General features: G+C 44.1%; 6 protein-coding genes, 1 long non-coding RNA gene, 2 other non-coding genes and 1 pseudogene across 20 annotated transcripts in view; 7 read left to right on the forward strand and 3 right to left on the reverse strand.

The window, feature by feature from the left end:
- Positions 1–12190: 12190 nt before the first annotated feature.
- On the reverse strand, positions 12191–19972 carry LOC135514322 (ubiquitin-conjugating enzyme E2 R2). Its single transcript, XM_064937722.1, has 5 exons — positions 17563–19972; positions 17087–17173; positions 16885–16982; positions 14980–15114; positions 12191–14844 (listed from the first exon to the last, which is right to left on the reverse strand). Exons 1-5 carry the CDS (start codon positions 17737–17739, stop codon positions 14586–14588), a joined length of 756 nt encoding a protein of 251 aa, XP_064793794.1. The 5' UTR covers positions 17740–19972; the 3' UTR covers positions 12191–14585.
- A 6615-nt stretch (positions 19973–26587) lies between these two features.
- On the forward strand, positions 26588–26659 carry trnah-gug (transfer RNA histidin (anticodon GUG)). Its single transcript has one exon. It is a non-coding gene; the product is annotated as a tRNA-His (tRNA).
- Positions 26660–49499: 22840 nt separating this feature from the next.
- On the forward strand, positions 49500–76545 carry LOC135514323 (ubiquitin-associated protein 2-like; annotated as a pseudogene).
- On the forward strand, positions 62196–62271 carry LOC135514451 (small nucleolar RNA SNORD121A). The gene has a single exon (XR_010451680.1). It is a non-coding gene; the product is annotated as a small nucleolar RNA SNORD121A (small nucleolar RNA).
- A 16615-nt stretch (positions 76546–93160) lies between the features above and the next one.
- On the forward strand, positions 93161–135816 carry LOC135514324 (proprotein convertase subtilisin/kexin type 5-like). 4 transcript variants are annotated; one of them, XM_064937724.1, is made up of 21 exons: positions 93162–93736; positions 98288–98392; positions 100516–100662; positions 105758–105901; positions 107461–107537; positions 109530–109618; positions 109725–109897; positions 111949–112161; positions 118007–118107; positions 122053–122156; positions 123359–123476; positions 126942–127130; positions 127405–127541; positions 128060–128185; positions 129739–129841; positions 131045–131238; positions 131562–131646; positions 132411–132514; positions 132630–132768; positions 133027–133142; positions 134221–135816. In XM_064937724.1, the coding sequence occupies exons 1-21, from the start codon at positions 93557–93559 to the stop codon at positions 134325–134327; spliced, it is 2751 nt and encodes a 916-aa protein (XP_064793796.1). In that variant the 5' UTR covers positions 93162–93556; the 3' UTR covers positions 134328–135816. The 4 variants fall into 4 exon arrangements, with proteins under 4 accessions (XP_064793798.1, XP_064793796.1, XP_064793797.1 ...); XM_064937723.1 differs by having other exon boundaries at positions 93163–93736; positions 134212–135816; XM_064937725.1 differs by lacking the exons at positions 131045–131238; positions 131562–131646 and having other exon boundaries at positions 134212–135816.
- Positions 135817–141419: 5603 nt separating this feature from the next.
- On the reverse strand, positions 141420–167331 carry LOC135514327 (riboflavin kinase-like). Of its 2 annotated transcripts, XM_064937728.1 has the most exons (5): positions 166700–167331; positions 159681–159832; positions 149989–150091; positions 149691–149883; positions 141420–141571 (listed from the first exon to the last, which is right to left on the reverse strand). In XM_064937728.1, exons 1-4 carry the CDS (start codon positions 166779–166781, stop codon positions 149732–149734), a joined length of 489 nt encoding a protein of 162 aa, XP_064793800.1. In that variant the 5' UTR covers positions 166782–167331; the 3' UTR covers positions 141420–141571; positions 149691–149731. The 2 variants fall into 2 exon arrangements, with proteins under 2 accessions (XP_064793800.1, XP_064793799.1); XM_064937727.1 differs by lacking the exon at positions 141420–141571 and having other exon boundaries at positions 145898–149883; positions 166700–167330.
- LOC135514325 (uncharacterized) lies at positions 161667–163886 on the forward strand. Its single transcript, XR_010451664.1, has 3 exons — positions 161667–161818; positions 162113–163730; positions 163845–163886. It is a non-coding gene; the product is annotated as an uncharacterized LOC135514325 (long non-coding RNA).
- Positions 167332–173637: 6306 nt separating the features above from the next.
- Positions 173638–229798, reverse strand: LOC135514328 (protein prune homolog 2-like). Of its 2 annotated transcripts, XM_064937729.1 has the most exons (19): positions 229705–229798; positions 216186–216290; positions 215705–215907; positions 215327–215490; positions 213933–214085; positions 212581–212675; positions 198023–198181; positions 192028–196112; positions 191521–191571; positions 190917–191390; positions 182931–183001; positions 182313–182516; positions 181766–181945; positions 180934–181033; positions 180637–180768; positions 179581–179667; positions 176597–176695; positions 175373–175414; positions 173638–174050 (listed from the first exon to the last, which is right to left on the reverse strand). In XM_064937729.1, the coding sequence occupies exons 1-19, from the start codon at positions 229738–229740 to the stop codon at positions 174020–174022; spliced, it is 6471 nt and encodes a 2156-aa protein (XP_064793801.1). In that variant the 5' UTR covers positions 229741–229798; the 3' UTR covers positions 173638–174019. The 2 variants fall into 2 exon arrangements, with proteins under 2 accessions (XP_064793801.1, XP_064793802.1); XM_064937730.1 differs by lacking the exons at positions 190917–191390; positions 191521–191571; positions 192028–196112; ... (5 more) ...; positions 216186–216290; positions 229705–229798 and adding an exon at positions 183437–183904.
- A 7421-nt stretch (positions 229799–237219) lies between these two features.
- Positions 237220–238155, forward strand: LOC135513576 (forkhead box protein B2-like). The gene has a single exon (XM_064936465.1). It carries the CDS (start codon positions 237220–237222, stop codon positions 238153–238155), a length of 936 nt encoding a protein of 311 aa, XP_064792537.1.
- Positions 238156–267836: 29681 nt separating this feature from the next.
- Positions 267837–288358, forward strand: part of LOC135514329 (intermembrane lipid transfer protein VPS13A-like) — a 53783-nt gene continuing 33261 nt past the window's right edge. For 2 of the 7 annotated variants that reach the window (XM_064937732.1, XM_064937735.1), the window contains exons 1-37: positions 267838–268200; positions 271099–271142; positions 271255–271297; positions 271431–271526; positions 271593–271694; positions 271861–271970; positions 272070–272129; positions 272330–272389; positions 272494–272574; positions 272696–272750; positions 272981–273108; positions 273495–273601; positions 273822–273993; positions 274753–274815; positions 275082–275217; positions 277544–277638; positions 277768–277910; positions 278279–278480; positions 278609–278723; positions 279012–279148; positions 279473–279605; positions 279806–279923; positions 280039–280183; positions 280332–280416; positions 280577–280755; positions 280926–281082; positions 281710–281789; positions 281902–281961; positions 282093–282288; positions 282643–282759; positions 283077–283180; positions 283337–283504; positions 283696–284003; positions 284244–284391; positions 284543–284717; positions 284810–284934; positions 285048–285217. In XM_064937732.1, the coding sequence (XP_064793804.1) occupies positions 268101–268200; positions 271099–271142; positions 271255–271297; positions 271431–271526; positions 271593–271694; positions 271861–271970; positions 272070–272129; positions 272330–272389; positions 272494–272574; positions 272696–272750; positions 272981–273108; positions 273495–273601; positions 273822–273993; positions 274753–274815; positions 275082–275217; positions 277544–277638; positions 277768–277910; positions 278279–278480; positions 278609–278723; positions 279012–279148; positions 279473–279605; positions 279806–279923; positions 280039–280183; positions 280332–280416; positions 280577–280755; positions 280926–281082; positions 281710–281789; positions 281902–281961; positions 282093–282288; positions 282643–282759; positions 283077–283180; positions 283337–283504; positions 283696–284003; positions 284244–284391; positions 284543–284717; positions 284810–284934; positions 285048–285217 (4517 nt within the window). In that variant the 5' untranslated portion in view covers positions 267838–268100. Of the gene's footprint in view, positions 268201–271098; positions 271143–271254; positions 271298–271430; positions 271527–271592; positions 271695–271860; positions 271971–272069; positions 272130–272329; positions 272390–272493; positions 272575–272695; positions 272751–272980; positions 273109–273494; positions 273602–273821; positions 273994–274752; positions 274816–275081; positions 275218–277194; positions 277294–277543; positions 277639–277767; positions 277911–278278; positions 278481–278608; positions 278724–279011; positions 279149–279472; positions 279606–279805; positions 279924–280038; positions 280184–280331; positions 280417–280576; positions 280756–280925; positions 281083–281709; positions 281790–281901; positions 281962–282092; positions 282289–282642; positions 282760–283076; positions 283181–283336; positions 283505–283695; positions 284004–284243; positions 284392–284542; positions 284718–284809; positions 284935–285047; positions 285218–288358 lie in introns of those variants that run through there. The other 5 variants (XM_064937734.1, XM_064937738.1, XM_064937736.1 and 2 more) reach the window with 4 other exon arrangements.

A 288358-nucleotide genomic window follows, 5' to 3' on the forward strand; every position in this document is an offset into this window, starting at 1 on the left:
ATCAACTGATTGGAAGATGTTTTATAATAAGGCTGAACAGATCTCATGTAAAATATGGATAGATGTTTGAAACTTGAGCTGACACGCTTTACTATTGGTCCATCCCACTCTATTCAGACAGAATTAAAGGGGATATAGACAAAGTCGTTTTGTTTCTAAAACCATCATGCCCATATTACATAATAGCTAATGATGTTTTGTCAAAGTATGGATTCAAATCTGGACACTTGTAATTTATAGATATTTATTATACAACAGACAAAATTCACAACTTTTACAGCACAACGGCAGAGTCATGTCTTAAGTGCAAAACTAACAATGACTCAATAGTCCATGCCTTCTGGGAATGCTATGAAGTCCAAAAGTTGTGTGCGGAGTTAGAAAGTTGTCTGTCAGAAGTATTACAATGTCAATTTCCTTTTAATCTATCTTTCTTCATATTTCAAGACATGGCATATTAGGGTGCAGTGAAATACCCGATGGGTTGGACAATACTTTTCTTGTCACTCACCTTGAAAAAAAACGTATACTTCAAAACTGGAAATCAACCAATCCTCTATCGTTAACAGATTAGAAAGGTCAAATGCTTTACTATCTAAATGTTGAAAGTGTGTGTGAGACAGAGAGAAGCAAAATGGTGCGGTTTGAGGCCATGTGGTGGAGAGTAATGCGGGCTCCTGGAGATGGGTGTCTGGGCAGGTGTGATGTCGTTGATGTTTGTGTGTGTGTTTGTATGCTGTTGTTTGTATGCATATTTTGTATTGTTAACAAAAGAAATTGAAGAGGAATTCCTCGACATTACTGGATGAGATGACGAATTAAATCCAGGATTACCTCAATAAAGTAACAGGTGCGCGAACGGTGGGTGGACGCATTTTTGTTACACTTTGTCATCCATCAATTACTAGACCTGGAGTAACCTATTTTTGTAATGGTTTTGTACCAGCCAACACTTTTCCCTTCCCAAAACGGGGCATTTAAAAATAAACTACAAATCGTACAGGGCAACCCTTCATAGTAAAGAGAAAGTGAATTCATACTTTCATTTTACTCTTCCCAGTAAGAAAAATTATGTTGAAAAGACGTCTTTTAGACAACTTTTCAAGGCATCAATGTCAGGTGCATTTTAAGTGAAGACATATTTTCCAGACATTGAAAATACATACATTTGAAGTCGGAAGTTTACATACCCCTCAGCCAAATACATTTTTCACAATTCCTGACATTTAATCCAAGTAAAAATTTCCTGGTTTAGGTCAGTTAGGATCACCGCTTTATTTTAAGAATGTGAAATGTCAGAAAAATAGTAGAGAGAATGATTTATTTCAGCTTTTATTTCTTTCATCACATTCCCAGTGGGTCAGACGTTTGCATACACTCAATTAGTATTTGGTAGCATTGCCGTTAAATTGTTTAACTTGGGTCAAACGTTTCGGGTAGCCTTCCACAAGCTTCCCACAATAAGTTTGATGAATTTTGGCCCATTCCTCCTGACAGAGCTGGTGTAATGAAGTCATGTTTGTCCTTGCTCGCACACGCTTTTTCAGTTCTGCCCACAAATTTTCTATAGGATTGAGGTCAGGGCTTTGTGATGGCCACTCCAATACCTTGACTTTGTTGTCCGTAAGCCATTATTCCACAACTTTGGAAGTATGCTTTGGGTCATTGTTCATTTGGAAGACCCATTTGCGACCAAGCTTTAACTTCCTGACTGATGTCTTGAGATGTTGCTCCAATATATCCACATAATTTTCCCCCTCATGATGCCATCTATTTTGTGAAGTGCACCATACCCTCCTGCAGCAAAGCACCCCCACAACATGATACTGCCACCCCCATGCTTCACTGTTGGGATGGTGTTCTTCGGCTTGCAAGCCTCCCCCTTTTTCTTCCAAACATAACGATGGGCATTATGGCCAAACAGTTCTATTTTTGTTTCATCAGACCAGAGGACATTTCTCCAAAAAGTATGATCTTTGTCCCCATGTGCAGTTGCAAACCGTAGTCTGGCTGTTTTATGGCGGCTTTGAAGCAGTGGCTTCTTCCTTGCTGAGCGGCTTTCAAGTTATGTTACTGTGGATATAGATACTTTTGTACCCGTTTCCTCCAGCATCTTCACAAGGTGCTTTGCTTTGTTCTGGAATTGATTTTATACTTGCGTACTATTGTTTGTACACATGAACATGGTACCTTCAGGCGTTTGGAAATTGCTCCCAAGGATGAACCAGACTTGACATAATTTTCTGGAATTTTCCAAGCTATTTAAAGGCACAGTCAACTTAGTGTATGTACACTTCTGACCCACTGGAATTGTGATAAAGTTAATTATAAGTGAAATATTCTGTCTGTAAACAATTGTTGGAAAAATTACTTGTGTAATGTAATGCACAAAGTAGATGTTCAAACCAACTTGCCAAAACTATAGTTTGTTAACAAGAAATTTGTGGAGTGGTTGAAAAATGAGTTTTAATGACTCCAACCTAAGTGTATGTAAACTTCCGACTTCAACTGTATGTATTACAATTATACACTTCAACAGTGTTTACCAATCCTGGTCTGGGATGTCAATGGTACACATTGTAACTATGCAATAGACTACAAACATGATTTAACTAGTTAAAGGCAGATGTGTAATTCATGCGCCTGGCACCTACTACCATACCCTGCTCACAGGCACTTAAATATTGTCTTGCCATTCACCCGCTCATACACAATCTGTCTCAATTGTCTCGAGGCTTAACCATCTTTCTTTAACCTGTCTCCTCCCCTTCATTCACACTGACTGAAATGGATTTATCATTAAGGGATCATAGCTTCCACCTGGATTCACCTGGTCAGTCTATGTCATGGAAAGAGCAGGTGTCCTTAATGTTTTGTCCACTCAGTGTATATTCTCAATGAAGTAAGCATTATATCACATGAATCATTTTTCAAGGCTCTTAATAATATAGGAAAGAGGAGCCAACTGAATGTTTATTATTGCGCCCATATGTCATATGCACTTACAGTGCCTTCGGAAAGTATTCAGGCCCCATCACTTTTTCCACATTTTTTTTGCGTTACAGCCTTATTCTAAAATGTCGAAAGGCACACACCTGTTTATATAACGTCCCACAGTTGACAGTGCATGTCAGAGCAAAAACCAAGCCATGAGGTCAAAGGAATTGTCGGTAGAGCTTGAGACAGGATTGTGTCGAGGCAGAGATCTGGGGAAGGGTACCAAAACAATTCTGCAGCATTGAATGTCCCCAAGAACACAGTGTCCTCCATCATTCTTAAATGGAAGAAGTTTAGAACCACCAAGACTCTTCCTAGACCTGGCCGCCCGGTCAAACTGAGCAATCGAGGGAGAAGGGCCTTGGTCAGGGAGGTGACCAAGAACCCGATGATCACTCTGACAGAGCTCTAGAGTTCCTCTGTGGAGATGGGAGAACCTTCCAGAAGGACAACCATCTCCTGCAGCAATCAGGCATTTATAGTAGACGGAAGCCACTCAGTAAAAGGCACATGACAGCCCGTTTGGAGTTTGCCAAAAAGGCACCTAAAGACTCTCAGACCACGGGAAACAAGATTCTCTGGTCTGATGAAACCAAGATTGAACTCTTTGGCTTGAATGCTAAGTGGATGTTTTTCAGCGGCAGGGACTGGGAGACTAGTCAGGACTAGAAAGGATTACTCACTTTAAACAATGCTATCTAATATAATGTTTACATACCCTACATTATTCATCTCATATGTATACGTACAGTGCCTTGCGAAAGTATTCGGCCCCCTTGAACTTTGCGACCTTTTGCCACATTTCAGGCTTCAAACATAAAGATATAAAACTGTATTTTTGTATCCAAATCCGGCTTTAAACTTCTTCACAACAGTATCTCGGACCTGCCTGGTGTGTTCCTTGTTCTTCATGATGCTCTCTGCGCTTTTAACGGACCTCTGAGACTATCACAGTGCAGGTGCATTTATACGGAGACTTGATTACACACAGGTGGATTGTATTTATCATCATTAGTCATTTAGGTCAACATTGGATCATTCAGAGATCCTCACTGAACTTCTGGAGAGAGTTTGCTGCACTGAAAGTAAAGGGGCTGAATAATTTTGCACGCCCAATCTTTCAGTTTTTGATTTGTAAAAAAAGTTTGAAATATCCAATAAATGTCGTTCCACTTCATGATTGTGTCCCACTTGTTGTTGATTCTTCACAAAAAAATACAGTTTTATATCTTTATGTTTGAAGCCTGAAATGTGGCAAAAGGTCGCAAAGTTCAAGGGGGGCGAATTCTTTCACAAGGCACTGTATATACTGTACTCTATCATCTACTGCATCCTTATGTAATACATGTATCACTAGCCACTTTAACTATGCCACTTTGTTTACATACTCATCTCATATGTATATACTGTACTCGATACCATCTCCTGTATCTTGCCTATGCTGCTCTGTACCATCACTCATTCATATATCTTCATGTACATATTCTTTATCCCCTTACACTTGTGTATAAGACAGTAGTTTTGGAATTGTTAGTTAGATTACTTGTTGGTAATTACTGCATTGTCGGAACTAGAAGCACAAGCATTTCGCTACACTCGCATTAACATCTGCTAACCATGTGTATGTGACAAATTTGATTTGATTTGATTATGGTAAAGATGAACGGAGCAAGTACAGAGAGATCCTTAATGAAAACCTGCTTAGGACCTCTGACTGGGGTGAAGGTTCACCTTCCAACAGGACAACAACCCTAAGCACACAGACAAGAGTGGATTCGGGAAAAGTCTCTGGATGTCCTTGAGTGGCCAAGCCAGAGCCCGGACTTGAACCCGGTCAAACATCTTCAGAGAGACTTGAAAATAGCTGTGCAGGGACACTCCCCATCCAACCTGACAGCTTGAGAGGATCTGCAGAGAAGAATGGGAGAAACTGACCAAATACAGGTGTGCCAAACTTGAAGTGTCATACCCAATAAGACTCAAAGTTGTAATCTGAATAGTTATGTAAATTTCAGTTCTTTATTTTCAATAAATTAGCAACAATTTCTAAAAACCTGTTTTTACTCTGTCATTATGGGGTATTATGTGTAGATTGATGAGGGAAGAATAACCATTTAATCAATTTTATAATAAGGCTGTAACCTAACAAAATTTTGAAAAAGTCGAGGGGTTTGAATACTTTCCAAAGGCACTGCATATTAACTTTTTCAAAAGCTTCAAAACTGTCAGCAATGATGTTCAAAGTAGTCCAACCTACAGAATAAACCAACAGATCACTTTAACTGCAATAGCATTCTCAGTAACGGTTACAGATTTATTTTATTTTATTGCTGTCGCTGTGATATGTTCTTGTTTATGTACTGTTGTGGCAAAATTACAAACTCTGTTATACACATGTGATGTATAAACCTTAAACCTGTACATTTCCACTCTCTGTTTCTCTCATGTAAGAAGAAGCCAGTGTTTTTCCTCTCTTGTTTCTGAGTAACTGTCACGTGGCCAATGACAAAAGAGCCTCTGAGAGTGACCTGTTTTTTTGGTCAATCCTATTCTTTTCCTATCTTTCAAGGGCACAGCTGTGTAGAGATATTAATAGAACAGAGGCTAGCTTGAGCAGCAATGACAATTCTATCAGCAGAAATGAGTAATAACACTGGCATTATCACTTGTTTGTGCGCTATGATCTCACACACCTGCTAAACTGCCACGTAGACAGAGGTTGTATTTCCCTATATAGGCTGAGACCAGAATCTTGTTTGATGGGCTCGTAACTCTGCACTGTTGTTGAGTGGATTGATAACCAGCTCCAGATTTGCAAACCTTATAATAAAGATTGATTATTTGAAGAAATGACTAAGTCTCTCACTTGGTTAGAATTTCCACGACACTACCTTAGTTGAATGCACTGACTGTAAGATAAGAGTGTCTGCTGAATGATCAAAATGTAAATGTAAAAACAAACCCTTGCAAAAGCATACTGGGTATTATTCGAATGAGCTCTGCCGCCAAATAAGTACACATTTGTTCGGTGTGGACCAGATCTAAAACTAAAAGAATCATAGACGTCTAGGCTCTATTTCACAAGTTTTTAACATCAGAATACACCATGGCAGAGTATAGTACAGAAGAGCCCAGTAGAGTACAGTACGGCACAGGACAGTTTAATTCGCTAGAGTAAAGTACAGTAGAGTACAGTATAGTTGACTTCGGTTTTAATACATTTTTATTTTAATAAATTACAGTAGTTTAATTTAGTAGCGTATAGTTTAGTTCAGCAGCATAGAGTACATTACAGTTACTTAGTAGGGTTCTTCTCGGGTCCAGTTGGCTGATGACAACCAAACTGGACCCAACCCAGACCCGAGAGAGAAGTTTGAATTTTAGACCCGGATACACTCGGGACCCGGGTCAGGTCTGGGGTATTATTTGGGTTCGGGTGGACCGGTGAAGACCTTAGTAAAGTAGGGTACAATACAGTACACTATACTTTTCTTTACTGTACTCTACTGTAGTGCCCTGTAACTATACTTTTCTTTACTGTACCCTACTGTAGTGTACTGTACTCTACTGTAGTGTACTGTACTAAACTTTTCTGTACTGTACCCTACTGTAGTGTACTGTACTCTACTGTAGTGCCCTGTACTATACTTTTCTTTACTGTACCCTACTGTAGTGTACTGTACTATACTTTTCTTTACTATAATCTACTATACTCTACTGTAGCGTACTATACTTTTCTTTACTGTGCTGTACTCTGCTGTGCTGTGCTCTACTGTATACCTTGCTATACTGTGCTGTCCAAACTTGTAAAACATAGACGTCTATGATTGGTTTAGATTTGGTCTGATCTGGACCGGACTAAATCTGAATCAATTCTAGACGTCTATATGTTTGGGCCAAATATAGGCCGGTTCAGACGACCTCTGTGGTTTTGAAATCAAGGCTGGTCCAGACCGGACAAAATCTAAACTAAACATACAGTGGGGCAAAAAAGTATTTAGTCAGCCACAAATTGTGCACGTTCTCCCACTTAAAAAGATGAGAGGCCTGTAATTTTCATCATAGGTACACTTCAACTATGACAGACAAAATGAGAAAAAAAGGCAAATTATGGTGGAAAATAAGTATTTGGTCACCTACAAACAAACAAGATTTCTGGCTCTCACAGACCTGTAACTTCTTCTTTAAGAGGCTCCTCTGTCCTCCACTCGTTACCTGTATTAATGGCACCTGTTTGAACTTGTTATCAGTATAAAAGACACCTGTCCACAACCTCAAACAGTCACACTCCAAACTCCACTATGGCCAAGACCGAAGAGCTGTCAAAGGACACCAGAAACAAAATTGTAGACCTGCACCAGGCTGGGAAGACTGAATCTGCAATAGGTAGGTAGCTTGGTTGGAAGAAATCAACTGTGGGAGCAATTATTAGTAAATGGAAGACATACAAGACCACTGATAATCTCCCTCGATCTGGGGCTCCACGCAAGATCTCACCCCGTGGGGTCATAATGATCACAAGAACGGTGAGCAAAAATCCCAGAACCACACGGGGGGACCTAGTGAATGACCTGCAGAGAGCTGGGACCAAAGTAACAAAGCCTACCATCAGCAAGGGCATTGAAGATGAAACGTGGCTGGGTCTTTCAGCATGATAATGATCCCAAACACACCGCCCGGGCAACGAAGGAGTGGCTTCGTAAGAAGCATTTCAAGGTCCTGGAGTGGCCTAACAAGTCTCCAGATCTCAACCCCATAGAAAATCTTTGGAGGGAGTTGAAAGTCCATGTTGCCCGGCAACAGCCCCCAAACATCACTGCTCTAGAGGAGATCTGCATGGAGGAATGGGCCAAAATACCAGCAACAGTGTGTGAAAACCTTGTGAAGACTTACAGAAAACATTTGGCCTGTCATTGCCAACAAAGGGTATATAACAAAAGTATTGAGAAACTTTTGTTATTGACCAAATACTTATTTTCCACCATAATTTGCAAATAAATTCATTAAAAATCCTACAATGTGATTTTCCGGATATTTTTTTTCTCATTTTGTCTGTCATAGTTGAAGTGTACCTATGATGAAAATTACAGGCCTCTCTCATCTTTTTAAGTGGGAGAACTTGCACAATTGGTGGCTGACTAAATACTTTTTTGCCCCACTGTATATGTCTAGGTTTGTGGCAAATAAAGTTCAGAAAGGTGGGTAGAAGATGTGCAACAGGTGTCTGCTGTGCGCCTAAATCCATACATTTCTGTGGGCTGTCATCCCAGCGAACAACACATGCTCCCACAACTTTAGAGAACAATCCCTTAAGAGTTTCATTAGGTCATTAATATTTCCTATTTTATTGCCTTATAACCTGGAATTAAAAGACATTGTTCGGGGTGTTTGTATCATTTGATTTACACAACACGCCCACCACTTTGAAGATGCAAATGTCTTTCTTCCTCTGTGAAACAAACAAGAAATAAGACAAAAAAACTGAAAACTGGAGCGTGCATAACTACCCCCCCCCCCCCCCCGCAAAAGTCAATAGTTCGCAGATCCACCTTTTGCTGCAATTACAGCTGCAAGTATCTTGGGGTGTGTCTCTATAAGCTTGGCATATCTACCCACTGGAATTCCAGCTCCTTCAAGTTGGATGGGTTCTGCTGGTGTACAGCAATCTTGAAGTCATACCACAACTTCTCAATTGGATTGAGGTCTGGGCTTTGACTAGTCTATTCCAATACATTTAAATGTTTCCCCTTAAACCACTCGAGTGTTGCTTCAGCAGTATGCTTAGGGTCATTGTCCTGCTGGAAGGTGAACCTCAATCCCAATCTCTGGAAGCTAAACAGGTTTCCCTCAAGATTTTCCCTGTATTTAGCACCATCCATTATTCTTTCAATTCTGACCAGTTTCCCAGTCCCTGACGATGAAAAACATCCCAACTGCATGATGCTGCCACCACCAAGATTCACTGTGGGGATGGTGTTCTTGGGGTGATGAGGTGTTGGGTTTGCACCAGACATAGCGTTTTCCTTGATTGCCAAAAAGCTCAATTTTAGTCTCGTCTGACCAGAGTACATTCTTCCATATGTTTGGGGAGTCTACCACATGCCTTTTGGCGAACACCAAACATGTTTGCTTATTTATTTTCTTGCTTAAATGGCTTTTTTTCTGGCCACTCTTCCGTAAAGCCCAGCTCTGTGGAGTATACAGCTTAAAGTGGTCCTATGGGACAGATACACCAATCTCCACTGTGGAGCTTGGCAGCTCCTTCAGGGTTGTCTCTGAGAAATGCCCTCCTTGCCTGGTCTATGAGTGTTTGTGGGCATCCTTCTCTTGGCAGGTTTGTTGTGGTGCCATATTCTTTCCATTAAAAAAATTGATTTAATGGTGCTCTGTTGGATGTTAAAAGTTTTAGATATTTTTTATAACCCAATCCTGATCTGTACTTCTCCACAACTTTGTCCCTGACCTGTTTGGAGAGCTCCTTGGTCTTCATGGTACAGCTTGCTTGGTGGTGCCCCTTGCTTAGTGGTGTTGCAGACTCTGGGGTCTTTCAGAACAAGTGTATATATACTGAGATCATATGACCGATCATATGACACTTAGATAGCACACAGGTGAACATTATTTAACTAATTATGTGACTACCGAAGGTAATTGGTTGCACCAGATCTTATTATGTGGTTCATAGCAAAGGGGATGAATACAGATGCACTCATCATGTTTCCATTTTTTATTTTGTATAATTTTTTGAAACAAGCTTCTCAAGGACATTCATAGACTTGTCTCAAAGCCACTCCTGCATTGTCTTGGCTGTGTTCTTAGGGTCGTTGTCCTGTTGAAAGGTGAACCTTAATCCCAGTCTGAGGCCCTAAGCACTCTGGAGCATGTTTTCATCAAGGATCTGTAATTTTCTCCATTTATCTTTCCCTTGATCTTGTCTCCCAGTCCCTGCCACTGAAAAAACATCCCCATAGCATGATGCTACCACCACCATGCTTCACCATAGGGATGGTACCAGGTTTCCTATAGGCGTGACGCTTGGCATTCAGGCCAAATAGTTCAATCTAGATTTCATCAGACCGGAGAATCTTGTTTCTCATGGTCTGAGAGTCTTTAGGTGCCTTTTGGCAAACTCCAAGCGGGCTGTCATGTGCCTCTTACTGAGGAGTGGCTTCTGTCCGGCCACTACCATAAAATCCATATTGGTGGAGTGCTGCAGAGGTGGTTGTCCTTCTGGAAGGTTCCCCCAACGCCACAGAGGAACTCTAGAGCTATGTCAGTGTGACCATCGAGTTCTTGGCCACCTCCCTGACCAAAGCCCTTCTACTCCGATTGCTCAGTTTGGCCAGGCGGCCAGCTCTAGGAAGAGTCTTGGTGGTTCCAAACTTCTGCCATTTAAGAATGATGGAGGTCACTGTGTTCTTGGGGACATTCAATGCTGCAAAAATACTTTGGTGCCCTTCCCCAGATCTATGCATCGACAGAATCCTGTCTCGGAGGTCAACGGACACTTCCTTCGACCTCATGGCTTGGTTTTTGCTCTGACATGCACTGTCAACTGTGGGACCTTATATAGACAGGTGTGTACCTTTCCATTTTTTTTATTTATTTTACCTTTATTTGACTAGGCAAGTCAGTTAAGAACAGATTCTTATTTTCAATGACGGCCTAGGAACAGTGGGTTACCTGCCTTGTTCAGGGGCAGAACGACAGATTTTTACCTTGTCAGCTCTGAGATTCGATATTGCAACCTTTCGGTTACTAGTCCAACGCTCTAACCACTAGGCTACCTGCCGCCCAAATCATGTCCAATTAATTGAATTTACCACAGGTGGACTCCAATCAAGTTGTAGAAACAGCTAAAGGATGATAAATGGAAACAGGATGCACCTGAGCTCAATTTCGAGTCTCATAGCAAAAGCTATGAATACTCATGTAAATAAGCCATTTCTAAAACCCTGTTTTCGCATTGTCATTATGGGTTATTGTGCGTAGATTGCGGAGTTTAAATTTGTTTTTTTATACATTTTACAATAAGGCTGTAACATAACAAAATGTGGAAAAAGTCAAGGGGTCTGAATACTTTCCGAAGGCATTGTACTTTAGTTTATTTAATAAATATTTTCTTATCTCAAATTTCTAAAAACCTTTGACAAGATAAGCCATCCACCTGACACACCTGAAAGGTGTGGCATATCAAGAAGCTGATTAAACAGCATGATCACTACACAAGTGCACCTTGTGCTGGGGACAATAAAAGGCCACTAAAAGGTGTAGTTTAGTCATACAACACAATTCCACAGATGCCTCAAGTTGAGGGAGCGTGCAATTGGTATGCTGGCTGCAGGAATGTCCACCAGAGCTGTTGCCAGAGAATTTAATGTTAATTTCTCTACCATAAGCCGCCTGTCATTTTAGAGAATTTGGGAGTACGTCCAACCGGCCTCACAACCGTAGACCACGTGTAACCATGCCAGCCTATGACCTCCACATTTGGCTTCTTCACCTGTGGGATGGTCTTAGATGACTCTCCCGGACAGCTGGTGAAACTGTGAATTTGCACAACAGAAGAATTTCTGCACAAACTGTCAGAAAGCGTCTCAGGGAAGCAGTCTGCGTGCTCGTCATCCTCACCAGGTTTCTTGACCTGACTGCAGTTCAGCATCGTAACCGAATTCAGTGGGCAAATTCAGTGGGCAAATTCTCATATTCGATGGCCAATGTGCTCTTCACGAATGAATCCTGGTTTCAACTGTACCGGGCAGATGGCAGACAGCGTATGGCGTCGCGTGGGCAAGTGGTTTGCTGATGTCAATGTTGTGAACATAGTGCCTGGTGGTGGGGTTATGGAATGGGCAGACACATAAGCTACGAACAACAAACACAATTGCATTTTATCAAAGGTAATTTGAATCCACAGAGATACCGTGACAAGATCCTAAGACCCGTTGTCGTGCCATTCATCCGCTGCCATCACTTCATGTTTCAGTTTGATAGTGCACAGACCCATGTCAGAAGGATCTGGACACAATTCCAGGAAGCTCAAAATGTCCTAGTTCTTCCAGGCCTGCATACTCATCATACATGTCACCCATTGAGCATGTTTGGGATGCCAATGCGTTTTCTTTTTCATTGAAACAAATATCTAACAAGTGGATGTTTTTAATGGCAAAAATTATTCTCACTTTGAAATAGCTTTGACAATTAATTTCCAGTGCTCTCTGTATTTATTTGACTTTGTGCAACAAACAACCCAAATATAAAGCCTTTGATTCACAAAAGAAAGCTTATTTTATCTTCAGTCAACGTTCATGACGTAAGTTCAGTTAGACCATGAAAAACAAGGTGAATTTTCTACTCCGAAAAACAAACACGTAACATTAGCTGAAAGACACCAAGGGCCGGATCCAAGCCACCCTGCCTTAGCAATGTTTACACAATATCTTAGTTTACCCACTATGTTTCGGCCTACATACTACTGCATAAATATTGCCCTGTGCATTTGATTGAATCAAGCCCAAAGTCTCTAAGCGATTATTGAACTTAAAATTAAACATAATTGAGATATCTAATAAATGATCATAATGGTTATGAAGCGCTCTATGTGTCCCCAAACGGAATGCTTTTCTATGTAATGATTACCCATCTGTGGTCAAGGGCCTGTGACTGGCACTGGGAGGAGATCTCTTTGGCAACAAAAACATCATGAATCACATTTACTTTGGAACCACTTGAGGACTACCAAACTCAAATGAAAAATCAAAGACATTAAGATTACTTTCAGTTCACTCCATTATACCCAAGCATTTGTAACCTCAATGTCTGGCTCATCAGACCTGCATTCAAATACTATTCGAAATCAAATAGTTTGCTTTCAAAAGTCTGGGTTTGCACTTTCGGGACATTTAAAATGGTTTCAAATAGTATGTGAACCCAGGTCTGTTGCTTATACACACCCTTAGTAGAGGAAGGTGACACACCCCAAACTTCAGCTGTAACAAAGTGTTATGGAATGGCCAACACTTCCCATGGTGATCCAGCATTCATTGTCTGTGTTTCTGGGTAAAGAGAGATGTTTTCATCAAACCTTGAACGGGAGATTACTGACTACAGCAAATACTAACAGAACAAATTGTCTCTACTTGAAACAGCAGTGTTGCCTCTCTCAGTGCTGTTTTCTGTGCAGAGCAGTTTGTTGGCTCCAACGCTCTGTGGTGTGGAGGGGGGGGGTCCACTTGTCTTATTCACCCCTGGTGTTCAAGTCCCCCATAGGCATAGAAAGAATGGGTTGTTACAAATCAGTCACCAAGGAAACAACGCCATGTCCAGTCCAGTCCCCATGGAAATTATCCATCGCTGGTACCGTACCAATATTTGGAAGCATCTTGTTTGAGAGCACAAGAGTTTAAGTGACATCAGGCGTGAGACTTTATCAGTCTCAGAAACCCTTTATCAGTTTCAGGTGCATTTCACCTCAGAAGTTGGAGCAGAGATTGCTTCTCTACGGTCTCTGGTTAAAAATATGCATGTTGAGATGAATCCATTCAAAGAGATGCATGTTGGGAGTCAGTGCCCAACCCTTGCTATCTGCTAGCGATCTTTGATTGAGTGGATGACTCAGGGAAACATGAGGAACCAAGCAAAAATGGTCCTTTTGGTGTTCAGATCCATGCCAGGGCAATACAGACAGAGTAGGTTTTTTGTTTATTAATTTAACTGATGTGTGAGAGTAAGAGAGGGGTATGTTAGTTAATGTGCATCTTACCACCCTGTCCCACAGCTTAAGAACAAATTAGAGTTAATTTAGATTGTGGTTTTACGTTTGAATATAATTTGGTTTAACACAACGGAATTAGAACTAGTTTGAGAGTGTATTTTAACCCTGGGAGGGGTAGAAACCAGTGTTGCCAACTTAAAGTCGCTATATTCAGTCAGATTTCAGACCCCCACAGCAACTTTTATGTGTCAAAGTGCCTAGCGACAAATTAAACTACTTTTCATGCTGCCTTGGAGATGAGTTTTGATACCCTTTAGTGACTTTTTCCACTAAATAATTCCACAAACAGTGAGAAAAGCTGCCTATGCAAAATAATTCACAGCAACACCGCACACGCAGGTACAGAAGCATAAGGGGAGGGGGTGTGCAGCGGGAGAAGGGGAGAAAATGTCATGGTAACAGCAAAACATCTGGCGACAAATCAAGCAGCCAATAAGAATTCTCGCAAAAAAAATTGTTGGCAACACTGGTAGACAGCATACAAGCAAGATTGGTGTCATTATAAAGCATGTGATTATGTTGAACTGTTTAAAACTGACCCCTCAAATGGCTGAATAAGAGAAATGCCATAATAAAACTATTAAATCTGACCCCCATAAAACTATTAAAAATGCCTGCTTCAGGTGTAGAGCGCCTTAATAGAATATGGGCATGCTAAGTGCTATGGGAAGCCGTCAAGAATGGGATGGATCGAGCAAGAGTGTGTGTGTGCGCACGTGGTAAGGAATCAGAAAGTAAGGATAGGAGGAGGCTGCAGCAGAGTCACTGGTAGGAAGGGTGTGGGGAGGAGCGGGATAAAAAGCGAGGAGGAAGGTCATGACTCTTCGTTGCCCGAGTCTTCCTCGTCAATTAAGCAGTTCCCCTCCTCTCCGGCCATCTGGCACCCAGCTTCTGCATCATCTTCGTCTTCCTCGTCATCCTCCTCAATGTCATCATCGTAGAGGTCGTCGTAAAGCAAGTCCGAGCTGCTGTCGTGGGAAGGCACTTTGGTCTGGATGCAGTACTCCGCCAGCGTGGTAGGGACCTTCACCCCATCCCGCTCCGCCTCCACTTTAGTGGACACGACCTGCTTCCTGAGAGAAAGAGAGTAAGATTCCAGGTAGAAAATGAAGTGATTGACTGCACTGAATTTGCATGTTTAGTCGTGTGTGTGTGAAGGAGTATATTGCCGTTTTTCATTGCGTGTTAAAAGAGAGAATTTTAGGTACCTGATGATCTCAGCATACTCTTTGTCCTTGCCCTTGCTGTCTCTCCACTTGCGGAACATAACAGAGGCATCGACATTGGCCGGGGAGAAGGTGTTGGGCTCGTTCAGCAGAGAGATCACACTCAGTAGGATGGTCCTGAATAGACATATTCATATACAAAAAGTACAAAGGTAAGGTCACAGGTGAGTACATCTGGGCTGTGTTCACTAGGCATGTCAGGGGTACGTTCAGTTGATTAAACATTTAGCTAAGTTTTACAACAGTACGTACGGAGAGACATTCTCCTGAAATGTTGCGCACCATTCTTCAACTTTTAGGTATACGGTGCATTTGGAAAGTATACAGACCCATTGACTTTTCCCACTTTGTTACAACCTCATTCTAAAATTGATTAAATAGTTTTTTCCCCCCCTCATCTATACACACAATGCCCCATAATGACAAAGCAAAAACAGGTTTAGAAATGTTTACAAAAGTTTAAAAAATAAAGTGAAATATCACATTTATATAAGTATTAAGACACTTCACTCAGTACTTTGAGGCAACTTTGGCAGCCTCAAGTCTTCTCGGGTATGACGCTACAAGCTTGGCACAACTATATCTCTCTCATTCTTCTCCGCAGATCCTCTCAAGCTCTGTCAGGTTGGATGGGGAGTGTCGCTGCACAGCTTCTCAAGGACATTCAGAGACTTGTCCCAAAGCCACTCCTGCATTGTCTTGGCTGTGTGCTTAGGGTTGTTGTTCTGCTGGAAGGTGAACCTTAACATCAGTCCGAGGTCCTAAGCGCTCTGGAGCATGTTATCATCAAAGATCTGTACTTTGCTCTGTTCATCTTTCCCTCGATCCGGACTAGTCTCCCAGTCCCTGCCACTGAAAAACATCCCACAGCTTGATGCTGCCACCACCATCCATCACCATAGGGATGGTACCAGGTTCCCTATAGGAGTAACGATTGAATCGTGATTTAAGAATGATGGAGGCCACGGTTCTTTGACCTTCAATGCAGCAGATATTTTTTGGTACACTTTCCCAGATCTGTGCCTTGACACAATCCTATCTCGGAGCACTACAGACACTTCCTTTTCCTACCTCAAGGCTTGGATTTTGCTCTTGACATACACCTGTCTATATAAGGTTGACAGTGTGTGCCTTTCCAAATCATGTCCAATCAATTGAATTTACCACCGGAGGACTCAAAGTTATTGAAACATTTCAAGGATGATCAATGGAAACGGGATGCACCTGAGCTCAATTTCGAGTCTCATAGCAAAAGGTCTGAAAACTTAAGTAAATATTTCTGTTTTGTATTTTTAATCAATTTGCAAAAGTCTAAAAACCTGTTTTCGCTTTGTCATTATGGGGTATTGTGTGTAGATTGATGAGGACAATTTTAGAATAAGGCTGTAACGTGAAAACGTCAAGGGCTCTGAATACTTTCCGAATGCACTGTATAGAGAGCAATAGTAATGGGCTCCCGAGTGGCGCAGCGGTCTAAGGCACTGCATCTCGTTGCAAGAGGCATTTCTATAGTACCTGGTTCGAATCCAGGCTCTCTCACATCCGGCCATATTTGGGAGTCCCATAGGGGGGTGCACAATTGGCTCAGCATCATCCGGATTTGGCCGGAATAGGCCGTCATTGTAAATAAGAAATCATTCTAAACTGACTTGCCTAGTTAAATAAAAATCAAATGGTGTATTTTTAAGGCACTAACGGAGGCTAACTCCACCATGGCTTGTTGGCAAGGGTTTTTGTAAAATTACAAAAATAGAGTCTGTGGTAACCATAGGCTTAGGAGATCTTATACGTTTTTGTTCTATGAGAAACTCATCAGCTAACATCACCTTTTGTTCATTTTGAAGCATTTACAGTGCATTCGGAATGTTTTCATACAGAGTATTTTACCTGACATTCTGGGTGGGGTTCCATCTCTCAGAGGGTAGCTCTCCGCTCTGTGGGTCGTCAACAGGGGGGTGAAGGATGGAGATACACACTTCCCCATTCTGGAGACAAACAGCAAGTTACTCTCCACAGAAAGACCAACAATTACCCATAAACTCATAAATCACATCAAATCAAGACAAACATACAATGTGGTATACATCACCTCATATATGTTGGGGTGCCACATCTTTGTAAGGAAACGGAAAGTAGGTGGAGAGTAGGGGTAGTCAACTGGAAACTTCATGTGTGCCTGGGAAATGAAAGTCAGTGATGTGTGCGGGAAGAAATACTTTGGCTTTTCACAAATAGTGTGTCGCATATTGACACCCACTGGAGGGTTGTGGCAAGTTCTTCCTGGGTGACAGCTTAAGACTCAGTTGTAATGTAAAATATTGCAATGTTAATTTATATGGTCAAATAAACTATGGAAAGGCTACAAGCGGTATGCCAAGTTTGGGTAACACTGCTCTCTAGGCAGGAGTACAGGGATTGCCTACATATAACAAAAAAGTGTGTTTGTATATACTATAAGTAACGCTACTGTTTGGATTATTGTTATTTTATTCATACTTTCTATACTCTAGACTAGTTAGCAATAGGTCCCAGATCAGGTGTATTGCAGAAGAAATTCTCCCTCACCTTGAAGTATCCTCCCTCATAAAGTGTGTTGGGGGGTCCAAATATGGCCACCTCCCAGTTGTACAAGTCAGACTCTTCTACTGGTGTGATGCGGAAACCCTCCACTGGTTCCTCTTGGAGAGACTTCAGTTCAAGCATTAGTGCCTTCTGAGAGCTTGGCATCTGCTGCTGTGCCATGGTGACCCCAGTGGCAATAAAGACTGGCTGAAAACCGGACGACCCCGTTGGCACTCGCTCTTTGGAAGCTTTCCTAACAGCCAGTCAAATAAATCAGGACCAATTCAAATTGCTCGTCCCAACAACCAACAGCTGGTTGTCATACAGAGGGGCTGCAAGCATTACCCACCAGTGGTGGCACCACGTTTAGTTGGTAGCTAGGTTAGCTAACGTTATCCATCCAACTGTGCAGCCTGCTCTCAAAACGTTAGCTAGCTAGCTACAGTAGCGAGGTAAACAAAGCGACAAACTGCTGCTAGCTCTGTTGACAGTTCTGTAGATAATGAAGAAGCTGCTTTTGGTAGAGACTAAAATACTCCTATACGGTTTAATGACGTGTCAAATGTTTTTAACGCCGCACATTCCTCAATCTGATCATATATGTTATGGTTTTATCCTGGATGAGAGGGGGGTGCCGTTTACAAATGATCTATAGAAACGTTCAAAATATAGCTTGCTAGCGTCTTTGATCTCCTACCATTTTATCTTGTGTAATAATAAATTAGACGACTAAGGGTGTTTCTAAAATGTTTCCCATGTCATTCGTCCGTTCTCTGTCGATAGGTGTGCACCGTCTCAGCGGGTTGTTCTCCGTCATTTGTTTGTGTGCGCGAGCATAGCAAGCTTCTCCACTAGAGTCAAACTCAACGAACGTTTATGATTTAGTTTTAAAACCGCCCGACAAGCATAATCTCTTTAAAATAACTAGAGTGATATAAATTAATCCACGTGTGTAGGAACTTCATTTTCTCTCTCTCGTTTCTCACTTCGCAGTTTGCTTTCAACAGATTCCAGTGCACTTGCTGTCTCGCGCCATACCTGTGTGAAGCTAGCCACTTCTTCTTCTTCGATGAGGTTTTAGCGCGGTTGGCGTCCAATAAAATGTTGCATTACCGTCACCTACTAGACTGGGGTATAACTTCCTTATTTTGCTTTAAAAAAATAAGAATACAAAAATAAACACCCTACACTCACTAAAAACCCACCAACCTACTCCACTATTTAAATATATGTAGTTCTACCTCAGGCCACTTATCACACCCTGTAACTCCTCTGACGTCAAGTCTTGCACACTCAAATACCTCTGCAGCTGCCACCACAACCTCAATTGTCTGTGATTTATGATCCACCCCTGCAGTACAGTTGATAACCATTGCTATAAATGCAAAAAATCTAATCTTACTGAAGCATATACTGTATCACTTGTTACTCACACCACTCTCCTCTCAGGGTCCCCTCTACTTTCTGAACTGCCTCAGCATAGGACAACTTCTGCTCTACTCTAACCCTGAAAACAGCAATCTGCCTCTCTCGCATGGGACATTTATGATCCCCAACCCCATGGGCACCCCTACAATTAGCGCATACCACTACTTTACCCAATGCTACACATTCCTTTGTCTCATGCCCTTCTGCACACTTCCCTCCCACACACTGCTGCCACATGCCCATACGCTTGACAACTGTAACAACGTAATGCTTTTGGCACAACATCTCGTAAGGGATAGCATATATCTAACATCACTTTGTCGGGCAAAGACTCAACATCAAAACTCAAAAGGACAGAAAACAACTCTTCTGTTTCGCCACCCTGTCCGCGTCGCACCAAACGACAAGTATCACAAACACTGGGAATCTTCCCTTTCAGTTGGTCAACTTTCCCATTTACCCCTACCCCAGTAATCACTCCTCTCAATAGCACCCTTGACAATAAAACAATTCACCTCTCTTGTCCCCATTCATTTAACACGGTGTGCCTGCTCCCTCTGACCATTAGAAACACAAACAATTATCACAAGACCACTTCTGGTCACCGATTCCACGGGACTGAACTCTGTTTTCAGCCACCCTGAAACCACAAATGGATCAGCCTAAAGGGTCCACTTTTTCAAAAAATGTCACGCCTACGGTCACAGAGTCATCTTTATCCTGACCCTCCGTACAAGCATCTAGCGCAGACAACTTCACCACACCTACCACCTCCGATATTTCGCCCTTTCACTTCCATTTCTCCTCCAGTCTTCGATCCGGCGTACAGCTCACTCTGCTTACACTTTCTACCATTCTTCTTTAACAAATCATCTCCTTACTGTGCTGAAAGTGTGTGGTCAATCACAGTTTACAACATTTCTAAATCCTCCTACCTAACTCAGTACTTCTGAGAAAATTAAAAAGAGCCCTACTAACTTCTAATAGACCCTCGCCATCCCCCAAATCCCTTCCAAACCTCCCCAACCTCAATGACCCTACACTTCAATATTTCCCTCTCTAACATACATACAACAATATAACAACACATGCTCCACCGTTTCATCGACCATACACTCCAGACGCAAACCATTCCCATGCTTGCCAACCAGATGTAATGACGAGTTCAATGTACAATGTTCTTAGCGCAATCGAGCAAATACCACCTCTTCCTTCCTAATCTGAACTTTGAATCTTGGTCCACCAACCTTCCTTTGGAGGGCATATAAAGGCTCTGATCCTACATTTGGCCTCACCTCTACCCAGTGGAACATTAATATCAATTATATCTCGTTTCAAAGCTCTTTTGCCTAACTGGTCTACAGTTTCATTCCCTTCCACACCCGAATGTGCTGGGACCCAGCAGAATATCACTACTACACCCATTCTCTCAATTCTCCATAATTACATGAATACCTCCAATAGTAGGTCACTCCTATTAGATTTACCAGATTGTAAACTATTCCATACTGACAGAGAGAGAATCTGAGCATACTATAATTCTAACAGGTTGTTTGTCCTTCACCCACTGGAGGGCAACTACTATTGCCAACAGTTCAACTGAGTATACTGCCAGTTCATCTAGTCTTCTACATATCTGCACATCAAATTCAGGAACACAAACGCCTGCTCCTCTGCACCCACTATCTGGATCCTTGGATCCATCTATGAAAAATGGTAAAAAGCATAAATACTTTTACCAATGTAATTGTCAACCAGTTTCCCTATATATCACTGACTTCTGACCAATCTTTCCTTTTCTCTACCAAGGTTAGATCAAGAACCGGATCTGGGAGTAACCATGGAGGAACCAGTTTTGCCCACAAATTCTCTATAGGATTGAGGTCAGGGCTTTGTGATGGCCACTCCAATACCTTGACTTTGTTGTCCTTAAGCCATTTCGCCACAACTTTGGAAGTATGCTTTGGGTCACTGTCCATTTGGAAGACCCATTTGTGACCAATCTTTAACTTCCTGACTGATGTCTTAAGATGTTGCTTCAATATATCCGCATAATATTCCTCCACATGATGTCATCTATTTTGTGAAGTGCACCAGTCCCTCCTGCAGCAAACACCCCCACAACATGATGCTGCCACCCCCGTGCTTCACTGTTGGGATGGTGTTCTTTGGCTTGTAAGCCCACCCTTTTTCCTCCTAACACAACAATGGTCATTATGGCCAAATAGTTATATTTTTGTTTCATCAGACCAGAGGACATTTCTCCAAAAAGTATGATCTTTGTCCCCATGTGCAGTTGCAAACTGTAGTCTGGCTTTTTTTAATGCCGGTTTTGGAGCAGTGGCTTCTTCCTTGCTGAGCGGCCTTTCAGGTTATGTCGATATAGGACTTGTTTTACTGTGGATATAGATACTTTTTGTACCTGTTTCCTTCAGCATCTTCACAAGGTCTTTTGCTTTTGTTCTGGGATTGATTTGTACTTTTCGCACCAAAGTACGTTCATTTCTAGGAGACAGAACGCGTCTCCTTCCTGAGCAGTATGAAGCTGCATGGTCCCATGATGTTTATACTTGCGTACTATTGTTTGTACAGATGAACGTGGTACCTTCAGGCATTTGGAAATTGCACAGTCAACTTAGTGTATGTAAACTTCTGACCCACTGAAATTGTGATGCAGTGAATTCATCTGTCTGTAAACAATTGTTGGAAAAATTACTTGTGTCGTGCACAAAGTAGATGTCCTAACCGACTTGCCAAAACTATTTTTTTGCTAACAAGAAATTTGTGAAGTGGTTGAAAAACGAGTTTTAATGACCCCAACCTAACTGTATGTAAACTTTCGACTTCAACTGTATATCGCTCATTGAACCATGGACCAAAATATTTATACTTAGAAACCCTCCCCATAGACTGTCCATACAGAAACAACTGTATATTATCAGCAACTTTCTTCTTCGAGAACAACAAGACTTCGCCACTGACAATTTATACCCCAGTCAATCGACCATCTTTCAACATCCACTATAGCTTGTTGAATAGATTTGATCACGAGACATTCCTTCCCCTCTTCCAAATAGCTCCATTATAAGCATAGGGAAGCCCCAACACCCCTACCTACATTTGAAAACCCACTGTTAATCGTAATGTTGAACAAAATAGGACTCCATAGGCATCAGATAAAATGGATCCTATTTTAACTTTGAAAGAGGGATTAAATAAAGCCAAAACCTATGCAGGCTATACCTGCATCAAACAAAGACAACTACCCACAAATAAATACAAAAAAGGGGGGGATGCCTAAGTATGATTCCCAATCAGAGACAACGATAGACAGCTGTCCCTGATTGAGAACCCTACCCGGCCAAAACATAGAAACAAAGAACATAGAATTTCCCAGCCGAGTCACACCCTGATCAACCAAACATAGAGAATAAAAAGATCTCTACGGTCAGGGCGTGACACACAGCTTATTAAGGTTGAATGCATCTCATCTATGGTGAAAAACAGCATCCAAAGAAGAGTCAAAAGTATCCTTTTTCTTATACACATTAACATGAGCATTTAAAATCTCAAAGTAACCCCACTATGTACCCTAACAAATGTCTACTCCAACAAGTCCGATTTTTCTTCATCAGTTTCAGCAATTTTTGGATCAAAACCTGGAATTTGAGTCAAAATATGAACTTGCTTCTTTCAGTTATCTTCTTCAACATAGACTATACATCCCCCAGCTCAGTAGCCCTGCCTATTGTAGAGCAGAACTGTCTCCATGCATTTCTCTTGACAGACTTAACGACCCTACGTACTTAAAGCCCTCTTCCTTTGGAAATCAAGTAGATTCTCAGGAGTCATATTGCTATGCAACACTCTGTAAGCCCTATTTCTTTCTCAAATAGCTACAGCGCACTCTTCAGTCCACCAAGGAACCACCTTCCTTTTTCCCCCCCACCCACTTCACTCACTGGCACATATAAATTCGCAGCACACAAAATCAGAGCTGTCGCATAGGCTGCACAAAGACAGCTCTCCAACAGACTTTGAGGCAATGATCACCAAACTTTTCCCAGTCTGCTTTATGAAAAGCACCATCTTCTGACCGATACTCTATCTGGAATAGTAACATCAAAGTTAATGAAATCAGGAAATGATTACGTCCAACAGTCGAATCATTCATTACATTACATTCACACAAAGATGCAATAGAGTTAGAAGCCAGTGTGAGGTCCAGGCAGGATGTAACCCCTCTAACAACATCGACTCTTGTACCACATCCATCGTTAAGACATACTAATGCTGGTTTCCATCATATCTTCCACAATAGTACCATCAGCATCTGTATGTGTGCTTCCCATGAACTACTATGTGTATTAAAGTTGACATACCATATCTCTCTAGTGCCCAACTCTCCTGATATTTCATCAAACATTGCTACAGATAGTTGATGACTAGGGTTGTGAAAATGTTGTAACTTAATATTACTACCTGCACTGTAGATTCCCACCCCCACACATTCATATGAGACAGTTATATTATGATATGCAAGACCTTCCCTTAGCACACTCACCACCCTGTCCAATCTATCAGATCTGATTGATCAATAACCAGAAATAATACAATCAAGATGTGGTCTAAGCCATGTTTCTTCAAAACATATCACATCAGGGTTGATCTCTAAATCAATGACATATTTCTTAAAACTCCTGACCGTTAGCAATAAGGCTTCTGTCATTCCACTGAAGGATAACAAAAACCATAACTCTAATTATCATCATACTGAGACATTCCATCATTAGTATTATTATTAGGCGTCAACATGTGAGAACAAGATTTGTGAACAGGTCTAGTATCCGTGTCTGGACCAACATAAGCAACATTTCCTACAGTAGGTCCACTTATTCCAGGAGAAGCCCTATTGTCTCCATCATTCTGCCTAATAGTTCCATCAATCTGCCTTGCAGCCACTGCATAAGAGTCATTATGAGTCATTTTTATATCTTTGGGCCTCTCTAGCCTTTTTCTGTACCTGGCATCCATCAAATGTGGCACTCTGTTCCCACCCCAATTACAACAGTTAAACCTCGACATTGTTCCCACATTCACCATAATCATGTGCCCCTCTACACTTGGCACATCCTTTCTTTCCTTTGCACAGAGCCACTACATGTCCCATTCATTGGCATTTAAAACACCTTAATGGAGGTGGGCCAAACTCTCTTAACAATGAAAACCAGGAAGCCCATCTGTACTTTCTTACATAAAACCTTCTCAAACATTAATAGTACTGACAGGCTTTCTCCTACTGAACAGACGTTTGGATTCAACCATTATGCCCCCTCTACATTTCCTTTGAAATAAACCTATGGACATAGATAGTGAAACCCCAGAAATGCCCCCCACCCCCCTCAGTTTAGCCGAAGCTCGTTGACATGACTTGTGGTTTTCTTCCCATTGGGAGTTTTTATTTTCAGAATCTTAGGGTTTAGATGAGACAGACCCCCGTGGTCGCATCATACACGAGTACAATTTGACACATCACTACAATGTTTTTTCACTTCACGTTCTCAACACTAAAAGTGCCACTGCTGTTAGCAGCGTTTATAGCAGGGCCATTATTTTTCCTTTTCACTTTCATCCCCACCCACACCATCAGGACTATCATTAATGTCGACCACAGTCCTGCACAGCTGTTTCTAAAACCGCCTACCACAATATAATACGTTGGATTCTATTTCACTTCCTCGTTTGAGGTCGAACCCCTCGAATGCCGACCGCTTTGTCGTGGAACACTCAGGCCTTGTAAAGCAGCTGCTTCGTCTTGATGTTCATCTTTGTTAGTAGTTTACTGAGCTTTTCCTTTTCAAACAAGCGCGCTCTTCCAGCCACCATCCACAGACACTTCCTCACCTGACAGCCTCTCACCCCTCCGAAGCTAGCCACAACAAGGATTAGCCACAATAGTGGAATTTGCCTTTCCTCTTCAAAATAAAATGAAAGTGATTCAAACGGATACAAAAATAGTGGAATTGCGACATATTTGGACTAGATAATGCTCAACAAGGTGGGAATGTTGTTATATAAATGCAACGAAAGACAATCATTTAAAATGTTGAAATCGCACTGATTATGTATTAGATTATGTATTAGAACTGCATTGGGGGTTATACTTCTATGCACTATACACCCTTATCTCCTGTATATGGATATCGGATCCATAAATTGGGGTATGAGTCTACTCGATGACACCCACAGATTACGATTCTGAAGAGTTTACACAAATATTAGCATCGTAGTTCATCATATTAGTGAACTCTAACTGTCAGATATCACCCCATTGTGCATAATGACATTCATATTGCAATGTACAGCCTTGCATATGGCCCTTGGGTACTCGGTAACATACTTTAAGATGGCAGGAGCAGTGGTTCCCTGTATGTCCCTGTCCCTGAACACCTCCAAAATAAAAGTAATGTGGTTTGATAAGAATGTCCCTCTGAGGGTTTAGACCTTGAGGTAGTCACCTCATAGAAGTACTTGGGAGTATGGCTAGACGGTACATTTTCCTTCTCAGCAAATATCAAATCTGTAGGCTAAGGTTAAATCTAGACTTGGTTTCCTCTATCGTAATCGCTCCTCTTTCATCCCAGCTGCCAAACTACCTTGATTCAGATGACCATCCTACCCATGCTAGATCATGGAGAAATAATTTATAGATCAGCAGGTAAGGGTGCTCTCGAGAGGCTTGATGTTCTTTACCATTCGGCCATCAGATTTGCCACCAATGCTCCTTATAGGACACATCACTGCACTCTATACTCCTCTGTAAACTGGACATCTCTGTATTCCTGCTGCAAGACCCACTGGTTTACGTTTATTTATAAAACCCGCTTAGGCCTCACTCCCCCGTCTCTGAGATATCTACTGCAGCCCTCATCCTCCACATACAACACCCGTTCTGTCAGTCACATTCTGTTAAAGGTCCCCAAAGCACACATCCCTGGGTTGCTCCTCTCTTCAGTTCGCTGCAGCTAGCGACTGGAACGAGCTGCAACAAACACTCAAACGGGACAGTTTTATCTCAATCTCTTCATTCAAAGACGCAATCATGGACACTCCTACTGACAGTTGTGGCTGCTTTGCGTGATGTTTTTTTGTTGTTGTCTCTACCTTCCTGCCCTTTGTGCTGTTGTCTGGGCCCAATAGTGTACCATGTTTTGTGCTGCTACCATGTTGTTGTCATGTTGTGTTGCTACCATGCTGTGTTGTCATGTGTTGCTGCCTTGCTATGTTGTTTTCTTATATCTCTCTTTATGTAGTGTTGTGTTGTCTCTCTTGTCGTGATGTGTGTTTTGTCCTATATTTATATGTCATTTATTTAAAAATGTTTTCATTTATAATCCCAGCCCCCGTCCCCGCAGGAGTTATTTTGCCTTTTGGTAGGCCATCATTGTAAACAAGAATTTGTTTTTAATTGACCTGCCTAGGTAAATAAAGGTAAACATAAAATTAAAAATAGGCTGCATAACTCGACAATTAGCCAGTTTATTATCAACGTCACTACAAATCCCAATTTCTCCCATCTAGGGGCAAGCCCTGGTAGCTCGCCGTGATCGTATAGTGGTTAGTACTCTGCGTTGTGGCCGCAGCAACCCCGGTTCGAATCCGGGTCACGGCATTGCGATACACAATGTCACGGCAAAAGGGCTCTGTTTTTAGATGTTTTTGAAAGCAACTAAGTCTTCCCTACAAAAAAAGAATCGAGTTAACTATCGCATAGCTTTTGGCCCACAGATAATGATCAGCAGACAAAACGCGAGGAGCCATGTGAGTGCAGCGCGCCGTGCGTAAATGGAATATTCCGATTCGCCAGCAGCCGGCGCACAAAGCAAACTAATTCTGCCCTTTCTGCCCTTCTCAACTCAAAGCACATGCAGCAGCAGAATGCTCATTGGTCTAAGTTTACAGCGGGAAGAAATGCGCTAACTCGAACCGTCGTTATGGAGATGCTTTTTGTGTATGGAAACAGTAGGAAGAAGAGTTCCACTGTTTAAAAATGTAGTGCATACCGGTATGTTAGTTTCATAGCGTTGATACACGAGACAGAGAGCTCGTTAGGTCAGTTAATCGTCCCGAAGAGGAGACTAACTTCGAAGTTCGAACATTGGTGAGTGATGTGGGCACTTTTGGACTAACCTACTTGCTTGGCACCTCACCTTGCTTTGTAAAAACTACAGCCAGCACACTTGCAAGAAGGTTAACTTATATAATGTAGCCAGGTGAGGTGAGAGACAAAATTATTATTTAAATGTTTTCAGCATTTTCCTCCCCTGGGTCCTCAACAATATCCCAGTGAATTCCTATTCCAAATTCAAAAGTTTTCATGACATGGTCTTTCACAACTGCCAGAACACTGCAGCTGTCAACATAACTGTAAAGCTATGACAGCTGTTGTTCTGTTGGCTCATCTATATTTATCATATTTGCTACACTGCAATGTGTGACATAGTGCCACCATCAGCAGTGTCAGGTTTCAGCACCAAAGCATGCAGCACACCCAGCCACAAGAGTAGGCTATCATTCATCAACAAAAAGCACGGAGGAAGGCAAGGTGTAAGCAAGGGAGTTGTCTTGTAATGTGCCACTGGTTTATACATTTGTAGACAAGGCTACTGAAGGTCTATTCGGTTGTGCCGCCTTGGGGACAGCACGCTCCAACATTAACCAAATGGAATGACCACTCACAGGGATTGCGCACACATGCCAGAGGTGAGAAGGAACCAGTTGAGGCGATGACATCATGCCTGTACGAGTGCCTGCGCGAGGTCGGGCTTCAGCGTCACTACCCTTGTTTTACCGCCATGGGACTGAGACGTGCTGGACACCTGTCTTTGCTCACCATGGGCGACTACTCGAGCGTGGGGGTCCACAGCATGGGGGACCGTGCCCGGCTGTTCCATCTGGTACAGCTGGTCAAGTCTCTGGAGGAAGAGGAGGACCATGGGGGCCACGATGACGATAGAGTTGTGATAACAAGAAAGACTTTCACTTCAGGCAGCAAAGTCCCCGTATGCAGGCAGCTAGATTTTGATGGTGATGGTGGGTCGAGCGAGCCCAAACGCGGATGGCTCAGTGACTATGACAGTCACAGGGAGGCTGGTGTCCACCCCTGCCCGAGCCCGAACACAGGGGTTAAACCGCAACCACGCTGCGACCTCAGCAGAGGGTCACCCGTACACAAAACCCACATCAGTGGGACGCCGATGCGTAGCTGTCCTCACAAGCAGACTGTCAGACGGACCACAGTGCACAGGAGCAACAGCAAAGTGACCCAGCGTCAGGGTGTCTGCATTTACAAGGAGGGGACGACCATCGGCAGTGGGCCAAGACCTGAGGTGCGCCGGGAGCCAGATGGGACATCCAGGAGGAAGGATGGGACATCCAGGAGGACGGATGAGCCCACATACATGTACACATCGAGGAGAACTATTGGCTGCAACTATGGTCTGCCCCTGAGTAGCCCGGTGTCAACCAGAAAGTAAGTTGTATTATGTTTCAATTGTGTATAATGCTGTTGTTGATAGTGTATGGGTCACTAGGCTGGTCGTCTCTGGTCTGCTGCTGTCTCTCCTTTCATCTGTTTTCCTACTTCATTTCTTTCATTCTACAAATAACTGCCCCTCACACTTGGTTAGTTGGAAAAGGTAACTCTCTCTTATTAATTATACTGTTGTTCAAAATACCTGTAATTTGTGCTTGTGTGTGTGTGTGTTGTAGGGAGGCAGGTGAGCAGAGGATCCGTGTGTGTGTGAGGAAGAGGCCCCTGACCAATGCTGAGAACAGGAGAGGGGAGGCAGACGTGGTCACAGCCCATGATAGAGATTCTGTGGTGGTCCATGAGAGCAAAGTGGCAGTGGACCTGACCCAGTACATACTCCAAGTAGGTACCAGGTCCAGTAGAGCCCTGCACAGGCATGAATTTAAAGTCAAGCTTCTACCCATGCTGGTGACGCTCAGGCCCTACCCTACCCAGGCCCGATTGCTTCTGCTAAATTTAAGACCCGGCCCGGCCCTGCCCGAAACCAGAAATAACTTCCCCTGTTAGTAAATCCATTAGCTGCTCCTTTTTCTCACTCACACTCTGCGTGCAGCACACTCTGCATGCGCTCTGCTCATGGTGCTCTGACTCTGTGAGTATCCATAGCAACGGCTCCGCTTGGGCTGCTCTGTTCAATGAAGAGACATGAGAGAGCTGTTAGCTACTTTTCGTCACTCTAAACTCCGTCAAAACTCAATGAGAATTATAATTTTGGCGAGATAATCTCTCCTGTCTTAAATTTGACAAGGTTGAAGCACTTCTGATGCAGCGTTATGATCTTAGTCAGATATGACTGTACTGCGCAGCAGAGCACGTGCAAATGGCTCATCTTCAACATTTTATTGGTTATTGATGAAGAAACAGGCCCTACGTGGCCGTAACCCGATGTATAATGTCGGGGCCTGTCGGGCTCGGGTTGAGTAGCAGAACTCTAATGTACAGTACACTCAGAGGCTACATCACACAGTCACAGAGGACAGAGTCTAGCAAGACTTGAATATAGCAATGTATACTGTACACACCGTGAATATACAGTATATAGGCACAATAAAGGAGACATTATGTATGTTTGTATATTATACAGATGTAGGATTTTAAATTTGGGCCAGTTTGCTACAGCAGAAAAATTATCCTGCAACAACAGGAAATGTGAATTATTATGTGGATAGTAGTTCATTTACATTGATACATTTTTCGTTAGGGTAAGTCAAGTCTGAATTTCAGAAATTACAAACTTTAGAAGCATTTTTAAAACGCAAATACACTACAAGCTTGCATTTCCTGCCGTGCAGGAAAATTCTCAGCAACAAAAGAGTGATCAAATTAAGATCCTATATCTCTATGTTTGGATGTACTGTGTACAAAGCCAGGGTTGTACATTTTGGGGAATATTCAGAGGTGGAAACTCTTTGTGGGAATATATGGGAATTAACTGGAATATATGGGAATTAACGGAAATATATGCAAATTAATATGAATACCATTTAAATGTAGATGTATTTTGCATTGGATATATTTACCATATCATATGGAAACAGAAACATAAACCTTTTACCTTATCATAAGTAGACGTAATTGCAAATGATTAAATCCTTCTAGTATAAATTTAAAAAACAATTTAGTTACGAATTGAACTCTAATTAAAAGAGTTGACTTTTCACATGGATGATTTCACTGAACAACAAAAGAAAGGGAATATTGAATGATCCCCAATGATCCATTGCATCTCCCAAAAACATTTGCAACATATATCTGTAAAATGATATTCAAGAAACTAAAGCATTTGGTTGTCTTCGTCTCAGGCTTTCATGTCTTCTCCCTGGACCTCCTCAATGTCCACCTCTTGAACATCAGACTCTGAGGCCTCAACCCTGTTTAGGATGGCTCGTTGTTTAAAAAAAGGCTAAAATTAGCCCGGAATGCCACCAATTTTTCAACCCTTGTATTGCTCAGCCTGTTGTGTGCTTTGGTGTGTGTGTTCCCAAACAAGCACCAGTTGAGCTTGGAGGCGACTGATGTTGGTGGGATTTGGAGGATGATGGAAGCAACAGGGGAAAGAGCCTCAGATCCACAAAGTGAGATTTGTTGGCACGACTGCCATATTGCATCTCCATCCCAAAGCCCTTGCTTGGAAGTGTACTTCGCCAGACTGCCAAGAACCTTGCCCTCATCCAGGCCAAGGTGGCGAGACACGGTAGTGGTGACACCATAGGCCTTGTTGATCTCTGCACCAGACAGGATGCTCTTGCCAGCATACTTGGGGTCCAACATGTACGCTGCGGCGTGTATGGGCTTCAGTCAGAAGTCTTCAGGCTTTTTGATGTATTTCAGAAATGCAGTTTCCTCTGCTTGGAGCAACAGTGAAGTGGGCTGGGCAGTACGGATTTCTTCTCTTACATCTGCAAGCAGAGTCTGAACATCAGACAGGATGGCATTGTCTTGCTCAATCCGTGCAATGGCTATTGCTATTGGTTTCAGGAGTTTCAGGCTGCTTACCACTCTCTTCCAAAATACATCACCCAGGAGGATCCTTGATGGGGCTGTCTATATCGGCAGACTGTGATATGGCCATTTCTTGGAGAGACTCCTTCCCCTCCAGGAGACTGTCAAACATGATGACAACACCACCCCAACATGTGTTGCTGGGCAGCTTCAATGTGGTGCTCTTATTCGTCTCACTTTGCTTGGTGAGGTAGATTGCTGCTATAACTTGATGACCCTTCACATACCTAACCATTTCCTTGGCTCTCTTGTAGAGTGTTTCCATTGTTTTCAGTGCCATGATATCTTTGAGGAGTAGATTCAATGCATGAGCAGCACAGCCAATGGGTGTGATGTGAGGGTAGGACTCCTCCACTTTAGACCAAGCAGCCTTCATGTTCGCAGCATTGTCTGTCACCAGCGCAAATACCTTCTGTGGTCCAAGGTCATTGATGACTGCCTTCAGCTCATCTGCAATGTAGAGACTGGTGTGTCTGTTGTCCCTTGTGTCTGTGCTCTTGTAGAATACTGGTTTTGGGGTGGAGATGATGTAGTTAATTATTCCTTGCCCACGAACATCCAACCACCCGTTAGAGATTATTGCAACACAGTCTGCTTTCTCTATGATTTGCTTGACCTTCACTTGCACTCTGTTAAACTCTGCATCCAGCAAATGCGTAGATAAAGCATGTCTGGTTGGAGGGGTGTATGCTGGGCGAAGAACATTCAGAAACCTCTTCCAATACACATTGCCTGTGAGCATCAGAAGTGAACCAGTTGCATACACAGCTCGAGCAAGACATTCATCAGCATTTCTCTGACTACGTTCTTCCATTGAGTCAAAAAAAACTTCTGATTCCAGGAGGACCATGAGCTGTTGCCATCGATAAGGTGTCTGATTCATAATTTTCCCCGCAAATAGAAGTAGAGGGACTTTTGTCAAAGGTTGCTTGTTGTGAGCGCTGAGGGAACCTTATGCACTTGGCCAGATAATTCTTTTTTGCATTCTTCACATATGATTTGGCACAGTATTTGCAAATGTACACAGCTTTTCCTTCTACATCAGCTGCAGTGAAATGTCTCCACACATCAGATAGTGCCCGTGGCATTTTCATGTAAAGGTTAGAAAAAAATAAGTTTAAAAATTAAAATACAATTCCATGTACAGATAAATAGTTAAGCAGTTAGATTAAACAACTCATTTGTAAGATACATGTTTTATAATGAAACATGTATGGAAACAGGTGAATTAACACTCCTCAGTTAGCAGGCTCAAGCAAGCTAAAAACCCACATGGTAGAAAAACTAACTAGCAGAAATTGTTAACAAGTTAGAAATTATTTTAACACACTTTACTGTAGGCTACTATTTACTAGTTAACAAAAAATCATGTATGTCAAATAAAATATCTTCACCCCACCCAGTATTGTAATCAAAACTTACCAGAAAGCATGTAGTCCTTGGCTCAGACAGTGCAGTAGTGTGGGCACAATAGCATCTCATTAGTGAGCAAGATCTTGAGAATCAGCTGTACATGTGATGCAAGAATGCACTGTGCATACAGAATGTTGCAATTCCATTGAATTGGGGATTGTTTATCCAAATATGCCACAAGACTTAGAATTGCCTTATGTCTATCCTAAACTGTTATAAGCTAACTTTTTTGGATGAATTTAAGCAAAATTCCCTAAATTCATCCTAAATTCCCATGGAAAATTTCCGTAAAGTTCCTGTAAAGTTTCCTACCCTTTGCAACCCAAGTTAAGGTACATAAATATAATTCATATAGCTTCAGGCCCCCTGTTCCTTGTAACACAGTGTTGATCTGTGTGTGTGTCTGCACTCTTCTCTGGTCCCCTCCACAGCACAGGTTTCATTATGATGAGGTGTTTGGGGAAGAGAGCTCCAATGTGGATGTGTACCTGAAAACAGCCTTTCCGCTGATACAGCATGTCCTCAACGGGTAAGGAACCTTGTGTTGTGTTCATTGGGTTCTAAACAAAAGAAAACGGGGAGGGACTCCAACAAGAAAGGTCTGTCGGTGTTAGCCATACTCCCCGCGTGTGTAAGACCCCTGCTGTAACACCATGATGTAGCTGCAGAGGAGCAACTAGGTGTTGTTTACCGTAATGTACCCTAAAACAGTTGCGCTCAAACAGATCAAACAGGTCGAGAGCTTCAAGTTCCTCAGTGCCCACATCACTAAAGAACTAGCATGGTCCACACACATTAACACAGTCGTGAAGAGGGCATGGCAACGCCTCTTCCCCCTCAGGAGGCAGAGAAGATCTTGACTGGCTGCATCTTGACTGGCTGCATCACCACTTGGTATGGCAACTGCTTGGCATCTGAACGCAAGGCGCTGCAAAGAGTAGTGCGTACGCCCAGGACACAGGGTTCTCACAAATTGCTTGATGTTCTTAAAGTACTTGAATTTGGCACTCTGAAATTCAAGTACTGGAATACCTTAAAAAGCAGACATTTTCTCAGGTTGGTACTTGAAAAGTACTTGAATTAAAATGAGAGGAGAACAGATAATGTATTGGTCTTGCAAATTAATTTCCATGCAGACTACTGAGTTTTATTGCCTCACGTGTTTCGTGCTGTGGTTGCCAGGCGAGCTCGCTCATTCCACCCTCACTGCCACTCAGCCAGGTAGGTACAGAACTGACTGATTAGGCGCCGCCAAACATCACATCAATAGCTAAACTGCCGGGAAAATGTAGATTCAAACCTGGCTTTTGTGCATATGGAACACTTATGGGCTCTTTTATTTCAGCTCATGAAACATGGGACCAACACATGACATGTTGCGTTTTATATTTTTGCTAAGCATCGTTTACTCACCTTTTTTTACCACTACATCACCCAACCAACCCACACCATGTAAGGTGCAAATAAATGCATCAGACTGGATGAATCGGCCCTGAAGAGCCACATGAAGGGGGAAAGACAACGCTGCATCCTGCACTGGCGCCAGTTCTACATTAGGGGACTTTTTCTCTGCAACAACATCCAGAGCTTTTCATTCACAGGGCGCCGGCTATATTCTGCTCATGCCCTATCTGGTGGCCGTTCACTTGCCATTTCCCTCGCACAGCCCACCCAGTCATTAAGCTGGAGTTGTGTAGTAATGTGAATAAGAAATGTGTGTTCACCAGTAGCATGTCCCGAAACTCTGCTATTCAAATGACAAAATCATCAGTACTGACTTACCACCTATGTATGTAGTAAATACATATTTTTTTCATGAGATTGTGGCGATATACTGCCATCTGTTGGCGACTAGAAACAATTCCATAATATGAACTAATACAAAATGAATGGTCCTTGAATATGACTTGCCACTGTCTGTAAGAACCCTGAGTACACCACTGGGGCCGAGCTCCCTGCCATCCAGCAACTCTATACCAGGCGGTGTTAGAGGAAGGCCCTAAAAATTTTCAAAGACTTCCGCCATCCAAGTCACTGACCGTTATGACCAAGTCTGGAACCAACAGGACCCTGAACAGCTTCTACCCCCATGCTATAAGACTGCTAATAGTTAGTTAAATAGTGAAGCAATATCTACCTGTAATATCTGCACTGACCCTTTTTGCAATAATCTCTTTTAACTCATCACATACGCTGAGGTTACTGTTTATTATCGATCCCGTTGCCTAGTCCCTTTATTCCGACCTACGAGTACATATGAAGTCGGAAGTTTACATACACGTAGGTTGTTGTTCTTGTTAACAAATGTGGTGGAGAATCTTAACAAAATGTAACACTTACAAGAACTTGTGAATTCAATATAGGCTTTTAATACAAACATATCAGAAGCCTAGATGGTCCGCGGAACACACACTTGTCCAGAGCACTGGCTCTGATTTATACACATACAACATATGAGTCCATCCCACATGCAAATTAAGTTACTTCCTTCAGTCCATCTGCCACCATTATATCCCAATCTGTGCATCCTGCTTGTTCAGCTCGATAACGCCCATATCTGCTTTCAGTCAAGATATAATAGTGGCAGGATGTCTTCATGTCCCCAAAATAATACATGCCCATCTTATGCTATGGGTCCCCTTACGTTCAGCCTGGTGTGTTCTTTGGTATGTCTGTCCTCATTAGGACTCGTAGACTATGTGTCTCTTCTGACATTCCTTCAGCATCTTCATGTCCTAAAAATATATGGCCTATGTCTATAGTTTATCAGTTGGTCATTTGGCTGACCCCCTCCTTTGTATGTCCCTCTGACCTTGGTTTGTCCAACTGTCCTATGCTCTCATGGCCTTACTCTGGCCTCCTGTCCTATACAATAGACAATGCATTTACCAGAATGGCAAATGCACTCTAAGTGTATCTTTCTCTTGTGGTACAGTATTAAGTTTCTCCCTATATGTACATCTTTCTCCCACACAAACTATAGTTTTGTTATAGCAAAAGTAGATGTCCTAACCGACTATAGCAAGTCGGTTAGGACATCTACTGTGCGCATGACACAAGTATTTTTTTCCGACAATTGTTTACAGACAGATTATTTCACTTATAATTCACTGTATCACAATTCCAGTGGGTCAGAGGTTTACATACACTAAGTTGACTGTGCCTTTAAACAGCTTGCAAAATTCCAGAAAATTATGTCATGGCTTTAGAAGGCTTCTGATAGGCTAATTGACATCATTTGAGTCAATTGGAGGTGTACCTGTGGATGTATATCAAGGCCTACCTTCAAACTCAGTGCCTCTTTGCTTGACATCATGGGAAAATCAAAAGAAATCAGCCAAGACCTCACAAAAGAAATTGTAGACCTCCACAAGTCTGGTTCATTCTTGGGAGCAATTTCCAAATGCCTGAAGATACCACGTTCATCTGTACAAACAATAGTACGCAAGTATAAACACGCAGCCATCATAGCACTCAGGAAGGAGACACGTTCTGTCTCCTAGAGATGAACGTACTTTGGTGCGAAAAGTGCAAATCAATCCCAGAACAACAGCAAAGGACCTAGTGAAGATGCTGGAGGAAACGGGTACAAAAGTATCCATATCCACAGTAAAATGAGTCCTATATTGACATTTTTTTTTTTTACCTTTATTTAACCAGGCAAGTCAGTTAAGAACACATTCTTATTTTCAATGACAGCCTGGGAACAGTGGGTTAACTGCCTGTTCAGGGGCAGAACGACAGATTTGTACCTTGTCAGCTCGGGGGTTTGAAACTTGCAACCTTCCGGTTACTAGTCCAACGCGCTAACCACTAGGCTACCCTGCCGCCCCGGCCAATCCTATAGAAAATGTGAAAGCAGGTGCAAGCAAGGAGGCCTATACAAACCTGACACCAGCTCTGTCAGGCGGAATAGGCCAAAATTCACCAGACTTATTGTAGGAAGCTTGTGGAAGGCTACCCGTAACGACATAACCTGAAAGGCCACTCAGCTAGAAAAATCCACTGCTCCAAAACCGCCATTTGGGGACAAAGATAGTACTTTTTGGAGGAATGTCTTCTGGTCTGAAAAATAGAACTGTTTGGCCATAATGACCATTGTTATCTTTGGAGGTAAAAGGGGGACGCTTGCAAGCCGAAGAACACCATCCCAACAGTGAAGCACGGGGGTGGTAGCTTCATGTTGTGTGGGTGCTTTGCTGCAGGAGGGACTGGTGCACTTCACAAAATAGATGGCATCATGAGGGGGAAAATGATGTGGATATATTGAAGCAACATCTCAAGACATCAGTCAGGAAATTAAAGCTTGGTCGCAAATGGGTCTTCCAAATGGACAATGACCCCAAGCATACTTCCAAAGTTGTGGCAAAATGGCTTAAGGACAACAAAGTCAAGGTATTGGAGTGGCCATCACAAAGCCCTGTACTCAATCCTATAGAAAATGTGAAAACAGGTGCAAGCAAGGAGGCCTACAAACCTGACTCCATTACACCAGCTCTGTCAGGAGGAATAGGCCAAAATTCACCAGACTTATTGTAGGAAGCTTGTGGAAGGCTACCCGTAACGTTTGACCCAAGTTAAACAATTTAAAGGCAACGCTACCAAATACTAATGCAGTGTATGTAAACTTCTGACCCACTGGGAAAGTGATGAAAGAAATAAAAGCTGAAATAAATCATTCTCTCTAATATTATTCTGACATTTGACATTCTTAAAATGATGTGGTGATCCTAACTGACCTAAGACAGGGGATTTTTACTAGGATTAAATGTCAGGAATTGTGAAAAATTGAGATTATTTGGCTGAGGTGTATGTAAACTTCAGACTTCAACTGTACATATCTATCTAAATTACCTCATACCCCTGCGCATCGACTCAGTACTAATTGTGTTATTATTTGTCTATTTTTCTGTTTCTTCGACTATTTCTCTATTTTTTTCTCTCTGCATTATTGGGAAGGGCCCCGTAAGTAAGAATTTCACTGTTAGTCTACACCTGTTGTTTACGAAGCATTAGATTTGATTTGTAATGGGATATTGTGTGACCTAGTTCTGTCTGTATGTACGTTGGCAGAGGCAAGGCCACTTGTTTTGCATACGGCCAGACGGGAGCAGGGAAGACACACACCATGCTGGGTTGTCCTCCTCAGAGACAGGGGCTATACGCTCTGGCTGCCAGGGACATATTTACCCAGCTGCACTCCACCCAGGACTGTGGCAACTCTGCAGTCACATCCCACGTCTATGTCAATGTCAGCTTCTTTGAGATCTACTGTGGCCAGCTCTACGACTTGTTGGACCGTAGAAAACGGTGCGTGTGTGATTGTTTATGTACTCAAGTTCAGGACTGACTTATCTCGACCAGTAGTTGTGACTTTGTTTTCAGAAAATATTTCATAATGTAACACTCTAACTTGGACTCTGACTCGAACACTAGAGGCTTGGGACTCGACTCGCACTCGAGGTTTAGTAAATTGACTACATCACTGAACATAACCCTGCTCTCTGATTGGTCCATTCTCGAGGTCGACCGATTATGATTTTTCAACCTTATCCCAATTATTGGAGGACCATTTTTTATATATATGTAATAATGACAATTACAACAATACTGAATGAACAATGAACACTTATTTTAACTTCATATAATACATAAATAAAATATATTAAGTCTCAAATAAATAATGAAACATGCTCAATTTGGTTTAAATAATGCAAAAACACAGGGTTGGAGAAGAAAGTAAAAGTAGAATATGTGCCATTTAAAAAAGCTAATGTTTAAGTTCCTTGCTCATAACATGAGAACATATGAAAGCTGGTGATTCAATATTCCCAGTTCTTCAATATTCCCAGTTAAGAAGTTTTAGGTTGTAGGAATTATGACGCATCACTGAACATAACCCTGCTCTCCGATTGGTCCATTCTCGAGGTCGACCGATTATGATTTTTCAACCTGATCCCAATTAGGTTGAAAAAAACAGACAAAACAAATGGAACATGAAAAATAGATCGATGATGGCTAGAAGACCGGTGACATCGACCGCAGAACACCGACCAAACCAGGAGAGGAGCCGACTTCGGTAGAAGTCGTGACATTGGCGAAGTAGGCAGTGATTCGATGATAAATTAACAGGCACCGCATTGATTATATGCAACACAGGACAAGCTAGTTAACCTAGTAATATCATCAACCATGTGTAGTTAACTAGTGATTATGTGAAGATTGATTGTTTTTTATACGATAAGTTTAATGCTAGCTAGCAACTTACCTTCGCTCCCTGTAATCGGCCATAATCGGCGTCCAAAAATGCAGATTACCGATTGTTATGAAAAATTGAAATCGGACCCAATTAATCGGCCAATTAATCACCTAATTAATTCCTTCATAATAACATTGAGCCAGTGAACCAGTTGAACCACAACCACTCAGTGAACCACTCAGGAAATAAGTGAACCAGTAAACCTCTGATTGGTCTCTTTATAATGACATCTGTGTCTTCTCTATGCAGCTTGTTTGCAAGGGAGGATGGGCACCAAGTGGTTCAGATAGCAGGGCTAAGAGAGGTCAAAGTGGAGTCTGTCAACTCATTGCTAGAGGTGAGACTTGTAATTCCTCTCTTCTCATTCTTCCTATTCTCGTCTGTTACACCTCCCTGTCTTGCTTTTTTGATTTATTTCCCTTCTTCATTCCATCCTCCTTTCATCGCTTCTCCTGCCTCCACCCCTCCTCATTCATCCTCCCCACCTTCTCCTCTCTCCGCCCTCCAGGTGATCTTGTGGGGTACAGGGGAGCGCACCCAGGGGGTAAGTGGAGTCAACCCTGTGTCGTCCCGCTCCCACGCTCTGCTCCAGATACAGCTCAGAGACTCTGGCCATCGGCCCACTGGCAGGTCAGTGTCACGTTATAATAACTTATAGGACAAAGTCGCCAAATTAGTTCCAGGTAGCAAAACTCATTTCCATATCTTTGTTTTGAGAGTGATATATAGAAAATGATCAACCAGGTATATGGAGTTTGCAGACACAGTTTATAATCTCAAATATAACACCTATTCAGCAATATACCTGAGATTGAATGTGTTATTTTATGTATGATTAGCTACAGTACACTGTGTGTGTGTGTGTGTGTGTGTGTGTGTGTGTGTGTGTGTGTGTGTGTGTGTGTGTGTGTGTGTGTGTGTGTGTGTGTGTGTGTGTGTGTGTGTGCGTACGTGCGTGCGCAATTCAGTAGCTTTGTAACATAGTTTATGTGACATTAAATTAAAAGTAATCGGACCAGATGTGTCCCACACTGTGTTGTGTAGGATGTTATTTGTGGATCTGGCTGGGAGTGAGAGAGCAGCAGACTCCAGAGACCCAGACAGACTGAGTCGCATGGAGGGGGCAGAGATCAACCAGAGTCTACTGGCAGTGAGCGCAACACACACACAACAGGATACAATACAATACTTTATTGTTCATTTTCACACACACATAAAACGGGATTGCTGTTAACATGTAGCCTATTTGTTTCAGCTGAAAGAATGTATCCGTTCTCTGGACCAAGAGCAGTCACACACACCGTTCAGACAGAGCAAGCTCACGCAGGTAAAGAATCTCACACACACATTGCAAACGTTCACGGGTTCAACTCTCAACAACACATCTGAGCAACTCCACACCAGGTTTGTGCTTCAACTGTGTTGCCCACAGGGAATGATAGAATTTCGGTCAGTACCACTTTGTTCAAACTCTGTTTACCTTGTTGTCTGTATAGGTTTTGAAGGACTCCTTTGTTGGTGATTCAAAGACATGTATGATTGCAAACGTTTCCCCCAGTCACCTAGCAACCAAACACACACTCAATACGCTGAGATACGCTGACCGGTGAGTGTTGCGTATTACGTAGGTCATATGAGAGCACACACTCCGACTCAACAGTTTTGACGTCGTTGATTAATTGGTCAGTGACATTGGCCTGTGATATATCATGTCCTATTGGCTCTACAGGGTGAAGGAGCTGAGGGGGGGAGGGGGGAGAAGACGGCCCACAGTCACCCCGTCCCCATCCCCGGAACATGATCAGACTAGCAGCATTGGTACTAGTGCCAGCAGGGGGAAAAGTCCCCCAAAAGGGGTGAAGTTGGAGGGACACAGGGAGGCCCCAAATGTGACTGGCACCCCTGCTAGGAGGTTAGCCCCAGGGGGGAGCTCTGCTCTGCTCCACACCAAAGGGCCAGGGGGTGGGGGAGGGCTTTGGGAGGGGGAGAGAAGACCTCTGTTTGGAGCACACCACACCTGTGAGGGGCTCACTGGGCCGGGGGCTTTGGAGGCGCAGTGAGGGAGTGGGAGAGAGGGAGAGGAATAGCGAGAGGGAGGTGGAAAAGAAAGGGCACAGAAAGGAACGTGAGAAGACAGATGATTCCAACACGGAACAGGACCATGGGGTGGCTTGGGTGACGAGACAGCGAATGGGAGAGGGGAGGACAACCCTTTGGGAAATACCCAGAGAAGGAAGAGCCACTACAAGCCAGATGGCCATAGGTAAGAGGGCAGCTGCTGCTTCCTGCCTCAGAAGAGCAGAGAGGCAGAGGACTACTACAAGTAAAGGAGAGGGAGAGGGCAGGAGATGGATAGAGCAGGACCGAATTGTGGGAGAGAGGGAGAGGGAGAAGACGGCTGAGGGACAGAGAGAGTTGGGAGAGGTCAGGGAGAGAGATAGGAGGACTAGTACAGAATGGGAAAGGGAGAGAGAAACTGAGACGCCAAGGGAGCGGGAGAGCGAGAAGGAAAGAGAGAGGCATTTGAGAAGATACCACCAGCAGCTGCAGCAGATGCAGTGGCTCCAGCAGCCTCTGCCTGCCTCTCCGTCTGTCTGCCGCGGTGTGGAGGAGCTGCTGGCTGGGTACAGGGCCACTGCTGGGGCCGGGGGAGACCACCTCCCGCTCCGGGGGGAAGGGACCGCAGGGGTCACAGTGGAGGCAAAGGGGAGGGGACAGAGTCACCTCTCTAACAACACGTCTCAGAGCCACTGCCACAATGGCGATAATGATGATGATAATGAAGGAGATAATGATGGTAGTGGAGGGCACATCCTCAAGTGTCTCGTCCCCGGGGTTGGATCAGTGCTGTCTACCATCAGCAGGCTGGATGACAGAGGGATAGGAGGAGGAGGAGTGGAGAGAGGGAGTGAGGACGAATGGAGGTCACCCAAGGAGGAGGAGAGGAGAGGGAGATGGGCATGGCCAGAGTGTAGAGTGGTCGAGTCAGAAGAGGGCGGCAGTTGGACAGGGGCTGTGTTGCGTCTTGGGGAGGAGGAACGGTTAACATCTAGCCTCCGTGGGGCATTTGAGAGGAGGGGGTGGGCAGGGGAACACAAGGAGAGAGGAGAAGAGGACATGCTGTTGGGGGCTGAATGGAGCACAGAGGAGGAAGGAGAGGTTGCCGTTAATGACTTCACCGGCGGCTCCAAAGACAACAGTGACAGCGACAGCTTTTACCGACACTGCAGCCACCACGCTCCGGCCGAGAGGCCCCTTTCTCCACCCCCGCCCCCAGCCAAGCTCAACGACCTGTCCCTGGAGTCCAAGCACATCAACCAGAGCTCCAGTGGCCTGTGCCTACACTTCCAAAATGTCCCCATTTGCCCCTGCCAGCAGGGAGTACCACTGAGCCCCAGAAAGAGGACAGCGCTACCAGGTGCTGAGCTGCTACGTCTTATAGACCTTGCCACCCCCCTTCTGTCCTTTGTGCAGACGGGGAGGGGAGCAGCAGTTGGCATCACAAGGCTTCCCCCTGAGAGCCAAAATAAGTCTGGAGTTGTGGCTCAAATGCCCCCTTCTTCACCACCACACTGTGAGTCCTCGGGCGATTCATCTAGAGGCACCATGGACCCCCTCTCACTTTCCTTGCTTCAAGTAGACAGGCTGGCAGCCACAGACTCCTTCCTCTGCCAGCAGGTACCACACAGCACCTACTCCCCCTCCAACCTGCCTAGGGAAGGTGGAAAGGGAAAAGGGGTGGTGGACGGTGGCCAGTCTCTAGTACCCACTCTAGTGATAGATGGGAACAGTGGTGAAGGCCACATGGTACAGAGGAGATCCAAGATGGATGCTGCTCCTCCCTGGAGAATGGGTGAGTCACATACACAAGCTTGTGCAATGCTTCCCCCCCCCCCCTGCATTGTTTACTTAATATCTCTGTAAATAATTGCCACCTTCTCATTGACATTGTTCATTTGTGAGAATTGCGGTTTTGTTAGGGGATTGCGTGTAAAAAAAAGAAGAAATTGTCAAATGTTGCTCTAATTCTCTTGTGTTGTCTGTTCTGTCCAGCTATGACCAAACCATCTGCCCCTGTGGTCTCCTTGGTGTCTGTCCAAGACCAAAGAGGAATCCTGAAAACCCCAGCCCAGTTAGGGAGGGATGTCCTAGGCTCCTGACTCTACCGGTCCCCCTGGCCCTTCTCCACACTTCCACTCACCACACAACGTCACTGTATCCAATACACACACAACCAAGTGCTCCCAAGGCCCAGTCCAGCCCAACACACAAACATCACACCCTCTGCCTTCCACCCATGTACCACAACGTACACATAAGCCTCCCATCGCAACTAAACACACATTTCAGGATACACCCAACTCCTCCATCCCTAGTGTACAAATTCTCCAACAAATGAACAACCCCGTGCAATTTAACATTTTGCAGGACCAATCTCAGTCGCCCAGTTCAAACAGTCCTCCTAATCGCCACACTCCATGCCGTCTCAGCGGTTCAAGCAGTCCAGACGTTCCAAACGGTCTGTTAAAGCACGTTGGACCCCCAGCCACCTTCTCCTTCTCTACTCAGGAAGCCCTGGGGCATGCCCAGTAAGTTCAAGTCTATCTGTTATGTATCATGAACAATGTGTAGGTTTATGGTCCCTTACTCATCCTGGCTCTATCCCTTGCCATCTCTTCCTCTCTCTTTCTCTCTCTTTCTCTCCATTTCTCCCTTCTGTGTTCGTCAAGTGGTGTGTTGTCCAGACCCATTGGGAGCAGTTGAAGCAGATAGAGTCTGTGTCGTAGAGAGGGGACATTGCTGTGCCAACAGCCTGACGTGGTGAGAACTCAGCACCTTGTATATACAAGTATTAAATATACTAGTTCGTAAATCATGGATTGGATTCAATAGATTCATTGCAATTATTATTATTGTTGCTGAATAGGACACTTGGTTTGAGAGTAGTGCTCTCCATGACTGTCTGCCATTTGTTGATCCAACTTCCTTCCCTGTCTGTCTCACCGGTCCCTCTCTATTCTTCAGGACTTTAGGGAGTTACGTTCATAAACTGGAGGAGATCATGGAGCAGAAGGCTGTGTGCGTTCGGAGGCTGAGATCTCTGCTACAGCCCTACCTCACCCAACTGAAAAATCCTTGTTGAAAACTATTACTCATTTTCAATTCATGGAGTGAATTTCAATTCAGTTCTGTTTCTGAATTGAAAGCTGAATTGACCCCAAACCTGTCTGACGTACCTTAAGTTACACCAGGCAAATAATTTGTGTGGGTGTGGAGTGAACTTGTGTGGAGTGAGCTGTGAGGAGTGAGCTTTCTTTTCAACAGTAGCCTACAGGAACAAACACTTATAGTCAGTACCTTTGTGATTAAGGCACTGTACTACTTTAGCCTGTATCACAAATAATGAGATTCCCATAGAGAATGATAGAGTCCTCTAGTGGCCAAAAGGCCATATTAGCATGGACAACACCATTGAGGGCTTCCACCATTATAATGTAGTCAACTGGGTGGGACTTCCAACTTCATTGTCTAATGCCTCCTGGTGACCCTGTTGGAGTCATGTCCAACCCTGGTAATCAGGAGGGATCAGCCAATTGTGAAGAAGAAAATGTGCTACATCAAAATGGAGATCACCTCAATGGTGCTGCCCATGCTGTCACAGACACTATAATGGCACAGATACAAAGATGAGTCCTCTATCTCTATGGAGATTCCCAACCTCTGTAATTTCAAGAATTTTGCTACGAGTAACTTACCATAAAAAGTTATGGAATCATTATAATGTTGTACTTTGGTAGTTTAGGTAGTCTATCCATGAGAGATTAAATATACATGGAAGAAAAATCACTTTTTTTATGTGGTAGGCCTGTCCTCTGTGGTTGGTCTTTGAAATGCAGGCGCAAAGAAGATGTCTGCCAGTTGTTCATCTGTCTTGCCACCAGATGGAGGTACTGTGTGTGAAAATCCCAAGTTTTCAGAGTAGAAAATGTATTGCACAATTCACTCAAAAAGAAAAGTCACATGCTTCCTAAAACAACCTGGTGTAGACTAAAAGTGAAATGTTTACTTACATGTCCTTTTCCAACAATGCAGAGTTAAGATAAATATATAAGATTGATATGACACAAGGCATAAATACACAGTGAAAAACAAAAATCTAGAGTAAAAATAGCAAGGCTATATACAGGGAGTACCAGTACTGAGTTGATGTGTAGGGGTATGAGGTAATTGAGATAGCTATGTACTTATAGGTAGGGGTAAAGTGAACTAGTCAACAGGATAGATACTAGACCGTAGAGTATATGTTGAGTGTGAAAGTGTGCATGTGTGTGTGGTGTCAGTATGTATGTGTGCGCATGTTATGTGTGTGTGGGCGTTTGTGGTGTCAGTGTAAGTACGTGTGAGTGTCCAGTGTTTGTGCATAAAAGGATCAATGCAGGTAGTCCGGGGGAGCCATTTTATTAGCTATTTAGCAGTCTTGTTTAGCAATCTTATGGCTTGTGGGTAGAAGCTGTTCAGGGTTCTGTTGGTTCTAGACTTAGTGCGCTAATACCGCTTACTGTGCGGTAGCAGAGAGAACCATCTATGGCTTGGGTGGGTGGAGTCTGACAATATTTTGGGCCTTTCTCTGACAACGCCTGGTATAGAGGTCCTGGATGGAAGGTATCTCGGCCCCAAGGATGTACCCCAGTGACGCCGTACTTACCACCCATGTTCCCTCTAATTGTTTCCGGCACAGCCGGATTTCAAGTCTACTGAGAGCAAACTTTAACATTGTGAAAGTTCTGTGCAACTTCCAGCATGCGTTTACTGTGAACACTGAGGCTGTACCCGCTTTATGTTACAGTTTTAACAGTGGCCGTGTAGGCTACTTGATCATTTAATTTTAATTTTTTCACCTTTATTTAACCAGGTAGGCTAGTTGAGAACAAGTTCTCATTTGCAACTGCGACCTGGCCAAGATAAAGCATAGCAGTGTGAACAGACAACACAGAGTTAAACATTGAGTAAACAATAAACAAGTCAATAACACAGTAGAAAAAAAGGGTCTATATACATTGTGTGCAAAAGGCATGAGGAGGTAGGCAAATAATTACAATTTTCCAGATTAACACGAGTGATAAATGATCAGATGGTCATGTACAGGTAGAGATATTGATGTGCAAAAGAGCAGAAAAGTAAATAACTAAAAACAGTATGGAGATGAGGTAGGTATAATTGGGTGGGCTATTTACCGATAAGACTATGTACAGCTGCAGCGATCGGTTAGCTGCTCAGATAGCAGATGTTTGAAGTTGGTGAGGGAGATAAAAGTCTCCAACTTCAGCGATTTCTGCAATTCGTTCCAGTCACAGGCAGCAGAAAACTGGAACGAAAGGCGGCCAAATGAGGTGTTGGCTTTAGGGATGATGAGTGAGATACACCTGATGGAGCGTGTGCTACGGGTGGGTGTTGCATCGTGACCAGGGAACTGTGATAAGGCGGAGCTTTACCTAGCATGGACTTGTAGATGACCTGGAACCAGTGGGTCTGGCAACGAATATGGAGCGAGGGCCAGCCGACTAGAGCATACAAGTCGCAGTGGTGGGTGGTATAAGGTGCTTTAGTGACAAAACGGATGGCACTGTGATAAACTGCATCCAGTTTGCTGAGTAGAGTGTTAGAAGCTATTTTGTAGATGACGTCGCCGAAGTCGAGGATCGGTAGGATAGTCAGTTTTACTAGGGTAAGTTTGGCGGCATGAGTGAAGGAGGCTTTGTTGCGGAATAGAAAGCCGATTCTGGATTTGATTTTCGATTGGAGATGTTTGATATGAGTCTGGAAGGAGAGTTTACAGTCAAGCCAGACACCCAGGTACTTATAGATGTCCACATATTCAAGGTCGGAACCATCCAGGGTGGTGATACTAATCAGGCGTGCAGGTGCAGGCAGCGAACGGTTGAAAAGCATACATATGGTTTTACTAGTGTTTAAGAGCAGTTGGAGGCCACGGAAGGAGTGTTGTATGGCATTGAAGCTTGTTTGGAGGTTAGATAGCACAGCGTCCAAGGACGGGCCGGAAGTATATAGAATGGTGTCGTCTGCGTAGAGGTGGATCAGGGAATCGGTATGCCTAATCATAATGTAGGCATACCAGAGTGACCTACAATCAAAAGCAATGGCATACCATAACATTTTAATGCAGAAATAGCTGTTCTAATTAAGCCTACAGTAGCAATTAATGTGTGATTTTCAATGTAGGCCTAAATTCCATGAAACCTTTGAAGAAAATATGCAGGGCTTGACATTAACCTGTTATCCACCTGTCCTTCAGGCAAGGAGTTCATTGGAAATGTTGTTGTGTTGTTTGAGGCAAGAAACCACTTTACAAAATAAAATGTATTATTATTTCCATGCCATTATTACAGAGAATCAGACAAATGATGCTACCCTCTGCCTATTGGCTACTTAGTTTGTTCAAGAACGTCTCAAAATACAACACTGCCCCTCTAGGAGAAAAAAAGTATCACTCCCCTATTGCTGACTAAAATGATCTATAACGGGGCTAATAACTCACTAACTAGCAAAGGCCTTGAACAGAATGTGCACACTTGGCTACATGAAGCTCTCGCTTTGATCTCAAAACAAGCGCATCTATAGTACCAGTCATAAGTTTGGACACACCAACTCATTCAAATGTTTTTCTTTATTTTGACTCTTTTCTACATTGTAGAATAATAGTGAAGACATCAAAACTATGAAATAAAACATATGGACCAAACAAATCAAAAATATATGTTATATTTGAGGATTCTTCAAAGTAGCCACCCTTTGCCTTCATGACATCATTGCACACTCTTGGCATTCTCTCAACCAGCTTCATGAGGTAGTCACCTGGAATGCATTTCAATTAACAGGTGTGCCTTGTTAAAAGTTAATTTGTGGAAATTCTTTCCTTCTTAATGCGTTTGAGTTAAAAGGTTGTGTTGTGACAAGGTAGGGGTGGTACACAGAATATTGCCCTATTTGGTAAAGACCAAGTCCATATTATGGCAAGAACAACTCAAATAAGCAAAGAGAAACAACAGTCCATCATTCATTTCAGACATGAAGGTCAGTTAATCTGGAACATTTCAAGAAATTTGAAAGTTTCCCCAAGTGCAGTCGCAAAAACCATAAAGTGCAATGATGAAACTGGCTCTCATGAGGACTGCCACAGGAAAGGAAGACCCAGAGTTACCTCTGCTGCAGAGGATAAGTTCATTAAAGTTACCAGCCTCAGAAATTGCAGCCCAAATAAATGCTTCACAGAGTTCAAGTAACTGGACACATCTCAACATCAACCCTTCAGAGGAGACTTTGTGAATCAGGCCTTCGTGGTCGAATTGGGCACGGGGACTATGGTAGTCGGCTTGAAAAAGTTGGGTTTGCAGACCGGGTCAGGGATAGGTTGAAAATATCAGTGAAGACACTTGCCAGCTGGTCAATGTATGATCTAAGTACATGTCCTGGTATTCTGTCTGGCCCCGCAGCCTTGCGAATGTTATCCTGTTTAAAGGTCTTACTCACATCGGCTATGGAGAGCGAGATCACACATTCGTCTGGAACAGCTGGTGCTCTCATGCATGGTTCAGTGTTGCTTGCCTCAAAGATAGCATAGAAGGTATTTAGCTCATCTGGTAGGCTTGTGTCACTTGGCAGCTCACGGCTGGGTTTCCCTTTGTAATCCATGATAGTTTGCAAGTACTGCCACATCTGTAGAACGTCAGAGCCGGCGTAGTCGAATTAAATCTTAGTCCTGTATTGACGCCTTGCCTGTAATCCGTGGCATCTGGTTGGGGTATGTACAGTGTCTTCATACCCCTTTGCTTTTTCCACATTCTGTTGTGTTACAACCTGAATTTAAAATGGATCAAATTTAGATTTGGTTGTCCCTGGCGTAACCACAATACCCCATTATGTCAAAGTGAAATTATGTTTTTTTTTATGTTTACAAATGAATGAAAAATTAAAACCTGAAATGTCTTGAGGCAATAAGTATTCAACCCCTTTGTTATGGCAAGGCTAAATAAGTTTAGGAGTGAAAATGTGCTTAACAAGTCACATAATAACTTCAACAATAGGACAGAGGGCATTGGCAATCTATTTCCTCGTCGACAAAGGCTCATCGGGATGCCCCCTCGCCTGCCTCTCTATTGCAGCCGCCTCTCAGTAAAGACCTTCCGAGCCCCTGATTTTGCATATAGCGGCTAATTAGATTTTTCTTTCAATTATTGTTATACACATGTGTGGTCTACCTTAGTTGAATGCACTGATTGTAAGTCGCTCTGGGTAAGAGCACCTGCTAAATGACTAAATGTTTTATCTAAAATGTACTGCTTCGCTTGTGTCCAGAGAAGATAGTGGGGTTGAAATAAAATGACTTTGTACCATCTGTCTCTTGATTGGTAACTACCATTTGGGGTTTGAGCTCACAAAATAGTTTAATGACATTCTGTTTTTTTTGCTCTATATCTACATTCTAGACTGTAATACCTTCCCTTTCTTTAGACATTTTGGTAGATAAGGATGAACAGAAGATGATTCCCTTGAGCCGTCATAAGTAGCTTGCAGGTGGCATAATACCAACAAGAGCCATCCATATCAAATGCCAATGAGGCCAACCAACCACTGACTTATCAACACCGCGTTCCGAGGTGGCGGGAGCGAGCACGTACACCAGTAGAGTGCGTAAAACAACCTGATCTGCTAGACCTGTTATGAGTGGCTGGTTCGGTTATTCGGGGTTGAACGACGGCGCGGTGTGTCACGTGACGGCATCTGCTGCTGGCTGAGTGAAGCGTGTTAGCAGGTAAAGAAAGAAAAAGGTTTGTTATGATAATCATAAACAAAAAAATACGGTGGATCCACTTTACTGTAGTGATACTCCGAAAATAGATAGACCGAGCCATAATTTCACGTTGCCAGTTAGCTTAGCCACTTCAGTGCTAAGTTAGCTCAAGCGTCTCCACATTGTGCTATCGTTTTCAAATGCTAAAAATGTATGCTAACTAGCATGCTAGCCAGATAACTCACGGGTCAAATACCTAGCTATGTCCACACTTCCTTCTAGCAGGTTACATTGTAGTATTGTATACGATTTGTAGCTATAACGTTGCTAGTTACATGTTATTCTTTAATGTAATGTTATTAGTCCACGTGTGTGGAGTACAGTGTATGGGCGACTGTTCCTCAAAGAGCGACCATTATCATAAATCATTAGCTAGGGGTACTAGCTAACTGGCTAATATTAGCCGTTTACACAAAGAGCTCCGTCCAAAATTGTTTATTTCGGTCTCTGACTGTGAATGCAAACCAAGTTATCAGCGGTAGCATACTTAGCTAGCTATCAAACGGGCGTTATGGGCTTAATCATGAGGTTAGCTACTATAGTTAACATTTTAGCTAGCTAATGTTATCTATTTAACGATTAGAGCGAGGCAGACCGTTTGGTCTATGCTCAAGCTTACTTTAGACATGTGAACAAAGAATAGATTGGCAATGTTAACGTTATAACTAGCTACGTTAACGCGTCGTTAGCAAGCAAGCCAACGTTAAGTCATCGTCTTTACTGTGAATCATCAAAATAATAAAGTGCTCAACCAATCTAATTTTGGGATGCTCTTATTTCTGGAAATAGCTAGCGAACCTAGCTAACAAATCAATTTTTTTTCTCGATTACAAGGACGCTTGGCTATTTAGGTAACCGAATCCGGTTTGTTCATTTGTGTACCCACCCCGATTAGAGAACACAGCTGTCACAACAACAATGGCAGCTGCTTTGTTAGCTAGACGAGAGCTAGCAAACCAGCTACGCACTATCATTAGATTATCAGAATCACACTTAATTTGTAAATTAGTTGGCTAGCTAGGCCATGTATCCGATTGGCATTCCGTTAATAGCGATACCTAATTTAGCTAGCTGGCAAACGTTAGTAGTTTTTAGTAACTTCACGGGCACATGTCATGAACCATTGGCACGTCTGAACTTTTTTGGGCAGTCCCAAATGGCTGCCCATGATTTGGACGAGGCGCTGTGGTTTGAATGCCTTGCTATAATGTTGAACGCTAGCTTCAAATCCACATTCGCCACTGTCAACAGAGCAACAAAACTATTTATACATTGCCAGAACTTATAGCTGCCATTTAATTCAATAAAATTAATTGTAGCCAGGTGTATGAGTGATGCTTGTTTGACCATTACATCTGTGTTTGTGAGAATGTTTTTGAATGTGTGCATGAGAGATGTAAGTTGACACCAGAACAGCCCCCCCCATGTCTAAATTTAAACATGAGGGGCGATGGACAGGGTTATAGTCTTACATGGCACAGGCAAAGTTGACGACAAAAGCAAGACTCAGTACAAGTAGTCCAGTGAGGTTGAAATGATTATGATGTCCATCTGACTGACTGCCTCTCCCCTCCGTTGTTCTGTTTCAGATTTTTCTATTTTGTACATACATTGTTTTGTATATACTGTATATGATGACTTCAGTGGTCAGCAATCCAGCTCGAGGAACTCGAGACAGAGCGCTGCCCACCACCACACAAACCACACAGCCACAAAAACAGATACAGGTGAGTTTCATACACAATTTCAGGGAAGCAACACTGTACAGTGTACTTTTGGTTGCTGGCAGAGGTGACTGCTACTGGTACTAAGAAAATGTAGCCGCTTATAGCTCTGATGCAATGGATTTAAAAAAAAATGTTATTTGATTAACCCATTGCATTGGGAGCTCTGCAGTGTGCAGATAAATTGTTTTTTCTAAGTGTTCTGTTATGTCTGCCTGCACTTCGTCAAATCAGTTATGTCCCCCCCCCCCCTTTCTACTATGCTACTGGTACCATAAGTGCATCTTTTCACTTGAAAGATTAGATAAAGGCCATATCGGCATATGTTTCAAACCATTTGAAAACAATTTGTTATTGCCGTTTCTAAACGTTAAGACACAGCACAAGAATTGTAGTTCACATGGAGCCAGCTGTGGGTGAATGTAACCGCTGAATGTTTTTCGACAGCTACATATACTCATACCTCGGCCAACTTGACTTAATGTCCCACCAAGCCTTTATACCATACCCAGGGGTCGCATGATCTTTTCTCATGTTATTCCTGCCATCATAGGCACATTTGAAATATGTACTTATCGCCTTTTAGTCTTATCACACACACAACAAATGGAGGCCACCTGGGTGTAACTACTCTTCTTCTTTTTAATGCAGGCCACAGCGGAACAGATTCGGCTTGCCCAGATGATCTACGACAAAAATGATGCCGACTTTGAGGATAAGGTCAAACAGGTGAGGACAGTGTGTGAAAGATGTTGTGAACATGGCATTTGTATAGCAGTCTGTGATTTTTAAGTACAGTACCAATGCACACTCATCCCACACATGTCTGTTTGTGTCCTCTTTGTGTTTGTGAGTGCGTTTGTCGGCACTGCTGAGTTGTTTTATGTGCACACGTTCACTGCCCTAATCGGCACATTTAAATTAAATTTGGATCCTTAAAGTTAAGAATTCCTCACATAATGAAAATCACAGCGCAGTTATCACAAAATATATTATTTTCTCGGTTAGTCTAACTACACGATAAAGGCCTGCGCAATGTTTTAATTTGAAATAAAACCAGAAGAGGTGAACTTAAGTATACTTTGATGAATTTGCAAGACATTCCCAGATGCATATTACCAAGACAGTCCGTGGTGCCACCTCTTTCTCTCGGGCTGGCTCGCCTGGGTCGCATTCATTACTCACATTCTGTATCACGAAGTAAGAAAACAACTAAACGGCCGAGACCTACCTCACTTTGTCCAATTGAAACTCTTGTTTTAGTTCCAAACTGTTTGGACTAATGATTACAGCCCACGCTCTTTTTACTAATGATGCGAGTTTGTTCAGTCTTTGTTTTGTTGCGGCTAGAATATCCTACCCTATTCATTGATTAGGCCCTGCTTTACTGAAGTTGCAAGCCAAGAAATTGAGAGATACGGCTATAGCCGATAGATGAGCCTAGTGTACGGTTCTTGCTCTCTGCCTGGTGGCCGGCCTGCCTATACTGTGCCCCTCTTACTCCATCCCTGTCTAATTTGCTATGGAAGTACAGCAACTAAGTGGTCTGTCCCAAAAACACAATCTTAGGAGTCGATTCTGCTATGTTGACACTCAGAAATGGAGTCCACACCGGGAGTCTCCTCCACTGTCAGTGCCGTTAACGGTTAGAAAAATGTGTCAGAGAAAGGCAAGTGATAGCAGCGAAATCCTGTTTGGCAATACTTTGAGAAGGAAATGGCAACTTTTGGAGGTGGAGTTGGGATACAGTAATGGTAGTACATGTGCAATGTTTAATCGTCGGAAAGGAACTCGCCGTGAGACCCAACCCGTTGCCGACAGCTACGTTGTGAATTCAAGGGGATTTTTATTCATTTTCCTCTTTTGTACTTTTACCCCTTTTTCCTCCCCAATTTCGTGATATCTAATTGGAAGTCGGTCTTGTCCCATCGCTGCAATTCCCCTACGGACTCGGGAGAGGAAAAGGTCAAGAGTCACGTGTCCTCCAAAACACGACCCTGCTAAGCCGCACTGCTCCTTGAAACACTGTTCGCTTAACCTGGAAGCCAGCTGCACCAATGTGTTGGAGGAAACCCAATCCAACTGGCGCCCGAGGTCAGCCCGCAGGCGCCCGAGGTCAGCCCGCGGTGCGCCTGAGGTCAGCCACAAGGACTCGCTGGAGTGCGACGTGACTAGGAAATCCCAGCTGCGATGCAGTGCCTTAAACTGCTGCGCCACTTGGAGGCCCATTTCCCGTAGTTTCAATGGAAACATTTGTAAATAATTATTAAATGGCAGTAAAAAATTGTCTTCTTGGGGAAAGGGGGTACCTAGTCAGTTGCACAACTGAATGAATTCAACCGAAATGTGTCTTCCGTGTCTAGCCTCAACCTGTCTTTAATCACTGTCCTCTACACCTGGGGAGAAGTTGTTGGGGGATTAACTTCCTTGCTCAAGGGCAGAACGGCAGATTTGTCCACCTTGCTGGCTCGGGGATTTGAACCAGCGATCTATTGGTTACTGGCCAAATGCTCTTAACCGCTATGTTACCTGTCGCCAAGTGCTGATCATATGTGTGTATTCCCACAGCTGATTGAGGTGACTGGGAAGACCCAAGATGAGTGTATGGTGGCCCTCCATGACTGCAACGAGGATGTCAACAGAGCCATCAATTTCCTGCTGGAAAGCACCTCTGACACGGTGAGGTTCACCGCAGGCGCTCACATGCATCCACGCTCTGACACATGAATTCACATCCAGTGACACTAACTCTAATTGAAGGGGCAATCTGCAGTTCAAACACCCACAAAGCAAACACCCTGCTACTGTTTTGGTAAACGGCTGAGTGATGGGGCTGGAGAAGTGTAACCACTCTCAAATTTAGAGACTGTTATGGATGCTAGTACTGACCATACATGAGATCCAAATGATAGTTTAAATCATGTTTTCAGCCTATATAGAACAGCGCTCTCCAACCCTGCACTTGGAGAGCTACTGTCTTGTAGGTCTTTGCTGCAACCCTAATCTAGCCTACCCGATTCTAATAATTAGCTGGTTGAATCAGGTTAGTTTACAACTTAAGGTTGGATCGAAAACCTACGCGAGGGTTGCTCTCCAAGGACTGGTTTGGAGTGCCCTGCTAAACAGTGTTTGATCACAATTACATTGTTTACAAACTATGACGTTAAATTGGCTTGTATTTTGTGTTCTTATAGAGTATGACAGTTGATCTATACATCATTAACTTACCTACAAAAATGAATTCCAATTGCAGGTAGACTCTTTAACTACTTTATTAGTCAGTCCCAAGTTTGCGCTCTCAAAGTATTCTCATAACCAAAATCTACAACCTATTACTCATGTTTGCTTATTCAGGTTTGAGTGTTATGTTTGCAATAAGGTCTCTTTGTCATTCAGACCTCCTGGGAGACAGTTGGGAAAAAGGCGCGAGGCCCCGGGAAGGAGGGAGGACCCTCTGAGACGAAGGACAACCGAGAGAAGAGGGATCGCGAGGCAAGCCGGGGCCGCGGGGGTCCCAGCAGGAGGGGCCGTGGAACCAGCCGTAGCCGAGAAGGTGAGAGCCGGGCTCCTAGGGCTGTTAGTGACCATATTACCGCCACAACGACGGTCAAGAGTCGCGAATGTGGTCAAATTCGACGTGATCGTTGAGTCACGGTAACCATTCAAACTGTGCTCTGTAAAGGAATGGAGCTGAGTAGCCTAACCAACTTGCTAATAGTAAAAATAGAAACCCTTGAATGAGTAGGTGTCCAAACCTTTGACGGGTACTGTAGATTTTTCATGCCGAGATGCACTTTTAAGTAGATAGTTGATGGCTCAATGACTTAAAGTCTATGGGAACAGCTAGTGTAAATGAAGCCTTACAGAGTTGGCTGCATCTTCGTCTTCCAGGTAAGGCAGATCAAATATATTTCAGCAAGTAATATGACTAAACTCAAATGTATTGAGGGGGTAAAACACATTTTCTTAGAAAAATTGTGTATAATATCTATGAAGACATTGTAAACGGTAAAATTGTCACGTGTCACCAAGTGTATGGAGGTGTATGCTCAATACAAAATTACAACTGGGAAGGTTCAAGACCCTCGGAGGGATGTATTGCAAAATGGTATACTGTGGACACCGGAGGGTTGGAGTTAAGATCACACTGAATGGTGGATTGGCTGCTGTGGGTGAAAATCCAGCACTTGCAGAAAGATGAAATCAGGCAATCATTATGCATGCGCTGTAGATGTGAATAAAATAGCTGTAAGTGGAAGTATTGTTGTCCGACTAATCAGAGGAGGGGTGGTGGAATAAGGGGGATTAGAAATGACGCAAACAATTTTATTTGCTAGAACCCAAAATCTGCCGTCTTAAAGTAGCAATCCAATTTTTTTTTACGTCGATCTTGTTTCAAACTCTAAGCCAAACGCAACGGTAGCCATTTGGACTAAACTGAATCAGATTATAGACGTCTGAGGTTGTAGTGAACCTTCAGGAGGGTAGCTCTCCAGGAACAGGGTTGGAGAGCCCTGGCATAGAGTTTGAGAGGAATAGGTCTGTCGCACAGACAGAGGCAGCTCCTCAAACAGCTGGTTGATGCATAGAGAAACACTTATTTTACTTCAAGTCCAGTCATTGCGCAACATTGCTGTACTGAAGTTTTGATGGCGTCTTAAAGGGAAGATCTCAGCTTTCCAGTCATAATATATTTATTTCTCAACTCCTAATGCGCAATGATTCACTTTACATGTGGAGTAGCCTACTGGCAACCCCGGACAGACATTCTATATGCTATTACCAAGTTGGTGCATACGAATGCCATGCCCTGATAATGGCCCGTTAATAATGTGTGAAATTGTTTTCCATTTATTAGGATAATATGTAAAGACAATATTAAATTGCGACGAGTCTGATGGGTGAGAAGAATATTCTCACTTGGGAATGAGACAGGCTGCGGGTGCAGTCTAGGCCAGAAACCGAGCGAATGCCTTGGACTTTTCTTTCAAATCATCAATCATCAAATTGCATCATGCTGCCCATATTTTGAATTCCAAGACATTCTACGCTTTATCACTAAGGTTGTTAAATAATTCTAAATGAAGCGTTTAAGACCTGTTTCAAATCACTTTTTACATCACATGTAATAGCCGCTCAATGTGCACACTCCCATGGCAATCATTTGATAAATATCCGTTCTATTTTATTCAGCTGTATGTTCACTTGTATTCATATAACTAAAATCATACAATATAATGGGAATTATAAGCATATCTTGTCTGCTATAAATGAACTAGACCTCAGCCTAGGCACCAGGTGTATGGATTTAGCTAAACGTGTTTGTTTATTAAAGGTCAATTACTGTGAGACAGGCAGTCCATTTTCATGACCGCCACAGCCCTAGGGACACCTACCATCCCCCTTTCAAAGGTACTTAAGTCTTTTGTCTTGCCCATTCATCCTCTGAATGGCACACATACACAATCCATTGTCTCAAGGTTAAAAAATGAGTCTTTAACCCGTCTCCTCCCGTTCACATACACTGATTTCTGAAGTGGATTTAACAGGTTTCCTCAATAAAGGAGCACAGCGTTCAGCTAGTCTCTCATGGAAAGAGGTGTTCTTAATGTTCTGGAAACTGTTAAATCGCCTCTTTGTTTTGCGAGTGTGTTGACAAATGTCATTTGTTTTTGGTGTGTGTCCCCTCCCCCTTACCTTTCAGTGCGGTCAGAGGAGAATGTGTTTGAAATGGGTCCTGGAGATAGAGGGGCAGACCGTGGTCGCAGGGGTAGAGGCGTTGCTGGCAGAGGTGAGTGTTACTGGTACTAAGAAAATAATGTAGCCACGTTCTCTAGCTTTGATGCAATGGGAACCCTGTGGTATCACGATGTGTTTGGTATCGTGACACTTGGCCTAGTATCTCGTCGTTAGTGAAACGCTGGGCTTGTGATGACCTCACTCTGAAAATAGGCACATTTCTTGCAGTTCTAGCATTGTTTCGGTGCGAAAAATGGCACCTTTGTGCGCCCTCATTAGTTTGTATCCTTGCCGTACTTTGAAAATTGTACACTCTTTAAAAAAAAAATGTAAAAAAAAAGGTTTGACAACATGCAAGAGATCAGTCTGCCTCATTCACTGCTATGGTCATTGATCTCCTGAAGAAGATATCCCCTTTTCCTTTATTTCTGTGCCCTCAAATGTTAGAATATACTGGTTAAGTAGCTAGAGAACTGAACAACGTGTAAACAAATGATTAGCAGCTCGCGAGTCGACCTAGTTTTAGAATTGCCCACGACATGGATTGAAAAATGTGGCCTGCCAATGTGTGATGGAAAGAGGAAATATGTAGAGCTGGTTAATTGTGACATATATTGGGCTAGAAAAACGCATCTGTTTTCATTGTGGCAATGGTGCAACCATGACCGGCACCTTTCTTTAGGATACTACAGCGAAGCCTAGTTATTAGAACATTTTTTTTATTCTGGGTCTTTTTATATCAAAAGACCCAGAATAATAAAAACAATATAAAAAATAAAAATAGCTCACACAGCGAAATATTTATGCGCATGTACTACCAAAATGTTCTCAATGTAGAGTCCTGTGTGCCACACAATAAGATTCCACTACTATGCAGTATGCTACAATAGCCTCCACAATAACCCTCCCTGACTTAGTTTTGCAAAACCTACTCTCTACTCTACGGGGCCCTTGTCTCCCCAAAATGGCATGTGATGTGGGCATTTTGTACTTCTAGTAGGGTGGGTGTAGAATTTTAGTTGGCAATGTGTCTATTTGTGTCGCCCAGCTATTACCACAAGTGCCATACAACGTGTGAAATGTACTGTCCTGCAGCTGCTCGGGACAGGGTGCCGGGGGGGGGGGGGTTGTTTTGGTTGGGACAGTCAAAGACAGACGTGCATACTGTGAGGGTGGGGTCAGGGGTGCCTATGACGGCAGTTGCTGTCTCTAGATGTGTTTCGTCATACGTTTTAACTTCAGCAGTCTAGGCGAAGCCCGCTCTCGTATACTGATCTAAAGCCTGTCAAATTGTGTCGCTGTTGTCAAGCTAAAGTCTAAACACTGATTTCTGATAAGCAAGTAACGTTCAAAATTCTCTACCGGTATAGACGTAGGAGTCGCCCGTTATTAACATGCCCCCCTCTAACCTATGCTTGTGTGTTTTTGAAGCAACATATCAGACGTGGGCGGAAACCGTATGTCTGTTTTTTGTGTGTGTTTTTTTACTCACAAACTTCACATGTGGTTATTAGACAGAGGTTTGTGTGTCTTGCAGCAGAGGTCAGACGTGTATCTGTGTGTGTCCTTAGGGTCGGGGGGTCGCGGCAGAGGAAGAGCAGCTGGTGGGAGCCGGTTCTCCTCTCAGGGGATGGGGTGAGTTGGAAAAAACCTATACAGGAGAGCCCACCCGTTTGTCTCCCGCTGTTCATGTCTATTCAGCCCGGTATCCAGGAGGTCTTTAGTGTGTGGGTGGCTGTTTCACTGTAACGTAGCATGGCTGAATAATGTCGACTTAATGATAACACACAGACAAACCCCTAAACAACCTCTCTTTGCCTCCAGACTCTTCAACCCTGCTGACTACAATGCCAACTCGGGCGCGTCTCGCCAGGAAACCTGGGAAACTGAGGGGATCGACGATGGAACAGGTGAGACCTTTCTGGCATGCCAGTTGATTTTTAGATGGCCAACTGGGTTTCCCTGAGGTGTGAAATGAAGGCCCACTCCTTTACAAGTTGTTACAAGTTACATGTTTTAGAGCTTTAAAGTGTAGTAGTTAACAACAAGGGCTGTGTTCATTCGGGAAGAACACAGGAATGTCTACCTACATTTGTCCAATAAGAAACACTTTTTTTTTGTTTTCCGTTGTGATGCGTTTTCTTTAGAGGTGCCTTTTGAACACAACCCAGATTTTATTGTGCTGATTGAGCTCTGTTAGCCAGAGTAGGCCAGGCATGAAGGCGTGTCTAACTTATGTACCCCTACTGTCTCCTACCCGCGTAGGAGGAACATGGCGAGGCACCTTAGAAGATTGGGCTGCGGAAGACTGGAATGAGGATGTAAGTGTTTGCCACTTTTGGCTTTATATTGCAGTGGATACACACACACACACAGACACACACAACAAAGGTTCTCTTCCTGATGTTTCTGTTTTTATCAACAGCTGTCTGAGACCAAAGTGTTCACTGCTTCTGCAAACCACATCATGCCTGGACACAAGTAAGGGCTCCAATCTAATGCTCACCACAGAAAAGCGCACTTTACACCCATGAAATACTTGAGTACCTCTGGCTCTCCCTGCTAGCATGAATTCTCACCATACAAACAAAAAAGTACATTGGCTGGGTTTGCTATGTGTTTCTCTGTACCGGCCTTACAAATGATGGAGATGATGATGGTTACAAGCACATAGCTGAATCGTAATATGTAGACTACCTCAATCTCTGAATCTCCTTCTGTCCTATAAGTACATTATTTTTCCATTACATTCTCACTCTGCTCAACTTCTCATTGAGATATAAATGAGACGCATTGTAAGTAAATTGAAGTGATATCTAATCGTGACAAAGCAGTATCTGGGTACAACACAACACTTTGCATTCAGTGTCCCATTGTAAACTGCTGGTTGTTTTATCCCCCCTCTGTAGTGTGGACTTAGGCTTGCTGCTGCCCAAGACGGGCGGCGTGGAGGCTGAGCTGGGTGGCATGGAGCCCCCCGCCGCCGAGGGCCTCGGGGGTCAGAGCCTTGTATTCACCAACTCCCATCACAATGGCACTCGCACCGCCACACACAGCTACGCCAGTGCCGCCGCCAACAGCTACGCCCCCGCCGCCCTGGTGAGGCAGCCAGCCGAACGCATGCCCATAACATGGTTACACGCATTCATATTCTTATACATACACACTAGTATTATGCTCTCAAGTGAATTTAGACGCCTGGAAATGCTTTCAGACTCACATTATCAACTCTCTCCCCCCACGACAGTCCTCAGTCCTGGGCTCTGGTTTTGGAACTCTGAGTGGGCCCAAGCCAGCCCCGGATGAGGTCAGGATACCAGAACAGCTCAACGGGCCCCGGCTCGCCCCGCGGCCCAATCAGCAGCTGGTCACAGCGGGCAACGGCAGTGTCGCCAAAGAATCCGGTCCACCTGCAGTTGAAGTCCCCTCGCCCATTTCCGCAAGTGAATTCAAGGCCCCAAGAGTGGAGCATGGCCCAATTCCAACCTCTCAACTTAAGACACACGCAGGTACTATCACACGGAAATCAAGTTTCAAGTGTGTGTACGTCATTGTCTGTCTATCGGCTTGTCGAATAGAAGATGGTGGTTACAAGCACATAGCTGAAACTTGATGTGGACTACCGCTCACTGAATCTCCTTCTGTCCTCAAATTGCATTTTTCCCCCCCAGTACATTATCACTCTGTTCAACTTCTCTTTCTACCCCCCCCCCCCCCCTCCCCAGTGGGAGGAGAAGCATCAGGGTACACCAAGAACCTTAAGTCAGAGTTCTGTTGTAAAAGCAGCCGCACATATCCGGGCCCTATTAATTCCTAGTCCAATCCCCTGGGTCCTAACTCCAGATCTGATGAGTCTAAGCAGTGTAGTGGTGGTGGCGCAAACATTGAAGGAGAAGGGAGGCAATTTCGGACCAGCAGCCATACTGGCATAAGTTTTTCATGCATGTATTTACTGTACTCCCAATACCACCGTAAACCCTTCTGTCGGTTTCTCTCGGTCTTCTCCAGTGGATCTGAAGATGCAGCCGGAACCATCCCCTGTCCTCAGCAAACTGGCCCAGCGGCAGCAGCAGGCCCAGCAGAGCTCTCTGCCCCAGGCAGAGCCTCTGTCTCTTCCCCCCTCAGTCCCCACTCCCCCAGGCCACGGCCACTACGACGCCGGGCCCCCGCCTTCCCCCGGGGTCAAGCTGGCTCTCGACCACCAGGCCCCCATGGCTGAACCCCCACAGAGGCAGATCAAGACCCAAAGACGCAGAGTACCACCTCCCTCCAAGGTTAGGAAACGTGTGTGTGTGTGTGGGGGGAGGGAATAGAGGCTGCCTGCTCACTCAGAGGGTACATACAAGGAGTGTTTGTTTCTCTATTTGTAAACATCTACAAGTAGTGAGTAACTTTGCATGCTCTTACACATTGGGCCTGAAATGTCAGTGTGCTCATTAATCACACTGTGAATAGCGTATGTACATTGATGTGATTTCATGTGTAAATGTCCCTCACCCTCTTTGATTACGTCTCTCGCTGTCTCTCCTCAGATCCCCTCGTCTGCGGTGGAGATGCCAGGCTCGGCAGACGTGTCTGGTCTCAACGTGCAATTTGGGGCTCTGGACTTTGGCTCGGAGCCCAGTGTGACTGACATGGGCCAACAGGCCGAGTCTGCCAGGGAGCCGGCCTCCACAGCCGTACCTCAACCCCAGATTAGCTTGTTCTCAAAACCTGGACCTGCCAGGTGTGTTTCAAATAAATACAAAATAATTAGCCTAATTAGTCTCACTGTTGTGTGAGCGTACAGGCCAAGGTGAACTTGTCTCACACTAGCTCTTCCCTCTGTTGCAGTGAGCCCCTGGGCAGCTTGCCATCCATGCCTCCTGTGTCGGACCCCAGTTTCCCCTCCCCGTCTCTGGGCTTGCCCAGTGCTACGCCTTCCCCCTCCCTGGGTCTCCCCAGCGCCGCTCCGCCCTCCTCCAACCCCTCGTCTAGCAGAGTGGACAGTGGCCCTCCGCGGAGCTTGCCCTCGCACCTGGGCTACTCCCAGAGCAAAGACGCCCCCTCCGCCCCCCTCACCGTGAGTAACCCACACTATAGACACGGTCTCCGACTTGTCACTCGTAAACCTGGAGATAATGATGGTAACAAGCACATATCTGATTATTATGTGGAATACCTCAATGACTGAATCTCCTATGGTCAATGGACATTTTCAAGACTCTAAGCGTGATTTTAAGATTACTAGAACTTTAATGTAACATTTACATTTAAGTCATTTAGCAGACGCTCTTATCCAGAGCGACTTACAAATTGTAACAGCACGATATGCCCAAGAACACCCTTTCAAAAGGCTTGTGGCCACTGATACAGGACGTATCGTTGGTAGTGAAATCAGATGGTCCTCTGAGTGTCAATGTCTTCTTTCACAGAATGGCTATTGTGGCATGAGGACACAGGGCCCACAGGACTGTAAGTACCCATGAGAATTTGTGGTTGACAAAAACAGAAACCCTTTTGAAGGAAAAAGGTTTTCTTAGTTCATGTTTTAAGACAAGAAAACGAGTCCAGCGTGCTTGCTTATCTGTCGGTTTCTCTCTTCTTTTTCAGCAACGACATTGGCCTCTCGTACCCAAAAGCCAGAGTCGCCCCCCATGAGCAGTGAAAGTGGCCACCATGTTCCCTCCCCGGCCCCCATGTCCGCCCCCCTGCCATCCCTCAGCAGGTAAGCCCATAACTCACCCCCTAGTCATTCTCATGATAATATTTACAAGTACATAGCTGAATCTTAATATATGGACTACCTCAGTGACTGAATCTCCCGTGTTGACTCGGTAGAATTGAAGTCCTTGTTATCGGTTGGTTCAACCCTTTTTAACCCTCTCAGTCCTGAGACCCCAGGAAACATTGTCCTTTCATTTATCTACATGTCCAGCCCTTATATTTAGCCTCACAATGAAGTGTTTTGCCATTTTATTTTCAGGACAACCAGGGCTACTAGTAGACCACACAATTTGACATAAACAGTGGCTTTCATGAGATTTATTGACTAATGTCAATTGGAAAAAATAAGATCCACCAAACCAACCTGATAAAAATGAATTTATATGAATGTTGTAAGTACAGATTGTTTGCTGGGAAATGAATATCCAACTAATCAGTAACAACTGTTTGGTGTTTGTGACAGCAACTGTGAGCTTATTACAGTGTTATGAACACTGGCCTGGGATTTCCTGTGATCTGTCCAGAAGAAGTCCTTCTAATGAGCTTGAGGGTCATCGGGCAAAGCATGTTTGTGAGAGTCTCGGTTTTGAGCTCAAACCATTTGGACGTAACAGCCTTTAAAAAATAATAATAATTTAAGACCCGGGCCCCTCCGGGGTCCAACATTGTCTCAAACAGTGCTCTAGTGTTAATCACACAAACTAATGGTGTCTACGGCTGCAGAAGAAATGGACAAATCCAAACACACAATGTTTAACTCGCTGCAGTCTAAGCCTACCAAGCTATATGGAATTGCTGTAAATATAATAATTTAACTACTTGATTTTTAATTAAGAAATCTAGAAGTATTAAAAATATATATTTGATTAACATTTTTGTTTGGCCTTACTGCTATTAGCTCATACAAACTCATAGAATAAGATTACCAACATGGAACAGAGTCACCCCCCCACCCTTTACAGCGTCTGTATGAGATTTGAGAGATCGGGAAACGTGTATATACTACACATAAGTTTTAGAACACATACTCATTCAAGGGGTTTTCTTTATTTTTACTATTTTCTACATTATAGAATAATAGTTAAGACAAACTATGAAATAAAAAATATGGAATCATGTAGTAACCAAAAAATCAAAATATATTTCAAATCTTAATTTTATTGGTCACATACACATAGTTAGCAGATGTTGTGAGTGTAGCAAAATACTTGTCCTTCTAGTTCCGACAGTGCAGCAATATCTAACATGTAATCCTAACAATTCCACAACTACTTAATGCACACAAATCTAAGTAAAGGTATGGAATAAGAATATATACATAAAAATATATGGATGAGCAATGACAGAGCGGCAGAGGCAAGATGCAATAGATGGTATGAAATACAGTATATATACACAACCGTTCAAAAGTTTGGGGTCACTTTAGAAATGGCCATGTTTTTGAAAGACGAGCAACAAAAATGTGTCCATTTTAAAATAACATCAACTTGATCCGAAATACAGTGTAGACATTAATGTTGTAAATTACTGTTGTAGCTGGAAACTGCTTTTTTTATTTTTTATTTTACAGTATATCTACAAAGGCGTCCGGAGGCCCATTATCAGCAACCATCACTCCTTTGTCCCAATGGCACATTGTTAGCTAATCCAAGTTTATAATTTTAAAAGGCTAAATGATCATTGGAAAATGCTTTTGCAATTATATTAGCACAGCTGAAAACTGTTCTGCTGTTTTAAAGAAGCAATAAAACGGTCCTTTATACTAGTTGAGTATCTGGAGCATCAGCATTTGTGGGTTCGATTACAGGCTCAAAATGGCCAGAAACAAAGTCCTTTCTTCTGAAACTCGTCAGTCTATTCTTGTTCTCAGAATTGAAGGCTATTCCATGCGAGAAATTGCCAAGAAACTGAAGATCTTGTACAACGCTGGGTACTACTCCCTTTACAGAACAGCACAAACTGGCTCTAACCAGAATAGAAAGGGTGGGAGCACAACTGAGCAAGAGGACAAGCACATTAGTGTCTAGTTTGAGAAAACGACATTTCACAAGTCCTCAACTGGCAGCTTCATTAAATAGTACCTGCAAAACACCATTCTCAACGTAAACAGGGGTCTCCGGGATGCTGGCTTTCTAGGCAGAGTTGCAAAGAAAAAGCCATATCTGACTGGCAGGCAAAATAAAAATCTTAATCTTTTCTTTTTATTTGCCAGTCTGAGATGTCTTTTGGTCAAATTTGAGATTTTTGGTTCCGACCTGCGTGTGGTGAAGCGGTGATCTCTGCATGTGTACATCCCACCGTATAGCATGGAGGTGTGGGGGTGTTTTGCTGGTGACACTCCAAGACACACTTAACCAGCATGGCTACCACAGCATTCTGCAGCGATACGCCATCCCATCTGGTTTGGGCTTAGTGGGGCTATCATTTGTTTTTCAACAGGACAATGGCCCAACACATTGTCCAGGCTGTGTAAGGTCTATTTTACCATGAAGGAGAGTTGCATCAGATGACCTGGCCTCCACAATCCTCCGACTTCAACCAAATTGTGATGAGTCGGACCGCAGAGTGAAGGAAAAAGCAGCCAACAAGTGCTCCGCATATGTAGGAACTTCTTCAAGACTGTTGGAAAAGCATTCCAGGTGAAGCTGGTTGAGAGAATGCAAAGTGTGCACAGCTGTCATCAAGGCAGAAGAATCTCAAATATAAAATCTATTTTGATTTAACACTTTTTCGGGGAGGGGGTTTACTATATGATTCCATGTGTTATTTCATAGTTTTGATGTCTTCACTATTATTCTGCAATGTAGAAAATAGTTTTAAAAAAATAAAGAAAAGCCCTTATGAGTAGGTGTGTCAAAGCATTTGACCGGTGGTGTATGTGGATTTTTTAAATATATTTTTTATGGGTGTAACCTTTTTTTTATTTTGGCACTAAACAGTCTCCATATACTTCAATTCATATGTTTTTTAAACTGGTACCGGGGGACCTTCAGATGAGGCCTGTGGGTTCCTAAAACAAAACCAACATGTTCGTGAGTCACCTTTCCACAGAGTGGTCATATTAGTGTGCAGCCCAAACTGTTCGGACGCTACAGACACGTTGGCAGGTTGGCTGTACCGACTTCAGACGAGTCCCAAGACGCTTGTGTGGGTCGTCGAGCAAAACGAAGAACACGTGTTCGTGAGAATCATCTTTACATAGAAGGGGTCATAAGTTTGTAGACCAAACCGTTCGGACACTACAGATTTTGTGAGGAGGCCGATTTTTCGTTATATCTCATAGTCAAACACCGCTCTAGCTCTGCCACAGTGCGACGTCGGCGGATGCGGTGGATTGAGACGAATCAAATGTTAAAATATATCTCTAGCTTAAATTTGAGGGGGGGGTTAAAAGGGGTTTAGAGGTCAAATGCACTTGCTTTACGGTGGGACTCATTGGGTTAACGTTACCCGTTTTCTCTGCTGCTCTCTCTCCAGTCATGTGACCAGTACATACTCGTCAGGATCTGCCCTCTCCACTAGCTCCTCCCTCACGGTAAGCACCACCTCTTCTTCTTGGGCTAATGTAAAACACTTCCTAGATGGTGTGTGTCTATGGTTGTTGATCACCGAGGGACTGATGTTAAATAAGCACAGACGCTGGAGAGGAAAAGGGCAACCGGTTTTAAAGATAAGCTTCTGTCAGGCTAACTCTTCCCCCACCCTACCATACAGATGACCAGTGAGGAGAACAGCAGTCTCCACGCCTTCTCCTCCTCGGGCCCATCGATCAACGCCGCTGTTAGCAGCTCCAATGGCATGATGCACGGCCCCGGAGGACTTGGTCTGACTGGCAACGCCGCCCTCTCACCCGCTGGGCGCACCGCCCAACCTCTGCTGACCACCACCTCGGGTGAGTCCAGGAGAACCCTGCCGTCACACATAGGTTTGTTACGGTCACTTAATGTTCTCCTCCAGGGTTTCCCAAACTCTGTCCCCGGAACCCCAAGGTGTGCACATTTAGTTTTTGGCCCTAGCACTACACAGCTGATTATAGTAATCAAGTGTTGATCATTTGAATCAGCTGTGTGGTGTTAGATAAAAACAAACCGGGCACCCTTTGGGATCCTGGGGACAGAGTTTGGGGAGACCCTGTCCTACTCCCTCTGCTTATTTGACCGTTGTGACCAGTGTAATTTGACTCCTCTTCCTCTCTCATTCTGATGTTCCACAGGCAAACCCCCCCCTAACCTGGCCCAAGGAGTGCCCCCTCTGTTGGCCAATCAGTACATTATGGGCCCTGGAGGCCTGCTTCCTGCATACCCGGTAACTACGCTACCACTCTGTCCTCTTGTGTGCCCGTGTGCTGTTTTTTTGTTTTTTTTAATGAATTCCCATCCATTTCGCTCTCGTCTTTCTATCTAGCCCGCCATTTGGTTCTTGCTTAGCGAGTTGTGGTTGACTATTTCAGTTGAGATGTATCAATGGACCTGTTTTCATTTGGTCTTTGTCCTGTTTTAAAGCAGATCTATGGCTATGAGGACCTGCAGATGCTTCAGTCTCGTTTGCCTATGGTGAGTGACCTTTCACACATGGAACATCCCTTGTGTCGATGAAGAGCAATGCAGCACACATTTCTGTTTGCCCAGATGGACTCTCGTATGGTCTCTGGTTTAGATGTAGTTTTAATAGACCAGGCATAAATAAATGTTAAGGATTAATATTGTCTGTTGTGCCCGTCTTTAATATGGAGATGATGATGGTTGTTACAAGCACATAGCTGAATCCTAATATGTGGACCGCCCCAATGACAATCTCCCATCTCCTGTGTGGAATCTGATTTTATTTGGTGGTGTTAGTTTTCTCTCCTTCCGTCTCTCGTTTAAGCTGGTGTGTTTCTCCATCCCTCTGTAGGACTACTATGGAGTCACATTCCCTGGTACAGCGGCAACGATGCCTGGCAGAGATGGGCTAGCCAACAATCCATACTCAGGTAACGCTTGTTGCACACTCGTTTACAAATGCACAAATCTCTGAGGCCAGAACCATTTCTTGTGTGTTCACCATAATATGGAGATGATGATGGTTACAAGCACATAGCTGAATCTTAATTTGTGGACCACCTCAATGACTGAATCTCCCATCTCCTCTAATGAATTGAACAAGTAGCTGATTCAGCCCCATCCCGCCATGGAACGATTCATACTTACTATTTAAGAATATGTTTAATTTGTATATCGCTTTTTGTGAGTTCTCAACTCTACTGTGGGGGGAAAACGTTAGACAATAAAAATAACATGTATTTAGAATGAAGGCAGGTGAAATGGCAGTAGTGCAATGGGTGCTAAATACACTGGGACTAGGACTGTGAAAACTAGTCTGTAGAAGTGGCTTTTATGGCTGGTATTTAAGAAAAAGACGGGAAAAAAGTCCCAATGATGGAGGTGCATGGTCAGGGAGAGCGTTTGGAGGTGACTTCGCCTAATAGCCAGAAGCGTGTCTGTTCTACGAAATGAATATGTTCCCACCAAATGAATGTGCGCTGAACTGACACACGTGATTGGTTAATGACCATCTGATGTTAAGATGGGAGTTAAATGTTATAATGCGTTCACCTCAGACAGCGGTGTGTACCCTCCTGTAGCGGCTGGCGAAGTCATTCAAAGCCTGTACTTTATCGCTCAGGGTGGCACTTTCCACTGCTACTGTTTTTGCAATGTAATGATATTAAAACAAACTCAGACAACCCCATAGTAGAATAGTTGACCTATTTACCAAGTTGGCTCGTGTATTCTATCCGAGCTAAATATTCCTTGCCAGAGCCATTGGACAAGTGGTCAAGTCTGTCCAATGCACAACCATTCTTAATGGGATCACAGGAAAACAGTTTTGAGAGCAGCGTTGCCTAAAAACAATATGAACAACAAACAAACAAACAAAAATATATATATATATATATATATATGTGAATAATGATTTCTGTTTATAATAACAATCAGGATGTAGTGTCCAATGGGGTGAATACAGATGGACGAACCCCATGCTTCAGCCTATGTACATTTTATAGCCATGATGCTACAGCTGATAATGCTTATTGCTCATAGACCATTTGATATTATAGATCACGCATAGGCTATGTGCACATGGTCCAATATGTTACAATGAATTAACAAGTTTAACATGTTGTTGGGCACATTTCTAGAGGTGGAAATTATATTTTAGGTGGTGTCGGCATTAATTTATTTTCATTTTTGGAGTAGAATGTCCCTTTTATAAAACATTTTTAAAAAGTCACCAGAACTGAGCTGCTCAGTCCTACATAAAAATGATCCTGGGTATCCTCTAACCAAGGGATTGGTTAAACTCTCAGTACCTGTACAAAATGATCCTCTTTCCCTAATATGATGGTCATGACGTTATTACATGAAAAGTGAGGTTTACTTAGCCCCAGACAATAGATCTGCGATTAGGATCTGGGATTTTCGGGCGGGGGGGGGGGACTGTGTGAACCAAGGAGGCGAGCGTTGGCACGTTACTTCACAAGGATGTTCCGGGTATAAGTGAGAGTGCTGTTGTACAGATTGACCATGTCTTCAAGGGCCCGCTCACTACAGTCAGACTCAAAGGTGGGCTGGATGTGTTCCTGAAAGAGGAATGGGTTGAGTTTCCTCAGGTCGCGGATTTAATGGTGCCCTTTAGTTGGTGGGGAGTAGTTTGAGCGGTCAGAGACGCCTCGCTCGATGACAGCCAAGTCCGTGACATCGCCAGTGATAATAAGGTCTGTTTTGTGTGTTGTCCACGGTTGTGGGTGGGAGCATTTACCTGTTGCACAAAGTTCAGCCAGTCCAGCAAGTTAAGTCGGCAGCCACAGAGCACTTGTGTGAGTCAACATGGATGTTAGTCTTCCAAATGTGTGTTGGCGAGGGTGTGGCATAGAGGTTAATCTATTGAACAAAAATATAAATGCAACGTGCAACAAGTGTTGGACCAATGTTTCATGAGCTGAGATTTCCTTACATACACAATTTATTTTGCTCATTGTGCACTCATTTGTTTGTGCACACATATATCCCTGTTAGTGAGCATTTATCCTTTGTCATGATAATCCATCCACCTGGCAGGTGTGGCGTATCAAGAAGTTGATTAAACAGCATGATCGTTACACAGGTGCTGGAGACAATACATGTTTTTTATTAAGGCCTCTCTAAAATGTGCATAATTTTGTCACAACACAATGCCACAGATGTCTCAAGTTGTGATGGAGTGTGCAATTTGCATGCTGACTACAGGATTGTCCAACAGAGCTGTTGCCAGAATTGTAATGTTCATTTCTCTACCATAAGCCGCCTCCGCTATTTTAGAGAATTTGTCAGTACATCAACTAATCAAATCTTACTGATCACAAACACATGGTTTACAGATGTTAATGCGAGTGTGGCGAAATGCTTCTGCTTCTAGTTCTGACAGTGCAGTAATATCTAACAATTCCCAACAACTACACACATCTAAAGAGATGGATTAAGTGTGTATATATATATATATATATATATGTATACACACACACACATACACACATACACATACACACACACATACTGCTCAAAAAATAAAGGGAACACTTAACACAATGTAACTCCAAGTCAATCACACTTCTGTGAAATCAAACTTTCTACTTAGGAAGCAACACTGATTGACAATAAATGTCACATTCTGTTGTGCAAATGGAATAGACAACAGGTGGAAATTATAGGCAATTAGCAAGACACCCCCAATAAAGTAGTGGTTCTGCAGGTGATAACCACAGGACCACTTCTTAGTTCCTATGCTTCCTGGCTGATGTTTTGGTCACTTTTGAATGCTCGCGGTGCTTTCACTCTAGTGGTAGCATGAGACTGAGTCGAAAACCCACACAAGTGGCTCAGGTCGTGCAGCTCATCCAGGATGGCACATCAATGCGAGCTGTGGCAAGAAGGTTTGCTGTGTCTGTCAGCGTAGTGTCCAGAGCATGGAGGCACTACCAGGAAGCCAGTACATCTGGAGACGTGGAGGAGGCTGTAGGAGGGCAACAACCCAGCAGCAGGACCGCTACCTCCGCCTTTGTGCAAGGAGGAGCAGGAGGAGCACTGCCAGAGCCCTGCAAAATTACCTCCAGCAGGCCACAAATGTGTCTGCTCAAACGGTCAGAAACCGACTCCATGGGGGTGGTATGAGGGCCCGGCATCCTGCACGGTGTTGGGCTGTAAGCACAACCGCCACCTGTGGACGTTTGGCATTTTCCAGAGAACACCAAGATTGGCAAATTCGTCACTGGCGCCCTGTGCTCTGCACAGATGAGGGCAGGTTCACACTGAGCACATGTGACAGACGTGACAGTCTGGAGACGCCGTGGAGAATGTTCTGCTGCCTGCAACATCCTCCAGCATGACCGGTTTGGCGGTGGGTCTGTCATGGTGTGGGTTGGTATTTCTTTGGGGGGCCGCACAACCCTCCATGTGCTCGCCAGAGGTAGCCTGACTGCCATTAGGTACCGGGATGAGATCCTCAGACCCCTTGTGAGACCATATGCTGGTGCGGTTGGCCCTGGGTTCCTCCTAATGCATGACAATGCTAGACCTCATGTGGCTGGAGTGTGTCAGCAGTTCCTGCAAGAGGAAGGCATTGATGCTATGGACTGGCCCGCCTATTCCCCAGACCTGAATCCAATTGAGCACATCTGGGACATCATGTCTCACTCCATCCACCAACGACACTTTGCAACACACTGTCCAGGAGTTGGCGGATGCTTTAGTCCAAGTCTGGGAGGAGATCCCTCAGGAGACCATCCGCCACCTCATCAGGAGCATGCCCAGGCGTTGTAGGGAGGTCATACAGGCACGTGGAGGCCATACACACTACTGAGCCTCATTTTGACTTGTTTTAAGGACATTACATCAAAGTTGGATCAGCCTGTAGTGTGGTTTTCCACTTTAATTTTGAGTTTCACTCCAAATCCAGACCTCCATGGGTTGATAAATTTGATTTCCGTTGATAATTTGTGTGATTTTGTTGTCAGCACATTCAAATATGTAAAGAAAAATGTATTTAATATTTCATTCGTTCAGATCTGGGATGTGTTATTTTAGTGTTCCCTTTATTTTTTTTGAGCAGTGTATATATTATTTACCTTTATTTAACTAGGCAAGTCTATTAAGAACAAAGTTTTATTTTCAATGGCGGCCTAGGAACAGTGGGTTAAATTGTCAGCTCGAGGATTCGAACTTGCAACCTTTCGGTTACTCGTCCAACGCTCTAACCACTAGGCTACCCTGCTGTGTGTGTGTGTGCCTGTGGAGGGAAGAGATTGTGTGTGAGAGAGAGATGGCCCAGCGGCATAGGCAAGGTGCAATAGCTGGTATGAGGTACAGTATATAAATATGAGATGAGTAATGTAAGCTACTTTAAACAATGCCACTTTAATAGTGACTAGGGTTCCATTTATTAAAGTGGTCAAGTCTGTATGTAGGCAGCAGCCTCTCTGTGCTAGTGATGGCTGTTTAACAGTCTGATGGCTTTGAGATAGAAGCTGTTTTTCAGTCTCTCGGTCCCAGCTTTGATGCACCTGTACTGACCTCGCCTTCTGGATGGTAGTGGAGTGAACAGGCTGTGGCTTGGGTGGGTGGTGTCCTTGATCATCTTTTTGGCCTTCCTGTGACATCGGGTGCTGCAGGTGTCTTGGAGGCTAGGTAGTTTGCCTCCTGTGATGCGTTGTGCAAACCGCACCATCTCCGGCCTCACAACCGCAGACCGTCTGTAACCACGCCAGCCCAGGACCTCCACATCCAGCTTCTTTGCCTGCAGGATCATCTGAGGGGTGCCGAGGAGTACTTCTGTCTGTAATAAAGACTTTTGATTGGCTGGGCTTGGATTCTCAGTTGGTGGGCTTAGCTTCCAAGTCTGTCCACCCATGGCTGTGCCCCTGCACAGTAAGGTGAAATCCATAGATTAGAGCCTAATGAATTTATTTCACTTGACTGATTTCCTTCTATGAACTAACTCTGTTAAATCTTTGAAATTGTTGCATGTTACGTTTTTATATTTTTGATTATAGTTAAGAAAACCGAGGTAGGAGGTGCTTGCCTTGGGGAGGTGGTAGGAGGTGCTTGTCATTTTAAAACCAAGGCACTCGATAGCCTGAACGAGCAGCAATCTGTAGGTTTAAAATATGGCTGTGCACTTTTTTTCAATGCATTTGTATCCAGGTGGAGCTGCTACATTCTTTCAGTGAGGCAAATCATATCATTGTCATGTACTCGTACGGAAGAGGAGACTTGTTTTATGTATTGTAGAGTGTAAAACGTGTTGAGGCGTTGGTTGGAAATGGAGTCATTGCATTTTGGTTGGTCCTCTGTGCTCTGTATGGACTGGAGTGGGTGACGTCAATAGCCTGCAGACCTGGCAAGTAAAATGTATTGTCCAACTCTGTTGTGCTTGTACTGCACACACTCGACTTTTAATTTGCTGATCAGTTTCCTGCCGCCTCGTTGTCTTTGCGGTCTGCATGTTTTCCGGAAGATCTGGTATTGCATAAGGCTGTTGAGCTACTTGCACAGGGTTGTTTATAAAATAATAAAAAATCTAAAACTTCTGAGGAATCCTTGTAGTGGAGGAAAGGCTCTGCCATTTCTTAGTCTTTGGTCCGGCCTTCTATCCAGGAGAAGAGAAGTGGCTAGTATTCGAATCCAAACATTTAGCTAGTTGATTGGATACGAAGGCTAGTTTTTAATGTTTTCGGTTTAGAAAACTAGATTTTTGTATTCCGTACTCGATTAGCTTTCAAATAAAGTGAAAGTTAAAAATAATACTACACATCAAAAAAATAATAATTTATTGATAAATTCCCAGGAACATAAACCCATTTTGGCTCTCATTCCCTCCTATGCATTTGCCTTTTTAAAAAAATTTTTTTTTTTTTTATCGATCACCATCTCTCCCCTCTCTTGTTTAGGTGAAGCGACCAAGTTTGGCCGAGGGGATTCGTCATCCCCGGCTCCCCCCACCAGCCTTTCACAGGGCCCATCCTCACAGCCCCCCCAAGCTCAGAGCCAAGGCCAGGGCCAGCAGAACCAGAACCAGGCCTTCCTCAACCCCCTCTGCCCCCGGGCTACGGCTACACCGGCCTGCCCTACTACGCTGGCATGCCCGGGGTGCCCAACGCCTTCCAGTACGGCCCCACCGTCTTTGTGCCTCCAGCCTCGGCCAAGCAGCCCAACATGGGCCTGGGGAACCCCTCCAGCCAGTACCACCAACAGCATCAGCCCAGCTACGGCCAGCACACGTATGGAACAGGTATGTGTGAGAGGATGACCTGAAATCAGACCGTGTGTGTCTGTTGTGTGCGTGGCTGAGAGGGAGATCTTGCTTAGCGAGCATGCCGTCCCCCCCGCCCCCCCCTCTGCCGGATATAGTCGCTGTTCACATGCTATTCTAGCCAGTTACCTTATTGCTTCTCTCTCTCGGTTCTTCTCCCCCTTCCTCCTCTGCTGTCTTTTTTATTTATTTATTTATTTTTTACTCTCCCCCTCCACTTCACTCGGCCCTCCTGGTCCTCTTCCATTCCTCTCTCAGCTTTTGACGACCTGTCTCAGGGCCACGCGGGGAGTACAGTAAGGGAGGGTACGGAGGCTCTGCCCAGTCACAGGCCAAATCAGCTGGCAGCGGCCCAGGGAAAGGTACACTCAATGAACTCGGCTGCCCCAGGACGCACCCCCTCCCCCTCCCCGCCTCCTTCACTGTTGTCCGCCGTGATTTACTACTACTGTTCTGAAACACCTTCCTCACTACTAAGAAATACTACCTCACTCACTACTAACTCTTGAAATGGTGAACTCCCTCACTAGAAATGTTGAACATTGCCTACTGGCGCCGTGCCACCTCACAGGGTCAAACTGACATGTTTAATGTGTCCTCTCGCTCACAGCTCCAGGTTTGTCCGGCTCGGGCAGCAGTGGAGGGGTGCCTGAAATGGGTGCTTCAATGTACAGCAAGACACAGGTGAGTCAGTCCACACCTGGTGTTCAGTTGTTGCTGTTGGGCGTTTCAGCTAAGTCATGTCTGAGAATAACGAATAGACTTCAATTTAAACGGCTGGTTGGATTAATTGTGGTTAATGGCAAAGCTGTCTGATCGAGGAGCACACAACCCTCAGTACCACAGAATTGAGTCATAAAGATAGGTTCAGGATTATACTCAGTCATGACATAATATAATGGTCTTCTGCCCCCCCCCCCCCAGGCCTTTGATAAGCAGGGCTTCCACACGGGAACCCCCCCTCCCTTCAGCCTGCCATCTGCCCTGGGGGGCACAGGCCCCCTGAACCCTGGCGGTGCCCCCGGTTACGCCCCAGCCCCCTTCCTCCACATCCTGCCTGCCCACCAGCAGCCCCACTCCCAGATGCTGCACCATCACCTCGCTCAAGATGGACAGGTAACACCGTAGACTTGTATTCTCCACTTGCTGTTAATGAACACCATATGCATGGTCTCCTGGGGAGCTGTACCACGCCTCCATGGCTCAACTAGCACTCCTGTAGACTAGTCTTTATGGTGAAACTTGCATCCAGCCAACCAGAAAAGCAAGGTCGACACAATTCAGGCATTCTTGAAAGTCAAAATAATCCTTGTCCTGCAAGGAGCACTATTTTTATAGTTGTAAAATTTGATTTAGCAAGCAGTAGGCATTTAGAATTGAATGTGGAGTGGAGCGTTATAGTTACATGATGACATCACGTGCCCCACATATATTTGTGCCCCACAACTATTTGTCAATCATTTACTCAAAACAGTTCCCAGCATTTTCTCGCAGTGAAGTTGGACCAAATTAAAAATCCGCCTGTCGGACGGATAAAAAGGTTAATCTTGTAGAATGTTTCTCCTGTAGCTGCCGTTTCCTTTACACATGTTTTAGCTGAATAAACGTGGGTCAATTGAAACCCGCCCTATTGACTTGGGTGTATGTGTGTGCCCTCTCGCCCCCCTGCAGGGTGGTCCGGGTCAGCGCAACCAGTCCAGCAGCATGCAGCAGAAGAGCCAGGGCAACAAGTCCAGCTATGGCAGCCCTTACTGGGCCAACTGAAGGGCACTGTGGTGGCACCTAGGGGAGTCTGTCCTACTCATCCTTAAGGCTCTGTGTGTGAAGCTAAACACAAACACACTGCCCAAACATAACCCTCCTTCTCCAACTTCCCTCACCCCCAAAAGTCCTTACATTTTCTTTCTTTTCCCTTTTTCAAATTGGTTGTACATGTAAGATATTTATGTATGTATTTATATATATAAATATATATACTGTATATGTAATAGTAGAACAAGAAATGTGGTGGCTGCATTTTTATTTTTGAAGGACGTTTTTGTTCACTTTTTCAAAACTGCAGGAAGACGTTACAGCAAAATCTGAACTCCTATAGAGAAATGGATAGAGCTTTACCACTGATGAAATGAGGACATCTCAGATGGAGGGTTTTCTCATTAACAAACTGCATTTGTCTCCTTTTTTATACACATCTCAGTGACCCAGCTAATCCCACTTATTTTGATGCTCTTTTAAAACTCCATTTCAATTTTGTAGCTGTAGATCTCTTCCCTGTTTTCTGTTTCTGGTGGGGGGGGGGCTCTGGGGAGGGGGGGCGCCTCTGTGCCCTCCCAGCATCGATCCCCCTCAAAGACTTGCCCATTCAAATTTTATATTTTAATGTAATTTTAACCATCGTTTACCTCTAAATAAAAGTTCTGCGCTGTAACTTTGTCTTGCGCAGAAGTTCTTTGTCTGTAAGGGACTATTGTCAAGGCAGGCTGGTCTTGGATGTTGTCATAAATGTGTGTGTGTGTCGTGTTGTCCCTTTTTTTTTTTAAACCAGAGCTCTAATTGACCAGATATACCACGACACCTTTACTCAAGCATCGTCCATACCATCAAGGTGTCACTTGCAGAAGGGCGGACACTAGTGAGCACACCGCTAACTTGGCAGCCATTTAATTTCACATTGGCTTAACATGCACAATACGCGTCCTCAGAAACCCTAGCAAGATCTCTGGAGATGCTCAAGTTGTACCCTTTACAGCTGCATCTCTAATCGCAAAAAAATATCAACTCAGCAATTTCAACCATTTTACGGAGTCCATAGAAGGAAATCAGTCAATTTTAAATACATTAATTGGGCTCTAATCTATGGATTTCACATACTGGGCAGGGGTGCAACTGTGCCCCTCGCCTGAGCGGGCATAAGCCCACCCACTGGCTAGGCCTGGCTCCCCAATCAGAATAATTTTTCTCCACAAAAGGGCCTTTAGGTAGCCTAGTGGTTAGAACATTGGGCCAGTACACCGAAAGGTTGCTGGATCGAATCCCTGAGCTGACATGGTAAAAAATCTGTCCTTCTGTCCCTGAACAAGGCAGTTAACCCACTGTTCCCCGGAAGGCTGTCATTGTCAATAAGAATTTGTTATTAACTGACTTGCCTAGTTAAATAAAGGTTAAACAAAATAATTATAGTAATATTAGACATACTACTCAGTTTCATCAGCTGTCTGGGTGGCTGGTCACAGACGATCCCGCAGATGAAGAAGTGGTCCTGGAGGTCCTGGGCTGGCATGGTTACAAGTGGTCTGCTGTTGTAGACTGGTTGGATGTACTGCCAAACTATCTAAAACAAAGTTGGTTGGTTATGGTGGAGAAGTTAACATTTTAAATTTTCAAGCAAAACTGAGCATTCTTGCAGTCAGCATGACAAGGCTCCCTCAATTTGAGACATCTGTGGTGTGACAAAACAACACATTTTAGTGGCCTTTTATTGTACCCAACACAAGGTGCACCTGTGTAATGATAATGCTGTTTAATCAGCTTCTTGACATGCCACACCTGTCAGGTAGGTGGATGGATTATCTTGGCAAAGGTGAAATGCTCGCTAACGGATGTAAACACATTTGAGAGATCAGCTTTTTGTGCGTATGGAACAATTCTGGGATCTTATTTCAGCTCATGAAACATCGGACCAGCACTTTACATGTTTTTATGATTTTTTTTAATCAGTGTAGAAAGAGCGGTCAACCTCGTACGCAACCTTAATCTTAACAATTGTTGCTTGAACGTTGGCTGCTATGTTTATATTATACATAATGCTAATAATATAGGTTTGTACTTTACAAACTACATTAGCTTGTAGGCTGTGATACATTGTGTGTAAGCATATGCCTATAATGCCTTCAAAATATTCATGCCCCTTGATTTATTACACATTTTGGTACAGCATGAATTCAAAATTGATTAAATATTACATTCTCAGCCATCTACGCACTATCCCATAATGAAAATGTATTGTAAATGAAATACAGCAAAATATAATTTACTTAAGTATTCACACCCCCGAGTCAATAGGTGGTAGAAGCATCTTTTGGCAGTGATTACGGCTGAGTCTTTCTAGGTAAGTCTAAGAGCTTTACACCTGGATTGTGCAACATTTTCCCATTTTTCTTTTCAAAATTCTTCAAGCTCTGTCAAATTGGATATTAGTCATTACTAGACAACCATTTTCAGGTCTTGACATTAGATTTTTAAGTAGATTTAAATCGAGACTAACTTGGCCACTCAGGAACATTCACTGTCTTGATAAGCAATTCGGGTGTAGATTTTGCCTTGTTTATGGTTATGTCCTGCTGAAAGGTGAATTCATCTAAGTGTCTGGTGGATAGAAGACTGAACCAGGTTTTCCTCTAGAATTTTGTCTGTGCTTTGCTCCATTCCATTTTCTTTTGTCTTAACTCCCTAGTCCTTAGCGATTATAAGCATACCAATAACATACTGTCCACAATGTCTATATATATATATATATATATAACTTTCAGAATGCACTTTCAGACCACTTGACTTTTTCCACATTGTAAATTACAGCCTTATTCTAAAATTATTTGTAAAAAATGTCTTCATTAATCTACACACAATACCCCACAATGACAAATAATTATTTTTTTAGTTGTGTTTGCAAATGTATAAAAAAAACTTAAACCTCACATTAACATAAGTGTTCAGACCCTTTACTCAGAATTTTGTTGAAGCACCTTTTGGCAGCGATTACAGCCTAGAGTCTTCTTGGGTATGACGCTACATGCTTGGCACACCTGTATTCAGGGAGTTTCTCCCATTCTCTGCAGATCCTCTCAAGCTCAGTCAGGTTGGATGGGGATCGTCACTGCGCAGATATTTTCAGGTCTCTCCGGTGATGTGTGTTCAGGTCAGGGCTCCGTCCTGTAGCCACTTCTGCGTTGTCTTGGCTGTGTGCTTAGGGTTCGTTCTCCTGTTGGAAGGTGAACCTTCTCCCCAGCCTGAGGTCCTGAGCCCTCTGGAGCAGATTTTCATAATGGATCTCTCTGTGCTTTGCTCTGTTCATTTTTCCCTTGATCTAAACTAGTCTCGCAGACCCTGCCACTGAAAAACATATCCACTGCCTCATGATGCTGCCACCACCATGTTTCACCATAGGGAGGGTGCCAGGTTTACTCCAGACGTGATGCTTCACATTCAGGCCAAAGAGTTCAATCTTGGGTTCATCAGACCAGAGAATCTTGTTTGGTATGGTCTGAGAGGACTTTAGGTACATTTGACAAGCTCCAAGTTGTGCTTTTTACTGAGGAGTGGCTTCAGTCTGGCCACTATACCATAAAGGCCTGATTGGTGGAGTGCTGCAGAGATGGTTGTCTTTCTGGAAGATTGCCCAATCTCCACAGAGGAACTCTGGAGCTCGGTCAGGGTGACCTTCGGGTTCGTGGTCACCTCCCTGACCATGGCCAGTCTCCCCCGATTACTCAGTTTGGTCTGGCGACCAGCTCTAGGAAGAGTCTTGGTGGTTCCAAACTTCTTCCATTTAAGAATGATGGAGGACACTGTTCTTGGGGAACTTCAATGCTGCAGAAATGTTTTGGTACCATTCCCCAGATCTGTGCCTCGACACAATCCTGTCTCAGAGCTCTACGGACAATTCCTTCGACCTCATGGCTTGGTTTTTGCTCTGACATGCATTCTCAAGTGTGGGACCTTCTATATAGATAGGTGTGTTCTTTTCTAAGTCATGTCAAATCAATTGAATTTACCACAGGTGGACTCCAAGTTGTAGAAACATCTCAAGGATGATCAATGGAAACCAGATGCACCTGAGCTCAATTTCGAATCTGAATACTTATGTAAATAAGATTATTTCTGTTAACAGATTTCGCTTTGTCATTATGGGGTATGGTGTGTAAATTTATGACAAAATAATTTTATCCATTTTAGAATAAGGCTGTAACATAACAATGTGGAAAGAGTCAAGGGGTGTGAACACTTTCCAAATGCACTGTGTATACAGTTGAAGTCGGAAGTTTACATACACTTAGGTTGGAGACATTAAAACTCATTTTTCAACCACTCCACAAATTTCGTGTTAATTAACAAACTATAGTTTTGGCAAGTCAGTTAGGACATCTACTTTGTGCATGACACAAGTCATTTTTCCAACAATTGTTTATAGACAGATTATTTCACATATAATTCACAGTAACACAATTCCAGTGGGTCAGAAGTTTACATACACTAAGTTGACTGTGGTATGACGGCTGCGTGGTCCCATGGTGTTTATACTTGCGTACTACTGTTCGTACAGATGAACATGGTACCTTCAGGCGTTTGGAAATTGCTCCCAAGGATGAACCAGACTTGTGGAGGTCTACAATTGTTTTTTTTTCTTTGGTCTTGGCTGATTTCTTTTGAATTTCCCATGATGTCAAGCAAAGAGGCACTGAGTTTGAAGGTAGGCCTTGAAATACATCCACAGGTACACCTCCAATTGACTATAATGATGTCAATTAGCCTGTCAGAAGCTTCTAAAGCCATAACATTTTCTGGAATTTTCCAAGCTGTTATAAGGCAAAGTCAACTTAGTGTATGTACACTTCTGACCCACTGAAATTGTGATACAGTGAATTATATGTGAAATAATCTGTTTGTAAACAATTGTTGGAAAAAAATCACTTGTCATGCACAAAATAGATGTCCTAACCGACTTGCCAAAATCATAGTTTTAACAAGAAATGTGTGGAGTGGTTGAAAAATGAGTTTTAATGAATTCAACCTAATTTATTTATTTATTTATTTCACCTTTATTTAACCAGGTAGGCAAGTTGAGAACAAGTTCTCATTTACAATTGCGACCTGGCCAGGATAAAGCAAAGCAGTTCGACACACAACGACACAGAGTTACACATGGAGCAAAACAAACATACAGTCAATAATACAGTATAAACAAGTCGATATACGATGTGAGCAAATGAGGTGAGATAAGGGAGGTAAAGGCAAAAAAGCCATGGTGGCAAAGTAAATACAATATAGCAAGTAAAACACTGGAATGGTAGATTTGCAATGGAAGAATGTGCAAAGTAGAAATAAAATAATGGGGTGCAAAGGAGCAAAATTAATTAATTAATTAAATACAGTAGGGAAAGAGGTAGTTGTTTGGGCTAAAATATAGGTGGGCTATGTACAGGTGCAGTAATCTGTGAGCTGCTCTGACAGTTGGTGCTTAAAGCTAGTGAGGGAGATAAATGTTTCCAGTTTCAGAGATTTTTGTAGTTCGTTCCAGTCATTGGCAGCAGACAACTGGAAGGAGAGGCGGCCAAAGAAAGAATTGGTTTTGGGGGTGACTAGAGAGATATACCTGCTGGAGCGTGTGCTACAAGTGGGAGATGCTATGGTGACCAGCGAGCTGAAATAAGGAGGGACTTTACCGAGCAGGGTCTTGTAGATGACATGGAGCCAGTGGGTTTGGCGACGAGTATGAAGCGAGGGCCAGCCAACGAGAGCGTACAGGTCGCAATGGTGGTGGGTAGTATATGGAGCTTTGGTGACAAAATGGATTGCACTGTGATAGACTGCATCCAATTTGTTGAGTAGGGTATTGGAGGCTATTTTGTAAATGACATCGCCAAAGTCGAGGATTGGTAGGATGGTCAGTTTTACAAGGGTATGTTTGGCAGCATGAGTGAAGGATGCTTTGTTGCGAAATAGGAAGCCAATTCTAGATTTAACTTTGGATTGGAGATATTTGATATGGGTCTGGAAGGAGAGTTTACTTGTATTTAAGAGCAATTGGAGGCCACGGAAGGAGAGTTGTATGGCATTGAAGCTTGCTTGGAGGGTTGTTAACACAGTGTCCAAAGAAGGGCCGGAAGTATACAGAATGGTGTCGTCTGCGTAGAGGTGTATCAGAGACTCACCAGCAGCAAGAGCGACCTCATTGATGTATACAGAGAAGAGAGTCAGTCCAAGAATTGAACCCTGTGGCACCCCCATAGAGACTGCCAGAGGTCCGGACAGCAGACCCTCCGATTTGACACACTGAACTCTATCAGAGAAGTAGTTGGTGAACCAGGCGAGGCAATCATTTGAGAAACCAAGGCTGTCGAGTCTGCCGATGAGGATGTGGTGATTGACAGAGTCGAAAGCCTTGGCCAGATCAATGAACACGGCTGCACAGTACTGTTTCTTATCGATGGCGGTTAAGATATCGTTTAGGACCTTGAGTGTGGCTGAGGTGCACCCATGACCAGCTCTGAAACCAGATTGCATAGCAGAGAAGGTATGGTGAGATTCGAAATGGTCGGTAATCTGTTTGTTGACTTGGCTTTCGAAGACCTTAGAAAGGCATGGTAGGATAGAGATAGGTCTGTAGCAGTTTGGGTCAAGAGTGTGCCCCCCTTTGAAGAGGGAGATGACCGCAGCTGCTTTCCAATCTTTGGGGATCTCAGACGACGCGAAAGAGAGGTTGAACAGGCTAGTAATAGGGGTAGCAACAATTTCGGCAGATAATTTTAGAAAGAAAGGGTCCAGATTGTCTAGCCCGGCTGATTTGTAGGGGTCCAGATTTTGCAGCTCTTTCAGAACATCAGCTGAACGGATTTGGGAGAAGGAGAAATGGGGAAGGCTTGGGCGAGTTGCTGTGGGGGGTGCAGTGCTGTTGACCGGGGTAGGAGTAGCTAGGTGGAAAGCATGGCCAGCCGTAGAAAAATGCTTATTGAAATTCTCAATTATGGTGGATTTATCAGTGGTGACAGTGTTTCCTATCTTCAGTGCAGTGGGCAGCTGGGAGGAGGTGTTCTTATTCTCCATGGATTTTACAGTGTCCCGGAACTTTGAGTTTGTGTTGCAGGAAGCAAATTTCTGCTTGAAAAAGCTAGCCTTGGCTTTTCTAACTGCCTGTGTATAATGGTTTCTAGCTTCCCTGAACAGCTGCATATCACGGGGGCTGTTCGATGCTAATGCAGAACGCCATAGGATGTTTTTGTGTTGGTTAAGGGCAGTCAGGTCTGGGGAGAACCAAGGGCTAAATCTGTTCCTGGTTCTAAATTTCTTGAATGGGGCATGTTTATTTAAGATGGTTAGGAAGGCATTTAAAAAAAATATCCAGGCATCCTCTACTGACGGGATGAGATCAATATCCTTCCAGGATACCCCGGCCAGGTCGATTAGAAAGGCCTGCTCGCTGAAGTGTTTCAGGGAGCGTTTTACAGTGATGAGTGGGGGTCGTTTGACCGCTGACCCATTACGGATGCAGGCAATGAGGCAGTGATCACTGAGATCTTGGTTGAAGACAACAGAGGTGTATTTAGAGGGCAAGTTGGTTAGGATGATATCTATGAGGGTGCCCGTGTTTAAGGCTTTGGGGAGGTACCTGGTAGGTTCATTGATAATTTGTGTGAGATTGAGGGCATCAAGTTTAGATTGTAGGATGGCTGGGGTGTTAAGCATGTTCCAGTTTAGGTCGCCTAGCAGCACGAGCTCTGAAGATAGATGGGGGGCAATCAGTTCACATATGGTGTCCAGAGCACAACTGGGGGCAGAGGGTGGTCTATAGCAGACTGCAACGGTGAGAGACTTGTTTTTAGAGAGGTGGTTTTTTAAAATTAGAAGTTCAAATTGTTTGGGTACAGACCTGGATAGTAGGACAGAACTCTGCAGGCTATCTTTGCAGTAGATTGCAACACCGCCCCCTTCGGCAGTTCTATCTTGTCTGAAAAGGTTGTAGTTTGGAATTAAAATTTCAGAATTTTTGGTAGTCTTCCTAAGCCAGGATTCAGACACAGCTAGAACATCCGGGTTGGCAGAGTGTGCTAAAGCAGTGAATAGAACAAACTTAGGGAGGAGGCTTCTAATGTTAACATGCATGAAACCAAGGCTATTACGGTTACAGAAGTCATCAAAAGAGAGCGCCTGGGGAATAGGAGTGGAGCAAGGCACTGTAGGGCCTGGATTCACCTCTACATCGCCAGAGGAACAGAGGAGGAGTAGAATAAGGGTGCGGCTGAAAGCAATAAGAATTGGTCGTCTAGAACGCCTGGAAAAGAGAGTAAAAGGAGGTTTCTTGGGGGGATAAGTGTATGTAAACTTCCAACTTCAACTGTATGTACTCCGGACTCTGACATTGCTTGTCCTAATATTTATATTTTTCTTATTTTAATTATTTTACTTTTAGATTTGTATGTTGTATTATTAGATATTACTGCACTGTTGGAGTGACAGTATTTCGCCACACCAGCAATAACATCTGCTAAATATGTGTATGTGACCAATAACATCTGCTAAATATGTGTATGTGACCAATAACATCTGCTAAATATGTGTATGTGACCAATAACATCTGCTAAATATGTGTATGCGACCAATAACATCTGCTAAATATGTGTATGCGACCAATAACATCTGCTAAATATGTGTATGCGACCAATAAAATTTGATTTGATGCAGCCACCACTATGCTTGAAAATATGGAGAGTGGTACTCGGTAATGTGATGTATTTGAGTTGCCCCAAACATAACACTTTGTATTCAGGATAAAAAGTGAATGGCTTTGGCACTTTTTTTGCAGTGTGTGTGTGTGTGTGTGTGTGTGTGTGTGTGTGTGTGTGTGTGTGTGTGTGTGTGTGTGTACACACACACTTTAGTGCCTTTTGTACAGGCTTCCTTTTTTTAATGTTGTTGATCCATCCTCAGTTTTCTCATATCACAGCCGTTGAACTCTGTAATTGTTTTAAAGTCACCATTGGCCTCATGGTGAAATCCCTGAGCGGTTTCCTTCCTCTCCGGCAACTGAGTAAGGAAGGATGCCTGTATCTTTGTGTGACTGGGTGTATTGATACCCCATCCAAAGTGTAAGAACTGCCCTTCTTTTTGAGTCATTGGAAAACCTCCCTGGTCTTTGTAGTTGAATCTGTGTTTGAAATGCACTACTTGGCTGAGGAACCTTACAGAGAATTGTATATGTAGGTTACAGAGATGAAGGTAGTCATTCAGAAATCATGTTCAACACTTATTGCACACGGTGAGTCCATGCAACTTATTCTACATCCTTACTTGTTAAGCAAATGTTTACTTCTGAATTTATTTAGGCTTGCCATAACAAAGGGGTTGAATACGTATAGACAAGTCATTTCAGCTTTTCATTTAATTTATTTTCTTTTTTAACATAATTCCACTTTGACATTATGGGGTATTGTGTGTGTGTGTGTGGGCCAGTGACAAGTTTTTTTAAATTCCATTTTAAATTCAGGCTGGAGCAAAATGTGGAAAAAGTCAAGGGTGTAAATATTTCTGAATTCAGGCTTGCTGTAGTTTCCAGCTAGTGGTTTGTTCCCATGCTATAGATAGATAGATAGATAGATAGATAGATAGATAGATAGATAGATAGATAGATAGATAGATAGATAGATCGATCATCAATCATGATGAGAATACACAGGTGGTACACTTCATTGGCTTTTAACAACAGGATCCTACCCCAGACTACCAAAAATACCTTCTCTGTAATGTGGTTGTTCTCCACTGGAGGGCGCAAAGTGGTCTTGGAATTAGAACTTCTATTAGGTGCCTGTTTTAGGCCAGATTCTGATTCTGTACGCTAATAATAAAATGTGCACTTGAACCCTTCTAGTCATAAAGCATTAGAATGGTGTAATTATCTGTATGACTAGAGGGAGTTTCCACCTGATATTCACCATAGTCAACTTAAAATAGCTCAACAAAATTGGAACATTAAACATGCTGATTCTAATGCTACTGCTAATCTGTTGTACTCATAATAAAGATCAATCTGAGCTTCTATAAGATACAGTATCCTTACCTTTTGAGGTAACATCTATTATGGCCACGTAACATTTCCTGCTGTTGGATATACCCATTGAATATAACTCAATGTCTTATGGAATGTATATGGGTCATTCCACCAATCCGGTGCCTTTTGAGATGTGGAAAATAACTTAATTTCACCCAATTTTAACATTGTCATCAACTTAATAATAAAAAACATGTTTTCCCTTCTCAAGATGTTGAATTAATATAATATTTTTTTTAAGTGCCAAATAAAGTTACAGGCACTCTAACAGGGTAGTTGATGCAATCTGGGATCTCTGGGACGCCGCCACCCTAACCCCTAATCATAACCCTTACCTAACACTAACCCTTACCTTAACCATTTTACATTTCAACTTCAGTGGGGTAGGGACATCCCAAAGATTACGGATAACAAGGACAGTGACAGGATTGATGATTTCATCTTAAATCAGCTATAAATCCCTTTGTGACAAAGGAAATGGATACTTACAGTGCATTTGGAAAGTATTCAGACCCCTGGACTTTTTCCACATTTTGTTACGGTTCAGCCTTATTCTAAAATGGATACACTTTTTTTTCATCAATCTACACACAACACCCCATAATGACTAAGTGAAAACAGGTTAAAAACAGAAATACCTTTATTTTCATAAGTATTCAGACCCTTTACTCAGTTCTTTGTTGAAGCACCTTTGACAGCAATTAAAGCCTTGTCTTCTTGGGTATGATGCTACATGCTTGGCACACCTGTACTTGGGGAGTTTCTCCCATTCTTCTCTGCAGATCCTCTCAAGCTCTGTCAGGTTGGATAGGGAGCGTCGCTGCAAAGTTGATTGGGTTCAAGTCCGTGCTCTGGCTGGGCAACTCAAAGACATTCAGAGTAAATGGATAAAAACTATTTCATCCATTTTAGAATAAGGCTGTAACGTAACAAACTGTGGAAAAAGTCAAGGGGTCTGAATACATTCCGAATGCACTGTATGTGTACAACAGGGAGGGGGAACATTTCTAGCCTGTCTATCTATGGGTAACAGGGATGATGTGTTATGCTCGATCAGTTCTCCACCAGAAAATGGCCAACGAGTATAACCAGCTCACCTGCTTTTACACCGATTTGACTATTAGATGTTCAATGTTTATTTTTGAATAAACATTGAATATATATAAACTGCTCAAAAAAATAAAGGGAACACTAAAATAACACATCCTAGATATCAACCCATGGGAGGTCTGGATTTGGAGTCACACTCAAAATTAAAGTGGAAAACCACACTACAGGCTGATCCAACTTTGATGTAATGTCCTTAAAACAAGTCAAAATGAGGCTCAGTAGTGTGTGTGGCCTCCACCTGCCTGTATGACCTCCCTACAATGCCATGCTCCTGATGAGGTGGCGGATGGTCTCCTGAGGGATCTCCTCCCAGACCTGGACAAAAGAATCCGCCAACTCCTGGACAGTCTGTGGTGCAACTTAACTAAACGACAGAGTTTGACTGTGTGATATTAGATTGCTTCTTGTGTAAATATTTTCTGTCTGGATTTTAATGATTTGCTGTGGCGTTGGTGGATGGAGCGAGACATGATGTCCCAGATGTGCTCAATTGGATTCAGGTCTGGGGAACGGGCGGGCCAGTCCATAGCATCAATGCCTTCCTCTTGCAGGAACTGCTGACACACTCCAGCCACTTGAAGTCTAGCATCGTCTTGCATTAGGAGGAACCCAGGGCCAACCGCACCAGCATATGGTCTCACAAGGGGTCTGAGGATCTCATCTCGGTACCTAATGGCAGTCATGCTACCTCTAGCAAGCACATGGAGGACTGTGCGGCCCCCCAAAGAAATGCCACCCCACACCATGACTGACCCACCGCCAAACCGGTCATGCTGGAGGATGTTGCAGGCAGGAGAACATTCTCCACGGCGTCTCCAGACTCTGTCACGTCTGTCACATGTGCTCAGTGTGAACCTGCTTTCATCTGTGAAGAGCACAGGGCGCCAGTGGCGAATTTGCCAATCTTGGTGTTCTCTGGCAAATGCCAAACATCCTGCACTGTGTTGGGATTTTAAGCACAACCCCCACCTGTGGACGTCGGGCCCTCATACCACCCTCATGGAGTCTGTTTCTGACTGTTTAAGCAGACACATGCACATTTGTGACCTTCTGGAGGTCATTTTGCAGGGCTCTGGCAGTGCTCCTCCTGCTCCTCCTTGCACAAAGGCGGAGGTAGCTGTCCTGCTGCTGGGTTGTTGCCCTCCTACGGCCTCCTCCACGTCTCCTGATGTACTGGCCTGTCTCCTGGTAGCGCCTCCATGCTCTGGACACTACGCTGACAGACACAGCAAACCTTCTTGCCACAGCTCGCATTGATGTGTCATCCTGGATGAGCTGCACTACCTGAGCCACTTGTGTGGGTTGTAGACTCCGTATCATGCTACCACTAGAGTGAAAGCACTGCCAGCATTCAAAAGTGACCAAAACATCAGCCAGGAAGCATAGGAACTGAGAAGTGGTCTGTGGTCACCACCTGCAGAACCACTCCTTTATTGGGAGTGTCTTGCTAATTGCCTATAATTTCCACCTGTTGTCTATTCCATTTGCACAACAGCATGTGAAATTTGTCAATCAGTGTTGCTTCCTAAGTGGACAGTTTGATTTCACAGAAGTGTGATTGACTTTTACATTGTGATGTTTAAGTGTTCCCTTTATTTTTTTGAGCAGTGTATAAAATATATACATTAAAAATATTAAAACAAGAGTTCAGTTCACGTAACACTGTCAGATTTTGTCTTTAAATGAATCACTAATCACATGAAATAAATCATCTTCAGAACTGACTTTGTCAAAGCAATGAAATAATTAGGGCTTTAAAAAACAGATTTATTGAATTCTCCATGACTGTGTTTACACAGGCAGCCCAATTCAGATGTGTTTACACTAATTGGGCTTTTGACTAATCAGATCTTTTCACATCAGATATTTTGCAGAGCTGATCTGATTGGTCAAAAGACCAATTTGTGAAAAAAATATCAGAATTAGGCTGCCTGTGTAAACGCAGCCCATGTGGTCTATAATAAGGGCACCTCATTGAATATAACAGACTCTTAAAATTCTATATTGGTGCACAATTTCTACTTAAAGTATTAAATGGACGCAAAAAGACACTCATTTTGTGGAATGACCCATACTATTGTCTTACCATATACAAGTACCCTAATTATGTGTAGGTGCAGACACTGTTCTCTAAACTACATGATAGAAAGTAGTAGTACTGTATGTATCCATATATACAGTGGGGCAAAAAAGAATTTTGTCAGCCACCAATTGTGCAAGTTCTCCCACTTAAAAAGATGAGAGAGGCCTGTAATTTTCATCATAGGTACACTTCAACTATGACAGACAAAATGAGAAAAGAAATCCAGAAAAATCACATTGTGGGATTTTTAATGAATTTATTTGCAAATTATGGTGGAAAATAAGTATTTGGTCAATAACAAAAGTTTATCTCAATACTTTGTTACATACCCTTTGTTGGCAATGACAGAGGTCAAACGTTTTCTGTAAGTCTTCACAAGGATTTCACACACTGTTGCTGGGTTTTTGGCCCATTCCTCCATGCAGATCTCCTCTAGAGCAGTGATGTTTTGGGGCTGTTGCTGGGCAACATGGACTTTCAACTCCCTCCAAAGATTTTCTATGGGGTTGAGATCTGGAGACTGGCTAGGCCACTCCAGGACCTTGAAATGCTTCTTACGAAGCCACTCCTTCGTTGCCCGGGCGGTGTATTTGGGATCATTGTCATGCTGAAAGACCCAGCCACGTTTCATCTTCAATGCACTTGCTGATGGAAGGAGGTTTTCACTCAAAATCTCACGATACATGGCCCCATTCATTCTTTCCTTTACACGGATCAGTTGTCCTGGTCCCTTTGCAGAAAAACAGCCCCAAAGCATGTTTCCACCCCCATGCTTCACAGTAGGTATGATGTTCTTTGGATGCAACTCAGCATTCTTTGTCCTCCAAACACGACGAGTTGAGTTTTTACCATAATGTTATATTTTTGGTTTCATCTGACCATATGACATTCTCCCAATCTTCTTCTGGATCATACAAATGCTCTCTAGCAAACTTCAGACGGGCCTGGACATGTACTGGCTTAAGCAGGGGGACACGTCTGGCACTGCAGGATTTGAGTCCCTGGCGGCGTAGTGTGTTACTGATGGTAGACTTTGTTACCAGCTCTCTGCAGGTCATTCACTAGGTCCCCCCGTGTGGTTCTGAGATTTTTGCTCACAGTCCTTGTGATCATTTTGACCCCACGGGGTGAGATCTTGCGTGGAGCCCCAGATCGAGGGAGATTATCAGTGGTCTTGTATGTCTTCCATTTCCTAATAATTGCTCCCACAGTTGATTTATTCAAACCAAGCTGCTTACCTATTGCAGATTCAGTCTTCCCAGCCTGGTGCAGGTCTACAATGATGTTTCTGGTGTCCTTTGACAGCTCTTTGGTCTTGGCCATAGTGGAGTTTGGAGTGTGACTGTTTGATGTTGTGGACAGGTGTCTTTTATACTGATAACAAGTTCAAGCAGGTGCCATTAATACAGGTAACGAGTGGAGGACAGAGGAGCCTCTTAAAGAAGAAGTTACAGGTTTGTGAGAGCAAGATATCTTGCTTGTTTGTAGATGACCAAATACTTATTTTCCACCATAATTTGCAAATAAATTCATTACAAATCCCACAATGTGATTTTCTGGATTTTTTTCTTCTAATTTTGTCTGTCATAGTTGAAGTGTACCTATGATGAAAATTACAGGCCTCTCTCAACGTTTTCAGTGGGAGAACTTGCACAATTGGTGGCTGACTAAATACTTTTTTGCCCCACTGTATATATTATATTTCAACAAAACATTGTGGCCCACAATGTAGAGCTCCGTATTCCGAGATAGGGCGAGGGAGGGTGAGTGGCTGTTGCCATTGTGCTCAACTACAGAAGTCTACACAGCTCTTGGGTCAGAGGTCAAAGTCAAATCTCACTTTCTGGAAGCCAACCCAGAAAGAGAGAGTGGGGAAGGAGAGTGCAAGCAAGAAGAAAGAAAGGTCCGGATGGAGAGAGAGGTAGCGTGAGACGGACCGTTTTAATAGTCCTTTCTATTAAAACGCTATCTCCATCCCTGATTTGTCTTGGTCATTATGAATGTGTATAATCTTGGCCACTTGGTAATTAACTCATGCTTCTGGTTTCCAGCAGGACTCTGCTTCTCTAGTCTGATCCACTACCAGCCTCACTGCTGCACTCTCGTTTCACGTCACCAATCAATCACTGAATCTGTGTAGCGAAACAGAAAGTCATGGTAGTATGAGGCTACTGCCTCTCAGGAATGACTCACTCTGGCCCTGTATGCTGCTGTAGTAGGAGGACCAATGTTTGATCTGTTGTGCAATAGATAGCCCCTGCATAGCAATCCGATTGGCCCTCACCCGCCTTTGTATTTTTGAGGTGGCACTTTTAAAATTGTACAGGTGGAGGCCTATTCCCGACAGGGAAAGCCCAAATAATGGGCCCCAGCTAAAGACCCCCAAGCCCCCCTTATGTGAAGATAATATATTTAGGTTATATAGGCTGTTATAACTCTCTTGCCTCACTTCATGTTTCTATTCAGCTCAACTAGTACCGTGTCACACGATGGTTCAAAATAGGCTAATAGTTGTGTCTCAATGGTGGACGTATGCTCGACTTTGAACATTTCAATGAACTCGAGCAGGAATGTACGCAGGAATGCCGATGTTTGTTGTCACTCGCTACTGCTCTCTCAGATGCTGTCGACAAAGATGTTTTGTGGGGTTCACACGGTTCATTCCCAAATAGGGGGCTGGATTTGGCCGCACAGAGAATGGGGTCGTGAGCTGGGTAGTTGATTTCGTTCTCAAATCATTGCTGGTTTTTTCTCCTTTCAATGCTTTAGATTACAAGTCTGTCTCTGCACTGAATGCTCGCGGTCATGGGGTGTTTTTGGTTCCTTTCATCTCATTTTGGAGGACCGTGAGATATTCTTGTCCCCCGCTTGTTGTTAGATTTGACAGCGGGGTCCATTCACCAAGAAATTGGCCGCAATTAGAGCAATTATGCTGATTTGCTACTTGTGTTTGAGGCGGAACACAGATTTTCTGTGTGCACTGTCCCTGGCTTGCTGCGGAGTTACTCCAAGCCACTGCTACGAAAACAAAAAACCTAGCAATCAGTAGGCCTCAAATTGGCCGACAAATAACGCCAACCTCAATAATGACACCATTAGCCTACTACCGTGACAAATGTTGGTGGATTGTAGTCTACTGTGCAACATCTTTAACGAAGCGGAACACTGATGAGAGAGGTGGCAGCAATAATTAGTTATTACTTGCTTGGGATATTCATGATAACAATCTACACTGGGGATTTTCACCATTTCCATCTTGTCTTTTAAGCTATAGGCCTAATAATCCCAGCCCAGTGTGTAAAATGTTGTTTTCCCTATTTTGTGTGCAGAAATCATTTGTAACAATTTAAATAGTTAGGCCTACAAAGTAACAAAGTCTGTCACATTGTTCCAAATCACACTAACCCCGCCTGCAATATTCTGACATATCAAGCATTTAGCAAATAACAATAGCCTTTAGAGGGTCTATCAAACGGGCAAACACTGTCTCTCAGTCATAGATACAGTATCTGATAGACCATCTTGAGAACTAATTAGGTGTGCCTTTAAGACCCAGCAGAGCTCTGGCAGCACCTAGGTTTATGCTGCATTTGTAACCAAGTGGAAAGTGGGATTTACAACATATGACTCGAATACGTTCATTTGAACGGCCCTCCAATTGGTTATTACTAGTGGGGAAACTCGTCTATCATCCCTGAGCTCAGACTTCTCCCACACATGCTGACCTCGCCTACTAAGGAAATGACCTCGATAACAGCATTTTCGGCAGTTAAACGTAACAAAACATTATTTATACAAAGCAATCTATTAATATGTTGTTGTTTTTTACTATATTATGTGTTACAATCCAGAGCACTGTATATAAGCATGATAGTTGTACTTTTAGTTCATAGTTGACGCAGTTTGTTGACCATAGTCTATCGGCATTTCTCAACGAGTTCAAAACACATGAAAGTATATCCAACTGGTGTTTACGATTTCAATTGGTACATTTCCATCTCCCACTTGGTTACAAACGCAGCATTAGCCGTTCTTACTCTTCAGAGAGTCGCTCGTTTTTTTTCGCCACTGTAAAGGGAGAATGAGAACCAACATCCGAGTTCTGGGTGAAAGGAATTAACCCAGAGCACTGTATTCAGACCATAGATTCAGCCATATTATCCTCACTGCTGCTACGGAGAAATAAGCAAACTTCGAACTCTCCATGCACGCGGAGAACACAGAACAGGACCGTCTAACGGGCTTTTGAGGCATTTTCGGTTTCCGTTTTTCTTTCCTTGCGTGTAGTCTATGTGGAGCGAACAGTTATACGATAATCTTGCTTGCACTGCCTGCGGCGAGAAGAGAAGTTTGGTTGTTTGCCTGATCGGAAGGAGGACACACGGGAGGCTCGGGGGGGAGGAGGGGGGGGGGGAGAAGTAGTGGAAGATGGTTTGGAACGCCGCTTTGAGAATAGTCTTGATGTGCATCCTGGCGCACTTGCTCGGTTTTACGTCTGTCCCGTGCAAAGCTCGGATTTACACCAACCATTGGGCTGTACGGATAAACGGGGGACACGACATCGCTGATCGGATAGCGGGCAAATATGGCTATAAGAATATGGGACAGGTATGTTTGTGGTTCTTCTGAAAAAGTTGTATATATTTTTCAAATAACTTTCAAAAAGACTTTCAAAATCAAATCCTGCACTAGTGTTTTTGTTTGATAAATAAAACGCATTTTGATATTGAACCGTGGTGTTTCGTTGTCACTCGGATTGAAGTTCAAATGTCAAGGTTAGCCACCGGGCCCGGGGACACAGTGGAGAGTCCTCCCACAGGGCCAGCCCGAACGCGCTACCTTCATTCTTATGTGCCTTGATTAAAACTTGAAACTTGAACCCCGGATAGTATCTTGTGTTTGTGGTTGTGTGTGGCGGGGATCAGCCTATCACAACCGGGACAGACAATGACTGAATGAAGGGGGAGTGTAGTCATTAGGCTCCACAGCGGTGGAATAACAGGTGCCCCCACACGCAACAGTTACTGCCGAGTATTTTCTTGTTTCAAAGTAATAAGGGTCTTCCTGATAAAATCACGTTTCAAATCAAATGTTTGGAATTGTGTTCGTCACATGATTCGTAAACAACGTGTGGACTAGCAGGTACATGCTTATGGCCCTTCACAACAATGCAGAGAGAAAGAAAATCGGGATAAACAAGAAAATGTTAAACGCGTCCGTAATAGATACGCAATGAGTAACGATAACTTCGCTATACACTAGGTACCCGTACTGAGTTGATGTGCAGGGATACGAGATAGGTAGATATACTACATGACCAAAAGTATGTGGACAGTCCTTCAAATGAGTGTATTCTGCTATTCCAGCCAAACCCGTTGCTGGTAGGTGTATAAAATCTAGCACACAGCCATGCACACTCCATAGACAATCATTGGCAGTAGAATGGTCCGTACTGTAGAGCTCAGTGACTTTCAACGTGGCACTGTCATAGGATGCCTTCTGTCCAACCGTGTGTCTGTCCTCAGTTGCAACACTATGGAAGCAACGTCAGAGCAATAGCTGTTTGTCGGGAGCTTCATGAAATGGGTTTCCATGGCCAAGCAGCCGCACACAAGCCTAACATCACCATGCACAATGCCAAGCATCAGCTGGAGTGGTGTAAAGCTCGCTGCCATTGGACTCTGGAGCAGTGGTAACGTGTTCTCTGGAGTGATGAATCAAGACTTCCTCATCTGGCAGTCCGATGGACGAATCTGGGTTTTGCGGATGCCAGGAAAACTCTACCTGCCCCAATGCATAGGGGCAACTGTAAAGGTTGGTAGAGGAGGAATAATGCTCTGGGTCTGGTTTGGGCTAGGCCACTTAGTTCCAGTGAAGGTAAATATTAATGCTACAGCATACAATGACATTCTACATTATTCTGTGCTTCCAACTTTGTGGCAACAGTTTGGGGAAGGCTCTTTCCTGTTTCAGCATGACAATGCCCCGTGCACAAAGCGAGGTCCATACTGAAATGGATGGTGAGATTGGTGTGAAAGAACTTGACTGGTCTGCAAAGAGCCCTGACCTCAACCCCATCGAGCACCTTTGGGATGAATTGGAACGCTGACTGCGAGCCAGGCCTAATCGCCCAACATCAGTGCCCGATCTCACTAATGCTCTTGTGGCTGAATGGAAGCAAGTCCCAGCAGCAATGTTCCAACATCTAGTAGAAAGCCTTCCCAGAAGAGTGGAGGCTGTTATAGCAGTAAGGGGAGGAACCTACTCCATATTAATGCCCATGTTTTTGGAATGACATGTTCAACGAGCATGTGTCCGTATACTTATGGTCATGTTGTGTATGTAAATATAACTAGGAATAAAACTGACGGATAGTAAACCTTATCAGTACATCGCCTGGTATAGAGTTCCTGGGTGGCAGAGAGCCCGGCTGTACGCACTACCCACTGTAGTGCCTTGCGGTCGGATGCCAAGCAGTTGCCATACCAAGCCAGTCAAGATGCTCTCGATGGTGCAGCTGTAGACATTTCGGGATCTGAGGGCCCATGCCAAGCCTTTTCAGCCTCCCGAGGGGGAAGAGGTGTTGCCGTGCCTTCACCACTCTGTTGGTGTGTTTTAGACCATGATAGATACTTAGTGACGTGGAACACTGAGGAACTGGAAGCTCTCAACCCGCTCTGCTATAGCCCCGTCCATGTGAATGGGGGCGTGCTCTGCTCTCCGTTTCCTGTAGTCCACGATCAGCTCCTTTGTCTTGCTGACGTTGAGGGAGAGGTTGTTGTCCTGGCACCACTCTGCCAGGTCTCTGACCTCCCTATAGGCTGTGTCATCAGTGATCAGGCCTACCACCGTTGTGTCATCTGCAAACTTAACGAGGCTGTTGGAGTCGTGCACGGCCGTGCAGTCGTGGGTGGACCGGGAGTACAGGAGAGGACTAAGCAAGCACCCCTGAGGGGTCGTATGCGAATCGGGGTGGGTCCAGGGTGTCTGGGATGATGCTGTTGTTGTGAGCCATGACCAGCCTTTCAAAGCATTTCATGGTTACAGATGTGCTACGGAGCGATAGTAATTTATACAGGTCGCCTTGGCGTTTTTGGGCACAGGGACTATGGTGGTCTGCTTGAAACATAATGATATTACAGACTGGGTCAGGGATAGGTTGAAAATGTCAGTGAAGACACTTACCAGCTGGTCAGCATCAGCGCGTGCTCTATCCACGATGAAAGCCATACTATGTATTCTGACAGGTTGAAAAGGAGTATCGTAGACCAGCAGGGTCATCCAGCTCTCAAACCCCCGCCACCCTTTCTCCCTAGTTATATAGTGGCAATTTACCCCCCCCCCCTCTCCTTTACGAGAATTGCATTGGGTACAGGTATTTTTATTTGATGAATTTGACAAAAAAATGATAAACAGTTTTTGCTTTGTCATTATGGGATATTGTGTGTAGGTAGGTCGAAGAGGGAAAAATAAACAATTGAATCCATTTTAGAATAAGGCTTTAATGTAACAATGTGGAGAAAGTCAAGCGGTTTGACTACTTTCCGGATGCACTGTATGCTACCTGCTGTTGCCTTGTGTCTTCCACGTTCTGACAGTGACGCGGTCAAAGCCTGACCTCTGGGTCTATGAGAAATTCCACCGTAACACTTTGTAAAAGTTACCCTTTTTTTTCACTTTCAAATGTATGCCAGGCAAAAATCATTGTTTAACAAACCATACAACTACACTGCTCTTTCCATGACATGGGCTGACCAGGTGAAAGCTATGATCCCTTAATGATGTCACTTGTTAAATCCACTTCAATCAGTGTAGATGAAGTGGAGTAGACACATTAAAGAAGGATTTTTAAACCTTGAGCCATTTGAGACATGGGTTGTATTTGTGTGCCATTGAGTGTGTTGGGCAAGACAAAATATTGAAGTGCCTTTGTACAGGGTATGGTAGTAGGTGCCAGGCGCATCGGTTTGTGTAAAGAACTGCAACGCTGCTGTGTGTATCGAGTGGTCCACCACCCAAAGGGCTTCCAGCCAACTTGACTCAACTGTGGGATCTTTGGACTCAATATCGGCCAGCATCCCTGTGTAATGCTTTCAACACCTTGTAGAGTCCATGCCCTGACGATTTGAGGCTGTTCTGAGGGCGAAAGTGTTGGTTATAACTCAATATTAGGAAGGTGTTCTTATTGTTTGGTATATTCTGTGTATATGCAGAAGTCTACTTTTAACAATTGCCACAGAGCATTTTACTAAAACACATTTACATTAGGAACAGTGCCGATGTCAAGTTCGGAAACAGAATGACAGTAAAAATCTCCCTCAGTATTCTATGTGACCACGTTTTCCAAAGACTTTGTTAAATATCTACTACAAAATTACGTTTCAAAGATGTCTGCAGAAAGAATGGGGTGTCAGCAATGATACCTTGAGTTTGAAAAATCAATTTTGGGGTATTGAACTACAGTAAGCGAAGTGGATCAACACCTGGTAACAGAATTGCATCATGGATACTTGATCTGCATGAAACAAAGGCATATGAATGTCATTCTCTTCATGGTGATGTGTCTGAAGAGGTACACAAAACATCCTCCATTGCAGTTGGCTATATTCTATCAACCTCCACCCCCAAGCAAGACCAAATTTGTTTGGTCCAGATCGGACCAAATCTGTACCAATCGTAGACGTCTATGTTTCACATGTTTGGACAGCACAGTCCAGTAGAGTATATTACATCATACTGTACTGAACTCTACTGTGCTGTATTTAACGATACTTTACTGTTCTCTACTGACTTTGATTTCACATTGACTGCAATTGAATTGGCCACATTCTGTTACCGATTTTTGGATTTGGTAACAGAGTGACGTGTTTTTAATCACTTAATAATTCCTAAACAAAATGATCAGTAAAAACACAGACTTTGTCTCTGTCTGTCTTGTTTAGGATGTTTGTGTTTCCCGTCAAACTCGGTTGCCGTTTTTTACTTAAGGGACAAATAAATAAATGTTTTATATTTCTGTCTCATTTACATTCATGATGCCACCTCCTGATGTCTTTTTGGTACATAACCCGTGAATGCATCTGAAATTACAACCTAATTCACACCAGTTCGGAACCAGTGTGTTTACTGTAGACTGATGGCTTGTGTTTTCCTCGGCAGATTGGCGACCTGAAGGACCACTATCACTTCTTTCACAGCAGAACCATCAAAAGGTCGACGCTGTCCAGTCGCGGTGGCCACAGCTTCATCTCGATGGAGCCCAAGGTAAGCCTGTCACCGTCGCCGCCTCAGTGTTCGTGGGCCCCCCAGACGGGTCATCGACATCTGCCTGCATTATTGATGAGTCTCAGAACACTGGCATTGGTCTTGCCCTGATGATGCGTACAGTACAGGGCACAATTGTAGCTCAGCACACCGAGCTTCAAAAAAGTCGACCAACCATAGCGCCACTGAGCATAGTTGTCATCAACGTGAGATGTATTATACTCGCTTGAAACATTGGCCGTTTTGAACATATTCCACAATACTCCCCTCGGGGAAGCAGGCAGTTTGGCATTGACAGGTGTCACAGAGGGTGAGAGAGAGCAGTGGTCTCTTTGCCTGTCTTCTTCCTCTGGTTTCTCTTCTGCGTAAGGGGTTGACAGGAAGGAGATGTGTAAATGATGTCAGCTGGCCCTGCAGTCTGAGCTGGGTGTCTGTCTGTTCAGGGGTCAGTGTCCTAACATTCTGATGCCAGTCTCATTTTGGGCAGGACTCTTATCACGGGTGCACTGGACTCAGTGTGTGTAGTCGGTTATTTAACTGATCACATTGTTCTGCTTAGTTGTGTCATGCCAGTCATCTCTGTGTGTTTGTGTGAGAGTCCGATTGGGTGTAGCAGGCACGCCGTGTGTGTTTGTGTGCGTTGTGCGGTCTACCTGTTGGCACGCATGTCTCCGTGGCTTGGAGAAGAGGTCCTTGAGTGTGACCTCACCCTGGGGACCTTTTACCCCATTGCAAAAAAAATATAATATCTGCATTTATTTAGCAGACGCTCTTATCCAAAGCGACTTACAGTAGTGAGTGGATGCATTTTCGAACCCACAACCCTGGCATTGCACGCGCCATGCTCTAACAATTGAGCCATACGAGACTTCCTCAAAGTAATCACTGATTTATAACTGATTTGGATAGGCAAGGACCTCATCACTTCTACCTATACGTTCATGTCAGATCAGTGATCCCTTCAAGGAAGCGAGAAACGAAGGAAGTATGCATTACAAACCTCTGACTTCAACTGGCACTCCTGCTGTACGGCTGGCCCTTTTGGATCCTGGTTGCCCTTGGTTACTGATCCAGTCAGTGAGAGAGGCAGAGACTGCGATTGAGAGAGAGAGAGCCACCTGCAAACCCTTAAGGGGCAAAGCAGAAGCAGTCGTATTTCAAAAGCCCCCAGTCCAGTTCACCATCTGAAGGAAGAGGGAGAGTTCAGATCCGGTTCCTCTCCCTCTTAGTGCACTCTCAAGTCAGTGGCGGAGCTAATGGATGACTGGCTGCTGGGGTCAGACCTCCTGTCCAGGTGACTGTCTGAGGACCGTTGCATAAGGCTTACCACTCGTCATGCACGAACACACGGACGTAGGCAGGCAGACGGAGAGACAGACACACACACACTGATGGCTCTGCTGTTCTGAGCTCAGTGAGGTGTGGAAACGGTTACTTTGAACCTGATGTTATAGACAGAGTAAAATGAGCAGAGACTTGTGCCTGCTGTCTTGTCTTCGCACCAGTCTGATCGCCCCGCCATCACTGTTACACTTGTATGTTTTTTGTTTCTTTCCTTTTTAGACTTCACAACTACATCCTAGGTGTCCCCCACCCCCCCCCCCTGTCTTTCTGCCTGTGTTTTTCTTGGTCTACCCCATCGCTCTCTTTTCTCCATTTTTATTTTGTTTTTCCCCTCCGCTCTCTTTTCTCCCCTCTGCTCTCTGGAGAGACTGACAGATTTTTCCCTCTGATATGAGTGTCTACTTCACTACCCTTGTGCAAATGTGAGATGCAGCAGTCAGTTATGTAGCTACATATCAAGTATAGGGCTCTAATCTGGCCAGGTTTGAGATTTCCTTGTCCATTTTCTTCTAGAAATAGAAAATAAATCCTACCCAATGCTCCCAAACTTCCAAGATGAGCCAAGGAATTCTGTGAAATAAATCCACTAGGTTTGAGAGATTTGATGTGACCTGTGATGTGTGTGTGCACTTTGTTCATGTATTTCTCCACGCATATTCCTCCAGCTCCCATTGTCCACCCAAAACATGCTTGCCCGTAATCCCTTCGTGTTCCTGTTCAGTGATTTGTTGTTTGATATTGTTTTCACTCACTGTCCAATGGTATGCCCTCTGCTTTAGGTGGAGTGGATTCAGCAGCAGGTGGTGAAGAGGCGGATCAAGAGGGATTACAAGGCGGCCCCTCGCCCTCTCTCCAGCCCCGCCCAGACTAGCCCCGCCCAGTCCATCTTCTTCAACGACGCCAAGTGGAACAGTATGTGGTACATCGTGAGTATGCAGATCAGGCCAAACCCCAGGACTCAGGGTCACTGGACTCACCACCACCCTGACCCACATAATGGAGGCTCCGCAGGCTGTGTGTGAGAGTGAATCTTGGGTGTAGTGCGGCTAATGTCTAGACATCTTCTCACACCTTTTCTAATGACACCGAGAGGATTTAAATGCATACAGCAGTGTGAGATGACTCCGTCTAGACTGCACAAGCTATGCAGCTCTACACAGACAGAATACTTCACTCACTTGTGGCTGCTAGTCACATCCACATACAAATCATGGCTCCCCCACATTTCGTGCAGTTGGTCAGCACTCCGGTCTTTTTCTCTTCTTCTGGGTTCTGTCAATGGTTAACTTGGCAAAGATAATGCCAGTACTTTGACTTTAGAGCTTCCACTTATCTGTCCAGTTTCATAATCGGTTATAGTCAGTCATGAGTGTTTCCTGTTTAGGTATAAGATTTACTAGTCTTTGTCCATGTTCACGTCTGTTGACGTTTGTTCACCTGGACTTTAGTCTACAACTGACTTTCTCCATCCATCTCTGGACCTATTTAAAAGCGGTTCAAATGCTTCCATTCCTTCCACTCCTCCTTGGACTAATAACTGATCTAGCATGATTGGACAAGTTAAAGCAAGAATTCCAGTTCATAGCTTTCACCAGTCCAAAAAATGTCAGATCAATAATTTCTTCAAAGAACGGAGGAGGGAAAGTTGCATTTTCAAAGGATTCGAACAGGACCTATGTCTATGGAATCAATCAACCAATCAAATGTATTTATAAGGCCCTGTTTACATCAGCAGGGGTCACAAAGTGCCATACAGAAACTCAGCCTAAAACCCCAAACCGCAAGCAATGCAGAAACCTAGAGGGGAACCAGGCTCTGAGTCCTCTTCTGGCTGTGCCGGGTGCAGATTATAAGAGTACATGGCCAGATTGTTCTTCAAGATGTTCAAACGTTCATAGATGACCAGCAGGGTCAGATAATAATAATCACAGTGGTTGTAGAGGGTGCAACAGGTCAGTACCTCAGGAATAAATGTCAGCTGGCTTTTCATAGCCGAGCATTCAGAAGTCGAGACAGCAGGTGCGGTAGAGAAAGGTCCAGAACAAGGTAGCACGCCCGGTGAACAGGTCAGGGTTCCATAACCGCAAGCAAAACAAAGCACAGCCCCCACAGCACTAGAGGAATATCATCAACTTACTACCCTGAGACGAGGCTGTGTAGGTCTCGTCCGCATCCCCGGGACAGGCTACACTCAATCATAGGACCTACTGAGAGACAAGTCTTCAGTAAAGACTTAGACTCTGTCTCGACATTTATCTCTCACATGGGTAGGCACACCATTCCATAAAAAATTAGCTCTATAGAAGAAAGCCCTGCCTCCAGCTGTTTGCATAGAAATTCTAGGGACAATAAGGAGGCCTGCGTCTTGTGAACATAGCGTATGTGTAGGTCTGTACGGCAGGACCAAATCGGAGCGATGGGTAGGAGCAAGCCCATGTAGTGCTTTGTAGGTTAGCAGTCAAGCCTAGAAATCAGCCCTACTCTTAATAGGAAGCCAGTGTAGGGAGGCGAGCACTGGAGTAATATGATCAAATTGTTTGGTTCTAGTCAGGATTCTAGCAGCCGTGTTTAGCACTAACTGAAGTTTATTTAGTGCTTTAGCTGGAGAGTAGACCATTGCAGTAGTTTAATCTAGAAGTGAAAAGGGCATGGATTAGCTTAAATGCATCGTTTTTGGACAAAAGGTTGCTGATTTTTGCAAGGTTACGAAGATAGAAAAAAGCTGTTCTTGATATATTATTGATATGTTTGTCAAAAGAGAAATCAGGGTCCAGAGTAACGCCAAGGTCCTTCAGTTTTATTTGAGACGACTGTACATCCATCAAGATGGTCAGATTCAACAGCAGATCTCTTTGATTCTTGGGACCTAGAATTAGCATCTTTGTTTTGTCTGAGTTTAAAAGTAAAACATTTGCCGCCATCCACTTCCTTATGTCTGAAACACAGGCTTCCAGGGTTGGCAATTTTGGTGCTTCACTATCTTCCATCGAAATGTACATGTGTATCATCCTCATAGCAGGGAACGTTGACATTATGTTTCTGAATGACATCACCAAGAGGTAGAATATATAGTGAAAACAATGGTGGTCCTAAAACAGAACCTAGAGGAACGCCAAAACTTACAATTGATTTGTCAGAGGATAAAACATCCACAGAGACAAACCGATATCTTTCTGACAGATAAGATCTAAACCAGGCAAGAACTTGTCCGTGTAGTCCAATTGGTGTTTCTAATCTCGGCAAAATAATATGGTGGTCGATGGTGTCAAGGCCTCGGAGCATGAGGACAGATGCAGAGCCTTGGTCTGACGCCATTTAAAAGGTCATTTACCACCTTCACGTGTGCAGTCTGTGCTATGACGGGGTCTAAAAGCAGACTGAAGCATTTCATATACATATTTTAGTTTTATATATTTTTTAGTTTTTTGGGGGGTCAAGGTGTGGCTTTTTCAAGAAAGGCTTTATTACTGCCATTTTTAGTGAGTTTGGTACACATCTGGTGGATAGGGAGCCATTTATTATGTTCAACATAGGAGTTCCAAGCACAGGAAGTAGCTCCTTCATTACTTTAGTTGGAATAGGGTCCAGTATGCAGCTTGAGAGTTTAGAGGCCATGACTGTTTTCATGTATGTGTCAAGAGTTACAGGATTAAATACCTTGTCTCCATTGATCCTAGGTCCTGGCAGTTCTGTGCAGACTCAGGACCACTGAGCTTTGGAGAAATACGCAGATTCAAAGAGTCCGTAATTTGCTTTTTAACGATCATGAACTTTTCATTGAAGAAGTTCATGAATGTATTACTGCTGAAGTGAATGGCATCTTCTCTTGTCTAATGCTGCTTTTTAGTTAGATGTGGACAGTATCAAAAATACATGTTGGATTGTTCTTATTCTCCTCAATTAGGTTGGAAAAATAGGATGATGGAGCAGCAGTGAGGGCTCTTCGTTACTGCACGGTCCTGTCTTTCCAAGCTACTTGGAAGACTTCCTGTTTGGTGGTCTCATCTCCGTTCCAATCTTCTGGAAGCTTGCTTCAGGGCTTGGGTATTTTCTGTGTACCAGGGAGAAAATTTCTTGTGAAAATTTTTGTTTTGTTTTTAGGGGTGCGACTGCATCTACGGTATTATGCAGTTAGGTGGTTAACCGATTTGTCTACCCCAACGTCCTTGGGTAGGTGGAGTCTGGAAGGGAATCTCTGGGTTGTCCGAGAATTTTATAGCACGTCTTTTGATCCAGGGTAGGACTATGGCAATGAATAGGTCCGGAGACATTGGACATTGGACAAACCCCACTGAGTCGATGATGGCTCCGAAAGCCTTTGAGAGTGGGACTGTGGACCCACGTGAATGTTACTTTCACCAAAAATGTGAAAATTAGCTGGCATGACTACAAGGTCCGATAGGAATTCAGGGAACTCATTGAGGAACGCTGTGTATGGCCCAGGAGGCCTGTAAACAGTATCTATAAAAAGTGATTGAGTTGGCTGCATAGATTTCATGACTCGAAGCTCAAAAGACAAAAACGCAGTAACATGTTTTGTTTAAGTTTAAATTTGCTGTCGTAAATGTTAGCAACACCTCCGCCTTTGCGAGATTTGCCAGGGATATGGTCACTAGTGTAACTAGGAGGAGAGACTTCATTTAACACAGTAAATTCGTCACTCTTGAGCCATGTTTCATTCATGCCAATCACATCAAGATTATGATCAGTAATTAGTTAATTGACTATAACTGCCTTGGAAGTGAGGGATCTAACATTAAGTAACCCTATTTTAAGATGTGAGATATCACAATCTCTTTCAATGATGACAGGAATGGAGGTCGTCTTTATTCCAGAGAGATTGCTAAGGCGAACACTGCCATTGAGGCACAGACACTGTCTCAATGGGGATAGCTGAGCTGACTGTGCTCGTGGCAGACTCCACTAACCTGGCAGGCTGTGGAGCTAGAGGAGTTAGAGCCTTGTCTCGTTTGTCATAGATAAGAGCACCCCTCCAGCTAGGATGGAGTCCGTCACTCCTCAGCATTCCAGTTGTGAGACTCTGCTGTAGAGCTCATCACTCCCCCTAACTGGGAGGAAGCCAAAGACAATTCCTCGGTGCCGACACATCTTTCTAGCTAATTTACACGCTGAAGCTATGTTGCGCTTGGTGACCTCTGACTGTTTCATCCTAACACCGTTGGTGCCGACATGGATAACAATATCCCTATACTCTCTATACTCGCCAGTTTTATCCTTAGGCAGCAGCATATTCAGATGAGCCTTTACGTCGAGGGATGATTCTTTTTAAGTCAAATATTGTGGGTAATGGAGTCGCCAATGACTAGGGTTTTCAATTTGTCAGAGCTAATAGTGGAATGCTTCGGCAGCTCAGACCCCGTAACAGGTGGAGGAGAGGCCGGTTGAAAGATTCTGTCGGCTGAATGAGCGACACCAGTTGAGAATACCGGCAGCATTTCTTTCCAGAAGCCTTGAGAAAGTTGTCCGGCTGTGGGGACCGTGCGAGGGGATTTGTACTATCTGTACTTACTGGTGGCACAGACACGGTTTCATCCTTTCCTACACTGAAATGACCCTTGCTCAACGATTGCATCTGAAGCTGTGCTTGCAACACGGCTATCCTCACCGTAAGGCGATCCTTCGACCGGTAGATTACGAGTACAGCAACTGCAATTGGAAGGCATCATGTTAATGTTACTACTTAGCTTCGGCTGGTGGAGGTCCTGACGAACCATGTCCAGATAAAGCTTTCTGGGGTGAAAAAGGTTGAATGAAAAAAGTAAAGCGAGGAGAAAAGTTAGACGTTGGTAAATCTATCTAGTAAAATGTTAAATGTTTGGCAGATAGCCAATTAGCAACAAGCAGCACAACAGCACGGAGACACACTGTTGCCACAACACAGATGTGGCTCTTTGTTCTAGAATTATAATGACCACATAAGTGGCTTGCTAGTTTTGTTTCAGTACTATTCCAGTGACGTGTGTGTGTGTGTGTGTGTGTGTGTGTGTGTGTGTGTTCCAGCACTGTAACGATGACATCCATAACTGCCAGTCAGACATGAACATAGTGGGGGCGTGGAAGAGGGGCTACACCGGGAAAGACGTGGTGGTCACCATCCTGGATGACGGCATAGAGAGGAACCACCCCGACCTCATTCAGAACTACGTGAGTGTGTACTGTATGTTTGTGGGTGCATGTACAGCGAGTGTACAGAACATTAGGAGCGCCTGCTCTTTCCCAGACATAGATCAGGTGATTCCAGGTGACAGTTATGATCCGTTATTGATTTCAGCTGTTAAATCCAAATCAGTGTAGACAAAAGGGAGGAGACCTGTTAAATAATCATTTTTAAGCCTCGAGACAATTGAGTCATGGATTGTGTGTGTGCCATCCAGAAGATGTGTTAACTGCAACGAAGCTGGCGTTTTCACGCTCAACATTTCCCAGTGTGTTTCAAGAATGGTCCACCACCCAAAGGACATCTATTCAACTTGACTGTGGGAATCTTTGGCGTCAACACGGGCCAGCATCCCTGTGGAATGCTTTCGACACCTTGTAGTGAAGGTGTTCCTAATGTTTTTACACTCAGTGTGTGGGGGGGGGGTTTGGAATGGGGTGTGTGTGTGTGGGTTTTGGAATGGCGTGTGTGTGGTTGTGTGTGTGTGTGTGGGGGGGTGGAATGGGGTGTGTGTGTGTGTGTGTGTGTGTGGGGGGGGGTTGGAATGGGATGTGGGGGTTTTTGGAATGGGGTGTGTGTGTGTGGGGGTTTTGGAATGGGGTTTGGAATTGGGTAGGGGTTTTGGAATGGGGGGTGTGGGGGGGTTTTGGAATGGGGTTTGGAATGGGGTGGGGGTTTTGGAATGGTGTGTGTGTGTGTGGGGGGGGGGGGTTGTAATGGTGTGTGTGTGTGGGGGGGGGTTTGGAATGGTGTGTGTGTGTGGGGGGGTTGGAATGGTGTGTGGGTTTTTTTTGGAATGGGGTGTGTGTGTGTGTGTGGGGGTTTTGGAATGGGGTTTGGAATTGGGTAGGGGTAGGGGTTTTGGAATGGGGGGTGTGGGGGGTTTTGGAATGGGGTTTGGAATGGGGTGGGGGTTTTGGAATGGTGTGTGTGTGTGTGTGTGTGGGGGTTGTAATGGTGTGTGTGTGGGGGGGTTTTGGAATGGTGTGTGTGTGTGGGGGGGGTTGGAATGGTGTGTGGGGTTTTTTGGAATGGGGTGTGTGTGTATGTGGGGGCGGTTGGAATGGGGTGTGGGGTTTTTGGAATGGGGTGTGTGTGTATGTGGGGGCGGTTGGAATGGGGTGTGTGTGTGTGTGGGGGGGGGTTTGGAATGGGGTTTGGAATTGGGTGAGGGTTTTGAAATGGGGTGTGTGGGGGGGGGTTGGAATGGGGTTTGGAATGGTGTGTTGGGGGGTTTGGAATTGTGTGTGTGTGTGGGGGGGGGGGGGGGGTTGGAATGAGGTGGAGGGGTTTTGGAATGGGGTTTGGAATTGGGTGGGGGTTTTGAAATGGGGTGTGTGTGGGGGGGGTTGGAATGGGGTTTGGAATGGGGTGGGGGTTTTGGAATGGGGTGTGTGTGGGGGGGGTGGTTTGGAATGGTGTGTGTGTGAGGGGGGGGGGGGTGCTGGAATGGGGTGTGTGCGTTTTGCATATTCAGCCATTGGCTGATTTCTGCTGCTCGGCCATAAGAACACCATGATGGTGAAGGTATTTCCTCTGTTTCCAGGACAATCAGGCCAGTTATGATGTCAACGGGAATGACATGGACCCCATGCCCCGTTACGATGCCAGCAACGAGAACAAGTAAGATACCGTGTCACAGCATCGCTCTCCACAGTGTGTGTGTGCGCTCGCTATCTGTATAGTTCTGTAGTGGTGTGTGTGTGGAGAACTCGCCTCTGCCTGGGAGCCCTGTGTCCTGCGCCAGTTTGGCTGTCAGAGTGTTTTTGGACCCTCTAGCCAAAATGCCTTGGCAAACCCTCAGTGCTCTGTTGTAGATTGTTTTCTTAAAGAGACAGGAGGTTTAATAGCCCACTGCTTTCTAGACAGATCAGGGCCTGCAATGGCTCACTCCCTCGCTCTCTCTGTCCCCCTCTGACTGGGGTTTGTTGAGAAGTCTGTCACAATAATGGGTACGTTCCAATGTCCATAGTAAGCATACTGCTTAGAATGCATGGCCCAACTCATTGCTTTATTCTAGGCAGTATGCTGCTCGAGGGGATACTGGAACACAGCCATTAGTGTGTACCTGCTACCTAAAGCTTACACACTACACGCTTTTCAGGCAGATTCTGTATCTTTGCACTGTCCCAACTTGTCCAGTCTCCGATATCATACGAACATGGAGGGGAACACCATTTTGTGAGAGGTTTTATGAAAGCTCCCCACTAACTGCTGATGCACTCCAGACGTCCCTCTCCGATACGTTTGCGAGTACACTCGTGTGGTGGTAGGAGTTCCAATTTGCCCCAGCTTTATTTTATGACATGGTACTGATTTGAAGAACGAGGACTCGTCACTTCTGATCCAGACCAACCAAAGAGACCAGAATGGATTGGTTACAGTTCACTCTACCATCCCTTTCTTTTAAACCAGCAGTTTCACAGATGTTCAAAGTAAACGGACACTAAATTTGCATCCGCTGTGTGGTGTGTTACCTTTGTGTGTGTGTGTGTGTTTTTTCCCAGAGGAGAACGAGCTGTTCTTTCCGCTTATTTCCTGTGTGAGGAACGTATCCGCTGCTGAGTTTGAACATTTCCATGTGATAGAATTTCTGCTATAATGTAGAAGTCCACTTCTGTGGGCTGAACCAAGGAATCACCTTCAGGATCGACCCAGTCAGTGTGTTATTCACATTGAACTTTAGTCATCCTACAGACTGTGTGGTTCAGAGTGATGCGGAGCAGGCATGGAACAGAGATGGGCTGAGAGCAGACGACACGAGCTCACACTCCACGCACGTACGCAGAGGAGACGCAGGCAACCGGCAGAACATGGAGCCGTGGGATGCCAAACGGAGCTACAGGATTTGAATGTTCCCTATCTGTCTGCTATAGGGGAAGAGCTGTGTTGTGGAGGGAGGTTCTAGCCAGGTGATGGAATACAGTACAGTGGAAACCATAAGCTAGCGAGGGTGTGTGCGTCTGCCTGCCACGGGTTAGATGCTGGGGTTGCCATGACAGCAGTCAGTGGCGACTCTGGGCCGCTCGGTCCAGATGTTCTCGGCATGAGGGCTGGTCGTGCCGAGCGAGAGAGTTTGCCTCTTCCTCCTCCTAAAAGACACTCTTGTTTGTTTGCTCTGGTCACTGACCCTGGCCGATTGTCGCTTACAGTCTGTGGCGGAATGTTACCCTTGTTTGTTGAGGGCTCGGGGACATGCAAAACATTTGTCTCGTTCACATTGTGAAAATATTTGAGGGCTGTATGTAACCCAGTGCAGCTGCTGCTGCCTCTGACAGCAGGGCCATGTTCGTTACGCACCAAACTGAGGAAAATGGACTATAATACTTTCTCCATTGCCCTTCTGGAAAAGACTCAGACCCTGCTACTGGCTATGAGTAGGCCTGTTCCTCCAGGCCGTAGTTTAAACTAAGTTCTAACTCTACTTAGTTCTCCAGCCATGCGTCTTTTACCGGGAACATGCAGGGTGTCCGATGCTATCCCGACTGTTTGTGCGTTCCTCAGTGTATCTGTTTACATATTTGTGTGAGTTTTATAAATGTGCGCTTGTGGGAGTGTGGAAATGTGGTTCTGTGTTTATGTGCGTAAAGTAAAGTGTCCCTGCTCTCTCTCCAGGCATGGAACACGCTGTGCTGGGGAAGTTGCTGCATCTGCTAACAACTCCCATTGCACTGTGGGAATTGCCTACAACGCACGGATAGGGGGTGAGCATTGGGTTTACGCTATGTATCTGTGCTTGAGTGTGTGATGTAAACTGTGTGCGCCAAATGTACTGTTTTTTTTTATTGTGTGTGTGTGTGTGTGTGTCAGGGGTGCGGATGCTGGACGGTGATGTGACAGACATGGTGGAGGCCAAGTCTCTGAGTCTGCAGCCGCAGCACATTGACATCTACAGCGCCAGTTGGGGTCCTGATGACGACGGAAAGACCGTGGACGGCCCCGCCTCGCTGGCAAGGCAGGCCTTCGAGAACGGCATCCGCCTGGTGCATCCCACACACACACACAGTAGACATGCACATTAAGTATACACACTTATACCCACGATCAAAACACCAATTTGCTCTCAGAAGAAGACTGGTGCAAAGAATACACATTGACTTGGACAAACGCACGCTGTAACTCGGCGGCCAGAGTGTAATCAATGCCTCGGGGGCACTTCTCGACATTTGTATTAAAGCGCTTGGTCTGATTAGCGTATTCATGTGCTGTATCCATATTCATGAGTGTTTTGTGGAGGTGGCTCAAAGGAAGAGCTTAGCCCAGGGGTTAAGTGGAGGGGAGTTGACTTCACAAGGTCGCTTGTGATGATGTCAGAGTGCCCTCTCCATGCTGAGTGAGACGTGCTGCTTACATTTTGATTCTAGAGAAAGTCAAACGATGGTTAGATTTTGGTGGTGGGTTACGTTCACTGACTATTCAAAACATTAGGAACACCCCATTTGCCCTCAGAACAGCTTTGATTCGTCGGGGATTCTACAAAGTGACGAAAGCGTTCCACAGGGATGCTGGCCCATATTGAGTCCAATGCTTTCTTATAGTTGTCAAGTTGGCTGGATGTCCTTTGGGTGAGGGACCATTCTTGATACACAGGGGGAAACTGTTGAAGCGTGGAAAAACCCAGCTGTTCTTGACACTCAAACCGGTGTGCCTGGCACCTACTACCATACCCCCGCTCAAAGGCACTTACATTTTGTATCTAGCCCAGTCACCCTCTGAATGGCACACATACACAATACATTCTTCAATTGTCTCGAGGCTTAAAAATCTTCCCATCTTCTCCTCCCTTTCATCTCCACTGATTTGAAGTGGATTTAACAAAGTAACATCAATAAGGGCGGCAGGTAGCCTAGCGGTTAAGAGTGTTGGGCCGATGACCGAAAGGTCACTGGTTTGAATCCCAGAGCCGACTGGAAAAATCTGTCTGTGCCCTTGAGCAAGGCACTTAAAACCTAATTGATCCTGTAAATCGCTCTGGATAAGAGCGTCTGTTAAAATGTAATAAATGTAAAGAGATCATTGCACTCACCTGGTCAGTTTATGTCATGGAAAGACCAGGCGTTCTTCATGTTTTGTATTCTCAGTGTATGTCTTTGTTGTGCGTGGAAGCTGCAGTCTATTGGACTATTATGACAGATGGTTGGAGGTGTGTGTGTGGCAGCACCGTGGCAGGTTGGCCTCCAGAAAAGGGGATGTGACAGGCTAGTGAGCGGGGAGACTGTGTAACCAGGTGGAAGGGTGGAGAAAATGTGTTAGCCCCCGTATGTTTGAGATATTACTGACCGGTTAGGGAGAGGTTTGTGTTGCTGTTGTTAGGTTAGAGGGTGCAGGTCCCCCAGACCAGCCCCCACGCTCTCTTTGGAAACTTGAGCTAATTTTCTCGTAAACGTTTTTTTGGTTGTCTTTTTATTTTTTTGTTCTGTCTTTGTCGGTCGGTCTCTTGCTTCAATAATTCATCATCTCCCTACCTGCTCTCTCGCTCTGTCTCTCTGTTTGTCACACTCCCTCTGTATCTCTCCCCTCCTTTCTCACACAGCTTCTCTTTTTCGCTCTCTCCTTTTTTTTCCTCCCTCCCCTCCCTCCCTTCAAAGCTGGTCCCAGTTTTCCCGTCAGCATTTCGTCCTGTCAGAAGCCCCTCTGAGTGAGGAGAGAATCAATCTCTTATCACAGGCTGACAGAGGCCTTTTTGAAGTGCTTTCCTCCACCTTTTATCCCCTCTGTGTGTGTGGATGTGTTTGAGTGACAGTCAGAGCTCACAGAGCAGTCGGCTCCCTCCAGTTTCTCTGCCAATCATACACCAATAAAAACCCATATAAATAGAATTTTGGCATTTTGGCATCATTGACATTATTTGATTCGGGATGCCCGCTCAAGTAATTGTATTTCTATGTAAATATCTCTGTTTACTGAAGCTGTGTGATAGTGCTGCGTGCACCTGTTATTACCATTACAGCATCAATGGGCGGAAGAACCGTTGTTCCCATGGGCAGGAAATCCCGCCTCTGATCTAATTGACAATGGTTTGATTTCCTGCCAGGGAAGGAAGGGGCGTGGCTCCATCTTTGTGTGGGCGTCAGGGAATGGCGGGCGGAGCCGGGACCACTGCTCCTGTGACGGCTACACCAACAGCATCTACACTATCTCCATCTCCAGCACCGCCGAGAGCGGACGCAAGCCCTGGTACCTGGAGGAGTGCTCCTCCACCCTAACCACCACCTACAGTAGCGGAGAGAACTACGACCGCAAGATAGTAAGTCTGTGTGTTTGACTGACCCTCCATTCTTACCACAACATACAGCAGCAGAGGGATGAGCGAACTACGACTTTCTGATAGTTGAGGTGTGTGTGTGTGTGTTGTGTGTGTGAGAGAGAGCTCTTGTGGCCCACACTGGAAGACCTTCAGTCCGTCCTTGTATCGGCTGTGAGGGTCTATAGCAGGATGGGATTGTATCAACACCGCCAAGACAGAGCTAGCTCTCCACCCACCATGCCTGTCTTCACCAGTGAACACATCACTGGCAATAGTCCCGTCATTCAAATACCTGGGCAGCAGCGTCAACCTCTATTCTAAACAGGATTAAGCATCAGTTGCCTTTGGGAAAGTCAGACGCAGGGTCTTCCAAAACGAGGATCTCCACCTCCACACAAGTCGCCGTCTATCAAGCCGTCTGCATCCCCACTCTTCTTTACAGCTGTGAAGTCTGAGTCACTTCGTCGCCACAACAAGCGTCTCGAGCGACTCCACATAAGATGCCTGCAGCGCATCCTGGGAATCACCTGGCTTTGTCCAACTGCAAAAGTATGGAGGCCACGGTCACTCAAACACCGACTGCTGGCTTGGGCATGTCATTAGAATGTCTTGTGGAGCGCTTGTTTGCAGAAGATCTTGTACGGCCGGCGGTCTGTAGGGGGGCAGATGCAGCGCTACAAGGACCAGCTGAAGAAGTGCACCATCAAACCCACAGACCTGGAGGATGCCGCTGCCCACCGTTCCACCTGGCGGCAGCTCTGCCAGAGCGGTGTTCAGAGGAGGAGAGGAGCACAAAGAAACAGTCAAAACCGCTCAGGAGACATAACCATACATGCCCTCGCCAACACGGACTGCGCATGCCCTGCTTGCGATAAAGTTTGTGGATCTCGGATTGGACTCGACAGTCACCCAAAAACTTCACTGTGAACTCAGAAGTGGAAGTCGTCATGGGATATGATGGACTAACGTAACGTGTGTGAGAGCGAGAGAGAGCACTAATGTGCTAATTGTGCTTTGTCATTTAGGCCGACTAGATGGCACACGAACACGTAACTGATTCCTGTGTGGACAAACAAGCTTTGGTTGTTTTTAAAGCACATGGCTTTTGAACCCAAGGCTGGGTGAATGAGGTCAGTGTGTCGGTGTCAAGCTGTGTGTCCTGGGCTAACCCCCTCCTACTCTCCACCGCTGGCATTGGGGCAGACAGTCAGACAGACAGTGACTGTTGTCCCAGCTTGTCTGGCAGTGTTTTGCCACATTCCCAATAGAGGTTCTAGAGACCAAGCAGAGAAAGAGGGAGAGAGAGCAGTCCCTAAGAACCAGCCAGGCCAGCGCTGCCCTCCAGACTCACGCAGAATAATGACCAGCACCTCAACACACAGTTATGCACACAAAGTCCTACTCCAGGGCCCGTATTTGTAAAGCGTATCAGGGTAGGAGTGCTGATCTAGGATCAGGTCCCCCCCCCCTATGCATATACATCTTATTTATTGTGATCTAAAAGGCAAATCGATCCTAGATCAGCACTACTACTCTGAGACGCTTAATGAATACACCCCAGATCCTCTACCAGCAGGACCCAGCTTTCTCAATCAGGCCTCCCTCCATCACTGTGACCCAGATACAAGCTGGTTTCCCCATTCTAAGCCCTTTGGTGTCTTCAGTCCAACAACCAGGATATGTTGGCGTCTATAGATGGTCTTCCAGCTCTGAAGTGACCGGACGGTTGGTCAGCAAGGGATCCCTTTGATGGCTTTTATTGTGACTGACTGGATTTGGTGCAAAACGCTAAGCTCTCTCCTGCCCTTGATAAACTAAGTCCATGCAACAGATTTTTTTTTTTTTTTTTTTGCACCTACAATTTTTATTTGTTTTATTTGAATACTGTTATTATAATTACCTCCCTTTTTTTCTCCCCAATTTCGGGATTACGATCTTGTCTCATCGATGCAACTCCCGAACGGGCTCGGGAGAGGCGAAAGTAGAGTCATGTGTCATACACTGTTTTGCCAAATCGCGCGTCTTAACACTCGCCCGCTCACCTTTGTCTGTACACTATGCCTTGAAGCTATGCTATCGTGCCCAGAAACCTGCTCCTTTTACACTCTGTTCCGAATGTGCTAGACGGCCATTTCGTATAGCATTTAGCCGTACTCTTATCCTACTTCTCCTCTGTTCCTCTGGTGATGTAGAGGTTAATCCAGGTCCTGCAGTGCCTAGCTCCACTCCCACCCTCAGGTGCTCTCATTTTGTTGACTTCCCTAACTGTAAAAGCCTTGGTTTCATGCATGTTAACATTAGAAGCCTACTCCCTAAGTTTGTTTTACTCACTGCTTTAGCACACTCTGCCAACCTGGATGTCTGAATCCTGGCTTTGGAAAACCACCATAAACGCCATTGCTAACTAACATTTATCACCAAGATAGAACTGCCAAAGGGGGCGGTGTTGCAATCTACTGCAAAGAGAGCCTACAGAGTTGTGTATTACTATACAATTCTGTACACAAAGAATTCAAGCTTCTACTTCTAAAAACTCAACTTTCCAGAAACAAGTCTCTCACTGTTGCTGCTTGCTATAGACCTCCTTCTGCCCCCAGCTGTGCTCTCAATGCCATATGTGAATTGATTGCCCCCCCCCCCCCCCATCTATCCTCTGAGCTTGTGCTACTAGGTGACCTAAACTGGGACTTGCTTAACACCCCGGTCATCCGACAATCCAAGCTTGATGCCCTCAATCTCACACAAATTATCAATGAACCTACCGGGTACAACTCCAAATCCGTAAACACAGGCACCCTCATAGATGTCATCCTAACTAACTCGCCCTCCAAATAAACCTCTGTTGTTTTCAATCAAGATCTCAGCGATCACTGCCTTCATTGCCTGCATCCGCGATGGGTCTACGACCACCCCTCACCACTGTCAAACGCTCGCTAAAACATTTTTAAGAGCAGGCCTTTCTAATCGACCTGGCCGGGATATCCTGGAATGACATTGACCTCATCCCGTCAGTTGATGATGCTTGGCTATTCTTTAAAAGTGCCTTCCTCACCATCTTAAATAAGCATTTGAACTAGGAATAGATAGGTCTGGAGTGAACCAAGGACTATATCTGCCCTTGACCAGCACAAAAACATCCTGTGGCGTTCTGCATTAGCATCGAACAGCCCCCGTGAAATGCAACTTTTCAGGGAAGTTAGGAACAAATATACACAGGCAGTTAGGAAAGCTAAGGCAAGCTTTTTCAAACAGAAATTTGCATCCTGTAGTACTAACTCAAAGTTCTGGGACACTGTAAGGTCCATGGAGAATAAGAGCATCTCCTCCCAGCTGCCCACTGCTCTGAGGCTAGGAAACACTGTCACCACCGATAAATCCACTATAATTGAGAATTTCAATAAGCATTTCTCTACGGCTGGCCATGCTTTCCACCTGGCTACCCCTACCCCGGTCAACTGCCCGGCACCCTCCACAGCAAACCTCCAAAGCCCCCACCATTTCTGCTTCATCCAAATCCAGATAGCTGCTGTTCTGAAAAATCTGGACCCCTAGAAATCAGCCGGGCAAGACAATCTGGACCCTCTTTCTAAAATGATCTGCCAAAATTGTTGCAACCCCTATTACTAGCCTGTTCAATCTCTCTTTTGTATCGTCTGAGATTCCCAAAGATTGGAAAGCTGCCGCGGTCATCCCCCTCTTCAAAGGGGGCGACACTCTAGACCCAAACTGCTACAGACCTATATCTATCCTACCCTGTCTTTCTAAGGTCTTCGAAAGCGGAGTTAACGACCATTTTGAATCCCACCGTACCTTCTCTGCTATGCAATCTGGTTTCAGAGCTGGTCATGGGTGCACCTCAGCCACGCTCAAGGTTCTAAACGTTATCATAACCGCCATAGAAAATAATACAAGTAAAGCCCCCACCCCACTGTGCAGCCGTATTCATCGAACTGGCCAAGGCTTTCGACTCTGTCAATCACCACATTCTTATTGGCAGACTCGACAGCCTTGGTTTCTCAAACGATTGCCTCGTCTGGTTTTCCAACTACTTCTCAGACATAGTTTAGTGTGTCAAATCGGAGGGCCTATTGTCCAGACCTATGGGGGTGCCACAGGGTTCAATCCTCGGGCCGACTCTTCTCTGTATACATCAATGATGTTGCTCTTGCTGCTGGTGATTCTCTGATACACCTCTACGCAGACGACACCATTCTGTGTACTTCTGGCCCCTCTTTGGACACTGTGTTAACTAACCTCCAGTCGAGCTTCAATGCCTTACAACTCTCCTTCCGTGGCCTCCAACTGCTCTTAAATGCAAGTAAAACTAAATGCATGCTATTCAACCGATCACTGCCCGCACCGGCTCGCCTGTCCAGCATCACTACTCTGGATGGCTCTGACTTAGAATATGTGGACAACTACAAATACCAAGGTGTCTGAGACTGTAAACTCTCCTTCCAGACTAATTTTAAGCATCTCCAATCCAAAATGAAATCTAGAATCAGCTTTCTATATCGCAACAAAACATCCTTCACTCATGCTGCCAAACATACCCTTGTAAAACTGACCATCCTACCGATCCTCGGCTTCGGTGATGTCATCTATAAAATAGCCTCCAACACTCTACTCAACAGACTGGATGCAGTCTATCACAGTGCCATCTGTTTTTTTCACCAAAACCCCATACACTTACCAACCATCGCGGCCTGTACGCTCTCGTTGGTTGGCCCTCGCTTCCTACTCGTTGCCAAACCCACTGGCTACAGGTCATCTACAAGTCTCTGCTCGGTAAAGCCCTGCCTTATCTCAGCTCACTGGTCACCATAGCAGCACACACTCGTAGCACACGCTCCAGCAGGTATATCTCACTGGTCATCCCCAAAGCTAATTCCTCCTTTGGTCGTCTTTCCTTCCAGTTCTTTGCGCCAATGACTGGAACAAACGGCAAAATTCTCTGAAGCTGGAGACTCATATCTCCCTCACGAGCTTTAAGCACCAGCTGTCAGACAAGCTCACAGATCACTGCACCTGTACATAGCCCATTTGTACCTACCTCACCCCCATACTGTACTTATTTATTTATCTTGCTCCTTTGCACCCCAGTATCTCTACTTGCACATTCATCTTCTGCACATCTACCATTCCAGTGTTTAATTGCCATATTGTAATTACTTCGCCACCATGGCCTATTTATTGCCCTCACTCCCTTATCTTACCTCATTTGCACTTTGTTTTATTTTGTTCTACTGTATATTTTACTATGTTTTGTTTATTCCATGTGTAACTCTATGTTGTTGTTTGTGCCGCACTGCTTTGCTTTATCTTGGCCAGGTCGCAGTTGCAAATGAGAACTTGTTCTCAACCAGCCTACCTGGTTAAATAAAGGTAAAATAAAAAATGACCCAGAAGCCAGCTGCACCAATGTGTCGGAAGAAACACTGTTCAACTAATGACCGAAGTCAGCCTGCAGGCACTTGGCCGCCCCCCCGCCTCCCAAACCCTCCCATAACCTGTACGACGCTGGGCCAATTCTGCGATAAAACAATGGGACTCCCGGTCACGGCCGGTAATGACACCCCAGGCTGTAGTGACGCCGCAACACACTTAGATCGCTGCGCCACTCAGAAGGCACCTGCAAAAAAATATTTCCCTGCTTTCCCTGTGGTCCTCTGGCTGGGAAATGATTTCCTGGCTACCTTCGGGAACAGCAGGGTAGTGTGTGTGTGTCATCTCTAGCAAGGCAGCGTATCAAAGCTGGAATGTGTGCAGTCTCAGGTGTGCCTCAATCTCCCCCTGATCCCTGCCTCCCGTCTCTTTCCATCCCCTCTTCTCCCTCCCGCTGTAGATCACCACAGATCTGCGGCAGCGCTGCACAGACAGCCACACAGGGACCTCGGCGTCTGCTCCTATGGCAGCTGGGATCATCGCACTGGCCCTGGAGGCTAAGTAAGCTCATTAACCTTAACTCAGGGATTCACACGACTCTGCCTGTGCACTGCAGTTAGTTCAGTTCACCCAGCCAGTCAATCAATCCCACTGCTCACATTGCTTATCACAGTTCTCTCCCATTTTTTTCCCGCTCTTTCTTTCTCTGCTGCACCCCTCCACCCTCTCGCTCTCTCACACACACACACACACACACACACACCACACACACACACACACACACACACACACACACACACACACACACACTCGTCAAGCGGATCAGATTGGCCACAACTCTTTGAGTGCTGCTGATGGTATCAGCGGTTAGCTGGCCGACTTTGATAAACATATTTTCGAGAGGGGCTGAGAGCAGGTCTGCTCTGTCATTTGAAAGCCAGCTTATCTTCCCCCCCCTCCGCCTCATATTACACCCGTATGTTTATACCATAATTACACTTCAGTCAGAACATGAGAGGAGACTCTCCGACATCAGCAGGGTTTGATGTCGGATCTGTGGGGACCAAACGAGCTGTGGGAACAGTTTGTGTGTGTGTGTGTGCGTTAGTTATCCGGCAGCGTTCAAATGATTTTAGATGGCCTAGTTAATGCACAACATTAATGACAATGAAACATTTATAGAATGTGAATTATGGATGGAGTGGTGAACATTGGTTGGTTTTAATTGGCAATAAATCAGTTGTCACGGATGGTAATTGGATTTGGGACACCTTTGCTTTTCCCTTCAGAAGACATACCTTCTTAAACCTGTGAGTCTGTTTCTAGTCTCTTGTCCTTGTGGAATTGATATGCCGTGACTGACGCCCATGCTGACAGCTTCTGGTTTTCACCTCAATTAGTTTTTTGGAAAACGTAGTGAATCGAGTGTTGGACAGCGAGCAGGAGAAGGGATGGCTCCTGGGAAGTGAAACACTAGTGTTCAAGAGGTTGATGGCAGCGGTTAGCCGTGAAGGTTTTCTCTATTCCATGATAAATTCCTTAGGAGGCAGTACACAATGTCACTTTTTTTTTTATTTGAGGGTATTTTCATACATATCTGTTTTTGCCGTTTTAGAAATGAAAGCACTTTGTCTCGTCTGGCCATTTTGAATAAGTCAGTATTTGGACAGATTCACAGAGTGTATTAAGTTGTTTAGTATTTGGTCCCATATTCCTTGCACAAAAAGCTTGTCACGATACAAACTCGTTGGATGCATTTGCTGTTTGTGTTTTGGATTATCTTTTTGCCCAATAGGAAACTGAATGGTGAAAAATGTCTTGCACCATGTTGGAGTCACTTTTATTGTAAATGAGATTATATATTTCTGAACACTGCTACTTTCATATGGATGCTTCCATGATTATGTATAATTAGGAATTAATTGTGAGTAATGATGAGTTAGAAGGTTAGAGGCGCTCAGATCATTACCCCCCCACCCCAAAAAAAAAAAATGCTAACCTCCCCTATTATTGGTAATGATGTTTTGTTGTAGCCTCTGAATGACATCTCACCATTATTCATGATTCATTCATGGTTTTTATCATTTAGAAGTTTTCAGTAACATTTATCTACTCAGTAGGGGGACTAGATGCATAAATTGCTTTCATTTCTAAACGGTAAAACGGATATGCATGAAAATATCCTCAATACATTCTGTACTGTTGTTGCCACATATGAAACATTGATCTCATGTCCAAAATGCTGGAATATAGAGCCACATTTAAAATGTTAGCTTTACTGTCAAAATACATATGGAGGGGAGCATATATACAGTGGGGTCTGAAATTGACACCTTATTGGCAGGGGTGGAAGTGTAGCCTAGTGGTTAGAGCGTTAGACTAGTAACCGGAAGTTTGCGAGTTCAAATCCCTGAACTGACAAGGTACATATATGTCGTTCTGCCCCTGAACAGGCAGTTAACCCACTGTTCCTAGGCCGTCATTGAAAATAAGAATTTGTTCTTAACTGACTTGCCTAGTCAAATAAAGGTGAAAAAGAAAGTTGATGTCACCCAACGTGTAAATGCCTGGAGTTAGTGACACAGCATTGGCACTTGGATTGGTGTTTTGGTCAGATGACATGAAAAATCGAGCTCTTTGGCATCAAAATGACAATTCCTATACAGAAAATAATCCCATACCTACTGTAAAATAAGGTGGTGGATTTTTGATGTTATGGGGCTATTTTGCTTCCACTGGTCCTGGAGCAGTTAAGGTCAACGGCCTCATGAACTTTACTCAGTACAAGGACATTTTATCCAAAAACCTGGTTGCCTCTGCCAGGAGGCTGAAACTTGAGCACAACTGGATCTTCCAGCAACTTTATTATTATTTAACTAGGCAGGTCGATTAAGAACAAATTGTTATTTACAAAGCCTACCAAAAGGCCTCCTGCGGGGACGGGGGCTGGGATAAAAATAAATATATATATATATATATATATATATATATATATATATATATATATATGATAAAACACACATCACGACAAGAGACACTACACCACTACATAAAGTGAGACCTAAGACGACAACATAGCAAGGCAGCAACACATTACAACACAGCATGGTAGCAACCCAACATGACGACAACATGGTAGCAGCACAAAACACATGGTAGCAGTGCAAACATAACTGGGCAAAGACAACAGCACAAAGGGCAAGAAGGTAGAGTCAACAATACATCACACAAAGCAGCCACAACTGTCAGAAAGAGTGTCCATGATTGAGTCTTTGAATGAAGAGATTGAGATAAAACTGTCCAGTTTGAGTGTTTGTTGCAGCTTGTTCCAGTCGTTAGCTGCAGCGAACTGAAAAGAAGAGCGACCCAGGGATGTGTGTGCTTTCGGGACCTTTAACAGAATGTGACTGGAACAACGGGTGTTGTATGTGGAGGATGAGGGCTGCAGTAACCCTAGACACACATCAAAATCCACAAAGAAATGGTTAATTGGCCACAAAATCAACATTTTGCAGTGGCCATCTCAGTCTCCAGACTTGAAACTCATTGAAAACCTGTGGTTTTTAAAATGTAACATTTTTATTTAACTAGGCAAGTCAGTTAAGAACAAATTCTCATTTAAAATGACGGCCTACACCGGCCAAACCCGGACGACGCTGTGCCAATTGTGCTCCGCCCTGTGGGACTCCCAATTACGGCCGGTTGTGAGGGCCATCCATAAGCACGGACGAAGGATATCAACAATTTGGAAGATTCTGTATGGAGGAATGGTCTAAGATCCCAATGTGTTCTCCAACTCATCAAATATTTTAGTTAAAGGCCCAGTGACTTTATCTTCACAAGGTGAGGTATCGGAAGGGGGTGTCAATAATTTTGACCCCTACCTTTTTTGAGATTATTTTTTTGTATTACTTGTTAAACAAAATATCTTTCTCTGAGCAATTGTATTGGTATAATATAATTTCCCAATCATGTTAAACTTTTATAATATACCGTAGTATTTGAATTATTTATTCTATACAGTCATTTTTGCCCATCTTTATCAAGGGTGTCAATAATTTCAGACCCCACTCTATATCCTTGCGGAGTAGTTTCTTGTCTCGGAAAACCTTCAGCCTCGGAATGTTCCGAAATGCTGTGCTCAGCGGATGAGGGAGAGATGAGAGCAGGAGAAAATAATGGAGCATCTGGACAGCATATGAAGGGATTCCCAGGAAACTTGGTGACCTACTTATATATATTTTTTTTAAAGCACCATTTTTACATCAAAGGACACATGGATGCCATCTTGTAATGGTTATCACGTGAGATTGGAGCTGGGAGGGAGGTGGATGGATGGATGGGCATACTGTATCTGCTATACCTAACTCTCCCGCTCTCTTTCTGTTACACGCAAACACCTAATCACCATATGTACGTTACACGCACACCCACACACAATGTTAAGTCTGTGCATATTGGTGGTTACCTGTATGTTTCTGTGGTGTTTTGTGATTTCTCCTCCAGTCCTCTGTTGTCGTGGAGGGATGTTCAGCACATCATTGTCAAGACGTCTCGAGCTGGCCACCTCAACGCCCCTGACTGGAAGACCAACGCTGCTGGATACAACGGTGCTTAACACTGCTCGCCTCCTCTCCTTCCTTAGCTACTCACCCCCTTTTCCGCTCTCTCTTTCGTACCCTTCACTTTACTCTGAGCCCAGTCACTCACCATAAACCATCCCACCGCCTGCCAACTACCTGTCAGGGATTCCATGCGGAGTACTTCGTTTCATAAGTGTGTGTGTGTTTGTGGAGTGTGAGTGTGTGAGATTGAGACTGCAGTCCTGGAGTTTCTCCAAGCGGCTGTTTCAAAGAGGATTGGGAAAACGAGTGAGAGAGAAAAGGGAGGTGGTGGGTAGTTCACGCAGAGGAAATGGAGAGCGGAGGTTTAAAGAGAGGAAGGGATGGGGAAATACTATTTGATTGGCTGTGTGGATTGGGTTAACTGACTGATGTTTTGCTGTGATACTGCTTTGGTTGTTCTAAGGCGGTGGTCACCAACCGGTCGATCGTGAAGGCATTCCTAGTCGATCACCAAATATTTCTGTAAAAAAAACAATGAATAAAGCCTTGCGTTCCTATGTTTTTATTTGATTTGTGCTGTTGGTGGTAAGTGCAGTTGATTCAGCAGCCCTGGAACCAGGAAGGCAAAGTGTTCCCATTTTTAAGCATTTCATGTGTCTGAAGGTAGAACTCTGCCTACCCGGCAGGGCCAGAGAGCAAATCAAGTGCACCTATAGGACTTCCGCTGGCCAATCCGAAACCTCATTGCTACAGAACTATTTTTAATTGGTTAATGTTGCGTAGGCTTACGTTTTTTAAGTCATGTAAAAAATTAAAAATAAATTGTGTGTGTATTTATTTCTGAGCGGAAGATCTTGGCTTGCATTTTGACTCAAAGTGATCTTGACTCAGCCAAGGTTAGTGACCACTGTTCTAAGGCATGAATAAAAATTGGCGGAGAAAGTATCCACGCCCTTGCACAATTATTACTTAACATATTTTTTGGGTTGAAATTAGGCGGGGGGGAAAACATTCTGAAATGATAAGTATCCACTCCTCCTCTGTGTCAATACTTAATTCTCTAGAATCCTGAATCAGGGCTATGATATTTGCCAGAAGTATATATCCGTTCCTCTGGGACAAATGACTCGAGCTCTGTCGTAAAAAAGCAGTGGATACTTGTCTCATGAAATGTATTGAAGCGATGTGTGGTTTTGAACAATTATGATTGGCTGTGTGGATTGACTGACGGTTCGCGTGTCTTGCAGTCAGCCACCTGTATGGCTTTGGCCTGATGGACGCGGAGGCTATGGTGAAGGAGGCGGAGCGATGGAAGCAGGTCCCCGCCCAGCACATCTGTGTGGAGAGTGCCGACCGCCAGATCAGGTACGACACAGCCAACACCTCCCTAGTGTACCTGTCCTTACCCAATCAACCAACCAATGAAATGTAATCTGTTCAGAGCTATTGAGAAATACATTATATTTAACAGCAACCAAGGGTTGTGTTCATGTGTGTGTTTCTGTCCAAAAGCTCTTCATGCACCCACATGTATGGGATTTCTGAAAGCTCCTCCTGCACACTGAGCGGAGCCAGCCAAGTATTAAAACGCATGCATGAACACGCATACAAAACGCATGCATGAACACACACTAGGGCTGTGACGTTTAAATGAATTTGGGATCGTTAACGTTTAGAAAGAATCCCTAGCCGAAAACGCTGCCGATCATCCATCATCAACATCAAGACAAAAAAATAAAAATAAACTAATGCAACAATGCGGTAGTAGGAGGCAATATGCATCTTTCAAATTATTATTGTCGTTAACAGTTGGAAAAATGGCAGAGTGAGACAGGGAAGCGACAGCAGCAACGTCCTGTATGGCAATACTTTAAGTTAAATGAGAAGGTGGTGAAATGCAAACTTTGAGAGGTGGAAGTGAGCTACAGTGACAGAACAAGTGCAACGCTGAAAGGGAGGCACCTTGAGACCCAACCAGTTGCTGGCATCAGTGTAATGAGGGACGGGGTGAGAATCACAGAGCTGATTGCTGTTGATATGCAGCCATTGTCAATGGTAGAGGATGTATGCCTTAATTACCTAATGGCATATCTAGAACCAGACTACAAGATGCCATGTCAAAAAACCGTGACGGCCCTGATGGAGAAATTGTACAATGATTGATTGCTCTGCAAGTACAAAGCAAGAGCTCTCCAACACCGTATCTGGTGTTAACAACGGTTGTTTAACATCTATGAACATGCTGGCACACATCATTGCAACGAACCATCACATTGATGAGGAGTGGGACATGTGGTCACATATATTGAGAACTGAGAACATGGAGGAGAGGCCCTCTAAAAACTACCCCCTAGTGGTCATATGCAGGACCATATTTGAATTGTGAATCATGTCATTTTATGCTTTTTTTTTTTAGATTAAAAAATTATTGTTTAAAAGTTTAGACATTTTTTACATTTGTCACATCCCTAAAATGCACACACAACACATACACAATCATCGAAGGGCTTGGAATCTGTTCAGCGAGAAGAACATAAAACTGGAGAACACAATTATTTGAGGAACAGAACCTGAACTGAAAACTAAAGTGATCTATACTCTTCCGGAACAGAACCTTTATTTTAAAAGGATGGGAACAGGTTAATAACTTTCTTTTACATTCCGGGAATTTTTTGTTCCAGTCCCACTAAAATCGCAACAAAAAGCCTATGCAAAGCTCTCACTCAGAAACGTAGTCTAGCATCTGCCTGCTCGCTGGAAATCTTAGCCAGTGAGTGTGTGCGAGGGCTACCTGCCCCTCCCCTCTGAAGCATAGGTAATTCAGAAATTAGGGAGAGATGTTTAATTAGAGAAGAGTGGATTTACTTTTTGGATTTTTTTTTTTCAATGCTAGTTAAGGATACTATAGTTGGATTTTTTGGGATTCACGTTGGATTTATTAACTATAAAAAGGTAAGACGTGTTTTTAATTCTAGGTCTGCTCAGCACACACAGCGAACCTTTGCTCTGGTCCAACTTTAAACCAACTCGGAAGTTCAGACATTCAAAGTTCCTCTATAGAAGCCGCTCCTCCATATGTATAATTCTGTGGGCCTAATTCAGATAATGCATGTCATAACAAGATGACCAGCGCTTCAAGGCAAGCTTCCTCCAGCCTCTCTCATCACCCTCAAAATGTCAGTTGCATCTTGCACCTTGCACTTTGACTGGCAGCACAGTGTGTTTTTGTCTTTCATTAGGATTAAACCATGCTGTTATGGCAAAATACTTTTTTCTCTTAACGACTTTACTATACAGATTAAATCGCTTACCCGCTCCACAGCAAACTGCTCTATCTGCACTGATTGGGGAATTTAATGTCGAGCTAAAGAATTTTTTTTTAAATTAACAGAAAGGAACAGAACAGAAAGGAACGATATAAACCGGTACTTTTTCTTGGTTTGAGTCGGTTCAGAACTTTAATTTGCTGGTTGTAACAAAAAAATGACATTTTTTTATAAATGTTTTGAATTAAATAAACCCTGCAATCATCCTTACATTCCCTTACAATTTGATGTGCTTGTTTTTTTGTTGTGCTTTTTTTTCTCCCTTTGCAGCTGGATGTTTAATTGGGCTCCTGTTGAACACATTAAAGAGCCAATCACAGTTTAGTTTACTGGTTTTGAATGGAACCAATCTGCCTCATGCTAGTTCCCCAGTCGAGCTCCCTATCTCTCAGCCCCATGCTGGCCAGACCATAGGAATCTTACGGGAAGCCCATTTTGGCTATGTGTGTTTGAGAGAGTGTGTGTGTAGTATGTGAGTTGAGGACCGCCGGCTGTGGCCCCTCAGGTTTTTTGGGAAGAACGGAGGGTGCTTTTGGCAGTGCAGTTTGTTTTTGCTCTGGAGCTGTTCTCCTGTCGTCATCTTCCAGCCACAGGTCTCTGCACTGAGACACCCCTTGGCTGGCCCCTCCATTGCGTTTGGTAATGTCTGGGCCTTCTCCTCCTTAGAGCATTGGAGAAAAAAACATGTAGAATCTGTAGCCCGCCAGGGAAGTCGTAATCTGGATTTGTCTCCTCCTCCCAGCCCCTCCACCCAAGCCACTAGCGTACCTCATGCCCCCGCAATTACAGTTTTAAAACATGAGATTGGCTATAAAACTGTTTTTTTTCTCTCTGCCCCATGGCAATCTGTGTAGAATTACAGGAAATTAGATTTAAAATGGCAACATTTTCTCTCGGCGTCATGTCAAAATGTGTAGAATAGCAAGAGATTTAGCTATAAAACGGTTCATTTGTCTCTCAGCCACATGGCAATATGTGTAGAATTATAGAAGGTTACCTTGCTCAGGCCCCCTTGAAACTGCGATACACCACTGCCCCAAGCACGCTTGCATGCAGATCTACACCCCAACACATTTACTCACACACACACACACACACACACACACACACACACACTAGTGTGGATTCTGGTGTAGTGTTTAGCAGCAAACACGGGGTGTCACCCATCCCCACTACCATCCTCTGGCTTGGTCATCTGAACTCCGCTGTCTGTTCTTTAATGGCCCAGATGCTGCGGACCCAGCTGTGAATACTATTAAAATCAGACCAATTAAATGAAGTAATATTAACTAGACGAGAGCCTCCTGAAAGTAAATATTTGAACATTGATTGATTGTGTGCGCTCAATAACCCAGTGTTGAGATGAATCAATACTCCATGACAGCTGGGTAGCACCGGGCTCGTTTACTCTGTGAGTTCCACTTCCTATCTTGTCAGATTTAGATTCTGATTGGGTGACTGCTCTGACACTGACATCTGATTGGTTGCTTCCCTCTGCCTGCAGGACGATCCGCCCAGAGCACCTGGTGCGCTCCGTGTACAAGGCCACCGGCTGCATCGACAACTTCAACCACCATGTCATCTACCTGGAGCATGTGGTCGTACGCATCACCATCACGCACCCACGCCGTGGCGACCTGTCTATCAACCTCACGTCGCCCTCGGGAACCAAGTCCCAGCTGCTCGCCAACAGGTGAACCTCCCCTTCAGTACTATTCCGCTCCCTCTCGCACTCTACACACCAGTGTTTCTTCCTGGCACTAACACAACTGATTCGACCAATCATTAAGCCGCTGATTAGTTGAACCAGGTGTGTTGGTACTGGACCGGAATAAAACAAAAACAAAGCCTGCCTGCTCCTGTGGCTTCCCAGGGCCAGGAAGGAAGAACCATTCTACTTCTGTGTCTTTCCAGTGTGTTGTCTGAATGTGGTCGACCCGTGTGGTTCCCTGTGTGCTTTCCTCTAGGTTGTTTGACCACTCCATGGAGGGTTTTAAGAACTGGGAGTTTATGACCACTCACTGCTGGGGGGAGAAGGCGTCTGGGGACTGGATCCTGGAGATCCATGACTCCCCCTCGCAGCTCCGCAGCCAGAAAGTCCCAGGTACAGTAGACTAGAGAAGCCACCCTGTCTAAAGGAGTGACCGTACCAATGGAAAATATGCTTTAAAAAAGGGGCAATCTGCTGTTGATTTTTGGACTTAGAAATGAATGATATGTGCTCATTGATTTGTGAAGAATATAACATAAATGCCTCATGAGCTTAGTTCAACTGTCGTACCACATCAGAACCCCAAATATGAGCTTGTTTCCCTCCAATGTTTGTAAACAATGTAAATGTAAACGAACACTATCATTTTTGATGTCATGGATGGTCAGGCCTTGCATCCATAGTTCTGTCTTTAGAATTTGAGAGCGGTTACATTTTCTCCTTCCCCATCTCTAAGCTTTACCGGAACAGGGGCGGGGAGACCACTTTATTGTTTTTGACCTAGGATTGACTCTTTTTTTTTATTTTTATTTTTTTAAGGATACTTGAGATAATCTCAGTATACTGATGTGTCCTTTCTCTCTCTCTTTGTCCGTCTGTCTGCTGTGCTGGCCGACACAACCCCCCCCCAGGCAAGCTGAAGGAGTGGTCCCTGGTGCTTTATGGCACCTCTGTGCACCCGTACTCCGCCATGCGCAGCGACAAGCCCCGCTCGGCCGAGCCCCCTGCAGACGAAGAGTTCACTGAGGAGTACAACGGTGAGTGGGGAAGATGACGGAGGGAGGAACTGTAAGGAAAAAGAGATGGAGGACAGAATACAAGAATCCTGTTATAAGGGAGACTTAGTAGGCGGCAGGGTAGCCTAGTGGTTAGAGTGTAGAGGTGGCAGGGTAGCCTAGTGGTTAGAGTGTAGAGGTGGCAGGGTAGCCTAGTGGTTAGAGCATTGGACTAGTAAACGAAAGGTTGCAAGTTCAAATCCCCGAGCTGACAAGGTACAAATCTGTCGTTCTGCCCCCGAACAGGCAGTTAACCCACTGTTCCTAGTCCGTCATTGAAACTAAGAGTTAAATAAAGGTAAAATAAAAGGATAAGGGGGGAGCAAATGGAGGAGAGACTAAGTGGGAAGGAAAAAGGGTCAGGGCCAGGCACTTACACCAAATTAACCTATGCAGAATAAACATTTGATTCTCTCTACCTCTGTTCTCTCTACCGCTCTGTCTGTTCTCTGACTCTCTGTTTGCTACCTCTTTATTGTTCATCTCTCATACTCCCTTGAGCCGCTTCCCTTGCAGATCTCTGTACGTTTTTCTGTTTTCTCCCTACCTCTCGCTCTGCTCTCTCCTTTACTTTCTACCCATCTGTTCTTTCTGTCTCTGTTCTCTTCTTCACTTGCTACCCCTTTCTGTTATCTCCCTCTTCTCTGTTCTCTTTCTCTCGCTGTTCTCTTTACCTCTGGGTTCCCTCTCTCGTAAAATACTAATAATAATTTGGTGGGTGCTTATACACTGAGTACAAAACCTGCTCTTTCCATGATTTAGACTGACCAGGTGAATCCAGGTGAGAGCTATAACCCCTTATTGATGCCACTTGTTAAATCCACTTCAGACCGTGTAGATGAAGGGGAGGAGACGACGGGTTAGATAATGATGTTTAAGCCTTGAGACAGTTGACACATGGGTTGTGTGTGTGTGTGTGCCGTTCAGAGGGCGAATGGGCAAGACAAAAGACTGAAGTGCCTTTGAACGGGGTATGGTAGTAAGTGCCACCGGTTTGTGTCAACCCAGCAGCATTGCAGTTCTTTTCACGCTCAACAGTTGTGTGTGTCAAGAATGGTCCACCCCCCCCCCCCAAAGGACATCCAGCCAGCTTGACACAACTGTGGGAAGCATTGGAGAAATCTCCGGAGAGTGGGGTCACGGCCAGGCTCCACTGTCGTCAACGGCGACTCTGGAGCAGTTAGGGATGCACAACCTTTCGGTTACTGACCCCACACTCTAACCTCTAGGCTACCTGCAGCCCAATGTGAGCATATTTGAGGTTACAGTGAGGCAGCTGATACTCATTAACCTGTTTGATAAGCCACTGCACACAGCCATGGCAACAGAACATAAACGCCCCCAACTTTTATGCGCTCGTGAGACATAACATTCTCCTGCCTTCAGCACAACAAGGAACACCTTACACACTCACTGGATGGAATACCAGTCACCTCCCTTTAGTCTGTTTTTGTCTCATTCATAAAGTATCCACCTTTGTAACATGAGAAACTACAGTACCCATAATGCTCTGTTTAACAAATCCTCTTTACCAGGGCTCTGTGACAGTGAGTGCAACGAGAACGGCTGTGAAGGCCCCGGACCTCACCAGTGCATCAACTGCCTCCATTACTTCCTCAAGTTCAAGAACAACACCAGGTTAGCATGTCCGTGTTCTGGCTTCCTCCTGCAGTCATGTTCATTAGACACCAGCTGAAGAAAACGGATTGAAACGGGGAGGGACTTCCGCTCTTGTCCCCATTTAAAAACAGCTTTAAAACATTTTTTTTTTTGGGGGGGGGGCCTCTGAATTCACCAACATCGGATAACATGTTCATGATTTAGGCGATAGTCATTGGTCGGACTGCAGTATTACGAATGTTTCACCTCCCTTCTCTCACTCATTTGCACTGATTGAAGTGGGTGATTGACCCCGATCATTGACACACAGTGAGAACTGTCGTGACGAGGGTGGTGTTCAGGACGGCGTAGCGTAAACGCAACGTTTGGTGAAACTAATATCTATGTGAGGAGGAGGGAGGTTGAGTGGTGTGATCGTGGGAGGTGGGGATTGAAGTCCGCTGTAATTACCTGTTGTCGTCTTTGCGAGCAGCCGAACACCGTGCACTAATAAACAAGAAGCCTGCAGGTACCTGGAAGACAGCCTGTGAGGGCTTGGCTGCTCTGTGTTGTGTAAAACGCCATCATTAGCCCTCCTAAGAACACAGTGTTTTTCCACTACTCCCAACCCCGGAGTGCTGGAGTGGGGGTTTGGGAATGGAGGGGGTGGGGTCGTTTTAATGCTCCTAATTATATCCCTATGTTTCTCTTTGATGACCTCGCCAAACTGGTGTGGGTGGGGATGGCGGGGGAGGGTGAGGGTGAGCCAACGTGGGAGAGAAATTTTGGAGCACATGGTTTCACCTTTTTTTTGTGTTTTTTTTTTTAACAGTGTGAGAGCGAAGGCTGCAAAGGAGGTTTATGGAGTCATCTCTGCAGATGTGCGTTAAAAGAATGCACCTGTTCACCGTACTGAGATGCACACTCCCAACGCACACACTCGCACTCTCAAATCCAGCCATATAAGCTGATACGCGCACAAATGTGTTTAACTTCAGGCCGTGAACTTTGTCTGCTCCCCCAGGGGGAGAGGGGTTGTTATTCTGGAATCGTGTGGATTGAGGATTTATCACAGTGGTCAGAGTGCAAAAATCCAGCCTCGCACTCAGTTTCTTTTCTCCAGCCTGTTCCCGTAAGCCGATAACCGGCAATGATAACGACGCATATTTCTCCTCTATCTGTCCTCCCCTCCCTCCATCCGTATCTTCCCTCTCTCTCCCCTACTCCCTCTCTCCGCCGCAGGACGTGCGTGTCGGAGTGTCCCTCCGGGTTTTTCCGCGACGACAGGAAGCGCTGTAAGAAGTGTTCGTCTCTGTGTGAGACATGTGTTGGTAGTCGTAGCGACCAGTGCTCCACCTGCAGGCCGGGCTTCCACCTTAACGAGGGTTCCAACACCTGCGTGGCCAGCTGTGTGGACAGCTTCTATCTGGACCACGGCAAGTCCAGGTCTCCACACACACACACACACACACACACACACACACACACACACACATACACATACATTCACACACACACAATTCTAATATAGGCCTCGAAGTCTGAAGAACTTCCAGTTTTCTTTTCTCCCTGGTAGGCGGTTGATTGATTGAACCAGCCCCAGAGAAGAGGGGAAGTATGAAAACCAGCAGAGCTGAAAACTTTGAGGCCCAGATTTGAACTCCCTCACTCACCTCTGACCCCCACACCAATCCGCCTAACACTCCCAATGCCTCTTTGGTCCCTATGTGACTAGACGTAGTCTTCTCTCGTGTTACAGATTCCAACATGTGCAGGAGATGCAACGAAATCTGCAAGAAGTGCATCACGTCTAATATCTGCACAGAATGCAAACCAGGGATGAGGTACGCTAAGCCAAACCCACTTTCCAACATCCCCTCCCTCACCCGCTGCTGGTTTCTAGTAGTAGTCGAATCACCAAACCGTCCAGTGATCCATTTTGACGTGTCTCGTGGAGTTTTTGGTGGCTTTTGATCATCTTGATTACCGTTCCAGTTAGATCGAGGGCAAAACACTTTGAAGCCTCTCAGAACGTTGTGGTCTTTGAACCCAGCCTGACTCGGGTTGCTTCTGCTAGTGTTCAGTGCTGTCCGAGACAGAGGTGGTAACGTGTGCAGTAATCCTTCCGAATGCCGCAAGACCACAGACAGTCACTCCTCTTCACCATTCACAGGAAAGAGGGAGGACAGAAACCCAAATCCTTTCTGGGAAATGGAACTAATATAACCCAGTCCAGCTGTTTTTCAGCTCAGTGCACCACAGAAACTTCTCAGAATGAGGTTTAGAACCTGCTGTTCTTGAACAGACTTTTCCGAACAATCCTCTCTAGCCGTTCCAAGTATTTTAACTATTCCACAGCTAGCACACCTGATTCAACTTGTCAACTAATCATCAAGCCCTTGAAAAGGCGAATCAGGTGACTTAGTTCAGGGCTACAACAAAATGTTTTGAAATGTGTGGGGGGGTCCCAGAGGAGGGATTTAAAAATCACTGGACTATGTATAGTGTATGATTTTGTTTATCATGTCAGACTAATGTAGGAAAAAGAGAGACTGGTTGCTAGAGAGGTGCGTTGTGATTGTGTAATTCAGTGTATTGCTCTTTCCAGTCTTCAGGGGAATAGATGTCAGATGACCTGTGACCCTGGGACCTACTATAATGGCCACAGGAGGACCTGCGTGCCGTGCCACCAAGTGTGTGCCACCTGTGCAGGTGACGCTCCTTTCACAAAGTAAAGATGGGGCCGACTACTACTCAGTTGCCCAAAGTATATTTCTATCTTTTTCCCCAAAGTGAAGTCTCTGCACTGCTCACCGTCTCTCTGCAGGCACGGGGATGGAGGCGTGTATCAAGTGTGCAGAGAGCTACTTAATGGAGGAGTGGCGCTGTGTGTCCACCTGCAGCGTGGGATACTACATGGCCGAGCAGACCTTGGACAATGGTGACGTCAACAAGTCCTGCAGGAAGTGAGTTGGATTGACGCGCACAAATTCCACACCTTCCACTTCCTCCTCTCTTTTGACACCACCTCCCTACAAACCTGGCATGTTTATCCTGGCATGTTTAACTGACTCAAACGGCCTCTAATCTTTCAAACATCTGTCCTATATCTATGGTCCCTTAAACCGGCTGTTTCCCCCTTTAATCCTCTCCTTCTACTCACAGGCTTTGTGGAAAGTGTGCCTTCTATTGCCCAAACTTTAGCTCTAGCCCCCCTCCCCCAGGTGTGACCACAGCTGCTACTCGTGCACAGGGCCCGGCGAGACGAACTGCAGCACCTGTGTGAACGGCTATAACCTAGAGGCAGGAGTGTGTGTTGTCAGCACCATCTGCAAAGATGGTGAGTACTAGTAACCCCTCTAATGTATGTCATAGACTCTCTTATTTCAGGAGCTCGTTCTAGCGGTGGCTGGTCACTGCGCAGGTCGCAGCTTCCTTAGACTTCCGTAGCCTTTCTTAGCTCTCCCCTCTTATCTAGGTTTCTTCCTATCTGCCCCTCACCCCCTCATCTGTCACATTCTCTCCTTATCTCTCTCTTCCATATTCTCTCCTCCCTTTTTAGTAGGCCCTTTTTTTTGTCAGCATCTTTTGCTCGTGTATTCACTCCTACCTAATCTATCCCAATCTTCCTTTTTATTATTATATATATATATTTTTTTACATCTTGTCTAAATTGTGCACGTTTTAAAATGTTTTTGGCATCCCGGTGACGCAGCTAACCTTTTCAGCCCTTGCCTAACAGGGCCCATTTGCCTGCGAGACATGATGGTGTTTGTGAGTCGTGACCCTATAGTTGAAAAGGCGTTAAGGCCAATCCATTTCTTTGCCTTCCGCTTTTATGGGTTTATTGGTGGTTCGTAAAACGACTCTACTGACTGTACTGGAGTGTTTTTGTACTGTAGTTGATAAAACAGGATGTGTGACATCTCGATGGTCAAGAAGTTTCTTAAGATGTTCTGATTTTGTATTCAAAGTGTCATCCCCAGTCTGTCCGTGACCCACTGAGACCAAGAGAAATTGTTTTATTGACTATCTGGTAATGAACCACTTCAGCTTGTAACCAACTCAAGACTCTCTTTGTTTTTGAGCGCACTAAAAGTTTAAATGTCCATTATTTCAAATTGAGGTTACAACAGACTGGCGACCCACTTTTTGTGTGCAAAGTCATCTCTGATGAAAAATCACTTGAAATTGTCCCTGTTTGAAACTGATTTAAATGTTTTTCTATTTTTCCCAAAATGTCTTCTTTTTTAAAAAACTTTCTGACATGGATCCAATCATTCCCGCTGGACTGCAATCTTTCCCCTCCAATAATCATCACATCTCTGATGGATCAAAATCTGTCTCCTGACCAATCCCACGATTCTGCGTGTCGTCATCCCCATCTCTTCTTCCTGGTCTGTGGAAAGCAAATGAAGAGTCTTGGGCGGAAGGCAGTTTCTGTGTGCTCGTAAAAAAGAACAATCTGTGCCAGAGGAAAGTGCTGCAGCAACTGTGCTGTAGAACATGCTCGCTAAAAGGGTGACTGGACATCCCGCGAAGGGGATGTGGGGGGGGGGTGGCACCCCTCTGCCCCAGCCTGCTCACTCAGTTACATAATTTATAAGAAAATATGTGCCTCTTAAGGGACTACGTCGGAGGTGTGATGACAGAACTACAACAAACCTACCTTTTTCCTGTTCTGGGACATGTGGTCAGGGCGACAGTAGCAACTGGGACTTACTAAAAAAAACATGAAAACAAATAATGTGTCGGTATTTTGTGACCAAAGCATCGATGCCAAAATAATTGTACCCTTTTCCAGTGTAGGTTGCAGGAGGAACCTTGTGAATCTGTTTCCCTTCGTGTTCCCCTCCTCGTCAAGATTAACGATGCACAGGTGAAAGCTGATGAATGTACCAACTCTCGGCTGTGTGTTTGTAAATAAACTTAAAAGCTCACTCAATAATGTGAAAACTGTCTGGGTTAAGTTTGCTATCTGCCAAGTGAGGATACATGCGCACATGAACGCACGCGCACGCACACGCACACAGCAGGATTGTGCAAACACTTGAATTGATAGTTGCGAAAGTCATGTCCCCATTCTACATGCAGCCATTGTGTGCCACAGGAAATAGAGGTTGCTAAACTGTCATCTATGTTTCAGGTAGTGTGTGCGTGTGAGAGATTTTTTTTTTTTACAGGTACCTTTGACTCACTTAGGTTCAGACAAATCATTCCACACTACATTACATCAAATCGGGGTCATGTTTATTAGGCACAAAACGTAAGAAAACTGACTTAAACAGGTAGGGACTACCTGTTCTCGTCCAATAGGAAACACTTGTTTTTTTTTGGTACACTTTGTTTTCATTGCGTGCCCTAATGAACAAGACCCATATCTTACTGCTACATGAGACTATGGGGCCATTGCACTTTCACAAACAGCAGCACTATCAGGGCTTTCTTCCACAACATTGCACGGTTATGTCATTGCATTCAAGCAGAGTTGGTACTGTATTGACCTTGATCATGTAACAATTTTGATATGATAGATGTTTTTCGGTGGACTTCATTTAAATGTTATTGTATCCTTGTGAGCTGCCACACATTCAAGACATGTCCATGACACTTTAGCAAACGGCATGCATTTCATCAAGGTCATGCTCATTAGGCACCAAACGGAAGAGGACAGATTGCATGACGTATTGAAATGTTTTCTGTTGCGCGCTCTGATGAACACGACTCAGGTTGTAAGCGCCCTCTGAGAGTCCATGGCAATGGTTGGTGCTGCAAAATGTAACCACGGTCTGTCTCTGTCACAAACAGGCTATGGGACTCAACTTTGTAGTGGTTGAGAAAGACCTGTTGATAAATCCTGTTCTAGAATGAATACTGGGGTGGATACAGCACTGTATTCCAATAAAGATTCTTAATGTGGGTTTGTACCTTTTTGAACAATAACTGTAGTTGTATTGATGATTTATCTTTTGATTTGAAATAAAAATGGATTGATCCCTTTGGATGAACAAAAATGTATTCTTGGTCATTGTTGAAGATTACTTAGATTTGATTAGTTGATATCAGTGTACTAGGTTGTTTTTATTGAACACCAGTGTCAATGTTGTTTATATATTAATGTAATTACTCAATGTAATTTTTATTTTATTTATTCAAATGTTTTTTTTCTGCTAGTCTCCGTTGTTCATTTATGGTCGTTGTGAACGTAATCATTTCCCCACTTCATTTAGGTTTGTTTATTAGACACAAAATGGGAAAATAACTAGCTGAAACAGGGAGGGTCTACCTGGACTTGTTTTTATAAGAAATGCACATTTTAGTTTTACATGATGAAAAGTTCTAAAACGTTTTCTGTCGTGAGCCCTAATGAACACAACACTGGTTGTATGATAAACCTCCCAGCCTGTTCCTTACTCAACATTATGTTCCTGTAAGTTACAATTATATTAGATACACCCTGTATTTGGTCCCATCAGCAGACATTTTTATCCGAAGAGACTTTTGTCAAACACAGAATAAAAATCTACACTTTTTAATAGTTAATTATTTTTTTGCCATGCAGCAGGGTAGCTAACTACTGGAACTACACAAAACATTTTTTGCAAAAAGAAAATAATGGGTGAAGTAGGCAAATTATTTAATTTTTCGGCATCAGCTAATGGCTGTTACACAGACCGATCACTGCCCGCTCCTGCTCGCCCGTCCAGCATCACTACTCTGGGCGGCTCTGACTTAGAATATGTGGACAACTACAAATACCTAGGTGTCTGGTTAGACTGTAAACTATCCTTCCAGACTCACAGTAAGCATCTCCAATCCAAACATACCCTCGTAAAACGAACCATCCTACCGATCCTCGACTTCGGTGATGTCATCTATAAAATAGCCTCCAACACTTTACTCAACAAACTGGATGCAGTCTATCACAGTGCCATCCGTTTTGTCACCAAAGCCCCATACACTACCCACCATTGCGACCTGTACACTCGTTGGTTGGCCCTCGCTTCATACTCGTTGCCAAACCCACTGGCTACAGGTTATCTACAAGTCTCTGCTAGGTAAAGCCCCGCCTTATCTCAGCTCACTGGTCACCATAGCAGCACACACTCGTAGCACGCGCTCCAGCAAGTATATCTCACTGGTCAACCCCAAAGCCATTTCCTCCTTTGCTCGTCTTTCCTTCCAGTTCTCTGCTGCCAATGACTGGAACAAACTGCAAAAATCTCTGAAGCTGGAGACTCGGATCTCCCTCACTAGCTTTAAGTACCAGCTGTCAGAGCAGCTCACAGATCACTGCACCTGTACATAGATGGGCTGTTTACAGATGGGCTATCTACCTACCTCATCCCCATACAGTATGTATTTATTTATCTTGCTCCTTTGCACCCCAGTATCTCTACTTGCACATTCATCTTCTGCACATCTACCATTCCAGTGTTTAATTGCTATATTGTAGTTACTTGGCCACCGTGGCCTATTTATTGCCTTAACTCCCTTATCTTACCTCATTTGCACTCACTGTATATAGACTTTTTGTTTTCTTTTGTACTACTGTATTATTGACTACGTTTTGTTTATTCCATGTGTAACTGTTGTTGTATGTGTCGAATTGCTATGCTTTATCTTGGTCAGGTCGTAGGTTGCAAATGAGAACTTGTTCTCAACTAGCCTACCTGGTTAAATAAAGGCGAAATATAATTTATTTTTTAAATAAAACTCTGTTAAATCTAGTCAAACACTTCATGGCCTCTATTAAAAAGAGGATCCCATTAGCTTTCTATAGGCTAGGCCTACTACATTTATTTCTCTACTTTCCTAATATTAAGCACATTGCTTCTCTTTACAACAGGAGTATAGCCTACTTGACTGGCATGAAAGTGAACCACGTGAAAAGCATCCTCCGTTCCTTCTAAGTGCATAGATGACGTATGTTTTTCTGCTGTCCCTGTTTCCAGACAGGTGCATGATCATGGTCCATTCTAAATCAAAACAAATTTCACACATATACAGTACCAGCCAAAAGTTTGGACACAACTACTCATTCAAGGGTTTACCTTTTTTCTACATTGTAGAATATTAGCGAAAGCATCAAAACTATGAAATAACACATGGAATCATGTAGTAACCAAAAAAAGTGTTAAACAAATCAAAATATATTTGAGATTGTTCAAAGTAGCCACCCTTTGCCTTGATGGCAGCTTTGCACACTCTTGGCATTCTCTCAACCAGCTTCATTTCAATTAGCAGGTTTGCCTTGTTAAAAGTTAATTTGTCGAATTGTTTTGTGACAAGGTAGGGGTGGTATACAGAAGATAGCCCTATTTGGTAAAAGACCAAGTTCATACTATGGCAAGAACAGCTCAAATAATTTATTTAACATTTAACTAGGCAAGTCGGTTAAGAACAAATTCTTATTTACAATGACGGCCAAACCCGGACGACACTGGGCCTCCCTATGGGACTCCCAATCACTGCCGGATGTGATAGAGCTTAGATTAGAACCGGGGACTGTAGTGACGCCTCTTGCACTGAGATGCAGTGCCTTAGACCACTGCACCACTCGGGAGCAAAGAGAAACAACAGTCCATCATTACTTTAAGACATGAAGGTCAGTCAATGTGGAACATTTCAAGAACTTTGAGTAATGCAGTTGCAAAAACCATAAAGTGCTATGAGGAAATGAGCTCTTATGAGGACCGTCACAGGAAAGGAAGACCCAGAGTTACATCTGCCGCATAAAATAAGTTCATGAGAGTTAACTGCACCTCAGATTGCAGCCCAAAGAAATGCTTCACAAAGTTAAAGTAACAGACACATCTCAACTTCAACTGTTTAGAGGAGACTGCGTGAATCAGGCCTTCATGGTTGAATTGCTGCAAAGAAACCACTACTAAAGAACATAAATAATAAGAGACTTACTAGTGCCAAGAAACACGAGCAGTGGACATTAGACTGGTGGAAATCTGCCCTTTCGTCTGATGAGCCCAAATTTGAGATTTTTGGTTCCAACCGCTGTGTCTTTGTGAAATGCAGAGTAGTTGAACGGATTAATCGTCACGTGTGTGGTTCCCACCATGAAGAATGGTGGAGATGGTGTGATGGTGCTTTGCTGGTGACACTGTAGAATTCAAGGCACTCTTAACCAGCATGATTACCATAGTATTCTGCAGCGATACGCCATCCAATCAGGTTTGCGCTTAGTGGGAATATCATTTGTTTTTGAACAGGACAATGACCCAACACACCCCCAGGCTGTGTAAGGGCTATTCTCTCCAAGAAGGAGAGTGATGGAGTGCTGCATCAGATGACCTGGCCTCCACAATCACCTGACCTCAATCCAATTGAGATGGTTTGGGATAAATTGGACCACAGAGTGAAGGAAAAGCAGCCAACAAGTGCTCAGCATATGTGTGGAACTCCTTTAAGACTGTTGGAAAATCATTCCAGGTGAAGCTGGTTGAGAGAATGCCAAGAGTGTGCAAAGCTGTCATCAAGGCAAAGGGTGGCTACTTTGAAGAATATAGAATGTATTTTGATTTGTTTTATTTTGGTTAATACATGAATCCTTGTGTTATTTCATAGTTTTGATGTCTTCACTATTATTATACAATGTAGAAAATAGTAAAAACGAAGAAAAAACCCTGAATGAGTAGGTGCATCCAAACTTTTGACTGGTACTGTATATTATTTAGTATATGTAGAGATTAAATCAAGAATACTTGTGAATGATATACAGTGCATTTGGAAAGTATTCAGACCCCTTTACTTTTTCCAGGTGAACCTTTTTCCAGGTGAACCTGGAGTATGTTTTCATCAAGGATCTATCTGTACTTTGCTCCGTTCATCTTTGCCTCCGTCCTGACTAGTCTCCCAGTCCCTGCCCCTGAAAAACATCCCAACAACATGATGCTGCCACCACCATGCTTCGCCGTAGGGATGGTACCAGGTTTCCTCCAGACATGACGCTTGGCATTCAGGCCAAAGATTTAAATCTTGATTTCATCAGACCAGAGAATTGTTTTTCATGGTCTGAGAGTCCTTTAGGTGCCTGTTTGCAAACTCCAAGGGCTGTTATGTGCGTTTTACTGAGCAGTGGCTTCCGTCTGGCCACTCTACCATAAAAGCCTGATTGGTGGAGGGCTGCAGAGAAGTTTGTCCTTCTAGGAGGTTCTCCCATCTCCACAAAGGAACTATGTAGCTCTGTCAGAGTGACCATTGGGTTCTTGGTCACCTCCCTGACCAAGGTCCTGCTCCCCTGATTGCTCAGTTTTAGTTTTAGGAAGATTCTTGGTAGTTCTAATGGAGGCCACTGTGTTCGTGGAGACCTTCAATGCTGCAGAAATGTTTTTTTTGGTACAATTCCTCAGATCTTTGCCCGACATAATCCTGTCTCTGTGCTCTACAGACAATTCCTTTGACCACCTCATGGCTTGGTTTTTGCTCTGACATGCACTGTTAACTGTCGGACCTTTATATAGACATGTGTGTGCCTTTCCAAATCATGTCCAATCAATTTCATTTACCACAGATAGACTCCAAGTTGTAGAAACATCTCAAGGATAATCAGGGTAAACAGGATGCATCTGAGCTCAATTTTGAGTCTCATAGCAAAGAGTCTGAATATATGTAAATTAGGCATTTCTGATTTTTTAAATATTATTTAAATTATTTCTAAATACCTGTTTGCTTTGTCATTAATGGGTATTGTGTTTAGATAATTGTTATTTAATTCATTTTAGAATAAGGCTGTAACGTAACAAAAAAGTCAAGGGGTCTGAATACTTTCCAAATGCACTGTAAATAGGAAACCAGGTCTGGTATAAAGGGTCCATAACAGGCAGCTCAAAATGCTTTTTCTGCTGTCAGAGATTTGACCTCTGACGGTCAGCCAACTGCATCACTCCCAACAACTCCGGTTCTCCAAAGTGACACTTTCTTTCTTTCCTTCTTTCTTTCTTTCTTTGTTTGAGCGGGTATATTCTGAGTCGTTTGCGTTTGTCGAGTTTAGTTTCTCTCCCGGAGTTTTGTTCCAACCCTCCCGTGTGTGTGTGTGTGTGTGTGTGTGTGTGTGTGTGTGTGGGGAGAGGGGTTATTTGTATGGCAGTAAACCAGGCTCATCTGAAAAGGGAGCTTCTGCCCACTGTATTTACAGCACAAAGAGATGCTTTTGTTTTGCCCCTGAAAACAATTCAGCTTTTCTCAGAAAGCCAGAGCACACAGTCAGCGACCTCGCACTGCTACCTTCGGAGGGCTATGACCCGCCCCCCCACGTGTGGTAGGACATGACTGACAGAGGGTGGGGGTTGGAGTGGGGGTGTCACAGCCAACTTCACAGCCAATGTTCCCTCTAACATTGTGAAAATCCTGTGCAACTTCTGGCGTATATTTACTGTGAACACTGAGGCTGTAACCGCTTTAAGTTAGTTTTAACAGTGGTCAAGTAGGCTACTGTGGCTATTTCATCATAATGTAGGCCTACCATCAAAAACAATGGAAAAAATGCATCCCATAACATTTTAACATGGAAATAGCTGTTCTATCATTCAGGCTACAATAGCAGCCATTGTGTGGTGCTATTAGGAATCAAGGTAAGGCCCAGATGCAGACAGTCAAGATATCAATGTTTATTGTAGCAACAGGTGCAGGCAAGACAGGTCACGGCAGGCAGGGGTCGAAGATCCAGGGTAAGGCAAAGGCACAGGAAGGCAGGCGGACTCTGGGTCAGGGATGGGCAGAGTTCAGTTATCCAGAGGTGGAGAAAAGGAGAGGCTGGGGAAAATGACAGGAGCGGACAGGAAAAACGTTGGTTAGCTTGAACGAACAAGACAAACTGGCAACAAACGGACAGAGAACAAAGGTATAAATATACAGGGGATGACAGGGAAGATGGGTGACACCTGGAGAGGGGTGGAGACCAGCACAAGGACAGGTGAAACAGATCAGGGTGTGACAGGTGTTCAGTGTAGGCCTTACATTCCATGAGTCTTTGGGGGAAAAACAGAGTGGGTTGAGTCACTGATGTGGTCTTCCTGTCTGGGTTGGTGCCCCCCCTTGGGTTGTGCCGTGGCGGTGAAACACCCCACCAAGCACACACCATTTCTTCTCTTATGTCTCTCTCTCTCTCTCTCCCCTTATCACTTTTAATCTACTTTCGTCTTCTCTGTTCTACAACTCGGTATTTACATTTTTGGCGGGATTACGTCACAGCAACTTTACTCCACTGTTGTACTCCACTCTATCTTCTACTCTGTTTATATTTGTCTGTTGGCCTTATTACTCCCAGGAGTGATTGACTCTCTGTGAGACTGAGACAGAGAGAATGTTTGAGAGGGAGACATATTGAAAACCACAGAGAAACAGCTATAACAAGTCAATGAGAGAGAGAGAGAGAACAGAGAGACAGAAAGAACAGAGGGGTAGTACATGAAGGAGAGAACACAGAGAGAGAGAGAGAGAGAGAGAGAGAGAGAGAGAGAGAGAGAGCACAGAGAACAGAGGGGTAGTACATGAAGGAGAGAACACAGAGAGAGAGAGAACAGAGAGACAGAAAGAACAGAGGGGTAGTACATGAAGGAGAGAGCACAGAGAGAGAGAGAGAGAGAGAGCACAGAGAGATCGGGAGAAAGCAGAAAGAGGTAGAGAAATCTGCAAGGAAAGCGGCTCATTCTTATCATATGTGGCAGACATGTCCAAACTGATCCCCTGCATGGGCCCTGAAACCTGCCACAGCTCACGCCCCATCACTTGCACTTAACACCTTTCCCACTCTGCTCTGCTGTAAAGCCACCACTGTCTCACCTCAGTCTCAGCGTTGGTCATAGATAGCCTTAGTACATTACTGTGCGCCTGATAGTTCAATGAGTATGTATGACTCCAATATCTACACCAGCATACTACTTAGTGTAAAGCAATGTATTGGACATTTGAGTGGCTCCGGTGGTGCCAGTGTTGATAGATCCATATGTTTTTGATGTAAATATCCTACAGGTAAGTAAACCTTTGCGAGTCTACGGAACTCTACTTTAGGCCCCCGCTTCAGACTACTATAGATCACAATAGACTGCCTCAACCCCCCCCCCCTTTCAGACCCCCTAAACCTTCCTGTGGGATCCATTTCCGTTTCCTGCACCCTAGCTGAATACCAGGCCTGCGTCTTCTGCCATTTCAGGCGAAGCCCGTCACCATACTAGAAAGCCATTATTCTGTGTTATTCATTCAGAATTAAGAAAGGCACATGCAAGATGTTATTCATCGTGGGTGTTATTCACCCACCCTCCTCCCCACTTTTGGTAATTATAAACCTCTGAAATAAAAGACAAGCCACAGATGAAGACTATTGTTCCGGCGACTTGATTCCACCGGCTGAAATGTCAGAGATGAAGTGAGCAATCAGTGTGTTGAAAAAACCCCAAGTGCGTGTGGACCTCATTCATAGAGATAGCAGACCCCCGTGTCTATAGCCCCCCTCCCTCTCTGCCACATGCAGGTTTTTGATTATGTGCGTATCTAACTGAAACTTCTCCAAACTGTAAGGATGCTAAGAAGGCTGTATCACATCCGGCAGTGATTGGGAGTCCCACAGGGCGGTGCACAATTGGCCCAGAGTCGTCCGGATTTGGCCGGAGTAGGCGGTCATTGTAAATAAGAATTTGTTCTTAACTGACTTGCCTAGTTAAATAAAGGTTAAATTAAATATAAATATGAGTAAGATGAGGGGGAGTGAAAGAGCCTGTAATTTGATGAACAAGATATTTCTATTGAATGTGATCTGTCTCGCACTCTATTTCTCTCTCACTCTCTCTCTCTCTCTCTCCAGTTGTCTTGATGTCTTCATAAACTCCCCATATACCTCGTAGAGCATAGCGCACACAGTACTGTAGTTGTGTTCTGATCCCCAGCTCGCTCTGTAGCGAGTGATAGCACCTGAACCAGGAGTCACTTAATGACGGGTCTCTTGTAACCTTCATCTCCCTTGTTCCCCAGGAGGATTGAGTAACCCAACAAAGACTTTGCTTATACAGCTTGTGCGTGTGAATTTGACTGGATGTGTGCGTGCCTGTAACGTCTATGCCTCAGTTTGTGTGTGTGTGTGTGTGTTTTGAAAAGCTGTAGAAGTTTTCCTCTTGCCATGCTCCATTAATATTGATGTGAGGCGTTTTCAGAAATGAACAGTAAACATTACACAAAAGAATGGAGATTTGTTGTGTTATATGCCGTGGTTTAACAATGTGCGAATAGTTGAAGTACAAAATATGGGTTCTATCTACAACAGTGTTTCCCCTTCACTGGTTGACCTTTTCTTGTGGCAACAGGTCACAAATCTTGCTGCTGTGATGGAACACTGCGGCAGGGTAGCCTAGTGGTTAGAGTGTTGGACTAGTAACCGGAAGGTTGCAAGTTCAAACTCCTGAGCTGACAAGGTACAAATCTGTCGTTCTGCCCCTGAACAGGCAGTTAACCCACTGTTCCTAGGCCGTCATTGAAAATAAGAATTTGTTCTTAACTGACTTGCCTAGTAAAACAAATAAATATTTCACCTGATATGGGAGTTTATCAAAATTGGATTTGTTTTCAAATTTTTGGTGTGCCTGTGGTATCTGAAGGAAATCACTCTCTCTCTGAATAATTGCTCTCCCAGGTAGAGGCTTGTTCCCCCCCCCCTGCAGTGTCGTCTAATGCTGTGTTGGCTTTTGGGTGCTGGGAGGGCTAGCCGCTTAGCTGTGTAGTGCTGCATTGGGGGAAAGCAGCCCTGTCTCCCAGGAATGCCCTATTGGGCACGGCTGAAGAATGAGCTTTTGTTGCTCCCGTTGTTCCTCCCGGGATGTTTTGGCTGCCGAGAGCTGACGTGAAGACAGGAATAGGGTAAGGCGTATCCCAGGCAACTCTCTGATGGTTGTGAGGGGAAATAGGCCGGAGCCTTTTGGTTAGCGGCTTACTGTTATTTACAGGCCTGGTTACTGTAAGTCATCCTCAAGGTTATAATTAAAAGTCTGGGTTAGGGTTAGCAAATATGAATGTACACCCTCTTCTTGTAAGCAACACCTATTCACACGTTTTAATTGCGACAGTCCTGAGACAGATGAACTCACCCAGTGGTCTCTGTTTTTGTGATATCTGTGGGCTGAGCTGGTTGTGATTAGTTTGAATTTGGTGAACTTCACATGTGGAGAGGATAGTTTGGATTGGGCTGCATTGGTATGTTCAAATAGATCATATGAATCCCCCACAGTGGGCAGATAGGTGTAGGAGAGGTGACTGCCTGGTTGTGTGTGATGCTATGCTGCCACCTGCTGGCATGAAAAGGGAGTGCTTCAAAATGAGAGCTCTTGGGTGCATCTCAACAGTGAGGTAGCTTCCTCTCCTCATTCCCCTGCCTTCACATTCACTGATGTGATGGAGAAATTTAGAGAATTCACACCATATTGCCTTCATCTAGCGTCGTGTTTTCGGATCAGAGCAGACGAAGAGGAAACTGTTAGAGGAAGCCACGTGGCAGAATTGTGATGCACCCAGTAACTGCCGAGGTGAAGGAGATGAACAATGCAAGTGACTTAGATTGATGATGGACACCCCAAGCAAAGTGTCCAGAGGTGGAAAAAAGTCCTCAAATTTCATACCTGAGGAAAAGTAAAGTTAATATAAAACGACTCAAGTAAAAGTAACCCAGTAAAATACTACTTGAGTCAAAGTCAAAGTATCCGATGTTAAATGTACTTAAGTACAGTGGTGGAAAAAGTAATACTTTAGTAAAAGTACAAAGTTAAAGTAAATGCTATACATAAAATTCCTTATATTCAGCAAACCAGATGGCACATTACTTTTTTTTTGACAGCTAGGGGCAACTCCAACACATTTACAAAGAAAGCATTTATGTTGAGTGAGTTCACCAGATGTGAGGCAGTAGGGATGACCAGGGATGTTCTTGATAAGTGTGTGAATTGGACTTTTTTTCTGTCCTGCTAAGCATTTAAAATATAACTAGTACTTTTGGGTGTCAGGCAAAATGCATGGAGTAAAAGTACATAATTCTTTAGGAATGTAGTAAAGTAAAAGTTGTCAAAAAAATAGTAAAGTACAGATACCCCAAAAAACAACTAAAGTAGTACTTTACTTTATTTTTACTTAAGTACTTTACACCACTGAAAGTGTCACCTGTGCAAAGGAGTACTACCAGTAAATAAATTATTGTTGAATCATCTGACAGTTACACTGCAGCCTACGAGAGATGCAACTTCGAACATGTTTAATAAGAATACAACGTCAGGCAGGACCATACAGCAGCAGGACAAAAGGATTTTGAACAAGCCCAACACATACGACTGGTCCCTGAACACAGACCCATGGTTAACTGGGAAAAGACTAAACAAAAATCCAAAGCTATGACATGATGCTTCAATAACTACAGAATTCCATGATTTCTTACAACAGTCAAACGTATGCAATCACAGCTGAAAGGACTAGAAAATAACATTGTATTGGAGGTTAGGTAAACTCTTGGAAAGCATATCAATTATTTACAAGGATGTGGCTTATCCAGCTAAAGCACATTTTGGGAATAGGCCATTCTGCCATTCTACACTTTGTTTCTTTATAAAGGCAGAATACAAGTGAAAGAAGAGTGTGAGAAGAAGCAGATGACCCTGGTTAATGGCATTGGTCTGATTCTACTGAGCACGGTCTCGACTGAGCTAGATGATCTCATTATTAAACAAAGGAAACATGTTGGCTCAGGGCTGTGGTTTGGTGCCAAACTGGAGAGCAAGCCTACTAGTATTACGAACAGATGCCTCGGGAGTACAGTTGCCTAATCCAACACTAGTGCCTGGTACTTGATCAAATATAAGCCATGTTGTTTTGACAGTTTAATGAGCACTTCTAGCTGCACTGATTTATAGAACATCTGACAGTTAGGTACAGAGGACAAACACACCCAGACAGCTGTAGTCCTAACAAAACTTGAAATCACAGGGAAACATTTCAATAGGGGTCTGACCAGATGAAAAGCATTAATAAACCAGCTACTGACCTGATGAACACAACCCCGGCCTTCAGTGTAATACCATTAAAAAAACAGAACACTGGAGCTGGGGGAAACAGATAAACATTAGAATGGCCCTTGTTGAATCATGTTCTCTTACTGTATATTGTAGGTTTAACTAGTCAGTGGTGGCACCAACATTTTTTCACGGTCATTGTGTAGTGCTGCCAGTAATAATACAATATTTCTTGGGGCTGCTAGGCTCTTGAGTGGCTTCAGCACATGTCTTACCCCTCCCAGGAGACACCCATGACTACACTACTGAGGAGATAACTAGCACTGCATGATAAGTGTACCGGGGGGGCCCAGGACCGAGTTTGGGAAACCCTGCACAGGCTAATGACAGGGGAAGTCAGATAAGACCGACAGTGAGCACACTGGGTATACATTAACGCAGAGTCTGCTGTGTATACGTTTGAGAAACTGTATGTATATGTTGGTCTAAGGTATAGTACTGCTAACCACTCAGGTATATAGGTCTGGGGAACACAGAAATCCCTCGACAACTGGTGGCAAGTCCGTGCTCTAACCAAACAGTAACCATAAATTAACCAAGAGAAAACTTTCCCTCTGGCCTTTTAAAAATGGTAGAGACCGATCCCCATCCCACATTGCATAGCTTTCAATACGTCATTGTTGAATACCATTTACTTATGCATATCAATTGCTTACCCCAGTACATTTTCTGGGTATGGGTGGAGGGGAATTTAAGGTATCCTGCAATAATAAAACGACCATGACGTATTTTTTAAAGGAACAAAGCTCAAAATGTGAAGAGGAACATGGGGGGGGGGGGGATATAGAACCGTATTCACATATTTGGTCTACGTAAACATGAATATATTAACACCAGCCATATTGTTTCCTCTGCCAAGAGTATGGCAGAGGAACAGTCTCAAGTACATTAAAATCTCTAATCACATTAGCTCAACTCATTTTGAACAACTTATTATAAAGCGTTATGTACGCATGCGCAACACTGTCCACTTTGTCCTCTGACGAAATGACAAAGAAAGAAAAACTCACACATGCCCACCACATCCATCTGCAGAGAATCAGAGCCTTGGACTTGAGACTTGTTCATAATGGCAGTTTGAAGTGACTCAAATCCATTTTGTTTTTTGCATATCCGATTTGAATTTCTTTTCCCTAAAGTTTGAACAGCCCAAAAGCACAGGGAATCAGATATTTGAAGCCACATTTCAAACCACCTTCATAGGTGGTTTGAAATCAACTACAAATCTGATTCCGGGCCATGCGACTTGTCTGAATGGTCAAATCTGATGTACTTGCCCTCATTTTTATTATTATTATTTTTAACACTTATTTGGTATGTCTTGTTGCTTGCCAACTTTGACAAGAACATGTAGCTAACTAGCTTAATGGTTTACAAACAAATTAGTAAAATGTGCTAGAACGCTAAAGAGCTACCTAGTTGACTGCTGGGGCTAGCCAAAAAGGACTCATTTTGAAAGTTGGTTCATCTTATCCTTTGAGCTTTAAAAAGAAAAAGTGTTCATTCACTGATTTTGAACATTCAAAGCAACTGGGAAATGTTCATGGCAGGCATTGGTGTCACCTTAGCTTGCTACACAACTTCTGAGTGACAGGAAGCATGAGCACCACCAACAAAATCATCCTACACCACTGCTCACACACCCCGTTGTCATAGTAACAACTTGCGTAGCCATGTCAGCAAATGACTGCGATCTGAACACACAAATCTGATTTGGTCACTTGTAACTTGCTGTTTGGACAGTCCGTACTCCAAAACGGATTTGAGCACCAATGCCTGCAGTGTGAACAAGGCTTCATTCTTCTCTTATCTCAGTGGAATGAGGGTCAGTAAAAACAAAAATTATGGAAACTTTCAACATACAGTTATGTGGACCCATTTAAAAAATGTCAGACAAATCTTTAGTGTTAAATAAAAATGGCCCTCATTGCTGGGGTGGGAGAATGCTGGATTTGACCAATGAGGAACTATACAAATTAAGGAAATCAGAGAACTGGAAGCTGCATTCAAGCATGTCTTTAGCCAACCATGCAGTTTGTGTAGGTCAAATAAGAACATCAGTTTCTCAAATAAAATAATGCAGACTAATTCAGTGCTGTGTATAATGCAACTATTTAGCCAAATGAAAGATAGAGGACTTCTCTGCTTCAAGGCAGACATTTTGAATACACCCGAAAATGAAAAGGAGGAAAAACTAAGTGCAAAGCCATGAGACTGAACCCCAATTCTAAACAATACAAAATTACCATTCATTTCAAAAGGACATTTTGTCACATATGCTGGATAGGTGCAGGGAACAGTGTTGACCAGGGAAAGCCATATTAGTACTGCTTCCCTGGAGCAAGTGGGGGTTAAGTGCCTTGCTTAAGGGCACCGACAGATTTTTCACCTCATGTGCTCAGTAATTTAACCAGCAACCTTTCAGTTACTTGACCAACGCTCTAACCACTAGGCAACCTGCCACCTTTAGCAGTGGATTTGGTGGTACTGGGCTCCTCTCAACAGACATTCAATTCCTGGAGTTGCACATTACCAGGATCATGTCATTTGGCACCAAACTTGTCCAATTCTAAAGGTTTGAAAAAGTAACATATTGGCAGAAAGAGCATAACAGACAGGAGAGCCACCCAGTCATTCAAACTGCAATGGAAAACACCCAAAGCAGTGTTTGGAAAAATCACTTGGCTCTTTTTGATGAAGTAATCGTGGCACTCCTTAACGTCAGTGGTTCATGTTTGCTCCACACTAAAATACAAGCAAGGCCTCTGCCGGCCAGGTCACTAGGCCTAGTGAAAAATTAAAATTTGGATGGATACTTGCGACAGCGACTTTACCGAGTGATGAGCAATGCGAGAATGAACAACGTGTTGTGTGATCAGTGGCCCTTCGTGATCTTGTTGGACGACGTCATGGACGAGCTGGCAGAGGCTATGAAGAAGTTGTCCTTTTTGAGTTTGAGGTGTTCAGGGAGGTCCAGCTTTCTTTTGGCCTCCTCAATGTCATGGTTGATCGCTGCTATAAGGGCATCTGCAAACACAGAGAAGGGGTGAGAACGTGTGGCCTTAAGTCTGAGGATGGCTGTGTGTGTACAAGGATGGAGGAGCGTGTGTGTACACCAGTACTCACTCTTACCAAGTGAGTCATAGCTCCTCTCTGGACGGATGTATCCCACCAGGACTACACTGAGGATCTGGCCATAGAAATCTTCTTTAAACGTGTGGATCACATGAGTCTCCTGTAATACAGGTCAATCAATAAAATGTCAACAATCAACCACAAGACACAAACTTAGGTAACACCTTATCCGAACCAGGGTGAAGTCTGGTTGATAGGGGTCGAGGGTCTAAAATGAAATACACTTTGATTTGAAATTTGGGTTATTAGTCACATGCGCCGACGACAATAGGTGAAATGCTTCCTTTACAAGCCTTTAAACCAACAATGTAGTTTAAAAAAAAAAGAAATAGAAGTAGTAAGTAATTAAACAGCAGTAAAATAACAATAGCAAGACTATAGACAGGGGGGTACCGGTACAGAGTCAATGTGTGGGGACACCGGTTAGTTGAGGTAATATGTACATGTAGGTAGAGTTATTAAAGTGACTATGCATAGATCATAAACAGAGTAGCAGTAGTGTAAAAGAGGGGAGGGGGGCAATGCAAATAGTCTGGGTATCCATTTGATTAGCTGTTCAGGAGTCTTACGGCTTGGGGATAGAAGCCTATTGGTCCTAGACTTGGCGCTCCGGTACCGCTTGCCGTGCAGTAGCAGAGAGAACAGTCTATGACTAGGCTGGCTGGAGTCTTTGACAATTTTTAGGGCCTTCCTCTGACACCGCCTTGTATAGAAGTCCTGCAGGACGCTTGGCCCCAGTGATGTACTGGGCCGTATGCACTACCCTCTGTAGTGCCTTGCGGTCGGTGGCCGAGCAGTTGCCGTACCAGGCAGTGATGCAACCAGTCAGGATGCTCTCAATGGTGCAGCTATATTCAAATACTGTTAGTATAACATGATCTGTTAGACACAATACAACAAAATGCACATAGCAAAATTTCTCATTTGAGAATTTCTCAATTCTATGGACAAGCAACACCTCAATAAATAGACATTCATTAGCAGTTAAACATAAAATCAGTATGGCACCAAGACAATCAAATATAATTAAAAACTGACGTCATTCACCACACACAGTCAATAACAAATCAGTCGCAACCTTTAAAACTGGGTACCCCTTTTTTTAACAGTTCAGACCTCTGGTAGTTAAGTCTTACTACATTGCAGGGCCTATGCTTCTTACCTCAACGGAACTAGATGAACAAGCACAATCCTTGCTGTTACGGATACAGTTATCCTCTGTGTGTGTGTGTATCCTGTGTGTGTGTTTCTTTTCTCTCCTTCTCCCCTCACAGGTGAAAATCATCACTCCCCAATCAGTCAACAATCAATCATCAATCAGAAGACACACCTCCTCATATTTCCTAAACCTATCACAGTTCTTTCCCCATGGTTTAAAAACCCATCATTTGTTTGTTCTAGAGCTCAGCTCAATCTCTCTGTAAATGCCATGTCTGTAGGTCTCTGTGTTTCACTCTCGCTTTGTGTCGTAACCTCTCTTTTGTTTAAGCACCTCATAGCACTTTGTCATCACCTGTGAGTATAGGTGAACTTTGTTAAATACACTAGTTAGAACTGGGCGGACCACCCACTGTATTTTTGGTTAGTTAGTTAGCTGTTGTTAAAGTAGGCTAGTCTAGCTTAGGGGTGTTTTTGAATACTTATTGTTTCTTTCCTTGGGTCCAGCTCAGCCCCTTTTCCTGCTCCCCCCATTACCGTGTGTTTATAAATAAACCTAGAGTTTGACGGTAGATTTCAGTTGTCGTGCTTATTTCGTTCACACTTTTCCTTTGTCACAACAATAATTTGCATGAGTTATGTTACGAGTCTCATTACCATCCCCCCTAGACTGTCGGGCCAAAAGGGATTCGTAACATAAGTGGAGCCTCATCTGGGATATGTCATAACTGACACCCATGCCGCTCATGTAGATTGTTGTAGTGGTATAGTTCAGTGTTGAGCGTCATAGCTGAAGTAGCATTAGTGTTTGCTATTTCCTTTGGCACTTGTGAAGTAGTGTAAAAATGACTACTTTTGATTTGAAATCTTTTTTGGATAACCCTTCGTGGGAGGTTTTTGACAAATGTCGTAGAGTTGATTTAATGACCTTGGCTGACCATTATTCAGTATCGATTCCGCAGAGTTTAGTTAAGGCGGAGGTGAAACGGATAGTATTAAATGTATTGTTGGAAGAGCAGGTGCTTGTGTTACCGCTGCCTGAGCCTACTACCCCTGTAGCGGATGTTGCTGCTCCTGTAAGACCATTGGTGTCTGATAATGAGGGAGAGGCTAAAACACCAGCCACATTGTCCCATTTTGATCCACTCTCCCCACTGTCAAATGGTGATGCCAGGAGGGATGTCTGTTTAGCACAGTTCCAACTGGAGGTGGAAGAGAGAGCCCAAATTAGGCGAGAGACTCTCCAGTTGGAGATGTGTAAAATAGAGGCAGAAAAAGAACGAGAACAACGGCATTTAGAGATGTGTAAAATTGAGGCAGACAGAGAACAAAGGCAGTTGGAGTTCAAAATGCGCCAGATGGAACTTGAGGCAGAGACAGCGAGGCTAGCCTCCGGTCCTACTGTGCCTGTTTGTGAGCCGTCCTCACCTGCTGTGTCCTCAAACACGTTTGACATTAGTAGGCAGATTGACTCTCTGAACAAAGGTACTAAGGCAGAGGTTGACTCCTATTTTTGTGTATTTGAGCGTATAGCCGTAGCATTGAAATGGCCTGAAGAGGTTTGGTGCCTATTACTTCAGTGTAAATTAACTGGTAAAGCCCAAGAGGTTGTCAGCGCTACCTCTGGAGGACAGTTTGAATTATGAAGTGGTCAAAGCTACTGTTCTTCGTGCCTATGAGCTTGTGCCTGAGGCATACCGACAGAGATTTAGGTCTCATAGAAAGTCTTCTAGTAAGACTTATGTGGAATTTGCTAGAGATAAGGGAAATCTGTTTGATAAATGGCATGCTGCTAGTAAGGTAACTGATTTCAACTCTCTCCGGGAGTTAATCTTGTTGGAAGAGTTTAAAAATTGCTTACCCGAACGCATTGTAGTTTACCTAAACGAACAGAAAGTATCCTCCCTGGCAGAAGCGTCTGTGTTGGCAGACGAGTTTGTGTTGACGCACAAGAGTGTGTTTTCGGCTCAAACTGAGAGTAGAGCTACTGAGTTTCCTACCTTTAGTCCTAGTCGGCCAGCAGTAGTATGTCAAGCACGCCAGAAGAATGAGCGTCCATGTTTCTATTGTCATAAAGTAGGACATATGATTAATGATTGCTTCCTGCTTAAACGCAAACAAGGGATGCCTCTTCGTGTCAAGCCGCCAACAGGTGTTGCTCTAATTCGTACGGTTGTGAGGTCTGCAACAAAACAGGTGCCTCAGGGTAACTGTAGTTTGAAAGTCTCAGTCCCCGACCGCAGTTATGAACCATTCATTTTCGAGGGGTTTGTGTCCCTAACGAATGACGAAGCGTCTCAACGACCGGTTAAAATCCTTAGAGATACTGGTGCGGCGCAGTCGTTTATATTGTCTGATGTGTTGCCCTTGTCTGACGATACATACTGTGGTTCCAGTGTGTTAGTGCAGGGTATTGAAATGGGTTTTGTCCCAGTGCCATTGCACTTTGTGAAAGTACACTCTGAGTTAATCAGTGGAATATTCAGAGTGGGGGTACGCCCTATGTTGCCAGTGAAAGGTGTGACCTTCATAATGGGTAACGATATTGCCGGAGGAAAGGTAGTACCCGTATTGGATAAAAGTGACCACTCTCTCTCGAATGAGCTGGCACAGAATTATCCACATGTGTTCCCCGCTTGTGCTGTCACTCGTGCTCAGGCACGACAAGAGGGTGATGAGATAGATTTGTCGAACACTGTTCTGTTCAAAGAGGTTGATCAAGAGGTTGGATTGTGTGATACCTCTGAGAAGCATGGACAGGTGCGCCCTGTTAATGCCAAGGTCTTGGCTATAACTGCATTCCCTGCACCTACCACCAGACGAGAGCTACGCCGCTTTTTAGGGATGGTTGGCTACTACCGTAGCTTCTGTAAAAATTTCTCTGCGGTAGTTGCTCCATTGACCGATTTGCTTAGTCCGGCTAGATCATTTGAGTGGTCCCCTGATTGTAAGAGAGCTTTTGAATCAGCGAAAGCACTCTTATGTAGTACACCTGTACTTGCTGCTCCTGATTTTGAACAACCGTTCAAACTTGAGGTAGATGCTAGTGCCAGAGGTGCTGGTGCTGTTCTACTGCAGCAGGACAAGAGTGGAGTGGATCATCCCGTTTGTTATTTTTCACGTAAATTTAATAAATGTCAAACAAACTATGCGACAATAGAACAAGAAGCTCTTGCTTTGTTGTTGGCTCTGCAATACTTTGAAGTATATATTGGTTCCAGTGCCCTACCCGTGATTGTATATACTGACCATAACCCCTTAGTTTTTCTCCACCGAATGTACAACCAGAACCAGCGCCTTATGCGTTGGGCGCTGATTGTACAAAATTATAATTTGGAGATCCGCCACAAAAAGGGTTCTGATAATGTGTTGGCAGATGCTTTGTCTCGTGTGTGAAAATGATTTCTGCATGTTTTGCAAGGTTGTTGCTTTGTTGGGAGTATTAATTGAAATACTGTAGTCGCAACCCCTAGGGTTGCTCTTTTAAGGGTGGGAGTGTTACGGATACAGTTATCCTCTGTGTGTGTGTGTGTATCCTGTGTGTGTGTTTCTTTTCTCTCCTTCTCCCCTCACAGGTGAAAATCATCACTCCCCAATCAGTCAACAATCAATCATCAATCAGAAGACACATCTCCTCATATTTCCTAAACCTATCACAGTTCTTTGCCCATGGTTTAAAAACCCCATCATTTGTTTGTTCTAGAGCTCAGCTCAATCTCTCTGTAAATGCCATGTCTGTAAGTCTCTGTGTTTCACTCTCGCTTTGTGTCGTAACCTCTCTTTTGTTTAAGCACCTCATAGCACTTTGTCATCACCTGTGAGTATTGTTTTTGGTTATGGTGTTTGTGTTTGATTGCTGGTGGAAAAGGGGGAAACCAAGACAAGTCGCCCATGGGCATACACTACCCGTAGGTGAACTTTGTTAAATACACTAGTTAGAACTGGGCGGACCACCCACTGTATTTTTGGTTAGTTAGTTAGCTGTTGTTAAAGTAGGCTAGTCTAGCTTAGGGGTGTTTTTGAATACTTATTGTTTCTTTCCTTGGGTCCAGCTCAGCCCCTTTTCCTGCTCCCCCCATTACCGTGTGTTTATAAATAAACCTAGAGTTTGACGGTAGATTTCAGTTGTCGTGCTTATTTCGTTCACACTTTTCCTTTGTCACAACAATAATTTGCATGAGTTATGTTACGAGTCTCATTACCATCCCCCCTAGACTGTCGGGCCAAAAGGGATTCGTAACACTTGCGCTTGCCTTGAGTGCGTGCGCTTTTGGAGAGGGAGTTCCAATGCTAGAGCGGTCGGTATTTAGTGCAGTGGTGGGCAACGGAAAGCAAGCTTTGCCAGATGACGTTTCTTCACAAGAGACTCCGAGGAAACCCTAGAATTTCCTTATACAGTGACTTCGGAAAGTATTCAAACCCCTTGACTTTTTCCACATTTTGTTAATGTTAGTCTTATTTTAAAATGTAGTAAATATTATACCCCATAATGACAATTGATTTAAAAATACAATAATATAATAATAATAATTTACATAAGTATTTAGACTCTTTCCTCAGTACTTTGTTGAATCACCATCGCCAGCAAGTACAGCATCAAGTCTTCTTGGGTATGACAAGCTTGGCACATCTGTATTTGCAGAGTTTCTCCCATTCTTCTCTGCAGATCCTCTCAAGCTTTCAGGTTGGATGGGTAGCGTTGTTGCACAGTGAATCAGGTCTCTCCAGAGATGGGTTCAAGTCAAGGCTCTGGCTGGGCCACGCAAGGACAGTGCCTTTTTAGGTGCCTTTTGGCAAACTCCAACCGAGCTGTCCTGTGCCTTTTACTGAGGACTTGCTTCCGTCTGGCTACTCTACCATAAAGGCCTGAATGGTGGAGTTTTGCAGAGATGGTTGTCCCCCTGGAAGGTTCTCCAATCTCCACTGAGGTACTCTGGAGCGCTGTCAGAGTGACCATCGACGCTGCAGACATTTTTTGGTTCACATCTCCAGATCTGTGCCTCGACACAATCCTGTCTCAGAGCGCTACGGAAATTTCCTTTGACTTCATTGCTTGGTTTATTCTGATATGCACTGAATTGTGGGACCGTTATATAGACAGGTGTCTATACAAATTCATACAATTAATATGCTACGCACAAAAGACATTTGCATTACAGAAAACAGCTATTCCCACCCCACAGCTGGGTTTCTCTTGGTGGCAGACACCGAAGCAGAGGTCAATGAGCAGCTTTGCTTCATTTCCTGTACAACTGTAGGCGTGCACCAAAGACTTGATATGCTGACTCCAACCGTCTGTCTCGCTAAAGAGTCCAACACGTTCAGGAGTTTGGTTGAACCTCTCAGGTTGAGGGTCTTCTTAGGGGTGATAGGGTGTGGTTCGAGACATCTTGATTCCCAACAACTCTAATGAGTTTACTTTCAAAAGTCTCTTCCTTGGTCAAAATGCACCCTGGATAGAAAACCAGTGGTCTATGAAGAGTTCTCGCAGTACCCGTGCCAATGTAGTCACTTTCTTATCTTTTGTTGAGAAAACCTGACCGTACTGGGTGACGTGGACAGTGTCACCTCTAACAGGTTACCTATACCTTGTTGGTCAGGTGCTAGGGAACGGAAGTCTATTCAGATCAGATCCCATGGAACGTTGCTAGAGATCGACCCATTTCGGCAACTAATCTCCCAGTTTCAGACACAGGGCTCTACATTACGGGACATGCATAGAACCTGTCCTTTATCAGCCTATTGGTTCTGTCTACACACATGCGACCATCTCATCATGGCGCTGGTGCAGGGCCTGGGAGTGTTACTTCTGAGGGAGCACCAGTTGGTGGACCTCTGACTGGGGTGTGTGTCACTTAGTAGACTAGACCATCCTTGAGTTCCAACTTCTCAGAGGAACTGGGGTGAGAGTTGGTGGCTGGAGAGAACAGAAGTATTTAGATATTTTCCCCATAGGTTTGGGGATCCTCTCACGAGGGTCATGGGACATGCATATAGTGAAGGGATGCTCTCTGGAGGATCCCAAGTCTCAGCCACTCCACTGAAAAATATCTGCCTACACATCACTGCCAACAGTGATGGGAACTTTCATCCGCTGCTCACTGGCCATTGCTGTATGCAGGGGAGGGGGGGGGGGGGGGCTAGCCCTAGCCCTCAACCCTCTGATCCAACAGGTCCCAGACGTGCTCAATGGGATTGAGATCCTGGCTCTTTGCTGGCCATGGCAGAACACTGACATTCCTGCCTTGCAATGTCCTTGCAGGAAATCATGCACAGAACGAGCAGTATGGCTGGTGGCATTGTCGTGCTGGAGGGTCATGTCAGGATGAGCCTGCAGGAAGGGTACCACATGAGGGAGGTCTTCCCTGTAACACACAGCGTTGAGATAGCCTGCAATGAGCTCAGTCCGATGATGCTGTGACACACCGCCCCAGACCTTGACGGACCGTCTACCTACAAATCGATCCCGCTCCAGAGTACAGACCTCGGTGTAATGCTCAATCCTTTGACAAAGTGCAAATCCGACCATCACCCCTGGTGAAACAAAACCACGACTCGTCAGTGAAGAGCCCATTTTGCCAGTCCTGTCTGGTCCAGCGACGGTGGGTTTGTGCCCATAGGCAACGTAGTTGCTGGTGATGTCTGGTGAGGACCTGCCTGACAACAGGCCTACAAGCCCCCAGTCCAGCCTCTCTCAGCCTATTGTGGACAGCCTGATCACTGATGGAGGGATTGTGCGTTCCTGGTGTAACTCGGGCAGTTGTTGCCATCCAGTACCGGTCTCGCAGGTGTGATGTTCGGTTGTACGATCCTGTGCAGGTGTTGTTACACGTGGTCTGCCACTGCGAGTAAGATCAACTGTCTGTCCGGTCTCCCTGTAGTGCTGTCTTAGGCGTCTCATAGTATGGACATCACAATGTACTGCCCTGGCCACATCTGCAGTCCTCATGCCTCCATACAGCATGCCTAAGGCATGTTCACACAGATGAGCAGGGACCCTGGTCATATTTCTGTTGGTGTTTTTTCAGTCAGTAGAAAGGCCTCTTCAGTGTCCTAAGTTTTCATAACTGACGTTAATTGCCTGCCATCTGTAAGTGGTTAGTGTCTTGTTCATTAATTGTTCAAGGTTCATTGAACAAGCTTGGGAAACGGTGTTTAAACCCTTTATAATGAAGATCTGAAGTTTTGGAATTGTAATAATTATCTTTGAAAGACATGGTTCTGAAAAAGGGACATTTCTTTTTTTGCTGAATTACAAGTACAGGGTAATGATAAAGGGATCTTGGCAGAGCCTCCAAAGTAACACACCCTTGTCATAATCAGGGTAAAATCTGTTTGTGGTCTAAAAGGGGTGGTCTTGGGTTGAAAATGAAATAACCCTAGGTGTGTACTCATTCCCAATTCAAATACCTTTAGAATAACCTAAACCATTATCAGACACACTACAACAAAATGAACACAGCAATAAACATTAAACATAATCCTATCAGTATGGCACTAAGTCAACCAATAGACTTAGAGCTCACCCCAAACTACTTCGACACACGGTACTCACAATACAAATTTCTCTGACGCTTACGGAGTTGACTTGCTAGTATAAGGTTATCTGGCTTGGGTTAACTAGTTAGAAGCCAATATTAGCTAGTAGCGTCGCATCTTCATAGAATTGCTAGAGTCGCTATCTGGAAGAGGGGATGTGATGGTGTGAGGGTGCTTTGATGGTGATACTGATTTACTTTGAATTCAAGGCACAATAAACCTATGTGGCTACCACAGCATTCTGCAGCCATACGCCTCCCATCTGGTTTGTGCTTAGTGGGACTATCATTTGTTTTGCAATAGGACAATGACCCAAAACACACTTCCAGGCTGTGTAAGGGCTTTTTGACCAAGGAGGAGAGTGGTAAAGTACTGCATCAGATGACCTTGCCTCCACAATCACCCAACCTCAACCCAAATGAGATGGTTAGGAATGAGTTGGACCGCAGAGTGAAGGAAAAGCAGCTAACAAGTGCTCAGCATGTGGGAACTCCTTCAAGACCGTTGGAAAAGCTTTTCTCATGAAGTTGGCAGAGAGAATGCAAAGAGATTGCAAAGCTGTCATCAAGGTAAAGGGTGGCTACTTTGAAGAATCTCAAATATATTTTGATTTGCTTAAAACTTGTTTGCTTACTACATGATTGAATATGTGTTATTTCATAGTTTGTGTCTTCACTATTACTCTACAATGTAGAAAATAGTAAAAGAACCCCTTGCATGAGTACCTGTGTCCATATATGACTGGTACTGTAAATACAAATATATATATATTCTAAACTTAAGTTCAAAAAATACAATTTGTTTTGCAATTTTGAGTCTAAAAAAGGTGTGGAGACCAACATTATTTTATATATTTTTAAATTTATTTTTCAAACTTATTTTGGAAGAAATAGGGAATTATTTGAGAAGTGCTGAGGTGCCAATATATTTTGCCACAACTATATTGGCCTATATACCTTTATAACCTATATGGATGGGCGAGCTGGACTTGCCATGGATTTCTTGGCGTTGTTGTAGTAAGGGTTACAGCCGATGCTCATCACCATCTTGTGGATGTCTCCGTTGTCCACGCACGCCCAGCCATAGTAGATTCCTGTGCTGATGTCGCCAGGCAGGAGCTCCACCACAGAGTCTGTGAAGTTGGCTGATCAGAAGAGACATTCAAATGACATTACAGGGCTTGACAATTTTTTTCAGCCACTTGTCCTTCAGACAAAGTCAGTAACACCATGAGCCAAAATGGTGGAGTACATAGAAGGGATGGTGAAATTATTTTCGGTCCCGTTCTGTGAGCTTGTGTGGCTATCACTTCGCAGCGTAGCCGTTGTTTCACCTAGACGTTTCCACTTCACATTAACAGCACTTACCTCAGCACTTTGACTGAGGCAGCTCTAGCAGAGCAGAAATTTGACTGACTTGTTGCAAAGGTGGCATCCTATGACGGTGCCACGTTCAATAGGATGCCACGTTCAAAGTCACTTAGCTCTTCAGTACGAGCATTCTACTGCCAATGTCTGTCTATGGAGATTGCACAGCGGTGTGCAAGATTTTATACACCTGTCAGCAACAGGTGCAGCTGAAATAGCAGAATCCCCTAATTTGAACGTGTCCTCATCCTCTTGGTCATTTAGTGAACCTTTAACATCATGTCAAATGTTTCAGGCATGTCCACTAGCTAGCTAGTAAAATAGTACAACTTGGCTAGGCAAGGTAACTTATCTAGTTCGTTCATTAAGTGTGAATGCCCCAGAAGCCGGTGTTGAGGATATATTGGCACATTTGCCACGATGGCTTCTCGGGAATTATCCCTTTTATAATACGGGTTAGCAACATATTCAAATATGATTGACGTATTGTCATCAAAAGCTACATTTTGGTTATTTTATTCATACAATGTCATCCTTCCACAATATATAGCCCCGACACAAATCTAGGGTTGCTTCCCAAGCCGGCTGGTCGTTCGTTCTGTCGGTTGACAGAGACGCGACCCAGTCGTCCAGTCTGTTTTTCCATTGCCATATTGTCTGGAAACGTACTTATCCCTTGCTTGCTATTGTTGGATCCTGTGTTTTACATTATAGCCATTACCATATATATGATTGAATATTATCTGCTGTTGGCTTGTGTGGATGGATGTATGTGTTATGCAACATAGCTGACTTGAAACATTGTTAAAAGTATCAGGGCCATGGAACTTTCTCATGATGGAAAAATACAGAGAAGCATGAAGACAGGAACTGTTCAAATTAGTTGGGAGGGGGGCACATTCAGTGCGGGGTGTTGCGAGAACAAGCGGTCTTTTGTTAGATAACAGGAGCCAGGTGCGAGATAACGGTATGGAGCATGAGAGCCTGGATGTTCTTCACATCTATCAACAGAAGCGCCAAGAGGCGGGGCCCGCCTGAGCGCCTGCAATAGACTGGACAAGTTTAAACCACGCCCAGTCTACTGTGATAGACAGTTCCAACCCGTCTGTTGGCCTATCACAGTATAAAGAATACTGTTTTACATACGTCTTGTCAGTTCTCTGTTCTGCCCTGCGTGGAATTACAGAGAGCCCGTATATACGAAAGTTGCATTTGCCATTTATTACTTAGCTAATAAAAAAATGCATAGTATAAAATCGGTGACTCATTGTTATATTTATCCTGATACCAGATTTGAATTACGCAACTCTAACACTAGCTATACACTACAGTAGTAGCTGCATTTGTTAAAACTGTTTTCTAGTGACATTTAACAACGAGGCACGATTTCGCCAGACATAGAAAAAAATGCTCTCTCGTTAGGACGCTGTTTAGAAGAGCTAGCTAACTATAGGGTGACCAGACGTCCCCGTTTTTGGTGGCCTGGACCCGTTCTTAACTGTGCGTTAAAAACAGATCGCAAAGTGAAATATTTTACTTGGCAAGAAAAACCGGGCAGCAGAGCCTAAGGGTTGATATCTCAATCGCGTTGTGCTGTTTAGGCCAACAGAGGGGGCTGCTCGCTATAGCAACTTCATTCACTCTTCTTCTACTAACTACTTGCTCGCGATAGTTTTAGAGAAAACTGCTGTGGAAAACTCGGCCAGAAGCTAGCATGTATCAAGTGAATCCACAACATCACCACAAACGTCTTTTCAAGCCAGGTACGTTACAATCGTTTGAGATACTAGCTAGTGATGTTATGTCACAATTTATTATCTAGATAGATGATCTGCTCTATAAGGTTATGCTAGCTAACGTTAGCTATGTAGACTAAGTTGGTTAGCTAGCTACTGTTATGGTAGCTAGGTTAAACGTTCACATGTAAACATGCAGTGGACGGGCTATTTTGAAAATATGATTATATTAAATGAATGCACAATTAATTATGATAATATTTTGTAGATTACAGTTTTAATGGTTTGGCATTATCATAAGTAGTGTGAAAATATATTTAGAAATGTTAATGGATAACAGTAGCCGTGTAGAGGAAGACTGGATACGAAGAAGAGTGAAGGAGACAGGAGGAAAGGTATGATTACAGAGCCTGCCAATGTATCATTCCAAACTATGTTTTTCAGATAAAATACAAAAATGAGGCAAGCAATGGGAATCTGTTAACCAAAGTATTTTATCTAATAGTATGCTATTTATTAATACAGATTGGAGAGGAAGGAATAATTAATGGAGTAAAGAGTGAAGCAAGGAGAGTGTAGAAGAGTGAGGTGGAAAGGTGAAGAGAAGGAAAGGAAGGAAGACGAGTGAAGAAAAGAATAAAAAGTTGAGTAAGAAGAGTGACAAGGAGAGTGAAGAGAAGACAGAGGAGATACAATGACTCTTTCCAAGAAACGGAAATGCACTCATGAAAAACAGAATTTCCATTTATAAACTCAGGTCAAGACAATCGAATGGTTCACTGCACCCTTTGTAATTCCTCTCTTTCAGAACGGCAGAGGTAGAACATCAGCAGACGAAAAAGCATAAAGCCTCTGAGGGCCTGTGTTAGTATGCCCCCTGGCTGAGACGCAAAGAAAGTTCAAGGAGAGGGGCTACAAGAATGATCAGATTAATATTGCCATTGAGAAAATTCAAAACAAAACATGACCTTTTTCAAGGTCAGTCTCTCAAAAAGACACATTCTTGCATTTTAACTACCTGCTATTCAAAGTGCTCTGAACAAATTAAGGGAATTGTTCAAACATTGGCACATCCTAAAATCCAATGATAGTCCTGGTAATGTGTTTTCGGACCTTCCCTTGGTCGTATTCTCGCGGGGCAGAAATCTGAGACCAATTGGTAAACTCTGATTTACCACCCCAAGATATTCCTGAACAACATCTATTTGCGCCCCTACTGGATGGAAATTACAAATGTAATGGCTGTGCTCAATGCAATGGCACTTATAAATGTAGATCCTTCAAACACCCACAAACAGGGAAATCGATCCCAATAAAAGGTGTTATTACGTGCTCCATTAAGGCAGTTATTTATCTTATAACCTTTCCTTGTGGTAAAAAAATATGTAGGTAAAACAAAGCGCGAATTAAAAGTACGTATCTCAGAGCATCGTAGCACCATTAAGTGTTAACTTTACTTATCCAGTTGCGGCCCACTTCTTGGAGGCAGGCCACTCGATTTCGTCTCTGCGTTATATTGGCATCGAACATGTCACCCTCCCTAGGAGAGGGGGTGACCTTGATAATTTATTGTTAAAACGAGAGGCTGACTGGATCTTTAATTTAAAGACCCTTGCTGCCTGGATCTTTAATTTAAAGACCCTTGTGCCCTTCGGTCTCAATGTAGACTTTGATCTGAAGCCATATTTGTGATTGTGACTTTGCCATTGTAATTGTTTGTAAACTTGTGTAGTCAAATTAATCTATGATCGTATGCTATCCATTTGTTGTTTGTATGCTGTTCTTTGTATGACATTTTAATATTTGATTATTAACCAATGATATTAGGCCACTCTTGGCCATGATTACAGACACCTGTTTATATAGTGTCAAGACATGAGTCATCCCGCAGTGTTTGTGATTATACCCTGATGAAGACAGCTTGGCTGTCGAAACGTTGGTAATTACATTTTTGCATCTGAGCTCCTAGAGTGTTCGGCTCTTTTATTTTCAAGTTTTCTACTCCGCTAGCCAGCACCTCGTCTTAATAGGTATGCGTTTCTTTTTCTTCTAGTATGCCCTCCTGTCACCACATTCTTCAAGAAGGTAGAGCCTTGAATATGGTTTAGCTGTGCAGTAGGGTGTCTTTGCATACCACACTATGCAACACAATCAGTTACAGATCTATGGACTGCACAACACAACTGACACAAAAGCTTTGAGCCAAAGTTTACATGTGCTAGGACAAAATGTGACACAGGACCTAGACCAGGTTGAATTTGTGTCCCTGTCCATTGATGCGCCAATCATGGACATGTTGAGCTGCTGCCTATAGTAGTCAGATATTGTAAGATATGAGGGCAGCACCACTGTGGAAACAAAACTGCTTGATTTTGTTGAATTGAAAGGAGAAACAGCAGAGGAGATTGCAGCTGAGGTCCTGGTTGTCATCCAAAAATGTAACCTGGAAAACAGTCGTGGCATTTTCTGCCGACAACAAATACCAACTTTGGAGGACTGAATAGGCTGGGGAGGGTCAACGTCCATACCAAAGTTAAAAATGCTCTGCAGTGGGAGGTAGCTTAGGTTGTCCTGCTCACATTCATATCACAGTCAGAACAGCTTTGGATATTATGTTGAGTACCTGCTCACAACAATATTTGGATATGTTCATATTTTCACCATCAGAGTAGAAAGACTGAAGGACTTTTGTGAGGTTTTTTTTGGCCAGGAGTACCATGACATTTTAGGACACAGCAATGTTCGCTGGCTGTCCATGCTCTAGAAAGAGTGCTGAAAATGTATGTGCCATTGAAATCCTTTTTTATTTCTGAATACAAATGCCCTGTTGTCCTGCGAACAATGTTCAAAGATCCACTGACTGAACTTTGGCTGGCCTTTGTCAATGGAAACCTGACCGTATTCAGTGACACGATCAAGATGCTTAAAGGCCAGGACGGCTGTGCTGTGGAGTCCGCTGCAATTCTGAGAAACTTTGAGGCAAAATTGACTGCACGACGTGACGTCAACTTCATTACAGTTTTGGTCAGAGGACTTCTGAGAGAGCTAGAGGAAAATGGAGCCATGTCTAAAGAGAGCTCTCTCAAAACATCCCAATCGTTCTTCACTATTGCTGTGAACTACTTGCAAGCATGGGGAAAGCACACAGATAATCTAAAAGATTTACATTGTCGCCTTTTTAAAAGGCAACCTCTGCGTTAAGAGATCCAGAAGGTACACTGCAGGAAAAATACCCCAATGTGACCATCAATGAGGATGCATTGTGTGACGAGGTTACTGGCCTGCATGAGTTCCTAAAGGGGGGAAATCGCTTGAAGAATGGAAAACATCTGAGACACCGCTTAGTCAGAGAGGGAGTACGGTGGTTACCCACTTCAAAGCGAGTGACATCCCACACACTAACCTAGCTAGATTAGCGTCTGTTGTCATGTGCTTACCTGGAAGTAATGCACCAGTCGAGAGTGTTCTCCCAAATGAATGATATGGACAGCAGCAAGAAATAGGTTCACTGTTCCTACCATCAAGGCCATGCTTATTGTGAAGACAAACGTCAACCTCCCCTGCCAGGAGTTCATGGAGAAGCTGGCCAAAGACAGAGCAATCCTGAAGAAAATACATTCTTCTGAGAAATAGAGATCAGGTTGGTATAAGTATATTATATAGTTACCAATCTCATCAGCATCTTATTTCTTCATTAAGTATTTCACATACTATTGTGTGTTTTTTCAATTTTGCTCATGTTCTATTCTGCTCTTATTCTAGCAGGGCCACTGAATGGCTGTTCAGATCAGACAGTTCTGTCTTGTCTGTAGTGTTTCTGTAATATAGTTGTCTTCGCTGTCTGTCACAGTGTTCCTGTTAGACTAAAATACATAAAACCAGAATTTGACCCCTTTTTTATGTCATAGATAATGACATTTGATATTTGAATTATATATTGACTGCCGAACTGGAAATGGACAGATTTCTGAAATGAAAACCGGCGACACCTTAAACGAACACAATAAACGTCTAACTGAAGCTGGAAATCATGCAAACTAGCTGCACTTAGTTTTTTTTTAAATTGTATGCTCATTTTGTATATAGATCCATAAAAATGACCTGATTCTTGATTTCGACTGACTGAGAAACGCAGCCTGACTCGCTCGTCCCGACCCCATACACATTCATTACTATGGGACAGTTGGAGCCCGAATTTGAATATTGAAACAATGTTGCAGATGTCAGACAGACATAAATGCTAGTCTAAAAGAAATGTGGGAATGTCTAGATGTGCTTTCTATAGTGGAGACCAAGTTTATAACTTCCCTGCCTGGGTCGATAATCCAGGCTGTATCACAACTGGCCGTGATTGGGAGTCCATAGGGCGGCGCACAATTGGCCCAGCGTCGTCTGGGTTTGGCTGGTGAAGGCGTCATTGTTAATAAGTAGTAGTTCTTAAAACACTTACCTAGTTAAAATGTTAAATCAAATATTAAAAAAATAAATAAAAGGACAGTGGATTGCGCAGTCAGATGGAACAGTAAATAGGCATTAACGTCATAGATTTAGCCAGTGGTCATTTGTGGAACAGACACCGGCTGGAACGCGCTTTTAACCAATCAGCATTCAGGATTAGATCCACCCGTTGTATAGCTGTAGTTATCTGTTTCGCACATGGATTTGTTTTACTGTTTCCTTGAAATTATTTTCAGTCATAAAAAGATAGCCAGCTAAAATACTAAATTAACTAGCTAGCTAAAGTGTTAGCGCGATACATGGCCTATAATGTCTAACTAGCTGCCAACAGCAGTAACGTTAGCTATCTAAGCAGTGAAGTCAAATCATAATGATCAAACCACATGCGGGTGAAGTATACCGTTAACACAAACATATCTAGAGGATACCGTTAGCTACGTTTAACATTACCTGTGAGAATTCCTAGTTCTTTGCTTCCTCGTCCGAATCCTCGAACGACTTCCCCCCGGCAGAAATACGGAAGATTCTTCATGTCTGCTCTTTTCCAACTGGAGACGACTTTCAACAAACGTTAGCTAAATTGTTAACGAGCTGTGTAGTAAGCTACCGAGTCAAGCCTAGTCTCTAAAAAGCTTGCTGTAACGTTAGCTAACTCGACACACACTGGTGAGGATGACCTCGAAACGAAAGACAACTAGCTAGCTAACCGCAGGAAGAGATTATTCCCACGCAATTCCAACAAGGACCACAGTTCGTATTTTATTGTTTATTGACCGGCGAAAATTACAGAACAATTAATTTAGCTAAACTAGCTAGGTAACGTTAGTTTGATATGCTTTGGTCAAGTACCTAGCTAAGTGGGTCTATTTCAATGTGTAATTGAGGTCGACGCTGCTCGGTGTTTTTCTAATTTAACCTATGTGAATGAAGTCGACGATGCTCAGTGGTTTGCTGCAATCTGGTCTCAGAGCATATAGTATTATTCTGTACGTACTTCTTGTTCGGTGGGATTTATCAGCAGTGGGCGTCCAACGTTTTGGTGCATTACCGCCACCTACTGTACTGGAGTGTGGGTCAGAGACAGGGAGAAACTAAAACCTACCTGCCAGCCCTGTTACCATAACAAAATACCTTGAAAAAAGTGTTAATATCTACTCAATATATTTGTTAATCATTTCCTGTAGCCCCTTCTTCCTCATACTAGATTTGTCTCTCTCGTACACTGTGATACTACCCACACTGTAGCAATACATGCTCCATGGTCTCTGTTTCCTGGCAATAATCATGCTTTCCTATCACATTTAAAGTCTTATTCAATAGGCTTTGTCTCACCCTTAATCTTGTAAAATAGCCTACTCTCTTCTATCCCTTCCTTCCATCCTCCTGTCTGTACTTAAATAAATGCCTGCCCTTAAGTATCTCAATTCTACTGTATGTAAATCCAAGACACTCCATTTGCTATGTTTCATATGGTATGTATTAATGGCCACCACTAACTTTGTTTGTTACAATTCTTAATATACATTACAAATCGCAAAATGTAAAATATGCTACTAATTTGCCAAACATACAATATGCTATGAATTTGCGAAACGTATAGTACATTACAAATTATAGCTAGGTCACTAACATTAGTTCGTTGGATAACTTTGGCTATGGGTTAAGGTTAGCGTTAAGTAACCATCTGTCTATGTAATCATACCAAACATACCATATCAAACTAATCTAGAGGTCCGGAATTACATTTATTATGTTACGTCTAGTCTATGAGACCAGGCTATTTATTTAGGCTATCCATTAGCATTTGCATTGGAGAGCTGCATGTTACCACAGCCAAAGTTAGCGTTTTGGTCTTACTTTAAGGTTAGCAGTGTGGTGAGGTTTAAAATCACAATTTAAGAAGATGGCTGTGGTAACCAATGACGACCTGTACTTTGTAAGCTAACTGACCTCGTACCCACCCCAAGGCTCTCTTCCAATGACTGCTCTCATCCATTACGTAGCCTCCGCCTCTTTACCTCTATGCAACTCCACAAGTGCTTGGTCTCAAAGGTCGACAATGTTATTGAGGCACAGTATGACGAAGTTGAAATGATTTAATGTCCAGGATTTCTCCTACTTGGAGAGGACTCTGTTACCTTCAGTTTACAAAAAAAAAAAACGTATTCAGGACAATAGGATTACTAATTTCACGTCCATTTTCTACATCAATTATTCACCGAGTAATAAACTACAAGGTCCTACTCATATGCCACTAGATGACGCTGTCAAACGAATGAATGCACCTAATCCTCTGAATGAAATTGTGTAGACCAGGGGTAGGCAACCCAGTTCCTGGAGAGCTGCAAGGTATGCCTGATTTTGCTTCAACTGACCTGGAAGACCAGGTGTGTTGAATTTAGTCACTGAACTGATCAATTAGCTCAGGTGGTCAGTTCAATGATTGACTAAACTCAACACACCTGGTCTTGGTCCATTAAAGCAAAATCCTGCATTCCCTGTGGCTCTCCAGGAACAGGGTTTCCTATCACTGGCATAGGCCTATTTCTATTTACATAGAGCATCTATACACTGAGTGTACAAAACATTATGAACACCTGCTCTTTCCATGACAGACTGACCAGGGCCCTGTTTCAGAAAGTGGGTTTAGTGAAAACTCAAGTCAATTGACTCAGAGTTGAAGGAAACTCTGGATTTTCGGTTTCACAAAGCCAGTTCAGCTTAACTCTGAGTCAGTTACTATGGCAACATACTCCATGAAGTTAACCTGCTCCCTGGCAGGTTTTCAACTAACCCTGAGTTTCTCCTCTTTAGCTGAAGCCTGAAGGAGGTGTCAGACATGGCATGTCCTTTTCTTGAAGAGCCAGTTGACATAGAAGCACACATGCTTCACAGAAAGCTCCTTCAGCAGAGGATGATCAGACACCGCTTGGATGTTTTATCATTCTCTGATTATCTGTTTGAGTGTTTCTGCACAATCAATCATTCATCTGAACAATATTCTCAGCCCTCATATCATTCACATGAAACGTCGTGGACATGCTCCCAGTCCTGAACAGATTCTTTGTGTTGCACTTAGTTTTCTATATAACATCGGTGACGCTGAGCATATTTCCAAGGCAACAGTCTGTCGCGCTGTCAGAAATGTCTCTTGCGCTGAAACGTTCACTGTACACTTTTGTGGTGTCCAAGTCACAGACCCACAAGACTCAAAGAATTCCACATAATTGCAGATATCAGTCAAAGCAACAATTAATTTAGTATAAAGCTTTGAGTACCCCTGCCAGCCCTATTTGTTGACCCCTTACCCTGAGCCCGGCCCACAGCAACTTTATAACTTGGCTCACTGCAGGACATGAGTCAGGGTAGAGATGACCATTGGGATGCTCAAGGCCTGGTTCCAGTGCCTTCGTAGGCTCAGGGCCACCCCTGAATAAGCATTTGACATTATTGTGGAATGTGTGATTCTCCACAACATTGCCACAATTGGAACAGAACAATGTCATACTCAACCAGTGAATGAGCCTGACCACCCTGCTGATGCATGAGATGGAAGAGACAACATGCTACCATTTCTGATTGACCCATCACCTCCGCAGTGTCAAAGACAATATGCCTTTCTTATTATGAAATATTCTTTTTTTCCTGCAAGTACAAATGCAGTAGTTAATATTTTTTATGTTGTTCAAACAAGTAAAGTCATCCACCTGTGGGCACCTCACCCACCTTGAACTGATGTCCCAGCAGTTGTATTTTTAGCATCTGCAGCCTTGTGGTCAATTTCAAAATGACATTTTTCAATTTGTTTCTTTAAGTACACCTTTTTCACGGGGAGATATAGGACAACATATTACATTGAATTTCACAGTGCCAGGTCTACTTAGTATCATTGTAAGTCATGGTTCCAAAGCTGAACATCTTAGGTAAGTTGTGCTGTCACGGTGGATGGACCCTCTTCCTCACTGTAATTTCCAGCATTGCTCTGTTAGAGAAAAAGGTGCAAGTTTTATTATGGCTGACAAGCTGTCTTCATCATCCTCCTGTAATGAAAAATAACAATTTTGGTGTTCTACTCTAACCCATTATGACAAATCTGTGGACTATTAAGAGTACTTACAACTGCATGGAGGTCTGTTATGACAGAAGGCTCCAAACAGATTACACCATCAGTAACCGATGAAGATTAGACAGTTAAATTAGAACTTTACCCAGAAAAGTGCCCCACCTAATTTGAATTTTATTTTTACAACAGTGTGCAGGCCACGTCACAATTCTTCAAATATCCGGTCAATCTATTTGACCGCAATTGTAATTTCTAATTTGTGTAATCGTAAAAAATAAAGTATATTATATTTGACAAATTGCTTCATTGTTGAATATGTTGTGAAATACTTTATGTGCACAACTAGTTAACAACAGAACTTGCAACCAGACCTTTAAACGTAGTTAGGTACTGTATGTGTTTAGTTCACAGCAGAACAAAATAAAGATTATCCCTTTAAACAAGTTTTGACAGTGAATTTAGAAATGAATATGAACAAAAGAAATACACTTAAACTTGATTGGTTCATCTTCCCCAGGCCTCCTGCATCAATTTACATCATTTGTATACTTTTGGGTTGCTGCAGTTCAGTGTTATGGTAAGTTGCCCACTCAGAGAGCGGTAAGAAAACTCAAAACCAGTCACCAAAGGAGATATGGGATAAAAAGGCAGGAATTCACTTGGTCATGGATAAATATTGCACAATTCCTGTTAGCAGAGACCTTGAAGTGTAGGTGGTAGTAAAGTAAAATGTTTAAAGGCTAAAAAGCAATCATTTTGTAAAAATGTATTCAACCAGGCAGTTATTGTTAATGTTAATAAGTATTTATTTTTTTATAAACAATCCTTATTTTGGTGACAAATGTGATTGCATTGTTGACAGCACACAACAATGCATCATAAATGCCTCTTGTGATCAATTAATTGATATTCACACAAAAGATCGTCAATAAAATAATGCCTATAATGGTTATTTTAAAAAATGGATTTTGTCATATGTTGTGTCAAAAGGTAGTTGGAACATGGATCATTTGAAATTTTAGAAAACTATTTTGTGTTATGTTGTACTACACACCGCCTGGAAACATTCATTTCAATGTATTTAAATATTCATGTTTGGACAAACAATTACCATAATTTGTTCAACTCTTGACACCCCATCCCCATTTAGCAAGAGTTACAAAAGCCCTCTTGACTCTTCTTTAAAAAAAATTTTTTTTTAATGAATTTTACCCCTTTTTCTCCCCAATTTCGTGGTATCCAATTGTTTAGTAGCTACTATCTTGTCTCATCGCTACAACTCCTGTACGGGCTCGGGAGAGACGAAGGTTGAAAGTCATGCGTCCTCGGATACACAACCCAACCAAGCCGCACTGCTTCTTAATACAGCGCCATCCAACCCGGAAGCCAGCCGCACCAATGTGTCGGGGGAAACACCGTGCACCTGGCAACCTTGGTTGGCGCGCACTGCTCCCGGCCCGCCACAGGAGACGCTGGTGCGCGATGAGAGAAGGATTTGGTGGCACAGCTGGCGCTGCAGTGCAACTCCCTTAACCACTGCACCACCCGGGAGGCCCTCCTCTAGACTTTTCAACCGCCTCTGTAATTTCCAAAATATTGTAAATTCTTGAGTTGTTAGTAATAGGAATTTAAGATGAAACATATTTTTCAAAAAGAGACAGTAAAAGGGTTATGATGATTGGCCTGCCTATAACTAATTTGTGTACATTTTCATTGCTACAAATGTAAATTAGGAAGTGCTCAAGTGTTCTTTCTCTATTTTTCCATAGTTCTTTGGCACTCAGCGGGACTGGGATTATAAACTCAGGCAGAATAGTGGCATGCCACATTTACAGTTTAAACCACAATGACATCCCGGAATATCAACTTGGAGAACTGATGTCGTTTGACACTCACACTGAATAAAGACATGTTAATTAAGGTAACTTCACTAGATAGCCTGCAATAGTGATATTAAAAACCACCCGGTACAAATCGTCATTACATTGCCCCTTCTTAGATGGCATTGAGGAGACTCTCAAAGTTGCTGCTCAGTGCGATGCTGGTATCCATTGGTATCTGGATGCTTACCCAGATCGGTTCTGTTCAGGTGAACCTGTACAACAATGGCTAGAGCTGGCTGCAGTACTCAGATGCAGAACCACATTCCGCAGGACGACAGTGACTGCAGCACCACCCTGCAAGGAGCCATGATGGACATCGAACATGCCAAGGTCCTGTCAATTACACGCAGCTTCCTCAACAGCACGCAGTTCCCGGACAAACACTACTGTACCTGGAGCTGACCAGGGGTACCTGGAGATCCCCGTAAATCTTGAGGAGGAGCACTTCCATTTGGCCTTCTCGCTGGTCGTCCACCACAAGTTGAACTTCGAGAGACTGCTCGCCCCCCAAAACATGTACTGCATCCACGTGGACTAGAAGGCCAAAGTGTCCGTTCTTGCCTTTGTCATAGCTATCACGTCCTGCTTTGACACAGTTTCTTTGGCCAGCCATCCGTTAAAGTGTGGTGTACCCAAGCTGGAGTTGAGTCCACGCTGACATCCATTGTACTGGTGATCTGTACAGGGATAGCCCTCACTGGAAGTATTTAATCAACCTCTGTGGCCAGGACTTCCCCATCAAGACCAACCAGGAGATTGTGCGCAGCTTGCAGGCACTGGCTAGGAGAAACATCATGCAGTCAGAGTCCATGGCCAGAGGTAAGAAGGTCTGCTGGAAGATGTTGCGGCAGGTTGTTGATGGCAAAATTCAAGGAACAGAGCAGGACACAGACACGGACCCCATTGCTATCAGATGTCTGGAGGAGTATCGTAGACTGGCAGAAATACACAAAATAAAATCATTTGTATCCTCTGAAATGTGATACAAAGTTAGAATGAGATAAAGAAGGATACAACAGTGATGTCATGAATCTCAAGTCATCAGGAAGTACATCTGCATTGGGAACCAAATCAAAACTTTTATGGCGCCATCTCTGTCTTATCCTTCTTAATGTCATCCTAGATATGTTTTCTTTTGGATAAATAACCCAGGAGGTTCTATCAAACTTTTACATTTCCTGGTGATTTCCTGTCTTACCTTCATATTCTGATCGTTTATTTAACAAGGAAAGTAAAACCACAATGTGATTTGTAAATAGGGTGTTGGTATTGATAGTTTTCTTAAATATATTAAATTGACAGATGATAGTTAATAAACTTGCTGCCACCCTGAGAGAGTTTGTCAAATTAACGATGTATCGTTGCTGCAGCAAAATCATTTAGAAAAATAACATGTTTTTTGCCCCCAACTGTATGTCATTAGAAATAACTTAGTGATTGACTGGTTTTAAACAATTTATTACATTTCGAAAGCATGTTTCTTTAAATGAAATCCAATTTCTTTCAAAAACTCTCAATCCCCATTACTTCCCAAAATATATGTCAGTTCCCCTTTAAATACTCATGCTTACTCGCTGCCAAAAGTTACAGTTTATGCGTTATATGTTGTGTTGAACACTGCCTGCGAAGAAATCATAACTTGGGGACCTTCTGGGTTCTTGCTTCTGTGCCTCTTTCTTGAGGGGACAGACTAATAAGGTATCATACATGGTAGAATAGCCCCTTCTCTTCACCACAGGTGTGTGAAGGCAGGACAATGTGGTCTACTCTAAACCGCAGGGTCATACGTCAAGGGCCAAACGGATAGCAGGCACCAAGGAATAATCAAACACCGGAATTCACTCTCTTATCCACTCTGTGAGAAAGAGAGAGAGGGGGTGGGGGGGGTGGGAAGAGAGAGTATCTTCATTAGACTAGGCGGCAGGTAGCCTAGCGGTTAACTGTAGTGTGCCAGTAACCAAGAGGTTACCGAGAGGTTACCCGAGTCGACTAAGGTTAAACATCTGTTGATGTGCCCTTGAGCAAGGCACTTTACCATAATTGTTCCTGTAAGTCGCTCTGGATAAGAGTGTCTGGTAAATTACTATAGTATGGGCATAGTGTTTTGTGAAAGTGTGAGAATGTTACTCTATGAAGAAAGATTTAGAAATGTCAAGAGGGATATGTTGTCATTGGTTATAAGAGGGAGCTTCAAGGGGATCCGTGTGAGAGCGTCAGAGACTATGCCTTCAAGGAATTCCTCACATGCAAATGATTTAGCTTGTAGCTTGTTCCTTGTTCCAGTTGAGCCTTTAGTGTTAGATAACATTGACATTAGGGCTCAAGTCTCGTGAGCTGGCTGAGGGGATAATATAATAGTGCTCTAACCTTAGATGGAAAAAGGCTTAGACCTAAATACATTTACTGTTAATGTATGATACATACAACAGAAATTCTTCGTCCTGTCTTGATCAGTGTCAAAGGTTAAGGGTTAAGGGTTAGTAAAGGATGTGAATCACACCAAGGGGTAAAGCGCACTGTCAGTACGCATGCAGCTAGTTCAGCTCATCCTGGGCTATAAGGGGTTAAGAGGGTTAGGAAGGGAACAGAGAATGCTAAAAAGATACAGTTGTGCCCGCTGAAAAGTTTTTTGGCACCTGTGCCGGGATGAAGGCGAGTTCCTTGTGGCAGCAAGTACAATTGCATGTTTGTCGAGTAAGTTTGATAAAAGTTGCATTAAATTAATTCATCTTAAAACATTGTTGAGTATTTATTGAATTCACATTGGGATATTAAAACATAACATGTTCCCACACTTAGAAAACACCACCGGTGCAGTTACCCACGCTTTGCGACAACACTGTGCTGCGACCTAACTTTTCAACGCACCAAACTGTAGGCAGGGGTTTACGGTCAGTTGGGGTGGATTATGGGTGAAGGAGTCCCGAAGAGGTCAAACAAGTTGATCATCAAATAGAGAGAAAAAAATACCTCATGCAGAGATCAGAAACAACCAATCACAGGACAGGACAGACAGGACACATTCTTACATATCACACAGACCGTGGGTGAGGTCATCGGATTAAATCAGCCTGGGCGTAGGGGGGAGGGGTGTTAGTGCCAGGAGGAAGGAACAGTCTGAAAATACACGGGGGGGTAAGGGAACTCAACCAACACAGGCAGACCTTTTGAGTTTACCTCATACATGCAAATGTCTGTATACCCCTCTCCTCTTCGTACCTTAGACGGGAGTAGAGAAAGGCAGGAGGGGTACAGTTAGTGAGTGGACACAACACAGAGGATTCATCCTCCCTCCCAAACCATCACTATGGCTCGGTTTCCCTCAACTCAGCACAGGAACATCCACAGGGTTATTATGTCTCAGCTCTATTCTGTCTTTCACATGTCTCCAATTACACAGTGTCCAGGTTACAGAGGATACAGCAGGTCTCCTTTGACTCTCTACACGTCAATGAGAAATCATCCAAAGGCCTTTAGTCTATACATGCATTCTTGTTGCTCTCAGCCAATCATTTCCTTCCATCTGTCTGACTATTTTTAATGAAGCTTTATTTAACAATGAGTGTAAAGGGTTGCTTCGGGGATTTATCTACTTCCTCAGAGTCAGATGAACTGATGGATACCATTTTTATGTCTCTGCTTCCAGCATGAAGGAAGTTAGAGGTAGCTTTGTGAGCCAGTGCTAACTAGTGTTAGTGCAATGACTGGAGGTCTATGGTATATACTAGTTAGCAACTTCCTTCAAACTGGGCACAGAAGTATAAAAATGGTATCCACCAGTCCATATGACTCTGGGAAATTAGATGATGTGCTTCATTGCCAAAATACTGAAATATTCCTTTAAGGACAAATTCTTAGTTACAATGACAACATGGCAAGTTGATCTAAAACAGGGATTAGCAAATTGGAAGACGATGTCATGCTGGATTTAGTTATTTTCCTTTCAAATCAGCATCTGTCCCCTGGCATGGGCCGAGGATGGCTATCCATGATCTGGAATGAATGTCCCCTCAGTCTATCCCCCTCAATAACAGCCAGTAGTGCAACATTTTACAGTCATTTTATGGTTCCCCCCAAAAAGGCCCACACCACACTATTATGCTCCTCATACCACCTTTTAACAGCGACAATGTTTTGTACCTGTGTGGATCTAAACATTGTCACTTTTTAAAATGTTGTATTACAGAATGTCAGTGTGATCTTATGCACATGCAATGTGTCAAGTGCTGTAAAGTTTAACCCCCAAATTGGCTACTTTGTAAGATACATTTTACAGAAATCTAGTCGTCTGATCATACCGTTTCCAGAGCTAAAGTGGTGGAACTCCATTCCACTCTCGTTCCATGTGTGTGTGAGTTGTTACTTTATCTTCATGCTCACAATATCTTCACACTCACTCACTTGATAATGCTCTCAGGGATGTGCACATACTCCATTGGAATTAGCTGTCGTAGCTCCGCCAGGCTGTTCACATACTTTATCTTACTGCTGAACTTAGAACTGCAGAGAGAGACAGAGAGACAGAGAGAGAGAAGTTGTGAGAAAGGTGGAGAGGTGGCATAGAATGGGGGTGGGGGGGGCAAAAACAAAGACATGATAGAACACTTAACGCTGACAGGTTGATCAAATGCATTATTACTTGTTATACAGTGCATTTGGAAAGTATTCAGACCCCTTGACTTCCACATGTTGTTGCGTTACAGCCTTGTTCTAAAATTGATTAAATGTTTTTTCTTCTCGTCAATCTACACATAATGACAAAGCGAAAACAGTTTTTTAGACAAAAAATAGAAATACTTTATTTACAAGAATTCAGACCCTTTGCTATGAGACTCGAAATTGAGCTCCGGTGCATCCTGTTTCCAAATGATCACCCTTGAGAGGTTTCTACAACTTGATTGGAGATCTAGGGAAGGGTACCAAAACATTTCTGCATCATTGAAGGTCCCCAAGAACACAGTGTCCATCATTCTTAAATGGAAGAAGTTTTGAACCACCAAGACTCTTCCTAGAGCTGGCCGCCCAGCCAAACTGAGCAATCGGGGCAGAAGGGCCTTGGTCAGGGAGGTGACCAAGAACCCAATTGTCACTCTGACAGAGCTCTAGAGTTCCTCTGTGGAGATGGGAGAACCTTCCATAAGGACAAACATCTCTGCAGCACTCCACAAATCAGGGCTTTATGGAAAAGTGGCCAGACAAATCAAATCTTATTAGTTACATGCGCCAAATACAACAGGTACCTTTCCAACAATACCTTTCAGTAAAATGCTTACTTATGAACCCCCCAACCAACAATGCTGTTTCAAAAAATACGGACAAGAATAAGAGATAAAAGTAACAAGTAATTAAAGAGCAGCAGTATGTACATGGGGTATGTACATACAGTCACTGTGGGGACGACGTCAACAATGCACTTATTGATGAAGCCAATGACTGATGTGGTGTACTCTTCAATGCCATCAGAGGAATTCCGGAACATTTTCCAGTCTGTGATAGCAAAACAGTCCTGTAGCTTCGGATCTGATTCATTTGACCACTTTTTTAATTGATCTAGTCACTGGTGCTTCCTGCTTTAATTTTTGCTTGTAAACAGGAATCAGGAGGATAGAATTATGGTCAGATTTGCCAAATGGTTGGCGAGGGAGAGCTTTGTATGTGTTTCTGTGTGTGGAGTATAGTTAATCCAAAGTTTTTTCCCTCTGGTTGCACATTTAACATCCTGATAGTAATTTGGTAAAACGGATATAAGTTTCCCTGCAATAAAGTCCCCGGCTACTAGGAGCGCCACCACTGGGTGAGTGTTTTCTTGTTTGCTTATGGCGGAATACAGCTCATTCAATGCTGTCTTAGTGCCAGCCTCTGACTGCGATAATATGTAAACAGCTACAAAAAATACAGATGAAAACTCTAGGTGGGTAGTGTGGTCTACAGCTTATCATGAGATACTCTACCTCAGGCGAGCAATAGCTTGAGACTTCCTTAGATATTGTGCACCAGCTGTTATTTACAAAAATACAGAGTCCGCTGCCTCTTGTCTTACCAGGGGCCTCTGTCCTATCCTGCCGGTATAGCGTGTAACCAGCCAGCTGTACGTTGATAGTGTCGTCATTCAGCCACGACTCCTTGAAGCATAAGATGTTACTGTTTTAATGTCCCGTTGGTAGTTTAACCTTCCACATAGCTCATTGATTTTATTCTCAAAAGATTACACGTTTGCTAGTAGAATGGAGGGAAGTGGGGGTGTACGCCTACGAATTCTCAGAAGGCAACCCACCCTTTGGCCCCTTTTTCTCCGCCTCCTCTTCACGCAAATTGCAGGGATCTGGGCCTGTTCCCGAGAAAGTAGTATATCGTTCGCGTCGGGCTTGTCAGACTCGTTAAAGGAAAAAAGGATACTGCCAGTCTGTGGTGAGTAATCGCAATCCTGATGTCTAGAAGTTATTTTTGGTCATAAGAGACGGTAGAGGCAACATTATGTACAAAATAAGTAAAAAAGCAAGTTACAAACAACGCAAATAAACAAACAAAGAAATCACAATAGTTTGGGGACACTTAAAACATCTGCTTTCCTCTCTAATATAAGCCATCTAATATAAGCCACTCCTCAGTAAAAGGCACATGACAGCCTGCTTGGAGTTTGCCAAAAGGCACCTAAAGGACTCTCGGACTATGAGAAACAAGAATCTCTGGTGTGATGAAACCAAGATAGAACTCTTTGGCCTGAATGCCATGCATAACGTCTGGAGAAAACCTCGCACCATTCCTACAGTGAAGCATGGTGGTGGCAGCATCATGCTGTGGGGATGTTTTTCAGCGGCAGGGACTGGGAGAATAGTCAGGATCGAGGGAAAGATGAACGGAGCAAAGTACAGAGAGATCCTTAGGTGATCAAATACTTATGTCATAAGTATATAAAATGCAAATTAATTACTTACAAATCATACAATGTGATTTTCTGGATTTTGATAAAAATTACAGACCTCTACATGCTTTGTAAGTAGGAAAACCTACAAAATCGGCAGTGTATCAAATACTTGTTCTCCCCACTGTATAAGTTACCACACCCGGTCTCAGGGATGGTTAACTCTGGAAATTCCTTCGGTCTCTACAGAGTTATGTAAATCAGCTTTTAGTTTTTTTGCACTGTATTTGTGGAACAATCTTCAAAATTCTCTTATATTAGATGTCTGTGCCTCTAGGGCAATTCAGATTCCTAATTGAGGACCTTATTACTAATGAATGTGTTTAGTTTCTGTTTGCATTTCATATTCGATGTTTTGTATTTTGCTAATTTCCATAAATTCAGGGCTCTTCTGTAAAAGAGACATTGGTCTTAGTATGACTCCCTGGTTAAATAAAAGACAAATAAATGTGTGAGAAAGCACCTTATGAAGGGTCTGATGATTCCCAACACTGTTCGGATAAACCAAGACGGATGGACAATGATAAAGGATTTCAGATTCTTCCTGAGCCTGACATGAGACATGAAAACAAAAGAAAACAAGAGTTAGTGAGAATTGAAGCATGAGTCTGTACGTACTGTATGTGTGTGTGTGTGTGTGTATGTTTGGTTTTACTATCCTTGTGGGGACCAGAAGTCCTCACAAGGATTGTAAAACATGGATCCCCACAAGGAAAAAAGGCTATTTTAGGTGTTAGGTTTAGAGTTAGAATTATGGATTCGGGTTAGGTTTCTGGGGTTTACCCAATATCCAGAAACTCCTGAGTGATTCCATACAATGAAACAACTGCTGCGGCTTTGGTGGCTCGATGGCGGCGACCATCTGAAGCTTATTTTGTCAAAATTCTTCTTCTGAATTCTCAAATAAATACGGTTCGACGACATCGGCACCCCAGTAGTTTTCTTCATCGCAAGTATTTCATCGTCAGACATACAGTAAGTTGTTGCTTACTTTGTATAACTAATGTGTAATGCTGTTTTCACTTCTCCTCCGAATAAGACGTGCATCTGCGCACACGCACAGTTGCTACCCATCTCCACTGCTGTGGCAGTTGGCTACATAAAATAATTATATCAAATAATCGCAAATGTTTTAGGTGGAAAAGTACACATTTCCTAACTCCAAACTGTACTTTCATCCAAATAGTACTTTCATCAAAAATAGCTCTTTTGGCCGTAAATTTTCAGTAAAACAATGAATTTGTCCAAACTTCCCAGATTTCAGAATCATGGATTCACTGGCAACGGAGCATAGTGAGGCCTGCATCCAGCAACGTCACAAGTCACGTGACCTGTTTTTGCAGCTGTTTCAGAACAGCACTACAGGGACAGGAAGTGGGAGAGGGCAAACGCAGCAGTAGTTTCAATGTATGGAATTACTTGGGAGTTTCTGGATTTTAGGTCAACCTCTTTAAGGTTAGGATTAGGTCAAATAGGATTTTGGTCCCAAGAAGGACAGTGTGTGTGTGTGACTTGTTACCTCCTGTCAATCATATGGTAGCACTTCTTCATCCAACCTATTCCAGGCATCCTCCGGCGGGGTGTGGCTCCATTCAGATACACAATCATGTAGTCTTCAGCAACCATGAGTTCCAGAGTGCTGATCACATACCTGAACACACACACACACACACACACACACACACACACACACACACACGAGCACAATGCTGTTGAGTGCGTTTTGATACATGATGATACAATACATGCGTGATACATGCGTGATACATGCTATGCTTATGGATCTACTGACTTGATCACAATCAATAGCACTTACAGGAAGAGGTTCTCCATGACGTAATGATAATCATCACAGTTACTGTCCGGTAGGAAGCACGCTGCAAACACGATGATGGCATTCAGGTCACCATAGTAACCTGAGGAGAAGGAGGAGACGGGGGGCTCATCAAGAGGAGGTGTCTACTGAATAATCACAGGAGATTCAATGCAAAAGTGTGTATGTGTGTCAGGGTTGGGGTCAATTCAAATTTAAGTCACTCAATTCAGGAAGTGCGAACATTCAAAAACTTAATAGCTTTGGGAAATTGGGAAATCATTGAAAATGGATGCCATTTAAAAATATATTTTTTACCCCTTTCACTCCCCAGTTTTGTGGTATCCAATTGGTATTTTCAGTCTTGTCTCATCGCTGCAACTCCCATACGGACTCGGGAGAGGTGAAGGTCGAGAGCCGTGCGTCCTCCGAATCACAACCCAACCAAGCCACACTGCTTCTTGACACAATGCCCATTTAACCCGGAAGCCAGCTGCACCAATGTGTCGGAGGAAACATCGTACACCTGGCTACAGTGTCAGCGTGCACTGCACCCGGCCCGCCACAGGAGTCGCTAGTGCACGATGGGACAAGGACATCCCTGCCGACCAAACCCTCCCCTAACCCGGACGACGCTGGGCCAATTGTGGGTCTCCCGGTCGCGGCCAACTGCGGCAGAGCCTGGACCCGAACCCAGGATCTCCAGTGGCACAACCTTAGACCACTGCGCCACTCGGGAGGCCATGGATGCAATTTTCAATGGCATTTCTGTTTATTTCCTCAATTGACTGACTTCAATACGACTTGGAGTGAGTGTGTGTGTGTGTGTGTGTACCTCCATGAGAGATGACTCTTTGGTAAGACTCAATACACTTCATGTCGATGCGGTGCTCCTGCTCCCCGATGACGACTGTCCTCCACAGTTTGGCGTCCTGTCGCTCCTCCTCTGCACTGTATTCTGGGATAGCCTCGCTAGGCTCCCTGTCTGCTTCCTGATTGGACCCCTGGGGGTCACCTGTTGGTGAAATCATTCTATAGCTAATGGCCTAACTCGCACACATCATGATGAAGCATAAGAATACAGCTAGAAGAGTCTTCATAAAAACAAAATGCAAACACACCTTGCTTGACATGTATGGGTGAGTGTATGTGAGTCTTTCTCGATTGTTTGTTTTTATTTACAAACAAATGACTGGAAGTGTCTTTTCATATATTGAATTGTGTCCAACACATTTTGTTGAACACGTTTTGATTCCTCCTTTGAGTAGAGCCCGTGGTTGTTTAAGTCTCTCTGTCTGTATCGTGTGTGTACAATGAGCTCGTGCGTGTGTGTATACGCATGTGTGTGTGTGTATACGCATGTGTGTGTGTGTGTGTCTCACCTATTCCGTTGAACTCCAGGGAGTCGGCCTCGTCAGGTGTGTCCAGCTCGTCCACGTTGATGTCCAGATCGTCGCCCGTATCCAAGGCGTCGTCAGAGAGGAGGGATCCCTCGCTGCGGTCCAGAGACACGTTCATGGGCGGGGCCACCAGCTTCTTCCTGGGTGGGATACTGGCCCCATTCAGCTCCAGAGAGGAAGGGGGATCTAAGGTAAATGTTCACGATGTGTTAGGGATATGACTCTCTGTATGCAAATTAATATTTCCTCATAAGTTCTTGAATTCATGATCAGCAAACGGTGATACAAGCCCAATTGACATCATTACAATAAATAGCATTAGTGGAGAGAAGAGATAGCAACATCTTTAGACAGTGATACACTACAATGACTAGAATATCTCTCTAGAAGACCTCTTATTTGAGTGTAAATCTATATACCACAAATTGGTAGCAGGATACTAGTGGCGTTGGTTGTAGCATAGATAACCCATGTCCCACTCGCTCCATTGGTCAAGAGAAAATATTTCGACCCACAGATCAATGACAACCGTGACTCTGCACAGATGCACTTTTTTTTTCTTGTGTGTGTCGAAAAAGGGCGTGCGTGCGTGTGCATCACCTGGTCTGTTTTCCAACCCATCTGTGTGGTCTTTATTTGTGTCCATCACCCCAGGATCGTCTGAAGCAGGCCTACCCCAAACACACACAAGCATCCAGTCATGACTAAAACAACCATGGTCTCTTCTCAATTGAGGAATTAAAAAAAAAAAACATTCAAGAAAATGAGTTTGACACAATTCAATAGATGAACATACACTTCTAATAATTTGTTTGTGAATACTTGACCACGAAGCATCACTAAATGCACGTGGACCAGGGACAATACAACCTATTTTTATTTGCCTCCAAGCCGCACCCCCAGACCCTGATTAGCATAACTCCCATTAACAATGGGGAGTTAGACAAAGACTCACACGCACTCACGCATGCACACACTTCCCAACACACCCAGCGTTCCCAACAATGGGACGAAAATATACTAACAACTAACCAATTGCTTCTAATCTAAAGAGAGTTGTTGTTGTTGGTGCCATACTCTCCAACAAAGATGCTCTACAAACTCACCTCTTCCCAGACAACCAGGTGATCTCGGTGCTGCTCTCCTGTCAACTGGGATGCCACACACTTTTCTCTCTCTTCCCCAACTCTTGTTGTTTAAAAAAAATATTTCACACTTTGCTTCTCTTTCTGGCTGTTCTGATTATTTTCTTTCTCTTTCAGCATAAGGGGCTCGGTCCCTCATTCGCCATATTGGAGTCATGTGACCTCCCTCTGAATCTTAATGAGAGCTGATCAGCTATCGCAGAGTGTAGAGCATGTCAAAATCAACACAAATTAAGTATAAAATATATTAAGCTATGTTTAGTTACATTTGTCCACTACTCGTTCTAAAATTAGACTCCATGACGGCCTCCAAAAAAAAAACAGTTAAAAAACAAGATTGTCACTACGAAAACTTAATTGTCAAAAATACATTGGATGTATTTAGAAGTTAGTTTCCCCCCTTTCTCATAAACAGTACAGCAAACAGAACTCAATCACAATTATTCAACACAAACACAAATAGGGGGAGGGGTCATATTTATCCCTCGGTAACCAAAGAGGGGAGGAGTCATTACAAATACAAAGAGGGGTGACAAGGCAAGACAAACATCCACAACCCACTGGGCACACACCGGTTGAATCAACGTTGAATACACGTTAAATTTACATATGTGCCCAGTGGGAATGCAACTGGGGCAGAGAAAAAAAACACACACAGACACCAAAAAACAGAGTAAACACTTCATAAAAGATCAACCTAAATTTCCTCTCACTGAAACTGCTCTCCATTGGAAACACTGCCTATTCAAGGGAGTGTACATCTGAACATAGAATGTAGGCTACATTTTACACACAGCATATTGGAATTTGCATGTGTAGATGCAAAGTGTGTAGACATAATAAATACTCTGTAGTATGAAATTACATGTAGCCCATTCTGGAGCATAGATTGGAATGGAGCCAACTCCATTGCTTGGGAGCGCATCCACATTAATGGGACAGTTGCCAAGCAACAGAGTTCAGGACTTCCTAATAAGTGGCCCATCCCACAGAGGAATTTGTGTGTGTGTGAGAGAGAGAGAGAGAGTTTGAGTGAAGTACACACACATGCAGTTGAATACTTTGGCAGCTGGTTCCACAGTGAAACCTTGAGATGCAAATAACCCCCCAAAATGTTAAGGAAATAGAAATGCTTGGAGGTCCTTATGCAATATAATTCAATTAAAAGCATGTGTGGCTCAAGACAAACGGATCTGAATGAACACACACAGGGCTGGTTTCCTGGACACAGATTAAGCCACATTCTATACTAAAAAGCAATGGAAATTGTACATTTCAATTGTGAGGTTGTGAGTAAGTAATCATTTTTGAGTAATAATTCTGGAATAACCAGTCTGGATATTCATATATGATGCCCTGGGCTACACTAAACAGTGAGCTGCTTCTATCACTCACAACACACACACACACACACACACGCACACTATGCAATGGGAATCAAATAGATTAAACTGATCTATTACTGATCCTGCATCATGGAAAACCAATAAAACACCAACATGTCAATTTGGGGTGCTGACACTGTTATGTACTTGAGTGAAGACCCAAAAGCGGTTTTAACAGAAAACAGAGTTCTTTAATGAAAAACAGGAATGGCATAAATCCTCTTCCAACGTAGTCAATGGAACAAAAAGAACGTTAGTATAATGCAGGATGCACCTGCCAGGCAGACTCCGACAGGATAGGACAAGGTGGAAGCAAACGGGACGACAGCTTGCTTCTGGCATCAAAAACACAAACAAGAATCAGACACTGAAAGTAGCAGGAACAGAGAGAGAAATAGAGACCTAATCAGAGGGGGAAGAGAGAACAGGTGGGGAAAGAGTGAATGAGCTAGTTAGGGGAGATGTAGAACAGCTGAAGAATGAGAGACAGAGAAGGTAACCTAAAAAGACCAGCAGAGAGAGACAGAGTGAAGAGAAAGGACAGGAACAGACATAACAAGACATGACAGTACCCCCCCCACTCACCGAGCGCCTCCTGGCGCACTCGAGGAGGAAACCTGGCGGCAACGGAGGAAATCATCGATCAGCGAACGGTCCAGCACGTCCCGAGAGGGAACCCAACTCCTCTCCTCAGGACCGTACCCCTCCCAATCCACTAGGTACTGATGACCACGGCCCCGAGGGCGCATGTCCAAAATCTTACGAACCCTGTAGATGGGTGCGCCCTCGACAAGGATGGGGGGAGGGACGAGCGGGGGCGCGAAGAACGGGCTTAACACAGGAGACATGGAAGACCGGGTGAACGCGACGAAGATAGCGCGGGAGAAGAAGTCGCACTGCGACAGGATTAATGACCTGAGAAATACGGAACGGACCAATGAACCGCGGGGCCAACTTGCGAGAAGCTGTCTTAAGGGGAAGGTTCTGAGTGGAGAGCCATACTCTCTGACCGCAACAATATCTAGGACTCTTGGTCCTACGCTATTAGCGGCCCTCACAGTCTGCGCCCTATTACGGCAAAGTGCCGACCTGACCCCCTTCCAGGTGCGCTCGCAACGCTGGACAAAAGCCTGAGCGGAGGGGACGCAGGACTCGGCGAGCTGAGATGAGAACAGCGGAGGCTGGTACCCGAGGCTACTCTGAAAAGGAGATAGACCGGTAGCAGACGAGGGAAGCGAGTTGTGGGCGTACTCTGCCCAGGGGAGCTGTTCTGACCAAGACGCAGGGTTACGAAAAGAAAGACTGCGTAAATGCGACCAACAGTCTGATTGGCCCGTTCGGCTTGACCGTTAGACTGGGGATGAAAGCCGGACGAGAGACTGACGGAAGCCCCAATCAAACGGCAAAACTCCCTCCAAAATTGAGACGTGAACTGCGGGCCTCTGTCGGAAACGACGTCAGACGGAAGGCCATGAATTCGGAAAACATTCTCGATAATGATCTGAGCCGTCTCCTTAGCAGAAGGGAGCTTAGCGAGAGGAATGAAATGAGCCGCCTTAGAAAATCTATCGACAACCGTAAGAATAACTGTCTTCCCGCTGATGAAGGCAGTCCGGTGATAAAATCTAAAGCGATGTGAGACCACGGTCGAGAGGCAATGGGAAGCGGTCTGAGACGGCCGGCAGGAGGAGAGTTCCCAGATTTAGTCTGCGCGCAGACCGAACAAGCGGCGACAAATCGACGCGCGTCACGTTCCCGAGTGGGCCACCAGAAACGCTGGCGAATGGAAGCGAGCGTACCCCGAACGCCGGGGTGGCCGGCTAACTTGGCAGAGTGGGCCCACTGAAGAACGGCCGGACGAGTAGGAACGGGAACGAACAGAAGGTTCCTAGGACAAGCTCGCGGCGACGGAGTGTGAGCGAGTGCTTGCTTTACCTGCCTCTCAATTCCCCAGACAGTCAACCCGACAACACGCCCGTCAGGGAGAATCCCCTCGGGGTCGGTGGAGACCTCAGAAGAACTGAAGAGACGAGATAAAGCATCAGGCTTGGTGTTTTTTGAGCCCGGACGATAAGAAATAACAAACTCGAAACGAGCGAAAAACAGAGCCCAACGAGCCTGACGCGCATTAAGTCGTTTGGCTGAACGGATGTACTCAAGGTTCCTATGGTCAGTCCAAACGACAAAAGGAACGGTCGCCCCTCCAACCACTGTCGCCATTCGCCTAGGGCTAAGCGGATGGCGAGCAGTTCGCGATTACCAACATCATAGTTACGTTCTGACGGCGATAAGCGATGAGAGAAAAACGCGCAAGGATGGACCTTGCCGTCAGAGAGAGAGCGCTGAGAAAGAATGGCTCCCACGCCCACCTCTGACGCGTCAACCTCAACAACAAACTGACTAGAGATGTCAGGTGTAACAAGAATAGGTGCGGATGTAAAACGATTCTTAAGAAGATCAAAAGCTCCCTGGGCGGAAACGGACCACTTAAAGCACGTCTTAACAGAAGTAAGGGCTGTGAGGGGAGCTGCCACCTGACCGAAATTACGGATGAAACGACGATAGAAATTAGCGAAGCCCAGAAAGCGCTGCAGCTCGACGCGTGACTTAGGAACGGGCCAATCAATGACAGCCTGGACCTTAGCGGGATCCATCTTAATGCCCTCAGCGGAAATAACGGAACCGAGAAAAGGGACAGAGGCGGCATGAAAAGTGCACTTCTCAGCCTTCACATAAAGACAGTTCTCCAAAAGGCGCTGGAGGACGCGTCGCACGTGCTGAACATGAATCGAGAGAGACGGTGAAAAAAATCAGGATATCGTCCATGTAAACGAAAACAAAAATGTTCAGCATGTCTCTCAGGACGTCGTTAACTAGTGCCTGAAAGACAGCTGGAGCGTTAACGAGGCCGAAAGGAAGAACCCGGTATTCAAAGTGCCCTAACGGAGTGTTAAACGCCGTCTTCCACTCGTCCCCCTCCCTGATGCGCACGAGATGGTAGGCGTTACGAAGGTCCAATTTGGTGAAAAACCTGGCTCCCTGCAGGATCTCGAAGGCTGAAGACATAAGAGGAAGCGGATAACGATTCTTAACTGTTATGTCATTCAGCCCTCGATAATCCACGCATGGGCGCAGGGACCCGTCCTTCTTCTGAACAAAAAAAAACCCCGCTCCGGCGGGAGAGGAGGAGGAGACTATGGTACCGGCGTCGAGCGAAACCGACAAATAATCCTCGAGAGCCTTACGTTCGGGAGCCGACAGAGAGTATAATCTACCCCGGGGGAGTAGTTCCCGGAAGGAGATCAATACTACAGTCATACGACCGGTGTGGAGGGAGAGAAGTGGCCTTGGAACGACTGAACACCGTGCGCAGATCGTGATACTCCTCCGGCACCCCTGTCAAATCGCCAGGCTCCTCCTGTGAAGAAGAGACAGAGGAAACAGGAGGGATAGCAGACATTAAACAGGTCACATGACAAGAAACATTCCAGGATAGGATAGTATTACTAGACCAATTAATAGAAGGGTTATGGCGCACTAGCCAGGGATGACCCAAAACAACAGGTGTAAAAGGTGAACGAAAAATTAAAAAAGAAATGGTTTCGCTATGATTACCAGAGACAGTGAGGGTTAAAGGCAGCGTCTCACGCTGAATCTTGGGGAGAGAACTACCATCTAAAGCGAACAAGGCCGTGGGCTCCCCTAACTGTCTGAGAGGAATGTCATGTTCCCGAGCCCAGGTCTCGTCCATAAAACAGCCCTCCGCCCCAGAGTCTATCAAGGCACTGCAGGAAGCAGATGAACCGGGCCAGCGGAGATGGACCGGAAAGGTAGTGCGTGATCCAGAAGGAGAGGCCTGAGTAGTTGCGCTCACCAGTAGCCCTCCTCTTACTGATGAGCTCTGGCTTTTACTGGACATGAGGTGACAAAATGACCAGCGGAGCCGCAGTAGAGACAGAGGCGATTGGTGATTCTCCGTTCCTTCTAATTGGCCGAGATGCGGATACCCCCCAGCTGCATAGGCTCAGCATCCGAGCCGGCGGAGGAGGGTGGCAGTGATGCGGCAGGTGGCAGTGATGTGGAGAGGGGAGCAACGGAGAACGCGAGCTCCTTTCCACGAGCTCGGCGACGAAGATCAAACCGTCGCTCTATGCGAATAGCGAGAGCTATTAAGGAGTCCAGACTGGAAGGAACCTCCCGGGAGAGGATCTCATCCTTAACCTCGACGAGGAGACCCTCCAGAAAACGAGCGAGCAAAGCCGGCTCGTTCCAGTCACTAGAGGCAGCGAGAGTGCGAAACTCAATAGAATAATCCGTTATGGATCGATTCCCCTGACATAGGGAAGACAGGGCCCTGGAAGCCTCCTCGCCAAAAACAGAACGGTCAAAAACCCGTATCATCTCCTCCTTAAAGTCCTGATACTGGTTAATACACTCAGCCCTCGCCTCCCAGATTGCCGTGCCCCACTCACGCGCCCGTCCGGTAAGGAGAGAAATGACGTAGGCGATGCGGGCTGCGCTCCTGGAGTAAGTGTTGGGCTGGAGAGAGAACACCACATCACACTGAGTGAGGAATGAGCGGCACTCAGTGGGCTCACCAGAGTAACACGGCGGGTTGTTGATCCTGGGCTCCGGAGACTCGGAAACCCTGGAAGTGGGCGGTGGATCGAGGTGGAGTTGGTGAACCTGTCTTGTGAGGTCGGAGACTTGGACGGCCAGGGTCTCAACGGCATGTCGAGCAGCAGACAATTCCTCCTCGTGTCTGCCTAGCATCGCTCCCTGGATCTCGACGGCGGAGTGAAAAGGGTCCGGAGCCGCTGGGTCCATTCTTGGTCTGATTCTTCTGTTATGTACTTGAGTGAAGACCCAAAAGCGGTTTTAACAGAAAACAGAGTTCTTTAATGAAAAACAGGAATGGCATAAATCCTCTTCCAACGTAGTCAATGGAACAAAAAGAACGTTAGTATAATGCAGGATGCACCTGCCAGGCAGACTCCGACAGGATAGGACAAGGTGGAAGCAAACGGGACGACAGCTTGCTTCTGGCATCAAAAACACAAACAAGAATCAGACACTGAAAGTAGCAGGAACAGAGAGAGAAATAGAGACCTAATCAGAGGGGGAAGAGAGAACAGGTGGGGAAAGAGTGAATGAGCTAGTTAGGGGAGATGTAGAACAGCTGAAGAATGAGAGACAGAGAAGGTAACCTAAAAAGACCAGCAGAGAGAGACAGAGTGAAGAGAAAGGACAGGAACAGACATAACAAGACATGACAGACACAGTCTCAAAAACACATACATGTAAACACTGTAGGGGGAATTGCCAGGGACCTCACGATACTTAGGTGCCGATACGATACGTACTGCAATTCTCACGATTCTATATGTATTGCAATTTGATACCGTGATTTTATTGCGATTCGATGTTCCAAACATATTGCTCACCATATGTCTGCTGCAAAGGGACAAGAGATCCAGTTTTAATCAGTCATGGAAATAAAAGTACTGAAAACAAATTGGCTCCCTTTTTAAAAAGAAAATGGAGAACAAGCTATGAAGGAAAAATACTGGAGTTTTGGTGCAGGTACAGCCAACTAGTGCAAAAATAATATTGGTATATTTTCAAAACAATGCGATATATCATAAAAAAATGATGTCCCGATATGTAAATGTGTGCAAATACATTTTTTTACCCCATTACTGCCAACACAGTCCCAAATATACACCTTGACTCAGGACCCCCACCACACAATATCACACTGTTGTCCTATAGGTTCAGTATGGACCTGTACTGCACTCATGTGGTAATACACAATACGGCAGCTCAATGTCTCCAGTCTATTCTAATCTAGTCAATAATCTTAGTCAATAAAATGATGAATTAGATACTGAATACTTGAGAGATTCTCAAAAGACAACATAATATTTGAACTCAGATCTGTTCAAATTTTGGAATTGTAAGAACCTGGTCCTAGATATGTTTGTACTCCTATGGTCATTTTCATGCCAACCAAGACAGAACAAACAGATCTAGGAGGAGGCTAGTAAATAACTTACCTGGAGAGTAGAACGTGGGAATAGTCATCAGGAACATAATGGGTCTGCTCTTCAGTCTCATAACGGGTATGTTCTTCAAGAAGATACTTAGCGTTGCCCGTGGGGTCATATGGCTCTTCAGGAGTTCTGGAGTGGTCTTGACCTTCAGCCTCCCACTGGGCCTGGCCTTCACTGTCATAATGGCTACAGTCATCAGACCGGCCTTGGCCATTGCCTTCAGTATGGTAGTAGTAGGAATTAGTAGTATGTCCTTTAGTCTCATAGTGTTGGCTGAGGAGATTATCTCTCGCCTCTTCAGCACAGTCACGGGTTTGGTAGGAGGCATGGTCTTCAGTTTGTTCAGTGCGGTGGTCAGTGTGTCCGTATCCATACTGGGTGGAACTGTTGTTGGATTGGTCCTGGCTCGCTGTCCACTGGTGAGGAACCCCCTCGCTGGCTCGCTGGTTCCAAGACTGGGATGCAACATCTTCAAGTCTGAAGGGGGGGTGTACAAAACAGATGACAAAAACATATCAAACATGTAATAATCACTGACTATCAGTCATTCTCATGTCCACTAAAGAGTGAAAAATACTGGTTAGAAATCACAGATTCTCACACACACCTTGTGTGAGACAGAGGGGAGCTGGCTCCATTGGCTGTGGTGGGGATACAGCTGTAATGAGGCAGGTAATGCATATTTAATGAGGCGTAAACAGATTTCTAAACACACCCAGGGCTGAGATCAAAGTCTGGCGCAACACCACACACACACACACACACACACACTGATCCCTTGTTTCATCTTCAAATGCTCTGATCATGCCGGAGAAGGGTGTGAGGCAACACGGGTGCAGTATCCACTCTCTTTCCCCCTCCACCCACCCCATTCTTCTCTCACATAGTACACACCGTCTCACTCCCCTGAGAGCTTTTAACTCTGCTTGCACGGTCTGTGCTACTTTACAAATACCCAGCAGCTGTTTAGAGACCCGTACACACTCAGAAACCTATAGAAAAGGCAGGATAGCCTAAGGGCAAACACAAGGAAGCATAATATACACAAAGAAACACCATAACTCTCATTTATGTAAAGAATTGTACGGTGTGCTACTTTATAGATATTACTTACCCCAGGGAGTATGAGTCCGTTTCTTCCAAATCATCTCCACCACCTCCCATTTTATGATCGACTAACAGGTCCTCAAGGCCCTGTGAAGGTCTTCGGGGTTGATTTCTCATTGGTTGCTCAGCTGCAAAGTCAACCTGATTCTGCGAGAACCTTTCCATCATTGACTGTGCTGTCAGTCTATCACCATCCTCTGAGAAATGACCTCCACTCAGGTGCTCACTATTCTCCAGTAGCTCAGCGGTAGGCCCAGGGTTTGGTGCATGGGCGTGGCTGTGTATCACCTCACATACTCCTTTCTCCATCTCCTCACCTGTGTCCCAACTGGGAGGGTCCATGCCAAACTCCTCCTCCTTGTCCATGAGGTCGCCTGAGAACGGAAGCCCCACCTCTTGGACAGGAGAGGGACCCCCTGATAGGTTCTCGGGAGTGCCCATCAATGAGCTGTCCCCCAATGGGGATTGTGAGCTGTCTGTGAGGGGGAGGGGAGACTGGGGGATGGCGTGATGCCGCTGCTGGTCACCTTGTTCCCTCGGCAGAGAGCCCCAGCCCTGGCTCCGTTGAGAGGGAGATGGGGGGACGGAGGGGGAGAGCCCGCCCTCGTCCGAGTCCTCCAGAGAAATCTGAGAGTGGACGTAGACCTCCTCCCTGGCTTTGAGGAAGTGTTGTTCTGCTGGGTATCTCAGGGAGGCGCTGCTGCTTTTTACGACTCTGGCATTTGTCTGGCCATCATAGCTGTCGTCATCCAAGTCCGAACTACCGAGGCCCGCTACTCTCATCTCTGACTGGTGGAGGCTTGGCCGATTGGTATCCGATTGGCCGCAGCCGCTTATCTCTGTGGTTACTTGGATTTGAGGGCTAACAAGATAAGAGGCGGCTGTTTCGGAGTACCTTTGGTTGGTTGTGTGCGAGCTTTGACAGAAGCCAATCCCATTTGCGTTGGCTTGGGTAGAGTGGTCTTCATCTGTGGGAATAGGCAAAATAGGATTGTCACCTGCGTCTGAGCAGAATGGGCTGTGGATATCTATGTTTGTTTGATCACGCCTATTTAGCTCATTTTTGTCTTGGTGATGTCTGTGAGTGGCTGTCCCGGATTGGAGTAAAGTAGCCGCATAAGAGAGCATGCTATATGTCTCTAAGGATCTAGACCCCTTCCTGCTGCCAATATCAGTGTCTCTGGTTACATTCCTCTCTCTATAATCATCCTTGCTCTCTCTATCACTCTCTCTGACTGTCCCTGACACGATGATGTAGTCCATCTCCAGGCCTGATGAGGATTCGCCATCTGAGTTGGACCTGACATCCTCGCTGCTCCCGGGAGGAAAGCTATCTGGGCTGGGCTTGAGCCTGTCTTTTTCCCCTGAGCTGGAGCTCAGTGACATAGGAACACTATGGATGCTATCTTCCATATGATGAGGTCCCCCATCCGGATAGATCACCTTAGTAGTCCATTGGAGGGATGATGCGCCATTTGGTGGTGATTCAGAATCACCGGCTTTTAAAACAGGGGTTGATAGGTGGTCCCAACTGTCAAGCTTTGGGGATGCAGAGGGCTGAGTCTGGGTTGTGGCTGGGTCTTTCCATGTCTGGTCAAAGTTTAACTCAGTGACTGGCTCCTCCCCGTGACTCAGAGGTAAGGCGTCATCCTCTGTGGGGGAGGAGCTATCATCCACCAGCACAAATGGGGAATGGCTACTCAGGTCCTCTGTCCAATCGGGGCCCTCAGATGCCTCAGATCCCTGCCCTCTGTTGTCATACTCGCTCTTCACAGAGGGCCCCCCTGGAACTGGAAGCATCCCATTTCTGGTCCCGTGGCCCAGTCCAGAGGTTCCATCGAACAGGAACACCTGTCTGCCAGTGGAAGTCAACTGTTCAATGCCTGTCGTTGTTGACCCGCTACAATCACTGTTGCCTTTCACGATGGACGCCTGATGTTCAGTGGTGCTGCCACTTGATTCTGGCTTTAGCACTGCTATAAAAGGGCTGGACTGACCTTGGATCAGCTCAGTAGTGTCTGCTCTAGGGCTGGCCTGGAGATCAGGGGAGGAGGGCTGACTCCAGATGCCTCCTCCTCCTACGTTATCATACTCAGAGGTAGACATCACCATGTTTGGGACGGGGATGAGCATGTCCCCCGACATTTGATCCTGTGTAATTTGATTCTCTGTCATCATGTGATCATCATGCCCTGATTGGGGACATATTTTTCCCTCGTCTCCATTGATGACTATCTGAACTCTCTGGGCCTGCCTCCTTACATTTTCTTGCAGTGGTGAGGCTTCTTCAGAATATCTTCCCTCTCCCTCATGTTGCCTTAGGTCTGTCCCAGGCTCCGCCTCCCAGGGCTCCATGCCAGCAAGCTCCTCCCTCCCAGTCCCAGCGACCTCCGGACTGGTTGCCATGGAAGCACTGTCTTCCTGTATGGTGGTGTTCCACATGTCCATCCCCTCACTAGACACACCCAGTGGACTCTCCAAGGATGTTCCCAGTGCAGGGAGCCCGCAGGAGTCCGACCGCTCGGATAGATCGGCCATGTCTGGGGTAGTGAGTGTGGATTGGCTGTCTTCGTGGATTGTCATGTTCCATAGGTCCAGAGACTCTGGGTAGGACGGGGTCGTGACACTGGTGGCGCTGGTCGCACTGTCCGATTTGAGAAATCCCTTCTGGGCTGAGTAGGTCCAGAAGTCCAGCTCTGTCGCCTTCCTGACTAGACCATCCTCTTCTTCCTTTGAGGTCTCTGGCGTGAGAGGGGCCAGAGATACTCGCTTTTTTCCTACCACAGAAGAGCGTGCACGTGATGTGACTTTGAGGAGCTTCCCTTCTCCGTTCTCTTCGTCCGGAGGAGTGAGCTGCAGATCGTCCAGTGTCACCGGCTGCCATGGTTCTGTGAAACCTGAGTCAGGGTTCCAGGTGTCGTAGGGTTCTATGTACTCATTCACAAGAGTGAGCTGTCTCTCCACTGGTTTGGAACAGACATCCTTCTCTTCTCGCAGCTCAGTGTTTCTCACATCGCCTTCTCCTCTTCCACCTCCGCTGCCCTCATCCTCTCTCAGTCCCTCCAGATCAATGTCAGGGTTAGGACAATCTGTGCAGACATACCCAGCCTCTGTCAGGCTCCACGTGTTGGCGTCATCCGAGGTGGAGCCTTTTGTATCCAAGGCAAAGTCATCCCAGGCCTCTGACGAGGATACGCTCTCTTTGTGCTGCAGCCCGTTGATTCTCTCAGCGACGTTCTCTGGAAAGAAGCGGACCTCTGTGCCACTGTGAATGCTGCTACCCACAAGGCTGTTGACAGGAGTGGGAGGGACCCTGTTCATGCTCTGGTCCATCAGAGCTCCTCCCCCAATCAAGTCGCTTCCTACCAATCCTCCATGCCCAGCTGACGAATCAGGGGTGTAGAAATCCACCATGCTCAGCTCATCAAACTCAGACAGGCTGGAGCTGCCATGGCCTCCTGTACCTCGAGAGGAGTGCAGCACTGCATCTTCTGCAGGTGGAGACGAGTTACTGCAGTGCAGTGGGTCAAAGCTGAACAGCTCAAGGTTTTCGCCGCTCCTGTTCCTGCTTGAGTGTCTCCTCTCATGCGGGATGGGGGACAGAGAGGGGAACCCGAGCGCCGGGTTTAGGAGGAAACCCCCAGCCATCGCCTCGGCTACCGGGCTGTCATCGCTTAGGAACACGGAGCTCTCCTTGGAGGAGCGGCTGCTGCGGATGGTTGCCAGGCCGCTGTCCGGGCTCACCAGGTCAGCACCCACATCACCAGGCATCGCCACGGCAATGGGGCCCTCGGGCCTCTCCACGTCAGAGCCGTACATGTCGTTGAAGCCTGAGGAGCCCTGGGACAGTGGGGCGCTGCCCGCCACGCCCTCCGTGGAGGAGGTCCTGCTAGTGGGGGCGCAGGCTAACAAGCAGCACCGGCGCTCCATGAACTCCTTGAGGAGCTCCATGACCAGGGGTCCCAGACCTCGAGGTGAGTCTGCCAGGGTCTTGTGGTGGTAGAGTTGCAAGGACCCTTGGGAGCCCTGGGGACAGTCCACAGGCTCCAGCCTAAGAGAGGAGCTCACTGACTCCTCCAGCTCACAGCAGATCTGGAACAGAACCGGAACAAGTAGAATGACAGCGTGGTATAAAAAAATGCTTTGGCAGGGCCAAGGACAAAATTAAATCTGGTCCATTTTGATGTTATTTCAACAAAAATGTTCAATACAAGTGATTCACTTTTTCACTTTCAAATGTCAATGTTTTATATTATTTCCAACATATACACAAACACATTGGCAGTGTATCTGTTTACTAGGTGATATGTGTGGATATCTCTCTATTAAGTTATGTTTGCGTTAATCTCTCTGGTAGGTAATGTGTGTATACAGAGCCTTCAGAAAGTATTCATTCCCCTTGACTTATTCCAATTCAAAATGGATTCAAAAAGTCATTCTCACCCATCTACACACAATATCCTGAAATTACTAAATGAAAACATTGTTTTGTTATTTTAGAAAATGAAATACAGATATATCTCAATTACATAAGTCTTTCCATAAGTTTGAGTCAATACTTAGAAGAAGCACCTTTGGCGGTGATTACAGTTTTGAGTCGTCTTGGGTATGTCTATCAGCTTTGCACATCTGGATTTGGGGATTCTCTCCCGTTCTTCCTTGCAGATTTTCTCAAGCTCTGTTAAGTTAGATGAGGAGCGGCGGTGAACAGCAATCTTCAAGTCTATCTACAGATTTTCAATGGGATTCAAGTCTGGGCTTTGGCTGGGCCACTCAAGGACATTCACATTGTTGTTTAGAAACCATTACAACGTTGCTTTGTCTGTATGCTTGGGGTCATTGTCCCGTTGGAACGTAAATCTTTGTCCCAGTCTAGTTTGCACTCTGAAGCAGGTTCTCATCAAGGATTTACCTGTATTTGGCGTCATTCATTGTTCCCTCTGAAAGGCATCCCCATAGCATGATGCTGCCACCACCATGCTTCATGGTAGGAATGGTGTGAGACAGGTGTTTTTCCCCCAGACATAGCGCTTTGCATTCAGGCCATTGCCCTCTCATAAGACCACAGAATATTTTGCCTTAAGATCTCAGTCTTTCAAGTATCTTTTTGCAAACTCCAGGTGTTTTGTCATGCCTTTTTGGATTCCGTCTGGCCAATTCTCCCATCTCAGCCATTAGGTTCTTGGCCACCTCCTTGACCAAGGTCCTTCTTGCCTGGTTGTTCAGTTTGGTAGGACAGCCAGCTCTAGGCGGAGTCTGGGTAGCCTCATATGTTTTCAATTTCCCAATGATGGAGGCCACTGTGCTCTTTGAAACTTTCAACACTTTAGAAATTGTTTTATATATTCCCCAGATATATGCCTCATCACAATTCTCTCTCTGAGATCTACAGACAGTTCCTTGGATTTCATGGTGTAGTTTCTGCTCTGGCATGCACTGTCAACTGTTGGACCTTTTATATAGACTGGTGTGTTTATTTCTAAATAATGTCCAAACAATTGAATTGGCCACAGGTGGACTCCAATCAAGTTGTAGTGACATCTCAAGGATGAGCAAAGGAAATGGGATGCACCTGAGCTCATTTTGGAGTGTCATAGCCAAGGAGTGTGAATAATTATGTAAATTAGATATTTCTGTATTTCATTTTGAATACATTTGCTAAAATGTCTAAAAACATGTTTTCACTTTGTCATTATGAGGTATTGTGTGTAGATGGGTGAGAAAAAAGATCTGTTCCATCCATTTTGAATTCAGGCTGTAACACAACAACATGTGGAATAAGTCATACCCCTTGAGTGCTTTCTGAAGGCCCTGTATGTCTCTATTATGGGATGTGTGTATATGTGTGTACTAGATGACTCGTAATAATGTCCGGAATGTATTTGATACCATTCCATTAATTCCGCTCCAGCCATTACCACGAGCCCGTTCTGCCCAATTTAGGTGCCACCAACCTCCTGTGTTATCTATCTCGCGCAGCCTGATGTAAAAAGAACACGTACCTGGTTGAGAATGTCAGAGTTTTCGGAGTACACTGCCACCTGCTGGCGTGGATGGCGAGGGTCACTCTGGCGAGATGAGACAATGACAAGACTCTCATAACCATGGTGATGACAGAAGGACTTCAACTCCCCAACCAGGCCATGGCGAGCATTCCAGTCCTAGGTTGTCACATGAAAATACCAAAGATATGTGTTAAGTTTCGTATCTGCTATATTTTGATAGATACTCTTATTTTCATATATATTTACACATACAGTATGTACAGTATATTCAGAGTTTTATAGTTATGGTCTACTCGAGGTATCGACGTTGTCATAACATTTATTTAAGATATTGACTTTTGTCACCATTTTGTAGCACTTAAACTGACATAAAAACTTTTTGGTTCGGTCTCATTTTGTGCATCGAGTCAAAAGTGCTTTAAATAATGCCTTTGTCTGTTTTTATGAGAGACGAAGCAGTCAGAGCACAGAGAGGGGTAAAGAGACATTTGATGATTTATTGTTTGAAAATTAACTGTTTGCTCTTAACACATCCAACAATATGGTAATTCTCTGACAGCCCCGGTGATTGATGGAGAGAAAGTTGCATTAATTAATGGTTTTGTTTGTCAAGAGAGCTTGTTTTTTTTCCATCTATGTTTTTTTTCTCTTCAATGATTAACAACAACGCTATGGCATCCCTAATTTCTAAGACAATGTTTATTAAAAAAAAAATGTAAAAAAGTGTTACAGTTTAAAACAAATAGCGAGATTAATCACTTCAATTGTTGTATGATGGTTGTTTGTTTTTACAATGGCGTACAAGTTAACACACGTGTATTATTTTAGATAACACCCCTGCAAAAAATAAAAAAGACTATATGTCAATATAACTTTGAATAATACAGGGAAATTGTCAACCAATTTAAAAAAAACACTACTTTAAATCAAATATAAAGAGAAAAAGATTACATGAATTTAATAGATTTTTGAAAATGACCAAATATTGTTTAAATAAGTATTGTCATTGCATGAAAGATATGTGTAAAGAAACTCATTCTGGCATAACAATTTAGACTGGAGAGAAACTGTTATAATGTGTCCTGAAACACAGGAAGCAGTTTATAAAATGTAACTATTGTAACACAGTATAGGAAGTGACTAGCTAATGCACATGTGCACAGTCTTGGCATTCTTTCAACGAGTTTCATGAGGTAGTCCCCTTGAATGCATTTCAATTAACAGGTGTGCCTTGTTAAAAGTTCATTTGTGGAATTTCTTTCCTTCTTGATGTGTTTGAGCCAATCAGTTGTGTTGTGACAAGGTAAGGGGGGTACACAGAAGATAGCCCTATTTGGTTAAAAAAAAAGTCCATACTATGGCAAGAACAGCTCAAATAAGCAAAGAGAAACAACAGTTCATCATTACTTTAAACCAGCAAGAGCTATGATGAAACTTTTCATCGTGAGGACCGCCACAGGAAAGGAAGAGTTAACTGCACCTCAGTTATTGCAGCCCAAATAAATGCTTCAATGTTCAAGTAACAGACACATCTCAACTTCAACTGTTCAGAGGAGACTGCGTGAATCAAGCCTTCATGGTCAAATTGCTGCAAAGAAACCACTACTAAAGGACACCAATAAGAAGAAGAGACATGCTTGGTGCCAAGAAACACAAGCAAATGGACATTAGAGCGGTGGAAATCTGTCCTTTGGTCTGATGAGTCCAAATATGAGATTTTTGCTTTCAACCGCTGTGTCTTTGAGAGACGCAGAGTGTGGTTCCCACTGTGAAGCCTGGAGGAGGAGGTGTGATAGTGTGGGGGTGCTTTGCTTGTGACACTGTTGGTGATTTATTTAGAATTCAAGGCACACTTAACCAGCATGATTACCACAGTATGCTGCAGCGATATGCCATCCCATCTGGTTTGCGCTTAGTGGGACTATCATTTGATTTTCAACAGGACAATGACCCAAACACACCTCCAGGCTGTGTAAAGGCTATTTGACCAAGAAGGAGAGTGATGGAGTGCTGCATCAGATGACCTGGCCTCCACAATCACCCAACCTCAACCCAATTGAGATGGTTTGGGATGAGTTGGACCGCAGAGTGAAAGAAAAGCAGCCAACAAGTGCTCAGCATATGTGGGAACTCCTTCCTGTTGGAAAAGCATTCCAGGTGAAGCTGGTTGAGCGAATACCAAGAGTGTGCAAAGCTGTCATCAAGGCAAAGGGTGGCTACTTTGAAGAATGTAAAATATATTTTGATTTGTTCAACACTTTTTTGATTACGACATGATTCCATATATGTAATTTCATAGATTTGATGTCTTCACTATTATTCTACAATGTAGAAAATAGTCAAAATTAAGAAAAAGCCTTGAATGAGTAGGTGTGTCCAAACTTTTGACTGGTACTTTCTATGTGTGTGTTTGTGCAAGTGTGTGTGCGCGCACCTGAGCTAGTGTGTGTGTACGCGAATGTGTGTCATGAGTTGTGTGGTCTGTGCCTGTGCCTGTGTGGGGTGCGGAAGGCCCAGTAGTAGTGATGGATGGCTGCTGTAGGCATGGTGTTGCCCAGGCTGAGTCAATATTAACCTGCGTGGATGAGGGCCACAAGGATTCTCTCTTGGCTCTCCCCCTGCACAATATGGCTGCTGTCAGGGAGAGCCCCATCAATCTGCTCACACACAACTGTCACCCCGGCGACACAGTCATTTTTCACCAGCGATATCCTGATGAGTGCAATGAGGCCTCCCCAGCTTTGTTAAAAACACACATATTCACTCACTCACACAGGCAAAAACACACACACACACAAATGCGCGAACACATACTTTATATGAACACACACGTGCGAATGAGTGGCACGCACACTGTATATTACATGACCACACTCTACTCATGAATACAATTACGCAAACAGTGATACCGATGTGCACACACACACACACACACACACACGAAAAATAGAGAGAAAGTGAAGCACAAATCTTCCAGATAACACGCAGAGCCACAGTCTGTCTACCATTTGTTTGTAACATGAGTCAACATCCCCCCACATCCCACACATCCCCCCCATACCCAGCCCCCCAACATCCCCAAATCAGCTACAATTTCAATTACTGGGTCACGAATAGAGTACATTTTGCGTCCCTTTGAGATTTTAATTTGAAATTGTGCACCAATACTGACATTTTAAAGTCTGTTATATTACATAAAGTGTTCTAACACAGAATTATTTTTTTATCAATAAAAAGCCTGAAATGAATAAAAACATCTGCATTTTGATATGTCCCTCGTCATGTTTTTTCCGACCTAGGAAAATGTTAACCCACTTTTAACCCCAAAATGTCTCAACCTTTTCACCATCATTGTAAAGCTCTAGTTATGTTGTTGCTTTGACAGTCATTTCTGAAGATGATTATTTATGTCATGTGATAAGTGATCCATTTCCATCTGTCCCTCATGTTAAGGTCCCACCCTGTTATGTGAACTGAACTCTCAAAACATTGAACACATAATCATCCAATCAGAACGCAGGTGAGCTGGTTCTACTCTTCTTGCCCATTTTCTGGTGTTTTGTGGTGGAAAACAGAGCAGGTTGAGCATAAAACATCAACTCTTGTTACCAATAGACAGACAGGCAAAAAATGTTAACAATAAAGTCTTTTTTGTGAAGCTTGCATTCAATTGCCCCTCCCTGTTGCACATAACACACTTCCATTCCCCCCTGTCAAAAAAGGGATTTATGGCTGATTAAAAATCAACCCTGTTACAGTCAACCCTGTTACTGTAATGGGACTTTATTGGCACTTACTATGGTTCTGTCTTGAGATGGGAAAACACGTTGTTTTATGACAAAATGTTAAAATTAGGTGAAATGAATCTTGTCTTCTTTTTTTATGAACAAGTTACACTGCCCAAAATATTTTCTATTCGTGGAAAGACCCTACTAACCTCAGAATAGCATTGCCTAAAAGCACAGACCACATCTTCTAAACTTTCCATCTACGTCTGCGTTACTTCTAAAGAGCCCCCCCCATGAAGATTCACCCCCACCTACCCCAGTCATTCCACCTATTCAAACCACTGTATGAGCCTCTTGCTTTCCTCCCCTCCCCTGCCCCACCCCACTAAGATGTCTCAATAAAAACACTTGAATACTACTCATATCATTACAAATAATGAATATTTTGGTCAATGTAACTAGATTAACAAGTTGAACATGGGAGGTCTAGCCATACATAGCTAATGCCTTTCCTTCTTTCTCTTGATCATTTGTTCCTTCTCTCTGTGTTCAACTCACTCCCTTCCTCTCTTCATCTCAGAATCTCTGCCTCTTAGCTTCCCTTTATTCTCTAGTCTATTCTCTCTCCCCCTCCCTCAATCCTCTCCCTCTCTCTCTCTCTCTCTCTCTCTCCCTCAATCCTCTTTCTCTCCCTCCCTCCCTCCCTCCCTCCCTCCTCTTTCTCTCCCTCCCTCCCTCAATCCTCCTTCTCTCCCTCCCTCCCTCCCTCCCTCCCTCCCTCAATCCTCTTTCTCTCCCTCCCTCCCTCCTCTTTCTCTCCCTCCCTCCTCTTTCCCTCCCTCCCTCTTTCTCTCCCTCAATCCTCTTTCTCTCCCTCTCTCCCTCCTCTTTCTCTACCTCCCTCCCTCCTCTCCCTCCCTCCCTCCTCTTTCTCTCCCTCCCTCCTCTTTCCCTCCCTCTTCCCTCCCTCCCTCCCTCAATCCTCTTTCTCTCCCTCCTCTTTCCCTCCCTCCCTCCTCTTTCCCTCTTTGCCTCCCTCCCTCCCCTTTCCCTCCCTCCCTCCCCTTTCCCTCCCTCCCTCCCTCCCCTTTCCCTCCCTCCCTCCCTCCCTCCCTCAATCTTCTTTCTCTCCCTCCTCTTTCCCTCCCTCCCTCCCTCCCTCAATCCTCTTTCTCTCCCTCCCCCCCCCCTCTTCCCTCCCTCCCTCCCTCCCTCCCTCCCCTTTCCCTCCCTCCCTCCCCTTTCCCTCCCTCCCTCCCCTTTCCCTCCCTCCCTCCCTCAATCTTCTTTCTCTCCCTCCTCTTGCCCTCCCTCCCTCCCTCCCTCCCTCCCTCCCTCCCTCAATCCTCTTTCTCTCCCTCCTCTTTCTCTCCCTCCCTCCCTCCTCTTTCTCTCCCTCCCTCTTTCTCTCCCTCAATCCTCTTTCTCTCCCTCTCTCCCTCCTCTTTATCTCCCTCCCTCCTCTCCCTCCCTCCCTCCTCTTTCTCTCCCTCCCTCCTCTTTCCCTCCCTCTTTCCCTCCCTCCCTCCCTCCTCTTTCTCTCCCTCAATCCTCTTTCTCTCCCTCTCTCCTTCCTCTTTCTCTCCCTCCCTCCCTCTCTCCCTCCCTCCCTCCTCTTTCTCTCCCTCCCTCCTCTTTCTTTCTCTCCCTCCCTCCTCTTCCCTCCCTCCCTCCCCTTTCCCTCCCTCCCTCTTTCTCTCCCTCAATCCTCTTTCTCTCCCTCTCTCCTTCCTCTTTCTCTCCCTCCCTCTCTCCCTCCCTCCCTCCTCTTTCTCTCCCTCCCTCCTCTTTCTTTCTCTCCCTCCCTCCTCTTTCCCTCCCTCCTCTTTCCCTCCCTCCCTCCTCTTCCCTCCCTCCCTCCTCTTTCTCTCCCTCCCTCTTTCTCTCCCTCAATCCTCTTTCTCTCCCTCTCTCCCTCCTCTTTCTCTACCTCCCTCCTCTCCCTCCCTCCCTCCCTCCTCTTTCTCTCCCTCCCTCCTCTTTCCCTCCCTCTTTCCCTCCCTCCCTCCCTCCTCTTTCTCTCCCTCAATCCTCTTTCTCTCCCTCTCTCCCTCCTCTTTCTCTACCTCCCTCCTCTCCCTCCCTCCCTCCCTCCTCTTTCCCTCCCTCCCTCCCTCCCTCCCTCAATCCTCTTTCTCTCCCTCCCCCTCCTCTTTTCCCTCCCTCCCTCCCTCCCTCCCTCCCCTTTCCCTCCCTCCGTCCCCTTTCCCTCCCTCCCTCCCCTTTCCCTCCCTCCCTCCCCTTTCCCTCCCTCCCTCCCTCAATCTTCTTTCTCTCCCTCCTCTTTCCCTCCCTCCCTCCCTCCCTCCCTCCCTCCCTCCCTCCCTCAATCCTCTTTCTCTCCCTCCTCTTTCTCTCCCTCCCTCCCTCCTCTTTCTCTCCCTCCCTCTTTCTCTCCCTCAATCCTCTTTCTCTCCCTCTCTCCCTCCTCTTTATCTCCCTCCCTCCTCTCCCTCCCTCCCTCCTCTTTCTCTCCCTCCCTCCCTCTTTCCCTCCCTCTTTCCCTCCCTCCCTCCCTCCTCTTTCTCTCCCTCAATCCTCTTTCTCTCCCTCTCTCCTTCCTCTTTCTCTCCCTCCCTCCCTCTCTCCCTCCCTCCCTCCTCTTTCTCTCCCTCCCTCCTCTTTCTTTCTCTCCCTCCCTCCTCTTTCCCTCCCTCCCTCCCCTTTCCCTCCCTCCCTCTTTCTCTCCCTCAATCCTCTTTCTCTCCCTCTCTCCTTCCTCTTTCTCTCCCTCCCTCTCTCCCCCTCCCTCCCTCCTCTTTCTCTCCCTCCCTCCTCTTTCTTTCTCTCCCTCCCTCCTCTTTCCCTCCCTCCTCTTTCCCTCCCTCCCTCCTCTTTCCCTCCCTCCCTCCTCTTTCTCTCCCTCCCTCTTTCTCTCCCTCAATCCTCTTTCTCTCCCTCTCTCCCTCCTCTTTCTCTACCTCCCTCCTCTCCCTCCCTCCCTCCCTCCCTCCCTCCTCTTTCTCTCCCTCCCTCCTCTTTCCCTCCCTCTTTCCCTCCCTCCCTCCCTCCTCTTTCTCTCCCTCAATCCTCTTTCTCTCCCTCTCTCCTTCCTCTTTCTCTCCCTCCCTCTCTCCCTCCCTCCCTCCTCTTTCTCTCCCTCCCTCCTCTTTCTTTCTCTCCCTCCCTCCTCTTTCCCTCCCTCCTCTTTCCCTCCCTCCCTCCTCTCTCCCTCCCTCCCTCCCTCCCTCCTCTTTCTCTCCCTCCCTCCTCCCTCCCTCCTCTTTCTCTCCATCCCTCCCTCCCTCCTCTCTTTCTCCCCCTCCCTCCCTCCCTCCCTCCCTCCCTCCCTCCCTCCCTCCCTCCCTCCCTCCCTCCCTCCCTCCCTCCCTCCCTCCCCTCCCTCCCTCCCTCCCTCCTTTCTCTCCCTCCCTCCCCTCCCTCCCTCCTCTTTCTCTCCCTCCCTCCCTCCCTCCTCTTTCTCTCCCTCCCCCTCCCTCCCTCCCTCCTCTTCTCTCTCCCTCCCTCACTCCCTCCCTCCTCTTTCTCTCCCTCCCTCACTCCCTCCCTCCTCTTTCTCTCCATCCCTCCCTCCCTCCTCTTTCTCTCCCTCCCTCCCTCCCTCCTCTTTCTCTCCCCCTCCCTCCCTCCTCTTTCTCTCCCTCCCTCCTCTTTCTCTCCCTCCCTCCCTCCTCTTTCTCTCCCTCCCTCCCTCCCTCCCTCCCTCCCTCCCTCCTCTTTCTCTCCCTCCCTCCCTCCACTTTCTCTCCCTCCCTCCTCTTTCTCTCCCTCCCTCCCTCCTCTTTCTCTCCCTCCTCTTTCTCTCCCTCCCTCCCTCCTCTTTCTCTCCCTCCCTCCCTCCTCTTACTCTCCCTCCCTCCCTCCTCTTACTCTCTAGTTGTGTTTGCTCCACAGGTAGCAAGTCTTTAGTGGCTCCTCCAAGTTCTCCAACCTGCCATCATTATGCAGAATAGCCTTAGGTATAAACTTCTGCTCCATAACTCACGCCCTACGCGCGTAAATTCCCATGCAAACACAGTCAAAGCAAAACACATTTCCTGCTGTCGACAACATCTCTGGCAAAGAATTAATCAACCGTTCATCCATTTAGGCTCTTTGCATACCCTTTCTGTCAGAAACACGATGCTCAGAGAGCTCCGGCACTCTTCTGAGGCGATCGTTTCGTTGCCCTGATGAATCCATCAAGCTAGGTTTGATTTATACGTCTGTCTGTGATCACAGCAGTACAGCTACAGCAAATGGAGTGGCAAGGAGCGAGCTGACACCATCCGCTCCACACACACAACTCTATGGAACTTTGGGAGACAGCCTGGATGGGGGTAGAGGGGGGGGGGGGTAAAAGTTTGACACACGACATACGCATGAATGTCTACCGCATATTCTGCTCCATGTCCTTGATTAACCCAACAAGGGAAAAGTTTGGGGCTGTAATCTACAGATGCATTTTTTTGGTTTACTTGTCCACCATTGGCCTTTTTGCCCAAAGCAACTCAAAGGGAGGGCTATGTCTCAAACAATGGCACAATGAGTCTAGTGAGCAAGCCGTGACCACATACTTACAAACATTAAAACACGGAAGCATACACTGAAACTAAAAGTATAGTCATTTGGCCATATCATATCTCTAAAGCAAGCATAGAGTGCTTATGAAATACGCTACACTCCTTGTCTTTTCAAAGACCGATGTGACTGGTGTCCTGGTCAGGCTTCATCTAATCTCTCGTGACAGACTGTCACACAGTAGCTAGCTAGCCTCGAGATTTGGTTGCGGTTTCTGACATTAGGCCTGATCTGACATGGCACTCCTTCCTGATTCATCATCCACAGACCTTACAGGCCACCGTACTGGATGTCTGCCATTTTGCAAGTTCCGACCCAACTTTGCTATTTTGTGATTAGTTTGCTGTTTATTTTTTGAAAAAGTTTGGCATGGGCCCTCAAATCCTCAAAAAGTTCTACAGCTGTACCGTTGAAAGCATTTTGGCTGGCTGTGTCACTGCCTGGCATGGCAATAGCACCGACCTCGATCGCATGGCGCTACAGAGGGTGGTGCGGACAGCCCAGTACATCACTGGGGCCATGCTCCCTGCCATCCAGGGCTTCTATATCAGGTGGTGAGTATTTATTGTTTCGATGCACACTCACAGGGCACTACACATTCACACTCACAGGGCACTACACATTCACACTCACAGGGCACTACACATTACATTTACATTACATTTAAGTCATTTAGCAGACGCTCTTATCCAGAGCGACTTACAAATTGGTGAATTCACCTTCTGACATCCAGTGGAACAGCCACTTTACAATAGTGCATCTAAATCATTTAAGGGGGGGGGTGAGAAGGATTACTTTATCCTATCCTAGGTTCACACTCACTCCATCATCTGCTCACTCACACATAAGCACATACATTTATACTGACTCTACACACACACCCACTCACATACAAGCTGCTGCTACTCTGTTTATCTTACATCCTGATGCCTAGTCACCTTAGCCCCTGTACATATCTACCTCCATCACTTCAGTACCCCCTGGACATTGTAAAGATGGTTTTGTAACTGACCCTGTATAAAGTACGCTTCCAAACTTATTGTGTTCTTCATATTCCTTCTTATTTCTCGTGTTTGTTTTTCTAGTATTACATTGTTATTGATCATTGTATTGTTGGGCTTTGAGTTCCCCCCCCCCCGGTCCATGTAGTCACATTCATTACAATCCAAAAGACAATTTATCATAGATCAGCACTCCTAATCTGAGACACTTTATGAAAACGGGCCCTGGAGGCTCTGTCTGTTTGGGGGGGGGGGGGGTAGAGATGTCTGGGTCGCAAACTGACACCATCACCTGCTTGACCTAAAGGAGAGAAGAGGAAGGAGGGAGGGAGAAGAGAGAGAGGGAGAAGGAAGGAAGGAAGGAGAGAGAAGGAGAGGGAGGAAGAGAGAGAGGCCTACTCTTCAATCTTAGTCCCTGGGAGGGCCGCCCTGCACCTGCTATCCCTCATCCCATCTCATCAGAAAGGCATTTAGAGCTCCGTGACTGCAGGCCCATAATTAGCACGGATAATTATTTGCAAGGGGTGCTGGGTAAAACTGGCCTGGCATAAACAAACAGGAGGGCTCGGAGACGGATGACAAACAACATTAACATACCCTCTAACCCAGTCAAACACAATGATGATACACAGGAACACAAACACAAAACACTGACATAAAATACCCAACTACAAACATAGCACACAATCTTTGCACCCAGCTAAAATGGCAGGTAAAACCACGACAAAATAAATGTCTAACTCACATTCAAACAAACTGGCATGTCTACACAAACACACACACACTCTCTCACTCTCATGAATATGGTAACGTCTCTATGCACGTGGCTGCAGGCTTCTATCTCTCCTACAGTTCATCAACTCCCCAGCACGCCGACGCCAACCAACGCTTCATCTGCCGCGGCTAATTACCGGGCTTGCCGTTAGCTTAGCAGAAAACACCAAGACCCTGCATCTCCTAATATTTGTCAGCCTTCCATTTGTTCTGTTTAGGCATATTCTTTTAAAATGTTAACCAATGAAAAATAAACACATTGACAATGAAAAACTATGTGGCATGTATTAGCTTGTATTAAAATTCTCAGGCAGATTACATACAGTCAGGTCCAAAATGATTGCCACCCTTGATAAAAATGATATAAAAAGACTATGAAATAAATTATTCAAATACTGAGCTATACTGTATGCCCAAAAAAATGGGAACTTATATTATTTTATACTAATATAATTGCTCAGAGAGAGAGATTGTGTTGATAAATAATATGATTTATTTTTTAAGATGGGGGTGCCAATAATTATGAAACCTGTTTTCAATCCTCTGGCACCCTCCCCTTGCGATGATACCATGACTGAGCCTCTTTCCAGATTGTAGACATATTTTGGTCTACGCTTATCGACTGCCTTCTTCAATTCAAACCACAGGTGTTCACAGATGGCGAATGCAAAATGTTGATTTTGTGGTCAATTAACTATTTCTTTGTGGATGTTGATGTGCGCATGGGGATATGTCTTGTAGATCTGGAGGCTTGGTGAACTTAAGATACAACCAAGTTCTGTAATTCTCCAACTTTGGCCTTTGGCTTTTTCTTTGCTCCCGAACTATCTTCCTCACTGTGCATGGGGACAAGATACACTTGCGTCCAATACCAGGCAAGTTTACTACTGTTCTAGCGGTTTTAAACTTCTTATGTGTTGCCCTAATAGTGGTAAGTGGTATATATTCTTCTTTTTAACCCATTGTCTTATCAAGGTCAACAACCATGTCTATTTTCGTTTGCGAGTTTTTTGCCTTTTCCCATTGTGATGGATGACAAAGGGATTTTACATGTGTGTTACCTCATTTTTATACCCCAGTGAAACAGGAAGCCATGGAAGGCCACTTTGCAGTTCCTTAAACTGAGATTAAAAAGTAGAATATTACTGCAGATTTTTTTACTTTAATTACAAGAATCTTGACACCGTCCTATCTTTATGAGAAAAAAGATGACTTGTTAAACGAAATCTCTTTCTCTGAACAATTGTATTTCTCTACACACAATATAGCCCTATATTTGGTTTCTTTTATATAATCTTTTTTTGATAATTTTGGACCCGACTGACTGTAACTTCTCTCAAAGTAAGAAAAACATTAAGATTGGTTTCAAATGTCATAAAATGTGCCTTTAAGTCAGTGGTATAAAACCGGGGGTCCGTGGAGGTACTGCAGGGGGTCCGTGAAAATATTGTAAATAAAATAATAATAATAATAATTAAACACGTTTTTTTATATTTCCTGGCTAACCCCTGTTAAAAATAGTTAAACAGCTGCTCTTATCGAAAATGTGTTTGGAGTTACCTTTATAGTTTAGTTTTTTTTAACCTTTATTTAACTAGGCAAGTCAATTAAGAACAAATTCTTATTTTCAATGACGGCCTAGGAACAGTGGGTTAACTGCCTGCTCAGGGGCAGAACGACAGATTTGTACCTTGTCAGCTCGGGATTTGAAATTACAACCTTCAGGTTACTAGTCAAACGATCTAACCACTAGGCTACCCTGCCGCCCCATAGTTAATAGGCTATGTTGTTATAAGTATAATGTGGGGAGGTAAACAATTATGAAAAATCTACCAAATCTATTATTTTAAAAATGTTGATGACTTCTCCTTGCCATTATCATTTATCTGATATGTATGATGGGGGGTCCCTGGGTTGCCGGTTGGCTTGGGAGGAGTCTCTGGTCAAGAAAAGGTTGAAGACCCCTGCTTTAAGTATTACTTGTCGGATAATGGAAGCTGGTTTTTGTTTTGATATTTGTGTAAGGAAAGAATGTTTAGGAACGTTCTACTGTACAAAATTTGGAACTTGGTTAAACTGGATTAAACGTGTATAAGTTACCGAAATGTAACTTATACAAGTAACTTCATTACTACAGAAGAGAAAGTGGAAGAGAGAGAGAGATAAAGAGAGAGAGAGTGATCCAGATGGCTCAATCACCCTGAAGTGGGAGAAACCGCTATTTGTTTTTCCACCAAAGAAGATTAGCAACAAGTCAATTTGCTAAATAATAAATAAATGCTCCCATTTTGGTAAATGGGTTTTTGTGAAAGTTAGAGGCACTTAGGGCTGATTGCCTCGCTTTGCTTACACTGAGTCAGAGAAGCACAGAGACTACATTCACAGAGACGAACATACAGTCACGGCACCTAGAAACACAGACACAGTCGGTACCACTTTCCTTGGAAAGTCCCAAATAGATGGTTTGTAAATGTTCAGTAGATGGTCAACTAACTGAACAACATCTTAATTAACTATCCACTAGCCCTAACTCTACCCTAACTTAACCTTAACCCTAACTTAACTCTAACTCCTGTAACTCCTAACCTAACCCTAACTTAACTCTAACCCCTGTAACTCCTAACCTAACCCTAGAAAGCTGCTGCACGTCAACAGAGTCGCCCTCATTGATAGTTGGTTGATAGTTGGTTGATAGTTTGAGCATCTGCAGATCGTTTATAGGGGACTTTCCAAATAAAGTCTGACCTACACGGATCCATTGGTAGAGTGCAACAGACAGGGACACAGACACAGAGACAGGTGTACAGATGTCTGAATGATAATAATGTATTACTAATGTAGACCCACCAGAGGCAGAGACAGTGGATTGGAACGGTCTTCCTTATGGATTGATATCCGTCTCGCTAACCCCTACTTCCTCACTCTCTTCTATTCAAACTGTCGCACGACATACAGGCAGACTGATGTATATTTGTCCATGTATCTATCCACATAAGTACTTATACCCAACACACTCTGGGGCTTACTCTTGTGCTAACAAGACAATCAGCGCTACAAATCGCTTCCACAGCACTGGTAAAAATCCCCAATCCCTCTCTCTTTACCCACCCTCCCACACACATGCACAAAGATAAACACACACACTAAAGAACAGGCACACACACACACACACACACTCCATTATGGGCTAATTGAATCTAATTTATTTAGTTTTTGAAACGCATTTAAGGCAAACCTAAATGATGTGCTTAGCGTTTTGTTCTTCTCAAACACAATTAAAAAATAATATATAAATATATACATACTGCAAATGACATGCATATAACGGATTCATTTGGAGCCCTCGCAGGTCATTAGTAACCCACCATGACGCTGCTGAGTCGCGCGTCCGCTGGCTCCACCGACGCCCCTGGCCATTTATTCTATATTAAGTCCCTAATGGGCCCTCTCCTTGGGCTGGTAAAATATGCACAGAAGTCCAGCGCACAAAGCCATTCAAATGAACGGTTATTTATTCGCTAAACGAGGATATGATGTTTAATGTTCCTTAGACGTAGGTAGTTCCGGGGGAGGCAGAGCTACCCCTACAGCTATAGACATCATTTATTTTACACATACCCTAATATCGCACGCCAGGCAGCAGGGGAGAAAAATGGCTTTGGAAAAGAAAAAGATATAAAGAAATAATAAATGAATTGGAGAGACACATTAGAAGTTGCAGTGGAGAGATAGCAGGGAGGGATACAAAAGCACAAACACGCGGGTGTCTGGAAGCACCCTCTATGTGTGAGAGAGAGAGAGACAGAGAGATAGAGAGGGAGAGGGAGAGAGAGAGAGACAGAGAGATAGAGAGGGAGAGAGGGGGAGGGAGAGAGAGAGAGAGACAGAGAGATAGAGAGGGAGAGGGAGAGAGAGAGAGAGACAGAGAGATAGAGAGGGAGAGGGAGAGGGAGAGGGAGAGGGAGAGAGAGACAGAGACAGAGAGAGAGAGAGAGAAAGAGAGAGAGAGCGAGAGAGAGAGACAGAGAGAGACAGAGAGATAGAGAAGGTCTCGAGCCAAGCTCCCTTGTGGCTTTTAGTTTCCACAGTAAGAAGTGGAAGTGGTTTAGACAGGTAGGGGTTTAAAATGCAGAGCCCAGTGTGGTGCACCTGGCTGTGACACACGTATTTAGGCTCCTATTTCCATAACATCTCAATGCAAAAGAACACAGAGGGTCATTAAAAGTTGCCATAAAAAGTTTAGGATTAAGTCAAATGGGGAAAGAAATACTGAAATGCTCTACCTGACACCAAATGAAAGTTTTGTCTTCTTTGTTGTGTCATCACTTCTATTTTAAAAGCACTATAGCTACAACCTTTTGCTTTGGACTCCTTCGGCTTGCCAGTCAAGTTGGATTAGAGCATTGTTTGCATTACATTTTATTACACAATTTTACTGTAAACACACAATAACTATATCAGGCTAACCAAATGGTAAAATGTGTTTATTTTCCTTTTCTAGTTTTGTTTTGCTAATGACCTTTGATCTTACCTCCAGATCTACTGGCACAGTGGTGAAAGACATGGTCAGCTCCCCATCAGAGAACTCCTTCAGCTCCTTCAGAAACATCTGCTCTATGTCCAAACCTGTCACACACATGCACACACACACACACACACACACACACACACACACACACACACACACACACACACACACACACACACACACACACACACACACACACACACACACGCACACACACACACACACGCACACACACACACGCACACACACACACACACACACGCACACACACACACACACACACACGCACACACACGCACACACACACACACGCACACACACACACACGCACACACACACACGCACACACACACACGCACACACACAATGTATAGATTGCAAGGTTTAGGGTCAATTCCACAAATTCCAACAAATGTCTGCTCCCTGTAATACCACTAATTCAATTCAATTACCGATATTCTCCTGCAACGAGGACACACACACACACTTTTCACCAATGGGAGTACACGTTCGGAAGAGGTAAATAGTTATTGAAGCCGCCTAATATTAATTAGGAATACACTGTACGTGTAATGTCACTGTTAAAGCACAGGCAGTCCAGTTATACAAATATATCGATACAAATGTGAAATTATTTTTAAAAACCTGAGTGTACAAAACATCCTAACATTGAATAGCACCCCCTTTTGCCCTCAGAACAGGCATGGACTCTACAAGGTGTTGAAAGCGTTCCACAGGGATACTGGCCCATGTTGACCCCAATGCTTCCCACAGTTGTGTCAAGTTGGCTGGATGTCCTTTGGGTGGTGGACCATTCTTGATACACAAGGGAAACTGTTGGGCGTGAAAAACCCAGCAGCATTGCAGTTCTTGACACACTCAAACCGGTGTGTCTGGCATCTACTACCATACCCCGTTCAAAGGCACTTCAATATTTTGTCTTGCCCATTCACCCTCTGGAACGGTACACATACACAATCCATGACAGTTGACTCAAGGCTTAAAAATCCTTTAACCTGTCTCCTCCCCTTCATCTACACAGATTGAAGTGGATTTAACAAGTGACATCAATAAGGGATCATAGCTTTCACCTGGATTCACCTGGTCAGTCTGTCATGGAAAGAGCAGGTTTTTGTACACTCAGTGTTTACAAAGTACATGTCATTGAATTCAAGTTTATTCAATTCTGAATTCTAATTCAATTCCAACTATATCTTTTACAATTTCCCAAACAGCCTAACTCCAATTCAAGTCCAATTCCATTGCCCTAATTCAATTGTCCACTTCATGAGTTACATCGCCACAGGCAGGCAAGCAGACAGACAGACACAATCCAGCAAGCTGCAAACACACACCTTGAAACTGGGCCTCGCCAGCGTTAGGACCGGTTGTGACATCATAGGGGGAGATGCTGCTTCTCTCTTCCAATGCCCTCAGCAGCTCCTCCAGGTCCACCGAGCAGTGGCCAACTTGGATCCACATCACCTCTGACTGTAGCCGCAGGGCCTCTGAGAAAACACACACAGGCTGCATCAAAAACAAACCGATAGTCAGTCATTGGTGTTATATTAGACCATGTCGTCCTATTATGTTTGTAAACTGAAACCACCCGGGGGAGAAATGTACAGGCCGCAAATATCTCAGGGACACTGCATCAAGACCATCATATCATACAGAGGTACTCTCACAAAGTGATGTCAGTGACATCAGTTCAACTCATCCCACTCAGGAGCTGTTGCGTGGTGCTGTGCTCCGTAAAGCACAGCACCCTTGACTGTATGTGAATGGACAAAGCCGTCGATGACCACACGCCGTTCATTCCTATGTGACGACTCAACGGCATAGTTGAAGCTCGGGAAGTCGGTTTCAGCTTGCTAAGATGGCGTCTCATCCGGGGGATTCTCAAGACATTACATGCGTAGTTTGAGCCACTCGGGGGAAGTGACGTTGCAGATTAGCTCAGTGCTGCCTCTTCTTGAAGGCTGACCGGGATACCGCAGGCTGCCAGTAGCAGCGAAATTATCCTAATAACCTTTTTCTGTGTGCAATTTTAAAATAAATGGTTCAAGGACATACATTTGGTGTGATCGAAGCAATTATTGGTACCATGATTTTCTCCTAATGTTTTCTTTATTTACACAAATATTGCCCTAGAAGATTGGCATTTTACCTTTCACTATAATTGGGATATCCTGCTATCTGAAAACAACAGCCTGCAGTACCCCGGCCGGCCTTGAAATCCATGGCTTCAAAGAGAGGGGGCAGTTGTTCTCTCCTCCACAGAACACATACACACACGCACACACATACACACACTATCCGGTAAATCACAGCTAAGACATAGGGATACGCAATGGAGAACAACAAGACTGCTTGCTTGGTTGCTTGTTTGACTGATTTATTGGCAGGGGGAAGAACACACACACACACCATGCACTCATGCATGCACACACCTGCCATGTCAGAGGTAGTGAATCATAACGGTGTGTTTAAAGTGTCAAATACAACAAACCCAGCAACCCAGAGGGGTTGAAAGAAACACACACAGGCAGACGCACATGTACACATTCTGACACACTTTCTTCTATTCTCTTTCTGTCTAGATGTCATGACTTGTTACTCTTTATTCCCCTCCCTCGGCCATGCACATACCCTCTCTCCTGGTGGGTGTTAACCGAGTCATATCGGGGTTCTTTGTGTGTGTCCTGCGTCGGCCCATTACCCCCAGGGGGGCGCCATCGGCCCTCACCTCCTAAGAGCTCCCCCAGCGGTGCACAGATCGGCTCCACTGCCTCTTGAAGAATCTCCCTGGCGACCACCATCGCCATGGACAATACCCCCTCCTCTCCTGCCCGTTGCTCGTGGTGATGGACCACTCGGAGGATGCTGGACTCCAGAGCTTCATAGTCGGAGCTGGATCAGACAGGGGGAGGGGATCATTACACTACATCTGCACAAAGCCCTCGGGCTTGTCTGAAACAATAAACACACATTTTCATAATATACCATCTAACACACACATCAGACAATACAGACACCCAAATGTACAAACACACGCAAAATATCACCCTCATGATTTATCCCATCAATTCTGTGTGTGTGCGCATATGTGGGTGTGTGCGTGTACCTGTCGAGCACATCGTCCCTCATCAAAGTGAGGGAGAGTTTTCCTCTGTGGTGGAGCTGCAGTAGTTTGATGTCGTCTCTCCACAGCAGAGCAGACTCACACACCCTAACCCTCTTAAGGTACCGCACTGTCTCCCCCGGCAACCCCACGTCACATTTCTGACCACACAGGACTGGGACATACACACAATCTGATCGCTCCTTCTGAGAGAGAGACACACACACACACACACACACACACACACACACACACACACACACACACACACACACACACACACACACACACACACACACACACACACACACACACACACACACAGAAAGTACAAATACAAGACACAAAAATAAACGTAAACTCAACCTCCAACACATAAACAAGTACACAAAGGCTACAATACAGACACATGCAAACACACACAAACACACACAAATCACATACATAAATACCATGCACACGTGAACATGTCCCCACACATTACCTGGTTGAGGAAATAGGCATAACAAAGTGTTGAAGCCACAGAATCTACATCTGGGTCCACCCCTCCTAGGACAGCATGGACTTTAGGACAGTCAGGTCCTGAAGCCTGGAACAAACAAAAAGACAAACACATACAGAAGAGGTTGACACGATCATGCAGCATCAGAGTTATTGCATTGACAACGTTTACACTTCGGTTTGTTTTTCTGTTCTGTGGATTAGCAAGCATTTTAAAGTAGCTGTAGCATGACCTGTAATATGACCTATAATTAATTACAGTAGGAGTGAAATCCTTTTCCTTCCAAAAAGTGGTAATTAAGTATGTTACAAATAAGCATTTCTGAGTTGGAATGGTTTTGGCATATACACTCCTAGAAAAAAATGGTTCTTTGGGGTTCTATATGGAAACGTTTGGTTCTTTGGGGTTCTATATAGAAACGTTTGGTTCTTTGGATGAGATTAAATAACCCTTTACTCAAAAAAGTTGTATATATACACAGTGCTTTCAGAAAGTATTCATACCCCTTGACTTATTCCACATTTTGTTGTGTTAGATTTTTTTTAAATCACCCAACTCCACACAATACCACATAATGACAAAGTGAAAACATGTTTAGGACATTTTTGCAAATGTATTTAAAATTAAATACAGAAATATCTAATTTACATAAGTATTCACACCTCTGAGCCAAAACATGTATAATCCCCTTTGGCAGCGATTACAGCTGTGAGTCTTTCTGGGTAAGTCTCTAAGAGCTTTGCACACCTGGATTGTACAATATTTGCACATTATAATTTTTTTTAATTCTTCAAGCTCTGTCAAGTTGGTTGTTGATCATTGCATAACAGCCATTGTCAAGTCTTGCCATAGATTTTTAAGCCAATTTAAGTCAAAACTGTAACTAGGCCACACAGGATTGTCGTCTTGGTAAGCAACTCCAGTGTATATTTGGCCTTGTGTTTTAGGTTATTGTCCTGCTGAAAGGTGAATTTGTCTCCCAATTTGTCTGTTGAAAGCAGACTGAACCAGGTTTTCCTCTAAGATTTTGCCTGTGCTTAGCTCTATTCTATTTTTTTTATCCCTCCCCAAAAAACTCACTAAGTGAGTCCTTGCCGATGGCAAGCATACCCATAACATGATGCAGCCACCACCATGCTTGAAAATATGAAGACTTCGTGATGTGTTGTCTTGGATATGCCCCAAATATAACGCTTTGTGTTCAGAACATAATGTTAATTTCATTGCCAAATGTTAATTTAGGGCCTTATTGCAAACAAGATGCATGTTTTGGAATATTTGTATTCTGTACAGGCTTCCTTCTTTTCATTCTGTCATTTATGTTAGTGTTGTGGAGTAACTACAATGTTGTTGATCCATCCTCAGTTCTCATGTCACAGCCATTCAACTCTGTAACTGTTTTAAAGTCACCATTGGTGTCATGGTGAAATCTCTAAGCAGTTTCCTTCCTCTCCGTTAACTGAGTTAGGGGGAGGCCTGTATCTCTTTTAGTGACTGGGTGTATTGATACACCACTCAAAGTGTAATTAATAACTTCAACATGCTCAAAATGATATTAAATGTCTATAAAACAAGTGTTTACCCATCTACCAATTCTTTGCGAAGCACTGGAAAACCTCTCTTGTCATTGTGGTGAAATCTGTGTTTGAAATTCACTGCTCGACTGAGGGACCTTACAGTTATGTTACTTACCTACAGTGGGGAGAACAAGTATTTGATACACTGCCGATTTTGCAAGTTTTCCTACTTAAAAAGCATGCAGAGGTCTGTAATTTTTATCATAGGTACATTTCAACTGTGAGAGACGGAATCTAAATAAAACAAAAATCCAGAAAATCACATTGTATGATTTTTAAGTAATTAAGTTGCGTTTTATTGCATGACATAAGTATTTGATCACCTAACAGAGGCAGAGGATCTCTCTTTTGGCTGCTGCTGACAACAACTGCATGTAAGTTGTTCTTCTACATCGTAGTAATTCTATGTCTGCATTGCATTTTGTCTTCATTGTGGCAGATTAACTCATGCTTATTTCGGAAGATTAACTGATGTTTTTGCTCCTTCTTATTCTCTGGAACCAGTCAAACATGTAGCCCGACGGCTAAGGAGTTGGACGTGTGGCAGGAGCTGGACGTGTGGCGGGAGTTGGACCTGCGGCCGAAGGGTGGCCGGTTCAAATCCCAGGTGGCTGCTTGAAAAACAAAAATGGGTAGAAGTGATCTGACAACAGTAGGGCTGCTGGGTTCACACCTGCAAACAATTCCCCTACAGTTGGGTCCTTGAACAAGGCTCTTAACCCCACAACATGCTCTCCATCCAGGGTTGCTGCATGCAGTTTGAACCTGTGACTGTCTCAACTGTATGTTTGGGGGGGGTTGAGAACTGAGCAAAATACACATTTTTGTTGTTCATTGTAACTAATGGACAGAGTACAGTATATTGTATTGTATTGTAAAAAAGTCAACCAGAGTTGATAGGGGCCATCATTCAAACAAAGAAATGCCTCCCTGGCCACCAGTGCATATTTCCAAATGATGTTTGCATACAGTGCTGTGAAGTATTTGCCCCCATTCAAATTTGTTCTACTTCTGCATATTTTTGATACTGAATGTTTTTGATACTAAATGTCTTCAACCAAATCCAAATTTTAAATAAAGGGAACCTGAGTGAACAAATAACACAACAATTACATAATTGTTCAGAATTAGTTGGGTAACATAGATAATTAAGATGTTTATTTTTGCATAATATGCTTATGTGAGATACTTGTCATTAGAATGTATAATTTTGGACTATAGGGTTGGCAGTTGCACTTTTCCCTCAGGTGGGGCTCAGTCACCTGGGGCCCAGAGAGGGGAGAGGTCAGGCTTGTCTTTCACATGTCCCTGGTGCTATGCAGAATATCAGAAAGGGAAGAGGACAGAATGGAACATTGTCTTCATATCTGAATGTGTCTTTACCTATTCTTAAACCATGTGAAGGGATAGCGTGATTAATGGGGAACCAATTACTTGTCTCCACAATGTCTGTGCGCTTATCCTAGGATAGTGTATGACCTAGAGGCTCACTCCCCTCAGTGAGCTTGTCCAGGAGTGGGGTCAAGAGGGAGTTTACTTGAGATGGGAGTATCTAGAGTTGACAATTGATATATGCCATTGGATGAGTTGGTGTTTTTGTACTATGAACTACCAGGAACGAGATTAGAACCTGTTTTAGGGAACAAACTGAACGATAATTTATAGCGAATGCTATTTGGCTATGGGATACTTCTCTCTCTCAAGTAAGTCTTTCTTTGTGAACAGTTTCTAAGATCTGTGATTTGTCATGTAAGTTGAGAGGGGTGTATCTTGGCTATAAAAGATCTTTGTACTTTTCTGTATTCACTTTTCAATGGTTCATTAGAGATAGCCCTTTTTGACTTTCAATGATGCGCTATTGCAAAGCTCTTAATAAAAAGATGTAGTTTAAGTGTAACTCTGACTGGTGTGTAGTTTGTAACTCTCCTCATTTGGTAAAGCAGAAAAAGGCCACCACAGTTTTCAAGTATGAAATGCTCGTTTCAAGCCCTGCCACAACATCTCAATTGGGATTAGGTCTGGACATTGACGAGGCCATTAAAAAACTTCACATATGTTGCTTTTTATACATTTTCATGTAAACTTGATTGTGTGTTTTGGATCATTGTCTTGCTGCATGACCCATCTGCGCTTCACAGACAGATGGCCTGACATTCTCCTGTAGAATTCTCTGATACAGAGCAGAATTCATGGTTTCTTCTGTTAAGGCAAGTCGTCCAGGTCCTGAGGCAGCAAAGCATCCCCAAACCATCACACTACTACCACTGTGCTTGACCGTTGCTATAAGGTTCTTACTGTGGAATGCAGTGTTTGGTTTTTGCCAGGCATAATGGGATCCAAGTCGTGTAATTTCACTTTCTGTGAGAAAACAAGTAATGTGTAGTGTAGAGAATCATAGCACCATCTAAACCACTGTGAAATAACTTTTCAATAACCAAAAATATTGTATTTTCAGCTTGTTTGAAGCTGGTGTACAAAACTGAAAGTAAAAGCGTAAAAGTGATAGTGTGGAATTCAGAGTATTCCTGAATGTGGGCATTTCTGCATCTCCCCATCCCTCCAGCACCCCATTGGCTCCTGCATGAACGCCTCCCCAAGCACGACATAAAATCAAATGCGCCGAATACAGGTATTGCTGTGAAATACCTTGCTGTGAAATACTTACTTACAAGCCCTTAATCAACAATTATGTTTTTTTTTATGTAACTAAGAAATCTGCTACAAAGAAATGATCAATAAAATAAACAAAAGTAAAAAGTAACACAAAACAACAATAATGAGGCTATATACAAGGGGGTATCGGTACCGAGTCAACCGAAAGTCAATCAATATTCATGCTACTGTGACACTTTTGAATGTGGGTCGAAAGGGAAATAAAAACATTATCTGAGTTTTTTTCTCACGCCTGCCAAACACCTGCCCTCACTGTCGTTAATGGAACCGTGGGAAAATATTTCCCGACAGGCTGGGGCCCAGGACACTGTCTACCGGTCACCTCCTGCTAGCACAGCAGGCAGGAGGCTGGGGCGACGCCGTGCGCTCACTAGCTAGCTTAATCTTTAGCGACACCGTGTGCTAGCTTGCTAGTTAGCTAGCAAGCACACGGTGTCTCGCAGTCTCCCCATGTCCGCTGTGTACCGGAGAAAACTGTGTCCAACAGGTGGGTGCGAAGCACACCGTCTCCCAGTCTCCCCACGTCCGCTAGTAAAGCAGGCGGGAGGTTGGGGCGACACCATGTGCTAACTAAAATCAGCAAAAAAAGAAACTGTCTTTCAAAGATAATTAGTAAAAATCTAAATAACTACCCAGATCTTCATTGTAAAGAGTTTAAACACTGTTTCCGTGCTTGTTCAATGAACCATAAACAATTAATGAACATGCACCTGTGGAACGGTCGTTAAGACACTAACAGCTTACAGACGGAAGGCAATTAAGGTCACAGTTATGAAAACTTAGGACACTAAAGAGGCCTTTCTACTGACTCTGAAAAACACCAAAAGAAAGATGTCCAGGGTTCCTGCTCATGTGCGTGAACATGCCTTAGGCATGCTGCAAGGAGGCATGAGGACTGTAGATGTGGCCAGGGCAATAAATTGCAATGTCCGTACTATGAGACACATAAGACAGCTCTACAGGGAAACAGGACGGACAGCTGATCATCCTCGCAGTGGCAGACCATGTGTAACACCTGCACAGGATCGGTACATCCGAACATCACACCTGTGGGACAGGTACAGGATGGAAACAACAACAGCCTGAGTTACACCAGGAACGCACAATCCCTCCATCAGTGCTCAGACTGTTCGCAATAGCCTGAGAGAGGCTGGACTGAGGGCTTGTAGGCCTGTTGTAAGGCAGGTCCTCATCAGACATCACTGGCAACAACGTTGTCTATGGGCACAAACCCACCGTCGCTGGACCAGACAGGACTGGCAAAAAGTGCTCTTCACTGACGAGTCACAGTTTTGTCTCACCAGGGGTAATGGTCGGATTCATGTTTATCGTCGAAGGAATGAGCGTTACACCGAGGCCTGTACTCTGGAGCGGAATCGATTTGCAGGTGGAAGTTCCGTCATGGTCTGGGGCGGTGTGTCACAGCACCATCGGACTGAGCTTGTTGTCATTGCAGGCAATCCTAACCCTGTGATTTCCTGCAAGACAGGAATGTAGTGTTCTGCTATTACCAACGAAGAGCCCGGATCTCAATCCCATTGAGCACGTCTGGGACGTGTTGGATCGAAGGGTGTGGGCTAGGGCCATTTCCTCCAGAAATGTCCAGGAACTTGCAGGTGCCTTGGTGGAAGAGTGGAGTAACATCTCACAGCAAGAACTGGCAAATCTGGTGCATTCCATGAGGAGGAGGAGATGCACTGCAGTACTTAATGCAGCTGGTGGCCACACCAGATACTGACTGTTACTTTTTATTTTATTTACTGTATATATATATATATATATATATATATATATATATATATATATATATATATATATATTTTTAATCCATTATTTTACCAGGTAAGTTGACTGAGAACACATTTACAGCAACGACCTGGGGAATAGTTACACGGGAGAGGAGGGGGATGAATGAGCCAATTGTAAACTGGGGATGACTTGGTAGCCATGATGGTTTCAGTGGCAGATTGGGAATTTAGCCAGGACACCGGGGTTTACACCCCTACTCTTACGATAAGTGCCATGGGATCTTTAATGACCTCAGAGAGTCAGGACACCCGTTTGACGTCCCATCCGAAAGACGGCACCCTACACAGGGCAGTGTCCCCAATCACTGCCCTGGGGAATTGGAATATTTTTTTAGACCAGTGGAAAGAGTGCCTCCTACTGGCCCTCTAACACCACTTCCAGCAGCATCTCGTCTCCCGCCCAGGGACTGACCAGGACCAATCCTGCTTAGCTTCAGAAGAAAGCCAGCAGTGGTATGCAGGGTGGTATGCTCCTGGCATACCATATTTTGACCCCCCTTTGTTCAGGGACACATTATTCCATTTATGTTAGTCACATGTCTGTGGAACTTGTTCAGTTTATGTCTCAGTTGTTGAATCTTATGTTCATACAAATATTTACACATGTTAAGTTTGCTGAAAATAAATGCAGTTGACTGAGAGGACGTTTCTTTTTTTGCTGAGTTTAGCTAGTGACACAGTGTATTAGCTTGCTAGTTAGCTAGCTAGTACACAGTGTTGCTCCTGCCTCCCACCTGCTGTGTACCGGAGTCTTCCTTAGGACTAGCTGGCTAAGGTAGCATACAGTGTCCTTCACTCCCACTTGCCGAACAGAACTGCGGGAAAACAATGCCTGACAGGCGGGGGGGCAAAGGACACACTACCGCTGTGTACTAGCTATAGCTAGCCACACTTCTCTTTGGCAGCTGGAAATGAACAGATGGGAATGATTAGTACCATTAAAGGTAGAATATTTAACAAAAGGTAATTGTTGGCGCTTGTTGATTGATGAAATGTTTTAATAATCAGGCTGATGTGGAGTCTGCTTACCAGACTTTTCTCACATCTTTCAATTCTGTATTTCGCCACTGCTTTCCCTTAGTTAAATCACACAGGAGAGCAGCAGATGGGTTCTGGAAACCTTGGTTTAGTTGTGGTCTCCCAAGTGGCGCAGCGGTTTAATCCCTTGGAGGCATCACTACAGACAAGGGTTCGATCCCAAGCTGTGTCACAACCGACCGGGAGTCCAATAGGGCGGCACACAATTGGCCAAGCATCATTTGGGTTAGGGGAGGGTTTTGCTGGGGGGGGGGGCTATACTTGGTTCATCGAGCTGGAATGGTCTTTCCTCCAACACATTGGTGCAGCGGGCAGGTGTTAAGAAGCGTGGTTTGGCGGGTCAATTTTCAGAGGACGAATGACTTGACCTTTGCCTCTTCTGAGTCCGTTGGGGAGTTGCAGTGATGAGACAAGATCGTCATTTTTTTTTCCCCTTTATTTTACTAGGCAAGTCAGTTAAGAACAAATTCTTAATTTCAATGACGGCCTAGGAACAGTGGGTTAACTGCCTGTTCAGGGGCAGAACGACAGATTTTGTACCTTGTCAGCTCGGGGATTTGAACTTGCAACCTTTCGGTTACTAGTCCAATGCTCTAACCACTAGGCTACACTGCCGCCCCGTTGGGGAGAAAAAAAGTCACAAATATAGTGATCCTGATGTTATTTCATTGTGAATGTGGGTTCCTCTCTGTCAAAGAAAATAGAGAAAACTGATAGAAATCCCTTGGATTACATCACTTCTCTGCTTCAGTTTGAGGTAATTGGTAACTTAAAGATATCAGCAGCAGGCTATGATGAAATCGGTGCCTCTTAGGTGAAATCAGTGTCTTCCTCATTACTGAGCCTCTAACGTATATCTTCACCAAATCATTGTTACTAAAGAGTTTAAAATGGCCAATGTTATCCTCCTCTATAGATAGGTCTATAAGAGAATGTTGAAACATTTAAATCAACACTGTATTCTATATGAGCACCGTAAAAACTACTCCACAGATATGGTTCTTAAGCAACAATGAATCCGCTCGTCATCTTTTTAGATTTGTCCAAGGCCTTTGACACGGTTGATCATAAAATATGACTTTCTAAATTGCATTATTACAGTTTTCATGATTATACATATAATTGCCTATATAGTTATGATTATGGTAGAGATCAAAGTGTTTATGCGAATGGCCGTGCATCTACGAGGGACAAGATATCCTGTGGCTGCAGTTGGACCTTTGTTATTCACAATCTACATCCGTGACCTTCCTGCTGTGTCTTCTACCATACTTCCCATTCTCTTTGTTGATGATAACAATTTGATTTTATCACACAGAAATGCTGATTCACTAATTAACGAAGCCAACTCCGGTATGGCCACATTTTCTGAATGGTTCCAGATCATTTGCTAATCTTTAAATGTACTGTATATAACTGTAATACAACTGTATTGTATTCGCTAGTAATAAGACATATTGTTATAATAACAATAATAATACATTTTTAAAAAGAGCGAGAATATCAATTGGTTGGAATGAAAAGGAACTAGTCACATCCACTAAATTCCTCTGAGTTCTAAGTGATGAAAAGTTGACCTGGAAAGATCATATTACATTTGTCTCCAGCTAAACTATAGCTTCATTTATCCATATCTCATTTACTGTGATATTGTCTGGACAACTTCACATGCCTCCTACCTACACAAATTACTCATCATTAAAAAAAAAAATTGTAAGACTAGCCACCTCCTTTAAATACCTATTTACGACAATAATGTACGCCAATTATGCCACTTTCATCTACAAATACTCATACCTGCCAGACAGTTTACCTAAATCCTTCAATGGATTCTTCCAGGTGAATTCAGATATCCATCTATATAACACAAGACACTGCGATAACCTTCACCCTCCCCACTGCCGCACCTCACATCGTCAATTCTCTATTAGATATAGAAGGTACTATACTCTGGAATTTCTATCTTCACATTGCCAAAACATCATCACCCCTCAATAACTTTAAGTGAAGACTGTGGGTCAGCCTGGTGAACCAAACTACTCAGTTATCTCCTCCATATAGCATAACTCTCCCACACTCACATAAAAAATAAATATATATGTTTTTTTCATGATTACTGATCAATTCATTTATACATTTGTAATTAGCAGGTTTTATTAACTGTTTTAGCAAACCTTTTTTTTATTAGTGTACTTGTATATTGTATTGTGTGTTGTTTCTTTGTGGTGTGGTTTTCATATAAGGTCTTGGGCTTCCAACCACACCTTTTTTATTTTATTACATTTTTTTATCTGTATTGATGTCTATCACTTTCTTTGGTGCAAATAAATATATTAATAAAATAAATAAATAAACAAATAAAATGTATTTTCTGTGGGATTTATCAGCAGTTGGCATCCAATGTTATGGCGCATTACCGCAATCTAATGTACTGGAGCACCCCGGCCTCCCGCCTATGTACTGGAGTCATAGCTTTAAAATTGACCAATAGAAGTACAAATAGGGGTTCCTGCAGATGCAGGAATGCCCACATGCAGGAACGCCCCGGATTGCGGACTGCAGTTGCACCCTTCTCAGTAAAAGACGCAAAAACTAAACTGAAGAACGGGAAGCATAGAAATAGCGCACATAGAACATATCTACACTTCTTAGCCTATAATTTATATTTCTATGTGAATTAGGTCAGGTGGCCCAAGAAGTTACATAGTGAAGCTTTAACTTCTTATGCCACTGCAGCCTGGGACATGAAAGAAAGATAAGCTGTGAGAAGTGTTTTAGGCAGAGCAGAAATAGCTGATATCATCTTATCCCTAGAGCAGGTATGACTGTTGTTGGGGGTTACCCTGGGAGTCGGGTGTGGGGGTACACCAATGCCATGATTACTGTATGTGATAACCTTTGTATGCTTGAAATTTGCAATGATGGAAAAGTACTGGGTAATGGAGATGTACTGCTTTAGTTCTCAGGCTGAGAACTGCCTGCACCTGCTGATAGTCACGCAGCCTCAAGGCCGAGATGTTCCAAAAGTAGCAAAGGGCCTGAGACTACACAGGTGTGGTTGTTGGCTTATAGTAGAGTGAGAAATCACAGTCTAGACAGGTTTTTCTTATCTTAGATACTTTGTATCTAATCCAATGCAACTATGTTAAAGGTATGATTGACGGTAGGTTGTCCACACCAACTACCATAAAGACAGTTGTCTCCTGTTTCGCAACACAGATCTTTACTGTAGACTACTGAGGTAATCTGTATGTGAATCTCTGTCTGCAATTGCATTTTATTACTAAAGAGTTTTATACCAAGGTTCCTGTGTCATCTATCTGGAAGACTGATTGTTGAAGGACACTTACATCACCCCATGCAAAGGACCACCCAACACTGTGCTGGAATGTAGTACTCAGACAAATCCATGCATAATGCAAAATATGATGTGTGGTGTGTGTGATCAGTGGTTTGGGTGTACTTGCATGCGTGTATCCTAGTCACTACTACCAGTACTACACCAATGAGAATGAAGAGTACTACGTCATACACAGTTGTGACAGGATGGGATAGTAAGTATCTGGGGTGGTTGTTACATTGAGCTAGTCAGCATATTAAGGCAGTACTGGGTTACACGCCAACTGCAGTATACCGTGCCACACTGGCCTGCTGAAATCTCTCCTGGATACAACCACAGGTCCAATAGGGAAATTAGCAATGAATACCCATCCATAACTCAGTCTCATATTACCGTGCATGTCCATGATTAGAGTGGATGAGGAGGGGAGCAGGGGAGGGATGGGCACCGGTAAGGGATATCTGTTTGAGATGTTAATATCTGGTCTCATGTTTCTTAAAGTGGATGGATGGGGGAGGTGGGATAAAGGGGGGTGGTTGGGTTGGGCGATACTCTGATGGCTACGGGAGGAAGAGACGCATTAGTGGAGAAAGGAAAGGCCACTCACTGTCTGTTCCACTGCAGCAGCAGCAGCAGCAGCAGCAGCAGCAGCAGCACACAGACAACAAAACACACAGCCGGTACCGCTCTCTCATCTCCATTTCACTGTGTGCTCCTCATCTAAAATTCACCCCATTCATCTCAAGGAGGCTCGGGGTAGACAGACGCAGTGCTGCTGCTTTTCTCTGCCTTCCTTAGCTCTTAATGCTTTCCCTCTCTCTTACCCTCCATTATCTCTGTCCTTCCATCATCTCCTCTCTTTCACCACCACTGTATTCTGTTTATGAACCCCTCCTACTCCCCCCTTCTATAGCTCAGCGGTAATATCGTGCCTCCTTCTCCAGTGACGTGGCTAATTTAGCAGGGCTGCCTGCCCATAAAGCCTTCCGTACTAAAGGCTAAAATGACAAACAGCTGACTGCTGCCTGGGCATCAGTGATTTACAGTGTGTCGTCACGAATAAAAGGAAAGCTTTTTAGAAAAATGTATACACACACACACACGTACATATCAGAACACGGACACACATACACACATGCGTATTCCCCATGTGCGTAAGAAACAACAGTCTGTGTGTTTCTGTCAACCACATTCACTGTCCAAGTCAAAGAGTGTCCAGGTCTAAATGTTTTAGGTCTACTATGGCAATACATCTCTGTATATATATGTACACATCTGTATACGTCTCCAATCTCCACAAAGTGTGCAGACACTGGGCAGGGTTCTGCCATGGGGTGAGGGACAGGGTGATCCACTTTCCAAATCCCCTTGCCAAAGCCTAGATCAATGTGTTCCTCAAAAACATGTGTGCACTGTGTATGCATGCGTGCGTATGTGGATGTGTGTGTGTGTCCACTAAGCACATTGCCTTAGTGCCATGCCCGAGAGCGAGCAAGGAAGCGAGAGAGTGAAAGAGAAAAAGCCACAGACAGAAAGAGAAAGCGAGCGAAGGAAGATAGACCCAGTAAGCACTTATACAGGAAAGCCAATTAGAGGTATGGATGTTCTGGATGGTTGCCATGCAGGAGAAGATGAAAAAGGAGGAAGAGAGGCCATTCACACACTGCAGTGCTAAAGGAAGGTGAAAAAAAGATGGCGAGAATGAGAGAGCGACAGAGGGGGAGCAGTCCTCATGTCGATAAACATGTATTGTACAACACGGCATCTCCAACCAGGACACAATCAGCTAGCATCCTTATAGTCCAATTGCACGAGCACGAGCCTTGGCTTGTGGGAGCCGCCTGTTTCTGTAGCGTGAGACAGCTTGATGTACAAGTACACCCGCTGGACTGGACGCTATAGTCCATTACAGGGCCTTAACCTCAATCTGTGTCCTTAATGCGGCGTGCCAAGCAGTAACGCATTGGGTCCCATTTTTACAGTCTTCTTTGGTATGACTCGGCCGACGATTGAATTCCCAACCTTCCAATCTCAGGGCGGACACTAACCACAAGGCGGCCACTGAGTTGGGCCTTATCGTCCAATTACTCTTTCTCTTTCAGTTGGCCCAATTTATCCCAATCTCCATGGTGGATCCCATGCTCCCATGTGAATTTTCTGCTTTCTGTTATGACATCATCTCTGTCTTATCCTTCTATGTCATTGTTGGATCCCATGATCTCATCACACAAAAGGGAACTGTTTATTTAATGGATGGACCAGCAAAAAAAAAAAAAAAAAAACGACAACATTGCACACACTCTACCTACAACACACACAACTACCTACAACAATAGGCATACTGACACTATTAGGCTGTAATGCATGGCTCTGGACATATACAGAAAACAACAGCCTTCACTGGGGTTTGTCTATTGGGGAGCTTTAGACACAACATGCCTCTATGGAGAATGACCAAACAAAATCAAGCAACTTTAGACCTCACCCGCATGTTTATTGTAGCTACAGGCCTACACTAATTTATACTGTTGTGATGTAGCCTAAGCCTACCTAAAACGAACAGTTAGTATGCTTTCGCCTACCTGTCAAGTAAGTGAGTAGACATCATGAGGTGTTTACAACAACGTTTTACTGGAAACTACTTCCCTGAGCTCTGCCGAGACATCAGGCCTTAAATGCAAATAGTCTGCTTGATGACATATTAGGCGTAAATAAAATGCAAATAGTGCGCTTGATGACAGATTAGGCGTTATCTGCAGCATAGGTGCTTACGGGCTGGTGCGTACGGGCTGGTGCGTGCCTCTGATGAACTTGCTGTTTTCCATGCATTCCCTGATCAAAATTCAATTTTTAAAAAATGTGTGGGAGGAGAAGCTTATGGTTTGGACCACTCGTTTCTATTCATCATTCAGGCCTGGCGCCTTAGCCTACTAAAGGTGCTGCTTGTGGGGCAAAGAAACGAGAGAATGTACAGCTCAGCAACAGGAATACAGCCTGTAGCATGTCGTCATCATCCCAATCAGTAAAACCCTTATTAACCCCGGGCTGTTTAGGCTAAAACTCACCAGCATGGTCTTGGCCCGCCGCAAATAATCTTCCATGTTGGACTTTGTCGTTGCGGGGACGCTGCAGTCTCCATATACAAGTTTACAACCCTGGTTGTCTTTGCGCTGTTGTGCCGCCGAATCCCCCGCTGCGCTCACTGCAGCATTGGCTCAACTAGCGGTCCTCCCTCTCCAGGCTGGCCAGATATGGAGTGGGTGTGACGGGAAGCTATCCAGCGGGGGCGCGCTCGCTGAATTCAACGTGCACCCAGCGTTTGGGAACCACCGCCAATGGCAAAAATGTATCCGGGTAGATTAAAGCCGTTTATAACAGGAAAGCAAACATGGATAGAGCGCCCAGCCGCTTCAGAAATGCAGAATGCTGTAGCGCCGAGGATACGGTTCGACGAGTTTGTAGTAGCCTACTGATGATACTGTCCGACCACGGAGGCCAAGGACTGTGTGTGTGTGTGTGTGTGTGTGTGTGTGTGTGTGTGTGTGTGTGTGTGTGTTTATGCGCGTGAGTGTTTCGTGCGTGTGGTCGCGAGCGCGTCCCGTTGGCGCACAAATTGATAATATGCACTGCATGACAAATAAAACCCAGAGAGGTTGTTTTTAAGAACCGTCAATAAAATTTTGAACGCTCATACAATTGCCTTGGCATACATTTTATTATTATTATTTTTAATTGTGATTGAACAGTAATCAACCCCTATTGGATTAAAACGCAATGAGAAAATGTTATAGGATAACATAAAAAACACACATTCGGGAAGATCTCTCTCTCTTACTCACAGACTTGGAGCAATTTGTGATTGACCGCATGCAAAGGGCGTTTGGCGTTACACACTGTAGTCCCCGAGTCACATAGGCCTACCCAACCATTTCATAATACCAGTAGGTCATATGTAAAAGTGGTGCCTCTCACCCCTCTTCAAGCTCACTCCTGTCCTCTATAAACAGGAGGCCATGACTGTAACTGACTGGCTATCACTTGGTAATAATTCATTGTTATTAGAAACTGGGTGGTTCGAGCCCAGAATGCTGATTGGCTGTGGTATATCAGACATATACCACAGGTATGACAAAATGTTCATTTTTACTGCTCTGATTACGTTGGTAACCAGTTTATAATAGAAGTAAGGCACATATATGGCCAATACACCATGTCTAAGGGCTGTGTCCGGGCACTCTGCATTGCGTCGCGCTTAAGATTAGCCGTTAGCCGTGGTTTATTGGCCATACACCATACCCCTCCGGCCTTATTGCTTAACTATAATATAGTCAACATTGTTGTTCCTTGTTTGAAAACAAAATTAACATTTTTCTGAAGTCTACTTTGTTGTGGAGGGACATCCGATGTATGAGCAGCAAATAGCTTACCAGCGATATGAGATTTCAGTATGGACAAGGGCGAAACATTGGTCTCGTCCCGACTCCAGAGAACTGACCATCAGCACCACGCTGACAGTGGACAGCGGCCTGTTAGGTAGGCGGGACTATCAGTAGCCTAAATATCACTGGCCATTAAGGAAATCAGAATTTAATTGAAGAGGGCTGCACAATAAACCTGAAAGGGAAAGCTCCCAGTGTGGTTGTTCAGCCATATTTCAAACGTTCAACTTTTACAAGTGTGCATAATAGGGAACACATAACGGAAATAGACTTCTTCAGTGATTCGGACTCTAACCAGGCTAGTCAACTCCACAACTCGAAAATACTTGCAAATAAACTGGTCTTGCATGGCCAGGGCAGGTGCATAACCCATGGTGTGGGCACACGCAGAACATTATAGCTGAGAGGCGGGGAGGGGAGGTAGAGAAAGTGAAATGATGGAGAGAGCTGACCACTGCCGCCCAGTGTCCATTGCCCGATAGAGCATCAACGGTCTTGCCAGCTCACCAGCCACTGCGCTACAACTTTCCCCCGTACCAAATCTTCCTCTTGTAATTTCTCTGAAAAACTGTCTCCGAGGTGAATGTGTAATTCACTCACTGTTCACAACTGACTGACCCATTTTTATATTTTTCCAATAATTGGTCTTTTGGCCGATCACCTCAGGTAATTTAACGTGAGAGCTGATCTGATTGGTCAAAAGACCAATTAGTGAAAAAAATATAGGCCGGCTTTAATAACTAGCCTACTAAAATTACTAAATGAGGACCAGATTTATGTCGTGATGGCAACAACCAAAAAGCCACTTTTCTGTCATGAGGCATATTATATAGGTTCACCAGAACTTGACTGAGTTTCCAATAACTTTTAACGACAACAAGGAGACGCCATCACCACCACCCCACCCGCGGTTTTATGGGGAAATAGAGCAATCATGGAGCATTATGCGTCACCACTAAATAATTTCCCATTACTCCAACGGTAGGGCCTAAACCTTACCACTCCCAAACCGGCTCATTTTTCTGTTGAACAATAGGGTTAATTGATTTAAATGTTTCTCTCTGCCGCTATGCGCCCTGATGACTTCACGAGGGGTCTTTAAAGATTATTATCATAATTTCCATTATCCACATCTCTTTTCAAATGGGAGACAGAGGAATAACATCCTGCCCTAAGCTGAACAAATAATTATTAGATTCTCGAAACAAACAGACGACCCCTTTCCCCCCACCCCATGTGTGGGCCCCCTCCCTGCGCCTTTATCCCCCTACCTCCTTCTTCAGCGGTGTGCCGCCTTAATTTATGCAAAATTAATTGATATATATTTTATAATTGATGTGCTGTAAAAATTAATGAGTAATTTATGTAATTAGTCAATTAAGGATAATTCCAGCATATGTTCAGTATGCCCAGAAGGTGTGCTTTACAAGTAGTTATTTGTCCAGGAGTTGGATGCTGCGAACACCACCTAATTAATTTTGTTATGCATATCAGCGCGATGTCTAGGCCCACTTAACGGGCCCCTATGTGAAAACAGACTTAATATTTATCTTTCCCGCGCGTTTAAAGAGGATGTATCCACCCGCATTAGCCTCTGTGGGCCTCGAAGGGCACCAACAAATTTTTAGGCGCTGAAAAACAATGATTTTTTTTCATGAAGCCTATAGGCCTAAATTACTTTTTAAAAATTGCTTTATTTTAAAGGTGCTTATATGAGGACTCATAGGCTATGTATAAAATATGCTCTTATATGGCGCTGGTGACTCTGTAGTGCTCAAAGGTGGCGTAATGGAAGAGATCTGTTGGCTAATTAATTGACATGTTTTGCAGGGCCAGCCCTGGGCATAAGCTACATAGGCATTTGCCTCGGGCCACTGGCTCTTTTTATTTTAACATTTTTAAATTGTTTACTCAGTCGGGGTCTTAACCTACTGTTGAATGCTAGAATACACAAAGTGCCATTTCGAAATTTGGTTGTGCATTCAGTAACATTTTTTTAGATTGGTAAATGAGTCTAGGAGGGGGAGTTCTACTAAGCCAGTGGAGGCTGCTGAGGGGAGGACGGCTCATAATAATGGCTGGAACGGAGCAAACGGAATGGCACCATTCCACTGATTCTTACCACGAGCCGTCCTGTCCACTTAAGGTGACACCAACCTCCTGTGAAAGTAACATATGGAATTGTTTTGAGATGGTCATACCAAGGATCATTTAGAGATTTGATTTTGAATATTAGGACCCCTTAGGATATCCTAAAAATACAGTACCAGTCAAAAGCTTGGACACACCTACTCATTCAAGGGTTTTTCTTTATTTTTACTATTTTCTACATTGTAGAATAATAGTGAAGACATGAAAACTATTAAATAACACATATGGAATCAGATTCTTCAAAGTAGCCACCCTTTGCCTTGATGACAGCTTTGCACACTCTTGGCATTCTATTAACCAACTTCATGAGGTAGTCCCCTGGAATGCATTTCAATTAACAGGTGTGCCTTGTTAAAAGTACATTTGTGGAATTTATTTTCTTCTTAATGCATTTGAGTCAATCAGTTGTGTTGTGACAAGGTAGGGGTGATATAAGATAGCCCTATTTGGTAAAAGACAAAGTCCATATTATGACAAGAACAGCTCAAATAATCAAAAAGAAATGACAGTCCATAATTACTTTAAAACATGAAGGTCAGTCAATATGGAACAATTCAAGAACTTTGAAAGTTTCTTCAAGTGCAGTCACAAAAACCATCAAGTGCTATGATGAAACTGGCTCTCATGAGAACCATCACAGGAAAGGAAGACCCAGAGTTACCTCTGCTGCAGAGGATAACTTCATTAGAGTTAACTGCACCTCAGAAATTGCAGCCCAAATAAATGCTTCAATGTTCAAGTAACAGACATCTCAACATCAACTGTTCAGAGGAGACTGTGAATCAGGTCTTCATGGTCGAATAGCTGCAAAGAAACCACTACTAAAGGACACCAATAAGAAGACACTTCCTTGGTCCAACAAACACGAACAATGGACATTAGACCGGTGGAAATCTGTCCTTTGGTCTAAGGAGTCCAAATTTGAGATATTTGGTTCCAACCGCCGTGTCTTTGTAAGACGCAGAGTAGGTGAACAGATGATCTTCGCAAGTGTGATTCCCACGTGAAGCATGGAGGAGGAGGTGTGAAGATGTGATGGTGCTTTTCTGGTGACACTGTCTGATTTATTTACAATTCAAGGCACTCTTAACCAGCATGGCTACCACAGCATTTTGCAGCACTATCATTTGTTTTTCAACAGGACAATGACCCAACACACCTCCAGGCTGTGTAAGGGCTATTTGAGAGCAAGTGTTGACTGGTACTGCATATCCACATTTTTGGGGGATGAAACGTTGAATTTGGCTTTACTGCTATTAGCCCATTAAAATGCATTGAAAAACAACAGATTCATACATGGAAAACAGATAGTTAAAAATGTATCAAAGGAAGCTTGTTTTAAAGTGTCAGCAATATAAGAAAGATCAGGAAATGATTTGTATATATATATTTTTACCCATATTTATCAACGAAAAAATCAACACTAAACTACTTCCATATATACTTCCATAAATGTTTTTAACTGGTACTGTCTACCTTCAGACGAGTCATTTGAGGCTTGTGGGCGCCCTAAAGCAACAAAAAAACAATATCTAAGTGTTCTTTAGAGGTTCACCTTTCCATATTAGTATCTAGCCCAAACTGTTTGGAAACTACAAACAGAAGTTGGCAGATTGGCGGTGCCGACTTCAGTCTCTTCCCGTGACTCTTGAGAGGGTTATAGAGCAAAACGGAGAGCACCATCGTGAGAGTCTCATCTTTGTGGTCATTAGTTTGTAGGCCAAACCGTTCGGATACTAAAGACGTTTTCTTGAGAAGTCCGATTTTCGGGACGTCTCACAGTCTGACAAACACCGCTGTAGCTCGGTCTCCTTCCACCTCAGATGAGGAATACCTCCATTGGTGGATTGAAACGCAGCCCAACAACATATCTTTATCTTAAACAGACAGATTTCGATGGGGATTTTGTATTATATTAGATTTATGCGGGGAATTGAACATACACTCTATGTTAACATGACACAAGGCTGTAAAACGTCACATTTTTCTCTACGCCCCATACCAAAACAAGTAGAATTTTATGAAATTAGTTATTAATTTTGAACCAATTCTCTCCGCCCCATGGCAAAATTTGTCGAATTGCAGAAATATTGCTTTAAAACTGCTACATTTTCTCTATCCCCATGAAAAAATGTCTAGAATTGCAGAAACTTGACTTTAAACCAAATCTTGCCCAGGGCCCCCAAAAGGCTAGAGCTGGCCCTGCCGTTTTGAATATTCATATATAAAATAGCAAGCTCACGCTTAATTACATTGTTGGACCTCTCTCCAAGGAAGGTAAATCACGGAAGGCTTAATTATTGTAATGTATTCGGGTCCCGCTGGGGCGCACGAGAAGACGGGCGCCGTTGAGGGCCGAGCCGTGACACCTGGCCGTGCAAAATCAGGAGCAGCTTTTGTTATTTCGTTTATCGGAACTCAGAGGAGGGAGCAAGTTTGTTTACATCCTTGTAGTATACGCGGGAGGGTGTTTAAACAGACAGACAGCAGGTTGGCTGCAAGGAGTCCCCTCACCGCAATTAATCTCCAACAACATGAGTGTGTGTGTGCGTGTGTGTGCGCGCGTGCGCGTGTGTGTGTGTTGGCAGGTTGGTTGGTTGCAATGAGTCCCCTCTCCGCAATTAATCAACGTGTGTGTGTGTGTTCATAGCCTACATGATTGATTGTTATCTTAAACTGCAGTTTCAACAATTTGAAAAAGAATGGAATGAAAATAGATCTTTCTCGATTTACACTCATAGGCTTACCATTGCCATATGTGATATCCTTCTGAACAGTGTGCATAAAGTTAAATTGCATAATGTTGTATTTTCAAGCATCAAAATGACTGGTTAATAGCTTAGACTAGGTTGGAATCGGTCATATTTCGTCACATAAACAAAGAATACACTAAGAACACGAAGATAAACGTAGCCATAACGAATTTGAGATTTTTCCAAGGAAATGGCTTTTTACAATGTTATCACACAAAAAGCTATTGAAGAATTTAAGAAATGAAAAGCAACATTAAGAATTCAGAGATCTTTAGCTCTACCCAAGAAGGCATTAAAATGCTCCAGTGTTTCAACTTGAGCTTATTAACATGAAACACAGACAAGTGACAAATATTCATGGACGATTTACGAGAAGAAAATCTGACTTAAATTAACAAAATTGGTGAAAGATAAATTACTTTCAAACATATTCGAATAAAGGTGAAAAAACTGTAAGAACATTTTGTTCTGTTTTAATTATCCCTTTCTAGTTATCATATTCTTCCCTAAACATTAGTATTATTAGACTAGGCTACTATTATGGGGTTTTATATGCCCCATCACTAATATTTACTGTTATGTCCACCCTTTATAACCTCTTGGAGCGCGCGAGGGTCCTGATTGGCACGGGCTAAGGGCACGCGGATGAGTTCAGATTTTCCCTTCCCCTCCTCTTTATTCCTCACCATCCATCCCTCCCCTTTCCCCCAACGTGTCCTTGAGTGCTTGGATGCCAGCCTTACAAAAACGGCGCGGGGTGGCCAGAAGAGCGCACTAGGAGCGCTCGGCCCCACACGAGGAGCATCACCAAACCCTCGCCCTGTGCTGTCGCAGAGACTGGTCTAGTATCTCCTGTGTAGCGGGAAAAGAAACAGCAAGAGACCGGCTCTTTGATGTGTTATTTTACGCACGAGATGAACTTCTGAATTTGTGTGCGCCGGTGGAGGAATGAGAAACATTTTGGGGCTTTTTGTGAGCCACATCTTTGAGGAATTCATCTGGAGAAAGCATGACCGAAATGTGTGTCTGTGTTTGCCTGTCTGACTCACACATGATTTTAGACCACTAAAATACGAACACACGATGCCAGGAAATAAATGATTTTGGAGTCTCCAAACTTTGGAAAATCTTGCGCAAAGTCACTGCTACTGACCAAAGCCTTGCAACAATATTCAGGCGCCCTCATCAGAAAATAGACAGCAGAGCTAAATCATAAATAGGCTTAGTAACCAAAATCATGCCTCGTCCGGGGAAGAACTCGTACAGTGACCAGAAGCCGCCTTACTCCTATATCTCTCTGACAGCCATGGCCATCCAGAACTCAACGGAGAAGATGCTCCCACTGAGCGACATCTATAAGTTCATTATGGACCGCTTCCCTTACTACCGGGAGAACACACAGCGGTGGCAGAACTCTCTGCGACACAACCTGTCCTTCAATGATTGCTTCATCAAAATCCCCCGGCGGCCCGATCAGCCGGGGAAGGGCAGCTTTTGGGCCCTGCACCCAGACTGTGGGGACATGTTCGAAAACGGCAGCTTTCTACGCAGGCGGAAGCGCTTTAAACTGCTGCGCGCTGAGCACATGGCCTGCAAGAGCTCCCCGATGATGCACTACTTCCACCACCAGGGCAAGCTGAGTGGAGGGCATCATGAGCATCCAGGCCCCGCGGCGGCAGTGGGCAGGCTCCCCCACTTTCAGAGCTACGGCAGCATCAACTGCGGACAGTCCGGCGGCTTCAAGCACCCGTTCGCCATTGAGAACATCATAGGTCGGGACTACAAGGGCGTGATGACGAGCGGGCTGCCCATCACTTCGGTAATGCACCACCTGGGCTACCCTGTGCCCGCGCAGCTCAGCAGTGTGGTCAACTCAATGTGGCCGCACGTGGGTATGCTGTCAGATTCCATGAGCGCCATACCCGTCTCCTCAGAGTATGCGCCCTTTGGCGTGTCCATGAAGGGTCTTTACCATCACGCCAGTGGACAGACGCTACCCGCTGTTCCTGTGCCCATCAAACCCACCCCGTCTATGGGTCCGATGCCCGGTCTTTCGGGCCTTCCGTCCGGCCCAGCGCAGCTCTGCTCCTCTTCATCCATGCTGGAGAAGAATGGTTCCGACCCTTTGGAGGGTAAGGGCAACGCGATACACCCGGCTCTTCTGCTGTCTTAACCGGGTAAAACATCAACAACTCGATTCTGTATCTACGAGGGAACGAGAGCAGTATCTAAAATGTTAATCATGTATAGTTGCCTAGATGTTGAGAAGGTATGAAGAGCTGTAAAGGAATTCAGACTGTATCTTTATAGTGATGAGTTGTAGGCTACCACGTATTTCAGCATCATTTTTTCTTGAATCCATTATTAGCACCTTTTGTGTGAAGCTATTTATGACATTTACATGTGGCACTAAAATACAATGAGGAATTGACCCAAAGAGAGTTTTAATTTAATAATAATAATTTAGTCAATCAAAATAAAGAAGAAGATCAAAACTTGCTGCCTCAGTTTTTAAATGTATGAGCGGATAATATAAATTATTTCAAAGTTTTTGTTCATTAGATTTAATTGAAAAATGAAACGTGTTGTCTAATAATAACACACGTGTTTATTATGGACTGTTCTTATTAGCACGCTAAATGAATATAACATGTAAGATAAATGTTATGACTGTAAAATAACATGATTTATCTTAAGAGATTTATAAAGAACTTTAAACGAAATTCATCATCTGTCTGAGTTATTTTGTATTTTTTTTGTGTGTGTGGATTGTTTCGTTTGAATTAACGAGACGTTTTTTCCTGATGTTGTTTGTTTGCTGGTTTTCCTCAATTGTGTGACACCTCGTGTGAAAGGCATGAGAGGAAGTCACACTATATTGCACTTATTATACACGATATTTCAGTTGTCAATTTATGTGGTCAAATTGAAGATTAGAGAATCATTCACGCACTTGAACATGTTGTAATACAAATATGGTCTCATTGCCTGATGTAGGCCAATGTTTGCCTTAAGGGGTATCATGATATTCACAGAGCTCGTCACCAAGCTAAAGAGTAGATGAGTTTATGCCTTTATGATTATTATTATGTTTGAATCATGTTAACATAATCACGCACAAAAACGAGAGCAGTAAAGCGCCAAACTCTGGGAGAAAAACGGCCTGACGCGCGGGGCACCTGTTGCGCGTTATCCAATTGAGACAGTTTATTAACCAGGAATTTCACAATATTTGTATACAATATTGGTACTATTGGTAATATTGGCTTGGTACTGCCCACTGACAGTGACTTACTTTCAGGCTTCCTGTTTAGCAACCATAACCCATTCCATTGTCACACTGGCCTCTAAATAAATAATTGAGAAGTACAAGTGGAGGAAAGACGTGGGAGTTAGGATTAAAATGGGTCTGTGTCATTAATGAATTAATTACTGAGGTATCTGTCACATACGCACAGGCATACACAAACACACTCTCTCAAATCCTTCTCTTTTTGTATAATTCCCCATGACTTTCTCTAAATAACAACCCAGTGTTGAACTGAAAAAGCATCTGGAGGCCACTCTCTCTCTCTCTCTCTCTCTCTCTCTCTCTCTCTCTCTCTCTCTCTCTCTCTCTCTCTCTCTTTTGCTCTCTAAGTTAACCTACAGTATATTAGTTATACCGAGTGATATTGTTATGAGGAGATAATACCCTAATCTGTGTTGTCTCTCTAATGATTCTCCCAGTGTTACTGTATAATTAAACACCTCTTAATTACCAGCTAATAAGAGGCGTAATAATGTCTCAATTATCCTCGCTGATCCTCTGGCTTCAGAATATCACAGCTTCTGGAATCAGAATATCACAGCTTCTGGAATCAGAATATCACAGCTTCTGGAATCAGAATATCACAGCTTCTGGAATCAGAATATCACAGCTTCTGGAATCAGAATATCACAGCTTCTGGAATCAGAATATCACAGCTTCTGGAATCAGAATATCACATGACCATCTGACATGTTTATGTTTGTCCATTCACTTTTCCTGGCTATTCTAAGTGGGTCCCTGTGTGTGTGTGTGTGTGTGTGTGTGTGTGTGTGTGTGTGTGTGTGTGTGTGTGTGTGTGTGTGTGTGTGTGTGTGAGTTCCATGATATATCTACTCGGTACAATAGCATAGTAATAAACCTAAATCATATCAAGTTGTACCTGATCAAGAGAACACAGACAAAGAGATAAAATGAATATGAATGGGGCTGAAAGTGAGAAGACAATATTTCGTTTGCGCAAGGCAAACACGTCATTATATCTTAGAAAAACTGATTAACTAAACTGTATGACATGAATATGAATCAAACTTTTGTTCTGTGAAAATCTGTTAATCACGAATAATATGACTGTTAAGATGAATAAAATATGAGGTCAGGGGGTTGTTGCTGCACGACCCTCCTAAGCATAATGCTCCAGCCTTGAATAGGAGATGAGACATTAACCATAATTACCCAGACTCCATCGGGGCCAGGGTGACAAATTCTACATGAGTTTTTTTAATGACCAACAAGAGCAGACCATTATAATGAGCAGCTTAATTCATTAATGCTCTCATTCATCCACACACACACACACACACACACACACACACACACACACACACACACACACACACACACACACACACACACACACACACACACACACACACACACACACACACACACACACACACACACACACACACACACACACACACACACATTAAGCAGAGCAGAGATATAACATTCTCTGAAACGGATAGTACATTTTATTATGTTGATACCATTGTATGAGAGAAATTGTGGTAATAGATAAAAAGATATAATTGCATTGATAGATTCGTCGTTTAATCCAGCAGCATTTCGGGGGAGCAATTACAATTACATCGCTGCAGTTATCTACTTGAGTTAAACCATCAGGGTGCACCTAAACTAAGGTCTATCCATCCGCACAGGGTATAGAGAAAAGGTGTGTGTTGGGGATCGACTGCAGTTGGCGTCTGCAGACTAGCTGTTCTACACATAATAACGAGCTGTCATTTAGGATGTGATGTGATTTGTTCACTACTGGTCAAAAGTTTTAGACCACCTACTCATTCAAGGGCTTTTCTTGATTTACACTATTTTCTACATTGTAGAATAATAGTGAAGACGTCAAAACTTTGAAATAACACATATGGAATCATGTAATAACCAATAAGTGTTAAACAAATCAAAATATGTTTTATATTTGAGATTCTTCAAATAGCCACCCTTTGCCTTGGTGACAGCTTTGCATCACTAAAGGACACCAATAATAAGAAGAGACTTGCGTGGGCCAAGAAATACAAGCAATGGACATCAGACGGTGGAAATCTGTCCTTTGGTCTGGAGCCCAAATTGGAGATTTTTGGTTCCAACTGCTGTGTCTTTGTGAGACGCGTTGTGGGTGAACGGATGATCTCCACATGTGTATTTCCCACCGTGAAGCATGGATGAGGAGATGTGATGTTGTGGGGGTCCTTTGCTGGTGACACTGTCTGTGATTTATTTAGAATTCAAGGCACACTCAACCAGCATGGCTACCACAGCATTCTGCAGGGATACTTCATCCCATCTGTGTAATGACGTTCTTCGTTTGTCGAAAGAGAGTCGGACCGAAATGCAACGTGTTGGTTACTCATGTTATTTAATGGAACAAACGCGGTACATGAAATAACTGATACAAACACAAAAAACAACAAAAACGGAACGTGAAACCTAATTACAGCCTATCTGGTGAAACTACACAGAGACAGGAACAATCACCCACGAAATACAAAGTGAAACCCAGGCTACCTAAATACGGTTCCCAATTAGAGACAATGAGAATCACCTGACTCTGATTGAGAACCGCCTCAGGCAGCCAAACCTATGCAACACCCCTACTCAGCCGCAATCCCAATAACTAAAAAGCCCCACTACGAAATACAACAACATAAACCCATGCCACACCCTGACCTGACCAACTAATTAACGAAAACACAAAATACTAAGACCAAGGCGTGACAATCTGGTTTGGGCTTAGTGGGACTATCATTTGTTGACAACAGGAAAATGACCCAACATACCTCCAGGCTGTGTAAGGGCTATTTTACCAAGAAGGAGAGCGATGGAGTGCTGCATCAGATGACCTGGCCCCCACAATCCCCTGTCCTCAACCTAATTGAGATGGTTTGGGATGTGTCGGACGACAGAGTGAAGGAAAAGCAGCCAACAAGTGCTCAGCATATGTAGGAATTCCTTCAAGACTGTTGGAAAAGCATTCCAGGTGAAGCTGGTTGAGAGAATGCCAAGAGTGCCAGCTGTCATCAAGGGAAAGGGTGGCTAGTTGAAGAATCTAAAATATATTTTGATTTGTTTAACACTTTCTGGGTTACTACATGACTCCATATGTGTTATTTCATAGTTTTCCTGTCTTCCCTATTATTCTACAATGTAGAAAATAGTACAAATTAAAAAACCTTGAATGAGTAGGTGTTCTAGAAAATTTGAACGGTAGTGTAGATCATCAGTCAGTCTGCAGTTGCCAACTGCAATGTAGTCGATCTCAAGCATGCATTCTTCTCCATCTCTGCACAAACTCGTGGCTTTACAAGACAGCAGACAGTAGAGAACAATACCCCCACAAGGGCACAAGTGCTTTCACCATAGAGCAGCACTAATGAAATTATAATATTCTTAAGAGGTTTCTTTATCAACTTGAATTTCCAGTGCCAGGGAAAGTGTGACCTCAGAGGATACTCAGGACCTTGAGAGAGCAACTCCACTGTGCAACTGAGAAACTTTACACACTCGATCTGCAACACAAAAATATATTAAAATGCTTCTTTCAAACCATTGTAATTATAGTATATATCACCTGCTAACATAGTTACTGTGTGTCACCTATGTTGACGTTTTCACTCCTGACAAACTCCTGCAAGCCTTCGATTAGACGGCTTAGCACTCTACCTCCTGTGCCATAAAGGTCCACACATCTCTTGGCAGAGGCCATTGAAGTACACCCACACACAAGGAGACTACTATTTTGTTGATAAGGCAGTATTGTACTCCAAGAGCCTACATCTGTACACAGCTGCCTTCAAAGCCAGCCCTGCAGATTGCCTGGATGAGTTACCCTCATCGTGCTAAAATGCTAACGTATATGATTCACTGCTAGCGGGCGCTGGGAGTACGGAGCACAGCTGCTGCCACTCGGTAATAGCTGCCTCACCGTCTGTACCACGCCAGCCCATTGATGGTGGGGATAGTTGGCACATGACGTGTCTGCTGCCCGTCGAGACAGTAAAGCCCGGCTAATGAAAAACTCACCTAGCATTAACCATCGGCCCCAGCAACAGAGAGAAGCTGTCAGCGCTGGCACTCTAAACGGCAGGTCACCCAGAGAGGACCGCAGATTACAATAACTCTCTCTTTTCATTGTCGTTCACTTTTTGCACGGCCTCTTATCTTGCTTTGTCTTTCTCCAACCCTTTCTTTCTTTCTCTCCCTTAGACCCCCCCTTTCTTCTCTCGATTCCTCTCTCTCTCTCTCTTTCTCTCTCTCTCTGTGATTCAGGGTGATTCAGTGCTCAGAGGTGAGGGTCTAGATGCCCTCTGGTTGTCCTTTGAACAAGGTCCTCTGACGCAACTCATCCAATCTCCATTCTGCTGTCGGTGTTAATGGTTCACATTATTCTACCTGATTAGAGATTATTACACTTCATTATGGATTACAAAAAGGGGTCAGGGGGCATTCTTGTTGGCCTCCGTCCCATGCTTTCTCCTTTTTCAATCCTTTCATCTCTCACTTTCATCTCTCACTTTCTTACATGGGGACACAGTCTAAATGGAGAAGAGGTTCATTTAACCTCCCAAAAACATTCCAACCTTTTGAGGAGGGTTCATATTCTTTTTCATGGCCTCAACAATAGAAATGGAGGGTAAAGTACTCAAAAAGGGCTGAAAAGAGAAAGTCAAACGTTTGGCTTTTCTCAGAAACCCAAAGTATGAACAATTCCAGTTTTGAACAGTTAGAAATAAATCTACTGCAGCCTACTAGACTTTCACACACAGTTCGTATACATTAGACAAAAACGGGGGAAAAAAACAGATTCAAGCCGGGAAGGATAACCTGAACTTGTCCAACCAATTTCCACTGTAAAACATTTTGCTACGGTGTGTCCTAATGAATAGGCTCTACACTCAGACCCATTCCAGCTATTTCCCTTCCCATCCCTGTCGGGGGCTCCCGAGTGGTGCAGTGGTCTAAGGCACTGCAACTCAGTACTAGAGGCGTTACTACAGACCCTGGTTTGATTCCAGGCTGTATCACAACCTGCCGTGATTGGGAGTCCCATAGGGCAGCACACAATTGGCCTGGCATCTTCCAGGTTAGGGTTTGACTGGGGTAGGATGTCATTGTCAATAAGAATTTGTTCTTAACTGACTTGCCTAGTTAAATATACAAATTTACCCACCTCAGGGGACGTTAAGAATCTATAGGTGGATGTCTGACCATCTGACTGCACCGCAGCCTCTTTGTCCAGTAAGAGAGTAGAGACAATAGGACACTCCATGCCCAAGGCCACAGATATGGAGTTACCAAACATGCAGGGAAGAAGGAAAGAGAGACACAGAGAGATGGACCAGTATGTGTATTTCCATGATGTTTGTATCATGTGTGTCTGTGCAATATGAGTGCGTGAGTATGTGCATGTCTGTGTAGTTATGGGTTTAGGAGAGAAACACACAAAGGGAAAGAGAGAGGAGAATATGAGTGTGTTTGTATGGTATGGCAGTAGAGGGCGATTAGACCTGGGCATGAACTCTTAGATAAAGCACACAGACAAAGGAATGGATAATTATGGCAAAGCTTGAGCAGGTTTAATTCCGAAGCTCACATCAATCACATGAGCCCCGAGGGTGTGTGTGTTTGTGTGTGTGTGCTCGTATGTAATGTATGAGTGAATGCGTCTATGAGCAGAGACAGAGAAAAAGTGAGGGGAGGATATAAGTACACAAGAGCGATATGATCTCACATTACAGGTAGGTGTAGGTTTCTTCATCACACGTGACAATCTGTCTTCTGCAGTTTGACTTTGAAGTTAGCATTAGGGTGCTTGCTTTCACAAGATACTGTAAGCACGCTTCCTATGCCACAGGGCCCGTAATCATAAAGTTTCTCAGAGTAGAAGTGCTGCTGATCTAGGATACGTTTTTTCTTTTAGACTATAATCATCGACAGGGGGGAACTGATCCTAGATCAGCCCTCCTACTCGGAGATGGTTTATGTAAACTGACCCAGACCTTGCAGCAGAGGCTACCGGTATGGTAGCTACGCAGAAACGGCGGGGTCTAGCTACGACCCACTGTTCTAGTCTCTCGTTAGTGTTAATTGCGGCTGTGGCAGCGGTTAAAGGAAAGGTCTTCCACTGACTCTCGGATCATTTATCTCTCCATTAGAGGAAGCACTTGGGTTTTTATTGGTGCAATAAAGTCTATCTTAACTCACCTGACCCCTGAGCGCGGTGGGGCCCCTGACTCCCTCTGCATATTCATCATCTCACTCGGAGCGTGAGGGAACACGGGCATGTTGTTCCTCCCAATCACTTAATTACTGTTATCTTTAATTAGGCAAACAAGGGGAACTGGATTAATCGCACAGACAAAGACCCCGGCGCGTAGTGTGTGTGTGTTTGTGTGTGGGTGTGTGTGTGTGTTTGAGCATGTGTGTGTGTCAAGGCATGTTCTCTCTCACACAAGTTTGTGTCACTTTGTTATTCATTGTCTGACTTTTAATTTTACACAATGTTTCATTTTTATAATAAACAAATTGTTGTTGTGCTTAATTGGACCCATGGAAATAATCAAAAACCATCCATTGAAAGACACTTGAGATACTGTGATTTTTTTACTTTGATATCTATCCATTGAAAAAAATAAAAGTTTATGGCAAAATGTTCAAAACCCCAAAGATCTGTCCTATACGAATAAATCAAGATTTTTGTCCCATGAAAACATCAATAGCAAAATCACGCAGGTTAAATTCAGTCTGAAAGGTTAAATTCAGTCTGCTTGCACCCTCTAGTGGCCATTAGGACTCATGTGTTCATGGACAAAACCTCAAATGAAACATTGGGTCTTGTCCCAAATCAACTTCTAAACCCTACCTACACACTTGAAGAGATCTGAAGGGATTGTGTGGCGGTGGGAAGTCTGTCACACCCTCCATCCTTACTTCCGTAATGCGCCAAACACAAATAGAATTCTGACTGTCTGGAACTTTGTAGGGCTTGCTTTTGAGTGCACGTAGTTTGTGCTACAAGTTACATCGCAACATTTAATTTACAACCAGTGTCTGTGTTTGCCATCTCCAGTTGTGCTGCACTGTATAAAGGGTGCACGTGTAACGGATGTGAAATAGCTAGCTAGTTAGCGGTGGTGCGCGCTAAATAGCGTTTCAATCGGTGACGTAACTTGCTCTGAGACCTTGAAGTAGTGGTTCCCCTTGCTCTGCAAAGACGGTGGCTTTTGTGGAGCGATGGGTAACAATGCTTTGTGGGTGACTGTTGTTGATGTGTGCAGCGGGTCCCTGGTTCGCGCCCGGGTATGAGTGAGGGAACGGTCTAAAGTTACACTGTTACATTGATGCTGTTGGCCCGGATCACTGTTTGCTGCGGAGGAGGTCAAAAGGGGGGTGAGTGTAACGGATGTGAAACGGCTAGCTAGTCAGCGGTGGTGTGCGCTAGCGTTTCAATCGGTGACGTCACTTGCTCTGAGACCTTGAAGTAGTTGTTCACCTTGCTCTGCAAGGGCCACGGCTTTTGTGGAGCGATCGGTAACGATGCTTCGAGGGTGACTGTTGTTGATGTGTGCCGAGGGTCCCTGGTTCGCGGGAGGAGACGGTCTAAAGTTATACTGTTGCATTGATGCTGTTGACCCGGATCACTGGTTGCTGTGGAAAAGAAGGAGGTCAAAAGGGGGGTGAGTGTAACGGAAGTGAAATAGCTAGCTAGTTAGCGGTGGTGCGCGCTAAATAGCGTTTCAATTGGTGACATCACTTGCTCTGAGACCTTGAAGTAGTGGTTCGCCTTGCTCTGCAAGGGCCGCAGCTTTTGTGGAGCGATGGGTAACGATGCTTCGTGGGTGACTGTTGTTGATGTGTGCAGAGGGTCCCTGGTTCACGACCGGGTATGGGCGAGGGAACGATCTAAATTTATACTGTTACACACGCACAGAACAGTTCGGTCTCGTTCCCCTGCTCGGAAGGGATTTCCACATAACACGTTCATTTAGATAGCCATTCGAGCTTCGCCCTCATGTCAGTCCTAGCAAGCTAGCAAGTAGGCTAGGTAGTGCTAGGTATCAACAGCCAATCCAGTACGGGCTGGAAACTATAGTGAGCTTCGATTGGTCAATAGCGTTTGCATAAAGTTCAGCTTTACCCAACTTTGGTCCCTCTCTGTTGACGGTCCCCTCCATTGAAAATGAATTGGGCTCCGTTATTTCATCACACCCATCGTGTTTTGTGGAAATGCAATGTCACAGAGCGTTCACACTATAAAAGCAGCAGTCGCATAGCCACGCTAACCTCGCCCTCGTGTGGGTGTTAACAAGCTAGCAAGCAAGCCAGGTAGTGCAACATGTCAACCATAGAGAATGAAAAAGGACTTTACTGGTTAAAAGGCCATTTAAGCATGATCAGCGCCATTGAGGGCTTCCACCACGCTTCCGCCATTTTACGTAGTCAAAATAGTTAACTGGGTGGGGATTCCTATGAGTTTTAGCCTCAATGGAGCTGCCCATGATGTCACAGACGCTGTAATGGCAGAGATATAAAGATGAGTCTTCTATCTATTTCTATAGTATTAACAGCCATTGTCAGCCAGTCCAGTAAGGGTTGGAAGCTATGGTGAGCTTTGATTGGTCACTCTCCTGTCCCGTTCAGCTCCCTTGCTCATGCTCGAGTCGATAAACGGTCCCACCGCCCACTCTGCTTCTCTCGCTTTCCTTCCATTGACAGTGAATGAGTGTGTTTGAGCTGGAAGCTGAACGAAACCAACGGTAGACAGAGTCAGCGAGGAGGTGCATCTGCCACAGCCGAAAGTCGTACACGGAATTGGTTTTCCAACAGCAAGGCTCAGATGAACATGGATGGCAGTGTCAACATAGCTGCTATTGTTTAGAAAAGTTTGTCTGTATAAATGTTGAAATAAACTATTCTATACCTCCATATCACACACTCACAAACTGGAAACATAACATGTGTACAACTCATTGGTTAGAGCAGGGTGTCAAATTCATTCCACAGAAGGCAGAGTTTCTGCAGGGTTTCATTTTTTCTTTTCAAATAAGAGCTAGACAACCAGGTGAGGGGAGTTCCTTACTACTCAATCAAGAACAAGAGTGGACCGAAAACCCACAGACACTCGGCCCTTCGTGGAATGGGTTTGACACGTGGGTTAGAAAGAGGTTTCAAATATCACTTTTGAATTGTATCTCCTGCAGTTTTAGAATCGGGCAAAGTTGGTTCCCTGTTTCAGTCACTTATTTTGCCATGTTTGTAGTGGTCAAACAAGAAATTATTGGTTGACAAATAGTGCTTCTCACAATGCAGGTGGTGCAGTTCGTGAGAAGCATCTGCAGCGACTAGAAGGTGACTTCATCAAAAACTGCAGGACCTTTGAGCACATCATTTTTGTAAAGTTCATGCAGTCGGCAAGTCAGAATTTTTTTTAACCATAATGCAACAGACTTGGAAAGACAGTGACCAACGATGGTCAACAACTTAATAAAAGTGATCCACTCGAAGGCGTTCTTCGTTTGTCGAAAGAGAGTCGGACCGAAATGCAGCGTGTTGTTTACTCATGTTTTTAATGAAACAATCGCGGTACATGAAATAACTGATACAAATACAAAACCAACAAAACGGAACGTGAAACCTAATTACAGCCTATCTGGTGAAACTACACAGAGACAGGAACAATCACCCACGAAATACAAAGTGAAACCCAGGCTACCTAAATACGGTTCCCAATCAGAGACAACGAGAATCACCTGACTCTGATTGAGAACCGCCTCAGGCATCCAAACCTATGCAACACCCCTAATCAGCCGCAATCCCAATAACTAAAAAACCCCACTACGAAATACAACAACATAAACCCATGTCACACCCTGGCCTGACCAACTAATTAACGAAAACACAAAATACTAAGACCAAGGCGTGACACGCCCAATGAACTCCTATGTTTCACTGCGTGATGCGGATGTATATTGTACTGCGTGAATCAACCAATGATAATGTGCCTAGTCAGCGACTGTGCCGCCAGGCACCAGATTGCTATTTTTATTTTATTTATTTGTATTTAACCTTTATTTAACTAGGCAAGTCAGTTAAGAACACATTCTTATTCACAAAGGTAAAAGGCCTCCTGCGGGGACGGGGGCTGGGATTTAAAAAAATGACAAAATAGAATATAAACATAAGACAAAACACACGTCAAGACAAGAGAGACAACACAACTACATAAAGAGAGACCTAAGACAACAACACAGCAAGGCAGCAACACATGACAACACAACATGGTAGCACCACAACATGGTAGCAACACAACATGGTAGCAGCACAAAACATGGTACAAACATTATTGGGCACAGACAACAGCACAAAGGGCAAGAAGGTAGAGACAACAATACATCACGCAAAAAAGCAACAACTGTCAGAAAGAGTGTCCATGATTGAGTCTTTGAATGAAGAGATTGAGATAAAACTGTCCAGTTTGAGTGTTTAAATGAAGAGATTGAGATAAAACTGTCCAGTTTGAGTGTTTGTTGCAGCTTGTTCCAGTCGTTAGCTGCAGCGAACTGAAAAGAAGAGCGACCCAGGGATGTGTGTGCTTTCGGGACCTTAAAGAGCACCCTTACCTGCTGATCTATAAATGATGTCTCCATAATCTAGCATGGGTATGGTCATCCTAACTATCATCAGGGATAGTTTGGCAGCTGGGGTGAAAGAGGAGCGACTACGATAGAGGAAACCAAGTCTAGATTTAACTTTAGCCTGCAGCTTTGATATGTGCTGAGAGAAGGACAGTGTACCATCTAGCCATACTCTCAAGTACTTGTATGAGGTGACTACCTCAAGCTCTAAACCCTCAGAGGTTTGTAATCACACCTGTTGGGAGAGGGGCATTCTTCTTACCAAACCACATGACCTTGGTTTTGGGAGTGTTCCGAACAAGGTTAAGTGTAGAGAAAGTTTGTTGGACACTAAGAACACTTTGTTGTAGAGCATTTAACACAACATCCGGGGAGGTGCCAGCTGAGTATAAGACTGTATCATCTCCATATAAATGGATGAGAGAGTTTCCTACTGCCTGAGCTATGTTGTTGATGTAAATTGAGAAGAGCGTGGGGCCTAGAATTGAGCCTTGGGGTACTCCCTTGGTGACAGGCAGTGACTGAGACAGCAGATTTTCTGACTTTATACACTGCACTCTCACTGAGAGAGGTAGTTAGCAACCAGGCCAAAGACCCCTCAAAGACGCCAATACTCCTTATCCTGCCCACAAGAATGGAATGGTCTACCGTATCAAAATCTTTGGCCAAGTCAATAAAAATAGGAGCACAACATTGCTTAGAATCAAGGGCAACAGTGACATCATTGAGGACCTTTAAGGTTGCAGGGACACCTCCATAACCTGAGCAGAAACCATACCAGAGAGAATGCTGTAGACATCAAGAAAGTCAGTCAGTTGATTATCGACAAGTTTTTCCAACACTTTTGATGAACAGGTAAAAAATATAAATAGGCCTATAACAATTAGGATCAGCTTGATCTCCCCCTTTAAATAAAGGACGAACCGTGGCTGCCTTCTAAACAATGGGAACCTCCCTAGAAAGGAGAGACAGGTTAAAAAGGTCGGAGATAGGCTTGGCGATGATATGGGCAACAACCTTAAAGAAGAAAGGGTCTAAGCCATCTGACCCATCTGATGTTTTTTTGGTGTCAAGTTTCAGGAGCTCCTTTAGCACCTCGGACTCAGTGACCACCTGCAGTGAGAAACTTTGTTGCGGGGCAGGGGAAAACGAGGGAGAAGCATCAGGGAGAGTCACATTAGAAGGGGTGGGAGATGAGGAAATGTTGGACGGTCAAGGAGGCATGGCTGAGACAAATAGGAATCCTGACTTAATGAAGTGGTGATTAAAGAGCTCAGCCATGTGCTTCTTGTCAATAACAACCACATCATCAACTTCAAGGGACATGGGCAACTGTGAGGAGGGTTTATTCTCCAGGTCTTCAACCATTTTCCAGAACTTCTTGGGGTTAGACCCACAGAGAGAGAACTGCTCCTTAAAGCTATAACATGCTGTGGTTAGCTGATACTTAAAATACCTACACAGATCTGGCATTTGTCACTAATGCCTGGGCAGAGGAATGAACCCTTCCTCATTATGTTGCGTTGGTGACGACGGTAATAGAGCCCCACAGTGGAGGTGTCATAATACCCATAAAACCTAGTGGTCAAACAGGGATATAGTTCCAATCGTTTTTCCACCATTCATTTTTCCCATAGGGGATTTTAGGAACACTTAAAATAAGGGATGTGTTTCATGTAGGCTTACCCTTTGGTGACATTTTGATAACCATGTAAATCTCTCTCGGACAAGGGGGATTTTAACAACATATTTACTCTCAGATGCAAAAATGCTAATTAGCACCAAAGTAGGCACCATGCAAGACGACAAATCCCTGCAAGCTCCATCTCTAGCTGGCACCATTGTCAACAGGTAAATGTAAAGAAATGTTGCTAATTTATTCATTACTACATTTAGCTAACATTAGATAGTTCTTCAATAGATTCTTACCTTTGCCTCAATTCGGCAGTCTCATCCAGATCATCATGGCATTTGTAGTTCTTTATGATAGCCACATTAGCAGCTAGTTGTATATAAATAAAAAATATTAAGGACAAATATCTCCGTTTTTTGTACAGCTTTTTGCTACATATACATACATATTTTACAAACATGGTACTTCTATATAAAGCAGTCACATAACAAAAATACATTACCAAACGTAAACTCTTTAATCCCAACCCTCAGCCCATCCCATCTATCACCATAGACCACCCTCGTTTGGTTTCCATGTGGCATATATTTTTCAATTGTGCTGTGATGTTTTACAAAATGTTTGAAACTTTCTAACCATATATTATCCACAGATTGTGAGCTAAAGATGAAAACCTTTCCTACAAGTATTATTATATTATATTATTTATTGTCTGAATATGGCGTTCCAAATTGCCCGAACACTGCTATTTGTAAGGTGAATTATGTATGTTGTGGTTTTTTAACAGTTACTGAACCTGTATAGAAACAAGCCACATGGTTGCAATACCAGAATAAATTATCTATTGATTCTGTCTCTTCCAGAAAAATCTACAGAGCTGAGATTGTTGTATGTCCCATATATATAGCATTCTGTTGGTGGCAAGAATTTCATATAATAATTTATGGCCATGCTTTCCACCTGGCTACCCCTAACCCGGTCAACTGCCCGGCACCCCGCACAGCAACTCACCCAAGCCTTCCCCATTTCTCCTTCTCCCAAATCCAGTCAGCTGATGTTCTGAAAGAGCTGCAAAATCTGGACCCCTACAAATCAGCCGGGCTAGACAAACTGGACCCTCTAGTTCTAAAATGATCTGCCAAAATTGTTGCAACCCCTATTACTAGCCTGTTCAACCTCTCTTTCGTAACGTCTGAGATTCCCAAAGATTGGAAAGCTGCCGCGATCATCCCCCTCTTCAAAAGGGGGAAGCACTCTAGACCAAACTGCTACAGACCTATATCTACCCTACCCTGCCTTTCTAAGGTCTTCGAAAGCCAAGTTAGCAAACAGATTACCGACCATTTTGAATCCCACCGCGCCTTCTCTGCTATGCAATCTGGTTTTAGAGCTGGTCATGGGTGCACCTCAGCCACGCTCAAGGTCCTAAATGATATCATAACCGCCATCGATAAGAGACATTACTGTGCAGCCGTATTCATCGACCTGACAAAGGCTTTCGACTCTGTCAATCACCACATTCTTATCGGAAGACTCAACAGCCTTGGTTTCTCAAATGACTGCCTCACCTGGTTCACCAACTACTTCTCTGATAGAGTTCAGTGTGTCAAATCGGAGGGCCTGTTGTCTGGACATCTGGCAGTTTCTATGGGGATGCCACAGGGTTCAATTCTCGGGCTGACTCTCTTCTCTGTATACATCAACGGTGTCGCTCTTGCTGCTGGTGATTCTCTGATTCTCTGAACCACCTCTACGCAGACGACACCATTCTGTATACATCTGGCCCTTCTTTGGACACTGTGTTAACTAACCTCCAGATGCCATACAATTCTCCTTACTTTGCCTCCAACTGCTCTTAAATACAAGTAAAACTAAATGCATGCTATTCAACCAATCACTGCCCGCACCTACCCGCCCATCCAGCATCACTACTCTGGACGGTTCTGACTTAGAATATGTGGACAACTACAAATACCTAGGTGTCTGGTTAGACTGTAAACTCTCCTTCCAGACTCATATTAAGCATCTCCAATCCAAAATGAAATCTAGAATCGGCTTCCTATTTCGCAACAAAGCATCCTTCACTAATGCTGCCAAATCTGACCATCCTACCGATCCTCGACTTCGGCGATGACATTTACAAAATAGCCTCCGACACTCTACTCAACACATTGGATGCAGTCTATCACAGTGCCATCCGTTTTACACCAAAGCCCCATATACTACCCACCATTGCGACCTGTACGCTCTCGTTGGCTGGCCCTCGCTTCATACTCGTTGCCAAATCCACTGGCTCCAGGTCATCTACAAGTCTCTGCTAGGTAAAGCTCCGCCTTATCTCAGCTCACTGGTCACCATAGCAGCACCCACCCATAGCACGCGCTCCAGCAGGTATATCTCACTAGTTACCCCCAAAGCCAATACCTACTTTGGCCGCCTTTCCTTCAAATCAAATCAAATCAAATTTATTTATATAGCCCTTCGTACATCAGCTGATATCTCAAAGTGCTGTACAGAAACCCAGCCTAAAACCCCAAACAGCAAGCAATGCAGGTGTAGAAGCACGGTGGTTAGGAAAAACTCCCTAGAAAGGCCAAAACCTAGGAAGAAACATAGAGAGGAACCAGGCTATGTGGAGTGGCCAGTCCTCTTCTGGCTGTGCCGGGTAGAGATTATAACAGAACATGGCCAAGATGTTCAAATGTTCATAAATGACCAGCATGGTTGAATAATAATAAGGCAGAACAGTTGAAACTGGAGCAGCAGCACGGCCAGGTGGACTGGGGACAGCAAGGAGTCATCATGTCAGGTAGTCCTGGGGCATGGTCCTAGGGCTCAGGTCCTCCGAGAGAGAGAAAGAAAGAGAATTAGAGAGAGCATATGTGGGGTGGCCAGTCCTCTTCTGGCTGTGCCGGGTGGAGATTATAACAGAACATGGCCAAGATGTTCAAATGCTCATAAATGACCAGCATGGTCGAATAATAATAAGGTAGAACAGTTGAAACTGGAGCAGCAGCACGGCCAGGTGGACTGGGGACAGCAAGGAGTCATCATGTCAGGTAGTCCTGGGGCATGGTCCTAGGGCTCAGGTCCTCCGAGAGAGAGAAGGAGAGAATTAGAGAACGCACACTTAGATTCACACAGGACACCGAATAGGACAGGAGAAGTACTCCAGATATAACAAACTGACCCCAGCCCTCCGACACATAAACTATTGCAGCATAAATACTGGAGGCTGAGACAGGAGGGGTCAGGAGACACTGTGGCCCCACCCGAGGACACCCCCGGACAGGGCCAAACAGGAAGGATATAACCCCACCCACTTTGCCAAAGCACAGCCCCCACACCACTAGAGGGATATCTTCAACCACCAACTTACCATCCTGAGACAAAGCTGAGTATAGCCCGCAAAGATCTCCGCCATGGCACAACCCAAGGGGGGGTGCCAACCCAGACAGGATGACCACATCAGTGAATCAACCCACTCAGGTGACGCACCCCTTCCAGGGACGGCATGAGAGAGCCCCAGTAAGCCAGTGACTCAGCCCCTGTAATAGGGTTAGAGGCAGAGAATCCCAGTGGAAAGAGGGGAACCGGCCAGGCAGAGACAGCAAGGGTGGTTCGTTGCTCCAGAGCCTTTCCGTTCACCTTCCCACTCCTGGGCCAGACTACACTCAATCATATGACCCACTGAAGAGATGAGTCTTCAGTAAAGACTTAAAGGTTGAGACCGAGTTTGCGTCTCTGACATGGGTAGGCAGACCGTTCCATAAAAATGGAGCTCTATAGGAGAAAGCCCTGCCTCCAGCTGTTTGCTTAGAAATTCTAGGGACAATTAGGAGGCCTGCGTCTTGTGACCGTAGCGTACGTGTAGGTATGTACGGCAGGACCAAATCAGAGAGATAGGTAGGAGCAAGCCCATGTAATGCTTTGTAGGTTAGCAGTAAAACCTTGAAATCAGCCCTTGCTTTGACAGGAAGCCAGTGTAGGGAGGCTAGCACTGGAGTAATATGATCAAATTTTTTGGTTCTAGTCAGTATTCTAGCAGCCGTATTTAGCATTAACTGTAGTTTATTTAGTGCTTTATCCGGGTAGCCGGAAAGTAGAGCATTGCAGTAGTCTAACCTAGAAGTGACAAAAGCATGGATTAAGTTTTCTGCATCATTTTTGGACAGAAAGTTTCTGATTTTTACGTAGATGGAAAAAAGCTGTCCTTGAAATGGTCTTGATATGTTCTTCAAAAGAGAGATCAGGGTCCAGAGTAACGCCGAGGTCCTTCACAGTTTTATTTGAGACGACTGTACAACCATTAAGATTAATTGTCAGATTCAACAGAAGATCTCTTTGTTTTTTGGGACCTAGAACAAGCATCTCTGTTTTGTCCGAGTTTAAAAGTAGAAAGTTTGCTGCCATCCACTTCCTTATGTCTGAAACACATGCTTCTAGCAAGGGCAATTTTGGGGCTTCACCATGTTTCATTGAAATGTACAGCTGTGTGTCATCCGCATAGCAGTGAAAGTTAACATTATGTTTTCGAATAACATCCCCAAGAGGTAAAATATATAGTGAAAACAATAGTGGTCCTAAAACGGAACCTTGAGGAACACCGAAATTTACAGTTGATCTGTCAGAGGACAAACCATTCACAGAGACAAACTGATATCTTTCCGACAGATAAGATCTAAACCAGGCCAGAACTTGTCCGTGTAGGCCAATTTGGGTTTCCAATCTCTCCAAAAGAATGTGGTGATCGATGGTATCAAAAGCAGCACTAAGGTCTAGGAGCACGAGGACAGATGCAGAGCCTCGGTCTGATGCCATTAAAATGTCATTTACCACCTTCACAAGTGCCGTCTCAGTGCTATGATGGGGTCTAAAACCAGACTGAAGCATTTCGTATACATTGTTTGTCTTCAGGAAGGCAGTGAGTTGCTGCGCAACAGCCTTTTCTAAGATTTTTGAGAGGAATGGAAGATTCGATATAGGCCGATAGTTTTTTATATTTTCTGGGTCAAGTTTTGGCTTTTTCAAGAGAGGCTTTATTACTGCCACTTTTAGTGAGTTTGGTACACATCCGGTGGATAGAGAGCCGTTTATTATGTTCAACATAGGAGGGCCAAGCACAGGAAGCAGCTCTTTCAGTAGTTTAGTTGGAATAGGGTCCAGTATGCAGCTTGAAGGTTTAGAGGCCATGATTATTTTCATCATTGTGTCAAGAGATATAGTACTAAAACACTTGAGCGTCTCTCTTGATCCTAGGTCCAGGCAGAGTTGTGCAGACTCAGGACAACTGAGCTTTGAAGGAATACGCAGATTTAAAGAGGAGTGTGTAATTTGCTTTCTAATAATCATAATTTTTTCCTCAAAGAAGTTCATGAATTTATCACTGCTAAAGTGAAAGTCATTCTCTCTTGGGGAATGCTGCTTTTTAGTTAGCTTTGCGACAGTATCAAAAAGGAATTTCGGATTGTTCTTATTTTCCTCAATTAAGTTAGAAAAATAGGATGATCGAGCAGCAGTAAGGGCTCTTCGGTACTGCACGGTACTGTCTTTCCAAGCTAGACGGAAGACTTCCAGTTTGGTGTGGCGCCATTTCCGTTCCAATTTTCTGGAAGCTTGCTTCAGAGCTTGGGTATTTTCTGTGTACCAGGGAGCTAGTTTCTTATGAGAAATGTTTTTCGTTTTTAGGGGTGCAACTGCATCTAGGGTATTGCGCAAGGTTAAATTGAGTTCCTCAGTTAGGTGGTTAACTGATTTTTGTCCTCTGGTGTCATTGGGTAGACAGAGGGAATCTGGAAGGACATCAAGGAATCTTTGTGTTGTCTGTGAATTTATAGCACGACTTTTGATGTTCCTTGGTTGGGGTCTGAGCAGATTATTTGTTGCAATTGCAAACGTAATAAAATGGTGGTCCGATAGTCCAGGATTATGAGGAAAAACATTAAGATCCACAACATTTATTCCATGGGACAAAACTAGGTCCAGCGTATGACTATGACAGTGAGTGGGTCCAGAGATATGTTGGACAAAACCCACTGAGTCGATGATGGCTCCGAAAGCCTTTTGGAGTGGGTCTGTGGACTTTTCCATGTGAATATTAAAGTCAACAAAGATTAGAATATTATCTGCTATGACTACAAGGTCCGATAGGAATTCAGGGAACTCAGTGAGGAACGCTGTATATGGCCCAGGAGGCCTGTAAACAGTAGCTATAAAAAGTGATTGAGTAGGCTGCATAGATTTCATGACTAGAAGCTCAAAAGACGAAAACGTCATTTTTTTTGTAAATTGAAATTCAGTTCTCTGCTGCCTTCCAGTTCTCTGCTGCCAATGACTGGAACGAACTGCAAAAATCACTGAAGCTGGAGACTCATATCTCCCTCACCAGCTTTAAGCACCAGCTGTCAGAGCAGCTCACAGATCACTGCATATTTTCCATCTGTAAATATCCCATACAACTTTCTCATTCTCGTACAGTATTGTACCCCTGCGGGGCCAGACGGAATTACCAATGACGTGTGCTCTGGGCAGGTGCTGACCAACTGGCAGATATCTTCACTGACATTTTCAACATGTCTCTGATTAAGTCTGTAATACCAACATGTTTCAAGCAGACCACCATAGTCCCTGTGCCCAAGAACACAAAAGCAACCTTCCTAAATGACTACAGACCCGTAGCACTCATGGCTGTAGCCATGAAGTGCTTTGAAAGGTTGGTAATGGTTCACATCAACACCATTATCCCAGGAAACCCTAGACCCACTCCAATTTGCATACCACCCAACCAGATCCACAGATGATGCAATCTCTATTGCACTCCACACTGCCCTTTCCCACCTGGACAAAAGGAACACTTACGTGAGAATGCTATTCATTGACTACAGCTCAGCGTTCAACACCATAATACCCTCAAAGCTCATTACTAAGCTAAAGATTCTGGGACTAAACACCTCCCTCTGCAACTGGATCCTGGACTTCCTTACGGGCCGCCCCCAGGTGGTGAGGGTAGATAGCAACACATCTGCCACGCTGATCCTCAACACTGGAGCTCCCCAGGGGTGCGCACTCAGTCCCCTCCTGTACTCCCTGTTCACCTATGACTGCATGGCCATGCACGACTCCAACACCATCATTAAGTTTGCAGATGACACAACAGTGGTAGGCCTGATCACCGACAATGACGAGTCAGCCTATAAGTAGGAAGTCACAGACCTGGCTGGGTGGTGCCAGAATAACAACCTATCCCTCAACATAACCAAGACTAAGGAGATTATTGTGGACTACAGGAAAAGGAGGACAGAGCACGCCCCCATTCTCATCGATGGGGCTGTAGTGGAGCAGGTTGAGAGCTTCAAGTTCCTTGGTGTCCACATCAGCAACAAACTAGAATGGTCCAAACACACCAAGACAGTCGTGAAGAGGGCATGACAAAGCCTATTCCTCCTCAGGAGACTGAAAATATTTGGCATGGGTCCTCAGATCCTCAAAAGGTTCTACAGCTGCAACATCGAGAGCATCCTGACTGGTTGCATCACTGCCTGGTACGGCAACTGCTCGGCCTCTGACCGCAAGGCACTACAGAGGGTAGTGTGTACGGCCCAGTACATCACTGGGGCTAAGCTGCCTGCCATCCAGGACCTCTACACCAGGCGGTGTCAGAGGAAGGCCCTAAAAATTGTCAAAGACCCCAGCCACCCCAGTCATAGACTGTTCTCTCTACTACCACATGGCAAGCGGTACCGGAGTGCCAAGTCTAGGACAAAAAGGCTTCTCAACAGTTTTTACCCCCAAGCCATAAGACTCCTGAACAGGTAATCAAATGGCTACCCAGACTATTTGCATCCAACCCCTCTTTTTACGCTGCTGCTACTCTCTGTTTATCGTATATGCATAGTCACTTTAACCATATCTACATGTACATACTACCTCAATCAGCCTGACTAACCGGTGTCTGTATGTAGCCCTGCTACTTTTATAGCCTCGCTACTGTATATAGCCTGTCTTTTTACTATTGTTTTATTTCTTTACCTACCTATTGTTCACCTAATACCTTTTTTGCACTATTTGTTAAAGCCTGTTCGTAAGCATTTCACTGAAAGGTTGTATTCAGAGCATGTGGCAAGTAAACTTTGATTTGATATCTCTACTTACACATTCATCTTCTGCACATCAATCACTCCAGTGTTTAATTGGTATATTGTAATTACTTCGCCACCATGGCCTATTTATTGCCTTACCTCCCTTATCTTACCTCATTTGCACACACTGTATATAGACTTTTTCTACTGTATTATTGACTGTATGTTTGTTTATGTCACGACTTCTGCCGAAGTTGTTCCCTCTCCTTGTTCGGACGGCGTTCGGCGGTCGACGTCACCGGCTTTCTAGCTGCCACCGATCCATGTTTCATTTTTCCTTTTGTTTTGTCTGTTTTACACACCTGGTTCCCATCTCATAATTATGTTCCTTATTTAACCCTCTGGTTTCCCTTTCTGTTTTGTGAGTGTTTTGTCTTTCGTGAGTTGGAGTCCTGTTTTGTCCTTGTTTTGTAACGGGTTTTTTGTTATGTTCTTGGATTGAGTAAATACAGTGTTTTTTACTCTTACCTGTGTACTGCACCTGACTCCTTCGCTATCTTCTAGAAAGACTCTGACAGTTTATTCCATGTGTAACTCTGTGTTGTTGTGTGTGTCAAACTGCTTTGCCTTATTCTTGGCCAGGTCGCAGTTGTAAATAAGAACTTGTTCTCAACTAGTTACCTTGTTAAATAAAGGTGAAATAAAAATAAAAATAAATAATTCCAGACTGAAAAGATTTTATTGCATCAAAACGTTCCTCTTCTTTAAATTGGCCTTCACACAGGCATTTCTGTAAATGTGTTACTTTTACAATATTATTATTAGGAATGAAATCCTTACAGTTAACATCATTCAGTGGAAATGGAGGAGACTGAAAAGAAAACATATGCTTAAAATATTTTGCTTCCTCATTCAAAATATAATTTGATGAATCATGGATAACTCCATCATTTGTAATGAGTTTCTATAAATTATTTTTGGTAGAATTTCTATGTTGAAGATTCACGAAAAATGTGGTGCATTTTTCACAATTTTGCATCCAATTCACTTTATTTTTTTGCAATACATTACACTTGATAGTTGTTAAATAAGTACCTCCAATTCTTTTAAATCTATTTTGTGCCTCTATAGTACAGTTTCCATTACCATCTTCCTGCGCTGTTACTTCCTCTATTTGCTTTATTTGTCTAATCTCTTTGGTCCTAAACTGCTTTGGTTTTAATGAGTATTGTATTGAATAGCCTCTGAAAGTACATTTTGAGGTGTCCCATACAATAAGGGGATCTGCTGTACCTATGTTGTAAAAAATAAAAAGAGTCAATTATGAATTATTTTCTCTTAGGTAAGAACAAATTGTCATCCAATATGCTTTGATTAAATGTCCAATATCCCCGTCCACGTGAACATTCTGGGAGAGTAACATGGAGGCCAATTAGATGGTGGTCCGATCACATTCGGTCTTCTGTTAATACATATTGGAACCTTTTGATGCCAGATAGAACGAGACCAGGAAGTAATCAAGATGGCTAGCTTGATTTAGCCTCCATGTATATCTCACTAGTTCAGGGTTTTTCAACTTCCATATACCCACTAGTTATAATGTATCCATGATCTTTGTGGTCTCCTTAAGTGCTTGAGGGTGATAATTTGTAGAGTGATTTCCTTTACGATCCATTGAGGTACTTAAAGCCGTATTATAATCTCCCACCATAATAATAGATTATTTTGTTGCTTGTGAGTTCAATAGATTATTATATATATAGTAAATAAGTGTGGATCATCATTATTTGGCCAAATATAGATTAATTAGACAGATCTGTTGTTGGTCCAATAGCATCTTTAAAATAATTCATCTTCCTTAGCAGCTAGTTAGCATCTCATTTGTTGGGGGTAAATACAGGCGAATGTATTGATAAGTAATTTGTCCTTATTTTAAATGTTATCTCTTGCCCTTATTTTAAGTGCTCTAAAACCCACTATGGAAAAAATGAATAGTGGAAAAACTATTGGAACCATTTCCCTTTATGGGCATTATGACTCATTCTCTGGTACTCTCTTGCATTGGTTTATTTCATTGTGGGTATATTTATGTCTGATACAGTCAGTGACTGCAGTTCTCATTAATGATGTCTATAGTGTTTTGTGTGATATGCACATTTTGACAGGTCATGTAGAAACCTACCCGTTTGATTAATCGTGAATGGTTTAGCCCGTTTTGGGAGTGTCAAGTTCAGGTAGCCTTTATGGCTTCCTCAATTGTTGCGGATAACTGGTTGTGAAACAACGTGTGTTGTCTCTCTTGTATGTTTTAGGCTATCTAGGTATGTTGCCCTGTGTCCATGTTGGACTATCACTTTTGCACTGTTATCATTGGGCTGCACTGTAAATAAAATGTATATTTTCTCCATATTTTTTATTCTGAGGTTTACTCTGTGCGCTCAAACCCTCCTCGGTAGACTGTTGGCTCCCACTATATTTTAACATACTGGAAAGGTATAAGCAACATGGTACTTGATTCACCTTTGGATTCTGACACGTGTGCTATATTGCTTAATGCTTATACCTAGGGCTGTGGAGGTCATGACATTTTGTCATCAGGTGATTGTCATGAAAATAACTGCCGGTATTACGCTAATTGACCATCAATCTGATGCAGACTTTTGAAACATCTACATTTAAAAAAGTAAAATAAATCAATTTAATACATCTTACACCAATACATCCATTAATTAGGTCTAAAGGAACATTGTGAAGAAAATGTAGCCTATTTCGGAAGACCAGAATAGCATATTCTTAGTTGTTTTTATTTAGGCCCTGATTTGGCTATGCCATATGGCTGTGGGTTATATTACTTCATTTAGCAGGCAATATTTGCTTATAATTCCCTTGGCAATATTTATTATTATTTTATAGTAACAACAAATTTACGATAAAAATTGTGGGGGCTGTCTTGTTAGACTTCAGTGCAGCTTATGACATTATTGATCATAGTCTGCTGCTGGAAAAACATATGTGTTATGGCTTTACACCCTCTGCTATAATGTGGATAAAAAAACTTACTTATCTAACAGAACACAGAGGGTGTTCTTTAATGGAAGCCTATCAAATATAATCCAGTTAGAATCAGAACTCCCCAGGGTAGCTGTTTAGGCCCTTTGCTTTTTTCATTTTGTACAAACGACATGCCACTGACTTTGAGTAAAGCCAGAGTTTCTATGTATGCGGATGACTCAACACAACTGAAATGACTGCAACACTCAACAAAGAGATGCATTTAGTTTCAGATTGGATGACAAGGAATAAGTTAGGCCAAAATATTTCTAAAACTAAAAGCATTGTATTCGGAACAAAACACTCACTAAACGATAAACCTCAACAATAATCTTGTAATAAATCATATGGATGTACAAAAAAACCCAGACAAGTAAAAAACACACATACCACCCTCGTCACACCCTGACCTAACCAAAATAATAAAGAAAACAACAATAACTAAGGTCAGGGCGTGACACCACGTTAATTCTCCTAACCTGCCACGTTAATTCTCCTAACCTGCTATGTTAGTTATCCTGACCTGCCACGTTAATCATCCTGATCTGCTAAATGAGTTATCCTAACCTATCATGATAATTATACTAACCTGCTATGTTTATTCTCCTAACCTGCCATGTTAATTATCTTAACCTGCCTAACTGGTTCAGCTAAAATGCTACAAGGAAGCAGGAAGTATCCATGAAAAACAGTCTTGAGTGGCAACAGATCTCCCCAATTGGCTGTTAGGTTTCGACTTGACACACCCACTGGTGTTGATCCTCCCACTTGTTTCACAACGCCCACTTTCAGACACTCCACATATACAGTTACCCCATAGTAGAGAATGGTGGAGACCTCTAGTGGCCACCATGTTTCCACCATTTTAAAGTGGTCAAAGTATTCAACTGGGTTGTAGCCACTGAGGTATAATAACTGGAGACTGCATCCAAGATGTCCAACAGATGTTTTCAAGCTTATCTACTCACATTTGCATATGCCGATTCGTTGACCGTCTATGTCCGAGTTGCATCCGATTTATATGAACCAACATCAAATGCGCAGTAGCACTCAATGTGCACCGGGAGCAGCAGCGACATCATCAGGTCATCCAAAAAACATGGTAGACATTAGATGAATATAAACATTTTATATCTTCGTTGTGAGGGATGTAAAACAAAATTGGCCCCAGCGACAATTATTTGAGTAATTCAATGGATGTTTTGTGCACAATGGTGATTACTAAAAAGTCTTACGATGAATTTTCTAGTCTGATTTCTCTATGTGGCCGTCTAGGGAAATTGTCTTTCTGGGCCGGGCATCAGTTAAACTGCAGTACCGAAGCAAACCTGTAGGAGAAGTCGAAACCATGCATCTGGGCCGGAACACTGGGCCCTTGGTTGAAGCCTCATTGCCTGACGCTTCGAACACACCGACTGTGCAGTTTGTTTTCCGATTCACCAGAAGTACATTCATTTCCAATGGAGCATTGCGTTGCAGAGGTAGTTGTCGTGCGTTCTGTGTGGACGAATGTATGCATCAAATTGTATGTGTGGACTTGACAGGAAGTAGCAAAATGTGAATGTTGAATTTTTGTTGCACAGATATCCAGTAAAAAAAAGTGTGATTACATAATAAAAACAGTTTGACTGGAGAATTTCTTTACATTTTTTTAATTCATTTTTTTGCCAAGGATATTATTTATTCGATGACATCCACAAATTAATTGTGAGAGACTATAATATAATTTCCCTCAAATGCATTTTTGGCGCGAAATGCAATAATACATAGTCAAGATAGCAGAGCAGGCTCTTTCAACAATGAGACCAACGTTGTAGAAGGTTGTCTTGATCGCGCTGTTGAGCTGTGACCAGCCGCGCCGAAAGCGCAGGTCTGTGTGGTCCCAGAGACGGTTAAAGTCCCGAAAGCAGGCAGGGGAGTTCCACCGTCTCATTCAAGAGCTACGAATGTTTGGAGAGGAATTCCGAAGTTACTTTCGTCTGGACCGAAGTTTGATCACCTGCTCCAGATGATTGGAGCCAGGATCGCCCAGATGGATACCAACAACCGGGAGTCCATCAGCCCAGTTGAACTCCTGGCGATTTGTCCTCGGTAAACTACATTCTAGTACATTTTTAAAGCCTTTGATACCATAATTGATTGATACATTGTTTTTATGTGCAAGCTAAAGGGCTCTCTAGTTAATAGTTCTTATTTGATATCAGATGTACTTTTACAGAATGTTCATTAGGATTATAACTTTCCCAACGTTGGTTTATAATCCTTTTTTAATTATGCAATGTTACCAAATGAAAAGAAAGTTGAGGTGCCTTCTGCCCTGATGAAGGTAGACTAGTCTTCTCCAGGACACATTGTTGTTCAAGACAGTTACAGTCATTCATTACATTCTTATTGGACTCACATACACTCTTAGAAAGGTTCCAGAAGTGTCCTTCTGCTTTCCCCATAGGATAACCCTTTCTGGTTCCAGGTATAATACTTAATACATGGGGCCCAATAGGGTTCTACTTGAAACCAAAAGGGGTACTACCTGGAACCAAAAAGGGATCTCCCATGGGGACAGCCGGAGAACCCTTTTAAGTAGATAGTACCATTCTTTCTAAGAGTAGAGTTGGCCTGGGCTACAGTTTATTGATATAGTCATAGACTGAATTGATTCTTGGCGATAGGGGACTCCTACAGGACCATTGGATTCAGCTTCCGAGTTGGACGGTCCACGGTGGCAGGCATTGTCCCCTCTGTGGCACTTGCCTGTCCCCAAGGAGGAAGACTGGAGGGTCATCGCTGCCGAGTTCCTGGAGAGGAATTTCCCCAACTGTCTTGGCTCCATTGACGGGAGACATGTAGTAATCCAGGCTCCACCGTGTTCAGGTTCGCAATTCTACAACTACAAGGGTACATATTCAGTTGTACTCTTGGCTGTAATAGATGCCATCTACTGTTTCCACTTTGTCAATGTTTGTGCTTACGGGAAGGGAAGTGATGATGGGACCCTCCGGGACTCTGCCTTCGGCCAGGCACTTCAGGATGGCACCCTGGAGATTCCACCACCTGCATCACTCCCTGGAGCTGAAGACCTGGGACCTGTTCCCCACGTCTTCGTTGGCGACGAGGCCTTCCCTTTAAGACCCAACCTCATGAGGCCCTACGTTGGACGCCAGCTGCCATTGCCAGAGCCTGTAAGGATCTTTAACAAACGATTGTCCAGGGCAAGGTTAGTTGTTGAATGCACTTTTGGGATTCTGGCAGCCCGGTGGAGAGTGTATTGGAGAGTGTTTGGTCTCAGCCCCTCAAATGTCGATGATCACACCGACAGCGTTATTGCATTTTGGTTCACCAGAAGTACATTCATTTCCAATGGAATGCTGCGTTTGCCTTGCAGCATTGAGTTGCAGAGGAAGTTGCAGTGCGTTCTGTGTGGTGCATATGTAACAGTTGTTAAAATACTTTGTGAATTTCAACAGGTTCATATATTAATATAGCATGTTGATTTGTTATTATGCATGCCTGTGTAACAGTATAGCTTCCGTCCCTCTCCTCGCCCCAACCTGGGCTCGAACCAGGGACCCTCTGCACACATCAACCACAGTCACTCACGAAGCATCGTTACCCATCGCGCCACAAAAGCTGCGGCCCTTGCAGAGCAAGGGGAACAACTACTTCGAGGTCTGAGCGAGTGACGTCACCGACTGAAACACTATTAGCACGCACCACCGCTAACTAGCTAGCCATTTCACATCGGCCACAACTGCATCCTGGGAAATAGGGGAGCGCATACCTTTTGCCCTGTGTGCTTGTGCTCAAATCATTTTATTGCACTTGGAGAGTTAGGCACACTTTTTCTGTCATGTTCAGGAAAGTTAGATTCCTTTAAGTACAGAGTCATGAATAATGTTGTATATTTAGTGTTTACTCATAAGTGGATGGTATTGTAAAGATGCTATTGTAATTGTACTTGTTAGGATGATATTAACATTCTGAATTCAACATGTGGTTACTAGCTAGCTACTGGTACTGTATGTGTTATTGTAGCTATTGTGTATTGTGCGTCTATGTTGTTGAGAGAAGCGACGATTGGCAGAACATATTTGTTCTCTACAAATGTTTTGGCTTTTCTTTTGGATGCAGGAATGTGGTTTTATCTACAGTGAGGGGAAACGTATTTGATCCCCTGCCGATTTTGTACGTTTGCCCACTGACAAAGAAATGATCCGTCTATAATTTTAATGGTAGGTTTATTTGAACAGTGAGAGACAGAATAACAAACAAATCCATAAAAACTTGTGTCAAAAATGTTATAAATTGATTTGAATTTTAATGAGGGAAATAAGTATTTGACCCCCTCTCAATCAGAAACATTTCTGGCTCCCAAGTGTCTTTTATACAGGTAACGAGCTGAGGTTAGGATCAAATAATTTTTTCCCTCGCTGTATGTAAAATGAGCGTTGTGTTGATGCATTATAAGGAGAGGCTGTTCTCACTTTTGTATTTTAAAATAATTGATGCACTTGGAGAGAGGCAAAGTTTGGCAGAACATTTGTGCTCTACAAATGTTTTGTCTATTCTTTTGGATGCAGGAGAGTGAACTCTGATACATTAAAGCAACCTGATCTCTGAAGTCCACGGATTTAGTCTTTATCAATCACACACAACGCTGTCACAGATGAGTCCTCTATCTATATAAATTACCCATATTTGGGCCATGGTTAGAATGGATCCAGATTTGGTCAAATTAACTCAAAAGTTTAAATGTTTTTAATTTTAGCTAAACATTTCCCTAATTTAATTTTTACTTATCTTAACCTGATATGTTAATTCTCATAAACTGCTACTAACCGACAACTCTTACTCATCGATCCACCGACAGCACTCGCTAGGTATGCAGCATCGTCTGGATGTGTGCAACACAAATTCAACATTCAACTTCTGCTACAGCTTGACAGAAATTGTAGCAGAAAGTGTATGTTGAAATGTTGATGCACACATATCCAGATGATGCCGCCTGAGAACCATTTTCCACAAAATACTGTAGGTGTGACCTAGGCGTGACGTTAATTTTACGAAAGCTGCAACCTTTCTAGCCATGATCGTACATTTCTATCTGTTCACCACTAATTAGGGCCCCCTTTGAATCATGGACCATAATTATGGTTCCTATTCTGTCACGGACTGAAACGATAATCTTCTTTGGCAAGAGGAAGATGAACCTTGCAGTGGATACTCCAAAGAAAATAATCTATTGACGCAAACACATGGCGTCAAGACCGTCCATGTGACCGAGCGTCGTTGGATATTTCAAGAAACAGGACCAGCCAGCTGTCATTATTAGGGACAGGCGAGCGAGTTAAGCGTTAAAACTGAATGTAAACATGGTGACCGAGAGGTGAACGAAACAGCAACATGGTCTTCGAAAGCGTGGTGGTAGATGTCCTGAACAGGTTTTTAGGGGATTACGTTGTAAACCTTGACAGCTCACAACTCAAGCTCGGGATTTGGGGAGGTAACGATTATGTGTTACGGTTAGCTTCCTTGCTAGCCACCCTAGCGTGTTAGCTAAACGTCAGTTCAGAAACCTGCAGCTGTCACTGTCATGATTGTTGTCTTAGATGTTAGCATTAGACAATGCTGCTGTGCTTGTTTGCTGATGGCAGGTTTACTAGCTACTACAGTACTTACTTATTTGTTAGCAAGGTGTTATAGTCATCTGGCTAGCTACAGTATATTAGTTTGTTAGCTAGCTGTTAAGCCAGCTAGCTAGCTAAATTGGCTAACGTTAGCTGGAATCTGCCAGCTAACCTAAGTTTGTTAGATAGCTACACTGTTTACACAAAAGTATGTGGACACCCCTTAAAATGAATCGATTCGGCTATTTCAGCCACACCCTTTGCTGACAGGTGTATAAAATCGAGCACACAACTATGCAATCTACATAGACATATACGTTGGCAGTAGAATGGCCTTACTAAAGAGCTCAGTGACTTTCAACGTGGAACCGTCATAGGATACTACCTTACCAACAAGTCAGTTAGTCAAATTTTTGCCCTGCTAGAGCTGCCCCGGTCAACTGTAAGTGCTGTAATTGTGAAGGGTAAATGTCTCGGAGCAACAATCAAATGTTATTTGTCACATACACATGGTTAGCTGCGAGGGTAGCGAAATTCTTGTGCTTCAAGTCCTGACCGCAGTAATATCTAACAAGAAATCTAACAATTCTACAACACCTACCTAATACACACACATCTAAGGGATGGAATAAGAATATATGGATGAGCGGCATAGGCATGATAGTATAAAATTCAGTATATACATATGAGATGAGTAATGAAAGATATGTAAACATTATTAAAGTGGCAATAATAAATCACGATGACCGGTTGGTGAGGCCTTAGCAGTATCTAGGCATAGTTCATTTTTAGAAAGATATGATACTTGGAGAAAATTTATTGAAGGTCTGACATTTTGCCAAAAGACGAAGCACAAAATTGTCTACTGAAATGCGGCCTCTGTGAAGACGATCTGGGAACATGATAACATAATGCACAGCTGGCTAATATTTGCATTTAATGGAAAATGTACAGTGGAATTAGGCTAAGTTATTTGTCAGCTTAGGCTAGGCCATATGTTTCCAACATCAGGTTACTATGCATTTTATTAGTGAAGTACGCTGAGTGTACAAAACATTAAACACCTTCCTAATATTGAGTTGCATGGACTCGACCAGGTGTCCACAGGGATGCTGGCCCATGTTGATTCCAATGCTTCCCACAGTTGTGTCAAGTTGGCAGGATGTCCATTGGGTAGTGGACCATTCTTGATACACACGAAACTGTTGAGCGTTTACATTTAAAAAAAAATGTAAACAGCGTAGCGCTTCTTCACACAAACCGATGTGCCTGGCACTTACTACCATATTATGTTCAGCGGCACTTAAATATTTTATTTCCTGTTCACCCTCTGAATGACACACATGCACAATCCATGTCTCAATTGTCTAAAGGCTTAACAATCCTTTTAACCTGTCTCCTCCCATTCATGTACACTGATTTGAAGTGGATTTAACAAGTGACATCAATAAGGGATCATAGCTTTTACCTGTCATGTAAAGAGCAGGTGTTCATAATGTTTTGTACACTGTGTGTATTCATGTATCAGTGCTTATTGAGTCATTTTAAAGGTCAAGTGCCTCTTAGAATAAACGTATCTGGTTTTAAGCAGCCAATGTGGCATTGGTATAAGTCAAACATTCATTATAGTGTCAAAATTGACTGCAAAGTGTAAATAAGATCATTTTGGTCAGTCAGTCACTTCCAAAACTGAGTTACTGGAGGTTTGGGTATGGATTACGATGGTGCACACTAACAAAAGAGAGAACGCAATCGGCACAGCTGCTTATCAGCTGTGTGAGCTCTATCCAAATCATAAGTCAGAACCTCCAGACAGTGAGACAGATCTGACCATTATGCAGCGCCTCAGACTTGTTTACATAAGACAACAAGTCGCCTATGTTAAAATAACCCTTGGCCTTAGCGCTTTGAGTGGCTACTTGTGTTTGATAGTGTCAATCACTTGAGTCTGCCACTTTTTTGAATTGAGATGATCATTGACAAGTTGACCCAACTGCAACTTTTTAATTTTCCAAAACACATTCGCGACCTGTTTTGTAACATGATTCCCTATGAAACACTGCCAGACAGATACGCACTCTGGTAATAGTGAGAAAGTTGTACAAAACAACACTGAAGTACACACATGGCCAGTGACTTGATAAGCTGTGGCCTGACTGCTAGCCTGCTAGCTACTACCTGCTAGCTCCATTGACAAACACAGAGTTGGAATTTACCTAGCTAGCAAGTGGTTTGGGGGACTGATAATCGTGTAGCTTGTGCTTTATTTACGATAGATTGACAGTTTGCAGATAATTAAGTTGTAGATATGTTATTATTCTAAGAATTCAGTCCTGAGCGCACAGCCAGACTTTCCTGACTCAATAGACTGTATGCAGTGCACTGTATGCAGTTTTTCATGGAAATGTTTTAACTTGAGAAATACTGCCCCAAGTAACTTAGCTAGATGTAAAATTGCGCGACTAAGACCTCCTCGTCAAAAACATTGGTGAATGACATGTTTCTCGATTTATCTTGACAATTTTAAGGAAGCAAATTTTTTGAGGAAATGGCTGTTGTTGCTATGGTGACTCAGGAGGGGCAAACAACAGTACCTGCCAGGGTATGATATGCAAACATAACACACCTACATCAAACCACACACCCCCAAGAATTAGACAACTCTCGTTTGGCTTCAGTCATAGCCGCTAGCATTAGCGAGTAATCTTCAAAACAAGGCCAAATCAGGAAGTGCAGTCGCCCTTTAAACAAATATTTTTTTTCTTTTTTTCTAGGTGATGCAGTGCTCAGAAATCTTGAAATAAAGGAAAATGCCTTGGTATGTTTGACATGAATGGCTAGGCCTACTACTAAACGTATCAGTGGTTAAATGCTAATTATGTAGGTAGATTCACATTGTATTGTGCTGAATATTTTTGTTCTTGTTTCAGAGTCAACTTGACATTCCTTTTAAAGTAAGAGCAGGGCATATAGGTAAGATTTGTCTGACTCTCAACCCAACACCACCTACCATTACCATACATTCACTATTATAATTCCTCTCCATCTTTCTCACTCTTCAACCTTTTTCCTATTAACTGTATGTGTGTGTGTGTGGATCTGTCAGGACGCTTGGAGTTGAAGATTCCATGGAAGAATCTGTACACCCAGTCAGTGGAAGCCACACTGGATGGAGTCTACCTACTCATCGTGCCCACAGCCAGTAAGAAACCTAGCTATAGTGTGTGTGTGTGTGTGTGTGTGTTTTCTTAATGTTTGCGTGTTTCAGGTATAAAGTATGATGCAGAGAAGGAGGAGAAACAGCTCCAGGAGGCTCGTCAGAGGGAGCTGCAGAGGATCGAAGAGACCAAACAGAAAGCAGCAGAGCAAGGTCAGAGTTCATGTGTCTGTCCGTGAGTCACGCTTTAATTACATCTTCAAACCGCTCTTAAATAGATGGTATAATGTCATTGAGTTGCAGGGCTGGCATCGGGCTAAAACAGACTCAGGACTGTGACCTGAATGCATGTACTGTTATGTGTTATTTGGTGCCACAGAAAACCCCGCACTTGAGAAGCAGGACACCTTTGTGGAGAAACTTGTGACGCAGGTGATCAAGAACCTTCAAGTGAAGATCTCCAACATCCACGTCCGCTATGAGGATGATGTGTGTATTCGACCCAGTGTGCTACAGTTGTATTACCTCATTTTAAATGAGTGTATTATTCCTGTATTTCATTACTGTACTCTTCTCTCACTCTCTCAGGTCACCAACCCCAATTGCCCCTTTTCATTTGGAGTGTCACTGCAGAACCTCAGCCTTCAGGTAATGCGTGAGGCCCCTACCTCGTTAAATCGGTCATTCATTGGAGATGATATTGGAAATGGAGATGATATTACAGTGGTTCAATTTAGTTAAGGTCTGGGTGTGGGATATGAGATCTTTGTTGTGGTCAGGTTTATGATCTGTTCCTGGTCTGACCCTGACCACGTCACGTCTCAACCCCATAACTGTGACCCCCACAGACAGCAGATGAGAATTGGATGCCTTGTCTCCTGGATGAGAAAGCCAAGCTGTTTTTCAAGGTAGTCAGTCCACAGCAATTGATTAACTGTATGAGTTTTATGACACTGTTCTACTGTCTACAGCATTCTAAGCTGTTTCCTGTTATGCTTTTTCCTCTCCACAGCTTGTCCAGTTGGACAATCTCTTTGCTTACTGGAATGTGAACTCAATGCTGTACTCCAATCACATGCCAGATGAGGCCCTGGTGAGTCACAGGTGCCATCATTCAGTGCCGTCGCGGAGCGACGGGTCCCTTAAGTGAGAGTGATTATGTCTATCAATGACGTCTAACCAGGCATCTCTTCCTGTCTGTCACATTTCCACAGCGATGCCTCCAGGACAGCATCCCGGGGGGTTCCACTCCCATGAACCACGATTTTAGTGAGTGTCACCCAGTCGATATAAGGGTTTGACATCATTCACGTCTGGATCAGAGTCTTGATAGTCATGTTGTCACATCACCTGATACAGAGAATAAAATCTCAGTCATTGTAGTCATTGGAGTTTTTATCGTAATTGAAGGTATCTTCTCATTACGATGGCCCACGGTGGAATTGTTGACTAATTCTGTATCATATTAATAACCTTATTTCCCTGTTTATTGCTGGCAGTTTTTCGTCCGATAACGGCCGATGCGAAGCTGCGCATGAACCCCTGGTCAGATGTGGACTTCTCCTCTCCCAAGGTGGACCTGGTGGTCAACCTAAGAGAGGTGGCCGTGGAGCTCAACAGACCACAGGTGATGGAGGGAGATATGAGGGAGAGAGAAAGATGAAACATTTTAATCGAGCAAAAGAGAACAGGAAAGTACCATAAAAATAATTTAAATCTGCAGCCAGATTTAATTTGGAAAATTTCTTCAACAATGTGCATAGTAAGGAGGATGACTTATTTAACCACAGTGAAGTAAACTGATACATGCCATTCACACAATCGGAATTCGCGTTGGATTATATACCATCCCGTCTATTTGAAATGTTTTTTTTCCACAGATCTGTGCGCTCTTGCATGATGAGCGTTGCCCAGAGTTAGAATTTCGACACATTTTTAAAGTCACTGTCTTATTGTTTTCCGCCTCTGTCCTTCTCGATGACCCCTGAACTCTCACCCCTTCCTTCTCTCCAGTACATCAGCATTCTGGAGCTCCTGGGATCAGTGGATATGATGTCACGCAACCTGCCCTACAGGAAATACCGGCCGCAAGTCCACGTGCACACCAACGCCTATCTATGGTCAGCTCTCACACTTTTTATTTTACTTACAATTCTTTCCTCTACTAAAAAATTGTCACAACGACAAAAATATTGGTTATTGTTGATGTTTAGGTGATTGTATTGTTTCATGCCATCCAGTATAAGATTAAGATATACATTTCCTTCAATCGATTTGAGCTATCGTGATGTACACGTGCTGGTTCTGTTGTGACTGTCACTGCTTGTGTATGTCATCTAGGTGGCAGTATGTGATCACAGGCATCATGGAGGTGGACGTGAAGCCGCGGCTGCACATGTGGTCTTGGCAGCACATCCGCTGCCACCGGCAGACAGTCAAGCAGTACAGAGAGCTCTACAAGGCCAAGATCACCAGCAAGAAGCCCACTGAGAAGCAGCTCAGGGAGCTGGAGGTGTGTAGAGATCAGGGCGATGTTCATTAGGTACCAAATGGAAGACAATGAACTGAAACAGGGAGAGACTACCTGGGTATTAAGAAACACTCATTAATATTTTCAGTTCTGAAAAGTTTTCTGTTGCGTTCCCTAATGAGTGCAACCCAGACCTGAGTTCAAATAGTATTTGTTTTCTATTCAAAACTTGAGCAGTGCTTGATTGAGCCTGCCTGTCTGTAATAGGACCAATGGCATAGTCCTCAAAGTGCAAACCCTGCCCATCTGGCACACCAGCCAGGCTCAATCAAGTGTTCAAACTATTTGAAAGGAAACAAAATGCTATTTGAACCCAGGTGTGGTGGAGATTGAGAAGGGCCTAGTCCTCATGCTCTGAGTTGCATTCCCAGTCTTTGTATCTACTCTGCTGCATTGATTGATGATGGACATTAAAGGTATGCTCAGCGACATGACGTAGATGCAGAAAGTACACAGCATAGTGGTCAATTTCCTCAACAACTAAGAGCGTTGAAGCACGATGCTCTTCTCCACTGTTTTGGTCCCCTAGCTACCAAGCTGTAACAGTGTGACGCGAACCTGTGCACACAGATACTGTGTGAGAGCGAAGTCTTGCATCTTGCTCATCTCAGTATCTGCGGTGCTGCTCGTGGCAACGTCATTTTGCTGAGTCTACCTTTTTAAGTAATTGATGGATTCCCATAATGGTCAGGGAACTGTTTTAATGGACTAGACGATCCGTCTTTCTTGCCGTGTGCCCAGGAGCCTGAGCGGACTCTGGATATTTTTAACATCACTCTGGCCAGGCAGCAAGCTGAGATGGAGGTACGGATTGAGCAATCTGAATTATCCCTAATGAACTATCCGTCTTCTCTGTATGTACTGTACTCAGTTTTGTCTGTCTACTAAACTGATTTGTTCAAAATGGCAGAAAAGCGTGACTGAAATGACCCTGCTCAGTCACACTGCTGTAGCGTAACCACCAGTGCAACACGTGGTCAGTGGTCACAGTGGAACTAACAGTGGTTCTAGCTAGTGGTTGAGGCTGAAGTGTTATGTATAGACTGACTGGCGCTGGTCGGTCTTTCCAGGCAAGCAAAGCGGGGCTGCGTATCTTCCGTCCGGGGGTGAAGGTGGAGGAGGAGGAATCTCAGGGCTGGTTGGGCTGGATGTGGTCCGGCTGGTCAGGAGACTGTGGCGCCGAGGCCAAGGAGGTCAAGACCGGAGGTGAGATCGCCCCCCTGGGCCAATCGCCATGCTTCATTTTGTACATACAGTGCCTTGAGAAAGTATTAATACCCCATTACTTTTTCCACAATTATTTACAGCCTGAATTGAAAATGTATACATTTTATATATTTTTTTTTTCCTACACACAATTCCTCATAATGTCAGAGTGGAATTATGTTTTTTATTTTTTTTATTACAAAATAAAAAGCTGGAATACTTCAGTAAGTATTCAGCCCTGTTGTTATGTCGAGCCTATATAAATTCAGCAGTAAAAATGTGCGTAACAAGTCACATAATAAGTTGCATGGAGTCACTCTGTGTGCAGTAATAGTGGTTAACATGATTTTTGAATCTCTGTACCCCACACATATAATTCTCTTTAAGGTCCCTCAGTCGAGCAGTGAATTTCAAACACATTCTACCGTAAAGACCAGGGAGGTTTTCCAATACCTCACCTATTGGTAGATGAAAAAAAAAATAAAAGCAGACATTGAATATCCCTTTGAGCATGGTGAAGTTATTAATTACGTGTTGTGTGGTGTATCAATGCACCCAGTCACTACAAAGATACAGGCGTCCTTCCTAACTCGGTTGCCAGAGAGCAAGGAAACCGGTCAGGGATTTCATCATGAGGCCAATGGTAACTTTAAAACAGTTAGAGTTTAATGGATGTGAAAGGAGAACTGAGGATGGATCAACAACATTGTTGTTACTCCTAATACTACCCTAATTGACAGAGTGAAAATAAGGAAGCCTTTACAGTATACAAATATTCCACAACATGCATCCTGTTTGCAACAAGGCACCAAAATAATATTGCAAATAATGTGGCAAACAATTAGCTTTTTGTCCTGAATACAAAGTGTTATGTTTGGGGCAAATCCAATACAACATAATACTGAGTACCCCTCTCCATGTTTTCAAGCATGGTGGTGGCTGCATCATGTTATAGGTATGCTTGTAATCATTAAGGATGGGAGTTTTTCAGGATAAAAAAGAAACGGCGGAAACGGCGTTGTCTGCTTTCCACCAGACACTGGGAGAGGAATTCACCTTTCAGTAGGACAATAACCTAAAACACAAGGCCAAATCTACACTGGAGTTGCTCACCAAGAAGACAGTGAATGTTCCTGATATGCTGCATTAGTTTTTACTTAAATCTATGGTAAGACCTGAAAATGGTTGACTAGCTATGATCAACAACAAATTGGACAGAGCTTGAAGAATTTTGAAAAGAATAACGGGCAAATGTTGCACAATCCAGGTGTGGAAAGCTCTTAGACTTACCCAGAAAGACTCACAGCTGTATTCACTGCTAAAGGTGCTTCTACAAAGTATTGACTCAGGGGTGTGAACACAGTACTGATGCAAATGAGATATTTTTGATTTTCATAAAATAAAAATGTTTTCACTTTGTCATTATGGGATATTGTGTGTAGATGAGTGAGAGAAAACAAATCAATTTAATCCATTTTGAATTCAGGCTGTAACAAAACAAATTGGAATAAGTCAAGGGGTCGGAAATACATTCCGAATCCGCCCCCTATGATAATGCAAAGACCACCAGGTCAAACATTCAGCTGGTCATCAGTGTGTCATGAGCATGCCAATGCGCTGCAGTTACTATTTTTGATGAACAGTGTTCTTCAATCCTGGTCCTGGGGAACCATGGGGTGTGTAACTAGGGCTGACCGTTATCAACCGTTATCGACGAAGATGGTCATGAAAATAAGAACCGTTAAATGAAATCTAGTGGATTAGTTGAGTCAATGGTGTTGATGTTGGGCTGGAGGTAAAAACCTGCAAATCATGTGAGTCTCCAGAACCAGGATGAAAGAACACTGGACAAAAATAATTCCAATTGGACATTTAACCTGTCCTGTCCCACCCTTATGAAGTATTGAATCACGTTGATGACAAGGTTCTCAAGATGATGGTTTGGGACCAAAGATGTTCATGTATATCTGTAGCGTTTCCACCGGCATTTCTCGCATCATTTATTTTACAGACACAAAAGGAGAGCGCGAACAAATGATCTGTCGGCATTTTCTGAACTTCCTGTTTCTATCACAGGTGTCGTGATTTAATTTAATTTTTCTTCTCCGTACGATATGACTTCACTCGCATATAAAATGTGGATAGGAATGTGGTTGACTTTGATTTAACCGTGCACTTGGAACTGCATTTTGCACTCTACCTTTTTTGTGAAGTTGATTTTGAAGTAATCTTGATAAGGTCCTCCTGATGTTTTAATGCTGCTATTGTAAATCATAAGACACATTTCCACATTGCATGGAGAATGACTTTTATTTTTCTCCCTCAGCTTTTGACGAGCTTATGACTTCTGCTGAGAAGGCCAAACTCTACACCGCCATCGGCTACAGTGAGATAGCTGTCAATCATAACCTGCCAAAGAACGTGAGTTGCGACTGTATATTCCCACACACTGTAGGGCTGCATCACAATCCCTGGCGTCCTCCAAAAGAGAAGGGAGATAATCCAGGAAACGGTTCAGTCTCCCTTTTCTCTCTGGTCTTGTTTGTGCAGTTTGAGGATATGAAGATTAATTTCCACATGGAGAGGATGTCTGTCTCAATGAAAGACAACAAGGACCAGAATGAAATCCTCAAACTCACAGTTGAAGATCTGAAATCCATGCTGACCCAGAGGCCCGGAGCACAAGCCATTAAGTAAGTACAGTATGCCCTCTGGGGTGTGTTCCCTAAGGTGAAACATTCAGAACGTTGCAGATAGATATAGAACTGACATGATGCCCAATTCTACTTGACATACCGGTAATGCTTAACGCTTCTGAACAAACCTTGTATTTAAATACTTTCCCCTTCCTTATCTGCTCTGTTTTAGTGCCTTATCAATGGGATGCACTATAGTTGGCATTTCATATTTTTTTTTCTTGTGCCACCATTTTGCGATTCTCAGTTTGTCTATCTCTTCTCTCTGCGTTTCCCTCTTTCTTCCCCCCCTCTCTCTCTTCCTTGGTCTCCACACTCTCCCCACTTCTTTCTGTCCTTGGTTCTAATGCGGTTTTTCCTCTCAGGCTGTCGGCCCAGCTCAGTCTGTTTGAGGTGACAGGACTAGCCAGTAACCGGCCGGCACCCACATTGCTGTCGTCAAGGAAGGCTGCCACGGTAACGGGGACGCCCTTGTTGGATATCCTGTTTGAGACCAACCCTCTGGACGAGAGCGCTGACCAGCGGCTCCGCGTCGAGTCCCAGCCTCTGGAGATCATCTATGATGCTGTGAGTGTGTTTGTTTGTGCATTTTTGTGTGTGTGTCCTGTGTACATAATTGTATTCCTGTCGTTCCTCGGTTCAATCAGGCATGTTTGTGTGTAACAACATGGATACCTGTCTCCCTCTCCGGGCAGGTGACGGTGAACAGCATGTCTGCGTTCTTCTCGCCGCCTGATGACCTCCAGCTGGACGATCTGACCAACGCCACTCTCATGAAGCTGGAGCAGTTCCGAGACCGCACCTCCACAGGTCAGAGCCCCGCCTCTAGCTCTGACTGACAGGCCACACTCGCACTCCTGGCCTGTCACAAGAAACCACGGCACTGATAGAATTTTTTGACATGTGCCGCAGACTCAAACAGAGATCTATTCTAATTTGACTTTCTATGGACATTTTACTCTGAATCATCAGACAGGATACAAGCCTTTGACCTCAACCTTCACTCCGTACTTCCTACTGGCACGCCTCCCTCCCGTTTCGTATACATATGTAAGAACATGTTGAAGTATGCCCTCCGTTCTATGTCGTTGTCTGCAGGACTGATGTACGTGATTGAGACCCAGAAGGTTCTGGATCTGAACGTCAACCTCATGGCCTCCTACGTAATCGTCCCCCAAACCGGCTTCTACGACTCCACCCAGAACCTCATGCTATTGGACCTGGGCCACTTCAAGGTAAGTCACTTCAACGTGCTCAGTGCGAGTGGTCGGTTCGGACTTGAGGGATTTGAGAGACGATGTATGGAGAAGTTGAGAATTATGATCGAGCACACTTGGCTTTGTCTTTTTTCTTCTTCTTGTGAGTCACTAAATTCACCTGAAAAATGGGACAGTAGAGGTAACACATGAACAGTTGTCTTCAACACAATTTGACCACAGAGAAAGATCCACTTGCCTGACTGTTTTAATTGCCTTGCTCCAGGCAACCGTTAATGTCAATCCCTGCATAATGAACAGGACTCTTCACCCAGGTGTTATGGCATTGTCTTGTGTTATCAGGTGTCTAGTCTGAGCAGAGAGGGGCTGCCGCAGCTCTCTGTAGGGAGAAGTACTATAGAGGACATTATGTCCCGGGCCTACGACAGCTTCGACGTCCAACTCAGCAGCCTTCAGTTCCTCTACAGCAAACCAGGTACGAAGGCCCACACACGCAAACTCGCGTATGGAGACACACACACACACACACAATTATCAGAAAGTTTGCTGCCCAAATTGTCATGTGACGCAACTACGCAGGGAATACATTTTGTGTAGCTTATTGTGTCCTTGCGTTTGTTGATTAGGTAGACTATAAATGAGGCTTAACGGCGCCAGTGGTTGTTGTGTGTTTAGATGGGGACTGGAAGAAAGCCCGTAAGCTGAGGCAGTCGGCCCTCCACATCCTGGAGCCTGTCGACGTCAAGGTGGTGTTCAGCAGAGCCATGGTGGTCACAGATTCCCGCATGCCCAAGTAAGAGGGAAAGGTGGGGGTGCGGGTTGGTGTGATGGACAGTCAGCCACTGTGTAATGGTGTTTGTCAAATAGCCGGTCAGATGAATGATATGAATAAAGTGTGTGTGTGTCAGGTTTAAAATCTCCGGGGAGCTGCCCCTACTGTCTCTGAGGATCTCTGATGATAAGGTGCGGGGCGTGCTGGAGCTGATCGACAGCATCCCGCTGCCAGAGAGCAGGCCGGCCCCGCGCAGCACCAATGCTCATTCAACATCCAAGGTGCTAACTCTACTGAGCCTCTATCTCTGCCAGTCTGTAGGTCGACTCTGTCTGTAGGTTGACTCTGTGTGTTGTGTTTGTGTGTAGATAGACAAGCCAATAGAAATCTATGTGCGGTGTGTAATCTCTGCTTGTGTTCATGACGCAGGCTTTAAAGCAGTCGTACACCCCTCAGCTAACCCCCAGGAAACCAACCATGGCTGAACTGCGCAACTCCCTGATATGGGAATCAGGTGAGAGACATGTGCACACACAAACACACACACACACACACACACACACACACACACACACACACACACACAGCCCTGTGTACACATTACAAATGGATGTATGTACTTTAATACGCATACACACAGTGTGGCAATTACGTGTGTGTGTGTGTGTGTGCAGGATCAGAGGAGGACCTGTTCTACGATGCTCCCAGCTCTCCTATAGGAGACCGTCCGTTCTTCCCCGACAACATGCCCAGCCCCTTGCAGCGCTCCGACTCTGTCAAGAGGAGAGGTCTGGTCAAGAAAGACCCCAAGAAGAACATGACCGAGTTCCTCATGACGTTTGAGATCAGCAAAGTATGGTTAAAACTCATCTCCATCTGTGTGTGTGTGAGAGAGAGAGTACCTAAACACTTCATTTAGTTGCGTTCTCTGATTGCTAGTATAGGAGCTCGTGTGTGTGTGTGTGTGTGTGTGTGTGTGTGCATGAACTTGAACCTCCTCTACCTTCTTCTTCTGCTGTTTAGCTGTCCGTTCAGCTGTGTCGTCTCTCTGGAGGCGAGGAGGTCACAGTGTTGCACCTGGACATCGAGGGGCTGGGCACCGAGCTGAAGCTACGTACCTTCGACATGACATCCTACACGTTCCTACGAGAGATCTGCCTGGAGTGCCCCGAGTACATGGGTCAGTGAGGGATTGGCTGGTAGAGTTGTCAACTGAGGCAGAAGTTCACAATCGGGGGAAAATATTTTTCATCTAATTTTGGACACATTGACGTAAATATGTAAATGTCGAAGTGAGCGATATGCGCCTTTCGCTACAGCCTTAGATATTCACAGCAGCTCTGACATTAGGGGAGACGCCAGAAAGGTAGTTCAAACTTGAATGTATCTGTTTTCTGGAGATGTTCTTGAAATGCCATTTGAAACCAGCTCTATTCTATTGGTTTTCAAATCAACTTCATTTCGCTGTCCACTGCATTCAAAGGCGCTGTTCTAGTAAATTTTGTTCGCAAGCCATTCTAGTTGCGTCTTTAGATCACCCCTCTTTCTATGCTTTTTACATAGATTTTCATCTCTGGCACCTGGTGCCCTCAGAACGGTGTTTTTCCTGGGATTGCATATTTTTTTGAAACACTAGCAGGGCCGCCTTGTGTACCTTGCTGCGCTTGGACTGTGAAGACATTTTGTGTATATATATTTATCATACGATTAAACATTGTTATATGTTGTTGGTAGTTGTATGTGCGTGGCATGTCTGCAGACGTGCGTATGTGTGATATGCTTTCTCTGGTTTTGTAAACTGTTCCAGATTCAGAGGAGAAGAAAGTGCACCTGATCACCACTCTCGACAACACAGAGGATGACCTCCTTACATTGGAGTACACTAAGGTACACACTCACACAGTGAACACTTCCAACAGTCAACACTGTCGTCTTGCATTCTTCATCCGATGTAGATGTAATAGTAGAGCAGGTCTAATAGCATCAGTGTCTCTTTCAGGCTGATAAGAATGGGCCAGAATTCAAGTCTGAGTACAAGAACACTGAACAATCAGTTAAGGTAATGTCTTGCAATACAGTACAGTACAACTGTGTTAACGCGCAGTTGGAATTGAAACATCTCACTTCTCTGCCTAGTTGTATAAGTGTGGGTTCATAGTGAAGGTGGTATGTCTGTGTGTGACGTCTCAGGTGAACTTCTCGTCTCTGGACATACACCTGCACACGGAGGCTCTGCTCAATGCCATGAACTTCCTGATCAGTCTCCTCCCCCCGACCAAGGAGGTGGCGCCCAGCCAGGAGGAGCTGCCCACCATCCCCGAGGAGGACGAGGGAGAGGGGGAGGAAGGCGAGAAGAAAGAGGGATCGGCTGTGGCAAAAAAAACCTGTAACTATCCGTTTCATGGAATCGGTTCTGCTTACTGGAACTTAGACTTCTCCGCGTTGTGATATTGATTTACAAATTCATGATTCAAGGTAGTTGAAAGTGGAAGACATCGGTTAGGTCATATACTTCCTATATGTTTGTTGCATGTGGAGATATTGAGTAGATGCGTATTCTCCTAATACGTAGATTAGCTAGCTAAACCAGATGTACATTACTATACCATTTTCATGCACCACTTGACATTAGATGTATTCTGATGCACCAACAAAGTCATCTTCACATCGATGGTCCTTTGAAGTCTTGACGACAGAACAGCTCTTTCATAAATGTCTCTCTGACCCTCTCGCTCCTTAGCTTCTAAGAAGTCAAAGTTTGAGGATGTGGTGAATTTGCACATCAGAGCCGATCTCAACTGTCTGAAGGTTTTCATCCGAGGCCAGAGCCACAGGATAGCGGAGATCCGCATCGAGGGTAAATGCCACCTGACACAAGACAAGTCCCCGCCTACAACACATGTCCACAACATAAAGTCAGCAGCTACATGCATGACTTATGATGGCCTCTGCATCAAATATCAAAATGATGTGTGTGTGATGTGTTGACAGGACATGCACACACACACACACACAGATTATAATGAGGCTAGTGCCACCTTGTGGTAGACATATATAAACCACTGATGATCGTGTCTTATTGGCTCTTGTACTGAAACACCTGTCTATGTTCTAGAATTGTCCTACCCCTCCTTTTGTTCTACCTGTTCTCTCTACCTCTGTTCTATGTCCCAGGCCTGGTGTCGGAGGTGCTGATGAGGAAAAAAGCGGTAGAGGTTCTGGCCAACCTGAAGAACATAGTCATCCTGGACTGTGATAAGGAGGCGTTGTACAAGCAGGTAGCCTCGGATACAGGGCGCTTGTTAACATGTTATTTTCCCAGTCGAGGGGGAACATTCCCGAGAAGTTGCGATTTAAGACAAAACAAAAATCATTTTTTAGCTTTTTGCTGGTGTGATTCTAATGAGTATTTCGGTACGAATTCTGTGTCCTAGTGTGTGTCCATAGCCGATGAGGAGGTGTTTGCTTTCCGCATGGTGAACCACACTGAAGCCACGGAGGGCGACGCCTATCTAGACATGGGTAAAGTGGACACCAGCGTCACCCTGACGGTGGGCTGCATCCAGGTCATCTTCCTCAATAAGTTTGTCTCCTCCATCCTGGTAAGAGACCCGCCTCCATCTTTCTTCATTCCACCTTTCTATCTTTTAACCGATTCCTGTTCTTTGAGAACCGGTACCTTTTACTAATACCGGTACAAAAATGCCCCAGAACCTATTGTCCTGAGTGCTATGAAGATCCACGAGCACTTTGTCACATGACCTGACTCTTCTTCTTCTTCCTCCTCCCCCAGGCCTTCATCAACAACTTCCAGGTGGCCAAGGAGGCCCTGGCTGAGGTGACGGTGCAGGCAGCGGAGAAGGCGGCCACGGGGGTGATGGAGCTGGCTGAGCGCAGCACCCGCATCTCCCTGGACGTGGACTTCAACGCTCCCGTCGTCTTCCTGCCGCAGTCGTCGTCCTCCGCCAACGTCATCGTGGCCGACCTCGGGATGGTCACGGTCAAGAACCGCTTCGCAATGGTCCCCTCCCAAATGCACGTCAAGATCCCTCCCGTCATGGACACCATGACCGTGGGCCTCAGCGACCTCAAGATGTACAGGTGAGAGACACACTGGTAGTCAGGCCATTCTGTAGATGTACAAGGGATTGGAGTTAAACATCATAGATGCGTAGTTGTTATACAATGAAAGGACTACTTCATTTTTGCACTGGGATGTGAAGCGATGATTAACTATTGACACGTCTATGTGTTATTTCACGTACTTTTGCATATTTGGTCCGTCCCCGGATGTGCAGCAAATCTGAACCTGTAAAGCTGTTTGTTTATTTGATTGTCCAGAACCACCTTTGAGGAGGGGAGGTTTCAGGGGGAAATCCAGCTTCTGAAGCCGGTCAACCTGGACCTGTCCATCCAGAGGAACCTGTCAGCCTCCTGGTACCACAGCATCCCCGACATAGAGATCACTGCTCACCTCAAACCAATGAACGTGAGTGTGTGTGTGTGCCGGAGTGTATGCGTGTGTGTTTGTTAAAGCCAAATCTCAATGAACAAATGTTAGTGTGTGAAATGAAATGTTGATGCATCAGTGTTACGGTGTGTGTGTGTGTGTGTGTGTGTGTGTGTGTGTGTCTTACTAGCTGATCCTGGGTCAGGATGATATGACGGTGGTGTTGAGGACTCTGAGTGGGAACCTGTCGGAGACGTCAGACTCTACTTCCCCCCCTCCTCCTCCGCGTACAGTGGACCGCTCCGACACGGCCTCTACCAAAGGCTCACAGGCATCAGGAGGTACTGGTACTAACCCCACCAGCGGTGAGGACAGCAGTGTGTCAGTCTGGGTTGAATTCGGATGTGTGTTGCTGGGATTGTGCTGTTATTATAATTGTGTTGAACCCTGTCTGTAGGCAACACGGTGGTAACTGCTGCAGTGGTGGAGACCCAGAAGAGCACCAAGCTGAAGAGCACACTCAAACTGGACTTCAAGTTTGACTCCATGACCCTGGTCCTGTACAGCCCCAATGGGACTGAGGTGACTACTGCACCACGACACACCTTCACAAACACTGGCATTGACCATGTAAAACTCCATCCACTTGGATATTCTTACGCCCACAGACAGACTTTTTGGTGTGTGTCTCCAAGGTGCAGGTGTTGGACTCGAGGGATGAGCAGCTGAAGCTAGCTGAGTTCACCCTGGGGACTATCTCTACATCTGTCCACATGTTCTCAGACGGATCTATGAAGGCCTCCGTCAAACTCACAGACTGCCTGCTAGACGACAAAAGATGCAGGGTCAAGAAGATCACTGCCAGGTAGAGGACACACCCACGGTTACCTTGGTTTCGCTAGACCCCTAATAACATTGGCTAAACACGTGTATGTAACCAATACATTTGATTTGGTACTGAGCCTACTTATACATTCACTAAACCTGGGAGAGATGCCACAGAGTGATGTGTGTGTGTGTGTACTGTGAACATATGATTGTGTGATTCGGTGCTGGCGTTGATGTACGAGGCTCAGTGTGTGTTCTTCAGCGTGGCACCATGTTCATCACAGCTTCACCATCTGTCTACTCACATAGGACTGTCACACAGCTAAGATGAATGGCTTTGGTTAGCAGCCCCATCATAGTCAAAGCAACTGAGGTAATCTCTCACTCCCAGTCCATCAAAACCCACGAGTAAGGATAAAGTCTGTCAATTGTGTTGAGAGAATGGTATCTTTGTATCTGTCGAACAGAAAGTTAGTCTCACTCCTCAATGTAACATAATTTGACTAACGGATTACAAGGTATTTAGTGCACTTAAGGTAGGGTTTGTTATTAGTGCTGTCGTGACTTTGATTTAATGTGATGACTGTTATTTATCTTATCAACTATGTTTAATTGTTACTCTATTAAATTAATCATGAAACAATTAATTCATTAGGAATTTGGGGCACCAAAGGAGAATTTGTTTATAGTTACCATCTCCCGAAATATATATTATATAGCGATAAGTCACTTAATAATCATTACCTCGTATCAGTCTCATTCTGAATGTCGCAGACTTCTTGAATCCACAAGAACACCAGCCTTTTCTGATTTATTCAGTTGATTTAATGTATTATTAGTCGGCCTAAATAATAACACAGAATACACATACATACTTACATGAGACAAAAGTCCCTAGTGGACTGACCAGATAAGATGGCTTATTACACAAAGATGGAAAAGGGGGTGTGGAAAATAGAGCGATAGGGGGCAGGGACAATTAACGTACATTTGGCTACTTCTCTCACAGTAACCATATACCTTGCGCAAGAGACACTGCCCGTTTTGGTAAGAAATGCAATGTATTTACGTTTGGATGTCTATCTGTCAGGGGAATAGCTCGATGGGTGTAAGGCTCTGGCTGTCCACCAGAGGTCACACTGTCCTGTTTTGGTCTCGGAGTGGAGTGTTCAACTAGAACGAAGGTTATGTGTATAACCACAGTTATGTGAGCTATATGGATCACTCCAATATATTGGTGTCACTCTGCGACAGGGATACATCAAATGTGTGAATTTACAGATTTACTCCCGTGTATACCTGTGTCACGGCTGGGGTCCGCCCCTATATATAGACCCCATGGCTGCAACACGTTCTCTACATCATTTCTGAGGCGCTTCTAGCACCGTAGGGGATTGGAGTGATCCATATAGCTCACATAACCGTGGTTACATACGTAACCTTCATTATGTTTCACTATATTGGATCACTCCAATATATTGGTGTACCCGTACCAGATTTAGCCGGTGCTAGAGGGACCTGTCCAGCCAGTGGCGAAGTCCCAGCGCGAGACGCAGGGGCCGTCAATGTAGAAGGGGGAGAGGTACCGGCACAGTCCCCGGAAGGGGAGGCGATGCCCAGGACTACTGAACCAACCGTAGAGGGAGGTGCCAAGTTACCCGATAGTACCTAGCAAAAGGTACCAGAGGAAGCCCAGCTGGCAGATGGGTTCTGCCTGCGGTGGCTCCGGCCACGTTTCCAGAGAGGGGTACTGGGCACAATAGTGGGACTAACAGCTCGTTGCTGCACCACTCCTGTGGGAGGGAGCTCGTCCCCAGCCTGAGCCCGGGCCTGGCCGACCCACTCGCTCATGCCCGCCAATCACGTCAGGTGCAGGCGTTCTGAGAACACCACACAAAACAGGCATCCAGTAGGGTGCTCCACCGCCCTCTCCGCGTGGTTAAAACCCAGGTAGTGCATACAAGAGGTAAGCAGATCCCCAGGGGGATACCACCATCACACCTGTCACAAAGGGAAAGCCATAAGCTCAGCCAAGCCAACAAGGCTACGGAGAAGGGGTCCAACGCCCTGAGAGAGCTATGTCGTGACCCGCTTGGAGGTATAGGAACCCGGTGAGGGATAAATTACCCAGTACCTCTGCAAACACAGGGGAAGACCCCTGTGGGAGAAAAACAGGCAAAAAAACAGGCAGTGAGTAGTCCAGTCAAAACTGTTCGCTGCTCTGGCCCCCCAATGGTGGAACAAACTCCCTCACGACGCCAGGACAGCGGAGTCAATCACCACCTTCCGGAGACACCTGAAACCCCACCTCTTTAAGGAATACCTAGGATAGGATAAAGTAATCCTTCTCACCCCCCCCCCTCCCTTAAATGATTTAGATGCACTATTGTAAAGTGGCTGTTCCACTGGATGTCATAAGGTGAATTCACCAATTTGTAAGTCGCTCTGGATAAGAGCGTCTGCCAAATGACTTAAATGTAAATGTAAATGAGTATACTTCCACGCAAGATATTACACTTACCAGTGACTTACCAAGTGAACTTCAGAACGTTTGTAACTCAAACCATACGGATGTCCGCTGAGAAAATGAAAGAGAACGTGTGTCTCGGCCATGGGGTCTATATATAGAGGCGGACCCCAGCCGTGACACAGGTGTACACGAGAGTAAATCTGTAAATCCTCACCTCGGATTAATCCCTCCGCCGCGGAGTGATACCGATATTTTGGAGTGATCCAATATAGTGAAACATAACAGAGACTCTTGTCTGAGATGGATGGGATTTTCTTCCTTCCACCTTGTGTCTTTAGTCAAAGTTCTAGATCCCTTTTACATACACAGCTGCAGACTGTCAATGTTTTGGTCTAGTGAGTTTTTATTCACCTTGTGTTGAGTTTGCAACCATTTCAACGTGTGGACCACGGTCTCAGATCCTTTGGTCTACATTTTAATTCTTAGGGAGTCCTTTTAAGCACTCTGGTCGAAAAGGGCAGTTCCATCACACTGACGAGCTCTTCTGACCTCATTCGGGGCGTGGTTTAGTTAATGTGCAAGGGACATGAGAACTAAAATCACATTCATATCTTAACAAAAAGAGTTTCAGCATTCTTCATATTATATGGAAACTTTCCTTCCTAAGTTACAGTATTTGGTTCATACAGTTTTTAATAACATCACAAA

The sequence above is a fragment of the Oncorhynchus masou genome, chromosome 25 (genome assembly GCF_036934945.1).
Source record: "Oncorhynchus masou masou isolate Uvic2021 chromosome 25, UVic_Omas_1.1, whole genome shotgun sequence".
Taxonomy (NCBI): domain Eukaryota; kingdom Metazoa; phylum Chordata; class Actinopteri; order Salmoniformes; family Salmonidae; genus Oncorhynchus; species Oncorhynchus masou.

What these genes read in the sequence shown, in the direction of transcription:
- LOC135514322 (XM_064937722.1), bottom strand. Translation starts at nt 17,739, where the DNA reads ATGGCACAGCAGCAGATGCCAAGCTCTCAGAAGGCACTAATGCTTGAA. An exon ending in ATGAGGGAGGATACTTCAAG is followed by an intron (nt 17,174 to 17,562) that starts GTGAGGGAGAAT and finishes TTCATTTCCCAG; the next exon opens with GCACACATGAAGTTTCCAGT. An exon ending in GGCACCCCAACATATATGAG is followed by an intron (nt 16,983 to 17,086) that starts GTGATGTATACC and finishes GTTTGTCTCCAG; the next exon opens with AATGGGGAAGTGTGTATCTC.
- LOC135514324 (XM_064937723.1), top strand. Translation starts at nt 93,557, where the DNA reads ATGGTTTGGAACGCCGCTTTGAGAATAGTCTTGATGTGCATCCTGGCG. An exon ending in CAACGCTGCTGGATACAACG is followed by an intron (nt 122,157 to 123,358) that starts GTGCTTAACACT and finishes CGTGTCTTGCAG; the next exon opens with TCAGCCACCTGTATGGCTTT. An exon ending in GAATGCAAACCAGGGATGAG is followed by an intron (nt 131,647 to 132,410) that starts GTACGCTAAGCC and finishes TGCTCTTTCCAG; the next exon opens with TCTTCAGGGGAATAGATGTC.
- LOC135514327 (XM_064937728.1), bottom strand. Translation starts at nt 166,781, where the DNA reads ATGAAGAATCTTCCGTATTTCTGCCGGGGGGAAGTCGTTCGAGGATTC. An exon ending in ACAACGCCAAGAAATCCATG is followed by an intron (nt 150,092 to 159,680) that starts GCAAGTCCAGCT and finishes CCTGTATTACAG; the next exon opens with GAGACTCATGTGATCCACAC. An exon ending in GAGGAGCTATGACTCACTTG is followed by an intron (nt 149,884 to 149,988) that starts GTAAGAGTGAGT and finishes CTGTGTTTGCAG; the next exon opens with ATGCCCTTATAGCAGCGATC.
- LOC135514328 (XM_064937729.1), bottom strand. Translation starts at nt 229,740, where the DNA reads ATGGAAGATTATTTGCGGCGGGCCAAGACCATGCTG. An exon ending in GCTGGGGGAGCTCTTAGGAG is followed by an intron (nt 214,086 to 215,326) that starts GTGAGGGCCGAT and finishes GTGTTTTCTCAG; the next exon opens with AGGCCCTGCGGCTACAGTCA. An exon ending in TCCCCTCTGTCTCACACAAG is followed by an intron (nt 191,391 to 191,520) that starts GTGTGTGTGAGA and finishes CCCCCCCTTCAG; the next exon opens with ACTTGAAGATGTTGCATCCC.
- LOC135513576 (XM_064936465.1), top strand. Translation starts at nt 237,220, where the DNA reads ATGCCTCGTCCGGGGAAGAACTCGTACAGTGACCAGAAGCCGCCTTAC.